Source organism: Aptenodytes patagonicus, chromosome Z, assembly GCF_965638725.1.
Source record: "Aptenodytes patagonicus chromosome Z, bAptPat1.pri.cur, whole genome shotgun sequence".
NCBI classification, from domain to species: Eukaryota; Metazoa; Chordata; class Aves; order Sphenisciformes; family Spheniscidae; genus Aptenodytes; species Aptenodytes patagonicus.
Window position 1 is genome coordinate 59,791,947 of NC_134982.1, and position 288,358 is coordinate 60,080,304.

Consider the following 288,358-nt stretch of genomic DNA (forward strand, 5'->3'; position numbering starts at 1 on the left):
TATAGAACATTAAATATAAATGTCAGTGTCTACATTTTATCTCATAAGCTTATTTGGCAACAGCTGTGATTTCCTGGTAAAATCAACTTGCATACTTTTCTTTGAGTTTCAGTGATGTAGACTAGGTTATTTTTAAAATGCTCATTATCCTTGGAGTAGATGGAGAAGTATTTGACAGTGAAATCTTGTCACATTCTCTTGACAAGAAATGGCAGAGCAGTGAACTGATTAATGATTTGCTGAATCACCTTAATGTTTTTTGGGGCTGTCCTGAGTCTCAACTGGTGCAATACTTTGAGGCTGATGTTCATCACTGCTACTGCCGGGCAACCTTGGAACTTGTGGAGGTTCCATGGTGCAATCATCTGTGGGACTGATATAAAGGAATTATTCCCTTTTCTTTGCTTGTTTATAGCAATAATGCCTTCAAGAAGACCTGTTCTTTCCATGAAGAAAAAAGGCAGCCATACTTTAAATGTACCTTTCCACTTTGCTTTTTTTCAGTCCTTTTCAATGATATCTGAAAAGAAAGTCAATTCTCTGCAGTAAAGTAGTTTTGGACTGTTACTATAATCTTGTCACATTCTAGTAATTCTTTTGCTTGTCTCTTTCAGATTTCCATAATAAGTGATTTTTTTATGGCTATTTATTATTGTGTGCATACATGTATGTTGATATTTTATTAAGTTTCAGAAAAGTATATATATTTTTGGACACATACCTATCTCAGCTTTGTGCATTTTATAGGTGAAACTCTGGTAGGGTAGAACACTTCGATTTAGGAGATATTTAGGTTCTAAAAAAATGCATGATGTGTCTGTTTCTTAAAAGATGGAGTGTAAGCTTTTAGCTTGCTGACAGCTAACTTGCAATGAGGCTGTCTTCAAAACAGTAGTGCTTTGCTGGCTGAACCGACCAGGGACATAAAAATGAATAATTATTAATGAATTATTAATAAAGATAAATGCACATATGATTATCTGTAATCTGTTCTTTGAAAATATATCCTGAAAACAACCATCCACTTTCCCTAGAGTGCTATGATGAGTTATTTATGGTGCTAATAAACAAGGGCATATAGTGCTTTGGGTTATAGTTGCACTGATAGTGGGTGGCTGTGATGAAATATTTACTACTGCCTTGTGATTGCCGCCATAACAGACAGGAAATTCAAAGGGGTCTCCTAATACTTTCTGGATAAACACATAGCCTGCAGGGGCAGTGAGCTGTCCTAGAATATGGTGATTATCCTTATCCAGATCCTTCAAGCTAGCCAAGTTTTTAATATTTTATCAAGTAGCATGGCATCAAAAATAAAAATTTACAGCAAAGTACTGGTCACATGTACTAGCACTTATTTTATTTATTTATTTATTTATTTATTTATTTGGCATGTTGGCTTATATTTGTACCAAAACACTGCTGTTCTAGGTGTCAAATGGCACACTGTAATTGGCCCTTCTTAACACAAGAGAGTGTGCAAGTTGAAAAGGAAGAATCTCAATGAATTCAGTGGGTAACTGTCCATAGCAAAACTTTGTCCTGTTGCTAATAGTCTGATGGCTATAGTGGTGACATAAAAGCACGTGTACAAATTGTATGTCCAGACTTAACCAGCCAGACTGGTTTATCTGGTAATTCTTCAAAGATCTCTAAAGCTGTTTAGTTTAGTTTGTTTTTAGCTGAAAAACTTCAGCTAAAATTGATGCTTTTTGCACATTACTATATAAATATATCAAATGGCTGAATATATTAGTAAACAAAGTATTTTTTTCTTTTGCCTAAGAATGACTTCTGAAATGAAGGAGTGCTTCATTTGTAATGAATGTAGTTGGTATTCAGACTGCCAATTAAAGCAAGCTCATTTAGCTGTACTTTTGTACCAGTTAGGAGCCATTTTAAATTGATCAAGCCGAAAGCTGATGTATAAACTTGACAAATTTATTCATTCAAGACATCTACTTGTTGGAACTCAAGGCTATATTTATACCTTTTTTTGTATATTATAGTAGTGATCTTACAAATTGAGTGTTTTTTTGGTCACTCAGTGGCATGTCTTAAAGTATCTGGAATTTTCAGACAAAACCTGATAAAAGTCAATGGCCTGCAAAGATTCTAAGCAAGCAGAACCACGATATAGCGTTGTTAATCTCTTCAGAATAAAGGGACTTTCCCCTCTGTATTTATGTAAGTATAATGGCTCACATGGGAATGACATCCATTATGCAGGCCAGCATTTCATATATGACAGAAGAACAAAATGATTATCAAGGCTAATTGGTTTTATTTAGAGATATATGCCTAAATATTTAATCTCAATTCTTACCTCATGATTCTCTGTTGTTGTTTGTATAAAATATGTCAATTGGAATTATGAAAATAATGGACAAAGCTGTTTTCTAAAATTAATAAAATCATAAATGCAAATTTTCCCAGTATAGCACAAGGTCTTTTATTTTTGTTGTAGTAGTTGTCAAATACCACATATATTTTGAATTCCAGTAACAGTAACAATGAATCCCAAACAAACTTCACAAATCCATGCTGTCAAATTTAGCCTGTTTTTACTGGTGTACACTAAGATTTCTTTTAACTAAGTAAAGAATCTCTTTATAAAAATATATGTAAGTTATTTGAAAGATATCTTGAATATAAATACTAATGCGGTCTGAGTGGTGAAACTTTTTTGATACTGATCAAAGTTACTTAAGTTATTTTGAACTGTTATTAGCATAACCTACATGATAACTTGAGCCAGTATGTGCTATGGCAAAATCACAGCCTTTGAAAACTCTGTAACACTTAGTTTCAGCAGATACTTATGCCTGGAAAATCGGGGTCAATGCTTCATGAATTATGAATTCACGCAGCTTTAAGTTCATACAAGACACAACTGTGGAGAAGGGAAGTTAAATGTCTCACTCCCACTGATCTGAAGGGGACTTGCAGACAGTTTACACACTTATGTTATAAACAGAATGTCTTTCATCCAGGAGGAAAAAAAGTCAAAGTATTTTCCTTGCAAACAGATGGAATTAGTTCAGTAAGGTTGGAAGTAACAAACAGCTCGTTCCACCTCTGCAATAATAGACTGGAAAAGAAAGAAATTTGAGGTCTAGGCTTCTCAACAGACACACATCTATTTAAACTTTTTCTTTAAAACAAAGCTGTTGAATTTGAACCAGCCCCTCTCCCCACCCCCCTTCCCCTTCTTCTGATGTTCATGAACATGAACTGATTCTGGTTATAGGCAGTGATAGGACAAGGCCATAAAATCACCTGCAAAGCCAGTCTTTCTATTGTCCCTTGCCTGAGTTGAAAAACTAGTGTGGCACTGGTGACTTATGGTAAACAGTTGTTATACTGTCTTTGACAAGTACAAGGTTATGCAAAGTTCCTGCCAAATTGGACTTAGTTTTTCCTAGTCTGCCTACTTTATTTTGCATCTCACAGAATCACAGAGTGGTTGAGGTTGGAAGAGACCTCCAGAGGTCATCTGGTCCAACCTCCCTGCTTGAGCGGGGCCACCCAGAGCTGGTTGTCCAGGTCTGTGTCCAGATGACTTTTGAATATCTCTAAGGAGGGAGACTCCACAACTTCTTTGGGCAACCTGTGCCAGTGCTCAGTCACCCTCACAGTGGAAAAAGTGTTACCTATGTTCAGGCAGACCCTCCTGTGTGTCAGTTTGTGCCCATTGGCTCTTGTCCTGTCACTGGGCACCACTGAAAAAAAGCCTGGCTCTGTCTGCTTTGCACCCTCCCTTCAGGTATTTACATACCTTGATGAGATCCCCTTGAGCCTTCTCTTCCCCAAGCTGAACAGTCCCAGCTCTCTCAGTCTTTCCACATAGGAGAGATGCTCCAGTCTCTTAATTATCTTTGTGGCCCTTCGTTAGACTCTCTCTAATATGTCTATATGTCTCCTGTACTGGTGATCCCAGAACTGGACACAGTAGTCCAGGTGTGGCCTCACCAGTGCTGAGTAGATGCAAAGGATCACCTCCTTCAACCTGCTGGCAGCACTCCTCCTAATGCAGCCGAGGATACCATTAGCCTTCTTTGCTGCATGGGTACATTGTTGGCTCATGTAATCTCAATTTTCCTAGGACAAAGAAAATCATGTGCTGGGTACAATTAAAACATTTTCCTTCTGTGTTAACAGAAGTTTGTCAGTAAAACCTCCTGAAACCTGTGGTGTTCATCAAAGTACCTTTGTTGGAAGTGTCTACACAGGTTTTAGATTGTACATGTACTATATATAATGGGAAGAGAAGAACCTACTGGCTGATGAAGTTTCACTTTTCTTTGAACAATGCCAGCAATTTCTGATCACTTGAGACTTCACTTGGAAAGTCTTTCAATCATTAATAAAGTAGAATTTGTTTTTATCTGGTTTAGTATCTGTAAAAGACTTTCAAAAAGGTTGCTCACAAATTATCTACTCTCCTGAAGAAGTGTTTATTTTACAGTAACTTTTTTTTTTTTTTTGAGATGCTTCACTTCAGATGCAGCCATTCACACTTCACCTGTATCTTGACAGTCAAGATTTTTTTATTGGTGAAATGATTGAGGGGTGGTGGTTGAGGTTACCTTGCCCTTCATGTAATAATATTATTATAATAATAAAACCATTTCAAAATGTTATTACAATTTTTATAACAATAATAACACAAAAATTAACAATACATACATTTAGCGATTTTTTTTTTCAGAATTAAGACTATCAGAACTTTATGGTCTGCCAAGGTATTTTAAGGTCATTTTTGATGAGTGCTGGAATGAGTGAGACTGCCAGTTATTTACATATTCAAACACAGCAGAGACTCTTGGATTAGTTAGATTTCAAGGTGGCTCTGTGACATGTTTTAAGACTGCCTTCTGTAATTTAACTTGTAACTGGTGACTGTTGTAAGATTCAGGATTGGAGTACTATTCATTGCAATTTTGATTCCAAAAGATTTCAACAACAGTAATTAAGTAGTAAAAATTATTAATAATACTGTAAAATTCCTCATTTAAAATAGAATTCAGAAATCCTAATGACCCTAGACATCCTTATGCTGGTGATTTACAAATGTTTTGGAAAATATTTTTAGTAAATTTCTGTGCAGAGTTTTTCCAAGTATTTTGTGAGTTTTGACAATCAGATTTTACTCATTATTTTCAGTTCTGTCTACCATAAAGAAGCACATAATATGTATGAGTGTAATGGGCTTACAGGTGCTGGCAGCGGGTGGCAGTCTCTGTGAGGACAGGCCGAGGCTGTCCTGTGCTAGACACGACCATTTCCAGCCATCTCCAAGGGACACACCGCAGAGCACAGCTGAGCCCCTCAGCCATGGGTGGGGCACATCTGTGAGAACACTATTCTTAAGAAAGGGTAAAAAATGCTGTGCAACAGCTCTGAGAGAGAAATGGGTTAAAAAAATGTGAGAAACAACCCTGCGAACACTAAGGTGAGAGGAGAGGGAGGAGGTGAAGGTGCTCCAGGTGTTGGAGCAGCAATTCCACTGCAGCCCATGGAGGAGACCAGGTATTTCCCCACAGCCTGTGGAGAGGACCATGCCAGAGCAGATATCTACATTGCAGCTTGTGGAAGACCCATGTTGGAACAGTTCATGAAGGGCTGTAACCCATGGAAGGGACCTGATTAAAGAGGGGAAACATGAGGACAAAGAAGCAACAGAGAGGAACTGTTATGGACTGACGGCAACCCCCATTCCCCATGCCCTTGCACCACGTGAGTGTGGTGAGGGAGCAGGAGGTAGACAAGTCGGGAGTGAAGGAGTGATGTTGATCCTGGGAAGAAGGGTGGTTTTCTTTCTCACCTCCTAGTCAATTTTTAATTGGTAATAAATTAAATTTTACCCAAGTGGAGTCTGTTTTGCACATGACAGTAATTGGTAAGTGATCTCCCTGTCTTTATCTCGACCCATAAGCTTTTCTATCTTATTTTCTTGCCCTGTCCTGTTGGGGAGGGGGAGTGAGAAAGCAGGTGGGTGGGGGTCTGGCAGCCAGCCAAGGTCAGCCAACCATAATGAGCCTAGGCTAAGAAATGCATATAATACTGTCTGTAAGGATCATTCAATACAAAAGCATTTAATTGTGCTCATAGTCAGGTTGGAAACATCTTGAAAAACTTGATCTGTAAAATGGTTTGTGTTTGTCAGTTTCCTTTGGCTTTCTTATTTCATTGTTGCATGAGGATCCTAATAAAAGCATTGTCTCTTATGTAGATGGAGGCCACATGAAAGAAAAGGATGTCCATCCAAATTTTATTTACAATATTTGAAATCCACAGACTTCACATAAATATTGAACTGGTTTAAAAGACATGGTTTAAAAACAAAAAAAATTATAGTGGGACCTCAGATTCAGATTGAAGGTCACTAACTGAGGGTACAGACACACCATAAAATAAGTAAATTGCATAATATGTTGTGATGGGGAGATGGCAATATAAACTTAGGTGATATCAGTGTGTGCTCTATTTTTTTTCAGTTTTAGTAGCTAGTATGTTGAGTTGGTCAGCTCTAAGTTTTAGCAATCACGTCATGCTCAGAAAAGAGACAAAGTAAAATAAAAATGTTTATATGTATTAACCATAACAGCATCATTAATTCTTTTATACAATTGTTAGTAGATAGATATTAATCTTGTTGAAGCTAGTGATCTGTGGGCTCTTGAATAGCTTATAAGGGATCTTAAATAGAAAAAACGAGTATATTACAAATAGGCTCACATTTGTTAACCACAAGCACCTTGTTTCCACAGAATCTAAAAAGAATGAAAACTACTTATTCAATCATTAGGATGGATTGGTTCTTTGATCACATTAATGACTTCTAGTTCCATCAGTCCTGAGCAATGAAAAAGGAAAGTGATAATGTCGTAAACTGTTCAGATTCAGTAGCTGTAGTTAATTATTTCAAATACTGTTTTCTTCCCTTGTGCAATAATCCAGCTATATGGTAATCTTATATACACCATGAATGATTACTTCACTGACTAGCTAATACTGAGTTCCTCCTTGTTCATAATCTCTCAATCTGATTTTGCAAGGAATTACCCAACTTTTGAAGTATCTTCTGTTACTGCACTCTAGTATTTTGTGTGTGTGTGTGCGTGTGATTTACTTGATATTCCCATGGGTGAAAATATGCTGGTAGTAAGCTGAATGGAAGAGGATACTGGAAAAATGTGTATTTTTTTAAGAGCAGACTAAATTGTGACAGGATAGTAGTTAAATTCAGAATACTGACTATTAGGTCTGTTTCATTTAAGGCCATAGAGACTACTGGAAGTCAGTTTATAATTTTTTAAGTGAATATATGAGAGTTTTCTGCAGAATCTGTAGATTCACCAGCAGCATAACCACAGGAGTAATGGTTGCTTGCTTAGGTGGCAGAAAGAGTTTTACTATTATTGTGTTTAATCTCATGTTTCCATGGAAACTTGGAGAGAAGGATAATCACATAGGTTCTTCAATGAGGTAGGGGGAAGGGGGAAGGAAAAAAAATCCTTTAACTTCCACAAAAAGAAGGGATTAAAAAAATTAATGAGTTAACTAAAAACTAAAGTTAGAATATTGCATCATGACATGGACATTTTTAACTTTGAAGAAAATAATCACTTTTCTGTACACTAACTATAAACCATTTTGATTTTTGGATCTATATTAAGAGGATGTCACATCCCACCTGTGAGAAGGGGGGAGCAACTAAGGTCCACAGATCCCCTCGGTGTGGATTAAAGTGAGATAACACTCAAGGTCCATACATGAACATCAACTTTAATGGAACCAACACTCCATAAGCATCAACACTCTGTTAATATGTCACATAAGCTTTATGAGAAGTTGAGGTAGGCCTTGCATCACTTAGCAGCATCAAGGGCAAAGAACGAGAAGGAGGGGGAGAGAGAGCTAGAGAGATCACCAATCCAGCATCATACCTGCCAACAGGGGGTATCAGTATGGAGAGCACCCTGAGGAGGCTCGTGTGTGCTCCTATTTATTGGCCCCAGTCCAAGGTTTCTAGAATCTTCTCTCACCCCGGTTTCAGGAGTGGTTGAGACATCAGTCAGTCAAGGAGAGTGACACTGGGCCCCTCCCCGTGGCTGGCTTCTGGAGCTTTCTTTTGGGGCAGTGTCTGTGCTCACAGCACAGTCACTTGGGCCTTGTCCCTTACAGAGGATTTTCTAGTTAAATAGTCCATTTAAAACGATAGGCCTAGAACACACAGCTGTATTGATTTTAGTTTCACTTCAAGAAAATTCTGAAACATTTAAGATAGACTGAAAAATAAGCACTGTTTCTGAAAAAATGTTTCCTGGAAATAACTTTCTAAATTAATAACTTAAAAAATTTTGTAAATTGTTTCAAATTCATTTGTCTTAGATTATTATAAAATGTGTTTTCTTTAATTTCTTGCAAGAATGTTTTTTCTTATGAAGTTCATATCCTCCTTCCTTTGTAATCTGATAATTAATTTCAGATGTCAAAATAAATATGGCTAATTAGGTATATCCTCAGGTTTCTGTCCTCCAACTGGATAGAGAGACATTTCAGTTGATAAGTCAATAAGCATCTGGAAGCTAGGTTAGCATTGTATATGAAACATGGCCAGATCATGTGCCTTGAACTGTGGGAGTGGTACTGAGATGACAGCTAGATTTACTCCCTACCTTCTTCACAATAAAAGCATGATAAATAATAAATGAAATTAGCGGGGTATGTGAACAATGAAGACCACATGAAAATTTGTTTTGGTTTTTTTCCCTCTTTTTTTTTCCTCTCTCTTTTTTTTTCTTTTCATTTTCCAATGTTACTAGGTTTTAAATGTGCTGGAGAAAAGACTTCATAATTTGGCTGTATATTCCTTGGCAAATTCTACCAACTACTTAAATGTAGCTATTAAATACTGATTTAAAAAAAAAATCAAAACCACAACACACAACCTGTTCCAAGACACAGTGATCTATTATGAATGAGAAACAGTAGGGAGAATAACAATTCCATTAAGACTCTGAAAAAGCCTTGGCTTAGACGTTTCAAGTGTAATTTTAGAAACTGCATGTGTATGGTAACCTCTTTGGGGTTATGATAAAGTGAAAAAGGGAAACTTTTTAAAGCAGTTTTAGAAGTAGAAAATGGTAGCCCCTCCGGATGAATGGTTGAAACCAGCTTTCCATTTTTATTGAAGACAAAAATCTTGTCCCTTCTAAAAGATAAGAAAGCCAGTTTTTCTAAAAAAAAAAAACAACAACAAACCAACATAACTTTTAAACATCTTTTAGTAAGGCCATGTAATTCTTATTGCAAAAAAATCACCCCTGACTATTTGTTTCTCCCTTGCAATTTCAAAATTCTTAAGACTTCCAAGTCCTTAACTCTCTTATTCTTAAGGAGATAAACATTTTTACTATTTGAGAAGAGATTATGCATTTGTGATAATGTGCATAGCTTTTGTACAAGTTGGTAATGGATGAGGCTATTAATAAAATAAGGATATAAATAATAATAGATAAATATATACACAAATATATATAAATATATATAAAAAATATTTAAAAAAAATTACAGACTGTCGATGAAGTCTCTGTCCTCAAGAGTGAGCAAAGAGGTTAATGAATGGTCCACAAGGAAACAGCATACTGACCAGCTCATTCATGCAGAAAGATCATAATCCAGTATGCTGCTGCTGGAGGTTTCATTGTTCCAGGGTAGCAAACAGTTTTTACATGATAGTTTATCTTCATTTCGTATTACTACTTAAGCTAGGTCATTCATATGATCAAGGAATCAGTCTATGCAAATGATTTAGTTGTTTTCATTACTTTTAGATTTCGTGAAACCTTGTGACAGGTAAATTTAAAGTTACCGATATGTTTGCTTATTTACCGTTTGCACTTCCATTATGAGAAATTGTTCTTGAAAAGAACCGAGATCATGAGGTTTGTCTGTCCTTAAAGCTAGACTGCGACGCAGAAACTCTTTGGGTACCTTGAATGTGTATGAACAGGTAGGAGCAAGAACATATAGTGTAAATCTGGAGATTCATATGAATAGACGGTATACTGATATACTTTTCAGTCCTGTAATGTGAAGGAAACATAATGCAGACTAAAATTATATAGAGGGCATGGAAGCAGTGTTAAAGGAAGAAATGAAGACAGCAGCTTGAACACTGTCCACTTAGGACTGTCTAGAACCAAAATTATGGTGCCAGACTAGAATGCATTCTTAAATTATTGAAAAATAAAATTCATGAATTAAAGATACAAAAATAAAAGAAATAGATTTAAACACATCAAAAGTTCAAAACTTTATCTCATGTACTGGGAATATGCTGATACTCAAACTTTTTTCACAACTCTCAGATAGTTAAGATGAGAAGGAATGATGCTATTCTTACTAGAGAAACTCCAGCGATTTCTCCTATAAATCACTGAAGTGGAAAGTAAGTGGACTTTTACTTTGTAGATAAACTCATAGCTGAAATCCAGCTGTCCATGTTCATTTTTTCATTACAGCATTCTACTCTTTATTTTGCTCCTCCACAATACAGCTGCAAAACAACTCATTTTTTGACATGAGGAAGAATACTGAGAAAGAGTTAAAAGTTTCTTTTAGTGTCATTGGCCATTTTATGCCTTTTCATTTGGAAATGTTTGGTGATACTGAGCATAGAACTGGAAAACAGTAGATATTTCCTCTCAAAGTATGGGTGTACTCAATGTTTCCAAGCTAGTTCCCAAAGAAGCATTAGGTATCTTTTACAAGTTTTTCTGCCCAACCCTCCATAGATGTTTTGACTTTTCTGTCCATTTTATGTGATCAGACAGGCCTAGTATAATGCTTTACAGGGAAGATACTCATTAATATGCAGAAATTAATAGAGTCAAAAAGTCATTGTGTTTTAAATGTATATTTTTAATTCCTTTTTCATTTCAGAAATTAGTGCAATGTTACTCTAAAAGAGTAAATCATGCTGCTGAGCCAATTCTTTTGTTCAGACACAATAAGTAGAAGTATGAATTTAACTTTTTTTAAACTACAGATACAATTTAACATCAATAATAAAACATTCAGTTAAACAAACATATACATTATGAAACATACTTTGTGAAATACAAAATTTACTGTTCGTACATGCATTTTTAGGTATGGTCAGAAGAAAGTAACATTTCTTAGGGAGGAGAAAAGAATGGATAGGTCAAAATTATGGTGATTGTAATTACAAAATTATTTGTACTATAAAATTAATTGATCTTATCTACTTCTCCTAGAGAATGCAAAAAAAAAAAAAATCTTTAACACTGTTGCATTCACAAAAATACCTTTTTTCATCAAACTAAAATGTACAAAATTGTATTTAATAAAAAATGTAATATTTCCAAAGCACTTCTATGAATGAGATGCTTTCTTCCAAAACAGTATATATGCAACAGTTTCTGGTAATAATTTTCCTCAAATTTAGGTGGACATTTTCCCTTTTCTTGATAATGAGACCTTTATGAAAGCTGTGTCCGCATCTTTTTACTTCTTCAGCACTTGTTTAATTTATCTGTTTTAACAATTCTTCAGTAGATCATCTCATGCCTTTGCCTAACATTTCTCTGGGTTTCTTCACCAGATGTTTGAAAGGTTTATTTGATCTTTGTTGTAGGCAGCAATCTTTCAACCTACTTCCCTCAACAGCTGGATCTGGGTTCTTCAAGGCTGGAGACTGAAATAATTCCAAAGGATAAATATTTTTCAAAATATTTGCTTTTAGGAGTTTCTTAGCAATCAGCTGAAGTTTACAAACTGCAAGTCATTCAAGTCTTTTTCTAAAGCAGTTTTCCATAGAGGAAAAACGATAGTTAGGTTTAATTTCTATAATAAAGAACCTTAAAGTTATGACAACCCTTCAGGATATTAGCAGAAGAAAATTAGATTATGTTCTGTATCCTCAAATATCTTATCTTACTTTCATTTTGGTAACCAAGCTGGTATCCATAAATACAGTTTACTTGGTGTTAGAAAGTGGCTTATGGATAAAAAAATTTCAGTGGACTAGGACTTCAAAAGATAGTATTTCCAGGCTTTGTAATACTTCATTTCAGAAAACAAAGATTCCTTTTCTAACATGAGAATTCTAAACTAGAATAAATTTGGAAAGGACATATAAACTTTGTCAGTTTTGTGCTCAATGACAAAGATTTTAGAACAGCATTCCATCTGTTTTAGCTCTGAGAAGACTCACTCAGAGAACTAGAAGGTGACTACAGTTGTCTTGTAAAATGGGAACTGCTTGGGCAATGCAGATAGGCAGGAAATGCTGACAAACACTTTATGAGCCAGGTGTAACCCACATTTTTAAAAAGAAATACTGATCAGATTAATGATATGCAAACTTTCTAGGAGCTGAAAACAGCCAAAAATAAACCTGAAGATCTGTCTACCTTTAGTGATGGATTTTAGTGGCAGAATATTGTAATAGTGATTATATGAATAATGGGCTTATTCATATGATAATACGAATAATCACTAACACTGTCTGTTGGTGATAAAATGAGCTGAAGGCTGTTGAAGAGCTGCTGATTGCTGCTGACTCTCAAACCCAAAGGCTTCAGTCTTCCAAAATACACAGCTTGAAAAAAAATGATTTTTTTTTTTTTTTTTTTAATAAGAGAAGGAATGTGAGGAACTGTACCATGCATTGCCTTGATCTCTTAGCCAAATTTTCATGAATTTCTGATTAGGTAGATGTGATTAAAAAGCAACACTGATCTGTTGCGAAAAGACTTTTTTTTTCTGATTACATGAAATTCTCTCTGATTTTATAATTCCTTACTCAGAATAATTTTAAACCATGAAGTCATTATAATTTTGAACCGTAAAACAAAATGCAGGTGTTTATGGTGGAGGCTATTGACTGTTGTGACTGGTTTATAGCAAAAAGTCCTCTTTTCCCCAGTTTTTACTAAACTAGAAACACAGTCAAACTTGCACAGCAGTGAAAGACAGAAGAGGCAGAAAGAGAGTTGCTTTTCAATTAAATGGCAAACAAATGGTTTAGCTACTATTTTTTCAGATTGGAATTTAGTGAGACAGATGGATATCTGTCACTTAATAAAGACAGATCTGATAGTTAAAAGAAGGATATCTAATTACTGAGTGAAGGGGTATTTTTTTGTTGTTTGGGGTGGGGTGTTAATGTTTCGTGGTTTTGGGTTGGGTTTTTTGGTTGTTTTTTTTTTCTTTTTCCCACCCCTGAAGGCAGCAGATATCAGATAAATTGTCAAACTTAAAGCCTCTAGGACAGTAGATCAACTTGCTGTACCTCAAGGAATGACAGAGCCTAAGGATAAAATGATTCTTCCAACTAATTAGGCCATAACTTAGATCAGGAAATAAAACTGACAGAGAGAGGAAATAAGGTGCATGGGAGAGATTGCTATCAGTACTAAGCTGAACCCAAATGAATGATTCCTTTAATCCATCCAAATTCATAGAATCATAAAGTCATAGAATAGTTTGGGTTGGAAAGGACCTTTAAAGGTCTAATCGACCCCCCCCCCCCCAAATAATTCAATCTCTGTTCTCTCCGTTCATAGGGAATCTCTGGCTTTCTAAAGAAAAAAAACAGTTTCTTTTGGCAAGTTCCTTTGCTGAAGCAATTTTATCTGTTTCAGAGACAACCAAGTAGGAGTGAAAAGGTATTAATGGCAGTCTGGTCATCAAAACAGAGTTCGGCAGGAACAGCAGATCCATTCCAAAGTACAGTCGGACCTAAGAACCTTACAACTAGAGTCCAATTTTTCAGTGAACTGAATATGAAATGTTTATTCTCACTGACTATGTTCTACTTATTATGGCATGGCAGGCCAGCTTCCCCAGGGCACAGGACTGTGGTTGTTATTGAAGACTGAGCCAAAGAATGGCTATAATATCAAATGCTGAATGTTTTTGGGGAAATCTTGTAGGAACACTATGATATGTCAGGCTCCCTATTTGTAATAGATCAAGAACAAATTCATTAGAAAAAGAGCTATTTAGTTTCATTTTAATTATTTCTAAAATGTCCCTAACCACATGCCACCTGACTGGTAACAGAGGACTGCTATAATGCAATCTGAACCTCTCTTTGAGCCTCTCCTAACTCAGAGCAAATTGTGAATTTCTTTGGATTCCAAAGAGTACTGATGCTAACAGGATAGGTGAAAGATTTACTCCAACCATTCAGTGTCTTATGCCAGTGTCTTGTGAAAAGAACTAATAAAAGGCTTTATTAGTGCCAAGTTTTTACCTTTTCTGTTGTGATAAAATTAATGAAGGATTTATAAGTGTTCAGACAGCCACATAATTTGTGAAACATAATTGCATTGTAGAAGCACTTTGTTTTTTCTCATTTTAGTTTATAGAAATGTCATGCCTTACTAAGTTGGTATAGTTTCTGCTATTGACTTTGAGGCCAAGATATCTTTCATTGAGGTTTTAGGTATTTCTGTGTTGCCTGACACATTCTTGTCTTACCTTATGCACAAACTAGAAAGAATTAATTTATTTGATTAATTTTAATGGTTTCTAAAAGAAGAAAGTCTCAGCCTTTTTTTTCTGCTATAACTTTCTAAGCTCAGGAAACATTGAAGGTCTGGAAAAATCTAAGACTAAATAATCCAAGTAGAATTCATCATTGCATGCATTGTGTGAATGTAGGTGTTACACTATACCATTTTCAGAGTCCATTTCTTCCTGTTACTCTCATTTTGCCTGGACTGTTAGTGTTACGTAAAATTAAGACTCTTAAGTTATGACAGTACAACCAACAATAATGTTAATTGCCTTTCTTTTTTATGAAAAACAAAACAAAAACAAAAAACAAGTTCCTTTTCATTTCTGAAGGCAGTCTTAGATACTTGGGGAGAGGCACTGGTTAAGTATGGAATCTTACAGAATACTGAGCATATTCTTTATGCTTAATGAATAACTCTGTACAGTAATAATTAATTTTCTTATCCTTGCTTTTCCTAGAAACTAGGATTCATTATGTAGCTTTTGGCTCTCACTTTTATTTCTAAAATTCAAAATGGACAAATTCCATGTCTCATTTTCTCTGACTTTGGGGGGCATTTTCCAGCTGTATAGAGAAGGCAACTTCTGAGAATGGAAACATGAACTTCTGTGCAGAATCTCTGATACTGAGAAACAAAGCACCATCTGTGACTTATAGGTTTAATAATTTTAACACTTAATGGAAAATATTCTTCACATCTTATATAAGGTTTGTGTTGTGTTAAGGTCTGGAGTTTTCTAGCTTTATTTTATTTTTTTAGAGTGCTTGAAAAACTTTGAACTTGGAAGACCAAGTTCTTCGGTAACCAGAAAATCTGTTAGAGAATATTACTGACTGCTTATGAAGACTTTGCTAGGTATTGATTCATAAGAGTGACTTTAATGGCTTCAATGAATTAAATTGAGTTAATTAATTAATTAAAATAAAGTTGTTGGCATATATTCTATGATATGAACTAAAAAAATCCTTGTGCTGCACAGCTTTCCTTTACATTTATATGCTATATGAGTTTCAACTCCAAATCTGTTCCCTGGCTATCTAGGTGGGCAGCTGGTGTGTAGACTGAGAACCCTTCTAAAAAATTGCTTAGTTCTTTGCAAAATGGAACCTCGAAACAATAATCCATTTCTGGAAATTCCTAATTCCTTGTTCTGCATTCTGAATCCCCACTGGAAGAATCAGAAATGAAAATATAGGTAGGTCAGTAGACACTTTCCAGTCTCATTGCAGTTTATCATACATGTTTAAATTCTAATACATTTGGACTCTTCAGCCTAGGAAGAGGAGATTGAGTAGGGATGTGATAGAAGTTTATAATATCCTACATAAGGGGCAGAGGTGAGAATTGCCTTGCACTTTTTTCACAGCAAAGGAAGATTGTCAGGCAGCAGTTTTAAAACAAATGGAAAGAAATGTTTTTAGAGATTGGGTATTTATCCTGTAAAATTGATTGTGAAAGGTTATGGAGGCCAAAAATATCAGTAGTTTAGAAAGAAATCAAATTAATGGAAGATAGATTTATCTAGTTTGGATATATCCAAATGGATGTAACCTTTAGATGAAAAGGTCCCCAAACCAATTGTTAGAATTTGAGAGGATTTAGAATGTGAAGAGTTATTCTCTACCTGCTATGAATTTAATCTTCTTTCCGTAACAGCTCTCTATTGTTCTGTGCTACATAGAAAAGACTAGAACAGAAATAAACTTTTTGAATGTGACCTCATTACAGGGTTCAGAAAAAGCATTTTTACTGTAGCTAATGATGATTCTTATGGCTCACAGATAAATGCTCTGCAAACTGAAATAAATTTCCATGGAAGCATATACAGCCTCCAAGTTAAATACCCAGGAGCAGTATTAAAGGGGATAAACCAAGATGACTACTGTTGTCAGGAGAGTGTGGTGGCAGTCTGTTTTCACTGCTACAGGATCAGTGTGAGTTTCTTTGTGATATTTCCAGCAGGGCAAACTGAAAAAAGAGTTGGAAAATACTGAATAGCAGTACATAAAAGATTTTAAATTGCTGGAATTTGTGACTTGTTCCAAAGCCAGTAAGCAACAATCTTTCATCCTCATACTTTAAATAATCCCTCATGCATATACTGGATTTTGCATGCACATTTGTACTCTTAAGAAGAATTAAAAATTGTTTATGCAATGTTGAAAACAAATAATATTAATTGGTATTCATAAGGATTTTTTTAATGACATCCTATTGTGAAATAAGTCTTCTCAGTATGCAATAAGACCTCCTATATAGATTTGCCCATAATAATTCCAAGAAATATCTAAAACAAATGCAATTCAATGCTTTAACCTGGACTCCTAGTCATTGCCATAATAAGGAAGGCAAATAATAAAGACTTTCATCTTCTTTTCGTTTTTAACCCAAGTAGGTCCATAAGATCTTTTTTTATATATATATGTTACAAACATGGTCTTAAAAATATTAATCATTAATGTAGATCATACTTTTTGGAGTGTAAATTGGTTTGTGCTTGAAACTTTTCAGACAATGAATCTTAACTTTAATAGTAACTCAAAATTCAAGGATCTGAAGTCAAGATTGAAACTCTTCCGTGGTTTTAAATCAGTATCGGTTTTGCTAATAAACCTAAGCGTGTTTTTTAAGCTGACTAGGTCCAAGTAGTGTCTTCATCCCTGTAAAGCTCTCCTATGAATGTATGCACATATGTATATGCATATGGTATATATCGGCTTCATGGATCAAGTACTGAACAAAATATCCCAAGTTTTCTATATGAAGCTCTCTGTCATGAGCTTTTATCTCTAGAGTACATTTGCCAACTTCCTCTCTTCCTTTCCTTGCAGGTGTTCTTCTTATACAAGTCGTAAAGCAAAAGTTTTGGAGCTTGTTCTGAGGTTATTTCTGGCTATTTTTAAAAACAATGCTGTGCAGATCCAAAATGCAGTTAATGCTTTGACTCCCTCAAAGATGTAAATGTAAGAAATTTCCTTGTTCAGCTTAAAGCAGAAAGAAATTAGAAAAGCCTGGTTTTATTGTCTTATAGTCTATGAAAAAACCCGGGCATCTCTATAAAAGGATTTTTTTCCTTCTTTTTTCCCCCCTAGCTGAATAAAGTCACTGAATTATTTGCTGACCTCAGTTATAGTTAGCAGACACCAAAATAACTGGAGTAATATCAATGAGATTCTTATAAACTTACATTGCTTCAGATTAAAAAAATATATATATACACTGGTGTGCATTGCTCTTTATTGCCAAAGTCTGATTAGAGGGTTAAATGGCTTCTTCTTTTCTTTATGTCTATACTTTCATAAACTTAAATTACTATGAAATTAAGAAACTACTGACACTGACTAAAGGCCCAGGTACTGAGACCCATTGCCAAGGATAGAATCTATATTTCTTGCAAATCAGAATGCAAAAGTGTCATTTTAAAAGAGATATGATGACTCTGGGAAGCTATGGGCTCGATGCAAAAAATCATATGGGAAGTTCTCAGACTTGTACTGTGTAAAATGTCACACTTCAGTTATCAGTTTGGGCATTAAAACTAATATGATGATTGAAATTTTCATTTCATTTGACTTTGCATAGTTCTGCCATTATACCTTAATGTTCACATAATCAACAGATCATTGTCACTAGTGCAAATTTACAATCTGGTGCCAAATTTGGCACCTGTGCAAGCAGCTTGTCATTCCTATAGTCCAACAATTCATAAAGGCCTTTTGAGTTTTACTGTATACTGTTCTTCTGTAAGGACAGTAGGCCTGTTGCCAGCTGTGTGGGCCTTGCTGGACACAGGAATCACCTTAGTGTATTAGTCCTTCCTATTCCAAACCCTAAAGCCAGCACCCATCTCCTCCCTCAAACTACACCAAAGAAAAGCCAGACACTGAAACTGGCTGTGCAGAATAGTCTGGCCGTGGTAGTGATTGTGGGTTTTTGTTCCCCCAGCATCATCCCAGTCACAGAGCAGGATACTACTCTACTGAGAGATCACCATTAGGACAATCAAGCAGTGGGACAGGTTGCCCAGAGGCTGGGCAGTTTCTATTAATGGAATTTTTCAAGGCCAGACTGGACAAAGCCTGAGCGCTGATCAGAGCTCAGAGCTGAACCAATTTTGAGCAGGAGGTTGAACTAAAGACCTCCTGAGGTCCCTTCTGATATGACTTATGATTCTATGATTTTATTGTTTCTGTCCACAACCCTCTTGCTCACTCACCTCTCCCAAGGAATGGGGAGAAAATAGAAGGAAGGTGAAAAGACTTGTGGGTTGAGAAAATTACAGTTTAATAAGGAAAGCAAAAGCTATGCATGCAAACAAAGAAAGAAATTAATTCACTACTTCAGTTGGCTGGCAGATGTCCAGCCAATTCCTCGATCACAGGGCTTCAGCAGGTATAATGGTTGCTTGGGAGGACAAATGCCATAACCATGAATGTCCTCCCTTCCTCCTCCTTTTCCTGAGCTCTTATTGCTGAGCATGATGTCATGTGTTATGGAATATCCCTTTGGTCAGTTGGGGTCAGCTGTCCCAGCTATGTCCCCTCCCAATCTCTTGCCCACCCCCAGTCTGCGGAGGGATAAGGGGGTGGGGGACAAAAGAGAGAGGGCCTTGACTCTGTGCAAGCACTGATCAGCAATAGCCAAAACACTAGTGTGTTATCAACACTGTTTTGGTCATAAATGCAGAGCACAGCACCATACAGGCTGCTAGAAAGAAAGTTAACTCTATGCCAGCCAGACGCGGTACTCTGGCCATTACCCTCAGTTACGCAGTGACACAAAAAAAATCAGGTTCATGTCATAACTGTTCAGCTCAAACCCTCTTAAATTAAGTGAATGTCCTCTTGTACCTACATAGCAACTTTATTGGACTGTGCAGTAGGCATATTCTGAAACTTCATCCCAAACTAGGGTTTGCATATTCTGTCTTGGAGTTTTAAAGGGTGAAATCAGAACTTACAGTGAAATATTAACTTAGTGAAACTAATTTGATATAAAATGCAACACTACTAGTTTCTCCTTAATGAGTCAGTGCCCCACTCTTGCTCATATTAACAGATGTTAAAATGTCCAGGAAAAAAGAACTCATAACCAGCTGTTTCATTGACTCTAATTACAAGCTTAATAAATGAATCATTTCCTTTGTAAGGCAATGGTTGGGGATCTGATCAATTTAATAATGTACATTAGCCATTTGGGAAGAATTCCCTTGTGTGACTACCCAAGTGAGAGCCAAGGATTTAGAAGTACAGCAGAAGATAATCATGGCTGTGAAGCAAGTGTATGACCATAACAAAAAGAATCATCACAGCCTTTTCAAATGTATTGGCTGGAATTGTTAGTTCATAATATAAAATCAAGCTATAAAACATCTACTACAGAGAGTGCAAATTAAATAGAAGGGTCCCATTTTGCAGTCCTCATTTTATAGAATTCTTTTAGGAAAGATACACTTCCTACCTCAGAACTATGTTTGCCCTCCCCTCTGATTGACGTTTACTGCATATTTTTTATGCAGGTTCTGATCTGTGACAGAATTCTTCCCTTTCTTGCCAAGTCTATTTATGGTGGTGCAGTTGAACATTTTCACTGGATGAGGGTGGCTGCTAGTCCAGTTTTCATCCTCTGTAGTAAACGTCCCTGCTGGGATATAGGTCAGGAGCCTTTGAATATAAGAAACTTAAGTACACTCAACCACCCAATAGAAATGCACAGTATCCTGTAACGTGAATGACAAATTTCAACATTTCTCTTAGGCCTCTTAGAAGAGAAGAGGTTCTTGTGTCAGCCAGAGCTAGAAACGGAAGATCTATCAAAGCTGAGCAGTAGAACACAGTGCAGAGGCTCTTACAGATTTGGAAATCCGTTCATTTTCCTGGTGCAATTCAGTATTGAGTGCAATTACTAGACAGTGCTGCTATATGAACATACTGCTTCTGGGGGTAAGTGTCTTATGACAGTTATGCTGCGGTGTCTAAAGCATGTCTCTAAGCACTTCTGGTTGTGGATTTTCTGGATAGATTAAGGCTAGATGCCTTGTACACGTGAAAATCAGGACTGTTGGTTTCTAACTGGTTCCCTACTTGGCTGGTAGTGGAGGAGATACCTATTCATTCTGCATTTGGCTTATTTATCTGTAATACATGGACAGCAATGTAACAAATAGCCTTTTATTGTTTCCATGTTAAGTGCTAACAGTAATGCATAAAGTAATTGTATTACATAGGAGGTATGTATAAAGTCAGAAGTGATGAGGAATGTAGTGATAATGTGAGAATATAAATGCTTTCATGTTGTTTTCTCTCTGTATTAACAGAATAAAGAATTAAAGGTTACCTGTTCCTTTTGACCTGATCTTTCTAAGTGTGCTGCTGTCAGGGGGAGACAACTAAATAGTTCTGAGATACAGATACATTTCTTGTTAGTTTGCCAACTGAAATCCGTATCACCATTACACTTCATCCTCTTCTCCTTGGTGTCCTGCCCAGTCAGTGAGAAAGATCACTTTTCCCTTTCTCTATCCAGACTCATTTTCTCAGCCTGACAATGATTCTTTTCTAGTCTGAAGCTTAGGCTTGTCAGAGTGTCATCAACAAAATAAGAGGAATGCTGCAAGATTTGAAACAGGTGCATTTTCTGTCAAAGATATCTTTTTATCCAGGTGCATTTTCCATCTGTATCCAAGTCTTAGGCGTGTTAGGGATGGGAAGGAAAATTTTTAGCCTTAAAAAAAAAAAAATCCCCAACACCTTTGTCCCAGAGAAAGACATAGTCATTCAGTACTTGCAACTGCAAAATAGAAACACTATTTTTAGACACATCAGTAATAGTATTTTGCGAGTAAAGATTCTCTTTCACTCACCTGTCTTTCTGTAAACTCCCCTCTTACAGCTTTTTTTTTTCATTCTTATTGAATGGTATTGCTGAGAAAGCTTCTGGTCTCCCAGTTTGCTGGAGTGCTGAAGCAGTGCCTTAGATATTCAGTCAGGATTTCACTAGCTTATATATGACACTAAACCTGTATCCTTGTTTAAGTGAATGACAGTTCTGACATGGGTTTTGTCAGGATCCTTCTACAGTCATGTTATCCACAGCTGAACAAGCCTGAAAAAGCTTGGGAGTGTTTCCCAGTGTGGAGACTGATGGGAAACGCTGAGGCTGATGGCAGCTTCTTGGAACAGCCGAGGCCGGTGGAATGAAGGATTGATGAGTTGGTAAGAAGAGTTTGGCAATAATTTAGTAGCAGGAAAGAGGAATAGGGAGGGAGCACTGAAGCAAAGCCACTTGCTTGCAGCTGACCTCAGCTGGCTCTTCCTTAGCCCGGAGCCAAGTCAAGGAAGTGCTTGTAAATGTTAGCTTATCTATGGTGTCTGTGTATTGTGAGTGGAGTTGCACAGATGTGAGAAGAAAATGCCCATAGTCAATCATGTGACAAGAAAATGCCCATAGTCAATCTCCTTCTCATTCACAGAAAACTTTAAAATGTAATCTTTTTTTTAGTTAAAATGTTTTGAGATACAAAACCTTCATAAGGAAATTTCCAAAAACTTTTTACAATATCTTATCTCATGTTCTTGTCTGACAACAGCTAGCACCTTTTTGGCTCTGATTTAAGAAAACATGTGCTGCATCAGGTATATCTTGGTCACTAATCACACTGAAAAGGCCTCTTATTTCCCCCTCTTATTTCCCTGCAAGAAAGGAATGAAAATCAAACATGTTTTAAAAACACCTGCAACTTAGCCTTTCTCATCACATGGCTCAGGAAAGATTTAATTTAGGTGCTTCTAGAGACTTCTTTGTTATGGCTACGTTCTCCTAAACAACTTGCTACACAGCCAACATTTGGTGGAACTTCCTAGTTACATAGATTTGAGTTTCTAATTAACTGTTAAGTGCCAAACTACTCCTTACAATATGGTCAACTACTTAAAAGCCCTAATGCTAATGATTCTTCACAGATACTCAGTGATTGTGCAAGTGAAGGTGTTAAAAATACAGCTGCTAATTCACAGTTCAGGAAGGCTGCATTTCCTTTGAGGTTTATTGCAGAAGTTTGGGCATCTTCCTGTTCATCTGATAGTCTCATGCTCTTGGTTTCTTGTTTTGTGTGAGCACAGTGAGATCTCCACCTGCACCTGCTGAGCAGGGCTCACAGTCTTGCCTATAGTTTCTGGCATTCCCTCTGCACTCCAATGCAATTGGGAATGCTTCAACCATCCACAAGAGTCTGCTGCTCACCCAAGCTGCTGGTAGGTGGCAATTTGCTGCCCATAAAACCAGGATATGTGCAGGAATCTGAGCAGCGTTATCATCTAGAAGATGATACCATCTAGAAGATGATAATGCTGGTCTGGACAAGATAATTGACACACAGTATCATCCTCCTCCTCATCTGCTATTTCAACTGCAGATTTATTTGTCATCAGGTTTTAGTGTTATTAACTCCTCTCTTTCCCTACTCAGACACAATATCTGAGGTTCGTCACTGTAACAGTCTCTTTTATCATCCTTCCTTATCTCCAGGGGCAGGAAGGGAAAGAAAATGGTCTTTTATGGCCCTACTTTTAGAAGATGTGACCCTTTCTGATATTATGACTAATTAATTAAGGTAGCTGTAGGCTTCACATCCACACACCTGCTTACTCCCTTGTCTTTTTAATCAGGGCAGCCCACCTTGCAATATTTTGGTGTTAGAAAGATGGGACACTACCATGTAACTAGTATTCTCTTTGCAGGAGAGATACGAGGCTTTCATTTTCTCTTTACAGGGAACCCATTCTGTAGCAGAGCAGATGCTTTGCTACTCTCTCTCAAATGTCTTGGTTGTATTTGCTGGGGTGGGCAGGGAAGTGAGGGAAACGTCCTCATTTTGTTTACAGCTGAAGGAGGTTTGCCTGTGTTTCTTATGCTTTAAACTGATTTTGGACATGAAAGTAAATTATTAAACCAGAGTGGACTGTTTTTTCCTTCTGGGGGAGGAAAAAGCAGAACTTGCCAAAGAGTCTGCACGTGAAGCTCAGGGACAGCAGAATTTTCTTCTGTTATCACCTTGCTGAGCTGGAGAAATCACTGGAAATAGTAAGTAAACCCCTCATATTTGCTCTCAGCACCAAGGAAAGGAGAAATTTGGGACTTTTTTCTTTCTTTCGTCAGTTTAATTAGGTTAAATTGTGTGTGGAAAAATGTAATCGCCTCCTACCTGAAGAGAGCTAGCTGAAGAAACCTGTACTTCCAAGCCATAATAAGAATATTTCTGGTGTGTGAAGGTCTCTCACCTTAAGTTTGTCATTGAAGTAGAAAATGCTCAGTCATCTTAACCCTGGATCTTTTATGTCTTCCTTGGCTGACAATGATTCTGATTGAGCTGCTGAGTTAGCATTATTTCTTGCCTGGCTTGCGACTGCCCAGTGGGATATTGACAGAGAGAGTTGGTGCATTCCCTAACGCTGTCCCTGAAAGGCAAACTGTATGCCAGTTGAGCAGCTACCAGACAAAGTATAATATGTAGCAGAAAGCACCTCCAGAGGCTGCAGAGTAGGAAATACTCCCTGCATCTTTGGGGAGATGCTGATCAGAGGGACATAAATATGCAAGGGCAAAAAAAGTTCCCCATGCTGTGTAGAACTTGTCTTTGTGGTTATAAAGTTCATTAGTTCAGTATGGGGAAGAAAAAAGAGTCACAAAATAAGTAGATGAAACAACAAAAGAGAAGAGGCACACTGAGAATAGCTCTTTTACAGTCCTTGGGTTCAGGTTAAGAACAAGCTTGTCTTCTCTTTCCTTGCCCTATTTTTAGTGATTTTTGTAGCTAGGGCAAACACACTGGAAGACTGACTAGCTAGTGTGCTATGTGTGTAACTTGTGGCTGACAAGTCCTATGGCTGTGGTGTTTTACAGAGGTTGATAACAGGAGAAATGTGTTCTCTGAACTGGCACGTGCTTGTATGTTGGGAGAAATCCCTGGAGGAAAATCTCATTTACCCAAATGTAGTACAGACCGTGTCCTTGACAGAACCAAGATAGTTCAAAGATATACAGCATTTATTTCTGACAGAAAAGTTTAGCAAGCCTTTTCTTGCTTTGTACTAGTTGGAATAGCATAGTATATGCCCCAGAGAAATACAGGTGTGCATTATATTTAGACGAAAGATACACTAAAAGGCAGAAGAGGTGTCTACCTCTTCCCCTCTACCTTTTCAACAGGTGCTTTTAAAGCATTTTTTTAGAGATACATTTCCCAGTGATGTTAACAGCAACAAGAAAGGGAACCAGACTCTAAGAACAGCCTCCTGAAATGCTTAGCTTCTTCAGCACCTCAGTAAGTAGTCTGCTAGTACTGATTTACCTTTCTACCTAGCTCTTTCTTTTTGCAGCCTTAGGTTTTTGTTCTGGTTTGTTGCCAGTTTTGTGGTAGCACATGGAAGCTGTCATCATGGGATGCACGTGTACTAGGTCCTCTCCAAACCAAGAACAAAAGTATCACTGTCTGCAATGTCCCTTTGTTGTCTTCCTATTTTCAGGCACTTACTCTTCAGGTTCATTTCCCTTCTGCTGACCTGCACTTTTCTTTTTAAGGATTTTAATTTTTATGTTTCTTTTTATATTTATTTGTTTCCCTTTTTTTCTTGCATTAGTTCGTCCCACACACACTTCTATATAAATGTAAAGATCTTAGATTTTTAAGATAAAAATGTAAGAGGGTAGTGACTGTTACACACTTAAAATATGTCCTTTATTTAGGTGCCCAAATGAGAGCTGAGTCTGACCTATCATGAAAGCAGGTGCAGGTCTGTTAATGGTGTTATACAGGGCTCAAGCTTGAGCATAAGGATCATTCAGGCCCTTGCTCCTTTCTCTGGTATGACTGCACATGGAATGAATGGAAAACCAGTCCTTCTGGGGGAGATGATAATTTTCCTCTCTGCTTCAGTGGCTGTGTGTGTGTGTACCTTTACAAAAACCCTTGGACACAGAGTCTAAGGAGTGCTACTCATGTCTAGGCTGAGGCCAATTTTTGGCTCCGATGTGCACCTTTGTTTCAATGCAGAGTCAGACAGGCCAACATAAAGCAGTTTGTGTTTTAAGCTCGTCTTTTGACTTCACCCACAGTGAAATGAAGGAAAACATACTGACAAAGTCAACACGGGACTTAACTGGAAGTGAAGCTCACAGTTAGCTCTCAGAGAATTAGGTACCAGTCTGGGCTGGAGGCAGCAGGTAAAAGCCCTTTTTCACTGGGTAATCTGTAGCCTGCTGTGATTTGTGACTTACTGTCCTAGTTTGTACACATCAGCAGTGGATTAAGGAATCACATTGAAGTTTGTCAGACCTGCAGGTCAGTGCAATGTTGAATGTAGCCATATTTGCTCTGTTCAGGAAGGTGATATTTAAAGCAAACCCAAACTCTTCTCTTTCAAAACTGCTTTTGTGTATCCTGTTTCTGCACAACATTTCTATATTGACAAAAAAAAAGTGAGATAATTGCAGTATGACAAAAAATAGAGTTGATATAATATTTAGCTGTAAACTGAAACTATCCAGACTTTGAAGATGACCAAATATTCTGGAATGATCACCTAACCAGGAATGAAGGGAAAGCTCTGCACTCCCATAGCACTATGTCATTGGGCTTCAGGGACTTTCTGCTGTTTACACAGATATAACTGAGCTCCTGTTCCAGGACAGCTGCTTGTGTGTTGTTGTGCTTGAATCCTAGTTCTGTACCAGTATACTCTGGAGTATGTCCTGCAGAGAGCATATTTTGACTGTTTTCTTGAGGAAATCTGTCTAAAATAGTCCATGTCTAAGAAGATGTTTACAGTAAACCAGGATGCCCACACAACTGGAGTGCTGGAAAAGAGCAGTAAGAAATGCAATGAAATTCTTGTAAAGTGGTCAGGGAAGGAAGTGCATCTGGACCAAGATAACCTGCTCCCTTGAGGTAAAAACTGCAGGCAAATAGGCATTGGTAGTTTTTTAATGTAGCTGCTTCTTGCTTTTAGGAGCATGAGTGATGTGTCTTAGATCAGTAGTTCACATGCAGTGTTAACAAAGAACTGTGGAATCTAACATAAAGTTTTGTTGTGCTGCCATCCTGGAAAGGGTGAGAGGCAGCAGCAACCCTGCATCCAGGCTGCAGTGAGAGATAGATGAGGCGCTAAGCACAGAATGTTTTACATTTTGTGAAGAAAAGCTTGGCTCCGGAAAGAATTTGTAATTTAAAACAATAAAACACCTGCTCCCATTTCGTATAGCCCTTTAGGTAAAAGGCTTATTTCTTCCTTTTTCTCATCGTGTTTTTCCACCCTTGAGAAAATGATCAACAGATATTGAAGGATGCTTGTTTAATGCTATCTCTATCATGTGGCTGCCTAGTCTGTTTTATGCTCCTGTTAGAGAATATGAAAAGTCTAGTTTATGCCAGCCTTTATGCAAATGTTGGTTTTGTACCCCCGAACACACGCTTACCAAAATTCTTTGAGATTTGATCAGAGCGCTCTAGAAAAATCTGAAAAGAAATTGCTGCACCTGGCACCCAGAATCTTTTCCCTGTTGATGCTTTCAGGTATAGACCACTTTTGAAAGGTCATTTTTGTCAGAAACTCCTTGAACAGCCTAACCCTTAGAGTGATCTATTGCTTACTTCATGGTTGAGCACTTGGTTATGTCTAATTGTCTGTCCAAGGATGGTTCCTTTTGAATCTTATGTTTTGAAGGCTAACTGTATGTCATGTTTTGTTGGGTTTTGAATGTGTGGTGAGGTGTTTTTTGTTTGGAGGGTGGGGTCCTTGTTATTTTACTTTTCATTTCATGACAACATAAAATGATAGCAGAAAAGACACTGTGAGATTCAGGTCACCTCAGCTGCAGTGTCCCAAGGGTACATAAAATCAGTAATGCGACATCATTATTATGCTGGACTTGTTTATGCAGTATAAATATATATATGTGCAGAACAGTCTTCCTTTCTAACTCTTATAAGCATGTGTTAAGATGATGCTGTACAATTATTGAGCTTAATTTGAAAGTTCGTGGTCTTTTTCATCCTTCTTCCATTTCCAGTCAGGGACAAAACCAGCATGGGTAGTTTTGTTGCATGAAAGTACTGACTGCACTGAAGTCAACAGGTTTTATTTCCATGGTCTTCAATCGGTAAGGATAGTACTCTACTTCATGATTTTATAAGTAGGGGTACATTTATATGTAATGCGCTAAATTCATGACATCTACATAACATAGCTTAAAAGCTATCTGAATTTCATAATTAGTCTGCAGTTTCTACTGTATCCCAGGGTAGTTCATTCTTTCTCACAATCACATGAGCTCATACATGTGTGTGCATGAACATGTGTGCATGCGTGCGCACACACACTTTATCTTTCCCTGTAAGCACTATTGTCTCATGCTTTGGGACTTGGGATGTGTAACAATGACATTCAAGTAGGCTAGAATAAGGAAGACCTGCAAGTTTTTAGCAAAAAATTACAGAAACAATGAGAAAATGTCAGTTTCCTTCTGGTTTTCAGGTTATCCTCTTCTGTAAAATAAAAAAACATGTTAATCAGAACAGCAGTGAGGGAAGAAAGCAATGGAGGTGGACTTACAAGAAAGAAACACAGAGGGTCTAATCAAGGGGCTTCAACTTCATTTCATGCATTATTAGTTAGATTTGAATTGGACTGATGACTACAGAACTAATTCTAGTTCCTGCTATTATAACATCTGTCTCACTCTAAAATATGTTGTGTGGCTGACCCACTGATTTGGAGAATGTTTATTTTGGAGTTGTCGTGGGTGAAAGGGTAATGCCAGACTTTGTCCTTGGGTAGATCGAAAAAGATTCCCCTGATATATTGTGAGAGAAAATAGCAAAAATTTTTTCAAATATTTTTCCACTGGCAAAAATATAGAAACTCATCTAGTGGTTGAATATTTCTGTAGAAAATGAGGTCAAGTTTTTTATTTTAAACCTCGTACTCCCTATTCCCCACTTAGCTCAGAATGAAACCTATGAGAGTGGAGAAAACATTTTTGGTCAGGGACGCAGCACAGCAGAATGTTCTGAGTGTGATTACCTAATGATCTTTAGCAAATTGTGAAAAATCTTTCTGCCAGCAAAAGGAATTACTTTTACTGCAAAAGATTCCTGTTGCAAGAAGAACATTTTGTCACCTGATAAGTGAAGAAAGTCAGATGCTGCCAGAAGCACACAATGAACTTCATTCTTGCTGATCTTTTTTTCCATGGAGTGTTTGTGAATGGTGGACAATGGTACAAAATTTTTCCTTCAGATACGATGATACTTAGCAAGAAATGCTAGACTCTATTCCTGTTTCTCAGTTTGATTGATGCTTAAGAAATTAATTTGTACTGCTATTGAAATAGACTGGATCATTGTACTTGCTTTTTCCTTCTCATTCCTTTGTGTGTTAATAGGCTATTTATTTTTCAATAATATGAAACATATTATTGACAAATATGAAAACATTTCATATTGTAGGTGAATTATTTCAACCTTTATTTTTGTTGTTATGTAACATGAATTGAAAACAGACAAAATGCTTTCATCTGTGCAGTCTGCACAGTTTATTAGCAACTGGGCAGGGATGAAAAAGAATGGAGGGAGAGGGAAAATACGTTGCTAGCAGAAAACTTAAATGAATGCTGAGTATGAAGATTTGTGAATCTGAAACATTCTGGGTAGAAAGTGACTTTTTCACTCTAAAGACATGTCTACCAGGAAAACTGAAATACCAGTGTTGGAGTGGTTGTGAAATTCAGTATTATTCCAGTGTAATTATAGTCAGTACATTATTTGCCAGAAAGACTAAATACTTTATGATATATACTATTATGAGAAATATAAATGTATAAATAAGAATGTCAGATTAATGGACTCTTCTCACCTGCTAAAATAGTGGCTTTCCAATGTGTGTTAACCCAGCTGTGATTGATGGTTCCTGGATAGATCTATATGAAATAGTGCTTTTTAACGTAATAGGGCATTTTTTTGTTTTGCTTAGTTTCCTATTTCTTACGTTTTCACACCCTCTTTTTGTTCTATTTGGTCATAAATCATTGTTTTGTTCTGATGTTCTGAACCTTGTATTGGAATGAATTTGAAAGCAGACTTTTAATCAGTGTCCTTCTCTTTGCTTGATGTCAATTATAATGTTTCCCTAATGTAAATGCTAGCCTCTAAATTGTCCCTTTCTGTGAACCTAAGACTTGGTCCTGCTTCCAATGAGCAAGGTAGGTATCCAGTCTAAGGCTGGATATTACCAAGGTTAATATTCTCGAATGTCTTGGCCTGTGAACACAAACATTTTGTATATGACCTCAAGTTTGCTTTAAAAGCAGAAAACATACCTCAAAGATTCCAGTAGAAGCATGTCTCCCTTTTCCCATCTTCCACTTTACAGAAATTAAAAAGCCACTGATTTTTTTTTCTTTTTCCCTTTGAGTTCCCTTTGCCTGCACTCAGTACAGTAATATTATTGATAATTTCCAATTTCACACCTAAGCAATTACCACCAGAATTATCAGACCTCCAGAAAATTCAGTCACGTGTCATAAGCAAAGTGCAGTCTTACAAGCATGTTTGGAGGGCTGTTTCTAAAAATATTTTTATAAATTCTAAGCACACTTCTTTTCTGAGCTGTTTGTAGCATTTTTATCACACTAGTAATATTATTATTTCTTTGTGCACGCTTGGGATGTCAGAACTGTTGTTTGTACAGATTTCTCAATCTAATAATACACAAAGGATGCACAGGAGTATCAGACTACTCTGATTAAACCATATAAATGCAGAAAGAGTATTAAATTCACACCCTACATAAAACCTGAATGATCCATCTTTGTGTGATGAACCTTAAATGTGTTTGGAAAGTGGGGAGGGGTGGGATTTATCTTCTCTGTTTGACCTGCAAGGATGCTGTAGGATGAGTGTAATGCAGTCCCGTCTGCCATTCAATGAGGAGGCCACAAATCCATGCTCAGACATAAAGGTTTTGGCAACCTGTGAGCTCAAATAACCTAGCACCAGGAATATTTTCTTGGTAGATTCAGAGATATATCATGCTACCTTGATGCCTTTTGCTATCTTTTGACCCATTTAGATCAAATGATAGAAGCTACAATGTATGGCATAATATTTCATCACTAATAAAGAAGTATCTTTTTTTTTTAGTATTTGTACTTAATATTTTGTTAATTGTATATGTAATGGAAAAAACGGGATTTTTAAGATTAGTGTTAAATCATATCTTACAAGAGAAGTACTTAACAGTGTTGCAGATCTGAAGGAATTCATGTTTGTTTGTCTTAAGTAAGACATGGAAGTTTACTCTTCTTCCTACAGTTTTTTTATTATTAATGTGGTGTCTCTTCATGCACTTCTCTTTCTGGGATTATTAAAAACTAATGATATATTTTGCTTAATGGTGGGAAGTCTGGGCTTGGTATATTTTCTTAGAGGATACCTTTGGGCTGTTTTAGGTTATCCTCCATTGGGCTGACAGATTAGGAGAACAGGCTTATTTAAAGATTGACACAAAAAAATGTTTTTTAGTCACTGTTTTCTAAGGCAGGTGCTGACCACATGGAGAAATACCTGAAAGAGGCTAAATTGTGATCAATCTCACAGAAACCAGGGTGTGGTTTTCTCTGAAAGCATGCGAGTTTCAGGTTGAAGACAACTAAAGTAGGCATGGAACTGGACAGAGCTCCTTTTTGTTGGTTTTTTTTGGGAGGTTGGCTTTTTGTTTGTTTGTTTGTTGTTGGTTTTTTTTTTCACCCTTGTTTGTCTTTAGGATTATTTCTGCTTTCCCTATTCACATGGTAAGGTGACCATGCTTCTTGATGGTAAGCTACTTTAGAGTCCAGGGAAGTATGAAAAAATATGTAGTCAAGGGAAATATAAATTCACTAATTTTTACTAGCTTTTTGTCCCTGAGCAAGCTGGTATTTGGACTATTTGCCAGGGGTTCAGCTACTTAGACACAAACACAAGAAGGAAGCCTACAGAGGGTGGAAGCAAGGACAGGTAGCCTGGGAGGAATACAAAGAAATTGTCTGAGCAGCCAGGGATCAGGTTAGGAAAGCTAAAGCCCTGACAGAATTAAATCTGGCCAGGGATGTCAAGGGCAACAAGAAAAGATTCTGTAGGTACGTCAGGGATAAAAGGAAGACAAGGGAAAATGTAGGCCCTCTCCAGAACAAAACGGGAGACCTGGTTACCCAGGAGACGGAGAAGGTGGAGGTACTCAATGACTTTTTTGCCTCGGTCCTCACTGGCAAGTGCTCGAGCCTCACTGCCCAAGCTGCAGAAGGCAAAGGCAGGGACTGGGAGAATGAAGAGCTGCCCACTGTGGGAGAACATCAGGTTTGAGACCGTCTAAAGCACCTGAAGGTGCACACGTCCATGGGACCTGATGAGATCCATCTGTGGGTCCTGATGGAACTGGCAGATGAAGTTGCTAAGCCACTTCTGTATTTGAGAAGTCATGGCAGTCCGGTGAAGTTCCCACTGACTGGAAAAGGGGAAACATAACCCCCATTTTTAAAAAGGGAAAAAAGGAAGAGCCGGGGAACTACAGGAAACTCAGCCTCACCTCTGTGCCTGGGAAGATCATGGAACAGATCCTCCTGGAAGCTATGCTAAGGCACATGGAGGGCAGGGAGGTGATTTGAGACAACAAGCATGGCTTCACCAAGGGCAAGTCCTGACTGACTAACCTAGCGGCCTTCTACGATGGAGTGACTACATCAGTGGACACGGGAGGGGCTACAGATGTCGTCTATCTGGACCTCTGTAAGGCCTTTGACACAGTCCCCCACAACAGCCTTCTCTCTAAACTGGATTTGATGGGTGGACTGTCCGGTGGGTGAGGAATTGGTTAGATGGTCCCATCCAGAGGGTAGTGGTCAATGGCTCAATGTCCAGATGGCGATTGGTGACGAGTGGCGTCCCGCAGGGGTCCCTATTGGGACTGGTACTGTTTAATATCTTCATCAATGACATAGACAGTGGGATTGAGTGCACCCTCAGTAAGTTTGCAGATGACACCAAGCTGAGTGGTGTGGCTGACACGCCAGAGGGATGGGATGCCATCCAGAGGGACCTGGACAAGCTCGAGAAGTGGGCCTGTGTGAACCTCATGAGGTTTAACAAGGCCAAGTGCAAGGTCCTGCACCTGGGTCGGGGCAACCCCTGGTATCACTACAGGCTGGGGGATGAAGGGATTGACAGCAGCCCTGCCGAGAAGGACTTGGGGGTGCTGGTGGATGAAAAGCTGGACATGAGCCAGCAATGTGTGCTCGCAGCTTAGAAGGCCAATTGTATCCTGGGCTGCATCTAAAGAAGCGTGGCCAGCAGGTCGAGGGAGGGGATTCTGCCCCTCTACTCTGCTCTGGTGAGACCCCACCTGGAGTACTGTGTCCAGCTCTGGAGACCTCAGCATAAGAAAGATATGGACCTGTTGGAGTGGGTCCAGAAGAGGGCCACGAAAATGATCAGGGGGTTGGAACACCTCTCCTATGAAGAAAGGCTGAGAGAGTTGGGGTTATTCAGCCTGGAGAGAAGGCTCTGGGGACACCTTCTTGCTGCCTATCAGTACTTAAAGGGGGCTTATAAGAAAGATGGCGGCAAACTTTTTATCAGGGCCTGTTGCGACAGGACAAGGGGGAATGGCTTTAAACTAAAAGGGGGTAGATTTAGACTAGATATAAGGAAGAAATTTTTTATGCTGAGGGTGGTGAAACAGTGCGACAGGTTGCCCAGAGAGATGGTGGATGCCCCATCCGTGGAAACATTCAAGGTCAGGTTGGACGGGGCTCTGAGCAACTTGATCTAGTTGAAGATGTCCCTGCCCATGGCAGGGGGGTTGGACTAAATGACCCAAACTATTCCATGATTCTATGATTCTATTGCCCAGGAACTCTAGAATATATGTGTGTCATGGATTTTTTAAAGATTGAACATCGGAGGAAAATATCAGCTATAACTTCCTGCCAGACCTTGCAGAAAGGTGTTTTGCAGCCTCCAAAAAGACAGCACCAACATAGATTTTGTATTTGAACTAAGGGAAGCACCGAAAGATGCCAGTAAAATAGTTCACATAGGACAACAGGAGACTTCGTGAAGGATTAAGAATCACCTGGGAACTTGTAAGCCATCAGAGTATCATAAAATTATCCTGATGTACTTTGATAATGTATTTCTTGACTTATGTAGTGTACTTCATACAAGCTGTATCCTGAATAAAGAAGCTGTTCTTTTACATCTTGTGCTGCATAGTTGCAGAAAATTAAATAGCAAAGCAAAATGAAGCAGGAAAACAAGGCTAGCAATAAGACTCCAAGTATTAAGTTAGGATAATAGATTCAAGACATTTGGAATTAGGAAAGAGGTTTCCAAAAAACTACAGTAATTTTGAGAAAAGGACCAGGTACTCAATGATAAAAGAAACAGAGGACACAGAGAAAACTTGGGAGATTGTAGCATGTCCTTGCTGATTCAGAATGTAAGGAGGGGGCTGTTAAGTCTTTTTAATAAATTTTAAATGAAAAGGTCAATAAAATATTTATAGAGTATGTGATTATAGCTCAAATAGAATCTGGGCCATGTTTTTAAAACTGCTTTGCATAGAAATATATATTTTAAAAACTGAAAATTTCCCTAATCTGTTCTGAAAGAACAAAAGAATTGCTAAAATACTAAGTTTATGAAGAATCTTCATGAGGAGTTGAAGAACCTCCTCTGACTTGGAGGACCACAACTGTGGGAGCAGTGACTTTCCATTTGTGGACACTGAAATTCTTAGGGACCAGTTGTATCAGTTGAATTTTCATAAGACCATGGGGCTGGGCGGGATTCATCCCAGAGTACTGAACGAGCTAGTGGATGTTACAGCAGGACCCCTCTCAATCTCTACCAAAGGTCTTGGGAGTCTGGGGAGGTCCCCACTGACTGGAAGCTAGGCAACATTATACCAATTTACAAGAAAGGGAACACTCTGAAATGATGTGCAGACTGTCACTTTGTAGCTTTCCTCCTTATTTCTTCCAATAAACTTCTTTAGGAAGCTTTGCGCTCAAAATCACATCAGGAATCTTTCATTCTTGGCCCTTGGGGAAGTTTATATGGAAAAATGTTCTTTGTTTCAAGAAGATATTACTCTCAATTTTGCTGCACTCTCTTTCAAGCTCTTGTTATATTGCATATGTAATATACTGCACACTGCAAATGGAGACTGCTGAGATGGGAAAGTATGGAAGCTTGTCACTTCTAGCAGCAGGAGGATGGTTCATTCTCCACTCACAGCTTGCTTCATTCTAGGATGTAGCATATAAACTGCTGAGGCTTGTCCAGTCTTTGGTGTGTTAGCCCCCCAACTGCTCAGTGATGTCCATACTGGTGACACTGCTGGGGGAGAACCTGAATGTATTAAAAAATGACTGCAAGGTTCTGGAGCAAAGGATAGGTGAATGGGGGGCAGGGCAAATCATGTCTCCTTGGTCTGGCAGATGAAGAGGAAAGATGGTAAGAGCGAATACATAACTGAAACATGGTGCACCAGCTCACGTAACTGGAATGCTGCAATGGACAGACACAAGCTCTTCAGAAGAGAGAGGCAGTAAAGACAGGGGTGGGGTCCTGCCTTCTGCATAAAGGAGCAGCTCAAATGTATGGAGCTCTTCTGGCATGGATTACAGGCTAGGTGAGAGCATGAGGGTCAGCATCAAATGTGAGAGGCCAGTAAGGGATATGTTCATGATCAGCCTCATGGGGGAAGTTTAATCTTCCTGACATCCTCTACAAAGTCAACATGGCAGGATGCAAGCAGTCAGGATTTCTTAAATTCTTTATAAAGATACTGGAGGACCAAGCAGAGGTGATGCACAACTGAATCTGCTATTGACCAACAAGGAAGAACTGGCTGGTAATGTGATAATCAGTTGCAGCCTTGTTTATAGTAACCATGAAATGGTGGAGTTCAAGATCCTACGGAGAGTGAGTTAGAAGAGTAGCAAGAGTGCAGACCTTAGACTTCAGACAAACCAGCTTCACCTTATTCAAGAACTTGTAGATGGGATTCCATGGAAGGCAGCTCTGAAGGGTAAAGGAACTCAGGAAAGATTATAGGCGTGTAAGGACAGTGTCATCCAAGCACAAGAGCAGTCCACCCTGATACTCAGGAAAATAAACAGATGTAGCAGGAGACCAATTTGTCTAAACAGGGAACTCATGACAGAGCTGCAGTGTGAAAAAGACAGCATACAGGAGGTGGAGACAGCGACAAGCTGTGAAGGAGGAATTTAGAAACATTGCCCAGGCATGTGGGGTGATTTCAGGAATGCCTGAACTCACCTCTGACACTTGCAAGGGATGTCAAGGTCAACAAGAAGAGCTTCTACCTCTAGTAGTAAAATGCTGAAAAAGGGAAACCTGTCATTGCTGCTGAATGGTGTAGGGGATTTAATGCCAGTGGACATAGATAAGGAGACTGGACAAGATGAAGTCCTGAATAACTTGGTTCTGACCTCATAGCTGACCCTGTTTTGAGCAGGAGGTTGTACTAGAAACCTCCTGAGGTCAATTCCAACCTGAATTATTTCATGATACTATAATTCTTCCTTCAGAAGTTTTGGAATTTTTGCCTTAAAATTTAAACAGGTGATTTATTTATTTTTTTAAGTAATCGGGTTGAAAGAGCCTCAAGAGCTGGGTGGGTGGAAATTGCATGTAGTTAATAACTACCTTCAGAAACCACGTCTTAAATATTCTCGTGATGGACAACTCAAGTGAGCTCAACACAAATAACTAGTCATTTACAAACAGAATAGGAGAAACATCCTGATGTCAATAACACAAACAGATAACACTTTGTAAATTTCTTAGTGCTGTACGTAGAGATATCTTGTGTGAAGAAAAGTTTATCTCCCAATTTTCAGTTTTGCTTTGAAATAGTGACATGAAGATATTTTCCAGACTGCATGATGTTTTTATTTAAAATTTCACATTCTTATTTCAATACACATATGGGTTTCCACAAATCAGCTTTTGTTTTGTTGCTTTTATTGTCATTTTAAACCCAGTTGCAGTTTAGAGGCATGTATATAGGGTAGATGAGCAGTACATTGGTCAACCATCATTCTAGATTAATAAATTTTTGCTTGGAAATTGCATGACAGCAGTGATTCTTTGACCTTTTTTTTTTGAGATTATAAGGCACAGACCAAGCATAGTCTGTCATTGATACATACAGCTTCTTGGGTTAATGAAGATTCCCAAAGCACTTTAATCTGAGCAGTCACTCACTGGAATAGAATTGATTTAAGACAGAGTGTACTATTACTTGGCAGAGAACATCTTAAATCTGACTAATTATAATATGAATGATGGTTTTATCACATGTCCTCAAAGCTTTGAGGTTTTTGATGCATATTATATTTGTCTATAAATGTGAGACATCTGTATAATTTTGCCCACAGGAAAGAAATACATCTTTTTTTCTGCTGAATGAGCTGTGTTTTGAAGTGAAATATTAGGAAGAGCTAGAATTTAGAAAAGGTGATATACTGAAACTTGGGTATTGGAAGCTTTTCCTTTTGAATTAAATATAATTTTATAGGCATACGTATGTTTTATATTTTACTTAATTTTGCATATTAAAAGAAAACTCTACAATTCTAATTCAAGGTCTTCTTTAGGGCATGCACATTGTTGGAGTAGAAATATTATGAAAACTTTGGACATGGCCACAAGATTGAGAACACAATATTTATATTCAGTGAGATTTCAGCATGTATAAACATATTCAGGAAGAAAGCTATATCATTATTTATACCCTGATTATTTTTAAGTATACCTGATTAAAAAGTAGACATAGATAAATTATGTGGAGCAGATCCTACACTAAAATAAAATGGGAAATTAGTCACTTTTTTCATTCTATTTTATATAAAAAGGATATAATAGTACTCTAAGTAAAAAATCACTTGTAGTACAGTACACTAGATTAGTCAGGTAAAATTTGCCTTTGGTGAAGCCATGTTGGCTGTCTCTAATCACCTCCCTGTCTTCCATACGTTTTGACGTATCTTCCAGGAGAATCTGTTCTGTGATCTTACTGGGCACAGAGGTGAGGAAGACTGGACTTATTAATATTTTCCACCAGTTTATCCCATTGTGTATATTATTAGAAAGATACTGAAAAGTAATGAGCATGCTTAAAGGGTTTCTATAGTAGAAATGAAACATATAAAAATTAATATAAACTAATCTTTCAATTTAACTGTCAATGTCATCATTGTTATTCCCATATATATCTTTGACAATGGTAGTAAATGTAACACTGATCTGACTTGGATAACTAGTCTGTATGTTTTCAATGAAGCTGTACAATGTGGATTAGGTGGGGAATAGCAGGATAAAAGACGTGAAGAAAACAGTGGAGTCAAAACCAGAAACTAGGAAGAGCAGGGTTTGTGAGCTTGACTTCAGTGTTTGGCCCTATCAGACCTAATCTGAAGGCACTCAGGTTTCCTCCTGTTAAATTTCCTCAGCACTTTCACGTTCCAAAGATGTCTGAGCTGTTGTGCAGCATTGTTTTGACTAATTATTTAGCTTCTCAAATTCACTCTCTGTCACTCATGGCATGTGAGCTATGAAATATCTCCCTCTCTCCCCCACCTTGGGAAAAGATGGTCTGGGACAACTGCAAAGAGACAAGACCTGCCTCTGCAGGTATGAGCTCTGCTCTGGAAGCAAGGTTATCACCTACTATCTGTCATGTTTGAAGACACCTCAGCTGCTCGCTATCCTGGGTAAGGGGGAGTTGACTGAATCGCATTGCTGCCTCCTGGTGGTTCTTGAAGACGAGGTTATCTCACGTCCTATACAAGCACATGCACCTGTCTTCTGTATTCACAGACAGGGATGCTTATTTTTTCTGAGTCAATGTAGATTATGTATTGCGAGTTTAGAGATAATTTTCATTAAGTTTTTTCCTTTCCAATTATTATTGCTATAGGTTTTGCAGGGAACTTTTGAAAGTTATTCGGTTAGGATATGAACAAAGCAAAAAGGTATTAAGTAACAAAACACAGATGTTTCTCTGTTCCTGTTTGTTACTTTTTGGCTAGCTCACCAAACAAACAAACAAACAAACAAACAAAAACAAAAAAATAAGAAGGAAGCAAGTATTTTTGCTTGTTTTTTAAGGACAATTTCTTTAAACATCTGAGTTGTTAACTGTAATTTTAAGTCCACCCATTTCGAACAAGTTCTTTCTGTATTGTTTCAACTGGTTTTTCAGCAGTTGCAATTGACTTCAGTTGCCAGCTTCACTGGCTTCACTACTTATTTAGATCAGCTGAGGGTCTAACCTATTACACATGAAATTGCAGAAGCATTAATGCAACATGTAAAATGTACAGTATATGTAGTATAGGTAATGACATATTATTAAAATAAAGAAAATAAATAACTTTTCTAAATTTTTGTTTATGTAATAAAAATTTGATTTGTGATATAAATGAAAGGTCAAACAAGAGTACACCTCCATCCTGTTCAGAAACTCTAATCCAAAACTAAACTTGGTGAGTGTTTTTTCTATTGCTTTGATAAATTAAACCAAATTTTAGATAGTCTGAATCTCAGAAAGGCCAATCAGGGCTTATTGCTACAAAAATGTTGATGTTAGAAAAGGCCTCTTAAGTCAATTCTGCCTTTATTTAAAACCATGCAAACTGTGATGAATTACAGTGGAACTGTATAAGTAAATAGGAGTGGTCACCATATCTTGAAATCAGAAGTAAGGGCATTTGTGGGCCTTGTTTTGAACAATTTAACAATTAATATAAAATACAAGTTTTCACTGGTTTTGGATACTGCTGATTCTTTTTATATTCACTTTATTCCTGGCAAAACACGCTTGTCAACATAACTTTTAGATAGGCTATTTTCCACTGTCCTCATCTAGAAGTAATAATTCATTGTGAGAAGTTTATATAGCATCTTTTTCATAGGCACTGCTTTACAGGTGTCTAAAGTAAGTTTCATTTAGCTCATCAGGCTACTGAAAAACAGTATTAGAATATTGCTGTATGAATCAAACATGTTGAAACTAACACTGAAAAAAAAAGAAAACATACTGTCATTATAAAAGAAGATATTTGTAATTTGGGTTAAACATGAATTACTGTACTCATTGCATTTTTGCTAAAATAGTAAATGAAAATTTTTAGTTCCCGGCACCTTTCTATTTTTGGAAACCAACAGTCCATCCTCCAGTTACAGAAGATAAATATAATGTGTGGTCAGAGAAAACAGCAGATTCTACTTTCATCTGACAATGGTTTTGTTTCTCAAAAGGATAATGCTTTTTAGAATAAAGATGTAACAAACCTGCAAACTAAGTCAAACAGAAATTAATTTAAAATGCAAATAAAAATCTGTATTTGCTACATAAAATAAATTATAACAGAGGAGAAATAGAGAGGAATTAATAAAGCAATTAATAAATGCTTCAAGATGCAAAAGCTTCCATTGATGCAGATGCTCACTGTTACCAACCAGAAGACCAGCGCAGCCAATGGCCAATACACTGGGAAGCTGGATAAGTCATCTTGTGCCAACTGCATCATGTGTGATTTCTGAATCTTATTCAGGACTCAGAAAAAAACAGGCCATTTTGTGCCCTTTGATATTGGTAATTAGATGTCATCAGACAGAGATGCTGATAAAAGGGTTGGTAATCTGTTTTTAACTGGGCAAGCAGGTACTTTGTACAATACCATATTGTCAATATAATAACAATTCTTCCTATGTTGCATGACCTTGGGGAGGTGTATCACTTTATCCTAAATAGTTTTTGCTTCTTTTCTCAGATATGTCAGATGACAGACAGACAAAAGTTCTCCACTGACCTTCAAATAAGGTCATTTTAACCTAATCTTAGAATTTTTCTGTTGTGTAGCTCTTCCTACATTTGTTTCAGCACATTGACTTAAGTATATAACTGGCTTGCAAGTGAGAGTCCTTTCATTATGGTTAATAAGAAACACTTTTAGTTGAATTGGTTTATATCATTTTATGTTTCAGTAAACATACATACAAAATTAAATGTGAATATACTAAACTTATGTATTCAGGTTTTGTCATTTGTTTGCTTTTTTGATGTAATTTACAGTGCAAAGTACAATACAATAATATTACATAAAATCAAACTCATAATTTATTGCAGTAGTCACTGAATATGAGTTCTTCTGCCTTTTGGTGTATACTTATAATAAATGTTAAATTAATATTAATGTGAAGATAGCATTTATCCCTTTAGCTGCTCTATTTTTTATGCATAATTAATTAATTCACTTATATCCATACCATTATTTTCATAGTTTCTGAATACAGCTCAGACTGTAGCTAATTCTGCTGATAATGCATACTGTTTCCCTACATAACCACTGGTGGTAAGTCCTGAACACAGAAAATTAAAGTCTTATTTCTAAAGAAAAAGTTAATGTCTTAGTTCAGCAAAAATCATGGAGGCACTAAGTTCATTTCAGCTTTCAGAATCCGATTCAGGAGAACCTTTCAAACTGTTCTGAATGAGAGCTTTGTTACCGGCCCACAACTCCTATCCTTCCTGTCAAAAAGCATTCTCTTTTAACATTTATTTCACATGAAGGTGATATATTTGATCTGGACATCTATTCAGATCTATACAGCTATTCTATTGCTGTTCTTGCAATATTAAATCATTCGAACAACAAACAGAAAAAGGCATCAATATAAATGGAAGGGAACGGAACGGAACGGAACGAAACGAAACGAAACGGAATAGAATAGAATAGAATAGAATAGAATAGAATAGAATAGAATAGAATAGAATAGTTCAGTTGGAAGGGACCTACAACTGCCTGACCAGTTCAGGGCTGACCAAAAGTTAGAGCATCTTATTCAGGCCATTGTCCAAATGCCTCTTTAAGGCACTGACAGGCATGGGGCATCGACCACCTCTCTAGGAAACCTGTTCCAGGGTTTGACTACCCTCTCGGTAAAGAAATGTTTCCTTGTTTCCTAATGTCAAGTCTGAACCTCCCCTGATGCAGCTTTGGGCCATGCCCACGTGTCCTGTCACTGGATCCCAGGGAGAAGAGATCAGCACCTCCCTCTCCCCTTCCCCTCCTCAGGAAGCTGTAGAGAGCAATGAGGTCACCCCTCAGCCTCCTTTTCTCCAAACTAAATAAACCCAAAGTCCTCAGCTGCTCTTCACAAGACATGCCTTACAGCCCTTTCACCAGCTTGGTTGCCCTCCTCTGGAGGCATTCAAGTGCCTTAACATTGTTTTTAAATTGTGGGGCCCAGAACTGCACACAACACTCAAGGTGAGGTTACACTGATGCTAAATACAGCGGGATAATAACCTCTTTTAACTGGCTGGTCGTGTATGTACACACATGGAGTCATATTATCCTTTTTTCCAGAGAAACATGTTTTGTCTGGAGCTTCTGTGTAACTCCTAAACAGTACAGACAACCTTGTAAAGTCTTAGGATGCTGAAATAGATATCCACGTATAAGCAGTTCATAAGGTTATTTGCAGTGTATAAAAATAAGCACATGCATAAAATATTTAAAGGATCAGGGCCTTAAGAAGGAAGAGATTAGGGTTTCATGTACATTTAATACAGCATAAGCCTAGTTAATGCAAACTGTCAGAACACAGTTTGGTCACCCAGGAAGTAAAAAAAAAAAATTACTCTACACATATTTTCCTCCAAATACAGCAGGGCAAGTTTGACACAAGTTGTCAGATGTATTTGATTTTCAACAGCATAATTAAAGTCCATTTACTTCAAATAAAAATATTTTCCAAGGCAGTATATTCCAGAAATAAACACACTAATGACTACAATGCGACCAGCCATAGTGACACCAGGATGCAAAGAATCACCATTTGAAACTAAATGAAAAGTCAAGAATTTAATGAATGCAGTATACTACCAGCAGTTCTAATTATGATCATCTGCTTAGAAAGAAGTTGATCTCTAAGAGAATAAAAGCAACTACAAAAAGATGTCACTGAGAATTTCATTGTACATAGAAGAAGTACACAGCTGTGTGTAATTATCTCTATATGGGCTTCTTATAATTTTTTTTTTACATTTTATTGGCAAGACAAGTTTAGAATGACAATTTTCATTTGTGTAACAGAGTACATCATAGCTTTTATAGTTTTAAGTTTTATCGGTAAGTCCCTGGAACAAGTTCTTCCCTAGTTTAACTCCATGGCTCCAATGAAATAAGACAGATTACCTTGGACAACTCTGTGGGAGATTTTCTTTTAATGGCTGAAAGAACTCAGACGGTCATTTAAATGACAAAGAAGTTTTTCAATACATTTTATTTAAAGCAGTGGGCAATACCTATGTATACGCTGAATGGGATTACAGAAATATAGAAATAAATATGTATACTCATACATATTTTTCAAAAGTCACAGACAGCTTTAGCGATTAGAAGGCCATGCAGGCTATCACTAACTTGTCAAGAATAAATGGAATCTCACCTTACAGATCTAAACTGAAAATTCAGTTATGCTTGATAAGAAGAAAAGTACTTGGACAAGCTCCATGTGCAAGTAAAATCTCTGTCATTTCCAGGATGTATATGAACATTGCCAGAAATACAGTAGTTGTTTGAAATACTGTTTTGTCTACTCTGATGATTTCACAGCCTTGCCTGTAATTCAGTGAAGTTTAGCTGTATCATAAAACAGCTCATAGCAAAAAACATGTGCCAAGGGCCAATGACATCTCCTAGAGTAGTATAAATCAGCTAAAAACCTAAACTTTAGTTTGGAATAACACTTTAAGGAAATGACTCAAAACATAAAAGTATGTAGTGTCATGTTGTCAAGTCTCAGCAACCTGAAGAACTCGAGAAGGTACTTGATTCCACATTTCCCTGAAACAATATCAGCCAGAGCAGTTCAGTCAAAAATGGGATCCTGGTTAACCAGTTTGTAGATGGAATGGCTACCTGAGCGCTGAAGGTTTAATTTGCTTTCCACGTAACTCTCATATGCCTCCAGATTTCCCTTCCTTCCCACAGCCTGGGAAGAAAACAGTCTCCCATAATGCTAATCCAAATCACCGCCTGCAGAACACTGTGGAGCTCTGTGATCTTCCTTCTCTTTGGCAAAGCACTTTTAACTCCTGATAGTTTTATCAATTATTTTAATGAAATAGTTAATCATCAGTGACGTTCAAAATTAGTATGACCCCTATGGCTGGTTTGGTGGAAAATTTCTAGACAGACTGCTCCTCCGTACTCAATTGCATGCATTCAGCTTTGCTGAGATTTCACCACAGAAGACAGAAGAACTGCATTTCAAATGAAAACTGGGTTCTGGGCAATGAGGTGGAACACTCAAAAAAACTGCTGTGTCACTGATCCAGTGCAGCTCAGCTCAGCTGTCTTCCTGAACTAAATGCATGTCAAGGAATTAGAGTTTTCCTTTAAATCCAAATATCCACCTACTTTGGTCTGTCTTACATTTTGCAATCAGCTAATGGAAACACAGTCTAGAGAACCAGCAATCTGTTAAAGCTTCAAAACTGCTTCCTAATATTTAGAAGAGTTTAAGTAACACTAGAAGATAGCATAAAAAAAATATACCCATAGAGAATAACTCCTCAATACTAATAATTTGAGGGACGAATGTGACATTTTGTCAGCTTCGAATATGATTCACTAGATATATAGAAAAGTTCATATTTATACTGGCAAGCCCCTTATGTATTAGACTAAATTTGTAATGCATATACAAAACAATCAGCAAAAGATATATGGCTTCTTGAGAACAAAACTATTCTCAAAAACCAGACATATGTTCACTTAAGCTATGTCTTACAGCAATTAAACTTATATATCATAGCACATAGTGCACCCAGCAGATGCAGGATACTGTTGGTCTTGGTGGATATCGAGACACAGCTAGTAACTTGTTAATCGATTCACAACTTCTTGCTTTAGCAGTCCTTTGATATATGATGGCCATACTGCTGTGCAGTTGTTCATAACAAGAATTCAAAAGTGTGAGCTTAGAGATGTGCAGAGGCTGAAAAATGAGCAATTGATGAATAATTCAACAGCTTTTGCCCTGTCTTGAAAGTGTTCCCAGCTGATGGGAGGAAGACAGCCGTTTCCCAATGTCACATATAAGCTGATGAGGTATCTAGAAAGTGTTAAGAGTTGAAGGCCTGAGAAGAAATCATGTCTATATGTGCTGTTTCACTATATTTTCAAATAAACGTACAAATTATCTGTTACCGCAAATGTTGCAAAATGCATACAAAATTAATGTTAGTAAAAATTCATTTATCCATTAAATATCTTCTCACTTTGTACTTATGGTTGAACTGATATTACTGGGAATATCAGCTTTTGTGGCCAGGGATTTTAAAACAAGGGCTGATATATACAAATGCAGCTAAGATATTTCCAGCTGTTGATCTGTTTTATTTATACCAACAAAGGTTTCAGTGCACAAGCTTACTGCTCTCAGTAAATATTACCATGAAATGTTTCATAACAGCTCTGGGGGAGCCATTATGGGAGATGCTTTGAAAGTGTATTAAGATAGATACAAAAAAACCCCTTGCCTCTTAACATGATAACCTATAAAATGCTTCAAGTACACATTACAATCTATTCTGTAAGTAGATGTACAATAAAGATGACTACACCTTGGCTTTCAAATAACACACTGGAATAGATCCCATTAAACCAATATTTTTTTCCAAGTTTCTCAGTTCACAAATGTATAAGCCAATATGTGCATTCCTTCAGCGCTGTGTTTAAAAGGAGTCGCTGGAAAAAGTTTATTAAAATGGGGCTTCCTTGACTTCCCTTAGCTACAAACTATTTTCAGAACAGAGACTTACTTGAGTCAGCTTATGCAATACTGCATGTCCAGCTTGGTTCTATCCTCTAGCACTGGTTCTAAAGACACACACCAGCATTTGAACTAAATTAATTCAATGTATGAATTTAAATGACACTTCCACACAATATTTGATAATTTTTTAGCCGGTTGCACTGCATGTCATTTCATGCTCTGTCTTCAATTTTAATATTGTGTTGCAGTCTTAAAGGGGGCAAAAATACCTAGGACTCATTTTCAGTATCATTTTCCAAGTAATCTGGATATAAAAGTGAGTAATGCCATGCATCAGCTCTTTATATGCTTATCTTACTGATGTAGTCAAAGAGCACATCAGAGTCATTCAGTACTTAGGGCGGCATTAAGTCATAAGGAATGTATAATAATTAACGTAGAGCCATCTAGATTGAGGAGCACTGATATGTTACTGCAATAGAGTTTTATGCTCCACACCCATTACTGTTAATCATACTTCCTGTGGTTGAGATCTTGAGACTTCCCTGAAGAGATTCATTCTTTTATTTATTGATATACTTGCATTTGACACATAGTACTGGGTATTTAACCCAAAAGATATTACATATGGTCAATTCTGTACACTGTGCCCATCACTGTAATCATGTAGTTAGCTTATTTAGTATTTGCATATCTTCTGAGACTTCCTGATTCTGAATCTAGGATCACCAGTTTTAAGTAAGGTCTGTAGGAGTAGCACAGGTTTTCCAGACTATATATTTTATTCATGGGTTTCCACAGTCAGCCAGTTCTTTCTTTTTCTTACCTGGAAATTTTGTAACCTCCCACTGAAATTCATGCTATGTTCTCATGCAGGCCTCCCTGCTGGGCTAATTTGTTCTCTGAGCTCAGACACAGGAATAGAAAATCCGTTTTCTGAGGAACTTGCCTTTGTACCTCTCCCTTACAATGGTGGGCCTGATTTGCTCCACTGTCCTTTCACAAGGTCAAAGGAATTGCTTAGTGAGAACAAACCTCACATTAAAGAAAGGTTGTCTTTGGAAATTCTCTTTGAGCTGAAGACAGTTAAGTTCCTGAAAAAAAATCTGCTAATAAACTGGATTTCCCAGCTACTTGTCATTCCCCTAAAGTTTTCTTAAGTCAGCCATCCTAGAGGTCAAAAGTCACACAACTGAGAAAATGTTATTTCTGTTTTGACTGATATGCAGGTAAAGTGGTAGTAGTGCAGCTGCAAAGAGGGTGGTGCCAGACCTCAAAGTACCATAATTCTCTCCTTGAAATGTCAGGGGCAGATGATATGCCCAAGGTCTCCTGTAACTAAGAGAGCTGCTCAGCTTACAACAAAGCTTGAGAAATCATTTTTTATCCCAGCCTGCATCATTCTAACTTGATCTGATCCCTTACTTCCAAATGTATGCAGTCAACAGGATGTGGATTCCTTATAAACGCGGACAGTACATGTTATTTATACTTCTACAATCCACTGAAGGCAAGCAGAATCTCTAAGTATAAGATTTTGAAACATCTCTGATTCAGACATAGATTAACTGTACCCTTTATCATGTCAAAGCTATACCAAAGCTCATAACCAACTTCAAAGTACCGTACACCATCTAATCACACTCAAAGAGACAGGACAGATATTACATTCCATTTTCTGGTTTTCTGCTGCAAAAGCACACAGCTGAGCAAGTTAGCATTTTTTTATCTGTGTTAAAAGTCTGCGCTGCCCCCTTCCCAACAACCTGGTGTATACACTTACAGAAGTATTGGACTTGTATCTTCTTTTCTACACTTTTACCCTCCATAGCCTATTCTGAAAAATCTCTTGTGACTCCTGTGGTGTCTAAACCTCTGATTAGCACAGATAGTTTGGACTAACAGCATGCAATTAGAAAACCCTCCACAGACTGAAAGGCAGTAATAATTTCCATTATGGAAAGACTTTTTATTAAATTTATTTCTTATTTGTTTTTTTCCCATCAGTGCTTATTATTCATGTTTTGCATTTGAGATATATGCATACATACTTCTTACTACAAGTTTAACCTCAGCTATTAATCTCAGGTATGGGATAAAGCACCAGAAAAGCATGTAAAGTATTAGTAATTGGAGATTCCTTACTGCGAGGCATCAAAGCACGCATTTGCTGGACAATTTCTCTAGAGAAGTTTGCTGCCTGCCAGGAGCTTGCATTCATGACATCACTGAGAGGCTGTCAAATCTGGTGAACCCTACAGATTATCATCTGCTCCTATTCCACTCAGTGTCTAATGATACTGTGATGAGGCAACTTAGAATGATCAAAGGAAACTGTATTTACCTCAGAGCAATGTTAAAAGGATCAGGAGTACAGATGGTGCTCTCCTCTATCCTCCCAGTCAGAGGAAGGGAGGAGACGAATTGAATAGGTGAATGCCTGGCTGGTGCCATACTCAAGGTTTTGGCTCCTGTGATCATAGATCTACCTTTGAGAAGCTGGGTCTGTTGGGAGCTGATGGGATTCACCTGACCAAGTGGGGCAAGGTCTTCACCAATAAGCTGGCCAGACTTACAGGAGAGTTTTAAACCAGATTTAGTGAGGGAAGGGATGGAGTTTTGAGCAACAGAGAAGAGGCAGGGGCTGCTGATATATTAGGAACCAACAGGGAAACACCTGTGAAGTGCCTCAGAGGAAGGCTTGTTCCTCAAAAAAGGCGACATGGTTGATAGCCCTGCCCAAGTGCCACTATACCAATACACGCAGCATGGTAACAAACAGGAAGAGCTGGAAGCCACTGTGCAGCTAGAAAGCAACAATCTAATTACTCTCACTGAAATGTGGTGGAACAAATCACATGACTGAAGCACTGCAATCAATGGCTTTAAACTGTTCAGAAGGGACAGACAAGGAAGGAGGGGCAGGGGTTGCCCCCTATGTAGAAAAATTGGTTGATGGCACAGAGCGGTCTTTGAAAAACAGCGATAAACAGGTTGAGAGCGTATGAGTAAAAACTGCAGACCAAGGCAACAAAGGAAAACTCATGGTTTCTGTTTACTACAGGCCACCTGATCAAGGCGAGCCTGTTGATGAAGCGTTCTTAATCCAACTGTAGGAAGCATCACGCTTGCAGGCCCTGATCCTGCGGGGGAGAATTCAATCACTTTGACATCTCCTGGAAAAGCAGCAGAGCAAGCTGTAAACAGTCTAGGAGACTCTTGGAGTGCATCAGTTTCTTAATCCATATCATAGAATCATAAAATCATAGAATGATTTAGGTTGGAAAAGACCCTTAAGATCATCGAGTCCAACCGTAAATGTAACACTGCCAAGTCCATCACTAAACCATGTCCCTAAGTGCCACATCTACACATCTTTTAAATACCTCTGGGGATGGTGACTCAACCACTTCCCTGGGCAGCCTGTTCCAGTGCTCGATAACCATTTTGGTGAAGACATTTTTCCTGATATCTAGTCTAAACTTCCCCTGGCACAACTTGAGGTTGTTTCCTCTCTTTCCTATCACTTGTTACTTGGGAAAAGAGACTGACACCCACCTCGCTGCAGTCTCCTTTCAGGTAGTTGTAGAGAGCGATAAGGTCTCCCCTCAGCCTCCTTTTCTCCAGGCTAAACAACCCCAGTTCCCTCAGCCACTCCTCATAGGACTTGTGCTCTAGACCCTTCACCAGCTTCGTTGCCCTTCTCTGGACACGCTCCAGCACTTCAGTGTCTTTCTTGTAGTGAGGGGCCCAAAACTGAACACAGTATTTGAGGTGCGGCCTCACCAGTGCCGAGTAGAGGGGGATGATCACGTCCCTAGTCCTGCTGGCCACACTATTTCTGATACAAGCCAGGATGCTGTTGGCCTTCTTGGCCACCTGGGCACACTGCTGGCTCATATTCAGCTGGCTGTTGACCAACACCCCAGGGTCCTTTTCCACCAGGCAGCTTTCCAGCCACTCTTCCCCAAGTCCGTAGCGTTGCATGGGGTTGTTGTGACCCAAGTGCAGGACCCGGCACTATATGTTGAATCTAATACAGTTGGCCTCGGCCCATCGATCCAGCCTGTCCAGATCCCTCTGTAGAGCCTTTCTACCCTCGAGCAGATCAACACTCCCGCCCAAACTGGTGTCATCGGCAAATCGACTGAGGGTACACTTGATCCCCTCATCCAGATCATTGATAAAGATATGAAACAGAACTGGCAGTTCTGAGTACTGAGCCCCGGGGAACACCACTAGTGACCAGCCACCAACTGGATTTAACTCCATTCCCCACCACTCTTTGGGCCTGGCCATCCAGCCAGTTTTTTACCCAGTGAACAGTATGCCCATCCAAGCCATGAGCAGCCAGTTTCTCCAGGAGAATGCTGTGGGAAATGGTGTCAAAGGCTTTACTAAAGTCCAGGTAAACAACATCCACAGCCTTTCCCTCATCCACTAAGCGGGTCACCTTGTCATAGAAGGAGATCAGGTTAGTCAAGCAGGACCTGCCGTTCATAAACCCATACTGACTGGACCTGATCACCTGGTTGTCCTGTACATGCTCCATGATGGAACTTGATGGCACTCGAGGTGATTTGCTCCATAACCTCCCCGGGCAATGAGGTCAGACTGACAGGCCTGTAGTTCCCCAGACCCTCCTTCTGACCCTTCTTGTAGATGGGTGTCACATTTGCTAACCTCCAGTCAACTAGGACCTCCCCGGTTAGCCAGGACTGCTGATAAATGATTGAAAGTGTCTTGGTGAGCACTTCTACCACTTCCCTCAGTACCCTTGGGTGGATCCCATCCGGCCCTATAGACCTGTGTATGTCTAAGTGGTGTAGCAGGTCACTAACCATTTCCCCTTGGATTATGGGGGCTTCATTCTGCTCCTCATCCCTGTCTTCCAGCTCAGGGGGCTGGGTACCCACGAACAACTGGTCTTTTTATTAAAGACTGCAGCAAAGAAGGCATTAAGTACCTCAGTTCTTCCTCATTCTTTGTCACTATGTTTCCCCCCACATCCAACAAAGGATGGAGATTCTCCTTAGCTCTCCTTTTGTTGTTAATGTATTTATAGAAACACTTTGTATTGTCTTTTACGGCAGTAGCCAGATTAAGTTCTAGTTTGGCTTTGGCCCTTCTAATTTTCTCCCTGTGTAGCCTCATGACATCCTTGAGTTACCTGCCCCTTCTTCCAAAGGTCATAAACTCTCCTTTTTTCCCTGAGTTCCAGCCAAAGCTCTCTGTTCAGCCAGGCCGGTCGTCTTCCCTGCTGGCTCGTCTTTCAGCACATGGGGATGGACTGCTCCTGCGCCTTTAAGATTTCCTTCTTGAAGAATGTCCAGCCTTCCTGGACTCCTTTGCCCTTCAGGACTGCCTCCCAAGGGACTCTGTTAGCCAGGCCCCTAAACAGGCCAAAGTCCACCTTCTGGAAGTCCAAGGTAGCAATTCTGCTAACCACATGCCTTAATTCTCCAAAAATTGAAAAATCTGTCATTTCATGATTGCTATGCCCAAGATGGCCTCCAACCATCACACCACCCACAAGTCCTTCTCTGTTTGCAAACAACAGGGCCAAGCGGGGCACCTTCCCTTGTTGGCTCACTCACCAGCTGTCCCTGCCATGTGCAGGGACATCTTTCACTAAATCAGGTTGCTCAATGTCCCCATTCAACCTCATCTTGAACACTTCCAATGATGGGGCATCCACAACTTCTCTGGGCAACTTATTCAAGTGTCTCACCACCCTCATCATACTGGATACAGAACTCCAGGTGGCGTCTCATGAGGGCAGAATAGAGAAGGAGAAGGAAAGTCACCTCCCTCAACCTGCTGGCCACGCTTTATGCAGCCCAGGGTACCATTGGCTTTCTGGGCTGCAAGCACACATTGCTGGCTCATATCTAATCTTTCATCTCCCAGTATCCCTAAGTCCTTCTTTGCAGGGCTATTCTTAATCCATTCATCCCCCAGCCTGTAGTGATACTGGCAATTGCCCCGACCCAGTGCAGGACCTTGCACTTGGCCTTGTTGAACTTCAGGAGGTTCACATGGGACAAGTTTTAAGAAAACATTGGTACATTACCTTGAAAGGATGATGTTGTTTGCAGTTTCAGGGACTAGGTAAGAAGATTCTTCGATCTGTTCAGTATACACTTGCAAAATGACTATACACTCAGGAATACGTGATAGATAAAGGTGAGGTTTTTTTCCCCAAAAATGTAGGCTGTAGAGATTGGAATTTCAAAAGGACTTAATATTGATCTTTTTCTTCTTCAAAGTGCGAATATATATATGAGTGAACACTAAATACTTTGAAAGACAATATAGATATAGAATGTTTTCGTAATGAAAGGATTTTGTATTTAAAATATTTTTAAAGTATTTCTTACAAGAAATGAAGCTCTTTCTCTTATTTTAGCTTCATGTTGAGTGGATATTTACTCTTAGGATATTGATCAGATAGCACTGAAGCCATAAGTTTTAGGCCACCTGTGGTCATATTTCCTTTATCAGTGAAAATGTTCAATCATATCAATTAAAGTGCTCTGAAAATTGATTACATAGTTTCTTGATGGTTGAGAAGAAATGCTTCATTACACTTTAACATTAACCCTGAGAAAACTAAGGAAAGGCAAAACCCCCAATGATTGACCTTGCAAAAAGTCAGGAACATAACGTACTATGCCTTCCCACAGAAATATGATCTGTGTTAGATGTTTTCATGTCTGGCCTACAGATCACATGTTAATTCTATCAGGACTTCACAGTGAGAAGTTGACCCTGAGAAATTGCAGGAGAGGAAACGGATTTTGTCTTACAGTGGAATTGCTGAGGATTAAATTAATGGCAGAATATTGTCTAATAATTACAGTGTCTTTCACACATATCACCATGACTGACTGAGGCTCAAGGGCTTTAAATTAACTTGGTAAAAAATAAGTACAAAGAGACTTTGGAATTGATACAGAAAGATGAACAGAATTGATTGAACAGAAAGATGGTTATTTATTAAAGCTTTGTTTGCACTGGGGATTTGTTTTAATAATACCATCTGTAAATCTTCACTGATGTTGCTACACTATCACAGGACCTATAGTATACTTGGCATAGTGGAAAAACTATATGTGCTTTGGAAGCCTTCTGGAAATCCATGGCTGTAGCCAGACATTCTGGTCACTCCCATTTATGGGGACTTCCCTGTTCACCCCTTCTTCCTTCAATGAGCCTAGTGTCTTGTCCTGTCTACTCTTTTCCTACCCTGCAGATGTGTGTAGCATCCTTGATCTCTTTCTAGTTATGTTCTAGTGATTTTTTCCAGGTGCCAATAGATATCTTCAGCCGAAATGGTTTAGAAAGATCTACCACGTTTCTTATTCCAGGAGGAGGACTGCAGGAATGAAAGAACATCCTGTGAATTGGGCTCATGTTTTGTGGCTGGAAGTCTCTGTCCCTGTACCTGCAATGGATGGGCTGCAGACTGTAGATTCTCAATGTAAGGAGAGTAGAGTTAAAATGCAGTCAGCACGTCTTTAACACTGACATGTTCTCCTGACTCTCACTTCTGTGCTAGAGAAGACAAATATCTTTTTTTTACTGAAGAACTGCTGTTTAAAAAATAGGAAAAAAAGAAAAAGTACTGTTAAGATATATTCCCTACCCACAAGTGTAGGTTCTGCAAGTGTTCCAGGTGGCACATTTTGTAAAGGTATCATCTCTCAAATGAGATGCAGTAACTGACCATGAACATAACACCCACCAGCTACATATTTATTGGGCTAAGCCATCCATCTTTTTAACAGGATGTTAACAAGCTGTTGCACCATATGTTGCCTTGGCAAACGATATATTCTCCATCCTAGAAGATCACAGTTGAATCTCTCTCTGCTCCTAGCCCACCTTCTTTAGGAAAAAAAAAAAAGCCTAATTTCATTAGAGCTCATCTGACAGAATCAGATGAAAGAAGATGGGCTAACTGAAATGCTTCTAACATTCTAAATATTTGTTACTTAGTTTTGTATTGCCCCCTGTATTGTGTTTTTGTGGGGAGGGGGACACGGGTAGTGGTCCAGGGGTAGCTTCTGTGAGAAGACACCAGCAGCTACCCCATGTTGAACAGAGCCAGTTTCAGCCAGCTGCAAAACTGACCCACCACTTGCAAAAGCTGAGCCCATCAGTGATGGTGGTGGTGCCTCTGTGCTAACATATTTAAGAAAAGGTAAAACATGCTCTGCTGCAGTTGTGAGAGAGAAGTGAGAAAAATGAGTGAGAAACAACCATGGAAACACCAAGCTCAGTAAAGAAGGAGGGGGAGGAGGTGCTCCAGGTGCTGGAGCCTGCAGCCCGTGGAGAAGCCCATTGGTGAAGTCAGTTGTCCCCCTGCAGCCCATGGAGGACCATGTTGGAGCAGATATTCGCACTGCAGCTTGTGGAGGACCCCACGCTGCAGCAGGTGGAGTTGCCCTGAAGAAATCTGCAGTCTGTGGAAAGCCCATGCTGGAGCAAGCTCCTGGCAGGAACCATGGCCGATGGAGAGGCCCCCATGCAGGAGCAGGTTTTCTGGCAGAACCTGTGGCCTGCAGGGGACCCACACTGGAGCAGTCTGTTCCTGCAGGATTGTAGCCTGTGGAAAGAACCCATGCTGGAACAGTTCTTGAAGAACTGCAGCCTGTGGGAAAGACCCATGTTGGAGCAGTTTGTGAAGATTGTATCCCATGTGAGGAATCCCATGCTGGAGCAGAGGTGAAGTGGAAGAGGAAGAAGAAGCAGCAGAGGCAAAGTGTTATTAACCGACCTCAACCCCTGTTCCCCATCCCCTATGCACTGCTTGGAGCAGGGAGGGGCTAGAAGAGTTGGGAATGAAGGAGTGAAGTTGAGCCTGGGAAGGGGAAGGGGGAAAGGTGTTTTTAGTTTTGGTTTTATTTCTCACTACCCTACTCTATGTTTAATTTGCAATAAATTTAATCTTCCCCTAGTCAAGTCTGTTTTGCCTGTGAATGTACTTGGTGAGCAATCTCCCTGTCCTTGTCTCAACCCATGAGCTTTTTCATCTTATTTTCTCCCCATCCTGTTGAGGATGGGAAATGATAGAGCGGCAGGGTAGGCACCTGGCAGCTAGCCAAGGTTGACGCACCACACCACCAAACCAGCATTATGTCCCAGATTCAAAGAGAAACAGCAGAATGACTAAGATATAAGAGGCTGTTTTGATTTGTACCAGAAGATGAAAAATACCAAACCGGACATTGTTTTCATTCTCAATACTAGAGGAAATTTTCAAATTGTAGGTTTTGCTGAGCTGAATTGCAAGATTCACATGTACTTAAAAAAATCTCAAGTTATCAATAAAGAGAAAAAAATAAGCAAATAAATATACTTGACCTGAAAAAAGAGTCAGCTGTTATCTCTCAGAGGAACTAAAATATGTCCTTAGAAGGAGACAGTACAGACAGACTGAAAAAATAATGTGTATTCTAGGAGAAAAGTAGCACTGAAAATACACATTGTTAAGCATGTTGGTTTAGCCTTGGTGGTAAGATATATTGTAAAGTCAGATGGAAGGTATGGCATAAGGAGTTTGGTACGTCCAAATACGACAAACCTCTGGACTATTACATTTCACGATCTAGTCTCCATATATATCCTTAAGAGAAAACGATTTAGAACTTCAGAACTGTGGAGTCAGTAGCTGACGCTATGAAAACCATTCTGATTATGGTGAAAAAGACTGATGAAACACAGTGGTCTGGAACATTTTTAATGACAATCAAGTAGGTTGGGCTAGGAAATAGGCTTTGTGTTGGTCTCCAGGTCAGTGATGAAACCGGAAGACAAAACAGATCATCTGTTTTCCAGGGAGGACTGAGAGAAGGGCAGTTAGAGAAGACAATATAATCAGCTAATGCTGAATCCTAATATTACTAGCATAGGATGTATGATTATGAGGTATAAAGGTATAGGAATCTAATTGTGTGTTTCTCAGAAAACTGAAAATCAGATTGTGCTTAAGGGATTCAGGAAGAGAGCTGATAGATCACTAGGTCTAGCTTTGGGAATGTTGCTAGAAGTGAGTAAAGCATGGTTTTCAGAGTGTATTTGTCCAATGAAATAAAACCGGCTTTTCTGGGGCACACTGCAAATAAAACCTTCTCACAGATAACTTGTTTTCCTGCCAAATTTGACCTTCCAGGCACGAAACTGTTAAAATATACTTGATTTCTTGCAAAATAAATAAATAAATACTTCCTCATGTAGTCAATAATGACTGAATTGTGTCTGCCTAATAAAAACAAAACAAAGCAAAAAAAAAAAAAAAAACCCAAACCCAAAATGCAACTGAAATCCCCAAACCAATTCTCCTCTTGCGTTGAGGTCAACGTTAGAGTAGCACATGAAAACAAAGATTCAGAAAGATACACTTCCAAGTGTATTCCTTAAAGCATGCAGATACTGTGGGCTTCAGCCCTCATATACTCATGAGTACAGATATACTTCCTCCTTTTGACAGTGATTTCTTTCTTACAAAAAAGAAACCTTATAAAATAATATTGATCTTTTATACACTTTCATGGATGTTGGGCTTGTTTTGCCATATAATCAATATTTTTGCTTATAACCTCCGAGGTTTTGTTGAAAATTGAATATATGGTATAACTCTAAATTGATTTTAGATTTCCTTCCTTGCATTATTCCTTGGGTTTAATTGTTACCAATTGTCCAAATTTTGCTTTTATTTGTAATAAGAATGCATGGTGTAGTAATTTGATTTTGCACAGATGTAACAGAGAACGAGTTCTACTCAAAGCATTCCCTAGTTTTGCTGAAAGTCTCCTGAGTTGTTTTGCCTCCATTTCGGCTATGCTCTTCTGAAACTCTGCCATCAAGTTAATGTTTATTGTGTTAGGCACTCTTTTAACAGTTTTTCTTCACCTTCAGCATCTGTTCAAATGGAAAGCAGATGCCCAGGGTGAAAACTATTCATCCTTAGCAGATTGCCAGAGTGGAAATCAACTACCTATGCCAGAATATTTTAAGCCAAACCTCTTCTGTGGAGGCTAAAATGAATCTTACTGTTCTCATAGTCAAGGAAAGTCTTGTTTTGTTTCCACGTGATTTAGGTTAGTTAAGGATTGGATTATTGTTGAGTTTATAAGAATCTGCAAAAGAAAAATATTTTTGTTCTTTTCCAGGAAAAAACAGTTAAAACTCATTAATATTAATCTGCTTAAACTGAATGGGTAATTCCAGATCCAGCTTTATGTTTTCTTCAAGATTTTCTTCCTCAGTCTTGGATAGAAATTAACAATACCTAACTATTATGCCAGAATGTCTCAAAAAGTAGCAGCTGACTTGGAGACCCAGGGAAGATATCTCAGAGGGTCTAAAGAAATTTAATTAAAAAGCTGAGATTCTGCTCCAAAAGTGTTCATGAAATTATGGTTATTTGCTGGCTTATCAAATACTTCAAGAACAAATAAAATGTAGATTAATTTTTCTAAATGCAATCTGTAAAATAAACAAAACAAAACAAAACAAAACCTCTTTAATTATAGAAAAAAGAAGAAATGGTAACAAATGGAGAACAAGTTATGAAAGTTGCATTTGCTTGATCAAGAACTAAGAAATTGCCTGGGAAAAAGTTCACTGAAAATCCCTAATTCCCCAGATAACATATTAGATGCCACTCTCATTTTCTTAATTCAGGTAGATTTTTGTTTGCTTCAGAAGAGCACAAGCAGAGAACTATGCAGATGCTGCATCTTTTAACTACTGTTGGAACAGATAGCAAAAAATCTTGATACAGAATCAGACCTATAATAGCTACCTCCTGATTTGAGACCATTAGGATTCTATATGTATTGGCTGGAGTTGGAGCAATCGCAGCCAGTGGTGACTTCTGTTGTAGATACACTGGGATTCTGTAGGTCTATTTTATGCATGTCACACAGGAGCATTCAGGGTAGGATGATTAGCCCTGATTACAGGGAAGTATGCATAAAATGGCCTATCATTATCATTCTTTAATATTTTTGTTACTTAATTGGTTCAGACAGCCTATGTGAAAGTGTGAAATAGAGGACTAAGAATGAATTCCTCTGGTCACCTGTTTGCAATCTGTTTAGACGTATATTATATGTCCTGGGAGGCCCTTAGCAAGGTTCTGCCTCAGTCTCTCATTGACTGAGTTACTTCTTTTTCAGCAAAGTCCCTTGGTTGTAAATAAAAATCAAGGGGCTGTAAGAATGTGCTTCCAGGTATGCTGATATACTGCTGAACTGCAGCCTTGCTGTGGGTTTGTGCCCTTTTAAAGTCTAATTTTCATTTTGCTTCTTTTAAAATGAAATTAAAGTGAATAGGTGACAAGGCAGATGTATGTAAACCCAGCACTGAAAGCTCTGGAGAAGAGGGGAGAAATTTTTCCCTTGTGTGACTCAGCGTAAAAGCAAGTGACAAAAATTATTGCTGGAACAACGTATTTTTGCTTTAGAAGTTAACTGAAATTTTAATGTGTTTCATGTTGCATCTCATGCAGTCATTTTTTATTTATGATGTTTGAAGAAAAAGAACGCCCACTACTTAAAACTACAAGGTGAGTCTGAATGACTAGTCTAAAGAGAGAGCAGGACAACCTAGAAAGCATCAGTTACAGACACCAGACTGCTTCGTTTATTCCAATGTGGTTTATGATTTTAAAATCAAAGGTTTTTGAAGTCTAGAGAGGTGGATCAAAAAGAATTTTGAGTTCTGTTATGTCATCTGATGTGTCACCTGCAGAATTATGATCAGATTGAAACTGACAATATACCAGTTTGAATAGTTCTTGTTCAATTACAAACACTCTACAAAAAGATTGCTTAACTAATTGTTAAGCATCTATGATGCTTTTTGATAGTTGAAAATCCTTAATGACAGAAATTCCTATAAAAGCCACATTCACATACAGGAATGGGAATGCCTAAAAGTAGAACCATTTCTCCATGTTCTCCTTTTTTTTCCCTTTTTCTTTCTTAATTTTCTTGCTCGGATCAGCTATTATTCCAGTAGTCCTGGAAGCAGACATATCTTTTGACACATATAAAAAGAACAGATATGTAAAGAATGCAAAATTACAACCCACAGTCCATTTTGAGTATGTTTGGTAAATGTATATCCTCATCCTCTCAATATGAAATTTATTCCAGATACTAGGAATTGTCATTCTAAGTATTCTAAAATTAAAAACTAATATCTCTTCTATTCTAATATCTCTTCCCCAACTATTTATCAGTTTAATCAAATATGTTAGCATCAATACTTTTTTCTAGTGGTCATCAGTTTTCTGTGCAATAATTTTAAAACAGAAAGATGATGCCTTCCACATAATTGAATTTCTTTTGGAATGTATATATATCACATATGGTCATTTCCTGCTAGAACAGTTTTCCAAAACCCTCTCTCAAGTCTTTTTATACATTCAGATTTACTAAGCAACATGATTGTTTTGTTTGCCTAATTTCCAGTGTGCATTCTTATCACTGCTTCAAGAAAACTGCTTCTTTATTGGCCAGCTCCAATGTTTGTTTGTTCAATAGGGCAACATCGCTTTGGATGGCATTACATTTCATTTGACTTCTGACCTGTTTCATTCCTGTTAAATTCTTTGTAGTGTCTTAATGAAATTTTATGTAGTGATGATATGACGTAAACTTTCACATTTTTATGTTTCTCATTTCAGGATCAGCTTATGACTGATCAGATGCTGACTTCCTGACAGTGCAAAGATATTCTGTCTCTGTGGTAGTTTTGAAGTTTGGAGTTTGATGGCAGTGTGGAGGCTATCGCTGTACCATATCAAAGGATGCAGTATCTACATCTTTCTGGCCTCAATGAGGTGGAAAAGAAGGAGACTTAATTTCCCCCCCCCCTTTTTTTTTTGTTTAAGAATTTGAAATCAGTGCTAGATTTAACGTGGAGAATATGGTTGTATCTGATTGTTACACAGTCCTAACATGAAATGGAGAAAAGGCTAGCTTTCTTTCTATCCATAGAAGCAAGGACCACTCCTTCCCTTTCCTCTGTAATTCCTCCACTAAGAGAATTTAGAAACAACTAGGCATAATTTGAGGGAAGTAATATATTTTGTGTGCATTACTGAGAGTAGGAAGTTATGTGTTCTGTTGTAATAGATTTTCACCCGCATTTTAACAGTATGTAATAGGTGCATTCAGTTTCTTCTGTTGTTTTGAGATCTGAAAAGGAATTATTTCCAAAATCTCTTTCCTTGCTTCTTAGCTATGGTGCTGTTTTTGTCTGGGGTAATTTTCTTCATAGTAGCTGGTATGGGGCTATGTTTTGGATTTGTGCTGAAAACAGTGTTGATAATACAGGGATGTTTTAGTTACTGCTGAGCAGTGCTTACACAGAGTCAAGGCCTTTTCTGCTTCTCACACCACCCCGCCAGCGAGTAGGCTGGGGGTGCACAAGAAGTTGGGAGGGGACACAGCTGGAACAGCTGACCCCAACTGACCAAAGGGATATTCCATACCATATGACGTCATGCTTAGCAATATAAAGCTGGAGGAAGAAGAAGGAAAGGGGGACATTTGGAGTGATGGTGTTTGTCTTTCCAAGTAACCGTGACACATGATGGAGCCCTGCTTTCCTGGAGATGGCTGAACACCTGCCTGCCAATGAGAAGTAGTGAATGAATTATTTGGTTTGTTTTGCTTGCACGCACAGCTTCTGCTTTACTTATTAAACTGCTTTATCTCAACCCATGAATTTTCTCACTTTTACCATTCTGATTCTCTCCCCCATCCTACCAGGGGGAGTGAGCGAGCGGCTGTATGGTGCTTAGTTTCTGGCTGGGGTTAAACCATGACAACTATCCTTATGCTCCTGCAAACAAAACAAGCCATGGGTTATCAATCAAAGTGCTGAATAAAGATATTGCTGCAATTTATTTAGCTCATAACTGAGTTGTGAAGTGGATATTATTGTGGCAGAAAATGAGATTGATTTGCTTTTGAAATGAATAACAGCTAACTAGGAAAGTAGTATTTTGATGTGAATTAATTCAAGTTCGTTCTTTTACTATTTGCATATGCTGTATCAGCTAAGGCACTTATATTTGAAAATATTAGGGTATTCTGTAGAACACCAGGACACAGCATAGTTCCCTATGGCTTCCAAGTAGTATGGTTAGCAATAACACATCAGTATTCACCAACCATCAGTTTAATGGAATCAGTTAATAAACAAACAGTAATCTAATGGTGAGGATTCCTAGGATGACATATGTTGGCATAAACTATCTCTTTGTTCTGTGTAGATCTTAAGAACAGAATACATTTTAAATCACAAGCTTACTGCCCGGTATGCAAAGATTGTCTCTCAGCCCTGCTTCAGTATAAATGGTAATTATTTTTATGATACAGCAATAAAATGATACTTCCATGATATGTGTGTTTTGAACAGCTTTCTCCCAACTCCCTTTCCAACACTGTTTATTTGTAGGTCTCCTAATCTAGAAAAGCTATATGCTAGAATATTATGAAAGAATAGCTGATTGCAAGCTTTGGTACCATTTCAACAAGGTAGTTCCATGTGTATGTATTCTGTATGAGCATGTGATTGATCAACTTTATTGTGTGTTCAGATGTAATTGTGGAACTGCATGGGAATTTGAATCTTTCTACTCTGAAAAATGGCTCATAGTACTTACAATGTTTGACTTGCAGTACGTATATTTTGGCTATAATGTGTATAAAATTTATTGTATAAAATTTATTCTATAAAATATTTCCAGTACTGAATCTGGACACAGTGTTTTCTAAAAATGATTTTTGAATAATGGTGATTTCTCTTTCTGGTAGGTACTCAAAATAAATATCTAAAGTCTTTTTTAATTTATGATTGTTCAGATAATGATATGGTTTTATTTCTCAAATGTTATGCAGAGTCAGCTTACTGGTTTGTTGAGTCATATAGGAAACAATATGTAAGGAAAAGATGCAAAACTAAAAGATTTTTTTAACCTAAGACTTTCTATTGTTTGTCTCTTCCTCTTCTCATTAGGAATAAATAGGTGTTAGCATGCTATCCATGTTTTGTAGGAACGGTTTTTCTAACAAGAATTCTTTCCCTTCTGGTATTTATTTTATATTTTTATTTGCAATTTTTAAAATATTCTTCAAAAATAAATTAAGTTTCTGTGAGTTATTCAAATGACATAAGTGGAATGAATTAGAAGTATTGAATAATAATTATGTTTTATTTAAATACTCAGCATGTAACAGTTGTTTTCTTTTCCTCCTTTAGAGTTACCATTTCGCTTAAGTCATGGGCAATATGATAGATAATTCATGCTTTTAAGAAACTATTACATTGTCATAGAAATATTATATTTTTACATTCAATAGAAGCTATAATTCTAGTTTTACCTTGTGGAGCTTTTAAAATACACTTCTTGGTTTGGTCCGTAGTTAAAATATGCCCAATAGAGGAGTAAAATGCTTAGCTATATCCTAAAATTATTCATATCATTAATAAACAGTCCCACTTTCTTTATTTCATGATTTACAAATAGTAGATAGCTTCTAAGCAAACATTTGGACACATAAAATTTGGCATACTGGAAAAAAATTTTGAATATTTGTTGGACTTACTGTCCAATGCATTATGCAAATTGTAGCAGACATTATTTCTTGAATATTCTTGAAAAAGGGAATAAGGTAGATTTTTTCACAGCAACACTTGCATAATTATAAATTTTAAGTTTATTGACTGTTTTTCCTTTACCATTTTTAACACATTACCTTTCAACATGGATGTAAATGCAAAGTGTTTCTCTGAAGGCTGATCAGGTACTTATGATGAAAAAGGGCCTATACCTGGACAGGCAGTCAGATAGACATTTAATTACAAGTAGGGCTCATTGTTACATCACAACATCAAAGGTTCAAAATATTGAGTATCTGAAGCTTTTGAAATCAAGACTGAGAAGCTGCTCTCAAAATGGCTAGCAGCTATAAATGATCATAACAAATGTGATAGTATTCAAGTGTGCACCAACGAATAAATGGAAAAGCAAGACAAATCAGAGATAAAAGAAGAACGGTAGCAAGACATGTTTTGTACAATTGCTGAAAAGCAACCCCTTGATCCAGATGAGTATTCAATGCAAACGATATTTTTTTAGTCAGGAAAGAACATGAAAAGCAACACCTGTTCAAAAAGCTGTAGAACCACCACACACACATAGAAGGAAAAACACAGGTTTCAGCAGCGGATGTCAGCAATCTCATCCAAAACAAACTTCCACAGCTTGTGAACAGGAGAAGCCTGAGAGCAGTATCTCAAGAGTAACTCATGTGAGCTGATTTCCAGTACCAACAAAGATAAAAATAGACTTTTCAGATAATGAGACTCTCACAAAGAGAGATGAGACATTCAGGATCTTATCCTGAATTAGCATTGATGACACCTGATGACTCTTTCAGCAGGCTAGTAAGCAGACAATTATCTGTATGGCTTTCCACACGTTTACTGGTGTTTGTAGGACTGTAAGCAGTCAGCAGTCTTCAGTGTATTGTCTTCAGTAGTCAATTATTTATATGACAACACAAACACATCGCAAATTTCAGTTTGTTTGTTAGAAATAGTCACCAATATTCTCTGCACAATGAAAGGACTTTATCCTGTGTGTTTATCAACAGGTTGGAGATTCCTCTAGAAGAACACTGAATGTTTCTGATAATGTTTCAGGAAAACTGTTCAGGACTATGGCTATTTTGAAATACCCATCAGTGACTTCTCAGGGTTCTCACAGTTGTTTACTCATGTAGAACAGAAAGGGCTGGTGGAGGAAGCCTCAACAGATAGCAATTAAAAACAGCAAAAAAATACTGGTTGACTGTACCTCACTGATGGATGCAGAATTACAAGTTAGAGCAGGGATTTTCATTGAGGTTTTCAGCAATGTTTTCCTATATGAAATGTCTCTCTCCCTTCTGTCAAGTAATTTAGTCATCTGTGGAGTCAGTGCTGGACCAGTTGACAGCAGTTGGTCGGAAGAATCTGGTCTTTTTATTAACAGTGTAAGGCTGCTGGGGAAGTGTGTGTACGTAAAATGTCAATGTTCAGGGGAAAAAGAACTTCAAAGTTGGCAGATGTCACTCTCTGGTTTTCACTGTAGCTGAGGGAGTTAAATGTTGCCGCTTTTAAATGATCAGCTCTTTTCTCAACACCAAGTTACAACTCATCACTCACATCTGGTAACTAATGCAGCATATATATGGTAAGGTCAGCAAAGACCTCCATAAGCGTCACTTTAAGAGGTCCCATGATGACATTAGCCAGCTCTTTCAGTACCCTGGGATGAATCCCACTGGGCCCCATAGATTTATCTGCATCCAGCTGGAGCAGCAAGTCTTGAACAAGTTCAGGGTCAGCTAGGAGTTTATCATGCCCTGAGTCACGGTCTTCCAACACAGGGTTCCAGGGTTCCCAGGGCCCATCATCGGTGTTAAAGGTAGAGGTGAAGAAGGCATTAAACATCTCTGCTTTGTCTACATCCCTATCTGTGAGGTGACCGATCTCATCAGGCAATGGACCAATGTTGTCTCTGATGCTCCTTTTGCTGTTAAGATATTTAAAAAAGCCCTTTTTGTTGTCCTTCACAGTACTGGCCAGCTTGAACTCTAATCAAGCTTTGGCCACATGAATTTTCTCCCTACAGTGGCAAACAGCATCTCTGTAGTCCTCCTGCATCACCTGTCCTTGCTTCCAATGTCCATACATTTTCCTTTTCCACCTAAGTTCTAGAAGATCCCTGCTCATCCAAGCTGACCTTGTGCTCCTCTTGCTTGACTTCTGACACTTTGGAATTGCCTGCTCCTGTGCTTTTAAGAGATGGCTCTTAAAAAATGACCAGCATTCATGGACCCTAATACCTTCAAAAGCAGATTCCCAGGGGACCTTACTAACTAGCTTCTTCAGCAGCCCAAAGTCTGCTTTCCCCATGCCCAGGGATGAAGTTTTGCTAGCATTTTTTTCTCCTATTGCCAATGATTTGAAACTCAACTACTTCATGGTCACTGTAACCAAGACAACCCCCAATCACCAACCTGCCCACGAGTTCATCTCTGTTTACAAACAACAAATCTAGGAGGGGATCTTTCCTAGTTGGCTCCCTTAGTACCTGCATGAAGAAGTTATCTTCAAATTGCTTCAAAAATTTCCTGGACCTGCTTATGTCCACTGTATAATATTCCCAATTGATATCTGGGAAGTTAAAATCACCCATAAGGTCAAGGGCAGTTGATCTAGAGATATCCCTTAATTCCTTGTAGAACAATTCATTGGTGTCATCATCCTGGCTGGGTGGTCAGTAGTAGACTCCCACAACAGCATCTGTTTTATCTGCTTTTCCGTTCATCCTTACCCAGAGGTTTTCAACTGTGTCATTGCCAACTGTAAGCACCATGCAATCCAACCCCTCCCTTACATAGAGCACCACCCCCCTGCCTCATCGGTCCTGCCTATCCCTCCTGACGAGCCTATAACCGTCCATCATGGCACACCAGTCACAGGACTCATTCCACCAGGTTTTGCTTACGCCAATGATGTTGTAGCTTTGGAACTCGGCCAAAGCTTCTAGCTCCTCTTGTTTATTCCTCATGCTGCGTGCATTAGTATAAAGACATTTCAAATGTGCTGTAGTGTACTCAGCACATCATGGAGCAGACTGAAAGACCTCGCTAGTACACCTTCCCTCAAACACTGGCATGCTGCCTCCAGGCTTATCACTAGCGAGCCTGGTTTTATTCCTTTCCCCCTTCAAATCTCATTTAAAGCTCTTTCAATGAGCCCTGCTAACTCCTGCACAAAGATCCTGTTCCCCATTTAAGACACAGGTACCCCAGCTATCACCAGCAGGCCTGGTGTTGTGTAGACTGACCCATGATCAAAAACCTCAAAATTCTGCTCGTGACACCAGGCTCGGAGCCAGGTATTGATCTGCTGGGTCTTCCTGTTTCTTCCCTCATCATTCCCTGCAGCTGGAAGGATAGAGGAGAACACTACTTGTGATCCTGATCCCTTAACCAGTCATCCCAAGGCCCTGAAGTCTCTCTTGATTGCCCTTGGACTTCTTATTGCAACTTCATTGCTGCCTACATGAAAAATCAATAATGGATAATAATCTGACGGCCATACCAGGGTAGGAAGTTTTCTCTTCACGTCTGTAACCTCCCCAGGGAGGCAGCAGACTTCCCTAAGAAGTGGGTCCAGTCTGCATATTGGACCTTCTGTCCCCCCCCAGAAGAGAGTGTCCTATGACAATGACCTGTCTTTTTTTCCTTATGGAAATAGTTTTGATGCAGAGTGTAGGCCACCTTAACCTTGGTAAGACCTCCAACCTAGGTGAACCATTGTTCTTGTCATTGTCCGATTCCACTTGCAGAGCCTCGTACCTATTATTCAAGGGCACCTGGGAAGGTGGGGTAGTCACAGAGGAGAAGCACCTGCTACGCTGGGCAGGAACTTGTTGCTATGCCCCCCTATCCCTTAAGTCACTGCTTTCTGCCGGGTGGAGAGAGGATAGGGAATCCTCCATATCATGGGTCCTGTCTGCCTGACAGCTCTGTCCCAGGGATAGTAGGGTGCAGATCCAGTAGTCTATCTCTCTCTCTCTGACTCCCTGATAGTCCTCAACCTACTCACCTCCTCCTGGAGCTCTGCCACTAAGCAGAGGAGTTCCTCTACCTGGTCCCACAGGTGTGCTCACTACTGCTGTCTGGTACTGGCATAAAAGCAGGGCACACTCTGCAACCTGACGTCTGGGTGGCATCATGTTCCCACCAGAGCTCTGTCTGCGAAGCTGTGTCAGTCGTGCTGAGTGCAGAGTTTAGAGGAGACATGGCCTTCTGCCGGGTGGATACCATTGCTCCCTGATCGAGCCAGCGGAGTTACAGAGCCCTTCCTGCACGCTCTTCCTGCATGCTCTTCCACGCAAACTGCCGTGCCACACCCTTGCTGACATGCCACACCCTGTTTGCTTGTCCTGATTGCTAGCACTCCCTAGGGGCTTCTTTTATAGGTGTGGGGGCTTGGCTGCCATTGCTCCCGGCCCTGCTCAGGTCTTGTCAGCTGCTGTTGCGCAAGCTGCGGTCTACTGGCAGGTCTCTCTGCTCCCTGAGGTTTCCCTGGTTCAGGAAACTCCCCTGTGCACCACGCTAGGGTGCTCCACTGCGGATCATGCTGGCACCAGAGCTACTCGCCTTGGTAATCATCAAGAATTCCTAACAAATACAATTAGTTAGGCTTTTATTAGCTCAGTTCTACTCCAATATAACACCCATGAGGAAGAATGTACTTTGCTTCTAATTCTCAAAGGCTTTCTGTAGGTTTGCTGCTGTTTATAAGACTCTAACCAGTCACAATTGCATGCTTCTACTACTGTGGCCTCTAAACTGGAGTGTTAAAACACTATGTAGTTCTTATAGACACAGATGCAAATAGCAGCTTAGGCCGGTAATACTGCCTTCTGTGACACTAATCTTTGGTTTAGTATATGACCTAAATGCAAATGGAGGATATGGTTCAGAGGACAGCTGCTAAAAATATCCCTATCATGTAAAAAGTTAACATTTATCAAACATTCATTGCAGTTTCATTCTTTACACTGAAGTAACGGCAAGATATGACTGTCATATGCATATAAATATGCTTTCTAAGTAACTTTTCCCTTTGTAAGAAAAACAAGTTGTGTCTTTTCCTTGTATTTGAAGAGAACATAATTTGTTTATAGCTATACTGTTCTGTGATACATGCAATAAAATACTGAGTCAGTCATATTAAATTATATTTATTGATGATGGCAAAAAAATTCTTTTTGCGAAAAAGGATACAAATCCCTCATTGGCCAGGAGAAGGTTAAACCAAATTCTGGGCCCTACTTAACTTCCCACTCCCCTGTGTTACCTTAAATAGTTACTTGTTGTAAAAAGGTCAGTTGAAAGGAGTAGCGTTTGTGCAACTGGGAGCTGACCAGGAAGAAAAGCAGAGCTCTTCCTCCATTCTAAGCAAAATCTGGTTATGAATTCATAAAAGAGATGGTTGTGTGCAGAGATAAAATTCTGGAGATTATTTGAATCACTGTTTGGAGACAGGCCCTAAGTATAAGGACACTGCCAAAAGCTTTCTGGGTATCCTTCTTTAGAGGTTAGTGTCTTCTGATATTTAGGCGTTTGGTATGCCGGAGACAGTGTAAACAGGAAGGCTTAAGAATCAGTGTGCTGGATTTCAGATACATTACTAGCTAGCGTTAGACAGGCTTAAATAGGTGAAATGGACCTTTTGAGACAATGCTGCGGATGAGTATTTCTTCATTATCATGCAGATGTTTATATCTATGGGAACCCAAAATACATTTTTGGAGAATCAGGATTTTCATTTTAAACAAAGAGAATTCGACTTACCTGCAAATGGAAAAGATGCCTGTCACTGGAAATTACTATAGCTGGAGATGAAAAATGGTACAAGCATAGTCTGAATAGTACAGTGTTTGTTCTCAGATGGAGGGAGGAAAGCAATGAGAGCACAGAAAAACTGTAGTTAGTGTGTTAGGGCTTGTGGATTTTTTCCAAAAATAGAACAATTCAGCTAAAAATACCTAGAAATTTTGTAATGTTATTGATAGCTTTTTCTGACATACCACAAAATCATATGAGGAATACTGAGATGGGAAAGGGGTGGCGTGATAGTTCAGTCAAGAAAGGGTTAAGGCCAGCTCTGTGGAATAAGCAGCTGGCTGAAATAACCCGTTTATGACAGAGCTGAGTTCTGATGTTTGTGTCACTGTGGATACAAACAAGAGCTGTCCTACCTTTTCAGAAATCTGGGAAACCTGTCAGCAATAAATGACTGTGATACTGCCTATATAAGGATCCCCAGCTTGCCTTTCAGAATGCTTTATTGTCCTTCCAGCAAAGAATGTGCAATTTTTCTTTAAACTTCGAAAAGTGAGTTGATTGTATTTCATATAAAGATCACACTGGAGAGATTAAGAAATAGCTTTGTAAAGAAAGTAAAAAGCACATGTGAATTAATTGAAATATAGGTATGTACATACTAATACTTCATATAGAAGTGTATCCACAGAAAGAACAAAGCAGAAAGGATTCAATAAGTATAATTACATCTAACTTTTTAGAAAGTTATTCAGAGGTATGCTACATATTATAGGGCATGTATCTGTACCCATAAGAGGCTTCCTTCTAAGGCCATGTCTAAGGTTTGGGCAGGCACACAAGTTACAGTAGAAACTAACTGGTAGTTGAAGTTGATCAGCCACTCCTTAGCCACCGTCCCTGTGAATGCTTTCACATTATGGTAAATGTGAAGGAATTATTTTCTTCTTTAATAAAAACTTCAAGTTCTTAACCCAGCTTGCCTTGTGACAACTGTGTGTACGGCTAAAAGTACATTTTTGCCAATACAGCTTACCCAAGATTCATTGGGTGAAAGCTACTGTTGAAATATAAATCTGTATGCATAAAGGGTTAAATAACTCATCAAAATGCCTGCAGACGAATATAATTTCTTTTCTCATCATGTTTGAATGTAAATGATCTTTCCATACTAGTATATTTCAGGGACTGAATCTCAACAATTCCCTAATTACATGTTGTTGACTGTTACCGTAGCTATAGAAATGTAGACCTTGCCTGACTTAGGTATATTGTTTGGGTATTTTTTTTCTGTATCTTTTAAGTGTTGCAACAATTGCATTCAACTGTCTGTTTTTTTGTCAAGAACTTATATAACTTTTAAGAGTCATAGCACCCATCTATTTGTTTGTTCTTGTAAGCCCTCAACATCTCTTAATAACAGGCTATTATTTTATATTAAAGGTCTCCTTTTTGTCCATTGATACATTTCAGTTTTATGAGATTTTCCATTTACTGCTAGTAAGATACCAAGGGAACATCAAACACTTTTGGCTGACTTGTATGTAAATTGAGTATATAGCAAGGTTTATTCTATTTCAGTGACATAGAAACATGAAAAGAGATGTGACAGAAATATTTAATAACTTCATTATATCACTACCGGAGATGAGTATGTATCAATGAGTCTTCAGTAGTTTTTAATAGTTTTTATTAAGTTTCCAGAGGAATAGGTGGAATTTTAGACTTGAAGGTCTTAGGTAAAACCCTAGCTCTGCTGAAATCTGATAAAACTCTCATCTCATCTCTCTCTTGATTTCACTCTTTTTGCTAAGATACCTTTCAGGGCTACATATTCAGGGCTACATTGCAGATAGCAAAAACAGTCTGTAATGATCTTACGATAATTGAAATAATTGCCTAACTTAGAGGCATTATCAGAGGCATGGATATCCCAAGTTAGGGTGAGTTTCAGTAACTGTGATAGAGTTGCCACAAAGGCAACCCAGTAAACATACTGACAAAGAAGGACATCTCCTTAGCTGGACTCCAAGACATCCCTGATATGCTCAGCAGAAACCTCCTTGATGGGGAGTAGTTGGCAGGACAAAGAAACCTTGATGGGCGCAGGACAAAGAAACTGTGATAACGAACTGACCTTCCAGGAAAACAAGAATCAGAAACAATTATTGCAAAAACTCATGTCCTATACCCACTTACATGTCTACACCAAAAAGGTACAAAAAGTATCTTGCTACCTACCCAAAATGAGTGTCTCTCCAAAAGTCTCTCTGCACAAGATCTCCCAGACAGACCAGACCTTTGCCGGGGACGCCTGGATGACTTCAAACTCTGTGACATGGATCATATTGAAATGAGACTTTTCCATCATTGATTAGCCCCACTCCTGGGAGCAGTTTGGTGAGTGTCATACCAGTAACACCTCACACGATATATTTATAGGCACGCACACACGTAAAGGTTCATAAATATATACTTTCTTCACTAGTTGGAATTCTGTAATATCTAGTAATATACATATATTTGCTTTACTCTTGCTTTGCAAGTAATATATATACTTGCTTTCCTAGTGGTAATTTTGCAGTGACTTGTAGTCTATATCTATATCTATATCTATATCTATATCTAATAGTAGTTTTGTAGTAATTTGTAATAAAATTCTCAGAAACCAAGATGTCCATGTCCTTGTGTATTGTGGAATCCTGAAAACCCCATGGTCATGATCTTTCCACACTCACGGGTTGGGTAACCCTCATAGGTTGTGACCATGACCACTACATTTTGCCAACAATTTTTATCAGTTTGAACAGAGAAGGTCTAAGCCGGGATTCTGATACAGGGTTTAACAAGCAGTGTGATGATGCCCTTTAGGGTAAGCCGCCTGTATATATTGAAATGATGTCAGATGGGCTTGAGGCTGTTGCAGAACTGCAAAGGGTACAATATACCCTAAAATTATAAACGGCTTATACAAGACACAAAGTACTCTACAGCAACGCTACCCCTAAAAGGAACAGTCTTTCCCTTGTCTCAGTCATGTTTCTTCTGCTGTATCCATCACTTGCCCAGTCCAAAATCTTTGTTCCAAGTCTTCTTCCCGCCTGTCACTTCTCTGTCCTTTGCTCAGGATAACTTTGTATGTATAGAGTGTTTTGAAAACTAGTGCTATTTAACCTGGGCTCTTAAATGTACATGAGAAATGTTTGAGACAGACGGGTACATACTGTGGAACAGCCTATGGAAGGCAGGTAATGACAATAGACATACAGGCTTACAATTGCAGAATAATTTAGTGTATAGTCAGCACTGACTGCTCATAGTGTGTTTGGTGCATTCAAGAACACATAAGACATACTTGTGCCAAATTTTTGAGGGCCAAGTGTAACCAGTCACCACATGGTGTTCAGTTGAGTGGAAATGTCAGAGAACGTGAGGCTTGTATTCACTCTATGATGACATATGAAATATGCAAAAGAGAACTGGCCTTGATGCCATTTTTCTTTTTAAACCCAATGACATATAAGGACTTCTTTGAATTCAGCACTGAATACACATGATACATCTGCTGCTTGTATTAATGACAGCTATTCATTCTCCATAAAGAAACAATCGTTTTTCAACTCTTCAATCTCTGACTTACTAGCTTCCATTTCTTTCTGTAAAAAGTGGCCTGTCACATATCACACCATGAGAACTTTATCTTTCTTGACATCCAGGAGCTGAGCACTGAACATTTAAATCAAAAGAAAAGATTGTCTATTTGCTGTGTCTTACCTCTTTGACAAGCTGATTCTGTTTCTGACCTGTCCTGCAATACACTGATGTGAGATATTACTGCATTAATGTGGCTTTATATGGAAAAATACTTCTATTCTCTTGTTGAGAGTGACATGAGTGTTGTTAGCAGAACCCAAAAGTAAAATAGAGACTTTCTATGACAAAAGTGAAATAATAGGGGTCTGCAATATAGCATAAGCATGGTGTCTCATACATCAATGTGGTTGAGAGCTTCTGGGTGAGGGAGATGTAAAGCAAAGCAAAGCAAGTGTTGTTATCGGTGTCTACTATTGATTGCCCAGCCAGGATGATAGAACTGATGAGTTATTCTACAGACAATTGGGAGAAATCTCTGGATTGGTTGCCCTTGTTCTTATGGGAGATTTCAACTTCCCAGACATCAGCTGGGAATACCATACTGCTCTGACAAGCAAATCTGGGAAACTCCTGAAGTTTCTTGAAGATAATGTCTTGTCACAAGTACTCAGTGAGCCAACTAGGAAAGATGTCCTCCTAGACTTGTCATTTGTGAATAGAGAAGGACTCGTGGGAGATGTGATGGTAGGTGGCTGTCTTGGCCACAGTGATCACGAAATTGTTGAGTTTAAATTTTCCGTTGTGGTAAGAAAAAAGGGCAGCAGAATTATTACCCTGGCTTTCAAGAGAGCAAACTTTAAGCTACTCAGGGAGCTACTTAGCAGTGTCCCCTGGGAATCTGCTTTTGAGGGCATAGGGGTCCATGAGTGCTGGTCAGTTTTTAAGAACCACCTTTTAAAAGCATAGGAGCAGGTAATCCCATTATGTCAAAAGTCAAGGAAGTAGGGCATAAGACCAGCTTGGCTGAACAGGGGACTGCTCTTGGAACTCAGAAGGAGAAAGAAACTGTATGATCTCTGGAAGCAAAGTCAGGCTTCACAGAAAGATTACAGAGCTGTGGTTCTCAAAGGCAGGGAGAAGACATGTAAGGCCAAAGCTGAACTAAAGTTGAAACTGGTGCATGTTGTGTCAGAAAACAGGAAAGGCTTTTTTAAGTGGGTTAATAGCAAGAGGAGCTCTAAGGAAAACATTGGGCTGATACTTGTTGAACTTGTAACCTGATTCATCCCAGAGTACTGAAGGAGCTAACAGATGTTACAGCAGGACCCCCCTCAATCATCTACCAAAGGTCTTGGGAGTCTAGGGAGGTCCCCACTGACTGGAAGTTAGGCAACATTATTCCAATTTACAAGAAAAGCATGAGGAAACTACAGACCTGTTAGTCTATCCTCAGTACCTGGAAAAATTATGGAGAAGATCCTACTGGTTGCTACTGAAAGGCATTTAAAGGCCAATGCAATCATCAGGCACAGTCAACATGGGGTCACAAAGGGAAAGTCCTGTCTAACTAATTTGATATCTATAAAGTCACCTGCCTAGTGGGTGAAGGGAAAGCATTGAAAATACAGAAAATATTTACTGTATTTTCTAGGTGTATATAAGATCTTCCTGATGCTTGTAGTGAAGTGTTTCTTCATACCTTTGGTGGTGTTTTAAAAACATTTCTAAAAGTGCATGCGTTAACTAAATATCATTAATACATCAGGAGCACTTTTTTGTACATGTGATGGGCTTTGTGTGTGCAAGAAAATGAATTTCCATTTCTGGTTTAATGACTGTAAATGACTCTCTGGAAAATCATGTAATTATTTAAGTTTTTCATTTACTCTTGATGTAGCCAACTGTTGTGGTTCTTATTAAGTGTCATATCATACTTATTAGTATGATATGCTGTACAGAAAGTAGGATCTTAAAATTTGCCCCAAATATCTTGTTTCCACACTGTCTGGGCTATATGGGCTGCCCGGTCCTCTGAGTTGGAGGACCACAACTACCAAAACAGTGATTTCCCATTTGTGGACGCTGGAATTGTAAGGAATCAGTTGTACCAGTTGAATGTTCATAAGTCTATGGAGCCGGATGGGATTCATGCCAGAGTACTGAGGGAGCTAGCAGATGCTACAGCAGGACCCCTCTCAATCATCTACCAAAGGTCTTGGGAGTCTAGGGAGGTCCCCACTGACTGGAAGCTAGGCAACATTATTCCAATTTACAAGAAAGGCATGAGGGAAGACCCGGGAAACTACAGACCTGTTAGTCTAACCTCAGTACCTGGAAAAATTATGGAGAAGATCATACTAGGTGCTACGGAAAGGCATTTAAAGGCCAATGCAATCATCAGGCACAGTCAACATGGGGTCACAAAGGGAAAGTCCTGTCTAACTAATTTGATATCTTTCTATTATAAGGTCACCCGCATAGTAGATGAAGGGAAGGCGGTGGATGTAGTTTTTCTGGACTTTAGGAAGGCTTTTGATACTGTCCCTCAGAGCATCCTTCTGGACAAGTTCTCCAACTGTGAGATGAGCAAGTACACAGTGAACTGGGTGGTGAACTGCCTGAACGGCAGGGCTCAAAGGGGTGTAGTGAATGGGGCTACATCTGGCTGACGGCCAGTCACCAGTGGTGTTCCTCAGGGCTCAGTTCTAGGGCCAGTTCTGTTCAATATTTTTATCAGTGATCTGGATGCAGGCATTGAATGCACCCTTAGTAAGGTTGCTGGTGATACACACTGGGAGGTGCTGTTGACATTCTGAAAGGACAAGAGGCCTTGCAGAGGCACGTAGACAGTTTGGAGCACTGGGCAATCACCAATGGCATGAAATTTCACAAGAACAAATGCCGGATTCTGCATCTGGGACGGAGTAATGCTGGACACAGGTATAAATGGGGAGAGGAGTGGTTGGAGAGCAGCCCTGCAGAAAGAGATCTGGGGGTGCCGGTCAGCAGTAGGCTCAACATGAGTCAGCAGTGTGCCCTGGCAGCCAAGGGGGCAAACCGCATCCTGGGGTGCATCAAACACAGCATAGCCAGCCGGTCAAAAGAGGTGATTGTCCCGCTGTATTCAGTGTTGGTGTAACCTCACCTTGAGTGTTGTGTGCAGTTCTGGGCCCCACAATTTAACAAAGATGTTAAGACACTTGAATGCCTCCAGAGGAGGGCAACCCAGCTGGTGAAAGGGCTGTAAGGCATGTCTGGTGAGGAGCAGCTGAGGACTTTGGGTTTGTTTAGTTTGGAGAAAAGGAGGCTGAGGGTCGACCTCATTGCTCTCTACAGCTTCCTGAGGAGGGGAAGGGGAGAGGGAGGTGCTGATCTCTTCTCCCCGGTATCCAGTGATAAGACATGTGGGAATGGTCCAAAGGTCCCCAACCAGGGGAGGTTCAGACCAGATATTAGGAAACATTTCTTTACTGAGAAGGTAGTCAAACCCTGGAACAGGCTTCCTAGAGAGGTGGTCGATGCCCCATGCCTGTCAGTGCCTTAAAAAAGGCGTTTGGACAATGGCCTGAATAAGATGCTCTAACTTTTGGTCAGCCCTGAACTGGTCAGGCAGTTGGACTAGATGATTGCTGTAGGTCCCTTCCAGCTGAGCTATTCTATTCTATTCTATTCTATTCTATTCTATTCTATTCTATTCTATTCTATTCTATTCCATACCTGACAAGCTACTCATTATTGCCTAATACCTTCTGCTCCAAGCACATCTACATTAGTAATCTGGCATGCTTTGTGGTCCTTGGAATTTGCACTCTGGGTGAGAGCTGTGCCACTGCTACTGGGACTAGAACTTCATGCCACAGGATCTCTTAAGTGGCCCTGTAAGATCTTAACTATCAAGCTAATGTGATACTACTGTCCAGTATTGGCAGGTAAACACACTAGCAAATACAGTGTTGAAGGCTGTCTGATTCCAAGGTACAGTATCTTGTATTAATGTCAGCTAAGAAAATGACTAAGGATCGTTGTAAGGTAATGACTCTGTTAAGGGTCACTGTTATTGCTGAACAGTGTGAAATTTCATAATTCTGTTTGTACTCTAGAATAATTCCTTAAAGTCTTATAAAAAGACATATTTTATGAATCAAGCCAACAAGAAACTTAAGCCAAAAGAAAATTATGTTCATGTCACTATTGCTATATATTTAATAGCCATTGTAGTGCATCACAGTTGTGAGTAATTTCATTATTCACTAACCAGTGAACTTTCAAAGACCCCATAATCCTTAATGTTTGGCTGTGGGAGGAAATATGGTGGATTCACTGGTTACAGCGAAGGCAGCATTTAGTGCATCCCAAGAGAAGTGTTGAATAGAGGGCAAATTTAGGCAGACTGGTTTCTGATGTGTCCTTTACGTCCTGAGGACTTTATACCGTCTACTAGTGTAAGCATTTATCAATGTAGCTCTGTAAGCTCACATGCTAGCTTTTGTTTACATAGCTTTAAGAAGATTTTAAACACAAAACTGGATCAAGAGTTTTAACTGAGCCACATTATCAAGATTTTTCAAATTGTGGATCAAGTGAATATTTCTGCATGTTCAACTGCAAGTACGAAATGCAGACAGACCTTTTTTTCTACTCATCAGATATGGTATAAATAGAGTGAATGTATATATGAATATAAATAGTGATATGCAGTTTGGTTGCCATATTATGGCTGGGAATTAAAAATGGAAAGTTTCTCAGTTTTGAGCCTTTGGCTCTTAGAAGAAGGTGCTACATTATGCTAGAGAGCCATTGGATCCATCTAAATGCAATACACATTTCAGTAGGGAGTTCTTGGCTTTAGTGTCACTTCAGGTTTTCCAGAAATTTCAGTCCAGTCTGGAGAAAGAATAAACTCATTTTACTGGTGAACGCACAGCATTTTTGTCAGGCTAGTGAAAGCCATTGTAAGGAGGAGCTAAAGTAGGAGGTGAAGTATAGGTGGGAATACAGAGGTTAGCACTGAAGAACAAGACTGATGTTTCTGGAAACTGAACTGACCTGTAATCAAAAGTCACTATCACCAGCAAATAGCAGTGAAGGGCTATTAAAATCTTAACAAGCTAAACAATGTAGGCTCAAAGTCCAGCAGCCACAGTGTCCTGGTTTCAGCAGGGATAGAGTTATTTTTCTTCCTCGTAGCTGGTACAATGCTGTGTTTTGGATTTAGGGTGAGAACAATGTTGATAACACACCAATGTTTTAGTTGTTGCTAGGTAATGCTTACACTAGCCAAGGACTTTTTAGTTTCCCATGCTCTACCGACTGAGAAGGCTGCAGGTGCACAAAAAGCTGGGAGGGGGCACAGTCAAACTGGCCAAAGGGATATTCCATACCATGTGACGTCATGCTCAGTACATAAACTGGGGAAAGCTGGCTGGGGGGGTTGCTGCTCAGGGACTGTCTGGGCATCAGTCGGAGGGTGGTGAGCAATTGCACTGTACATCACTTGTTTTGTGTATTATTATTATTATTATTATTATTATTATTATTATTACAACATTATTCTTATTGCTATTATGATTTTATTACAATTATTAAACTGTTTTTATCTCAACTGATGAGTTTTTGTCACTTCTACTCTTCCAATTCTCTCCCCCATCCCACCGCCGGGGGTGGGGGAGGAGTGAGCGAGCGGCTGTGTGGTACTCAGCTGCCGACTGAGGTTAAACCACAACACACAGACATGGTGTTTGTGGTGTCTTCTACCAACTATGAACACTGCTACATTCAAATCAGATTTTGGTATAAAATGAATCGTTACTAAACTAACACATCATGTAGAAAGAGATTTTTCACTTCCATCACCATTTAGTTTGCTTTCTTCCATACTTTTTCTTAGACTGAGTGGAAAAAAACATTACCTTTGCTTAGTATTTCCAATTGGCTGCTACCCCATACCACTGCTGTGGTATTTCTTCCTAGTATGAGACTGAAAAAATTCTTCAGTCACTATTTCTGTAAGGAGTCTTCAGTTTTATTATCATTATCATCATTATCTGCCTTTATTTTTTTCCCATTTATTTCAGTGAAAAACTGCCTTTTAAACTATTTCAGCTGTGCAATTTTGTAATTATTCAGAACTCTCTGAAAGCCATGTTGAACTTTAAGCTGGGAGTGAAGAGCTTTAAAAGTTTGCCTGTTATACTTTGATAATAGGTATTGGAAATGCATCAGCTCATTCTGAAAAATTAAAGCTATTGTGCTTTTTTCCTTTTGCACTTATTTTAACTATTATTTTATCCCAAATCATTTAGAAATATGTTGGTACAATGTTTTCTGTAATTTACACCTACATACCAAAGGCTAATTTTTTTTAAAGAAAGCAGTTGGCTGTTAATTCCATCTGCTGTTACCATGACTAGACACAAATTATTTAAATGCATAAAGATGGGTAGTTTTATTTGCATACAAACCCTGTTGTGAAGGTAAGAAACCCTTTGCAAGCTAATCCCAGTCTTCTTGGGCCTATCTCATATTTTTTCTGTCAATCTCTTAAGAAGACTGTGGGATAGTATTTGACACAGTCATAAGTTATCACTACAGCAGTCTCTTTTATAATACTCACAGTCTCTTTTACAATACTCATAGTCTCTTTTACAAAATCCTCATTCTCTCGCTTGTCAAAGAGAGTATTTGATACACTTGAGTATACCAAAATAGAATCTCAGTGTGTTAAAGCCTTCTGCTTAATGTTAATTTAGTATTTGCAGTGACCATGTCAGCATGTTTCAAATGAAGGTTTCAAAATATGGCCAAATGGCATTAAAAAATTCCATGGCTTTTGTAATGTTTTCTTAATACTAACGAATAAGCAAAGATAACAGAGAAGGCCTGGAGAAGTACCTGTCCAGCATGAATTTAACAGATCTGTTCAGTTATACAGTGGAGTTGGCTATCATTATTCTGCATGTCTTTTAGATTTTAGACTGCTTGAGATGGAGATTTTTTGTTCTTTTAAAAATGCATAGTGATTAGCATATTATGGGGTAGAAATAATGAATGAAATGAATGAAAAGATCTCTCCCACTGTGATACTTTCCATTATTAGGTTGGACCATTGCAACATGAGTTTGCTGTACAGATTGTGCTTGGCCTGTCTCCAGAAATAACACCTCTGCCTGCTTTCTGAGCGCTTCATCTATGTCCTTAATTCTCTTGTCTGATGTCTCTGGGACAGCAGCACTGAGTCCATCCATGGGCCACTTGGCCACAGTTAGCATATCCAGTGAGGTATTTACACAGTTTTGATGAGAGAGCTGACAGAGGTTCCTGTCCCTTGCTGTCACTGGTTGCTCATTCTAACACTGAATTTTGCTGCCCATCTCAGTTATGTCAATACAGGTTTAACGGATGTTGATTGCTTACTGTATTTAATGTTTTTTTTTCCCCTACTTTCTTCTGGCAAAAACTAATTTAGAAACCTGCTTCTACTCTGTGTTAGCAAAACACTTTTGTAATACACCCTTGGTATTCTTTACCCGCCATGTCTGGGATCTCTTGTCCAGGTGTGTTGCCACTACTGAATGCTGGGTTTAGATTGGGAATGTAATTTCAAGTGGTGATCCTTTCACTTAGATGAAAATCTATTGATTTCAAGGAATATGACCTCAATTCCATGAAACTCTTATATCTGGAGAAATTGAATGTCAGAATATTTAAACTCTAGCTGGTTCCCATTCGATTCATTTAGACATTTGTCAGGCAGACCTGAGGTCTAGAGTTTAAATTTCCTCCATTCTTTCTGGAGCAATGAAATTAAATCATACTTTTTCCCCTTCCTCAGAGAATGGCTGCAGTGCATATACAGTCATTGAATGAATAATAAAAGGTTTATTTCTGTTATAAATCAGTATTTTTAAATAGCTTAAATAGAAATTTCTTTCCCACTTTATTTTCACATAATTAAAGCAAAGAAATAGGTTATTCTGGAGAGGAAAAGGGAAAAAAAGGAAGAAAAAAATCCTCCCCTCATCTTGAAAGTTGTAGTCAGTATGTGTCTGAATAAAGAGGTTGCTATCACTATCTTTTTTTCTAAGTGCATTTTGAAAGAAATTATTTTGATCAATTTTTGAAAGGCACTTCAAGAATAGGGTCAGTAAACACTGATGGGAATGAAATAGTTTCCTGTAGTATTGAGCATGATGCCTATGTATCCAAGGAAGGGATGCAGTCTCCTGTTCCTGATGTTTTTCTCTTGGCACAGTTAGGTAGCTCAGGGAGTTTTTTTTTCTGGGAGTCCCATTTTGAAGAATCTTATGGTTTCTGCTTTTGTTGACAAAAGCATCCTGGCCTGTATCAGAAATAGTGTGGCCAGCAGGAGTAGGGAAGTGATCGTGCCCCTGTACTCGGCACTGGTGAGGCCGCACCTCGAATACTGTGTTCAGTTTTGGGCCCCTCACTACAAGAAAGACATTGAGGTGCTGGAGCGTGTCCAGAGAAGGGCAACGAAGCTGGTGAAGGGTCTGGAGAACAAGTCGTATGAGGAGCGGCTGAGGGAACTGGGGTTGTTTAGCCTGGAGAAAAGGAGGCTGAGGGGAGACCTTATCGCTCTCTACAACTACCTGAAAGGAGATTGTAGTGAGATGGGTGTCAGTCTCCTTTTCCCAAGTAACAAGTGGTAAGAAAGAGAGGAAACAGCCTCAAGTTGCGCCAGGGGAGGTTTAGACTGGATATCAGGAAAAATGTCTTCACCGAAAGGGTTGTCAAGCATTGGAACAGGCTGCCCAGGGAAGTGGTTGAGTTACCATCCTTGGAGGTATTTAAAAGATGTGTAGACGTGACACTTAGGGACATGGTTTAGTGGTGGACTTGGCAGTGTTTGGTTTACAGTTGGACTCGATGATCTTAAAGGTCTTTTCCAACCTAAATGTTTCTGTGTTCTATGACAAAGCTGAGAAACCTCACATGTGGCTGTGCATTCTTTTATAGCATCTGAGCACCTGGAACTTTCCACTCCATTTATTACAGCCCATGTCTGAGCAGGAACTGAAATTAAAGTAGAATTTGGAAGAGCAAAAATTAATAGCAGGTTTTTTACTAATACCCTAATTTCTAGATTCACCCCTTCTATGCAATTATCATACTTTCTGGTGGTTCTCTCTGGCTGATGCAGGCCTCAGAAAGAAAAACAAACATCCTGCCTTCAAAACTAAAACATGATTACAATCTAGGAGTGGAAGGATATGTGAGTGAACAAAAGGATCCTTGGAGAAGTGGAACTAGAAGAAATGTAAAAGTTCTGTATGTGTAGGCCTTATCATCCATGGATTAATTTTGATTTTGGACAAGTTCAAAGTACTGGAAGAGATTCTGAAAGGAATAATGTCACACTGACCCTGAGGGGACAGATACCATAAACCAGTATGTCTTTTCTGTCTCTAGATTCTGTGAATTAATTGAAAGATGGTCCTTGGATTTTTTTAAATTATTTCCTCAGGGGCACTAAAAGCAGTTTAATGTGATCAAGATTAATAACAATTATAGTCACCATATATAGAATTGTAAAAATGTACTACGTCACATAGCTGTTGTGATACTTTGCTTTCTCCCCCAGCAACATGGCAGTTATTTTAACAACTTTTAAAATGAGTTTTTTAAACATCAGGATGTTTTATTTTCTTTCAGAGATGGAGTTCTTAAATTATGTCTGCAGCTGCCTTGAAGGTGGAGTCTATTTTACCAGAGCCACCTCAGATTCAATCTAAACGGATGTCAGAGATGAAAATATGTAATCTGTTTTTCTAGCTGCTAGCATTGTTTGTTTCAGTTAGATGAGAATGTACTTCATATCCAGTCATACATCCATCATGCAACCATTTGGTCATCATTCTCCATGGTGTGTTTTCCCAAGGTGACTTCACCTTGATGTGCACACTAGCCAAGCACATCACTGAAGTTGAAGCACCCTAAATAAACAGGTACATATTAGAGAAAATCATGTGAAGACAGGAAGATTGGTTACCTTTTTCCGTGTAGGTGTCTGAGGGTACTTTCTCCTCGGGTAATAGTAGAACATGTTTTGCAGTGCATAAAATGCGATCATTTTAGAAGAATGAGATTTTTAAAATCTTTGCAACATATTCTGACAATATTCTTTGCTCTCAAGAACTGAGATTTTTTTTTTGCAAGAAAAGAGCTTCCGTATATTCTGAGCTGAAAGGTCAGTTTTTGCTAGCTTTCTGCCTGTCTAATTTGTCATTAGGTTCAAACTTTTCTGTTTTATAAGGCAAATTCTGTGGCTTTTAAGAAGTACATTACTAAGTGCATACTAAGTCCTGATATGGCTCTGACTGAACTTGAAGGTCAAAATATTCCCACTGTGTTTTCTTTAAGAAATTACTTAGCAAAAGTTTAAAGAGAACTTGGCAACCTGGCTTTTTTTGTTGGGTGAATGTGACTTTGAAAGTCATTAGAGGTCCTTCTCGCTTTGAACACATTGTTCTATCACTGAATTGATAACTTCAGAACTATGGTTTCTTACTTTCTGTTTGCTAGCAGAAAGAGCTTGGTATGGTTTAGTTATTATTGATCCTATATAAAATTAGACACCCAACACCTGAGTCTATTTTGCAAGGTATTGAATCTTCTTCTGAGCAGGTAGAATAAATTATGGTAATAATTTTAGGTCATAATTTTTCACTATTAATTTTCTCAGTGGCATTCTTTCTATCAGAAACATTTTTGTGAAGTTGCTGTTGCAGTTCTTAGGGTGGCTGTAAGTGCTCTCTCCCTGGAGATCAATTTTTAACTTTTATCTCAAAGATCCAAATATACATTGGAGCAGTAGCTGGCTTTGCAGATGTACAGATAATATATCCTAGGTCAGCCTCACTTGCGGTGGTCCATGACACACTTGCAGAAGAGAAAGTAGAGATATAGTCTCTTTGCACTTTCCACTGAGTCAAGAATTCATTGCAACCTGAGTCTTCCATTATTGCATTTTCTACATGCCTGAGAGTTTCCCTGCTGAAGGTACTGGATGGAAAATCTAAGTAGAAAAAAGTTACAACACTCATAAATTAAAAGTAAGAACATGTCAAGTTCTAATTTTTTCAAATTTCTTTTTGTAAAGACAGTTCTGTATTTTTTTCTGTAGTCTTTCTGCTACTCAAAGTTTTCTTGTGGAATTTCCACAAACCATACATCAGCACCACACCACTTACTTTGCCTACACTGTGTTTGGCCCTTGTCCATATACATTGAGAAGCAGTGGGATAAAGAAAAAGGAAGGAAATTAGTACTTTGAAGCTTTACTGCAATTGTACAGAAAGGTCCTGAAATTATGTAGCAGAAATGGATTTTTCCTAATTCTCGTGGGGAGTGTGAATAATTTAAGGGCTTATGGAAAACTAGAGACATGGAAAGTTGTACTATTGCCTCTTCTAAGGGCCTGCAGAGTTGTCTTGAACAGCAGGCTGCATTTTGCAAAGGGATGGAACAAAGTGGACATATTTCTCGCATGCAGGCAAATAGAAAGGATTCCATTGCCTCTGAAGAAGGAATTAGTTCATCTCTTTTGGAGCCACATTTGTGGCTGGATGAGCTTGCAAGTATCCCAGTGGGAGCCATTGTGCCTGCAATAAAGTCTGTCTTCCATTCTCCCATCCAGATGGGGAAATCCCAGTGATATAGTTTATTCTTGTTTTTGAAGAAGAGGTTTTTCTAAAGGGTTGGTATTTCCTTATGTATGAAGCTGTTTTGATTTCCTGAGCTTAGTTTAGCTCAATGACTTTCTCACCCAAACTGCTTATTAGAGGGTGACATGATAATAAAACAAGAGGTTGTGTTGAGGGAACAAATGTATAATTACACCTCACCATGACTGCATTGCAATCAGTCCATTGCCTTGATAGGAAAATATGTGCCTAAGTGGAATAAGACAGCTAAATACAAATATGGCACTGCCTTATTTCACACCCTGTGAAATCCATTGTCACCTGTTGATCTGGCTGCTGTGTCAGCAATGGAATCAGTAAAAAATATGTTTTGAGTAAAATTTAATCAATTATGATTTAAAAGATAATTTTCTTGGTAATCTAATACCTTGCAGAGTGAAACTTCAGCTTGTGTTCTGTGTCAGGATGCTGTCTGATGGACAGTGGCAACCAAGTTTTGTGTGAGGTCATTCAGAGCACAGTCTGATGAGGAAACATGAGCTTACGTATATCTAGAGAGCACTTTTATACTTGAGCACCCAGACTATTGCAGTTGCTGCCTCACTGAGATGACAAAGGCTGGCCAAGATAAAGGCTGGGCTATTATCTCTCTGTAGTAATGTGAGTGTTACATTTAATATTTAGGGACAGAGGATTATCTTAATCTTCCAGAAAGAGATATATACAATAATGTATTTAATCTGTGTTTTTAATATGTTGTTTGTTCTTTTGTGTTCTCTGTAATATGGAATTAATTTAAGTCTGGTTACACAAAAGTCCCTGCTGGCTGGTGTCACAGTAAGGTAAACAGCAGCAGAAATCCAGCTGCCTCATACATAGAGTCAGACAGCTTTGACTAATAGTAGTTGTCTACCCAGATTTTTAATTTTTTTATATTGTTACCATGGCATTTCTCCCCAGTATTAGTGCATATGTTTTTGGTAATTTAAATCACTCCTGTGTTAATAGCATGATCATGTATGGTTAGTACACACTTTCTACAACAGAATGCAGGAAGATCTTGTGAGCTTCTGTATTTCTTGGGGGTGTCTCAGAAAAAAATGAAAATTATAGAGAAAATGAGATACAGAGGAGGAGCAGTACTGTATATCAGTAAGGACTGACTGTAACAGATATTTTTAATAGATAGTAATGCATATTTAGAAGACATTCTCCAGGACTGTCCTTTAAATCTTCATAGCAGTGTTATGACCACTTGCACAGTATCAGCCATGAGACCTATTCTAGTAAGTTCTGCAATATTTTTGTCTAAAATAACAATCTCTCACCTTCTTTCTATTCTGTATCTGAGCTTTTTTTCCCCCAAATAACTTTGAAAAATTATTCTTTCTTTCCTCTTTTTACAAGTGTCACATGAAGCTTAAAGTTTAACAGATTTCAAAATTAAGAATGAGTCCCCTTGCTCTCAAACTTTGTCATAATCAAGTCAAAGGGAGACTTTCTCCTGACCCTGGATGTGCTCGAGTTGTTCCATCAGGGGTAGAAGGCTTTATAAAGACTGATAAATTGACAAGTTCCAGTGATATTTATTAACACTTTAAATTGTATACATTTTAATGATCTTAGAATCTGTCTCATTTCTAATTAAACCCTGACTATGGTTATTCCCTAAACGTCTTTCTTGAAATTGTTCTGTGGTTTTCCCATCCCTGTGCTCTTTCAAGCTGAGGCTCTGGATGATTTTCTCTTTTCTTCCTGCAGTTTCTGAAGTACAACTGGTGGCACAGCACTGAACAGAACAAAAGGTTTTGACCAGTGATACCAGGAAGTCTAGAGTAGCTAACATTACACTGCAAATTAAGGACAAACAAACCGATAAGAGAGAAGAGATGGATATACATATGAAGAAAAGAAGCAGAAAGTTAGGAATGATATTGGTTGCAGACAAGCATCAGGGGAGTTCTGTTAACACAGATTTTTAGTGTAGTTTCAAAAAAGTCCCTAAACCCTGCACCCCCAAATCAGGCTTATGCAATTGTTCATTCTGTCTGTTTGTCCCTGACCAAACAGCTTTCCAATTGCCTAATCATTTTCAGATATATTTGAAAAAAAGTGCAATATAATCTGTTTTTACAGCTTTTGTTAAAATTACCCAAAGTAGTGCTACTAGTGAAGAAAAGGCCGGCATAGCTCAGCTTCTATACTCTGCTTTGCAAGAGCCAGATGGCTAATCAATACTCTCATATTGCCCTTCATACTGTCATCTCCTCTCTGGTGTGCATTTCTTAGGAAGTCTGGGAGGGAAAGCAGGATTATTTTAACGGGGAAGGTAAAAGGGGAGAAAATTGAAAATCCAGATTAGATCACCCTTCGTTCAGCTTTCTGTGCTCAGAATGGCTGGTTTTCTCCTTGCTTGTGTAAAGGCTGAAGAACATGCTGATTGTGGCTCTATAAACACTGAGAGAAGTGTGTTGACTGGTCAGTTTGGGAGAAGCTTTGGCAGGAGTGAAAGAGGAATGGAACAGAGGTTGCCTATGATGCCTGGCATTATATATGGGGTAGAGATGATATGGAAATTGACAGGAGGTGAGGTATATAGACTAACATTTAATGCTTTCAACTCCTGGTGTTTGTAATGTGACTGGTTCAAATGAAGAATAGCAAGATCTCAAGACTCTAGAAATAATTCTTTGGCTACATTTGCTATCTTTTCAGTCAGTTGAATGATGTCAGCCTACTTTCACTAGGCCTCTGTTACAACAGAATCTGCAGTTTACTGAAAGAAGAAAAATAAAAGGGTGATAAATCCACCGAAAGGGCTGGAAATATAATCAGAAGTTACTGTTAAATTAATTCTCAGAAAATGGAACTAAGATACTAAAGTCAGCAGGTATAAGAAAATATGGAACAGAAACAAACAAAATGGCTACACATTAAAATAGAGGAATAGCAGCTTCTTAAACGACCTTTTCAAGAATATTTGAAAACAAAATGTTCGAAAGCTCCCTTGAATGTCTCAGAGACCACTGACATGACACAAGGAACTTGATGAAGATATGATGCATGGGACGCATTCGGGGCTTTTTTTTTTTTTTGTTTCACTCTCCTTGGGAGACAGTTAATATGTTCCCAGATATGTTTGGACAAGTGCTATGACTCCATTTCTTTACCTGACTGTCCATTGTAAATGAAGCAATCCAAACTGTTGTTATATGAATCCAATACATACAGGTGGTAGGAAGCCAACAGATCTATTAATTTACAAGTTATCTGACTGCCAGGTATGTTAGAGCTCTGATGAAATTCTGACTGAATTTTACTTCACAGGACGTTTTAATGAATTTTAGATATTTTACACTATACCATTATAAGAACATATTGGAGTTAATTAACTCCATTAGTTTTAAAAATGTTTATTATTTCTGTATTTTTTTCTGCATAGATTGTCAGTGTGAGCTTCATCAGCACAATGGAGTAAAATAACCAGAAATGCTCCTGAAATTACATAAACCAGATCATTTGTATCTTAAAACATGGGGTGTTAAAAGCTGTGACATTTCAGAATTACTTGTGACTCTTGGATGATGATGGGAAGCTGAGAGACCTTCTTTTCTATAGAATCGTAGAACCGTAGAGTCATAGAATCATTAAGGTTGGAAAAGACCTCTAAGATCATCGAGTCCAGCCATCATCCCACTACCACCATGCCCACTAAACCATGTCGCTAAGCGCCTCATCTATGCATATTTTAAACACTTCCAGGGATGGGGACTCAACCACTTCCCTGGGCAGCCTGTTCCAATGTTTAACCACTCTTTCAGTAAAGAAATTTTTCCTCATGTTCAATCTAAACCTCCCCTGGCACAACTTGAGCCTGTTTCCTCTCATCCTATCACTTGTTACTTGGGAGAAGAGACCAACACCCACCTCACTACAACCTCCTTTCAGGTAGTTGTAGAGAGCGATGAGGTCTCCCCTCCTTTTTTCCAGGCTAAACAGTCCCAGTTCCCTCAGCCGCTCCTCGTAAGATGAAGCTAGTTACTGTTGCTATTCCCTTCTTCAAAAACATGATAATGCTGAATGCATGCTTTCTCAGTCATTTCTGACATAGTTATATCAACAAAAAATGTTTTCACTTATCCCAGACACTGCACTTCTTTATTCTGTTATTCTTTCAGTTTAAGGTGGTTTTCAATTTTTAGCTTAGAAGTTCATTTTTATGGAAAAACATTTACAATCTTTCTGGTATGTGAAAGGGGGAAAAATTCTCTAACGGTTATACTGTCTTCATAAAAACTAAAGGCCCAAAATTTTTAGCATCACCTGTCTTCATAAAGGTTCCTGCAAACTTTCCTTTTCTATTACAAATACTTCAGGAAAATACAAAACAATCCTATAGACCCTACTAAAACAAAACATTGCACTACACTTGAATTCTGTTCCTGGGAATAGGATGGTAGAACAGATACCACAATGACAGGTGCAAACCGTATCTTTTAATGAAGTATGGTGGTGAACTCTATCAAAACTTAAGCAGAAAAGTGACAGGCTATTGATGCAGGTTTTGTTTAATATGATTCCAAAATTAATATACTTTAGGAAGCAAATTTACAGGGAGAAAGAACGACTAATGAAGAAATTAATAGACTTTCAGGTTTACAAATTGTTCTTTGTATATGTAAAAGAAGCAGCAGCCTTCAAATTTATGTTGCATGTTGTATGTGCTAGGTAATTTTATACAAAATGATGACTGAGTTGACAAGTTGTTACTTGCTTTTCAATTGTCTTGAAACCAAGAAAATTCCCTTGTACTTTTTTACTAAAGGAAGCAGATTAAAAACAGTCCTAGAAAGATCTGTGAGCTATGTTCTTAATGGTTCTTGTGATATGCAGAAGTCCTTAATTTAAAAAAATTGCATGTGGCTCTGCCTGCTCTTCTTGTATTCCTGTCTTGGCTCCTTGATTTACTAGACTGGATTGCAAATTTACTAAGCAGCACAGTAACAAGTTGACTCCTACTACAAAAATATATAGTATAAATTCTTATTTAGCCAAACTAGGGAACCAATTTGGAGAGGGAAATGGAGGAACTATATGGGATTTTCTCCCTGCTTTACTCTCTTTGAATACACTGAATAGGACTAAAAGTAATTTCTGACAGGTCTGAACTAGGAAGAGAGAAACTCACTTATATCTTAAGGGAGCAAAAGTAAGTGTGGGAAAAAAAGTTGAGGAGAAAAGTGTGAGAGATGGAAATAGATTATAGAAACAGATTAGAACCAGGAGAGAGAGAGAGATTAAAGATTAGATAAACAGATTAGGACAGGGAGGCAAGGGAGAGAGAGAATATGCATTAGTTCCCAATCTGTCTGTTTTATAAACCTGAGTAGATGCAAAGTGATATATAATCCATGAAATTACAAATATTCCCTACTTATAGAGTGCCTGGTCATTCCAGGAATTCAAGATTCCTGAAATCCTGGCATCTTGAAAACTGTGAAGTTAATCTGCACTGTAGTTTGGCTGAGTTCAAATTCACAAAAACATCAAAGCTCCCAGGCAGTCACATTTTTGGCCTGAGCAGGCTAGGGCACAACTAAGGAAAAATGGCTGTTAGCTAATGATTACCTCCAGTGCTTGACAAGAATCCCCATGTTTCCTACAGGAACTTGGAGCAATCTTAGTCATTGCAGGCATAGGAGGTATCCAGCTGTTACTCACCTGAAAATTTGTGTATTTGGCTGGAATCCCAAGGAAGCCAGTTAATATGGCTTTACAACCTAAATCATGCATGATGAGTCTGAGAACTTGGCTCCATGTTTTAATCCTTGCTATGATTTTTGACAATACATATCTTTGGTTGTGAAACTGATTTATAGCACTGTTAGTTGGCATAATTGCAGCACTACTCAGTGCTGTTGTGCTCAACACGACAGTGTTGTGTTTTCAGCATTCTTTTATTTTTTTGAGGTTTGTTTGTTCGTTTTTACACTTAAGTGGGAAATATCACAGATACCATTTGATGCAGTGCACCACACAGGTGCAAAGTAGTAATTTGAATTCAAAACATATTATTTGTTGGCTCCAGTAAGCTATCCCAAAATTGGCTAGACAGTACTATTCACTGGTATAACTTTCACCCCTTGTTGCTACTGTATGATCAATGAATCAGCCAAATGTAATGATTTAGCCAATTGTTATGAACATTTCTAGTCTGCATGCATTTTTATGTAATTTGGTGTGTTGAAAGCAGATTTTAACCTTTTATAGTAAGGATGGTTGCATTGCATTGTGTTTGGAGAAACAGACTGATTATTCATAAACTTAATCTCTGACAGCACCCCAGTCTTTAAAGAATCATTCCCCAAATACTTTTGGTATGGTAAGTTAACCATTAAAAACTTTCTTCTCCTCATTGGCTCCTTACTTCAGCATAGCTCCAGATATTTCATAAAACTACAAAGAAGAGGAGACTGAATGTTTCGTAAAGGTACTGAGAATGCTATGAAAAGGAAGAAATATCCATAAATATCTATTCTTTGGAGAAAGGTTTGTGTTATAAAATTGTAATCATAACTTGATTTCAGAGAGACAGTTGTAGGTTAGCTTCCTATGCCATTTATGCAACTTTGAACTATATCTTAAGATGCTTCATTACTATGTTCATTTAGTGTCTTTGGAGAAATTTCTGTCTTCAGTGTAACATGTGCATCTTCTATAAGCTTTTCAAAGAGCTACTAACAACATCTTTGCAGTTCAAGGCAGAAACAAATGCTGTAGCATTCTGTGAAAAAAATAAATTTTAAGTACTCTTCCCCTTTCACTAGCACTGAAGTAAGTTTTCTTTCACCTTTTCCTTCCTTTCTGAAATGTGCTAAATATTTTTGCTTAAATTTGATACCCTGCTATGCAGCACTATAATAAAAAGTCTGTTAGAAAAGTCTGTATTTGTCTTTTCAATTAAGGCAGGTGACACTACGGGACTCATGATTAATGCCTGAAGGAGAGTAAGACTTTTTCTTCATGACAGTTTGCCATGAAACTATAGAAAGATAATTTTGTCATAAAGAACCTTGCTTCTAAAGTGACGTCTTTCCTATCCTATTTATTTAATTAAAGAATATGAATTTAATATTGCCATAAAGACTTCCTGAGTATATTACATTATGCCTTAAAATCTGTTTAGCTTAAAAATATGGCTTAAATTCTTTTCAGTAGGCTTTGTGATGAAAATGGTGAGGGAACCAAGTAATGTCAGAGTAGCTGTTATGTTTAAAGGTACAGGAATATTCACAGAATTGGAGAATCTCAGAATGGCAGAGGCTTGAAGAGACCTCTGGAGGTCATCTTGTCCAAACAACCTGCTCAAGCAGGGCCACCTGGAGCCTGTTGCCCAGGACTGTGTCCAGATGACTTATGAATATCTCTGAGGACGGAGACTCCACAACCACACTGGACAACCTGTGACAGTGCTCAGTCACCCTCACAGTCAGAAAGTGTTTCCTGGAGTTCAGAGTGAATCTCTGAACAGTTTGTGCCCATTGTTTGTGCCCATTGCCTCTTGTTCTGTCACTGGGCATCACTGAAAAGAGCCTGGATCTGCCCGCTTTGCACCCTCCCTTCAGGTATTTTTTGTACATGGATAAGGTCCCCCCTGAGCCTTCTCTTCTCCAGACTGAACAGTCCCAGCTCTCCAGCCTTTCTTCATAGAACAGAAGCTGCTGTCCCTTAATCATCTTTGTGGTCCTTCATTGGGCTCTCTCTAGTGTTTGCATGTCTTTCTTGTATTGGGGAACGCAGCACTGGACACAGCATTCCAGGTGTGGCCTCACTAGCGCTGAATAGAGGGGAAGGATCACCTCCCTCCACCTGCTGGCAATGCTTCATCTAATGCAGCCCAGGATACCATTCACCTTCTTTGCTGCAAGGGCGCATTGCTGGCTCATGTTCAACCTGGTGTCCGCCAGGACCCCCAGGGCGTTTTCTGCAAAACTGCTTTCCAGCTGGGTGCCCTCCCGGCACGTACTGGTGCCTGGAGTTGTTCCTCTCTAGGTGCAGGACTTTGCACTTTTCCTTGTTGAACTTCATGAGATTCCCATCAGCCCATTCCTCCAGCCTGTCAAGGTTAGTAGTTCTTGCTAAAATTCATTCCTGTAAAGCTTTGAAGGACGAATACTGAAGTATCCAGAAGTCATAATTTTCCATGAGAAATGTAATCTCCAGAGATTGTACTTTTAGAGATCACATTTTTTGAAATAGTACTGAAATTTCATTATCAGGCATGATGAACACAAACTGTTTCCTTTTCCATGGCCTTTCAAGCTTAAAATTATGCTTCGTGAAGTATCTGTATTATTTAATTATCTATATAACAGCAGTAGATGTGAAGCTAATTTCTGAGCTTCCTTAATTTACTGAACCCTAGGCCTGATGACTTCAGGAAATCAAAAGAAGGATTCTACAGGGTCCATAGTACTGGGTGCTATGTTGTCTGTCTTCCTCTGCAGTTACGTGAAAACGTCTTAAGGCTCCAAACCACTTAGCTATCCTTGAGTTTACAAGTTCTGCTGTGGTGTTGGAGGTGCAAACGTTCCAGCATTACTACCACTAGTGCAGACTTGGCTTCCATTTCTGGAAGTCCTGTCAGCAGCCACTGAGGTATCAGGTGGGGTTGGAGTGGCTGACTCCAGGGAAGCTGCCCAGATGGCACAGATTTTAGGAGTTCCTGCTGTCAGTGAGTGAAATTGCCCATGTGTCAAGTCAGAAGATACAGATTAAGGTGTACACTATATAGTTTACATGATATCATATACAGAATGAGATAGCTGAAGACTCACCCAGAACATCAGGATAGATGCATCTTTAACCCGTATCTCTACAAGATCCAAATAAGTAAAAGATTTTGATTGAGAGTCAAAAGAAAAGAAATCCCTTTAGGATTTCCATGGGAGACAAAATTCACTATCCTTATGTTTATATAATTTATGCAAAATTTAGTAACATTGGTCACATTCTGCAGCCAATATTCTATTCCCTTAGAAGTATTAAGTAAAAAGTTTTTACTTAGTCAAACTTGTGGTTTCATGTTTTGGAATGAAAACCGGTGCTGTGCTGCTATAAAAATTTTATTGTACATTTTTGAGCAGTACTGCCCTATCTAATTTTTTGCCTTTGTATCTATGATATTGGAAATCAAATTAAATAATGGAAAAGTGTTTTTCCCCTCCTACTGAAGCCCATATCACTAATATTTATGAGAAACACAAGCCCAACCACTGAAATAGGCAGGAACGATCAGATGTCTTTACAACATACTGATGTCTTTAAATCATAACCATGCAAACATTGGGAAAAGCAGTCTAGTTTTGTATTAATCATTCCAGAGCAGCAAACTGGAACAGTTTATGCCTGCTCAAATATGCAATTACTCACACAAGTAAGGATTTGCTGACCTGATGCTTAGCTTCAGTATCTTTAGAAACAATCAAATAATTATTTTCAACTCTCTGATGATTTGCTTATTGTGTTGAAACCCTTGCTCTTACTCTCCCACACATACACAACCTCCTGAAATATAAGGAAAGCTTTGACAGTGCAAATACAGTGTGTGAGCTGACTCAATAAAGCAAATTCAGACATAATATACCATTCAAAACACATGGAATATGTAAAAGTCTGTTGCCTACAGAACATTCTGTAATACCACACTCATCAAATTCAGCAGGAATACATCCCTGAGAAAAATAAATTGGTTTGTCCTTCTTCCACTACCACTGAGAATGAACATGTTTTTTCTACTAAATCTATAATGTGTTCTGCACAGTCTGGAGCTCTGGAGAGCTGCAGTATGGCAGGAAAATGTGCATGTTCTGCTATTACCTGTTTCTCATAGCAGAGTCCAAGAGCAGCTTTGCAGTCCAACTTCCAGCTCCTACTCTTTCTGTCAAAGATGACAGTCTAGACAAGGAAGCTATCTTTCAGATTAATGCTTATCTTCCACCTGCTTAATTTTTGCTTTAGAATTTCCTGTTGATGGGAGAAAATGAGCTCTGCTTGCAGTGTAGTTAAATGGGGTTATAAATTAGCTATGGAATGAGAAACAGCTGAGTGGCATAATTCTGGGGGGAACAATGTTTTGCTCAACAAAGTATGCTTATTAAAGAATGAGTTCTTATTGAGTTCTTATTAAAACTCAATAGTTCCAAGGCTCAACGGCCTCAGTCCTTTGGTGAACACAAATTGTCAGGAATTACTGGTACCCAGCTGCAGCAAGCACTCACGTGAACTTGACCAGCTAATGAAGTGTCTCAGAATGCTAAAGATCTGGATGACACCACTGTTTCACTCATTAAGTCATTTTAGGCTCAGGATGAATTATTTTCATGTTCTTCCACCACCACCTCCAATTTCAGGTTGCAGGTTCTATAAAACCTTACTTACTCTGTTAGTGTTTTGACCATGCAAAGGCCCATGTTATCTAAGGTTCTGGAGGTTACACATTGGCATGCCTACTGAGGGCTTCACAGAGCATCCTTGAAACGAAATGGGAAATTAGGTAAAAATAGAAGTCATGAGGCTTTCAGACTTGTATCCTAGATACATACACTGTGAACGGGAGCAGAATGAACTTCACTGTACTGTTCAGTTGCTAGGTCCTAGCCTACTAGGACTGCAATGAGAAGATGCTGTAGCTCAGATTCCCCTTCTGTGCAGAATATAGAACAGACAATAAGTTTGCCTAGGACTTTTTTTTTTTTTTTTAAATATATTCACCTGACCTAAGCTTTGGATTCAGTTATTGTGGTTGGGTCTCTCAGTCCAATTATCACTTGCTGAAAGAATTTTGAGTGCTTGCTGTACAAGTGGGATAAAGCTTTTGTAGCTCTGGCTTTGTCTCTTAGTGACTTAGAAGTGTGTAAATGATATTTTACAGTTATAGAGTTACTATTGTGGGTCCTTTCCCTCCTTTTTTTTCAGATGAGGTCATGTATTCTCAGACAAATCACTAGATCGAAATAGGCAGACCACAGTAATAGCAGACCCAGATTAATTAATTATTATAAAGAGCACTTTCACTTTTTGCAGTGGTGTCCTGGAAATGAAAGAGGAAGAGATTGCAATAATGAGCTATGTATTGCAATATAATAAATATATTTATTTATTATTTGTCAATAGGAATTTACTAGTATTAATTCTGAATGTTACTCATGATCATTATCCAGTGCAATAACATTGCACTGGAAGACTCACTAATGGGCTAGTGTCTTGACCGACTATAGTAATGTTAAATCTCAACCAGCAGTACTGCCAAGGAAGAAGAGCTGTATGTGTTAGCTAAAGTGATAAGATGCTTGTCTGCATACACAAAAAGAGCACAGAGAAACAAGGGCATGTGGGGTAAACTGATTAATAAGATGCCCTGACTCCTCCCAGATGTGCTCCAGCTCCTAGACAGGAGCCATCAGCCCATTTCCACAAGCCCAGATTAGCACAGAGGCACAATGAAAGGCAGGGTAAACCAAATTAGAGACTCCAGGGTTGTCCCAGGAGGGACATCAACCTCATTGTCCAGATGTGAAACCCATCAAGATGAGTCATTGGGATCAGCTCTCTAGATGACCTTTTTGAACTGAGGGAGGTTATTAGCTAAGGGTGTGGGATATATTATGGGATGCAGGGGATTGCACAAGACTTATTATGGGATGTTTAGGGGAAGAACCTAGGGAGAGAGGAACAAGTGTGGGAAAATAGAGGGATAAGGAAATAAAAGGGTCTGATTGTGTGTCTGATTGATTGTACACTTATCTGGCCATGCCTCCACCTGATCACCTCAGTCAGTCCTGTCTCATTAAACTCTACCTTGAACTATTTTCTGAGCAAGGAGCTCTTTATTCTCTATTCCTGTGTATGTATGGGGTCTGAGTGTCAGCAACTAGAGTCAGACCATAGGTCAGACACTGTGCGTCTGTGGTGCCAGCAACTGGGGATACCAGTGAGTCAATAGACTTACGTGTCAGCAACTGGAGTGGGATCTCACTTCATAGGGGCCCATCTTTCCATGGTGCCAACAACTGGAGTGAGTGAGGGTCTGTGTACCAGCAGCTGGGCTGGGACCATGGGCTGAGGACCCGTGTGCCTGGGTGTCAGCAACTGAAAAAACTGGAGTGAATGAAACCAAGTGCCACTGGGGTGGGAGCAGGGGTCAGAGACCCATGTGTCCATGGTGCCAGCAACTGTAGTGAATGTGGGTGTACAAGTGAGTGTGTAAGCACTAGCAAAGATCAAGCTGGACTAGCTCATGAGTAGGTGGGGTGTCCCAGAAGCCATGCATTTCTGTAAGGGCAAAGTAATGGGTAAGTTGGCTACTGGGGACCAGGGGAGTCCCAACCAGCTGCTGGAGAGACTGCAGGCTCTCTAGAGGTGAGACTTAGTGATGTGTGTTTGTGTCTCTTAGGGTGAGACCATGGGGGAGTTGCCTACTCCTAGGTAGGCAGGGAAGTTCTGGCCAGCACTGTGAGTTTGTGAGAAGGTCTGTATCAGCAAATGGAGTGGGGCTGTGGCTTCAGGGATCTTATATCCAGGTGTCAGCAACTGGGGAGATTGGGATCAAGAGATCCACATTGTACGTATGTATATCTATATTCTCAGCAGCAGACCTCCATCCTGCTTGGCCAGAGAGGGGAACAGAATGGGGCTGGTGGTGCTGTCTGTGTGTGTGTGTAAGTGCTCTATGTGTCTGTTCCCTGTGTGGCCAGCCATGTGAATATGTAAATATATTGCACATAGTGAAAACTGCCTATCGGGAATACACGCATAGCCTCATTATAGGAGAGACTGGGGGACTGAGTTGGACTAGGATGAACCTGTGTGCTAGACGTCACTGCAGAAGGTCTGGATGATGTGGGAGAAAGAATGTTCTAGGTTCTTAAGCTCATTAGGTCAGGTAACGCTAAGAGTATGTATCATAGCTATTAAAATTAACTTCATCTTTATTAAAATGAAATATCAAGATCTGTAGAGATATTAACCTAAAACCATGGATAGAAACATAAGAAATAAGGGTAGATACTCTGTGCAGGCCTCTGACTCTTTTCTTTTTCCAAAAACATGATCTTTGCTTTCCTTTCAGAGCAGAACTTCTGACCATTTCTCCAGATTCTACCAAGGCTGAAGAGAATTTATTTGGCTTCTTGAGAAAAAGGGCCCAAAGCTGCCATCTTTACAGGGGTTGAATCTGAATACTAATATCTAGTTTGGAAATGTTTTTCAGTTTACTTTGCTAACAGAGCTCACAGAGAACAGCTAAAGAGATTTACAAGTTACTGTATTTAGTATTCTGAAGTTTCAGAGGGAGAAAACAGCTTTACCCTTTGGCTATTGGAGACCACACTTGCAACTGCATGCATTAGGACTGTTTTCTAAGATCTATGGCAATGCACACATCTGAGAGTGGGGATTTAAGAGATTAAACTGCGATTTTGCTAACTTTGAACATTGACATATTATCGTGGATGAAGTGAGACTGCACTTCACTCGTAAGAGAAAGAAGCAACAATACACTTTTTTGATAGAAGACAGCGAGTTAAAGTGTGAGTTAACAATGTTCAATGGTAAATGCGACAGTGATTTAACAAGATTCGATGGCAAGGTACACTTGGTTATTTACTGCTTAGAGGACAGGGTCAGACAAAACTGTCAGGGAGACCCTCCCGTTGAGCCATGAGGTTCAGAAAGGACCCCCTTGCTTTCTAAACTTCTCAGGGAGGAGTCTAGGTGCATCTGGATCCAATCCTAGTCCTAGACTTGGTCAACAGTTTATGTCCAAAGGATTATATATGCGCCATTAATCCTTTATATCACTTAGCTAGGATTTCAAAGTTTAGCATGCTATTAGTCACTGAGTATCTGTTGCGGCAAGGAATCTCTCAACCTCAAGGAGTAACCTTGAGAGGTGTCCCTTCTCAAGGGGAGATCCTGGTGTGCAGCCCACTGCCATGCAGGAGAGCTCAATGGGCCCTGGGCTGTTGTCCTGGTTTCGGCAGGGATAGAGTTAATTTCCTTCCTAGTAGCTGGTACAGTGCTGTGTTTTGGATTTAGGATGAGAATAATGTTGATAACACACAGATGTTTTAGTTGTTGCTAGGTAATGCTTACACTTTTCAGTTTCCCATGCTCTACCGACTGAGAAGGCTGCAGGTGCACAAGAAGCTGGGAGGGGGCACAGCCAAATTGGCCAAACGGACATTCCATACCATGTGATGTCATACTTAGTACATAAACTGGGGAAAACTGGCCGGGGGGGGGGGGGGGGGGGCGCTGCTCGGGGACTGGCTGGGCATCGTTCGGCAGGTGGTGAGCAATTGCACTGTGCATCACTTGCTTTTGTGTATTATTATTATCATATTATTATTATTATCATTTTATTTCAATTATTAAATGGTTTTTATCTCAACCCACGAGTTTTTCTCTCTTGTGCTCTTCCAATTCTCTCCCCCATCCCACCAGGGGAGGGGGGGAGTGAGCGAGTGGCTGTGTGGTGCTCAGTTGCCGACTGAGGTTAAACTACGACAGCTGTCCACTATTTATAGAGTAAGATGATTGACCTATAGTCATATTTGCATATCAGCAAGTCGTTTGGGTCACTGCTCCAGGGAGCCCTTGGCTACTGTGCTGCCATCCATCCCCAACGTCCAGCATAAGCTGGATGCAGCCACAACGACCCCCACTGACGGTTGTTGCTTACGCAGGGTGGGGTGGAGCACACAGCCACACATCTCACAGGTGGATGAAATCACAAACCTCCTCTCCTTCCAAATACTCCACTTTACCTGAACTTATCTCTTTTTAGAAGGGTCATGGTTTTTCTTCAAAGGGGCACTGCAGTTTTTCCCCTAGAGGAAATAACGTTCTTGAAATATTTGAATGTTTAAGACTTCATGAAAACGGTTTGTGAGTTTCACAGAACTATGAAGCTATTTATTTTTCCTTCTAACTTGCACATTTCACAGTTCTACTGGTATTTCCAGTATTTGCAGTTTTTTTGCCACCTACTACATCATTTAACTTTTACATTGCCTCAAATAAAGTATTTTGACAGAGAGTGCAAAAAGATTTCTTATGCTTTGCTTATGAACATGTATAAAACCACATTCCTAAAGGAAACATGCATGACAGTTTGGGAAGTTCAGAATTTCAAATGGTAGAGAGGCTTGGGCAATTGAACACTATCAGAGTGAGCTAGGGTATGCATCTGGAGAATATCAGATCCCCCCCCTGCCCCCAGCAATAGAAATTCCACAAAGAGACCAGATATCCCTGCAGATACCAGGCTAAATAGAGGGCAGCCTACCCTCTACGGGATAAACATGCACAGCTGTTATGGTGAAATAGCTGACATGATAAATGTTCCCAACCAGCTAACTTTTCATGTACCACTATTCAGAAGGCACAGAAAGATAGGAGCCTGTTGATCAAACACTATGTTAAGGAGGATTTTCACAGTTTTGGATCACCATTTTAGGACTTTCTTATGAGGATGTTTCAGGAAAAAGCAGAGCTGGCAGCTGACATCCATTAAGGCAGATTAGAGGACCGATAGTGTATGTTATGCTTAAAGTTGGTTTTACTCCTGGCTTTTGAAGACTGTTGGTTGGTAGGTTAAGCCTTTGTTAGTAAACTCGAAGAGCAAAGTATATGGACTTTCCATTAATCTTTGTATGCCTCCCTGAAAGGGAGTGAGCACTGTTCATACATACCCAATGTGTAACACAAGTTACCTATAAATAGAAGATGTAATTAAAAATGTGGGAAGGCTGAGAGTTTCTCTTGGAATGATTTTCTGACAACAGACTCAAGTGAGTCTTAGCCAGATTCAAACCAGATTTTTTTTCTTAACAAGTGCAAAAGGTTTTATTTTGAATTATTTCAGCCTGTCATGACAGAGAATCTAACGGGCACCACCATTTTCTTGAATGGACCAGGTTCAACCGACTAAAACTACTCAATATTTTTTACTAAATGGAATACCTAATCTTTTCTGAAAAAGGTGCAAAGCAGAAAAAAAAAAGTTTGCAGTGTTACCACCATGGTTTTCACGAACAGTGTAATCAAAGTTACGTTTGCTCCTGTGATAGTTTTATTTCTTCCCTTTTCTTTCTCGGCTGCTTGGGAATGTGAGCATAATGATTTTTATTTCTTTTTCTGTGATCTGATTATCTATTTTCTAGTGCCTTAAAGAACTTCCTTTCTGATTTCTTGCCTTCTGATTTGTATGGTATACTTTCAGTGTCACAGTACTGTGGAACTCCCCCCCCCCCCCCCCCCCCCGCTTTGAAAGGAGATACTTGAGGAGAAGTATTATACATTAGAGAGCCATTGTAATCTTTTTGTACTCCTGCAAATGATGAAAGTCAAATACTGCACCCAATTTTGGACATCATACCTCTAGAAAGATGGTAACCAGGAAAGAATCCAGAGGAAAATAATTATCTCGAAAACTTGACCTGCGAGGGAAGGTTGAAAGAATTAGATTTGTTTAATCTGCAAAAGAGAAGACTTGGGGTAGGCCAACTTCCAAATATACAACAGGTTTCTGCAAAGACAAAGAAAAAAACCCAACAATTTGCAGGTGTGCTGAGCACACCTGCAATGGAGATGTTAGGAAAAAGCTTTCTAACTGCAAGGGCAGTTAAGCATGGAACATATCACTTACTAAGCTGTGAAACAGCTCAAACACGGTTATAGCTGGTTCTGAATGGGGAACAGGAAAATTAACTAGGCAGCCTGTTAATAGGCTCTCCACATTTGTTTTTCTTGGTTCCTTTAGCAGAGTGACATGTGAAGGATACTATTTAGCCAGAAATATTAGGATTCCTGGATTTCCTTAGACAATGGAAAGATAAAGAACCAGATGAGAAGATGACATTTTAGGACATTTTAACAAACTGAAATTAAAAACATTGCATAAGAGGCTGCCAAATTATTTAAATTCTTTCGGACATGTCTAAGTTATACATTTACATGTTAAATTTTTGTTTAGTGAATTTCCATAACATGGAAAATTTTGGAATTTCTGGTCTTCATTCCCATTCAAGCTGCAAATGAAAATGTAGAAATGATTACATTTGTAATGTGGTGAAAATCCTGAATTTTACTTAGTGCGGTTCAAATTCTTTTTAAAATTGCTACTCTTTTGTGGAGATAGTGATATGCAAACTGACATTTTAAATTTCCCATATTTGTCATGTTTGCCTAGAGGTATCTGCTGATCAGTCATATACTTTTTCTAATAATTGTGCAATATGGGAGATATTACTCAACTGACAGTTTTCTAAGTGAAAAATGTGTTATGCATCTAGAAACAAATGTAGAGGCCGATGTGATTCACTTGGCTTATGGAGAAAGATTTCTAATAGTGTCCTGGTTTCGGCAGGGATAGAGTTAATTTCCTTCCTAGTAGCTGGTACAGTGCTGTGTTTTGGATTTAGGACCAGAACAATGTTGGTAACACACCGATGTTTTAGTTGTTGCTAGGTAATGCTTACGCTAGCCAAGGACTTTTTAGTTTTCCATGCTCTACCGACTGAGAAGGCTGGAGGTGCACAAGAAGCTGGGAGGGGGGCACAGCCAAACTGGCCAAAGGGACATTCCATACCATGTGACGTCATGCGCAGTACATAAACTGGGGAAAGCTGGCCGGGGGGGGCCGCTGCTCGGGGACTGGCTGGGCATCGTTCGGCAGGTGGTGAGCAATTGCACTGTGCATCACTTGCTTTGTGTATTATTATTATTATCATATTATTATTATTATCATTTTATTTCAATTATTAAATGTTTTTTATCTCAACCCATGAGTTTTTCTCACTTGTGCTCTTCCAATTCTCTCCCCCGTCCCACCGGGTGGGGGGGAGTGAGCGAGTGGCTGTGTGGTGCTCAGTTGCCGACTGAGGTTAAACCATGACAGTCCTTTTTGGCGCCAAACGTGGGGCACGAAGGGTTTGAGATAATAACAGATTAACCAGAGTGTATTAAGGAACTTATATCTGTTAATAGTTGTGGGTCACAATGTTGGTTTCTCTGTTCTTGATATTGACTTGTATAATCTGCATCGTGCTCTTTTTTCTGCTGTACATGTTAAAGATTGGTGTTCGGTTTTGCAGTTTGCTGTGGTCTGCAGTGAGTAGTGATGTCTCGCTTGTGAGGTTTGTTTTTAGAACAATGACCTTGATGTTAGTGTGGTATGTAGGTTTCACAATGAAGCCATTACTGTACCACGGATACCATTTCATGGAGAGAAGTAGCAATTACAGTGACTTTTCTGAGAGTTTTTTTATGGAGGAAATACAGAATGGCAGTGTCACTACCTTCTTCTATGATGTTTCCTCCTTCATTACAGTAACTTTTCAGTATTTTGAACAGCCTTAGGTAGTTAAGATACTTCTATTGGTACTTCTTGGGAATATTGTTTCAGTTTTGTCTAAAGTTGGTAAGCAATTTAAGAATATCATCCAGAGATCTGCCCCAAGGCTGAATAATTATGAGTGGCAGGGTGTGTGGGACAAGATGGGCAAGTACCTAGGCCAATGGGCACCCCCAGTGTTTTGGAACTTCACCCCCGAGCAAGTGCAGAATCCTGAAGAGTTAGTAGAATATTTGGACAAAGTATATTGTCACCCTGGCAACTCCAGAGAGATGCAGATCATTGCAACGTGCTGGAGCCTGGCCCATGCCTACCGAGCCCTGTTCAACACCATTCAGTACCCTCAAAGGGAAGAGAAGGTCTCTGGATCTGACAGTAAAACGACATGCACTGTGGCCACTCAGACCCGGGCAACACGCCCTGTGGCTGAACCAAAGAACCAGCCTGTGCCGGTATCTGTCGCCCCTGTACACAAGAAGAAATTTTGGAAGCGGAAGTCGGCTCGTTTAGTAAGGGAGGAAGAAGCTGCTTCTAAAAGGGAAGCGGAGGAAGAACTGTACGAATACCCTGGAGAAGGGCCATCACGAGAACGGGAGGAGGAGGGCCGGCTGCTGATCAGGGAGGAAGAAGAGGAAGACTCATAAATGAGGCAGTGACCACCCGATCTCAATCCCTGAGTGAGCTGTGAGATATACGAAAAGATTTCAGCCGCCGTCCAGGCGAGCATATTGTCACCTGGCTGCTCCGATGCTGGGATAATGGGGCCAGTAGCCTGGAATTAGAGGGTAAAGAAGCCAAGCAGCTGGGATCCCTTTCTAGGGAAGGGGGCATTGACAAAGCAATTGGAAAAGGGACACGAGTCCTCAGCCTTTGGAGGCGACTCTTGTCAAGTGTGAAGGAAAGGTACCCCTTCAAGGAAAATGTCATATGTCGCCCAAGCAAGTGGACCACCATGGAGAAGGGTATCCAGTTCCTGAGAGAATTAGCTGTGCTGGAGGTGATTTATGGTGACCTGAGCAATGAACAGCTATCCAAAGATCCAGATGAAGTCAAGTGCACACTTGCCACGACCCATGTGGCGGAAGTTTATAAGGAGCTCACCATCATCATACGCCAATTCATTGGCAGTGATGACCTGGAAAGATGGAGAGGAACAAACAGTGGATGAATTGGCTGGTGAACTCTGGCAATATGAGGAAAGTCTCTCTTCCTCCCTCGTCTTGGCTGTGGAGAAACTGTCCCAGGAGCTCCAGCAACTCAGAGAGGATAGGTCCTACTCCTCACCTGTATGGACCAGTATCTCGGCTCTTAGGAGTCAGCGTTCTTTTGCTCAGGAGAGAGAATATAAAGGGTACACACCATGGGGCACCCTATGGTTTTACCTGCATGACCACGGAGAGGACATGAGGAAGTGGGATGGGAAACCTACTGCAGCCCTAGGGGCACGGGTACGTGAGTTGCAAGGGAAAACAATCACAGAAAGAGGTTCTTCCAGGAAAATTGCTGCTGCAGTTTCCAGCGGGCAGTTCCCCAGACAGAGTAGAAGGGCTGATCTTACTCCTGATGTTAACGAAGAAACTTCTGACTGGTATGTACAAGAAGTGAGAAATGAGTACTGTGATGAGGACTAGAGGGGCCCTGCCTCCAGCCAGGTGGAGGAAAGGAACAACTGGGTTTACTGGACTGTGTGGATTCGGTGGCCTGGCACATTGGACCCACAGGATTATAAGGCTTTAGTAGACACCGGTGTACAGTGTACCCTAATGCCATCAAGCTATAGAGGGGCAGAACCCATCTGTATTTCTGGGGTGATGGGGGGATCCCAACAGCTAACTGTATTGGAAGCTGAAGTAAGTCTAACTGGGAATGAGTGGCAGAAGCACCCCATTGTGACTGGCCCAGAGGCTCCGTGCATCCTTGGCATAGACTACCTCAGGAGAGGGTATTTCAAGGACCCAAAAGGGTACCGGTGGGCTTTTGGTATAGCTGCCTTGGAGATGGAGGAAATTAAACAGCTGTCCACCTTGCCTGGTCTCTCGGAGGACCCCTCTGTTGTGGGGTTGCTGAAGGTCGAAGACCAACAGGTGCCAATCACTACCACCACAGTGCACCGGCAGCAATATCGCACCAACTGAGACTCCTTGATTCCCATCCGTGAGCTGATTCGTCGACTGGAGAGCCAAGGAGTGATCAGCAAGACTCGTTCACCCTTTAACAGTCCCATATGGCCAGTGCGGAAGTCTAATGGAGAGTGGAGACTAACAGTAGGCTATCATGACCTAAATGAAGTCACGCCACCGCTGAGTGCTGCTGTGCCAGACATGCTAGAACTTCAATACAAACTGGAATCAAAGGCAGCCAAGTGGTATGCCACAATTGATATTGTCAATGCATTTTTCTCAATCCCTTTGGCAGCGGAGTGCAGGCCACAGTTTGCTTTCACTTGGAGGGGCGTCCAGTACACCTGGAACCGACTGCCCCAGGGGTGGAAACACAGCCCCACCATTTGCCATGGACTGATCCAGACTGCACTAGAACAGGGTGGAGCTCCAGAACACCTACAATACATTGATGACATCATCGTGTGGGGCAACACAGCAGAAGTTTTTGAAAAAGGGAAGGAAATAGTCCAAATCCTGCTGAAGGCTGGTTTTGCCATAAAACAAAGTAAGGTCAAGGGACCTGCACAGGAGATCCAGTTTTTAGGAATAAAATGGCAAGATGGATGTCGTCAGATCCCAATGGATCCCAATGTGATCAACAAAATAACAGCCATGTCTCCACCAACTAGCAAAAAGGAAACACAAGCTTTCTTAGGCGTCGTGGGTTTTTGGAGAATGCATATTCCAAATTACAGTCTGATTGTAAACCCTCTCTATCAAGTGACCCGAAAGAAGAACGATTTCAAATGGGGTCCTGAGCAGCGACAAGCTTTTGAACAAATTAAAGAGCAGATAGTTCACGCAGTAGCCCTGGGGCCAGTCCGGGCAGGACAAGATGTAAAAAATGTGCTCTACACCGCAGCCGGGGAGAATGGCCCTACCTGGAGCCTCTGGCAGAAAGCACCTGGGGAGACTCGAGGTCGACCCCTAGGGTTTTGGAGTCGGGGATACAGAAGATCCGAGACCTGCTAAACTCCAACTGAAAAAGAGATATTGGCAGCATATGAAGGGGTTCGAGCTGCTTCGGAAGTGATCGGCACTGAAGCACAGCTTCTCCTGGCACGCCGACTGCTGGTGCTAGGCTGGATGTTCAGAGGGAGGGTCCCCTGTACAAATCACACAACTGATGCTACATGGAGTAAGTGGGTCGCACTAATCACACAACGGGCTCGAATAGGAAACCCCAGTCGCCCAGGAATCCTGGAATTGATCATGGATTGGCCAGAGGGCAAAGATTTTTGACTATTGCCAGAGGAGGAGGTGACGCGTGCTGAGGAGGCCCCAATGTATAATGAACTACCAGAAAATGAGAAGCAATGTGCCCTGTTCACTGATGGGTCCTGTCATCTTGTGGGAAAGCATCGGAGGTGGAAAGCTGCTGTATGGAGTCCTATGCGACAAGTTGTAGAAACGGCTGAAGGAGAAGGTGAATCAAGCCAATTTGCAGAAGTAAGGGCCATCCAGCTGGCTTTAGACATTGATGAACAAGAAAAATGGCCAGTGCTCTATCTCTATACTGACTCATGGATGGTGGCAAATGCCCTGTGGGGGTGGTTGCAGCAATGGAAGCGGAGCAACTGGCAGTGCAGAGGCAAACCCATCTGGGCTGCCGCATTGTGGCAAGATATTGCTGCCGGGGTGGAGAACCTGGTTGTAAAAGTCCGTCACGGAGATGCTCGCATACCTAAGAGTCGGGCTACTGAAGAACATCAAAACAACCAGCAGGTGGATCCGGCTGCTAAGATTGAAGTGGCTCAGGTGGATCTGGACTGGCAACATAAGGGTGAATTATTTATAGCTCGGTGGGCCCCTGACACCTCAGGTCACCACGGAAGAGATGCAACATACAGATGGGCTCGTGATCGAGGGGTGGACTTGACCATGGACACTATTGCACGGGTTATCCATGAATGTGAAACATGCACTGCAGTCAAGCAAGCCAAGCGGTTAAAGCCTTTTTGGTATGGAGGACGATGGTTGAAATATAAATATGGGGAGGCCTGGCAGATCGATTATATCACACTCCCACAAACCCGCCAAGGCAAGCGCCACGTGCTTACAATGGTGGAGGCAACCACCGGATGGCTGGAAACATATCCCGTGCCCCATGCCACTGCCCGGAACACTATCCTGGGCCTTGAAAAGCAAGTCCTATGGCGACATGGCACCCCAGAAAGAATTGAGTCAAACAACAGGACTCATTTCCAAAACAACCTCATAGACACCTGGGCCAAAGAGCACGGCATTGAGTGGGTGTATCACATCCCCTATCATGCACCAGCTTCTGGGAAAATTGAACGATACAATGGACTGTTAAAGACTACACTGAGAGCAATGGGTGGCGGGATGTTCAAACATTGGGATACGCATTTAGCAAAGGCCACCTGGTTAGTCAACATGAGGGGATCTGCCAATCGAGCAGGCCCTGCCCAGTCAGAACTTTTACATACTGTAGATGGGAATAAAGTCCCTGTAGTGCACATAAAACATATGGTGGGGAAGACAGTCTGGGTTATTCCTGCCTCGGGCAAAGGCAAACCCATCCGTGGGACTGCTTTTGCTCAAGGACCTGGGTGCACTTGGTGGATAATGCGGAAGGATGGGGAAGTCTGATGTGTACCTCAAGGGGATTTGATTTTGGGTGAGAATAACCAATGATCTGAATTATGTGATGTTAAGTACTCATTATAGTTATAATAGTTATACTAATAATACACAGATATACTAGTCATACTAATAATATTATATGCCATACTAATGTTATTACAATAAGAATCACCCAGACTAATGAAGAATAACTTCAGTGAAACCAAGCAAAACACAGTAATGATGGTACCAGAACTGACTTCAACATGAAACAATCCAACACCACATACCATCTCCATTTTTCCTACCCCGGAAGATTATTATGACAGATGGAGCCCGAAGTCATGGACTAAATGAACTCACCGAATGTTTTAGAGGGATGGCCCACAGACTAAGGGAATGATATCTCTGTGTGTGTGTGTGTATATATATATGTATATAAAAGGGGTGGTGATTAATGAAAATGTACTGGAAAATATGAGACTTGAGCATGACACAGATGGTATAGAATAAGGGGTGGATATTGTCCTGGTTTCGGCAGGGATAGAGTTAATTTCCTTCCTAGTAGCTGGTACAGTGCTGTGTTTTGGATTTAGGATGAGAATAATGTTGATAACACACAGATGTTTTAGTTGTTGCTAAGCAGTGCTTACACTAGCCAAGGACTTTTTAGTTTCCCATGCTCTACTGACTGAGAAGGCTGCAGGTGCACAAGAAGCTGGGAGGGGGCACAGCCAAACTGGTCAAAGGGACATTCCATACCATGTGACGTCATGCGCAGTACATAAACTGGGGAAAGCTGGCCGGGGGGGGCCGCTGCTCGGGGACTGGCTGGGCATCGTTCGGCAGGTGGTGAGCAATTGCACTGTGCATCACTTGCTTTGTGTATTATTATTATTATCATATTATTATTATTATAATTTTATTTCAATTATTAAATGGTTTTTATCTCAACCCACGAGTTTTTCTCACTTGTGCTCTTCCAATTCTCTCCCACATCCCACCGGGTGGGGGGAGTGAGCGAGCGGCTGTGTGGTGCTCAGTTGCCGACTGAGGTTAAACCACGACAAATAGACAGGCATACTGAAGCCTGTAATGATAGAAATAATCCAAGTATAATTCTAACACCGTCTAGAAACAGATTAGACTAGGGAACATGCCAAGGATGGAATAAAGATAAAAGGTTCCAAAGAGACCGGTATGGCATTAACGGACTTTTCACTGATGGCTAGATGGTATTCACGTGTACTTTCTTTAAATCATACAATATAACCTGGGAAGAAGTGCAGTGCTTGACAAGAACTATTAATGGATAGTAGTGTTATTATCCAATGTAAATGTTACCATACCATGGCAAATAATGCCATACAACGTGACAAATGGTACTCTTTAGATAGGTTTCAACCATTTTGCAGCATGGCTATGAGGTACAGCATAGTGCTGTGAGGAGATACCTGAGGTAGCACTAAACAAAAAATCCTTGGGGGTTTCAACACATGGTTTCTCTTTTAACTTAAACTATAAAAACTTAATAAAGAGTGAATTTAGGAAGCTATTGGCTACTGACTCTTACATATTATTTACTAGTTGCAAACTGAGACTGTGGTGTCCACATACTCCTGTGTGCCATCCACACACTGACATGTCTGAACTGTCCAACTCTCTGGACATATACCCTACTGCTATTGGTACCTCAAGTTAGAAATTACCTGGACAAGGGGGGTTGAAAGAAAAAATTAAAGTTCATCATTGAAAAAAAACCCTAAGCTGAAAGATGTTGAAAACTTGTCCCAAGCTGTGAAAAGACCACGGAAAAACAACAACAAAATCTCCCTGTCAAAGCCCTCGCATATCTGTTATGTATTCAGTATCATCTACGTTCTTGTATCTGTAAGTCTTGCATCCAAGGCCTCCTATTTGCGGCTCATCTGCCTCTATTCTGAAAGAGTTCATCTCACATAAAAGATCCTGTCCAGGAGCAGCAAGAGCTGGCTACTTTTTAAGGCCAGGTAAGTCAGGAGTCAATGATGACACTGGTGCAGGCAGTGCCCTAACGCACAAGGTGCCAGCCCACAGTGTGTAAATGTGACAGGCAGACCCAGGTGCTGGTAACTGGCTCCGTCAACAGCCCTAGACACAGCAAACAATAAGCCTGGTCCAGGGTCAACCAAGGCATCTAGTCAGGAGCAAAAGGAGATGGGGTCAAAGATGAAGCTAGGAACAATCTATAGCATACATCCAAGGGGGCCATCTGGTGAAACAAGCTACCTGCAGCACAGATCCAAAGTCTGTCTGGGATCAGAGTCAAGACTGGAGACAGGCACACCTGTTCAGACAAGGACGGCAGGCCCAGGTCTAAGTTTAAATGGAATCTGTGAAGGTGTTTGTAGGGTCCCCAGGTGAGGCTCGTCAGGGCCATTAAAACTTATTAGTGCCCTCAGGGCCCTGACAGATGCTTTTTGCTATAAGAAAAAAAATCTAATTCATGAATAAAATAAATGCAAATGGTGTCAAATTAATCTGAACTTAAAAAGTCACTATATTGTATCTAAACTTTTTATGATTTCATTTCATGTTTTAAAGCACTTTTATTAGTCCTAGCTTCTGATTAAAACTCTTGCCTCCCAGATAGCATAAGGGTCATATTCTACTAATGTATTTGCCATGTCTGTGCTGTATTTCATCCTATTTTTTTCTGAGAACTCTGAATGCCCAGCTTTTTGTCAGGCTTACTCAGAAGGAAGCATCAATATCTCTCATTCTCATTGTATTGGTTGCTATTGAATTAATTTATTGCTATCAAAGCTGTGTAATGCCTGAGCTCTCTTCATTACAGTTGTAATTTCCCTTAAAATAGTTGCAAAAGGAGGATCAGTGAAAAAATATATCCTGTTATTCACAGAAATTATAACAAGTAGCACTGTGTATCTTTTCTTAAATTGCAAAAGCTTTGAAGTCTCTTATATTTAGCAGAGTTAAGTTTACAACTTTTCTATTAGTGAAAAGCCATCCTCAAGAAATTTCCAGATGTAGTTTGGAAGACTACCTAGAACTTTAGTGTTTCCCTGATACTTCTGGTAATTAATTACATCATGGGATCAAGATTGTACAGTCAAGTAATACAAAGCAGGGCATTCACATATCACAGTTTCATTCCTTCAGTTAGGCCTTGGCAGCCAAACTTATCCAAGTTAAAATGGGCATGATTTTCAAGATGCTGTGCACTATGAGCTCTTAGTCATACGCCTGCAATTTCCAGTCACCAGCTGAGATGGAGTTAGGATCCATGTGTCAAAAAATCTGGTTTGCCCAAATACTCGAAGATTCTTATAACTGTATATTATTGCCTATGTCCAATGCATAGTATAACTTGAAGGAATTTACACTTTAAATTTTTTCCACCATTGTATTTTTTTTTATTGCTTCACTTAACTTCATTTAACTGTAGTTTAGACAAAATGCTTTCCTGCTGACAAGTTACTCCAATGTGGTTAAGTGATCCATGCCTTTCCCCAAAATCTTATACAAGACACATTCATTTTCTTATGAGGTAAGTATGTAGATAATTCACAGTGATGTATGATAAATATTTTGGTATTATTTGTTACATTTTTGTATTCCTTTATTATATGGATTAGCCTACACAGTTTTACATCAGAGTAGTAATGAATTGTGTATGGTGGACTGAACTGAATTAGCTGTAGATTTGCATATACACCAAAGATCAATCATCAACCATTTACTGTCTTCATACAATTCAATAAAGTGAATGTATCTGGTCAAGTTCAATGCTTAAAGTTAAAAATAGAATTTTGAATTCCATTAGAAATTGATCAGCAGAGTATAGAATGGTGGTGGTGTGGCACACTTCCATGCCGATGAGAGTGGTTCTGTACCAGGTTCAGATTCTGAATGGTCTCAGTGTGTAAGTTAATGGTATGCAGACTGTATTACAGTAATATAACCAGGAATTGCCAGAGGACATTTAGTATCTTTTACTGTTCTACTTCAGAAAAGAAAGAGTGCTATATTTGTCTGTGTACAAAGGCTACAGATATAAAAATAGCTGAGTCCTTCCTGTTCAAAAGCAAAAACCCTTACAATAGATTTATTTGTTAACTAATAGGTTTTTCTTCTCTTTGTCGTTATCTTTCCAGCTGTGTATCTATCCTTTACAAGGTGGTATAGAAAGCACTTTTGATGTCCATATGAATAGATTAGCTTTTGTACAAAGGCCTGAATATATAAAATTCTTAGCCATACAGTTGTTCAAGGAACTACTGGTCATATAAACGTTATGACAAATGAACAGAAAAGGGTAAATGTGATGACCTAAAATCATGAGTCAAATTTAGCTAGCATGTCCATGAATTTTTTTTTCCTCAATTAAAGAAAAAGCAAATTGAGAAAGGAACAGGTGAAGTTTTTTCTCACACCCAAAATGTGGATTGCCACTGTAAGGCCTAGCGTATAAGCTCTAACTACAGTCTGCCATCTCTGAGCTTTCGTACACAAGATCAATTTTTACCTGAGACGTAAAATTGCCAGGAGGGCTGTAGAAAAGACTGGATGCTAACTTCAAGAGAGCTTTCAAAGCCAAAAATTGAAATCTAATAAGTATATTTGCAAAGCCACACCAGGTACTTCTTGACTTTTCAAAATGCTTGCAATAATCACTTAATAAGAGACTATATTAATATGCTTATTAATGATAGCTTGTATGTGTTTGTATGCATGTGTTGCAAGTTTTGCATGTTAATTGTTGATTTTAAAGTATTTGAATTATTCTTGCTGTATTACTACCTGCCAGGCATTTAATATTTTACAGACACATAATTGAATTTTCTCTCCTGTTTACTTATTCAGCTTTAAATGTCACTGAGAAGAACACCCCATCAAAGCCTATTACTTATAGTGTATGCATTTTCAGTTTCATTTTTTGTGATACCAACACATTTAAATTATCACAATGTTAACTTTAAAATGCAGGTCTTTGTTTGATCTATACTTAGAATGTTAAGTCTCTTTTCCTTACAAATGTTCCAAAACTTAGCTCCTTGCAATTTACATAGCCACATTCACTGAGGACAACTATCTGTGTATGTATCACCTGGAATGAAGGACAAACTGCATTGATACTGCAATGATTAATAGTAACTTTCTCCTGTAAAGTCAATTGCACAACATAGGCTTTTGGTAATTTTTAAGTGAATCTGAAAGTGCCTTGGCAATGAAGCTGGTAGAGATCTGAGGGGGAGTTTCTGTGTCTGAAGCTTATGTATTTTTCCAGTTTTGTCAGGAGGACTCTTAGTTCATGATACTTAGTTCCAGTTACTCTGGAACATGAAATTTTTTCTTGGAATCCAGCAAAGTTCTGGCCATTTTTTTAAGATATCTCCTATTTTTCATGTACTGTCATGTTTTTCAGTGTCTCAGTAAGCAACCACCCTACAGTACCACAATTTACATCACAAAGACCAGCAAATGTACTGAGCATATCTCTGTAACAGTACCCAGCAGACCTTAGTAAAAATAACTAAGTGATCCTGCAAAATGTTTAATTCATAAAATCTATATCATGATATGTATACACCAATAGGGTGTAATTAGCTTCATTGAAACATAAATGTGGCTATTCTTGCTTTCTAGCGCTTGGCATAGCAGTCCAGGTAGCTTCCTGTTGATAGCTTTTTGAAATAAAAATTAAAAAAAAGAAAAGGCAAGCATGCACTTCCTTCTCATGTCATCAGCAAAGACCGAACCCTGAACGACATAAATATTTCTGCATATCTATCACTTGATCTTTGAGTCTATTTTTACTAACAAAAGGAGATTGCTCTAGCTCTAGAGATGGAAAAGTGAATTCTGCTGGCAGTGGCTTTTCCTGCCTCATTTTCCAGAAGTTGTAGGAATGTGATTTGCAAGAAGAACAGTGAGAATGAAGGAGGAGAAGCTTAAAAAATCTGAATGTTACCTCAGTGTGATTTCTGATGCTGCAGGAAAGGGAGAGAGAACTCCTGTCACTCCCATTGCTTGAGGTACCTAGAATGCAGAGGACCTTGTGTGTTGGTGCAAGGAACTGCTCTATAACCTTTTGCCATTCCTAGTTCATTGTGTACGGCTGCTGTGACCATAGGAGTTTGGCCTTAGAAAGTCCATGCACTTCAATATTTTGGTGGACTGCCAAATCTTTCCAGAGGAAGATTTCTCAGTAAAAAAGAGGAGAAATTGTGATTTTAAAAACTGAGAGTAGCTGAATTTGTATGTTTATGTAATACTGGAAAAATCTTTTTGCTGGATGAAAGCAAAGACCACCGCTAATTTTCATTTTGGTAATCCTAATCCTGGAGGATAAAAATGACAGGAGGGAAGAAGCAAATATCTGCTGTAATGCAGGTCTTTCTTTCCCAAGGAACTGGAAGAATCAGTCAGAGAATCTACTAAAAACCCCAGCAATCACAGGAAATATTTCAGCTCTTATCCCAGCATCATTTCTTAGCCAAAGGATGTTATGACCCATAATGACCTTATTGAGACCACCATCCCTATTTTTTACTCAGAAATAATTTTTTTTGTTGATGCAATCTTTTTGAAGAAATGTAAAATTTTCTGATGAAGCATAAAAATTACTTTCATCAAAATTCTTTTGCACAAATCAGGATTTGAAAATAAATCAAATATTTTGAAAAGAAATTTGAAATTATTTGAAAATAAAAAGAAGTATTGTTTTCAACATATTTTTAGTATTTGAACAAAAACATGTATTACCTACCCATGTTACACAGAATTTACTTTCTATCATGCTTTCCTGTATAGAATTTACTTTATGTCCTTTCTCCTGCTTTCCTTCCCTTTCTTACTCATTACACCTAGAAAAGGACCAACTAGACTTTTATATCTAGGTTTCATTCCAGTTCAATTTAAGAATTTAAGGAAATACTTGGATCATGTAAGGGAAGGTTAGTGCTTGCATTAATCTGTACCCTGTCTGGACATAAATCTTACATTCTCTCTAGCCTCTACTGTAGTTCATTCTCAGGCATACAAAGAGTAAGAGGACCAGCATGGAGCAAGGAGTGGGTTTAGAGAGGAAAACCAACACTCACTGCAGCTCTCAGCATTGTAAAATGTATTTAGCTATCCACTTTCCCCTTGTACATCACTCTATCTGTTAGACCAGACTAACATGGTGAATGCACACCAAGGCTGTGTTTAATTCTATATGCTTTTGTTCCCTTTCCTACCCAGTAATTTTCACATTATATTTGCAACTCTATACACCTACACTGTTAAATGAAGCTCATTCAGTCACAATGGAGCGGAATGACAAATTAGATTTGCACAACACTCAGGAAGGATAAATGCATCACTGTGACCTGGATTAGCTCTCTGGGTATCCTTAACCTCTTGATTGTAGGCAACTTTATAGGACAAAGCTGTTCCCATGCTGTAGTCTCAGGAGAGAAATATGACTCCTCCTTGTAGGTGCATGAATAGCAAGGAATTTAGAGCAGAATTTGGATTCAAAGACCAAGCTAGCAAACATAAACTGTGATGAGCCAGCCATCTGCATGCTCTAATACATTCCAAATAATGCTTAACTACATGTGGCACCGCATGATGCCATTTTTACTGTAGCTGGACCTAGGAAAAGGTACATTAATATAAAAAGGACAACATCACTGGGAAAAAACAAAATAAATGAGATAAAAACTATAGAATATCATTTGTGTCATGTAAGATAGACATGAGGAGAATTATTTGTATGGAACACAGCACTAATGGATTTAGCCTAACAGAAAAACATACACCTGTTTAAATTACTAGGCAGAAGTTTAGGCTGAGCTTTCTGTGCAGAGCTTCATGGAAAACAGAGCACAGAATTTAGACCTACGTGGCTTTACCCTAAACAAGTTTTTACTGATTTGAGGAGGGCAAAAATGAGATTCTGAAAACAGTGTTTGTTACTTAATAATGTACGTTTTCTTGTTATAAAGTGGTATTGTCTCAAGAGTTGTGACAACAACATCTAGAGCTGCTTTAGCAAAAGATCTGTCAGAAATTTTAAACCTTCTTTTCCTTTGATAATACCCCATCCATATACATTCTTTCCTGGCAAAAAAAATGTACAGGTTGTATTAAATCAACTAAAGGAGGCTGATTCATTTCTGACATGCACAAGGTTTAGGCCATCCTACTTAAGTAAAGGGTGCAGGTGCATGGAACACTGTTTTGGGCAGTGAAGCCAGCAGCAGATCATCCTGCTGCTCAGTAAGATCCTTTCACTATTGTCCACCACCCACTTTCCTTGTACTGATGCAATTGTTTGTGGAGCTGTGTTATCCTGGATTGTTTTGGTGTCCTAGGTTCCAGAGTAGTCTCACCAGTGCTTCTTTGGCACAACTGAGAGCTTCTCAAAAGCTGCTGCCTGAAAGGACAGTTTCATCTACTTTTGTTAGTAAGGCATTGCCTTAATGCATTCTGCCCAGGTCAAGCACCTCCTGCAGCAGGTGACTGAGCTGCAGGAAGTGGTGAGAAGACTGCATAACATCAGGGAGGCAGAGAAGGAGCTAGATAGCTGGTTCCAAGCGCAGTCTGCAGCAGACCCGCAGCCCACAGTCAAACAGCCAAAAACTCCCCCACTGGCACACACAGAAGGCCGTGTGTGTGTGTGTGGGGGCAATAATGCAGAAGAATGGACGGTGGCAAAGGCAAGGACCAACAGGAGGAAGAGACTTCCCCCGAAGCCTGAGGTGCCCTTGCAGAACCACTTCACCGCTCTGCAGGCCGAAGAGGAAAGTCCTGTCACACCAGAAGAAGCGCGGGAGCTGAGTAATGCAGCCTGATCTGCCCCCCGTATAACAACCAGCACCACTAAGAAAAAACGACGAGTGATAGTAGCAGGTGACTCTCTTCTGAGAAGTACGGAGGCACCCATTTGCCAACTGGATGCACTCTCTGGAGAGGCGTGCTGCTTACCAGGGGCTCGCATCAGGGATGTCACCGAGAGGCTACTAAGCCTCGTACAGTCCACTGACTGTTATCTGCTGCTGCTGTTTCATGTGGGCACTGGTGACACAGCCAGGAGCAGTCTGAGGACTATCAAGAAGGACTACAGAGCCCTGGCAGCAGCGGTAAGGGACTCAGGAGTGCAGGTAGTTTTTCCATCAGTCCTGCCAAAGGGAAGGGGTTTGAAGGGGCCAGTCAAATCTGGCGAGTCAACAAATGGTTACGGGACTGATGCCACAGCCAGGGGTTCGGCTACTTAGACCATGGGACTCGCTTTGAGAAACCTGGTCTACTGGAGGCTAATGGGATCCATCTGTCAGAGGAGGGGAAGAGCATCTTCGGTCATAGGCTTGCCAAGCTGGTGAAGAGGGCTTTAAACTAGATACCGGGGGAGGGGAACCTCAATCCATCCCACTCCTACCAGTTTGATGCCAGCACCAGCAATAGATGCCCAGAGCCTGGAGAAGGATCACAGGTCAGCAGGAGAGCACCTGAAGAACAGCACAAAGGAACTCCAGCCAGTAAGACAGCTTCATCGGCGGCCCAACTTAAATGCCTCTATGCAAACGCATGTAGCATGGGGAATAAACAAGAGGAGTTAGAGACATGCACACGCCTGCAGGGCTACAACCTCATTGGCATCATGGAGATGTGGTGGGATGGCTCCTATGATTGGAGTGTTGGGATGGAGGGATACAGGCTCTTTAGGAAGGACAGGCAGGGAAGACGAGGAGGGTGTGTTGCCCTCTATGTCAATGACCAGCTGGAGTGCACGGAGCTCTGTCTGGGGATGGATGAGGAGCTGACTGAGAGCTTATGGGTCAGGATTAAAGGGAAGGCAGGGACAGGTGACATTATGGTGGGGGACTGCTACAGGCCACCTGACCAGGAAGACCGAGCGAGCAGGTGAGGCCCTCTAAAGACAGATAGGAGCAGCCTCATGCTCACAAGCCCTGGTCCTCATGGGGGACTTCAACCACCCTGACATCTGTTGGAAGGACATCACGGCAGGGCATAAGCAATCTGGGAGGTTCCTAGAATGCGTCAATGATAACTTCCTTCTCCAAGTGGTAGAGGAGCCAATGAGGAGAGGTGCTATGTTGGACCTTGTTCTCACCAACAAGGAGGGGCTGGTGGGGAATATGAAGCTCAAGGGCAGCCTGGGCTGCAGCGACCACGAAATGGTGGAGTTCAAGATCCTTAGGGCACCGAGGAGGGCGCACAGCAAACTCACTCCTCTGGCCTTCAGGAGAGCGGACTTTGGCCTCTTCAGGGATCTGCTTGGTAGAGTGCCATGGGACAAAGCCCTGGCGGTAAGAGAGGCCCAAGAAAGCTGGGTAATATTAAAGGATCACCTCCTCCAAGCTCAGGAGCGATGCATGCCAACAAAGAGGAAGTCAGGCAAAAATGCCAGGAGGCCTGCATGGATGAACAAGGAGTTCCTGGACAAACTCAAACACAAAAAGGAAGCCTACAGAGGGTGGAAGCAAGGACCGGTAGCCTGGGGGGAATACAGAGAAATTGTCCAAGCAGGGATCAGGCTAGGAAAGTAAAGCCCTGATAGAATTCAATCTGGCCAGGGATGTCAAGGGCAACAAGAAAAGATTCTGTAGCTACGTCGGGGATAAAAGGAAGACAAGGGAAAATGTGGGCCCTCTCCAGAACAAAATGGGAGACCTGGTTACCCAGGAGACGGAGAAGGTGGAGGTACTCAATGACTTTTTTGCCTCGGTCTTCACCGGCAAGTGCTCGAGCCTCACTGCCCAAGCTGCAGAAGGCAAAGGTGGGAGAATGAAGAGCCGCCCACTGTGGGACAACATCAGGTTTGAGACCATCTAAGGCACCTGCAGGTGCACAAGTCCATGGGACCTGATGAGATCCATCTGCAGGTCCTGATGGAACTGGCAGATGAAGTCGCTAAGCCACTATCCATCATACTTGAGAAGTCATGGCAGTCCGGTGAAGTTCCCACTGAGTGGAAAAGGGGAAAACATAACCCCCATTTTCAAAAAGGGAAAAAAGGAAGACCCGGGGAACTACAGGCCAGTCAGTCTCACCTCTGTGCCTGGGAAGATCATGGAACAGATCCTCCTGGAAGCTATGCTAAGGCACATGGAGGGCAGGGAGGTGATTTGAGACAACCAGCATGGCTTCGCCAAGGGCAAGTCCTGACTGACTAACCTAGTGGCCTTCTACGATGGAGTGACTACATCAGTGGACACGGGAGGGGCTACAGATGTCATCTATCTGGACCTCTGTAAGGCCTTTGACACAGTCCCCCACAACAGCCTTCTCTCTAAACTGGGGATGTATGGATTTGATGGGTGGACTGTCCGGTGGGTGAGGAATTGGTTAGATGGTCCCATCCAGAGGGTAGTGGTCAACGGCTCAATGTCCAGATGGAGACTGGTGACGAGTGGCGTCCCGCAGGGGTCCCTATTGGGACTGGTACTGTTTAATAGCTTCATCAATGACATAGACAGTGGGATTGAGTGCACCCTCAGCAAGTTTGCAGATGACACCAAGCTGAGTGGTGTGGTTGACATGCCAGAGGGATGGGATGCCATCCAGAGGGACCTGGACAAGCTCGAGAAGTGGGCCTGTGTGAAGCTCATGAGGTTTAACAAGGCCAAGTGCAAGGTCCTGCACCTGGGTCGGGGCAACCCCCAGTATCACTACAGGCTGGGGGATGAAGGGATTGAGAGCAGCCCTGACAAGAAGGATTTGGGGGTGCTGGTGGATGAAAAGCTGAACATGAGCCAGCAATGTGCGCTCGCAGCCCAGAAGGCCAATTGTATCCTGGGCTGCATCTAAAGAAGCGTGGCCAGCAGGTCGAGGGAGGTGATTCTGCCCCTCTACTCCACTCTGGTGAGACCCCACCTGGAGTACTGTGTCCAGCTCTGGAGCCCTCAGCATAAGAAGGACAAGGACCTGTTGGAGTGGGTCCGGAAGAGATCCACAAAAATGATCAGGGGGTTGGAACACCTCTCCTATGAAGAAAGGCTGAGAGAGTTGGGGTTGTTCACCCTAGAGAAGAGAAGGCTTTGGGGGAGACCTTCTTGCAGCCTATCAGTACTTAAAGGGGGCTTATAAAAAAGATGGTGGCAGACTTTTTAGCAGGGCCTGTTGCGACAGGACGAGGGGGAATGGCTTTAAACTAAAAGGGGGTAGATTTAGACTAGATATAAGGAAGAAATTTTTTACGCTGAGGGTGGTGAAACAGTGCGACAGGTTGCCCAGAGAGATGGTGGATGCCCCATCCGTGGAAACATTCAAGGTCAGGTTGGATGGGGCTCTGAGCAACCTGATTTAGTTGAAGATGTCCCTGCTTATTGCAGGGGGGGGTTGGACTAGATGACCTTTAGAGGTCCCTTCCAACCCAAACTATTCTATGATTCTATGGTTCTATGATTCTATGTTTCTATTAAGTATTTTAGGAGCCAGCATATACATGGACATGTTTTATGCAGGTTTCCTTTGTCCCTGTGAAAGCTTTGTGCATATATATCTACATAGATGTAGTTATTAAGAAAATAGGTTCTTGTTCTGTGCTCTCATCTATTTGGGCAGGCCTTTAGATTTTAATGGAAATCCACAATAAAATAGTCCACCAATCTAAATCAAAGATTTAGATTTTTCTTTGTGTGACATCAGGAAAAAGGCATAGAAAAAAATTTATACTTGTTATATTTTATGATTTTTTTTCTGTAAAAAGGGACTATATGTCTGCCTTGGTGGTTAATCCACTACCATTTTATAATCCCAAGGCATTATTGTTTAACATTCTCAACCCAGCCATATGTAGAAGTCTTGTATGGCCCCCGTGGAATACCACACTAAGGCTGCTGAATCACTTAGCTGACTTGCTTTATGCACTAAACTACATTTTTACATTCATTAGTGGGACTTGAGATCTAACTTTTACGGATTTCTTGGGAAAAGTGATTTTGTGGGCAGCTGACAGCTCATTCTTAATATATTGCACAGGTTACCATCAGTACATGACCTGTACAGTTGTACAGAGGACTTTTCTCATGTAAATCTGAATCTAGATTCTTAAATTTAAATCTTAAGGAAGTCACAAGCAAATATTGTTAATTCTGCAATATTCTGCTAATTTTCCCTCAGCCTGTGTATTGTACTACATACACTACATACATTTTTTAAGGGAAACTGTGAAATAGAAGTCAATGTCCAGCCTTTATAATGCTATCGCTTTAAAGTTGTTAAGATGTTTTGATGACTACAAAAACTTAAAAGCCAGTGGAATGACTTACTTTAAAAGTAAGTACTTCAAAATCACATGAACAATAATGGTTCAAACACTAGTAAATGAATAATGAAGACTCAGTATACTTTCACCAACAGGTATCTGTGGTGTAAACTATCAATAAATAGCAATATTTGCAGATAATTTTGAAAAATTCTGTTCCTTCTAGGTCCTTATTTGGAGGCTTGAAAGGAAAAAAGTTTCTATTTAACAATTATGAATATAATTTTCTTTCATATACAGCAGAAATCAACACAAATTCATGACTTTCTTTTTCATTAGGTAGTTATCATTAGCAACAACTAAAGAAAAACATTGTTCTAAAAAGTGGAGGTTGAAGTTTACTACTGATGCAAGGAAATCACAGTATATAGACGTTTGAATTGTTATTGTCATAAATGATACAATGCTCATAATTATATAGATAGGTGTATTATAAAATATAATAAGATTATGGTCTGGATCAGGACCTCCCTCTTTCTTTGGAACTGCATGGATTAAGATGTTTTCTATATGCGTATATATACACATATGTAATATATAAACATGTGTGCACAAACATTTATAGGTCAACCTAAAAACTGTATTTCTGTTATCAGCTTTCCACCCATCTCTGTGCCAGTGCTCCCTAATCACTCATTTCTTTTTGTACTCATGATATTTACGTACTTCACTCTCTTTTTTGTAGCACTGTGAGCATGGATACCCTGGTTTCACCAGTTTTCAAGACGCAAAGAAATCAGGAATCCAGGTACAGACTGTGTACAGAGAAACCTTGTCCTAAGACAAGAATCTGAACAAAGGGAATAAAGAGTGAAGGAATCTTAAGACTGAGTCTTGGTTTTGCCAAGATTACTTTCCCTATACATAGTAATCATGCAAGCCTTTCAGAAGGCGAAAGAAGCCTGTCGAAAAATCTCAGTAACCTTTGGTTCACAGCCTTGCAAGAATTCATGGCTACTTTAGCTTAGTAATGTTCTTTTCCTTAGCAGAACATGATGCTAGGTCTAGTTCATAACCTAGTTAGAACTAAACTTGCCAAATCTATGGCAAGCAGTAGGTGGGAACAAGTCAGATAAAGGTAAAGTTATAATGGGTGTCTGCTATAGGCCACCTGACCAGGAAGAACTAGTGGATCAGGCCCTCTGCACACAGATAAAAGCAGCCCCACATTTACAGGACCTGATCCTCATGGGGGACTTCAGCCACCCTGATATCTCCTGGAGGGACAAACAGCAGGACGTAAGTAATCCAGGAAGTTCCTGGAATGCATTGAGGATAACTTCTTCCTCCAAGTGATAGAGGAGTCAACAAGGAGAGCTGTTCAGCTGGACCTCACACTCACCAACAAGGAGGAGTTCTTTGGGGATGTGAAGGTCAAAGGCAACCTTGGTTGCAATGACCATGAGATGGTGGATTTCAGGATTCTGAGGACAGGAAGGAAAGTGAAAAGCAAGCTCACAACTCTGGACTTCAGGATAGCAGACTTTGGCTTCTTCAAAGATCTGCTTGGAAGAGTCTGATGGGTAAGGCCCTAGAGGGAAGGGGGCCCAAGAAAGCTGGTTAATATTCAAGGATCACCTCCTCCAAGCTCAAGAGAGCTCCATCCTAACGAATAAGGAATCGGGCAAAAATGCAAGGCCGCCTGCATGGATGAACAAAGAGGTCCTAGCAAAACTCAAACACAATAAAGAAGCATACAGAGAGTGGAAGCAAGGACACATAACCTGAAATGAATACAGAAGCATTGTCCGAGTATCCAGGGATGAAATTAGTAAAGATAAGGCCCAAATGGAGTTGAATCTTGCCAGGGAGTCAAAGACAACAGAAGGGCTTCTGTAAGTACATAGGAGACAAAAAGAAGACTAGGGAAAATGTGGGCCCATTGTTCAAGGAGACAGGAGACCTGGTTCCACAGGACATGGAAGAGGTTGAAGAACGCCTTCTTTGCCTCAGTTTTCACTAGCAATACTGGCCTTCAGGACGCCCAGGTCCCAGAGACTGGGGGAAAGGCTGGAGCAAGAAAGACATACCCTGACCCATTCATGTCAGGTAATACTTAAGCAAACTGGACATACATAAGTCCATGGACCTTGATGGGAGGTACCCCTGAGTGCTGAGGGAGCTGGCAGGTGTCATTGCAAGGCAACTCTTGATAATCTTTGACCTATCATGGTGAATGGGAGAAGTACCCGAAGACTAGAGGAAAGCAAATGTCAATCCTATCTTCAAGAAGAGCAAGAAGAAGGTCCCAGGGAACTACAGGCCGGTAGCCTCACCTCAATCCCTGGGAAGGTGATGGAGCAGCTAATCCTGGAAACCATTGCCAGGCATGTTAAGGACAAGAAAATCATCCGGACTAGTCAGCACAGCTTCACCAAGAGGAAGTCATGCCTGACCAACTTGATAAACTTCTGTGATGAAATGACTGGCTTGCTAGATGCGGGGACAGCAGTGGATATTTTCTACCTGGATTTCAGTAAGGCCTTTAACCCTGTCTCCCATAGGATCCTCATAGAGAAGCTGTTGATGTACAGTATGGATGAGCAGACAGTGAGGTGGATTGAAAAATGATTGAACGGCTGGACCCGGAGGGTGGTCATCAGTGGCACAAAGCCTAGCTGGAGGACAGTAACTAGCAGTGTACCCCAGAGTCTAATACTACTCAATGTCTTCATTAATGATCTGGATGATGGGACAGAGTATACCTTCAATATGTCTGCCGATGACACAAAACTTGGAGGATTGGCTGATGCGCCAGAGGGTTGTGCTGTAATCCAGAGGGACCTTGACAGGCTGGAGAAATGTTCTGACAGGAACCTCATGAAGTTCAACAAGGAGAAGTGCAACGTCCTGTACCTGGGGAGTAAAAACACCAGGCACCAGTACATGCTGGGGGCCACTCAGCTGGAAAGCAGCTTGGCAGAAACTGATGCCAAGTTGAGCACGAACCGGCAGTGTGCCCTTGCTACAAAGTAGGTGAATGGTATCCTGGGCTGCATTAGATGAAGCATGGCCAGCAAGTGGAGGGAAGTGATCCTTCCCCTCTGTTCAGCACTGGTGAGGCCACACCTGGAGCACTGTGTCCAGTTCTGGCCTCCTCAGTACAAGAGAGACATGAGCATACTGGAGAAAGCTCAATGAAGGACCATGAAGACGACGAAGGGACTACAGCATCTCTCCTATAAGGAAAGGCTGAGACAGCTGGGACTGTTCAGCCTGGAGAAGAGAAGGCTCAGGGCACATCTCATCAATGCATATAAGGACCCGAAAGGATTCTGCTGGAGGGAGCCAGGCTCTTGATGCCCAGTGGCAGGACCAGAGGCAATGGGCACAAACTGAAACACAGGACATTACCTCTGAACATCAAGAAACACTTTTTTTTACTGTGCATACGAGATTCCCCAACAGATTTAGACATTATAAATCAAATCAAATTTGTGCCAGATAACATATGTCACTTTAAAGCAGCTTTGATCTGAGCTGACTCAACATCCTGTTTTATAACTCTATGCACCTTTAAATAATGCCAGTTATGACAAAAGTGTTGCTGAAACATTTGAAAGCTTAAAATGGAGCCAAATTGATGCTTTTATATGCTGATGAATATTTCAGGCTCTGATTATGATGCATGAGAGTGGAAGAATAATGTTTGATTTTTCTAGAGAAGAGAATCATATTGTACTATAGTTGGAACAAAATATAGTGTTTACTTAAGGATAAATGCTGTCTTTGGTTCTGAAAAGTAAGGCCTACCATGAAGAAATATGCACAGCTTTAAATGCACTTGGAAGAAAATCATTGTGTTGTCAGCAGTTACATGCTTTACTTTGGGTTTTTACTTTGGGAAAACAAAGGAAACTTCATTATCAAAAGAGCTGAAAATGAGGATAGATAATTTTTGTGCTATGTGCATGTATTTAAAAAAAAAACTTGGACTGCAGGCAGTATCAATGCATAGTACAAAAATGCAGTAATCTTATGGTGCAGTTTAACCATCTGTTTAAGCCAATCTAAGACCTTTCTGTTGCCAAAGGTGTTGAGAGACCACAAATTGTTTCAGGTGCTCATTGTTTGCACTGGTTTTGGCTAGGGTAGAGTTAATTTTCTTCAGTACTAGTTTGTATGGTGCTGTTTCGGGTTTGTGATGAAAACAGTCTTGATAACAGGGGGATGTTTTAGTTATTGCTGAACAGTGCTTGCAAAGTGTCAAGGCCGCCTCTGTTTCTCACACTGCCAGCAAGCAGGCTGGGAGTGCACAGGAAGTTGGAAGGGGACACAGCTGGCACAGCTGACCCCAGCTGACCAAAGGAATATCCCATACCATATGACATCATGCTCAGCAATAAAAGCTGGGGGAAAGAAGGAGGAAATGGGGATGTTCGAAGTTATGGTGTTTGTCTTCCCAAGACAAATCATTACCGGTGATGAAACCCTGCTTTCCTGGAGATGGCTGAACACCTTCCTACTGGTGGGAAATCAAATCAAATCAAATCAAATCAAATTTGTGCCAGATAACATATAGGTCATGAATTCCTTATTTTGCTTTGCTTGAACACGCAGCTTTTGCTTTCCCTACTAAACTGTCTTTATTTCAACCCACGAGTTTTGTCACTTTTACCCTTTCAATCCTCTCCTCCATCCCACTGGGTGGGAGTGAGCGAGTGGCTACATGGGGCTTAGCTGCCTACTGGGGTTAAATCATGACACTGTTCTACTGAAAATGGTTAGTTTTCAGCCAGTTATCCCAGTGGTTCCGTGAACTGTGCAAGTAAAGATTACTTTTGCCTGGCATAATAGAAGGGGCAGAAACATCTGCACCTACTTTACACAGTCTGATTACTGAATTCCATCATCTGCAATTAGTGAGGCTGAGTGCCTCCACTGCACCCCTTCCCAAACATGAATCCTTTGATGGAGGAAATCTGCTGAGCCCCAGCAGATTTGAAGGAACTTTAAAGGAACAGGTAGGAATCAGCAGGACCTAGAAATTGTGTTGGTTAAGAGCCTTAAAAAGGAATGTTGGTTTTTTTTCATAACTTGTTCTCGATAATATACTGTGAGATAGTAAAAAACACTTCCATTTTACTGCCAGTACGGTAAAATCTTCAGTGTTAACTCCTAGCCTTAAATGGCTTTATTAGACATTTCCAAGGCTCCAAGGCTTTTCCAGCCTGGTCCCTCTTCTCAGATTAATTATCCTTGCCTTTCATTATTAACATGGTACTGTAGCTTTTGTAAACCCTTGCTCATTACCATTTTTTCTATTGCTCTGTGTGTAATTATTTGATCATATGATTTTGTTTAATGAATAATGGCAAGGCCATCTGGAAGAGTAGCCAAGAGCTTATGGGTGCTGTACAAACACAGAAAGAATTCATGCGCTACAAAGTGTGTAAGATCTCAGTGTACTCCCTATTTAAAATACTGTGTTGTATAAACACAACATAAGATGTACCTCAAACTGGTAATCTGAAGTCTGGGCCTCATGAACCCATGCCTTAAGGTGATATGATCTTGACATGTTCTTGTCTATTTCTGTGCAGTCCAAACACCTGCACAGCCATGTGGAGGAGTATCATCCCATGCAATAATGGAATTTGTCTCTGTCCTGTGAAACAGCCCCTGTTGGAGCTCATTCATGTAGTATGCCATGCTTTGTGTTGGAAAAGTTACAATCCCCTACATTGTGAAAATATTTGCTTTTCCTTAAAATTTCTTAACATCAGAAAGCTACCTAAATGACTTATACCTGGACAAAGGCATCTCAGGAGGAGAACTGAAACAGTGAGCAGAAACCCTGGGTGCAAAAATCTGAATGCTAGATCTTTAAGAAGGAAGAGTGACCTAAGGAGTGGCAATGCCTTTCTGAAGCTCAGCAAGTGCAAGGTGAGCTCAATCCTCTCCACACTGTACTTGGGCAACAAATGTGAAGGGCTCCATGGACAAGTGGAGTTTCTGTTCTGGAGGATTGGGCATGGCACCACAAAGGTGGAAGTGGTCAGTGCTGGACTCTTTTAAGACACGGGTTTAGGAGTTTCTTGGTCCTGGTGCCATGAATTTATAAGGTGCTCTCAGGAAGATGTTAACTTTAGTTCTTGCTGGTATCAAGGATTGCATGTACAAGGTTCACCTGGCAATCACATGTTCAGTACCCAGTGGCATATGTGCAGTTTGTACAGAAATAGTATGCAGTAGGTTACTGGGCAAGCATGTGAGGGTATTTTAGAGACAGGAAGAAGTATGGCTGAAACTGCTGAATGACTGAAACTGTTGATGTCCTTCATTTGAGATAAATTATCTCCTGCTGAACAGAGATAGAAAGAATGAGAGAAAACATGTGAAGGTGTAGTAGGAATTAATACTGAGAATTTTCTCTTGTCTTAGAATCTGAATGACAAGTGAAAAGGAGGGTTCAAAAGCAGCATGGAAGCATCTGGTGGGAAAAAGCTAAAGAGGCACTTTGGGTGAAGTATTCCAGTTAGAGAGGGTAGGAATGAAACTGCTTTCTGTTATATGAGTCCTGCCACATTTAGAGGAAAAGGACATTGTGTACTTCTTTATTAAAGTGTACATATTGTGTGAGACAGATTCCTTATCCAGTGCTTTCTTTTATAGAAAGTACTTACCTGGTTATGAGACAACGGCTTCTGTTCAGCAAAATGTTCATTTAAACTCCTAAAGACAATGTTTTTGGAACAAATCTTACTTTGCTGTAAGTTTCACTCTTGTTTGAGTTTCATGTACTGTTAAATTTTTCCTCCTCTTCTCTGGAAGCCTTGATGTTTTTTTAATTGGAGTTTGTGGCAACACAACCAGAACCTGACATGATTAAGTAGAAGTATATAGGTTTTAAAAAAGTCTGAGCATCATTACATTTTAATTACCAGTAATTTGCCAATTACCAACAGTGATCCCAATATTACAGTTTACTCCATGGTGATCATGATGCATTTTTTTCTTCCAAGACTAATTTGATGTATCCTAGAGTCAATGAAGAGTGGGAATTCTTAAGATGTTATTCCTACACCAAAGATATGTTTCTATTATCACATAAGTAATTTCTGAGAATTATTTTTGTTAAACTGCAACATTCAACTCAGGGTACACATGGTGATGATTGTTAAAATCATATGTAAAACTGTAATGACCAGGAGTCAAATGAATGCAGGTGACTGTTGTGTGAAAACAATGTTATTCTAAGGAGACTGCCAGATCCTCCTGGACTGGACAGATAATGAGAAATAAAGCTAGATTAAAGATAGAGTGAGCAAGTGTCACAAATGTGTGTTTCACAAGATGCAGTAATATTGTCAGAGCTAGTTTGGCTGAGGCTTCACATTCAATCTCCTCTTTGAATGTATCCTCAACTGAAATGGTGGAGAAATATCTACCTTTTCATTTTTTCTATCAGGCTATGAAATAGATGGCATAATCAATAGGTTGTCAGCTTACAATTTTTATTGTTGTAGACTGGTAGATATTAATTGCCATATGCTTCCAGAATAATGAAATTACAACAGTCAGGTTTTTAAGAATCTTCTAAGAGGGTCTTGCTAGCAGTTTGACATTCTGTGCATAGTAATGGCTTATTTTTAATATGTCTTTCCTATGTTCATGTGCTAATGTTAAACATTCATATTAATGGATTTAAAAAATAACTAAAGCAAACACATCTGCCATACTTGTGTCTGTCTTATGAAAAATGTTTGATGCTAAACTCACCTGAGTAATATGAACTAATAATATCTTCCACAGGGGAAAGAAGGTTTTCTTGGTCTTATTTAGCATTCAGATGATGAATGAAACAGACTTATCTCAGTCAGCTTTTAAGCAATTTCTGAACAGTAGCCTCTGTACTACCACAGCCCAGTTGTGTATTTCATTTCAGCTACACCTTTGTGCAATACTACACACAGCTCACTAGAGTTGTACCACAGTCCAGACGGCAAAAGTGAAAGAACCTGGAAGATGTGTTTACTTGTTTAGGATCCATTCTTGGAAACAGAAAACATACTTCCAATACTTTAAAAGGTTGAGAAACAAATTGGAAAATGTGTATTTTGACAAGGCAAGTCTTGGAAGAAATCTTGTGAATTGCGGAATGTGTTCAAGAATTCAAGTAAAATTAGACTAGAAATTGTTGGTGCAACCTGGGAAAAGTTATTGAATTTAAATTCTTCAGTCCACTGAACATAATTCAGTGCAACAGATTAAAAGGGAAGAAAGGATATACAGAGGGAAAATTCAAGATATGCTATGCAAAAATATTTTTTTCAAAATTATTTAGGAAAGACATAAAATAACTTGTTCTAAAATCATGGTACCTATTTCTTGAGCTGTTGGTGAAATTTTTTAAATGTGATCAGATCTTCTACTGACAATGTGCATCTGCATTGAATTTACCAAGACAGAGGCAAAACAAAACCATATATTGCTGAAAAGGGTTATCTGGGGTTTCTGTTGGGTAGTACTTCTAAACCTTGTCTTCAAGCAAGGTTCTGTGCAAGAAAAAAAGGGAGCCACATCTGCCTGTCTCCACTTAGAGAGCCTTAAAGAAAAACATCATGCTCGTATTGCAAAACTCTGTTAACAACAGCCAGTGAGATGTAGAAAGTAAAAGAAATTAGGCCTAGTTTGATTACTCCTAGATTTTCATTCATGTCTGGGTTTTTTTGGGGCTTCCTCTGTTCCTGATTGGAAAACTAGTGCACATTTTTTGCTAATTGGCTACTGGGCTCTTCCCTTTCACCTGTTTCCAGAGACCAGCCAAAGGCCACTTACTACCTTAAATTACCTTCAAACGTGGCAGACAGCATGGAAGGCAAAGGACATGCTGTTTTAGCATCCCAGGCACTGGGATGTGTGCTGTGGATGCCCTTTCAGAGCAAAGGATGCAGCTATACTGGGGCTGTTCTCTGCATTCCTTGACTTCTGTGTCAGCCACGGGGAATGTGAGGTGGTACAACTTAGTCAGGACCCTTCTGTTAGGACACTAAACCAAGAAATAATGAATTTTGCATGGTTCAGTATGTCAAGTGTAAAGGTCAGCTCTAACTGTAACAAAACAGTGCATTTGAACCCTTTCCTTGCAATAGAATTGACAATACAAATAATATCCAAATGCCCAGCTACTTTTAATCCCTATTGAACAAAGTGAGTAAGTTCCATAGAAAGTTAAAGTTACAGTTAATTCAGGAATGTCCATGTTTAAACAGAATGTTGGTATCTGTCAGTACTTAAGTTCATTTAAATTTCTTTGCTGCAGTATTCGGACATTTCCTTTAGGCAAAGCTGGTCATGGTTCACTTTTAGCTGATTCCCTCCAGAAAACAAAAAGATTTGTCAGCCTAGATATAAGGAGAACAAACCCAAGGCATTCCTACTCAGGTACTTGTAAGCAAATAACAGGCCATGCTGTTCCAGACAAAATGTGCAGAAGCTCCAAATGAAACTCCCTCCAACTGCAGCAAGAAGCAACCAACCAACCAAAAGTCTTGTGGAAGATTTCTACCTGATGTAAATGACTATAATCTCTGTAACTGAGGTTGCAGTTTTTGTAGGTAGTATGTTTTCATTCAATTCGGAGACAAAAGATGCAGACAGTTTGGCTTTGAATATTCTGAAGCTGTCAAGTAGGAGGGATGGGTTTTAGGCAATATAAAGAAACAGAGTGAGATAATGCAACGCTTCCTGATGTGTCTCGCCAGATGCAGAAAAACCAACTTATTCTGAGTTTTGTCATGATAACCTTCGTTTGATTGTGCCTGGGAATTGTTTTTCTACATCCATCTTGTGTGCTAGATAATGGAATGGCAAAGTGCACTGCCTTTTATAAAGATGGACTAGTAGATTTTACTCACAGTGTTCAATGAAAACAGATGGCCTCATTGTGACCCTGTCACCCATAACAAACTTATTTGTCAGTTGCTGAATCTCTTAAGTGACTTGGCAGCTAGCATGCAATGAAATATCCTTGAAAGTCATTTGACTGGTTGGAGTACTTGTGGTAATCATTTGGCTGTTACAGACATTTTGAATCTAAGCTTGTCTTGATGTTTTGGGGGAAGTCAGGTTAGTTAGATTTAAGATATGACAAAAAAACTAGGTCTCCACCTCCTTTTTTCTTTTGATATGAGAATCATGGCTTCCTCAAAAATATGGGGCATGTGAATCTTTTCTGGTTTGATGAATATGCAAGCAAAAATCTTCTTGGGTTATCTTGGCCAAAAATTTGGCTGATTGATCCAGAATGGCTAAGGAATACATGCCAAATTTCATATCTCCACGTTCATGTTAAAGAATTTTGAGAGCTGCTGTATATATATATATATATATATATATATAGGTAAGCAGGAGGGCAGCTTAAGAAAGCTTTGGCAAGGAGATATCCTACAGGCTAAAAGAAAGAAAAATGACTGTGTGTATGCAGCAGTGGTCAGGACATCACTTATGATATGAACAACAACAAAATTAGGAAGTGACAATCATATATCATAAAATCTGTATCAACTCAATGAATATTTGGCAGGGAAACCCTATAGGCCACTTGTGTTTATCTTGCATACACTGAAAAATCATATTGCTGAAAGCTTGCAAATTAAAGCCTCTGAGCAGAGAATACATACTTCAGGAGACAGTCAGACATGGTTTAGTTCAACCACAAGACTCTTCTATATCCCGACAGGTCATAGAAAATATGTCAAGGTGTGTGCTTGGTTATAGACAGTCACATTCAAAGTGTGTTTGATATCCATTGCAGCTAGCTGAAATTCTTGAAACACAAGATTTTTTTGTGGACATATAGAGAAAGTAGTGATTACAGCCAAATATATGCAATTCCCTAGAGAAAGGAAAAGTCTACCTAGAGAAGTCTGAGGTACAAATTGCTTCGCACATCGTGAATTCTACTAGAATATAGAGTTCTAGAATATATGCCCTTTTAAATATTGTCTTTCACTGTTTTTTCAATTCCAATTTCAGCACTGTTTATACAATAGATGTCCCACCCAGATCTTAATGATCATAGTGCACTGTTATCTCTGCACTGTTGAATTTACATTTCTAAGAATCCATGTTATCAGAATAATTTACCCACATCTGATATTTTAAAATGTGCTAACTTATAGATCTAATATCTAGTTACATTGTTTTTTCAATTAAACTAATTGTTTTTTTCAGTTAAACTAAGGAGTTCCACGTACACACCAACAGCTAGTGATAACTTTTCTGTCAGCAGTAAATCTCTTTGCTATTAAGTCTTTCGATTCTGTGATTTGATTTTACTGTTTACAATATTTTACTGTTTACTGCAGAACAATTTCTTTCCTTCTCAAAGAAGGAATGCAAAGAATCAAAATATGCATAGAAAAACAGAAAAGTTATAGATACATTTAAAGTAACAAAGTGTAAAATTGTCCTGGAAATTACTACCTTTCAGGTATTGAAAATCAAAAAGCTATCTAAAAGTTAATATACACAAAGTACGAGCTCTTCCTCTTCTCTTTCTTCCCCCAAATACACAAGATCTTACTCAATATAAAGATATTACACTTTTACAGAGTAATCTTCTTGAAGGGCTTAGATGAGGAAAAAAAATCTTAGTTCCCAGCTGAGGACTTAACTTAAGGCACTTTACAGCATATTAATAATATTTGGAAGGCTAAAACAGTTTCTAAACTATGCTCAGAGCAAGGTGGCAAACCGTTCATTCTTCACTCCTAAAAAAATGCAGTTAGAACTCATGTACTGAAATATAATTTTATCTTATTTCTTTTCTGTATTTATTGTTTTCATGGTCCCAGATAGCTTTCCTCACACCAGTCAGTGCAAATTCATTGCTCAGCATGTGTGAAATGTCTGTTGGTGAGTAAATATGTTAGATACACATTTGCAGTGGAGTTGTCCAGAATAGACAGGAGAAAAAACTGACTTGAAAAGTGTGCTTTTGAGACTATGCCATGGAATTAAGAAGACTATCTCTTGCTCATGCTTTTTGGTATATACTGTTAAAGAAAAATGCCTTGGTATTCAATTTGTTATTTCTAAAGTGCGGCACTGCATAAATGCAGTTTGTTTTGATACATTAAAAATATTATGGGGACAAATGTTTCTGTCCTTTTTTGTGAGAATAGTCTCACTGAACTGACTTCTTGTTTGAGTCATATGGTTGGAATTTGACTGAATCTCTACCACAAGAATACAGGTGCTTAGTTAGTATTAATACCACCACTTTTAATTAGCACAGTTTAAGAATTGCAAGAAAAATTTGCATTTTGCATAGCTCAGTAATTCATTTTTTTCAGTTCTCTGCGAGCAAGCTTGTTCATTCTGAATTGCTACCCAAACTTCACAGGGATTTTTAGCAATATTGAGCTAAAGGGAAAAACTAAAATTACCTGAATGCAATATTCTGAACTTACTTTCAGACTCTAGTCTACTCAAATACTGCAGATAAATAGTTTCACGGATTTAATTTAAATTGTTATAAAGATAAGAGTCAGTCATATAGTCCTCACCTGCTATTACCATATATCACATATCACCATATATCACCACCATATAGTCCTCAAAAACTATTTAGAAATAGCTTTTTCAAGATGGGAATCATCTTTTCTCTTCATGTTACAACTAAAAATGAAACTGCACATTGATTACAAAAATAGAATAAAGCAATGGAATAATTTAGCAAACTTTAAAATTCTGATCGCTTGCATAAAATAAGGAGCGAAGTAAAATCTATGGCATTATTTTGTAAATACATGCATCTCAACAGGAAACTCAGGATGAAGACAAGTAAAAAAATTACAGATTGGAGTTGAAAACATGGCCATTCTTCATTATGTTCCCAAGAATTCATGTGATTCTGAGGCCAGGTTTCTTATCATAGGGCATAGCTCTGTTGAATGACATAGTATGCTGCTGGGTTACATTCCCTGATGGACTCATCTAAACCATTAAATTCACAAATGCTTGGGGCCCAATTCCACGGTTTATAATGAAGAGAATTGTAGCCCCTGCTCATTCATCCAAATAAGGAACATATGATAATTCTATACATCTAGAATATGGATCAGTGTTTATAAAGCATAATGAATCTTCCTCCAGCCTTAAAGTTTGGACATGTTTTTGCAGTAGTTTTGCTGAAGAAAATATTATGAATGGTATTGTTTTGCTGGTTTTTGGTTTTGTTTTTCCTAACCATAGAGGTACCTGAGAATGAAAAGTAAATGGTTTGGGAAGAAGAATGAAAGCAGTGAAAAGACTATTTTAGCAAACTGTGTTCAAAGAAGGTCAAAATTATGTGTATCTGAAAGAGTCCAAGAAAATTTTAATTGCTCTCCTCATTGTGGCAAACAGGAAATAGGCAGCATTCATCAATTTGCTTATATCACCATGACACAGTAGAGCTGTTTTTAAGATCGGTGGTGTAGATATACTGATGGTGAAACAGCAATATGGGGGTGTTTTCTGTTTAAAAGAGAGAACAGTATGTGCAAATCCTTGTTTCTTCTCCACCAAAATTATTTTTCAGGAGAAAGTTAAGATTTTCTTACTAATTTTATTAATATTTAAACATTTATTGTGAAAATAGTCTTCTTTTTTATGGCAATAATATATTTCAATTAGGAAAAGTTACTGGTTTTCTCCTGGAAGTTGATGTTAATTAGTGTACAATCTCACTTGATCTTTTGCTTCCATACTCCTATACACTATAGTATATCTCCCATAATACACAACGCTTAGTTGTGTGTACCATAATTCAGCAGTTCCAGATTCTAAGAGCTTTATGAGGAAAGCAGAGACAGGAAGCACCTGAAATGTAATTTTCATGAAGCATTACATCACTCATACCAAAATGCAGTATTTTAGGGATTTGAGTTGTAGAAACACTTTTTTTTCTGTTAAATATCCCTTGACTTGTTGGGTTGGGCTTAGTTTGTTTTGGTTTCGTTTAGTTTGGTTTGGGTTTTTTTGTACACAAAGGAAAAAAATAAAGCAAGTTGGGTCTCCGGTACGTTTGCCTGGATTATGGTTTATGTGTTGGGTGTAGAGAGTGGGAGTCACAAATAATTTTGTCTACATGGAAAACCTTTGATTTTTATTCTAGTTTGTGTGAAACTTGTTATTCTATTTGTCCTGGCAGAGTGATTGATTTACACAGCAGTGAAAGATGTAACTCCATAGGTATCCAGCTTCTTCCAATTTTTTAACTTCTTAGTAGCTTGCCTCATCTCCACCGTCCTGTTGGCAAACTTTTGAGTAAATATGCTTGTGCAGATCAGAAAGCAAAGCTATTTATGACACAGTGCACTTTTAAGTTACTAGATCACATTTTAGTGAATAAGGTGAAGCAAAGTTTCTTTGTAGTTTCTAAAGTTAATGCAATATTGAGCTGAACTATAAGAGGTCACTGGCCCATTCACTCCCAGGTGCAGGTGTGAGCCCAAGTTTACAGCAAAGGATCGGTTCATTCAGGGAATCACTCAGCAGCAATGTGGAATGTTGTGTACATGTAACAGCTAAAGTACCTTTCTGATATTGGGGCAGTTTCTTTTTTCCTGTAATTACAGGGTAATTAGGTATGTTTGTAAATATATAAATGCATCCAGTTCTTGCCTCACTGCGGCAGAATCCACTTTCTCCTGTCCTCTGTAGCCAAAGTCTGATTTAAAATTTGACATAGCTTACTGGTGATGCTAATAAAGTAAACACCTGGATTTTTTCCTGTGGATTTGCTTGGCAAATTTGATTGCAATCCTCTAAATGGCAGTAAAGGTTTCTGGCATAGATTTCTGAACTGCATCCTCTTACACAGCTTTCATGTCTGTGGCCACTGATTGGCCAGCTCCAAATGATCTGGGTTGTGTCTGGGAATGCTTGTCATTCCCTAATGTTCCTTCCATGTCTCCATACCTGTCCAAGGATCCAGGCAATAAGATGCTGGGTTTTGTTCAAATCAGATAGATAGATTATCTACCTGAAATATTAGTTCCCCTGCTAGTCTAAAGCAGTTCAACTTTGAAGATGGTTCAAAACCAGTTAATTCTGTGTTGAAGGAAGCTAACGCCACCAGCCTAACAACATTAGGAGAAGCTTGCTGTGGGAAACAGAGGTAGCATGCAGAGATATTCAGCCCTGCTTAATTGTCTTATTGCTGTTTCATAGTTTTCTGTGTTCAGAACTAGCTTATGCAGTGTATGGTGCATCAGTCATGTTAACTTGTGGGCAGGTCCTACCAGGGGATTTGCTAGATGCTTGGAATATTTTAGTGATCAAAGGTGAAAATTTCTGAGGCCTTTTGGAGAATCACAACTAATGATTTGTGGTTAATCAGTTGGGAACAAGGTACAAAGGAGGCAACAGCAGTCATTTTAGAATTTCCTTGTAAACTGTATTTCCTTATGCTCTCCTTGAGAAAACAAAACTTTACTTGAAGAGAGACACTCTAAGTCAGATTTTATTTCAAAACAATGTAGTCATCCCAAGATCACTGATCATTCGAATAAAAGGCTAGAATGTGGGAAACCCTCTTAGATTTTGAGATTCTTCATAAGTAAATGCCTAGTCATGCTGGATCTTCTCATGTTGTGTCAATGACACAAAATATAGGAAAAGATATTCTGAAAGTTATTGGAAAATAGCTGTCATAGAAAGAAATGGCCTGCTTGCACAATGATCCATTCTGCATACTCTTTCTGTGAAGTCAAAAGTTATACAAGACTAAGCAATAAGCCAGATGTTTAAAGAAGCAGAATTTCTACTCCTTCTTTTCCTACTTTTTCAGCAATTCTTTCTTCAATCTTCCATCCTGCCTGAATTTATTTTGACAGAAGAAAAAAACTTAATCACATGATAAGTAATAGCAAACAGACTGGGGTTGGAAAAACGAGTTTTGCACTCATTAGAAAAAGAAAGTCAGACTCTTTCAAATAAAATAAGCTTAGACTTTTTTCAGCTGCTGACAGATATCTGAAAACTGTGATTCCAACCACCCCCCTAAAACCACCCACATTTTAACATTGAAATTAATCTCTGAGAGCTTTAATACCTTTAAAAAATGTAAATAATGGCACACACACACACAAAAGCTTTACTAAGTTGACTGCCATGCTTTCATGAAATACTTTATCCCTGTATCACTGAGAATAGCCTGATACAAATATAATGAAAAACTCCAGAAATCATTACATACTTAGATCTAAGATTTCAGTTTTCTTTTCAGTATTGCATGCATGTAATGTATGATTATCTACCTATGAAAATTGCATTAAATTTTATAAACCGTTGACAATTATACTAGAAGAGTTATGTGCACAGATTCAAGTGCCCAGTAATACAAATAACTGTAAGTATGGATTTCTTGGACACTTCTTGGATATCTCTGTCATATGTGACTATGAAAATTGCCTGCCTATCATGTCTTTTACTTATCTGGTGATGCACAGGTGATGTAAGTGGTTATTACACTTTCAATAAAATATTTTACGAAAGCATCTATCTATAAATGGTTTGGGTCACCATTTTAAACACCTAATGAACATACATTTGGCTTCACATAGGCAGGAACAGCCAGTTCTTTATACAATGACAGCTGTTGTATACCCAAGATGAATACAGTTGTCAATGTGAGATAGGTGTTTTTGCAAACCTTAGGACAGAGTTCTTATACAGTATGTGTTTTCAATCCTGTCACTGACATGCCTATTGATGTTAAATTAATCACGTCAGATTAATTTTAAAGCATTGTTAAAGGATACAAATTGGAGTAAGAGACTATGTCCAAAATATTTGCTTCCCAAGTTCATAACAGATGAATATACATTTTTTCTGTCTTGTATGGAAATCCCACTCTAAATGCTTAAATGCCTTATGTGTCCCCCTGTGTTTCCTTCCTCATTTCTATTATTTGTTCCTTTTTCTGCAACACCAAGATAGAGTGATACCCTTCTTTGAAAAGCATACTGAGGTTCTATATTTAATAAAAGCTACTACAAACACAGTTTCTGGTGACTGATTCGTTTCAATAATTCATTGTTTCACCTACATATTTGCTAAATGCTGGGCCAGTTGTGTAACACTTTCAAGGCCTTTTGGAATGTTCACTGAATAAAGACACTAATGTCTGCGTGGCAAATGTGTATCTAGGTCCAGATTTAGTAATCTAAAAAATGGTTTAATAATATAAGCTTGTAATATTTTATGGTTTTATGGTATTAAACCATAATACTATTTATGGTATTAAACCATAACAACGGTTTAATAATATAAGCATTTGTAATATGAGCTTACTTTTATGACTAGGAAATCTTGACAACTAGCTATAAATGGTGTAATGGTGTCTTAAATATGCAAGCTTAGCATATGATAGCCATGTGATTCATTATGCCAATATGAAATCCTAGGCCTTATGGTCTCATTTTGAAGTTTTCTGAAACAATGTTGAATTGAAAGAAAGAAAGAAATTGAAATGAGTAGGACTTTCTGCAAGCCTTTGCATTTGCCAGGACCTGAACTGACATTCAGGAGCTGGCATAATTCTTAGTTCAGTTCAGAGCTGCTTCAAGGCTGCTCTGAATTATTTGCCTGATTACACCACTGTGTCACCTGATGATGATGATGGGATGGTCTCACCCTTCCCATTCATAATGTCCTACTTCTCTGTATGTCTCTCCCTGGAACTGGTGTGATAATATTGACAGTTCTACTCACAAGCTGTACTCCTTTCTCTGTGAAGGGAGCCTATGAGCAGGGAGTTAAGCAACTTCAAGCAGCACTTTGTGACCATTCTGTCTGTGATTGCATCATTCACAGGGACTACAGTCTTCACTTCTTTCTGTATTTTTCTCTTTATGCTCTTTAAAAGTGTCTTTCTCTTACTGGAAACTTTGTTCTAACAGAAACAAAACACAGCTCTGCAGTTGATCCTTTCAACTGTTAAAGATTGCAGCAAGTAATTAATTGTCAGTATGGCAGTATTTCAGTATTTCACCATCCACTGCCACCATGAGCCCTGTGGGCTTCTGTTCATGGGGAACACCAAAGGAAAGCCCTTACAATAGAAATAAATTTAACATCATCAAATCTAATCAGCAATTGTCTAAGAAAACCATTCATCTTCTTTTCACAAAAGCTCATAAGCAGTGCACAGCAACAGTGGTACAAGCCTATGTGAATTTAAGAAAAGAAATAGACATAAACCATTTAATTCAAATTATGTTCCTATTTACTTTGGAACAACAAACAAGATTATCAGCTGATGTAAAGTACAGCTGCTGCACTATACCATTTACCTCAGCTAAGGATGTTAGTCAGATGAAAATTCAACATGATTCATTGTTTCTTCTAAAATGCCCATAGTGCATAATATTCTACCACTACTGTAACAAAAGAAGATCAGACATTGCCAGCAGGTGTTTTCAAAGATAACACAAACATTTAATACTACATAAAGGTCAAAAAATGTAGACTATACTTTTATATCCATGTGTTAAACTTGGACACAGAACTGCAGAGAAAAAACTCAAGTAACTTCAGGAAAAAAAAAAGGCACAAAATTTCTCTGCAGTACTGTAGCATTCCTATGTCACTGAATTTTGTTCCAGTAATCAGTCTTATACAAATACCCCAGAGACTCCTAACTCTAAAACCTGATTTTTTTGAAAATCCAGTGACTGACTGAATAATAATACCACCAAGGCTGCTGAAGCTCCAGTCCTGATGCATCTAGTCTCACAGCACAGCAAAGGACAAAACTGGAGACCATCACAGGAGCTGTGACAAATGAACTTCACAAATTTATTTATGTAGGTTAGATACACAGGTAAATGTTCAGATACTTATCTAAATCCTGTGTGTCTGCAAAATTAAATAGGGTAATGTCATAAAATCCCATCTTTCAATTCGGTTCCTAGCAGTCATATGTTATAATCATCAGGAAATACTTTTTTACATAAAAAATGTGTTTATCTCAAAGCAGAAATTTTCCGTAGAAATTTTCCATTAAAATATCAAAAATTATCATTTACACCTATAGAATTTTCAGTTTGTTAAATCATACAGAAAGGGTAAGTTTCATATTAACTTGATATTTACCTGCTCTGCAAGAATATGTCATGGGAGCTGTAATCCAAATGCGTCATGAATCCTTTCACTTGTATGAGTCAGGATTCTTGGCAGAACTACTTGAAATATTCCTACTTTCTCTGTCTCTCTTGCTGTGCCTCTCTCACACAGACTAACTCACAAATGAGACAGTATAACCTGTAATCATGCTCATCTCATAATCAGAGTCCTAGAAAATGCATTCTGGATTGAGCATCTCCTTATTAAGAAGAGTAAATGAGGCTTTAAAACAGCTGTACTGTAACTGCCATAATGCATCACAACAGCTCAAGGACACAGATGTCAAATTGAACCAAAACTAGATACTTCAATTAATGTTAAAAATGAAAGAGTTAACGATTGTCAAGTGTGAAATACATAATTAGACCTTGTTTATAGTAGTGATTTTCTTCTCACATCCTGTTGCATGCTGCAGGAAAGACTCAAGAATTGTTAATGCCTTTTCCATAGTCCTTGTCCTGCATTTACTCTCTACTCATCTCACCTGATTATTGGGCAACAATGTAAAATTTACCCATCATGATAGCCTGAGCAGATCTATTTAGATCAGATACTGGGGGGGTCCAATGTTATATTATCACCAGATCTCCTGAACTGAAAATGATGTAGGTGTAATCAAAACAGATTGGAGTTTAAAGAAGCAGAAGCTGAACCTGAGAAACATGGAGTCAGAACGTGTACAGCAGCCTGGAAGCATTGAAGACAGCTTTAATGAGTGTAGACACAGAGGGCTTCCTTTGCAACAGGAAGGTCACTTTTTATTTCCATTATTCTACATGCTCAGGTCACCAGGCACTGTTAATAAGCCTGCAGTGCAGTATGGGCCTAATCAAGCTAATGTTAAGCTCTCTAGCTTTGGTACTTGCAGCAATCTGGTCATAGAAGCACAAAATTGGGGTCAAATATGTAACATATTTCCTATGTATGTTTTGCTGACTTGGCTGGTTTTTTCCCTTGTTCCAATGAAACTTCCTGAATTCTGCTTACTTTGTTCCTGCTGTCATAGAGGTAGCTATAACACGTTTTCTGTAAATCACCAGTTGGTCTCCCTCTCTCAGGTCAAATATAAGATACAGAAAGGTAGAACTCCATTTTCTGGCCACTGCATAAATGAAAGAAAAAAAGAAAGAAATAGAACAGGTTGGATTTCAGATTTTGGTTATTGCATCTTAGAGTACCAGGAGATACACTCTGCCATTCTTATTTACATGATGCAAAGCAAAGGGAACTTGCTTAACCTTTCTAGGTCACCTTTCTAGGAGGAGGTACTCTGAAGCCAAGTATAGATAAAAAGCCTCAATATGCTTCTCCTTTCTCTATTATGAAGGCTTTACTACCCATTCTTTTGGTCAACTTTTTTTCATACCAGCTGGTCCTTCCCATAGAGGTCTAATTATCATTCAGCATTAACACAATGAAGTTTAAAATGCCATGAGACGTTTCACATATACACCAAAAACTGCAGCAAGTGTTGTTCTAAGGTCAATGTCATGAATTCAATGTCATGAATATATGGTACTATTTAGCACTTCTCTGCCCTGCTCCCCTGATAATTTTTGTAGTACTGGAAGAAGTTTCATCAGTGAAACTGTTTTACCCTTGGAAAAGACAATGCTTGTGAAGCTTCAGTTTGAAGGTAAAGTACAGTTACTGCAGACTGAATTATATCACAGAGGTCAGTCATCCAAGTCTAAGTACAAACAGCTCAGATCAGGAAGAGATCAGATCTTATAAACACCTTATTTTTGGAAGGAAAATCTAAAAAAAAAATAAATACTCATTTTCAAAATTCTGCATAAAATCTATTACCATTGCAGTGTGTCAATGGAATTGAATATTATTCATCCTTCATTAGAAAGAAACTCAGAATCAAATTATGTCTCCCTTGCCATGCGAAATAGCATTTAACATAATGATTTGAGTGGGACTATCCACAAAGTTTCATAGGTGAGGGTAACAAAATCTTGCCTATAAAGTATAACTGGTTTTCTGGTATTATTACATAGTGGCTTCTTTGTAATGCACTGATTTTGGAAGTTATGGTGAATAATAAAAAATGTTATTTAAAAAGGTATGTTGTATTGGATATGATCATTTGTGCCCAATTCTTTCATTTAATTGTGTTAGCGTAATAGGCTGTTATGCCCTGAGAGCAGACAGAGAAACTGATCATATTCATGCACTTGCAGACTGGAGTAAAATAGATTTGCATATGACACCACTGAAGATGACATGACAAATACTCTTTGCCTCTGAAACAGATACATAGATGAAGTACCTACAAATCCCTTCTAGTTTTTCCTCTTCCTTGAGTGTAAACTAGACAATGCAATTATATAGATTTATAGGTGCTAAGATACACACAAAAAGACCTGGAACATGAACAGTTAGCTCTTCATCTCTTAACTTATTTTTGATATCTTAAATGTTGAGGAAGTATCCTAATCTCTACTGTGAACTTTTACAGAAATTCAGTTCTAGGTCATGTGAGAGACTGTGAGCCTTCATTTTGCCTCGATTTTGTCTCTTAATGGCTTGATTGAAAACAAGCAAGTTGTATATAGTTGGTACAATGCACTTCAATATTTGTACTGAAAGCATGGTCTGCTAGTGAATGAAATGAAGCAAACACGTCTGGGGAGGGGCTAGAACTGGGGAAACAAACAAAAAATTAACAACATTGAAAAAATTTACAAGTGCCAACAAATATGCAGTGTTGTTTTTAAGGCTGCATGGGAAGAGCTTTCCTGAGATGGTGTGGCAAAGTTTGAGCTGGATACAGTCACTGAATATCACTAGAACACACATACAGACCTAAAGCACTACATTAATATGGTATGTAATAATTGTTTCCCTCTTTCACCTCATTAATGCAGTTGGCACAAAGTTGCTGCATGGATCTACAAATCCTACAGATACAAGGATGCACAAAATAATTTTTTGGAGAGGGAGAGCAGAAATTGCTCCAATATTAGATTAAGTGAATATATTTATTGGTTAGTAAAATTCTCACTTACTTTCTCTTTTGTGTACTTTATCCTCCATGAAAATGGATTACTGAGTCATGACAGAAATTACTCTCTTTTTGTTACTGTGCTTTACAGATTTTAGCTAATGGACATTATATTAAAAACGTAGTTTCAGTAATTTCTGGAACTATTTGCACATCTTTGCAGAATTCATTATTTTTCTTTCAGAAAAAAAAAATACTGACTAGAATTACATGATGCCACAGAAGCAAGACTACTAAGGGTGCTCAGTCAGAAAATGGGAATAGCAAGGGTCAATATTTTCCTCTGCCCTTAGAGAAAAAGAATTTCCTAACTACTTTACAGGAGAAGAGTCTGAGATGAAAAAGAGATTAGTTCCCTATCTACTGTTCTCATTCTTGCCTCTCCTTCTAGTTTAAAACAATTCTCAGAAGGATGGATTTAACTTGTATTATTGCATGTCTTCCTAGATGTCCTAAACAATGGGTCCCATTATGAGGAAAGCCTCTGGCATTTTTCCACTCTTTATAGAATACTTAAATGACAAGGGAGGAGACACAGAAAGAATGATAAGCCTGATGAGAACATGCACTTGCAAAGTGGAACATGTGAGCTCTGATTCCTGCATCAGTTATTATTTTTCTACAAAAATAGAACATCATCAAACAATAGACCAGCTCCAGAATAGCCTATATTAGGGCATTAGTAAGTAGGATTCAAATTTTCTCAGGCTAAGCCCCCATTTTCCCTTCACCTCAATGTCCCTTCTACTGGGCTTCCAAATAGGGAAGAAAATACCCCTTTCTCCTCTTTTTCTAACTCAAATACATCACTCCAACCTCTGACAAAAAATCTTTTTTAATGTGATGAAAAATTTACTTTTATATTTTATTAAGAAAAAAATCCCAGAAGAAGCAGAATAGTTTTGGGAATGGATGAACCTGAAATTTTTATCAATTTTTTGCATCAGATGCTGAACAAGAAATAATTAATTTTTCACTATGCTATAGTTCTAAAACTATTCTTATATCAATACTAAGGTTATTTGTTATTTCTCTGTAGCAAAGTTCAGTTTAGTTCAGGATAATGATGTGCAACTGCATTGCTACTATAATGTAAAAATACTATTAGAACCAACCAATTCTTTTAACAAATCTGTATATGCAGGACAGAATATCATTGCCACTGCCACTCTCATTTCATCGTGTATGCCATTTCCACTATCCTGCATGAAGAATGCATTAAAATAGCTTCATTTCTGACCATCTCTATTTCACTTAAACTTCTAGTACAGCACTTGAGCACTAGACTTCCATTCCTGAACAGAAGTTTAAGGTCAGGCTTCAAGCAATGTATTTGTGCTACAACCTGGACTGTTTAGGTAGTGCTGTGTGGATGGAAAATGAAGTCAAGAGCCTAACAGCAAACATTTGTTCACATGGAAGTCAATCTCAGAAAAGAGATTTTCATAATTTCATGCTATATTTAAATGTCTTACTTTCCTGAAGGCACTTCCAAATTTTTTCTAATATCTGTATTCAGTTTGATCTTCCTACATCTTAGGAACAGCCACAAAACTGAAGAGATGATGAGGCCATAGCTACCAAAGCCAGAGAAACACAGCCCTCATCAGTTTACAATCAGAAAGGACACAGGATATTGCAGCCACTCCAACTCATGCTGGATCCCAGACTGTAGAAGACACAAAGAGACATTTATAAACAATTTCATTCAATGGTTGTGAGAGGATGCCAGCATAATTTCTCACTTAGTAAATCAATATGCTATGCAGCAATATTTAAGGATAGTTTTCCTTAGGAATCTTAGGCCTATTTTGAGACAGACAGATGGACAGGAAGGAAGGAAGGAAGGAAGGAAGGAAGGACAGATTACATATAAAGCATTAAAAAAGCTAATATGGAATCAGTTTCTCTCAGAATTATTAAAAAAAGTCAATTAGTATTGCAGAAAAATATTCAGCTGTCTAAAAAACCTAGCATATTGACAGAAAGTTAATGTCCTCATCTTTTGTACAATATCACTGAGGAAATAAATCAGCTTTCCAAACTGTTTATTTTCCAGCCCAGGTAGGGGAGAAATAAAGGACTTTGAGAACGCTCCTGAGGACCCACTGCATTGGGATAGTGTCACAATGGAGTGGTCTGAACATAATTACAATAAAGGCCATTTGTTATTCTGTTACAGCTGAAGGCATACATCTAGATCATTAACTACAGGCTTGCATTAGGGGAGGAATACACTGTCAGTAGCCAAAAGAAATTAGGGCCAAATTTTCCCAGTTTCAGGAAGTCTACTTCAGTATGAATTAAAATCACACACAAGGATGCATTAAGTACAGTGAAAAAGTGACCTTTAAAGAAGTGTTTGTAGACAGTTTCAAAATGCAAAAATTTAGAGACATTGATGGCTTATAGCTATTTGATTGTTTCTTTCTTTCATACACAAACGCTATGTGTATGTATGTGTGCAGATAGATTAGTGGTGCATATGCATGAACACAGCTTGCTGCAGATAAATTATTTAGGTCATGAAACGTGAAGCTGTATCAATGAGGTTTTACACAAACTGCATGAAAATGTACTATTTATAACTCAGCACATACAACATCTGAATGTCATCTAACATAAAATATATATAAGATTCTTAGTTTTCATCTCATACTGTCACTGCCTCTTCACCTGTTTTCTAAGAAAAAGGAACATGAGGCTAGCATTGTGCTAATTCACATCAGACATGGCTTTATGTACATTATAAGGTTTAAAAGCAAAAAAGAGGTATCCACATCACTATCTGACCTATATATAACAAATTATATGTTTATGAAAGTTTTCTCTCCTCCTATTTGTTAATTATCTTGGAATATTTACAAAAAGCAAACAACAAAAACTTTATCCCAAGATTCTTGTGCACATACTGATTTGGAGGGAGGGCAGAAAATAAAAGCATCATCGGGAAGCCTGTTTTAACCGTGAAAAATGCCTGTTTTCTTATCACCTCATTACCACCAAGACTTGAATAGGAAAAAGGAAACTTAACAAAAATGAAGGTGAGATATATGAAATTTAGGCTTTAAGTATATTTTGTCACTTTCCTGTGTAAGTGAAAATTATGAGTGCTCCTTGGAAGATGCAATGAAAGACCCCATAGAAAATGTGAAACAAGTCCATTCAGAAACAGGGTTATGATATATTCCAGTTTGGAATTAATTAATCACTAGATTAATTAATAAGTTAATCAGTTAATTAGATCACAAAAAAATGCCATGCTGTACCTGAGTATCTGAATTATACGTTCCACATCCCACCAGAAGTTCACAAAAAAGTGAGCCTCATTTAATGCCACCATTTCCACCTTATGGTGGTATTGTTCTCTATTGTTGGTGACTTTTCTTCCATCCTCTTTCCTCATAAGCAGAAAATTACTTTTGCACCTATGTGTTTCTGGATCAACAAGATCTATTGCCATTTCTGCATTGCTATTAATACCCAATATCCCAAACCATCATGAGATAGAGTTAAAGGACCCCACAAAAGTAGAAACATGAAAGAATGTATGTCCCCAAATTGTACCAATTTTTTTCCTCAAGCATAATGTAACCAGCTCAAACTGTGCTAGAAATCCATGTCTAGAAGAAACAGCATAATTTATGTGAATGCACATGGCTTCTCATACCAACAGTGGGGAAATTTGTAGACTTACAAAAAGTAGGTTTTATGTTAATTTATCTTTAATCTCTTAAATTTATCTTTTGAAGCAATAATCACATTTAATTTTTAAAAAGTTTTTTAAAAGTTGAACTTCCTGTGAATTTGGGTCAAATATTTACATTAATACTTGTTTCATCCACTTAGAACTTAAGAATTTAATTTCATCCACTTATTCACATAGAATACCTAACCTTTATCTTTACAATGGAAGAATATGACAAAAATACACAGTGCAAATCACAGACATTAGAGATGATCAATATTTTATACCATAAAGGTTTTATAATGGTAAGAACAATAATAAATACCCAGCTGCATCTTGATGTACCTTGTGTACTTGCTGTTGTATGAATAATCTCTAGAATATTTCTCACATCAAACATTCCATTTCTTGAGATGATAAAATGCTGCCGTGTATGTTGCTGTGGAGTAATCTCATTCATCAAAAGGTAGCCTGTATGTTTTTATATTTGTCCACTCTATGCTTTCTAGTGCTTCCCATGTTTGGCTGCCTTCAAAACATAAAGGATGGCTAATTGAAAGAGCTTCCTCAATATGTGTCTTTCCTGCCTGGCAGAGAAACACCTGCATAGCCCTTAGCCAAAAGCTGCATATACTTTGGCTTCCACTACTCTCCTTCTGTGTTACCCTATTTGATATGGCTTTAGGCATCTCAGCACACACAGAAGGTTTTAAAACTCTAAGCTTTACTAAAAATGTCTTAGCAGAATTTCTCAAGGTCTCTTTTATGTGTGAGTCAAAGATAACATGGCTTTATTCTCGCTTTATGCTGCTGTAAATTCAGAGTAACTGTATACAAGTTACAGAAGCATGGAGAGGCTGTAGAAGCAGCTTGTGTGAGAGAAAAAAATGAGCCTACAGTGTCAGAATAAGCATTCTTAACTTCTAAGAAAAATATCAGTAAGGACTGCTAAACTAGACAATTAAAATGAGAGTCTAAAGAGTTAAAGTGAGTAACTCAAGTTATCTAATAAGTATTTGTAAGAAGTGAAGGTGGAAGACTGTATTAGAAGGATAAGCCACATTATAGAAAAAACTAGGTGTGTTCCAGAAAGCAGCAGGAAATGTAATGAAAACAGTCACCCATTAAATAATATATTCTAAGATTATGACTTCAGAGTCAGTTTTGTTGGGTTTTTTTTATTTTATTTTAAGCTATTTTTGTATTAAACCTGAATAGTAAATACGGATTTAGTGTTATTACATGTAACAGTAGTATGTTTCTCATAAAACAACAGGGAAAAAAAGAAGAAACAAAGCAAATTGATTCTTCCTTCTGGAGAAGGATGTTTTCTCAAAAATATCCAGGCAATTTCTTCTTTGTTATTTTGTTACAATTATGATATACATTTTTGCATCAGGAAATACATGATAGTAAATGCAATCAGTATCCTTTAAGGTAACAGAAAAAGTTGAACTCAACCAAATTAAGAAAGAAGACAGATAACTGCTCATGATACTAAAGTTAGGAGAAAAAAAACAGTGATACCAGATGAGAGTTAAAAGTTGGAAAGAGAGAACAACACATACATCTATCTACAGTTTAGGTCACAGGAAAAGACATTTCTGTACCCTAAGCAGCCAGCTTCCAGTGATATAAAGGGGAGACAGAAGAATCGCATTTGCCGTTTTTAGGGGAGAAGAATACCTAGGTTAACTTACCACTGAGAGTGGAGGTAGGAATCTTTAAAACCATTAATCCTAAGGACTGAACTAACAGCTTGTGTTCTGGTTTACAACTATTCCAATAATGTACTGAGCAAATAATTTCAGCTGCAAAGTGATGAAAAGGCACATTTGAAAAAATCATCTGTAAACTGACACCCCCACCACCCCACCCCCCCCCAAGGTTTTTTTTGCCTAAATAAAAATGGTAGGTAAGTGGATGTGTCATACAGGAGAAGGTGGAATGGCCAGGATGAAGCATGAAGGTGTTTTTCTTTTGTTTTGTTTTGTTTTTTAAAGTGGAAATTACCTTAAAGTGCACTGCAGTTTATGTGAAATCTAGGTTAACATGTATTTTCATCACTATATACACCATGTGAGAAGCACATACCACCCTTTTAAACTCAAAGGCTGACCACAGATATAGCAGTAACTGACATACAATAGCTGAGAGAAGTATCAGTTGCTTCAGCAAGCAGAATGTGTGACTCAGTACTTACCATTAGTTAATCAACTATTATTAGTCTAAAGGAGGGTCACATGATGCTACTACACTACTAAAAAGAAAAGTAAATCAGAGGTTCTAATTATGGCACATAGTTATTAGAGATAAAAAGGCAGTGGAGGCCAGGATTAAGGTTATTAACAATCCCAGTTTGCTGTGAAAATTTCATATGCATAATAATTAAATCTGGCCTATTTATCTCTCTACTCTCTCCTTTGCTGCCTCAGAAAACATCACGTAATGCTAACAGTGCATAATAACTGACTCATCCCATTTCAGTCTTGGGTGCTTGCCACAGTAATATAAGATTAAGATAAGAAAATATATCTTTATTAATGAGTTAGTTTATAAGATTCTGTTTACAAAAAAATGCGAGGATCACATATTTAAGAAATTAGCAAGGTAACGTCTTTACCAGTTTGACCCGCATGTTTGGCAAGAATAAATATGCTCATTATAGAGCTCTGCTCTTCTGCCAATATTTTCAATTAAAAAAAATTCAGAATATGGATATTATGGCCTAGATAATTTCACACTGGGCTAAAACATTATTTTATACACTCAACCAATTTTTAGATCTCAGCTTCAAAGAACATATTTTCAGAGTTCAGGACATCTGGGTATTTTGCAAAGCTACAAATCCAAAATGAATATATTTAAGAAATATTGAAGGCAACCAGTCTTTAAAGTAGTCAAATAACATTGCTGATACCTGTGTGAAAAAAACTGCCAGAAGTTTAAAAAAGTACAATGTTTTTTTCCAGATCTTACTATTTCAAGAGCTATACAAATTAATCCCACTTTCATTTTAAATACTTGTTTTTCACCTTAATGCTAGAGACACAGACGTGTAGAAGACACAAACCCTTTACTAATCCAGAGAGTAGGTACGCACAATAGAAGTCCTATTTGTTTTTACATGGCTATCAAAATTACCTTCACTCCTCCATCTTTCAGGAGGGTAAGCAAAGTACCAGGCCAGACTACAGCCTGTTACATATTTGTATCCAAGGTATTATAAGGGCTTCTGTGCAGGCCATGAAATAGTCTTTTAGTTGGAATACATTTGGAGACCCTGCAAAATCAAGTTAAAATGACTATTTGAGGGTAAATTGTCATCACACATGAAGTTCTTACCACTGTCAACACCGTCCCACCCAACAATACCCATGATTCAGTCTCAGACTTCCCACAATACAGTTTTGATATGTTGGTATGGTTTATCTAAATGGGTTATTTCAAGACATATAATTAAAAACCAATGGGAGAAAAGTGGGAAGAGCACCTATAATGGTGTGGATATGGAAGTGAAAGGGTAGAGTGATACTCTGGAGCAGAGAATGAGAAGCAAAGTAACTAAAAGACTATCAAAGTTACATACCAGCTCCTGCCCTGGAAGTAATGAGGACAACATGGCACTCTCCCTGTCCTTTCCTTCCCTTCCTCCTCTGACTCCACACATTCCTGCAGGGTATGTGGGCATGACACAGGGCCCCTGAAAAGGAGGGATAGACCTCCCTGAAAGGGTTGAGAGACCAGAAATCCACAGAAGCATGCAGTAGGTACGAGAGAAACAGCAAGGTCCTCATTCAGAGAGATACTTAGGAGAAAACGGTGGAGTGAGGGATGCCAAGACCCTACAAATACATACAATAAGCCCATTCTGCAGAAGCAATGCAGCAGGCCACCAATTTACCTCTTTAAAGTCTCTTAAATCTTGCTATTGATTAGACAAGGAGAAAAGAAAAATAACCTACCAACCATTCCCTAGTTCAAAGGCACCTGCAATATTTTTAGATATGAGAATTTGGATTCTCTCTTGTTTAGCTCCATGGCTTGACAGGCAAACGCAAAGTTGAAGCAGACATTGTTGGCTTGCTTGTGTACAACAATGCTTTTATTGTTTCTCAGATAAATATTTTGATTTTGGCTGACAGACCTTGTTTTTTTACTGTTTTACCTATCCCTCATCAACATCAGTGTCACAGGCAACAAAATATGATAGTTTCGAGTTGGGGAATTTCAATCAATTTTATTTATTGCCAATTAAGAAAATTTTAATTACTGATTCTGGTATAAAAAAATAAAAACAAATAAATAAACGACTAGAGAAAATACCTCAACTTCCTTTTAGACACCTCTCCTCCCCCTTTGCTGGTCCCCAGTCTCCTTGCCACATGCTGCATTTGGTACCCTCAGTAAGGCGACAGGCAGTGCCTGTCATCCTCCTCATCAGGCTACCTCTGTCCTGCTCGGGTAGGTCCTTTCCTTCAGTGTTTCTCCTGATCTACTGCCCCTGAAGTTGTGTTTCTACCTTGTCCCTGCATGGTAGTCTCTCTTGCCCTGATGTTTTGTCTTGCATCTCTTCATGCTCTGGTGTTGTCTCTCCTGCTTTTCCTCCTATGTCTCCTCTTTTAGTGTTTACCACACTTTCTTAATTATTTTTTTGAAGTGTCACCATAAACTCCTCTCACTGTCTAAGTTTTGGTTCATGGAGGGTCCATTTAATCCACTTTTGAGCCAGATGGAACCAGCTGTGACCAGCACAGGGCAGCCCTGACCTCCTTGTGCAGAGTTCATGGCAGTGGGACCTCCCCAGCCCTGCCAGCTAAGCTCAACACAATTGGCCACCTTTTCAAGTGGAATTCTGCCTGCTCTTGTTTGTCCAATCTTGAAGCAAACCAAGAGATTTTCTTAACAGGTTACAGTGACATCACATGTTATTTAGATATTTCTCACTAGTATATTTAGAACTTTTCAGTCAGGCATTGCCTTGGACTGTGGTATTGGGAATTTATACTGCTATAATGTGGGGTAAGCGATGCACCCATTGTGTGTGGGGGAAGGGGAAAAGCAATGCACTTTCTCTCAGTTTTGCCACAGTAAGAATCCACTCCCACCCCTCAGCAGGCTGGTTGCACTGTCACTGTCACTGTGGTAGTGATGCTCCAAGTGCTGCCCAAATGAACTTTGCTGGAAGCAATATTTCAATGCTCTCTTCCTCTAAAAGCTAATTGTGTGGGCTATGTGAAAACTAACTTCTTCCAGTGTCACTCAGCCCGCATACATTATTACTTTTAGTGTACAGAGTACCAACGATGCCTGAAAATTTACCATGAAACTTGCCTGAAAGCTTGCAAAGCCATGAAAATATCTACCAAGCCTATTAAGCGATCCTGGACTTATCCTGGGTATGTAAAAAGTTTTATACAATTTAAGAGAATAATTCTTCCCCATATTTATTTGTAATTATGCTTAGGACTTTGGAACAGAGGATTTTAATTCTCCAGGTAGGATACAACTTCTTGCTAAATTGCCAATATTTCCAAAGGTCTCTCTGGAAGCATGGTGGTTCCACCTTTATGATTTCAAAAAGGAACTGTTCCTTTTCATCCTTTCAAATAGTTCGAGCTTTTCATCTATTTCTTTTCACTCCTTTTTCTTCATCATCAGAGACTGCTAACTTGTTCTTCCTAGCACTTTTGGTCCATGTGTGTTTAAAATGGGGTGAGGCCATTCCTATACTGTGTATCTCTTGGACAGAAGAGGTTGCACTTTTCCACAGAAGATGATGCTATGTTGACTCTTTAAAACTCATAACTGCTGTAATCTGCTATAATCTAGAAATGAAAACACTCTTAAAGTGCACTGTTCTCATCTGATATGATTGATTAACAACAGCTAATGAAAAAAGTTATTTTGGTCAAGTAGTTTCAAAACATACATGAGATGGACTTCACTTTCCCTTTGCCTAGAGACTTTGTCTTTATTAACAAAGAGTGAGTTATTCAGACTGACATTACATGAAAACTGTCTCCTGTTTTCTCTGAAAGACCTAGATATCCTTTTTTTCTAATCTGAGTCTTCTTCCTGATTCATCACCAATTTTTGTTATTTTCTTAAACCCCACTTTTCACAGGAAAAGGCTTCTAAAACCAGCACAGCCAGCAAAGAAATCTTCCACACCTTCAGTAAGTGTTGTCATCAAAGGTAAAAGTATGGCTATATAACACAAGGTAGAATATGCAGAGATACTTCTGTCCTTTTGTACTGGTTTTGGCTGGGATAGAGTTGATTTTCTTCATAGTAGCTGGAATGGGGCTATGTTTTGGATTTGTGATTGAAACAGTGTTGATAACACAAGGATGTTTTAGTTACTGCTGAGCAGTGCTTACACAGAGTCAAGGCCTTTTCTGTTTCTCACACAGCCCCACCAGCAAGCAGGCTGGGGGTGCACAAGAAGTTGGGAGGGGACAGAGTTGGGACAGCTGACCCCAACTGACCAAAGGGATACCCGGGACCATATGGTGTCATGCTCAGCAATAAAAGCTGGGGGAAGAAGAAGGAAGAGGAGGATGTTCAGAGCTACGGCACTTGTCTTCCCAAGTAACTGATACACGTGATGTAGCCCTGCTTTCCTGGAGATGGCTGAACACCTGCCTGCCGATGGGAATTAGTGAATGAATTTCTTATTTTGCTTTGCTGGTATGTGTGGCTTTTGCTTTACCTATTAAACTATTTATCTCAATCTATGATTTTTCTCACTTTTACCCTTTCGATTCTCTCCCCCGTCCCACTGGGGAGGAGTGAGTGAGCAGCTGTGTGGGGCTTAGCTGCCTACCAGGGTTAATCCACAACAAGCTGAGATTTTTTTTTTACAATATTAATACTTTTTATTGCTAGATACAAACAAGGATTTACAATTAGAAAAGGGACAGTTTCTTCTTCACCATACCAAACATGAGGTGCTCTCATAATCATGCCTCCAACACTGCCAAAAATAATCACACACAGGGAAGTTTCTCTAAGGTGAACCCAGACACCACAGCACGATGGCAGTGTATAAGAAGCAAAAGAAAATAGGAGCAAATCATTGATGGAAATATGTATTTTTTTTAAAAATCCTTTTTCACAAGTTTCTTCTAGTGACCTGAGAATGGGTATAATACATCAATTTTATATTGACAATAATTCCAACTAGATCTCTGCAAGGGTCTACCCTGGGAACTGTCCTGTTTAACATCTTTAACAATAATATAGATGAGGTGATGGACTGCATTCTCATCAAACTTGCAGATAATATAAAATTGGGACAACAAGGGCAAGGCTGCCACATCAGAGAGGCCAGAGGAATGGGCTGACTGGAAGCAAGAAACCTTTGCAACAATTCAGGTTGGTAACTGACTAACTTGGGAGAAGCCCTGCTGAAAAGCACGTGGCAGTCTTAGTAGACAGCAAGGTGACCAACATTATAGAAAACAGTGTGCTCTGGCAGCAAATGGCCAACAGCATCCTGGGCTGTTTTAACAGGAACATAGTTTGATAAAAGAATGCAATTACTCCCCTCCACTCAGCACTCATTATACTGATCCCAGTTTTGGGTCCCCCAGATGTAGTGATCCTGACAGGAAGACCACTGTACATCGAGGAATTAGTGATCCATTTAGCAGTTAACCCAAGTGAGCCCAGGCCTGTGCCGCACTAAACTGCATGCACACGGTAGCCTTCAGGCCTATGTTGCACTGCACAAATCACTTGGCAACAGGATCAAGTCAGCCAGCCCATTCCAAGAGAGAAGCCTGCAGGCAGCTCCCACTGGGTACCAACAATCCCACCCTTCTGCACAGCCTTACCTTTGTCTAACAGTGCAGCAAGAAGTTCTCATGAGAACACCATTTCTGTTTGACAGTGTAAATGATGAATAGAGTTGTTTTCTTTTAAGAAAATCCTATAATAGATTGAATGACCAAAAGGGGAGAATCTCTTCTATGGACAAGGTCTGCCCAGTGTGGGTCAGAGATCTGTTTGATGCTACACCATCCAGGGGTCCCAGCATCTAAGGGGACATAAGATTATCTATACTATTCTTCCCTAAAGCGTTAGGTCTATCATTGTGAATGATGCCTTGCAAAGTCTGAGTGCCTTTCTTACTGGGATCATAAGAGACCACCACCTCCTGGTGCAAAACACCAGTTCAAGACACTGATCAAATGAAGTGAGTTGAGTGGAGATGTACACTGGAGTGCCTGCCCTGTGAGGAGATGTGGTGAGAGCTGGGCTTCTCCAGCCTGGAGAACAGACAGCTTTGGGGGGACCAAGCAGCAGTGTGCCCATACCTATGGGAACACAAAAGCAAGAACACAGAACCAGGCTCTTCACAGTGGTGCACAGTGGGAGAATGAGAGACAACGGGCAAAAGCTGAAACAAAGAGAGAATCAGTGAAGCAGTGGCACAGGTTGTGCAGAGATGTTGTGCTGTCTTTCCATCCTTGGATGTTTTCAAGACCCAACTGGAGCATCCTGGTCCAAACACTGTGTTGGACTGCAGACTTCCTGAGGTCCTCTCCAACCTGAATTTTTCTGTATAATTGTGATTCAGATTTAATGACAAGACCACTGGCTTTTTCATTTACTTAAATTAAGAGGAGGAAATAACACTGTTTGTAAACAAAATGAATGATAAGATGGGATCAGACCAGGAGGACTTCATTTTCTAAGGACAGTGATTCTAAAACCACCTTCACAAAGTGTCAGTGTCCATTCCTGTGGAAAGAAAGTTCATTATTTTTAATTGTCTTGTTTCCTGATGATTCAGGTATTACAGACCTAAATAAAGTGATGAGTTATATAACTAAAAGCTTTCTGAAATAATTCTGGCAAGGTTAGACAATGAGTGATATGAAAGGAATTCAATTTTCCCATGGGATGTGGAGCCTTCTACTGTTGGTTTTCAGAATGTCTTGAAAAATAAAATTAAATGCTACCGCCACAGCAGTAAATCATAGGAGTGTTATTTATCCCTGAACTCACATGTTTATAACCCTAGACATTCGATTTCTGAACATCATATAAATTTTACTACTAAACATGCTTCTTACATAACCTTATGAAAATACTAGTGGTGGTGTAATCTACTTGCTGCAATACTGGTCTTGTGCAAGGGCCCCCTGATGTGTTCCATGGAGAAGCTGCTATTGCTGATGTTAAACTTCCATTTAATCCTGAAACTGTATAGATACAATCACAGACTGACACCAAAAAATATATCAATAACAACACATTTGATGGCTGAAAATTTGAGGGTGGTTAGATATATATAAATAATTGTGCAAATTCAAAGCAAAAGAAGAACTGCTCTTCAGAATCTTCAGGTGGGAGTTCAAGAGGAAGTAAAACATCATTTTATGTACTTTCAAATCAAGGTTTAATAAAGCAAATGATTGTGAAGCTTCAAAAAAGAAACAAAAGTTTGCAAATACTAAAAGAGAAAAAAAAGGTCTTTAAAACTGAAGCAGAAAAAAATTCCAAACCACAATGAACCATTTTTATAATTACACTTCTAAAGGGAAATACAGCCAGTTGGAATCTGAAGGAAATAGTGCAGGCTGTGTATCAGCTGAGGAAATGAGGGCTTTCTGGAATAATCAGGATTGTAGTTTGGGATTTCAGCCAGATCTTAGCTGACACTAGAAATGCACAGAACAAGTAAAGAATATGGACACTTGTATTTTCAGAGCTATCTAAATTCTTGTTTTTCTTTTCCTGTCACAAAAACATTTTTAGTCAAAAACATTCTGTGATATTCTCACTGCAAGTTTTCCAGGACTATGGTGGAATTTCTTGTCCCAATAGTCTGAAGGATAGTCTGAAGAATGGCTCTACAGACCTTACCTTGTGAGAGCAGTGAGCTATGGTGCCAGCAACACAGAATATAGGAGAGTGGAAGTAATTCTCTGTTATTGGGAAGTGTCTTGGCCAGCACTTCCACAATTTAAAACTCCAGTTGTCTTTTTGAGGATGCTTGTGCTTTTTCTGTTATCCTGGTTTTAACTATAGAGGGGACAGCTATTTTTAAAGGATCTACTCTTCTTCTTGTGTGCTGACAAATCACAGTATTTCATACTATTTAGAGATCTTCAAAGTACTGGCTGTATGGAAGAAGCTCTATAATACATTGAACAGAAACATGCAACCGTCCATAAGTACAGCTAGAATTAATAACCCTATATAGACCCTATACAGACAACCTGTCTTATCCTTAGATTTTATTTTTCCCATTGATGTTTTCTATTTCTTGCATAAGGTTATTTTAATTGAGGAGTTATACCAACTAAATAATTCCCTGGATCTGATGCCAGCATCGTAAGAGGAATGACCGATCTCTTGAATCACCTCCTCAGCTACTTCTTCCCAGAAGCAAGATTTAATATATGTATATTTTTTAAAATATCATCCACAGCCATTCATCTCCATAATGCCAATAATTTAACATAGAAGAGCTATTACCAGAACGGTTTACACGGGACTCAGGCTCAATGTTCCATTACAGTTCTTAATGTTCTTCTGTATTATCAGTTGCAGGTATGTTCTGCTATTTGCTTAATGATACATTCTTTTTGCTGGATAGCACATATTTAATGAAAAAAAAAATTAATCTCACATTTTGAAAAGTAAAAAAACTAAAACAAAATCCCAACCCCAAAATACATATACAGCTGGATATTCTTATGGGAACATTTTCTGAAACATTAATTGTTGCCCAGAAGAAGAATGTTCCTCAAGTCATCTGTACACTAATGCATTGCCTACTCGTGAAAGAAGTGGCCTTAAGAGTTTCATCAAAATAAAATGGATGAGATTTTTACCATAACAAGTGAAAAGCATGGGATATTCAAAGAAAAGTGCAAAATCACAATTTTCAGGAATTGGAACCGAGGACTTTCTCAACTAGAAAAAGTTATAAAGGAAAATGGACTCAAAACAATAGACAAGGAGAGTAGATAAGTAGACTTTCAAGTAGATATTTCTAGATATATTTCTAGATATATCTGGAAAGATATACCTAGCTCATATGGCAGGTTTAAAGACAGTACGTTTGACAGGAGTCAAACTAGTAAACCTCAAAAAAGCGTCTCAGAAGTTTTATTTTTTCTCCATCAGACTTCAGAATTTGAATATATTACTGTTAACCCAGCTTTTCCAGTGAGCTTTTGACACCCATGGTTATGACAGTTTTGTGAGGGATTACTACCCATATTTTGGGCAGTACTATGGTCCATATGCTGCTATATTGCTATGATAAGCAGAACTGTTCAGCCTCTGCTTTTATAGGAGAAATGTTCACTCTTCACTGTCTTAAACAAGGATAAAAATAACATGAAAACAAATTTCACATGCTACCTGCACTTAGACCTAGCTTTCAAGAGAGCAATGAAAATCAAGCATATTTTATTATTTTCACTGGGTAACACTAGGTCATATAGCATTGTCCTGGTTTCAGCAGGGATAGAGTTAATTTCCTTCCTAGTAGCTGGTACAGTGCTGTGTTTTGGATTTAGGACCAGAACAATGTTGGTAACACACTGATGTTTTAGTTGTTGCTAGGTAATGCTTACGCTAGCCAAGGACTTTTTAGTTTTCCATGCTCTACCGACTGAGAAGGCTGCAGGTGCACAAGAAGCTGGGAGGGGGGCACAGCCAAACTGGCCAAAGGGACATTCCATACCATGGGACGTCATGCTCAGTACATAAACTGGGGGAAAGCTGGCCGGGGGGGCTGCTGCTCAGGGACTGGCTGGGCATTGGTCGGCGGGTGGTGAGCAATTGCACTGTGCATCACTTGCTTTGTGTATTATTATTATCATATTATTATTATTATCATTTTATTTCAATTATTAAATGTTTTTTATCTCAACCCACGAGTTTTTCTCTCTTGTGCTCTTCCAATTCTCTCCCCCATCCCACCGGGTGGGGGGAGTGAGCGAGCAGCTGTGTGGTGCTCAGTTGCCGACTGAGGTTAAACCACAATAAGCATAAAATTAAAAATTACATAAAATGTGATTGGTGATTTTTTTTTTTTTTAAGTGAATGTTATGTCTGTGCCACATAAAGGTTGTAGGTCTATGAAAATCAAGGAGATTAATTAATGTCACAGATTGTGACCCTAAGAGTACACTTGTGATTTACTACTAGCAAATAGAATTTACTGTCTATCAGACTTGCAAAATATTTCTAATAGTATTTAGCAGTATTTAGCAGTTTTCAGTTTGTAACTTCCTGAGAAAATTTAAGTATTTGCATAATCAATGAAATTGGCACGTAATCGTACCCTGGTGGCTCTGTTGAGGCAATTCACCTATTCACATTACCTGCTTAAACAACCTGTATGAAAAACTAAATAGATATATAAGTATGTATCTGCATGTCAAAATGTACATTCCGTTTAGGAATAGAAATTGCACTCTCACTCCTCTAACGTTTTCTTATTTTTTTCATAATTGCTTTTGTTTAATTAGATGTTGCATATATAAAATTTGTTGCCTTTTTCAGACAGAACTTGGGAACGTGGTGTAACTAAGCCTTGCTGCAGGTTAATTAGTTCTAAAGCTAGGCCAAAAAAAATTTATCTCTGAGAAGTAATACGATTGTAAATGACTGTGTCTATTTGCAGTTCCTTGAGGGCAAGATATAAATTCACAGTCTTGACTATTCGAACTTATTGGATTATTCTTAAAGAAATTTTCTCAAGAACTGTTTTGAGCATTGGAAATATTGCAGGTGTTAGTCTGATTTGTCTTAAATCAGAGAGATTACTTTGCTTACTGTCTGTTGTTAGCCAGTGAGATTAACAGGTAAGCACTTCCAAAGCAAATGTCTGTTCTATATATAAATACTCCCTAGTGGAAATTCTCTATTTCATTTTTTGTTAACATTTTGTCAGAATGTCTCAAATACCCAATTATCTGCTAAAAACAGAATACAGTTATGGACAGAAGAATAGAGAAAAAAATTACTTGAAAATTAGAATGAATCTTTGTGGGGAAATCTTTTTTTTACTCTGCTTGACTTTTCTTTCACATAAGCAAAACTTTGCAAATAATAGCTACTATGTACCTTGAAAATCTAGAGTACTGGATCTTTCAGAATCAAGGCCAAACTTTTGGGACTGCAGAAATTTGATGATAAATGCTGTATTGCCACCATTCTGAAAACAGGAAATGGGGCAAAAAAGGTAAAATTATAGACTAAATTTCTTCTGGACAATTGTGCAGTTTGGGGACAATACATATCAGAAAAAATAGGACATTAAAATTTGTGAGTGGGTGGGGAGTAAGTGGAGGAAAGGCAGTTAATCTTATGGAATTAGACTACAGAAAAGGAGGGAAAAGTGTAAGAATGTGAATAATCTTGTGGATTTTATCTTTGAGTTTTCTATACCAAAAAAATCTCCGCCTATTCCTCCTCTTCTCAATAATTCAGACAGAAAACATTAGAAAAGGCCTCAATAGCTGAAAAATACCTAGACATCCCACAAAGTAAACCAGTGGCTTTACTAATGTTATCTGTTTTTTATGGCTTGCATTCAGGTTTTATGTTATTATGTGCTAATAAAAGCCTTTAAGTAGAATTAATTTATATTTGTACAACAATTAACAAAAAAAATCTACTTGAATCAATCCATATGAAGATTTCAAGCAAAAAGCTTTTTCCACTGACCATGCATGCTGAATGCTGAATGAATAACTGCAGGCTGCCCCTTCCAGCATAGGCAGGACTGAATTTCGCATCTAAATGATTTGCAAACACAGCACTTTCAAAATGCAATATGCCAAATATATAGAGGAACCACAGGTCATTAAAAACTCATTAAAGACACTGTCATTTCTCATTCATGCTGCCCACCCACTCCTACTGCCCCAGGTATTCATGTCTATTTTGTTCATGTAGCTTTTGCCATCTGGGGAAGAAACTTTCTTCAATTTTTATTCATTGCAAGTTTCAGTAACCTCTTTTGGATGGTGGAAAGGAGAAAGACAAGCAGATGCATAGAGTACTGACACTCCACTTTAGAGGCAAATTCCAAGACACTTCAGTTAGCTTTCACCACATTTGGATTTGGATAACTTTCATGTAAAGACTTCTGGCTCTGGATATAACATAGGACAGATGTAATTTTGGAACATATCCAGTGCAGAAATTGCAGATTCCATAGTTAAGAATGTGGAAGGATGTATAAACATGTGGTGAGCAGTCTAAACCTGTCCAGAAAAAATGATTCTCTTTCTGGCATGCTGGCAGAAAACAAAAGGAACCTTAAATTTGAAAGTAATACCATTAAAAAGGTTAAAGAGAAAGGCAACAAAATCAGCTGATATTCCACACTGGTTAGGGACTGAGGCCTTTTAATTTTTTGACACATCTAATTACTGCAAAACATAAATTAAACTCACTTTACTGTCCGATTGCAAAGATGACTTTTATTGGAGCTTCTGTGTGAATGGTTATGTTTTCCAGTACATAAGCTCATGAAATATAAAAACACTGGCTATTTTTTAATATGATTCCAGCTTTATTTTATCTATTGACTGGAGCACAGTTTTATTGCTGCACATTCATTCTTGGTGAAATGGAAAATTCAATGTGAAAAAAGTATTGTTTATTCCAGAGGAATTCAAAATCCACAAGAAACATCCCTGATGAGACTATATATATAATAGGATGTTTTCAATCCAGCTTTTATGTTTTATAGATAGGACACCATTGAACTTCCAACTCACTTTGAGGAAAACATCTGTAGTAACCAGAAATGAACTATCCGCAACAAAAACAGTTACTGAGGCCCTCTGTACTGAAACTGGATACAGTCTAGCTGGCAAAATGTACAGCTTACTAAGAACAGGTGGTTTTATGGTTCTTTTGGAATTTATCTGACTACTTTACACACAAAGAGCATAAAAATAAACAAACAAAGAAACAAGTGAAGGAATTGACTGAATAGTTTGTCACCTCTCAGCCCTGCAGACAGCATCAGAAATTCAGGTTTTCCGTTAAAAAAGATGTTGGCTTAGCATAATTTCCTTAACAGGAAATCAATGAGAGAGAGAAAGAGAGACAGTGGAGATAAAAATTCTCCATTTTATGCTGATCAGGAGAGGAAATTACTTGTTTAAAAAAACCAGCCACCTTGTTTTTAAAAATACATTCAGTTACTCTTGAAAATTCTTGCTGTTCTGTTATCTTTTAAGATGAACTAGAAATCAAATGAGAGAAAGTGAAATATCAATAGAAGCTCAATCTTTTCTTTCTATTTAAAAAGGAAAAAAAAAAAGTTTGCAACTTGCAAAATTATCCAGTCAGATTTCATCTATATAGTAAATATGCTTAGCCTTTTTTCTATCTACATTTTCAAAATCTCCTCATCCAGTCTTTATCTGCAACAAAGACTTAGAACCATTACCTCTGTTGTGAATTTAATAGAGAACTTTTTGCTCTGAACAGTGAATTGATTTTCTGTGCGAACAAAGTACTTGAATGGCATGTGAAACTGTAAAGTGTGACAGACTAGTAGCATTGCAGTGACTTCTTTTCTTTCAAAAATCTCCTATTTTAATTATTTTGCTTATTACATTAGTGAGGACTACATCAATTTGCCAGTGGAGAAAAAACTGCATCTTCTTGTTTCACAACCTCCTCTGTTACTCATACCATAAACAAGCAGAAACACCCAGCTGCCATTCTATTTATCTGAATTCTATGGTCACTTTGGAAATAGTTGTTGTGCTTACTAGAATTTATCATCTGGAAATAGGCAAGAAACAGAGGAGGATACTTATTATTCAAAGGGGAAAAAAACATCAATGAGATGTGGGTATGCAGAGCAGCAGAGAGAAAATTTTCCATGAAATCTACAATATCAACAGAAGTTCCAAATAAAAATTAAATTTAATTAAATTGAAAAAATAGATTTACATCTGAGCTAAAATATTCTCTGCTTCTTGGACAAATAAAACTGCCAAGCTGAGATGTCATTTAACATAACATCAAAATATAAAGTGTAGCAGTCTTGGAGAGTGCAAGAAAGAAAAAAAGATTTGCACCTTCTAAACTCAGTCAATGGGACGGTACATTATCATTTTACCACAGCAAATTAATCTGCTTTGTATTTTAAAGAGCTTTAGCAAACAGAATATATACATATTAAAATATGTTTTGTTTATATATACAGATGAGACTTCATATAGCTCTATTGTCATGTAAGGAAATACATATGAATCATATATGAGCCAAATATAGCGGAAATTACATGTCTGCCAGAAAATAATGGTAGGGACTACCACGAAACTCAAATACATATTTTAGCTCACTGGACAACTAAAAAATACAAAATTTTCAAACACAGTATCATGAATAGCTAGATCAAAATCCAGGGGGAAAAACTCCCATGGGGAGCTGATTACAAAATTTAGCTTCTGAAAATATGACGTTCCTAAGTACCTTTCTATATTTAAAGAACTTACATCACATCTAATATTTCAGGTAGGTCTAGTCTTACACATTTTCATTTAGCTCTAATCCTGTCAAAATAACGTGCAACATTTCTTCTAAATGTAACTCTCAGAAGGTAGACAGACATCCATGCTAAGAGCAAATCATGATTAAAATGAGCAGAAAAGATACTTCTGTCAAACACTTCTGAAGTGAAAATGTTCAGTGAACGTGTTTTGATCAAGTACCGTATCTGGCAAGGATGCTGCTATCTTATCTCAAAACTAATTTTTAATGAGGAAAAGAAGCTGTTGGGCCATAAATTCAGGAAAGTGTTCAAAAACATAAATAACAGATTCAGGAATCATGTAGTTGTCACGTGGCAGAACGTCAAGAAGATGTTACATGCTTACCCACCTACACCTTTGCTTAAGAAAAGCAAAGAAAAGATATTAATATTTATTCTCAAACCTAACCATGCATGGAAATATTTGCATTTCTCTGGGCTGGCTGAAGCACAGGAAAAAACCTCTGTCACAATATATACAACTCTCCAGTTGGTTGCTGATTGTTTAAAATCCTAAAATAAAAGCTGGTTATAACATCTTTTTATATGCATTATGCTTTGCAGTACAGTTACTTATAAGAGTAATATGAAACACCCTCACACACTGACATGTGAGAACCAGTGAGAAAGGAATTTTTTTCTGGGTTGCTTTCTTTGTGGATGCTTCCGAGGCCTCTCAGTCTCGCTGTTTTGTTTGTCTCTTTTGCAATTAGAATTTAGATTTCAACTACCACAAGCAGAGGGAGACATCACACATGATATAAAACAAAAACATATATTTAAAATGTGGTTACTAATAGATGTTTGGGATCCACAGTTTATAAAAAAAATAAAATCAATCTACAAATCAAAATAACCACTTCCTAAAATCAGAACACCATTTGCTACAATGAATTGGGCATTAGGTATAAATGTGAACCTCTATTGAATAACAAAAATTCCCCAGAGAAAATCCCAATGTTAGTGTTTCAGAGAACCTGACCAATGTCAACTTCAAAACACCCAAGGCTTCTGCCAGAAAAATCATCTCATGAAGAAATGGAGCTAGCCTCACAGTACTCACTCAGAAAAATAAGTGAGTGATGGTAAATTTTTTTCTGTTCCTTTTACATGAAAAGAAAGATAGAACAATCTTGGAAAGAAAGGACAAATTAAATTTTAAAAAGCATCAGCAAAAAGATATTTAAAAATACCACTTCTTTTCAGTATTATCAGGCAAGCAGAAAGTTCTGCATTCTAGTTTTCTTCAAAACATTTGTCTCCCTCTTAATATCATAGAATCATAGAATCATAGAATCATTGAGGTTGGAAAAGACCTCTAAGATCATCGAGTCCAACTGTCAACCCAACACCACCATGCCCACTAAACCATGTCCCTAAGCGCCTCATCTACTCGTCTTTTAAATACCTCCAGGGATGGGGACTCCACCACTTCCCTGGGCAGCCTGTTCCAATGTTTCACCACTCTTTCAGTAAAGAAATTTTTCCTTACATCCAATCTAAACCTCCCCTGACGCAACTTGAGGCCATTTCCTCTCGTCCTATCGCTTGTTACTTCGGAGAAAAGACCAACACCCACCTCGCTACAACCTCCTTTCAGGTAGTTGTAGAGAGCGATGAGGTCTCCCCTCAGCCTCCTTTTCTCCAGGCTGAACAGTCCCAGTTCCCTCAGCCGCTCCTCACAAGACTTGTTCTCCAGACCCCTCACCAGCTTCGTTGCCCTTCTCTGGACACGCTCCAGCACCTCAACGTCCTTCTTGTAGTGAGGGGCCCAAAACTGAACACAGTATTCGAGGTGCGGCCTCACCAGTGCCGAGTACAGGGGCACGATCACTTCCCTACTCCTACTGGCCACACTATTTCTGATACAGGCCAGGATGCCATTGGCCTTCTTGGCCGCCTGGGCACACTGCCGGCTCATGTTCAGCCGGCTGTCGACCAACACCCCCAGGTCCTTCTCTGCTGGGCAGCTTTCCAGCCACTCTTCCCCAAGCCTGTAGCGCTGCATGGGGTTGTTGTGGCCGAAGTGCAGGACACGGCACTTGGCCTTGTTGAACCTCATACAGTTGGCCTGGGCCCATCGATCCAGCCTGTCCAGGTCCCTCTGCAGAGCCTTCCTACCCTCGAGCAGATCAACACTCCCACCCAACTTGGTGTCGTCTGCAAACTTACTGAGGGTGCACTCAATCCCCTCATCCAGATCATCAATAAAGATATTAAACAAGACCGGCCCCAGTACTGAGCCCTGGGGAACACTGCTCGTGACCGGCCGCCAACTGGATGTAACTCCATTCACCACAACTCTCTGGGCCCGGCCATCCAGCCAGTTTTTGACCCAGCGCAGAGTCCACCTGTCTAAGCCGTGAGCCGCCAGCTTCTCTAGGAGAATGCTGTGGGAGACAGTGTCAAAGGCCTTGCTGAAGTCCAGGTAGACCACATCCACAGCCTTTCCCTCCTCCACTAGGCGGGTCACCTGGTCATAGAAGGAGATCAGGTTGGTCAAGCAGGACCTGCCTCTCATGAACCCGTGCTGGCTAGGCCGGATCCCCTGGTTGTCCTGCTCATGCCTTGTGAGCGCCCTCAAGATGAGCCGCTCCATAATCTTCCCCGGCACCGAGGTCAGGCTGACAGGCCTGTAGTTCCCCGGATCCTCCTTCTGGCCCTTCTTGTGGATGGGCGTCACATTGGCAAGCCTCCAGTCTTCCGGGACCTCCCCCGTTAACCAGGACTGCTGATAAATGATGGAGAGCGGCTTGGCGAGCACCTCCGCCAGCTCCCTCAGCACTCTCGGGTGGATCCCATCCGGCCCCATAGACTTGTGAGTGTCCAGGTGGCATAGCAGGTCATTGACTGCTTCCTCCTGGATTACGGGGGGTTCATCCTGCTCGCCGTCCCCGTCTTCCAGCTCGGGGGGCCGAGTACCCTGAGGATAACTGGTCTGCCTGTTAAAGACTGAGGCAAAGAAGGCACTGAGTACCTCAGCCTTTTCCTCATCCTCAGTGACAATGTTCCCCCTTGCATCCAATAAAGGATGGAGATTCTCCTTGGCTCTCTTCTTGTCATTAATATATTTGTAAAAACTTTTTTTGTTGTCTTTAACGACAGCGTCCAGATTGCGTTCTAGCTGGGCTTTTGCCTTTCTCATTTCTTCTCTGCACGACCTAACAAGATCCCTGTACTCTTCTTGAGTCGCCTGCCCCTTCTTCCACAAGCGGTAAACTCTCCTTTTTTTCCTGAGTCCCAGCAAGAGCTCCCCGTTCAGCCAGGCCGGTCATCTTCCCCGCCCATTCTTCTTACGGCGTAAAGGGACAGCCTGCTCCTGCGCCTTTAAGACTTCCTTCTTGAAGATCGTCCAGCCTTCCTGGACCCCTTTGCCCTTCAGGACCGTCTCCCACGGGACTCTCTCAACCAGCGTCCTGAACAGGCCAAAGTCTGCCCTCCAGAAGTCCATGGTTGTGGTTTTGCTGCCCCCCCTCCTTACTTCACCAAGAAGCGAGAATTCTATCATTTCATGGTCGCTAAGCCCAAGACGGCCTCCGACCACCACATCTCCCACCAGTCCTTCTCTGTTTGTAAACAGCAGGTCGAGCGAGGCACCTCCCCTGGTAGGCTCACTTACCAGCTGCGTCAGGAAGTTGTCTTCCACACACTCCAGGAACCTCCTAGACTGCTTCCTCTCTGCCATGTTGTATTTCCAGCAGACGTCCGGGAAGTTGAAGTCCCCCACGAGAACAAGGGCTAGCGATTGAGAAACTTCTGCCAGCCGCTTATAGAACGCTTCATCCGCCCCTTCATCCTGGTTGGGTGGTCTATAACAGACTCCCAGCAGGATATCTGCCTCGTTGGCCTTCCCCCTCATCCTTACCCATAGACACTCAACCGTACCATCATCACAATCGTTGAGCTCTATACAATCAAAACACTCCCTAACATACAGGGCCACCCCCCCGCCTCTCCTTCCTCGCCTGTCCCTTCTGAAGAGTCTGTAGCCATCCATTGCAGCACTCCAGTCGTGAGAGTTACCCCACCATGTTTCTGTGAGGGCTTCATCCTGTTCAACCCTTCTAAATATCACTAGATATGTGACTCAATTGGCCTGAGATTGCCCTTATTATTAATTTGTCTGCACCATTACTAGCAATAATCCCAGATTTCCACTGGGATTCCTTGAATGCTACTTTCATTCCAGTTTAAAAAAATACGTATGTGTCTAATCTCAATAGTTTTGAGCAGAGAGGCAACACGGAATAAATGAGAAATTGAGTAGAACAAGAACTTCAGAACATGAGAACCAACCATGGCAATACTGTTGAGACTAAAGAACTAGGAAGGTAAAATTTGGAGTGGCAGTGGAATGGGGCAAGTGTAAAAAACCAATTCTTTCCTTGATACGACAGACAAGTTCAGAGTGGTCACAGAAGGCTTTGAAATGGACCATGGATTTCTAGCCACTTAGCTCAAATGATTTTGAGGGATATAAGTATTTCATTTTTTGGAGGATAGCAAAAGCATACTTATCACACCAGTAAGCACCAGGGGAGAAAATTTCTGATTCTTTCTGGAAGAAGAAAGGGAAAATAAGTCTTTCAGCCAGGTTCTCTTATTGGATGTCCTCTTGCTCCTAATCTTAAAGACTTTTCTCAGCATAAAAATAGGTGGTCACTGCCATGGAGCAAACGATAACAGGAATCTACAATATTTTGCACTAATCTAAAAGAAAAGGTGAGATTCCTGTCCTCTTCTCAAGCCTCAGCCATATGTTCCCTCCTCTTCCTTGTGTCAGTTTTCAAAATCTTCCAGTGTTTGACTATCTTCTCGGTAAAGAAATATTTCCTAATATCTAGTCTGAACCTCCCCTGGTTGGGGACCTTTGGACCATTCCCACATGTCTTATCACTGGATACCGGGGAGAAGAGATCAGCACCTCCCTCTCCCCTTCCCCTCCTCAGGAAGCTGTAGAGAGCAATGAGGTCGACCCTCAGCCTCCTTTTCTCCAAACTAAACAAACCCAAAGTCCCCAGCTGCTCCTCACCAGACATGCCTTACAGCCCTTTCACCAGCTGGGTTGCCCTCCTCTGGAGGCATTCAAGTGTCTTAACATCTTTGTTAAATTGTGGGGCCCAGAACTGCACACAACACTCAAGGTGAGGTTACACCAACACTGAATACAGCGGGACAATCACCTCTTTTGACCGGCTGGCTATGCTGTGTTTGATGCACCCCAGGATGCGGTTTGCCCCCTTGGCTGCCAGGGCACACTGCTGACTCATGTTGAGCCTACTGCTGACCGGCACCCCCAGATCTCTTTCTGCAGGGCTGCTCTCCAACCACTCCTCTCCCCATTTATACCTGTGTCCAGCATTACTCCGTCCCAGATGCAGAATCCGGCATTTGTTCTTGTGAAATTTCATGCCATTGGTGATTGCCCAGTGCTCCAAACTGTCTACGTGCCTCTGCAAGGCCTCTTGTCCTTTCAGAATGTCAACAGCACCTCCCAGTGTGTACCACCAGCAACCTTACTAAGGGTGCATTCAATGCCTGCATCCAGATCACTGATAAAAATATTGAACAGAACCGGCCCTAGAACTGAGCCCTGAGGAACACCACTGGTGACTGGCCGTCAGCCAGATGTAGCCCCATTCACTACACCCCTTTGAGCCCTGCCGTTCAGGCAGTTCACCACCCAGTTCACTGTGTACTTGCTCATCTCACAGTTGGAGAACTTGTCCAGAAGGATGCTCTGAGGGACAGTATCAAAAGCCTTCCTAAAGTCCAGAAAAACTACATCCACCGCCTTCCCTTCATCTACTATGCGGGTGACCTTATAATAGAAAGATATCAAATTAGTTAGACAGGACTTTCCCTTTGTGACCCCATGTTGACTGTGCCTGATGATTGCATTGGCCTTTAAATGCCTTTCCGTAGCACCTAGTATGATCTTCTCCATAATTTTTCCAGGTACTGAGGTTAGACTAACAGGTCTGTAGTTTCCCGGGTCTTCCCTCATGCCTTTCTTGTAAATTGGAATAATGTTGCCTAGCTTCCAGTCAGTGGGGACCTCCCTAGACTCCCAAGACCTTTGGTAGATGATTGAGAGGGGTCCTGCTGTAGCATCTGCTAGCTCCCTCAGTACTCTGGCATGAATCCCATCCGGCTCCATAGACTTATGAACATTCAACTGGTACAACTGATTCCTTACAATTCCAGCGTCCACAAATGGGAAATCACTGTTTTGGTAGTTGTGGTCCTCCAACTCAGAGGACCGGGCAGCCCATATAGCCCAGACAGTGTGGAAACAAGATATTTGGGGCAAATTTTAAGATCCTACTTTCTGTACAGCATATCATACTAATAAGTATGATATGACACTTAATAAGAACCACAACAGTTGGCTACATCAAGAGTAAATGAAAAACTTAAATAATTACATGATTTTCCAGAGAGTCATTTACAGTCATTAAACCAGAAATGGAAATTCATTTTCTTGCACACACAAAGCCCATCACATGTACAAAAAAGTGCTCCTGATGTATTAATGATATTTAGTTAACGCATGCACTTTTAGAAATGTTTTTAAAACACCACCAAAGGTATGAAGAAACACTTCACTACAAGCATCAGGAAGATCTTACATACACCTAGAAAATACAGTAAATATTTTCTAAATAATGCATACAAGAAATTTTTTTTCTATTAATGACAGGCTAGATGAGCATGGGACAACTCATTGGAATCTATCATTTATCTTGATAAGATAATTGTGAGAGGATGCTAGGGGGTAACTATGGACATTAAGTTCAGTGCATTTCTGTAACTTCTTTAATTTGATATTATTAAAATAAATCACAAAATAAGGAATATGCAGATCTTAACCTTTTCTTAAACATCTGTCCAGAAGAACATTTATCAATGTTCCACTGCATGCTAAACTGCTTTTGAAAATACTCCAACAAAACATGGTGATTTTTTAAGCTCTAAGTCTGTGACGTAATCTAAAGTAGTACATTTCCTGTACTCAAACATCATCTATGTTATAGGATGCTCAGATAAACATTTCAATTTTGCAACAACCTCTCAAGTTGTAAGGGTATTATATAAATCTCATAAAAAGCATTTGCTTTGCTTTTAGCACAAAATATTAAAAAAAACCCCAGTGTATATAAGTTTGCGCGATTTTATGCTTACATTGCCTTATATATTTTCTGCATTTATAAAATCCAATTCTGAGTTCTTTGTCCCTGTAGATTCACAGGGAAATTCATAAACCTTAACCTAAATAACGTTATGATTTTTGCCCACAGATTTTTCTGTTCATGTATGTGACTTCACATATAATCTTTTATTGGCTGCTGTTACATCAGTTCAGCCTTAGATGCAATTACTGGATTGTTCAGATTCTTTTCTCATGTATTTTTTTTTTTAATAAGCCAGTGGTGCTTAATATGGAGTGAGCTTTATTCCAGAAGAAAATAATTTTTATCAGACCATGACACTGTCAGGACCATCCTAAGTTCTCTTCTCTCGGGTTCTTCACTCTTCTAAGTGAGTTAGGTAGGATCTTTCCTCCACACCAGAGCTGCAAGTATCACCTAAGTGGTTAACCAAACAAATACCTCTTGCCCTCACAAAGCAGGGTGGTGAGAAACTACAAGATTGGGTTGAAAAGAGTTGAAGAAGTTTCTTTTTATTTCTGCTGTCATCTTGAATTTTCTTTACTGGGTGCATAATAGAGAAGATGGATCTCATGAGTGAATTCTCACACCTCTTACCCTACATTTCTTCAGCCTAACTGACCATAAGTAATGGAACGGCTTTTTAGAGGGCCTTCTATCCCAAACACCCTTATAATCTTTCTCAAGAGCTGGCTTGTAACTGACAAATATGACAGGCAGAGCTAGTGAACTCTTAGGCCAGCAATATTCTCATCTCCAATACATCACAGACGTCAAAAAAAAATGAGGTGTCCTGGAACTGTGCCAGAGGTGACCGCATGTGACACTAAAATGATGAATTAACCACTTATAAAACAGGAGGCAGCATACTGAAATATGCAGGTAATTTCACCGTTTGTGGTGGCCTTGCAGAGAAAGTGTTCAAGTTCAAGCACCTCGTCTGTATTAACACTGGCAACTAAGTCCATTTCCAATTTAAATCCCAGTTACAATCATTCTGTATTTTCTTTCTACATGCACACCATAGATAGGTATAATACAGATGCATATATATGTGGCTTCATCACACACTGTGAAAACAGGTAAGATGTACCACAGGTAAGGGTGCATTAGGGAAATGCTGTGCTTATAGTATGATGGAAAATTATTAAACAACAGGACACAGGATACATCCTGGAAGAAGGAGGGATTTGACTGACTTTTTTTAATTTTGTTTTTGTGTACTGCCTCAATTGCATCATAGTATCAAAATGCATCATTGCATCAAAAGGGTCCTAAACCTAAAGAGGAAAATGAAGTATGTGTGCACAGGTGCAGGAACATAACAGATAAAATGGATTTCCAAAAAACGTCCCTCTTTTCAAGTACTAACTTTTAGTCCTTGCCAAACACTCCTGAGAAATTTCTGTTTGTCATCATGTTACATATAATACAAGCAGAACACCACGCAGGGAAATCAAGTCACCTAATCATAATTATCATAATTTATATTTTCATCCCATAAATAATATTGGGGGGCGGGCAGCATTCCCAGTGGAGCTGCACTGATGCAAATCCATCAGTTTAGAGTTTGAGCTACAGTGACAACAGAGTCAACAAGCAGCAAGCTGACACTGAGAAAGAAAATACACCTGTTTCACATTGTCTGAAACAAACTACTCCAGCTACTCTACAGTTGACAGATTGGTTCTGATTATGGCAATGACAGCCTCCTGTTCACAAAGGTAGAGTGTAACCCTTGGAAAAACATGTGGGATGAAAAACAGTTTCCAGAGATTGCAGGATAGCTATGCTATTGGTAAGAATACATCAGTCCAAATGAACACTCAGAAAGGGAAACCTGGTTAGGGGTAGGGAGTGGGGAACATTCTCTGTGGTTAAATGCACAGATCTGCTCTCTTCTCTGGGGAAGAATGGAACAGCCACATAGTGTGCATGTCCCTTATAATGATAAAATCACATCAGTCTTGAGTATGTCTTGAGCATACTCTTGTACCATAGAGGGTAAAAACAAATTAATTATTAAAGTACTCTGTAGATTAGCCATGTAAATCTAATTTGTGTAACATATACTGACTGACATACCACAAAGACTCAGTTTGTTAATATGCCATACAATGGCCCTTGAGATTCATCTCTGGTGTTGAGATTTTACCATGATTGACACATGAGAAATCCTCAGTAAAAGAGATCTTAATTTTGTCAATATTCAGATGGTTCCATTGGCAGCGTAATAGTTGAGAGAGCAGGAATAACACAGCAGTAGTAGCTCTATGCCTGCAAAATTTTGAATATAGCTAAATCCACTTGAGCTTCTTGCAGAGTTCAGAATAGCCACAAACATGTCCCAAGTAAAGTGGACTTTAATAATTTTGAAGAGACAATTATAGAAAACAGAAATTGTTAAGGAACACTGTTCATTTAGACACTTGTCTTTGTCAGCAGAACACTCAGAAATGAAATGAAGGGACTGGATAGCCAGAAACTCTATTGCAGGGCATACCCTATGCAAAAGATACACTCACATGTATTAGACCAAAGTGTACTGAGCAGTCTAAGATCTCTATTGTTTTGGCTCACAAATGCTACTTCTTGTGCAAGGCTAGAAGTTTGCATACATAAAATCTCAGAAATTTAAAAAGGTAAGTCTGATATAGAAGTCATTGAATATTGTGTCATTGTCCCGCTCCAATGTTGGGAGAGGTTTCAATATGATCCCGAGAGCGAGATTAAGACACAAACGAGGTCAAATGCTGTATACCCAAGACAGCTTTTATTATCAAAAGTAAAAAAGAGAAGTTAGTAGCGACAGGATAGAATAGAATAAAAAGACAGAGGTTAAGCAAGCATTCGGGACAGAGTTGCAAGGATAGTCACCACCATGGATCCCCAGAGTCCGGAGGTTCCGAGTCTCTTGATGTTTCAGCGGTGGGCGATCGCACCGGGCTTGTCTTGGCAGTCCCTTTTATCCTCTTTCCAGGGCTGTAGTTTCCATGACAACGACACATACCTGCACGTCTCCGCATTCCTGCATATGCGCACAGGCTTCACACGACCCCAGTCCCACTCTTCACTCGACTGGCGCCTGACTTGACAGGATGTCTTTTCACAAAACGGAGGTCTCTGTAGCCTTGTAGCAGTTATCTCTGTGGCCTTGTAGCCGTTATTAAGCAGTCAGAGGATTCTTCGCTTAGACAAACAGTCTTTGGGACAAATGTTTTACAGTTCAGTCTTTCACTTGCAGCTGTTATCTCTGTGGCCTTGTAGCAGCCAGAGAACTCTTCGTTTAGAAAGCAATCTTTGAGACAAACATTTTACAGTTCAGTCTCTCACAGTCATGTATGTATATATTTATACTGAAATGTAATCTATAATCTATTGGCAATGTACATCTCTGTTAGAATAAATTCCATTAGTTAGGTGTTTCACTTGGTAATTATTTCTTTGTTTTTGAACAAAGGAAATACTGAAACACCTTCTATCAGAAATGTGTGATTTACTTTCATAGGCTGATATATCTTTACTAGTATTAAATAAGCACAAAGACTATCAGTGGTGCTCAGAAGTTCTTGTTTTCATATATTTCTCTGCAAGCTTCTCTCTTCTTTCTCTCTTAACCGTAACAAATTATCTCACTATTATGAGAGAAAAAATTGCATAATACTGATTCAGGCAAAATTCTAAATGAAGTTATTGAGACCAATAATGTTCAAATTTGGATGTCTGAATGCAGTCTTTAGAATCTATAGGCTAGTGTCAACATATGTGACTGGATCTTCAGAGCTGAACACCCAGATTTTAAAACTCATAAGTGCTCAAAATTGTCTTTTAGCAAGAAGTGTCTAAAAGCACAGTCAGCTGATCAGCAAAGTTTCCCACAGGGTAGAAAGAGAAAAAAGTGCAAATGTAATGTACACACACTATTTATAAGTGCTGAGATACAAAACTAAATTGATGAGACTTCACAGAGCATGGCAGTTTTGACTTTACTTACTTTGCCAAAGGACCAAAGTAATTTACACACGTTTCCTTTTTAACATTTACAAATTTGAGACAAAATGTTAATAATTGTTAAGCAAAATTAATGACTTTTTGAGAGCAGATCAGATTTTAAAAAAGAGGCATTCACAAAGAGGTAACTGCAATGTCTTTTTTTTTTCCAAATAAATTTAAAAACCTGATGGGAAAAAAAAAATTAGAAAAAATTATGTAGTTGTACAACTCTTTCCACCACCACCACTCCACTCTGAAGAAAACAGAAAATGGGCCTGCACAATGGCAGGATCTTTGCCAAGAGATGAGAGATGTCAATTTAACTGATACAAATGTTCTGGAGAATTAACATCTCCTCCCACATCCATGGAGGAGGAATCTTGTCCTTTCTTCAAGATTTACGAAGTAAAGCAAAGTAAATGTCAATTAAACTAAGGAGGATGAAAGAAGAAATTTTCACCTTCCTTGAGAATATACCATTAATTCTGTTGTTTATTTCATGAAGTAACCTTAACATATTTTGTAAAGAACTGGACCATATATTTAAACAATATAGATCATAAAATAGTTTCCTCATTTATATCTCTTTCTTTCAAAGCAGAGATTAAAACTGAGTCTATTTGCTTGTTTTCACAATATTCCTCTAAAATACCTGGACTTTAAAATAGTTTCTGGAAAGTGATACAAGCAAAAAAGAAACAAAGAGCAAGTAGCCTGTCCATCAAGAATAGTTACATGATTTTAGGCATTGTGGTCTCTTCACCACAAAAGATGTCAAAATGCCTTCATAAAAAAATTAGTTGCAAGATAACAGCTGCAGTGCATCTCGTTAGACTACAAAATAGACGCATGCTGACTTAGACAAACATTTGTCTTCTGAAGTCTTGAAGGGTTGTATTTTGACCTATTTGTAAATGTTTAAGCATAAGACTGTACTTCTTTTGTTTTATCAGATGCTGGTTGATTCAGTCACAAAAGTACTTGCAGAATGGGTAGATCTTAATTAAGTAGTAAAATAATGAATATTGTATGTTCTTTGCACATACAGTGCTTAAACAAAAACAAAAAAGACCTTGTATGATTAAAACCTTCTCTTTCATTCATGAAATATCTTTACTAAGGCTTACCTGTCTGCTCACCCCTAGAATTGCAACCCCAGTTTTGAACTCCCCTTTTAGAAAATTATGGGCACTAACAGTTCAGTATCACAGATACAGAATCTTAGGAGGAACAGGGTTAATTACCGTAATTTTAACAACATGTTAGTTTGAAAGAAGGAGCAAAGGGTTGAATGGATGGGCAGAATGGTGAAATTTTATGGTGAAATCTTTCAGTTTTGAAATATAGTAGGTTATTAATGAAACTGTTTGAATGCTACTCATCAAATACTTTAGTCTGCATTCTTGAGTTTCATTATTCAGTGTATGTTTGATGAATATTGGGTTAGATGTGAGAAAAGTGTCCTGTAAGAGGAGATCTATTATGTAAACAAATCACATACTGAATTATATACTGAATTTTGAAGCCAGACAATGTTTCTTTTTGGAAAGGATGCAGATTCAGTCAAAATGCTTTTGAATATTGTTTGATATCAACTTTTCAAAATTTTAAAAAACTCATTTGCTATTGTTTGTCCTTAATAAAACTGGGGAAAAAAAGTGGATGTGTTCTTTGCATTCTTTCCCAATTTTGAAACAGGAAAACATTTTTGAAATATTGAAAGTAAAGGGGGAGGGAAATGAGATGAAAAGTCAGACTTTCAGTCAGGCTTGTCTTAAGAGCGAAGCAGCTGTCTGAGAAGTGTAGTAATTCCTAATTTTTAGCTTAAGGTAGCACCAGGAATCAACAGATACTTTATACCACACAGCTGATTCCAGCTGGCTCCACAATGGACAAAATGAACCCATCACAAGCCAAAACTGAGCTAGTGAGAGTAGTTTATGGCAGCTCTGCAAAAAAATATTGAATAAAGGTGACTAAACACCAAGGCAAAGGGACAAAAATGCCAGAGCAGGAGGAAGAAGAGAAACAGCACCCGAGCAGGGGCTGGAGCAGAGTAGCTGCCCAATCAGGAACAGAGGGAGGCTGAGGAGGAGGAGGTATGGCCACAGCTGGTGGAGGAGACCATGCCAGAACAACTGTGTAAGGAGCTGCCATGCACCCTGCAACACCCATCACCTTCACTGGGGGGACGAAGTGTAGCATGTGGTGAGTGGACTAGGGACCAGGAAAGGAGGAGGACAGGTGTCTGGATGGAAGTTGAGGTATTTTTCCCTAAGTGTTTGTTTACTTATTTGTGGTTTTATTTGTTTTTAACAGCAGTAATTAAAGTTTGTTCATTGGCAATAAATTAAAATTATTAAAATTCCCCAGCTCAAGACTGTTTTTGGCATGCAACAGTATGGTCAAGCATTTTCTAGAATCCGATCCCCAGTTTGAAATAACTAATTTCTGGTAATTTTCTATTATTCTATTTGATAGAAATTTTAGACAGAATTTGGAATAAGTTTCTTATAAGGGAGGACATCTGCTGGTTGAGATTTTGCTGGTGTGATAGTCCTGCTGTTTTGTGTTTTTTTACTGGATATGGTCAGATATATCTCTGTCTTCTAGAACTACAGGGTGTCTAAGCACCAGCTGAAAATCAACGTATTTTCCCAGGTTTATTAATTAAATCTCACACCCCTTAATGCTCAGTGATTCTTTCACTTTTTCCTCTCTTTTTTTGTAAAAATGGGCCAAAGAATAATGCTGAAGATTAGATAACGTCCCAGAGGATAACATTTAAACAAAGCAGTTCTCCCCTATTTTCTTATTCTGAGATACATTGTCATTAACAAAAATAAGACCTCAAAGATTTGATCTGAGGAAGCTTGGGTTATTAGTGCAATGAAATGCGAGCCTCACTTGAGTCAAGGTAATGTGAATGAATGAATTCACCATTCATTCACTGAATGAAACCAATCCAATACCAAGTCAACTAATCTTATGAGAAATTTCATGAGAATCGTAGGCTTCCTACATTAAATAGGTTAGAACAGGCCTTCAACATTAGTATCATTGTATTCATATAACCTGGAGTTGGAGATTCCACCTGAACAGTCTTGCATTTGGGCTGACCTTGATTTGGAAATGGATGTTTGGATTCTTTTTGAGACTTCGGTTGTCCATACCAAACTGGCCTCCCTGACCTGTTCATGGTTGCGGTGACCAGCTTAGGGTCTTGTCTCACCTACCCTCTCATTAAAACATAGATTTTCCAGCCATAGCGCGAGGTAGTATTAAAATTAGGAATTGATTCAAATCAGTTTCATGTAAGATATATGGATGGAATTCTTGAATAAGGCTACACAAATTAGGTCTTAAAGTGACTGCCATTAGCTTTCAAGGTTTTCAGCAGGTGTTCTGACTGACTCCTTGTGAATAAAACATGGGGGACCATATCCCAAACATCTACCTCACATGTCCAAACTACACTGTAGTGGTTAACTTAGAGTGCCTGATTTGTATCCCTAGATCCTCCATGCACACCAAGGGAGAATGCCTCTTGAAAGCCCACACAAGGCATAGACAGCTGCCAGAAAGAAGTAAGAATTACTGAACAAAGGGTTTGCCTGAGTTTTCCAAGTCTTCCTGGAGTCAAGGTTTTTCTATCCCCTCCAAATATGAAGAACCAAAGGATAGATGCCTGAGTTCTCATAACATATTTTGGAGAGAGGAGGCACCACTTACCACTTAAGCATGATAACCCTATACAGAGCATTTACGTGGGGAATGAGAAGATTCAAATCGTTATCATATTTACCAGAAGGGTGCACTATCCACATAGCTATGGAATAATACTTTTAATTGATTGATGCTGAGCCACTGAGCATCCAAAAATAAAGATTTTGTGACATCTGAAAAGTAAACAAACAAGTTGGAGCCTGAATCTGTAACTCAGAAGTTGGGGGAATCTTGGGCCCTAATCCCTGTCCTGAGGATTTATATACATTTTACATTCATCAGTAAATAACCCTCTGGTAATAATCTAGAGAGAAGGACACTAAGAGTAGGTTCCTAACTGAATATTGCTCCTTATCAAGCAGGGACCCTAATCCCAGCTATGCACAGATATAGGTTTCTACATGCTGCACTCCCACCCCTGTAGGCTAGCTCATTGTAATCCATAATTAGTGACAAAACCCACTGATTTTGCAGACAAATAATTTCTTCCTTTTATGTGGTCTTTTATTTCTAACAAATACCAGTTACTTGATAATTCAGAATAAAATGGGAATCCCATAATACAACCATACAGTAGTATTCAATCTGGGCTGAAGAAAATGCTCCCTGAAATAACATTGCAAACAATCAGATTACGCTGTAAAGCATGAAGTTTGATTATGACTGTGTAATAATTTATGAAACAAACTGGACACGCACTTAATAATGCAGTAACAGAATATATTCCTTTGTCAAATTAAAATTCTGACTCTAATCAAAATCCCAAAATTGTTTTGAAACCCCATATATGAAAAATCTAATTTTCTGATCAAGAAATGCTATTTGGATTAATTTTTTCTCACTGATGTCTTTGTGAACATTATGAGAGCAACAATAATTTTAGCCATAATGTTTAAACACTGCTGAATCAAAACAAATGAAGAGATGAAATTCCAAGATGCACAGAAGTCTTGCAGCAGGATTATCAGACGGTTTACAATCTTTTCTTGATGTTCTGTGAAGGAACAATAAAAATACAGCACTTGGTAAAGATTTATTTAGAGGTGTGAGAACCACAAGACAAAATTTGAACAATATAGAAGAGAATGGGAGAGAAGTTAATCATCTTACTTTTGTAGCAAAAGTGATTGCAAAAGGGATTTTTATGAATCTTGTGACATCTGCTGTTAATCAGTTGATGTTAAATATAAGATTGCACCATAAAGATCCAATAGCTAGTACCCTTTGTGTTTGCAGGTTTGAGATTTTGCACATTTGTAGTGGGCTCTTACAGTTTGTAAAGAAGCCCTGAGGAAACAGGGATGTACCAACCAGCTTGTGTTGTAGAAAGAATCACTTTATCCAAGGAATAGTGACTGCTGCCAATTCCTGACCTTTGGCAAGCAAGAGCAGAGCCTTAGGCTATTCTAGCTTTATTAACTATTTGCTTTCTTTTTCTTGCTTATTCTTCAATCAGTCCAAATATGAATTAGCATATTAGCATTTAGCAGACAATGAGCCATGCTGGTACACATTACAGGGGACAATTAAATACAGCTAGCATTATTATTTTGTTAAATGAGTTAAAATTCATCCATCATAAAAGACTTTCCACAAAAATGTTCACAAAAGCTAATAAAACAGCTTATTGTTAGAAGCCACCCCCTCCGGTTCCCTGAGTGGTGGCAGCATAGGACAAAGGGACCCAGAGTGACTTACAAGAACTGTTAGCTCATCTAACAGTCTCAGGCTCAACACCAAATTCACATCATGCCATTTCTTTATAAAATTGTTAAGGTGGTTCACCTTACTGGTCCCTTTGGAAGAATGCTCTAAGGCTTCTGCATTTGGCCTAAGTGTAGTCATGGCCACTTTGTGTCTGTTTGTTCTTCTGTCAACTTTGTCCATTAGTTTAAGTAGCTTCTCTCCCCATCCCATGCCCCCCAACCCCTTATTAACTTGTCTTTTGAGTTTACACAGTGCAATCATATTTCATAGAACCATAGAGCCATAGAACAGCCCAGATTGGAAGGGATCTTGAAAGATCATCTGGTCCAACCTTTTGTGGGAAAGGAATCCTAGATGAGATTATCTAGCACCCTGTCCTATTGCACCTTGAAAACTTGCAGTGATGGGGACTCTGCCACATCCCTGGGGAGGTTGTTCCAGTGATTGATCATTCTCATTGTAAAAAATTTCTTTCTTATATCAACATTAATCTCTTTCTTATGTCAACATGAAATATCATATTCCAAATCAGCTTTTTTTTTTTTCCAGCTAATTAAGCCAAATCTTAAGCTAAGAGTTAGGGCTCAGAGACATAGTCAAATAACAGTGTCTTAATATATTGTTTGGACAGAGCCACCACAGTGGTTGATGAATGGTCTGTGCTCATGCTTTTTGCTCATTTTTGTCAGAGTTTACGCGGATCGGTGTTGACGACGGAGCGGGAGGTGCGATCCCGGAGTAATGATAGGTCCCAATATGAGTATGATCATTCTCCTTTATTCATGCTTATAACAGGGCTTATATAGTTATCTACTATAGGCACGTGCTTCATAACAACCTATGATTGGTTAACTACAGCTATACACGCGCTCACAACTCCTTCCTCATTGGAGGCTGACGGCTGGGCACGCCGACCCTCGCCCCCTCTCCGTCCCGGATGTAGCTCTGCTTTTGTTGTTTATCTGCTGGCGAGGTTCCCTCTTCTGCCCCGTGAAGGACGATCAGTCGTCTTTATCAGCGCGCCCCTGCTATTGCTCAAAACATGGGTTGCTCAGGGATACTAGATCATGCCCCTGCTGTATCAGCCACTCCTCCACACATTTTAATGTCAATATTCAAGTCTCAGAAAAATGTTTAAGCTAATGCATCTTATCTTTCAGTTAGGGTAGGAACAAATTGTTGTAACATAATAAATAAAGAATAAATTGTGCAGTCAGAATAATTTGAATCTATGCTTCACCAAGTCTCCCCAGTTAGCCAGGCAGAACAGTGGGATGGGAAGCGCTTATTGGCCTAGGTATAGAGCTGAACTTGGGCTACTTCTCTTTATTCTCACTGCCTGGGTTATCCCTTCCCAGGTGCAGAGTGCTATAATAATGCTCTAACGTGACCACAGGGGCTGATAAGAAGCTTTCACTGAGCTTAATGATTTTAGGTCAGGATCAGCTCTACTGGATTTCTTTGGGTTGTTGTTTTCTTTTTCCATCACCTAAAGCTTCCCAGATTGCCAGTACCTACAGCACGAAGAAGTGAAATACTGCATTCACCACTCTCCCATTGTACAGTAATACACCTATGCTTTATTAATTAGCAGTTCTTCATATTAGAATGTATTTTTGAATGATATGCAGGAAAGGTGTCCATAACAGTAAAGAAAGAACATCATGATGTTTGATAAGAACACATAAAATAAACCTGTAAGCACAGTAAAAACGGATTTCCTTCTTTTAAAACATTATTTTATTATTTCCTCTGAATAAAGTGTAGGATGTTTTAACCAAAGAAGTAGCCTACTTTCAAAAAAATTATTGGAAAGAGCAACCCCTTTTCTCATTGCTCCCATATGAAGATCTGAGATACTTCTAAGAGAAAGGGTCTTACTACTGTTTGTGGCAGCAAACATCTCAAACTGCCTGAAACTTTTCCATATTCTTCTTAAACAAGTAGCCCACAGATGTTTTTCTGATGTCACCAAAATTTTTTTTAAATTAATAAGATTATAAACTGGAATTACAATAAACACAAAAGTAGAGTGAGGCTGCAGTGAAGGCGAGGTATTACATGAATTTCTCCTCACATCATGTTATTTCTGCTAGGAATGGCTCATAGCTCTGCATTTTGTACCTCTCCATTTATTTTTGGACCCACGACCCAACAAATTATATTATGCTTGTTTAAAAACAATTACATAGTTTAACTCAGTAACTGCTTCATATCTTTTGCTTCCAGCCGTTGTATCTTCTCTCTGTTTGGTATTTGTCAATATATAATATTATAGTGTAAATTCAAAACTGGGATGGGTAAAAGAAGCCAGGATCTTTTTACTGATATGAGTAACCTTTCATTAAGGCTTTTATTTTTATATGTTTATTTAGATTCCAGTCATAAAAACTAACAAGGATTTCATATTCATTGAGATTCCTACTAAAGAGAGAGAAATTTTCAGTACACAATTTTCAGAATCCAGTCATTTCTTTCCTTGAGGTTAAACTTTGGCCAAGTCCATACTAGAAGTCTTTGCCAGAATTGCCGCATCAGGTAGGAGAATAATATTTTCATCCTACTTTAGTGCCAGCAGAAGCCCAACTATAGATGTGTTATGCCAGTATAAAATACTTTCCCCAGTATTCCTCATTCCATATATTAGCATAAGCTGTGGTGTGCTGGGAGGTACTTGCCAATGTAACGAGAATGGTAAAAGGTCTTAGCAAAAATCAGACTTTTAGGTCAGTTTATTAAATTTCTCAGTTTGTGTAAACTAACACCACCACTTGAATTATACCAGTTTATGACAGCTGAGAATAAGCAGCTGAGTCTAATGATCTTCGCTGATCATTAGGAATGGAGAGAAGAGGATCAGACAGCAAAAACTCCTGTGAAAAATTCCATCTCCACTTATTTAACACCACTGGACTGAGTTAGTATTTCTTGCTTCAGTGTTTTCAGCTCTATGGTCTGCTTGCTAGCATAAACGTTGCTCCATTTATAATAGACATTAAACCAGATTGCCTGGTATGGATCCCAGAATGCACTTTTATACAAACAAACATGACAGCAAATGTGAGCCAGGGATACGATATTGGAAGACAAAGTGCAATGCAGGTTGCATTTCAATTTAGGATTAAATTTATACAGTACAAAAACGTATGAACAGGAAAAACCACCCTATCGTAAACTACCTCCAGATAGGTAGGCTTATCTGGGATACTAGCTGTAAGAAACATGGGAGCTACTTGTAAATGTTAAAAAACTCCACATAGTGATATTAATTGCATAGCTGATAACACAATATTCCCTTCCATGGGACCTTTGTGAATTGTGATGAGGAGGATCTTGTGTCACCTTACTTGGGAAGAAACAGTTCACATCAGTATTTCACAGTTTTCTTCCATTATGCCAGTTCTAGCAATACTGAGTAGTTCCAGGCATGGTATGGGCATTTCACAAACATACAAGAAAGAACATATCCATTTTTTGGGAAGAACCTTCCTTTAGGTTGGTCAACGTAACTTTGTTTATAGTTATGTAGTTCCCAAAGTAGATCTTGATTGGACATAAAATAACAGGTATCATGGCACTAGAAGTTTAAAATCTTTAGGAAACAGACATTAAGTGGGTGGTGGATTCAACTGTAACTATGAAGATTTAACTATTAATCTGGTGAAAAGTGAAAGAATAGAGTTCTGAAGGGATTAAAAGTCACGCAATTACAACTTTATTCTTCTCTCTGTATTAGCAGAATTACTTTGGATGTTTCAGGTCTTCAGACCCATTTGCAAATTCTCAGTCTCTGATTTAAACTGAGATGCTCCCAGAGGCAGAAAAATCAACAAAGTTGTAAAGATTTTTTCCTCTTAATCTTACAAACACTTCATTTTTTCCTAAAAGTGCTAAGACTTTCACCTCCATATAGAATTTTCCTCTACCTCTTTCCTATTCCCATTCTTAAATTTTTCAAATCTTTCAAAAAGGCATATTTTTCAATGATTACTTTTAAGGTAAGAAGCCCTGAAGTTGCTACTGTTAAAATATGTGTTCCCTCACCCTCTTTTTTTTCCTGCCAGCACCAACATTATAGTCTTGAGTGCTTTAGAATCATAGAATCATAGAATCATTAAGGTTGGAAAAGACCTCTAAGATCATTGAGTCCAACCGTCAACCCAACACCACCATGCCCACTAAACCGTGTCCCTAAGTGCTTCATCTACATGTCTTTTAAATACCTCCAGGGATGGGGACTCAACCACTTCCCTGGGCAGCCTGTTCCAATGTTTCACCACTCTTTCAGTAAAGAAATTTTTCCTTACATCCAATCTAAACCTCCCCTGGCACAACTTGAGGCCATTTCCTCTCGTCCTATCGCTAGTTACTTGGGAGAAGAGACCAACACCCACCTCGCTACAACCTCCTTTCAGGTAGATGTAGAGAGCGATGAGGTCTCCCCTCAGCCTCCTTTTCTCCAGGCTAAACAACCCCAGTTCCCTCAGCCGCTCCTCACAAGACTTGTTCTCCAGACCCTTCACCAGCTTCGTTGCTCTTCTCTGGACACACTCCAGCACCTCAACGTCCTTCTTGTAGTGAGGGGCCCAAAACTGAACACAGTATTCGAGGTGCGGCCTCACCAGGGCCGAGTACAGGAGCACGATCACTTCCCTACTCCTGCTGGCCACACTATTTCTGATACAGGCCAGGATGCCATTGGCCTTCTTGGCCGCCTGGACACACTACCGGCTCATGTTCAGCCAGCTGTCGACCAGCACCCCCAGGTCCTTTTCTGACACGCAATTCTATGTGAATTGATATTTTTTGACACATATATTTTATTCCAGTGATTTAAATAATGAAGCTTCTGCCACTTCCCCCTATTTAAAAGTCTAACAGAAAACCCTGTTAAGAATGGGTTTGTGATTTTTCATTTCAACTTTTTTCTCTTTACTCATTTTCATCCTCCTCATGTTATATCTGTTTACCTCAATGTTCTTTCCAAATCTTTTCACTCCTCTAAGTGCTTTTTAATACAAGGCTTAAAATACACTCTACCACCACTTTCAGTAGCCAGCTATCCAATCGGCATCTAGTTTTCAATGCTTCATTAAAGTAAATCCTGTCAGTCCCACAATTTATCATTATTGCTCTTTTTGACTCTGTCGTAATCTGTATGCCTTGCTGAGAGTTGTAAAGCTGCCTTTAGAAGTTGTTCAGCAATATTTTCTACAGAAGAAGGGATAATTTGTCTTGATGAGTAAATACTAAAATTATTACTGCTCCAATAGCTTGTACCTCAAAATTATGTGTCTTCCACTTCTAGTATTGCCTCTTTTGGTATTATCAGAACTCAGTTTTCTTTGACTGTGTGTCTTGTATGTTAAAATTTTATTTCCCAAGGTCTTCAGTGTGTGTTTTCTTTATGTAACTTCATGTAGCCTTTTTGTTCTTCATTCATTTATAACTCTTCTAGAAGCTTCAACACCAGCTTTATGTGTTAAGGGAGGGTTAACTGACATGTTAGCATTTCCCACAATAGGACTGGAATTGGAGCTAGTTACCATGGTACCAGAGTGGGAAGGGGTAGAAGATGATATAGAGCTTCTATTTTTATTGAAGGGACACGTAAGTGAGTAGGAGAGAGCAGAATTCTTCCTGACAATGTGAGAAGTGGCATGACTCTTCTCGGGAACATATGTATTTATTTCCTCCCCAAAACAATGAAAAGATGCAGAAGATGGTGATGCATTGTGCATCCCCATGTATGTATTTCCAGCTCCTTCTCATGCTCAGGTGTAACAATAATTTCCTTTACATGGAGTAGATTATAACATCACACTGTAGACTAGAGAGTCATTTGGGAGTGTAGAAAGTTAACCCGTTATAAGTTAAAAATAGAACTGTTGGTAGTAGTCTATCTTCAAAAACTCCATCCTGTTTTGTGTTTATACAAACAGAAAAGTTACTAAAATTATCCAACAGCATCTTTTCTAGCTTTTATCTTCTTATGATAAAGTCTTATTTTTTCCAAGTAAGAATTTTATAGCAAAATATTCAGAAAGTTTTGCACACAGCACAGAAGTTGAATAATACATGCCAGGTATGTATCAGAAACAAAAATCACATAGAAGTTTTTCTTTTCTCTTTGGCACTGTTGCTACGTAATACAATAGTATATATCTCAGCTTCAGAGACTTGGATGCCAATATGCTTTGCAATTACAGTGAAACATACCCAGCTTGACATTGTGTTTAAAATAATTTCCACTCCACCTCCCATTTGAAGGCTGAATTGAGCAGGTGGTTTTGATTTGGTGGTTCATGTGGTAATGCAAGAGAACGTTCTGAAGCTGTGGGTGTTCATTATCACAGACTTTTCTGCACAACAATGTAACACAAGAAACAATATAGGGTTCAGAATAGCCTGTTCTTTCCTCAGTTCAGGAACCCTTACTGAAAGCCTATTTCCCATCTCATCCATTAGAATAAATTTTGAAAAGATTTTTCTTTTTCTGTAGCTATTACTGCCCACCACAGCTGGATACTAATTGGAAGGCAAAGCCATTATATGCATGAATTAGCCACTGCTTGAACAATGCACTGCTCTGCCTGGTCTCAAGGGAAATAAAAAAAGGAATACGTGAATTTGGAATTTAGTGTGTACGTTTTGATTGCTAATTAAAATATACAGAGGAAGATTTTGATAATGTGTGTTCTTGCATTATTCCTGCCCTGACTGGACAGTTAATAAAGTGTGTCATACCAACTGAAAGCACAGCAGCTTATATAATTTTATCTGGAAAACTTTTGACATGCCTAACAATTAATATTAGTAGTTAAACAAACAGTTCATTATTTGTACAGCAGCCTCAGAAGGAGTCAAAAGACACTGTTTTGCCCTCTCTTATGTGAAACAAAATGTTTCTTATTCTCTGCCAGTATGGCAAAAAACATCTGGATATTAATCCTCTGGCCTTTGATGTTTTCAGGTTTATTTTAATTTAACATTAATGCAGCTCTGTGACTCATTACAGGCAGTATTGTAGTCATACCAATTTATGACCTGTGGGTATGAAGCTCAGTCGTTAGGAAAGGCATGTTGTAGGTAGCATAGAAAAATGTCATTCAGCAAGGATGATTTGATTTGGAAATTCATGTAACTATCATAAAGTCAAGGGGTTCAGTTCCCACATAGTACTGTGGGAACTATATAGCTATAAACAGAGCTCCCTACACCAATGTGATTCCTTGCACGGCAGAATAACTTACACTTGAGTAAGGAGTTAATATAATCTTACCTGAAGGCATTGGAAGGCCTTGAACCTGCCAGTGAAGTCTGCCAGTGAAAAGCGGTGCAACTTTTCCTCTTCCCAGTCTATGCCCTTTTTAAGCGTAGGTGTATATGGATGCAGCAGTGTGAGAGAGCTGGAAGCTATGCATGTCTGACGCTTCTGTAAATACCCTCTTGGCAGTATTCCTCATGATTATACAGATCTTGTATGCATCTAGGCTCAAGTGTCTCAAAAGGCTTGATCCTAGACACTACCTCAAGTGGTTTTATGATATTAAAACAGCACAGAGCAACCAGTCAGCTGTTAAAGAGATAGCTGAGGAAGCCTTCCTCTTTGACCCCAGGAAAACCCTTGGGTGGGGCTCTGCTCTACCTGAATATTTTATGTTGGCTTAATGTAAGGGGAGATTGTCAGCCTTTACACTGTATGTGGTGGTGTGAATGACACTCTGTTAGCTCATCCACAATAACATCTGCTCTCTGCAAACAGTACAGCTGAATCCAGTTTTGCAGCTTCTCCATTTTGCACTTACAATCTGAACCAGGAATACATTTTTATCCACTTAATGTGCATGAGGAGCATGCCCATAAGGCAGCACAGAGTAGCTATGTACAGCAGTTTTCCACAATAGCTTATTGTGTATTAACTCCCCAATAAGGATGCATCATGAAATGCAAGAAACATTAGCCTAGGAATGTTGTATTTTGTGGGCAGACCTAAGCAGCTCCTGTTCATGCTGCAAGTTACTGAGAACTGCACAATTATCTTTGGCAGGACCTTGAGCTGGCCAGAACTGTGATGTCAAAGGTAGCATGGCTTCTGCGCAGTACAATGCTATCTAATGCTCTGTGGCCTCTTCTGACCCCCCCCCCCCCCCCCGCCCCCCCAAACTTTCCACCATGATTTTGAGAAGCAAAGTGCAGAAGAAAGTGTGACTCTACCTCTTCTTCAGCATTTTAAGTACTACCCAGTAACACACGGACTGGGGGGAAAGCTGGTCAGTCATTTCTGATTAATGGCAGTATGAAATGAGGTATATTCCACTGGGCAGAAAAAAATGCAGACTATTTTTGCACTAGGGTAAATATTTGGTCTTCCTTTAAAGCTTTAAATTTGTTGTGAATCTAGTCATGCATGTGGGCTCTGTGCTGCGCTCTGCTAAAAGAATTTTTGATATAAGAAAAAATGTAGTATTTACAGCTACTGTGATAGGGTGTAGTATCTGAGTAACAGTGCCTTTTTATGCTAAAGACCATTACAACTTGGGATGTGTTGCAGGCAACTTCTGGCAAATGTATAATGTAGAGACATTCAATCATGGATAAAGGCAAGTGTTAGTAGCTGAACCCTCCCTACAACATCTGTATTTTCCTGGGTCTTTTTCTCTACAAGGATATTTGCACATCTAAGTTCTTTCTGCTGCATCTATGGTAATCTTAACATGAAATGGGGGAGCCTGGCCTGTAAATCTTTTTCAGAAATAGCTTCTGCATTTAATGTCAAACTGTGAAAAATATTGCAAAAGTATAAATGCATCTTATTCTACAAATAAATTATCATTGACAAAGAAGGTGACACCAAAGTGGTTGATAGATTGGCATCTACAAATAATTTTTAATATAAATAATATAATAATAAATTAAAGTTTGAGTATGATACATTTTCATGTAAAAGTGTTTATTCTTTTTTGTTCTTTTCTGGCAGTTCTGTAAACATGCTCTTCACATGCTATTTGAGACCTGAGCTTGAAATTACCTTCAATGAACACACTTTGTGTTTTCAACAAAAACTTCCCTTCAACCTTATGATGCTAGGCAAAGATTTTGACAACAATCATACACTAGCTAGTTTAAACCTGGTTATGGCTTAGCTAGAGAGGTTCATGGAAAGAATGAGCCTGTCGAAGGCATGTATCTATCCATCAAAAGGCACTTACTATGAATTTGCTGTTAAAGACTTCCCATAGTCCACTCAAATCTACAGCTATATTTTGTATTTATATTGTTTAGAAAAAGAGAGCGCAAAGGACATACATTCTTATAACTCTGAGTGATATTTTCAGATGTGGTCCACAAAAAATAAGCAAAAGTTATTTGTCCTTCTGAACCTGGATCTGCCAAATCACCTTTCAGTAAAAAAAATCTATGAGGCAATATTCCATCATAAAGCATAGAATAAAACAGTTGTAAACGTGCCACATTACTAATAGCAATGCTGTGGTGTTGTTACTTGTTTCTTTCATTAAAAAAAAAAAACAACAAACTATTTTCCCCTATTTTTTTCATTTGGTAACTTCTAAATGAAGGTTGTGAAGTCCCATGACCAGCTACTTGGTTTTTTAGCACAACAGACTCCTGATGTTTTTTGCCAGGATCAGTCATTGAACATGAAATAATACCACTAAGTATTAGTTTACTTGTGCTATTTGCCAGCATGTGGTTACGTATTTGATAGCATGATATGGGTTTTCATTTTTTTTTGTCATTATCTCTTATGTAAGTATCTCTATGAAATGAATGCATTGGTCTATTAAATGTCAATGGGAGTCCAGTCCAGTGGCTGAAGCACTATTTGGCAGTCAGAGGGACGATGTTCTGTTCCTACTACTGCCATCTCCTTATCTATAGCTTTCATCTAGTCCTTTCATCAGCTCTGCTTCTCAGCTTCCTCATTGGTAAAATAGGGGTAATGATGCTGAAATATTTTGTTTTAAGCATGTTAAAAACCTCAGAGGAAAAAATGAGTGGATAATATGTGGTGGTTTAAATATTATAGAATAATGTGTTCTTGGATGAAAAACTGTTTCAGTGAATTTACTTTTTCTCAAAAAAAGTCAATAAAAATTAATTGTTAATGTAAGTATGTATATGTGTGAATTCACTAAGGAATTCTGATTTAGAAGTAACCTTGGTGTCATGAAATAGAATTCATAGACCAGCATGTTTAGTTTTGACATTCTACTTTATTAAGAGCCTGTTGAAAATGGTTATGAAAAATTGGAGAGAAATCACAGGTACATAATGAGACCAAATGTCCTATATAGGTAGCAAGAGATTATCAGTAGAATAAACATATTGAAATGCAAAAGCAGCTGTTGGTTTCTGCTTTAAAAAAAGCCACAACTAGTGTGAAGGTAAATTATCTAAGTAGCATAAAGGTATGCTTCTGTTCTGGCTGCATTAATACATCTGCCTGCATTATGATTATAAATATTGTGGTTTTCTCCAGTGTACATTTGGTGTATCTGTATGTGCATAGCTATTCATATAGTGCAATGTTCAGGATGCTGGCAAGGAAAATAAACCCCCCTCACTTCTAGCCTCAAGTGTTTACATGTTTGTGTATGACTAATAATCTCAGAAAAAAAAGTTGTTAAATAACTGACAAGAATGACACTCCCGAAAAACACACTGGTGCTGTATGCAGTGCTTGCAGAGAGATGTTTTCTCTAGTCTGCATTACTTTCTTTTTATTGTTCCATAATACTCCTATGGTTAGCAAGAGCTATGACCTGCCAATTCATCTTAGAGTAAGTAAAAGAAAAATTTTGGAAGATACATGGTCAAAAAGTAGAGGTGGAGCAAATTTTGCCTGGAAGCTGGAAAACAAGCAAAAATTTAAAATTGACTTAGAAAGGGGCAAAAACCAGAAGAGATCATGAAATGTAGCTAAGGATATATTCCCATGTTAAAATAAAAGGGTAATTGTGACATGCTTGCACTGGCTTCAGCCTCTGCTATATGATTACATTAGGGTGGATAGAATAACTGGAAAGAGCATTGCCTAGCAGACCAGGATGCCTGAGAGAGTTGTGCCTTAGCAGATTCTGCTACGGCTTCATTGCTGTTCATATCAGTGCTTTGAAGTTTAAAGCTGGTCCTGGGTGTGTCCACACATGCTGTTGTCACTTATCACAGAATCATAGAATAGTTTGGGTTGGAAGGGACCTTTAAAAATCATCTAGTCCAACCCTCAACTTACGTGTATTACTGTATAGCCATCTTTTAAAAGGAAGTTAAAATGAAATATGTGACAAGGCAAAGACATACAGTCCAGAGAGCAAATCATGTCCACTGTTTCAGCTTGATGGAAAGCACTTCATGCCAGGCAATATACTGCAGCTGAGGATCTGCTCCCAAGAGGGAGGAAGCTAGAGAGCATAGGAGCATCAGGTATTTATAAGGGCATGCTGCTTTTCAGAGCAAATCAAGAGAAAGAAAAATATGCATAGTGAGTTAAGGTTGAAAAGTTATCTAGAAAAATTTAAGCCCCACGCTCACTGTTTTATCTGCTGCTTCTTCATGATTTCTCTTTAAAGATCATGATCCAGGTGGGGACAGAGCATTTTGTGCCTCTTGTCATTACAAAGAGCAGGTAACAGTAGTCTTGAGGCTTTTTTTTCAACATGGTGTCTTCCCAGACAGTAGACAATATGGTTCTATTTTCTTCTGCCTCCTGAAAAGAGCTTGGTACCTTGGCTCCAAAACAAAGCTTGATTACTTGGTGTCCTGGTTTCAGCTGGGATAGAGTTAATTTTCTTCCCAGTAGCTGGTATGGCGCTGTCTTTTGGATTTAGGATGAGAATAATGTTGATAACACACCGAAGTTCTAGTTGTTGCTAAGTAGTGCTTACACTAGTCAAGGACTTTTCAGCTTCCCATGCTCTGCTGACTGAGAAGGCTGGAGGTGCACAAGAAGCTGGGAGGGGGCACAGCCAGGACAGCTGACCCAAACTGGCCAAAGGGGTATTCCATACTGTGTGACATCATGCTCAGTGTATAAACTGGGGGAAAGCTGGCCGGGGGGGCCGCTGCTCAGGGACTGGCTGGACATCAGTCGGCAGGTGGTGAGCAATTGCATTGTGCATCACTTGTTTTGTGTATTCTTTTTCTTCTTCTTCTTATTATTATTATATTTCAATGATTAAACAGTTTTTATCTCAACCCACGAGTTTTCTCACTTTTACTCTTCCGATTCTCTCCCCCATCCCATGGCAGGGGGGAGGGTGAGTGAGCAGCTGTGTAGTGCTCAGCTGCCGTCTGAGGTTAAACCACAACATGTGGCTGTCAGAATACATACAAAGACGGTGTTTTGATTGTCCCAGAGCTGTGCAAAGTACATGCACTTGTAAATTAAAACAAAAACAAAACCACTTAGACATAGATACCTTCAATCTAGTTTGCTTAAAGATTGTTTTTCAAATTTCATCATCTTCCTCAGAAACAGTTGAGTAAACTATTCAAGTGCTGAAACCATATCTGCAAGATGGGATCCTTAGCTGATAACGTATTTTGGGGAAAGGCACAACACTATACAAGCAAATTATAGGACTACTGTTCTTTTCTTTTAAGCCAGGAAAAAAAAAAATTACTGCTGTCTGTCATTCATCAATATATCTCTGATTAAATGGGGACCTGGTGGCAGTGATTCTTGTATTCATCTAAGTAAAATCTAGCTTGAACATTGTTTGTTTTTCCCTGCCCTGTGAATCTGGGACTTTCCTGCAGGAAAAGTCTGGAAACAAAGACAAACAATCTCTTTTATTAACCCCTTCCTCAGGCCACTTGACTGACATTGAGATCTGCTATAAACAGTTCCGCCTAAGTCAAAGGGACTATAAGTTTATTATTTTCAGGAAATATTTTTATTGCAGCAATTTTTAGTCTCACACATATTCTACTTCTATTTTAAATCCTTTGCACAGCCTGTTGCCTTTTAATTACTCTCCTTAAACTTCTTTAAAACCCTTCCTTTGGCCTCCAGCTATTTCTCATTTTGTTTTTATCCTTTGTTGCTATTATTCCCTATACTATTTTCTTACCCAGAGGCAGCTTTGCTGTGTAGGTCCAACAGGCACTTCTAGATGAAGAAAAGCCTCTGATAATTGGTCCAAGAGGGGATGAATTTGTCTAAGCTGGAAGTAGTTCTTTGAGTAAATGGAAGAGGAGGTAGACATAGAAAAGGAAGAAGAGAAAATGGGATCACAGTACACACCAGACCAGTGTAAATTCTGGCTAATGTAATCACGATGGTACTTCTCTGGAAGATGGTGGACATGGTGGTGTTGGGTCGACGGTTGGACTCCATGATCTTAGAGGTCTTTTCCAACCTCAATGATTCTATGATTCTATGATTCTAAGATAAAACAACACTGAAGCTATATGTAAAACACAAAATACTGCTGATGGTTACCATTCCTATCTAGTGAAAGAAAATATGTTGCCTTTTCTTCTTTTCTCCTCACTGGAAATGAATCTGTGTGGTTAGCTGTAACACATCAGGTCTCAGTCTGTTCTCACATTCATCACCATTGAGCAGTAATAGATGAGAAGCCTATAATTTTGCCCAAGAATGAAAACCTTGCAGACACTTTGATTTGTATCTGATTATGCAATTGTTTCATAAATATCATGTAAAATCACCAATGATGTGAACAGCCACTCAGAACAGAACAAAGCACAACTTGATTTCTTCAACAGTATTGTGTATTTCTCAGGCAGCTGCTTGCATTTGGATGCACAAAGAATACAATGTATTGTATAGTCTAGAAATATAGTGTAGAAATATTTTTAATGTAGCTACTTTAGTCAGCAACTGTTGCTAACAATAGAATCCTACTTTCCTATCAATATAAAATTCCCAATTAATGATTCTTAATCAAAGATAAATTCCTATCAATATAATCCTAGTTATCAATATAAAAAACCTGTTGCTATCAATATAATCCTACTTTCTTATCAATACAAACCCATTTTGTTTATTAGTTATACCAATGTCTGATCCAGAATTAATCCTTCCAACATTTGCTGTCATGATAAGAATACCCAACATAGAACATTTCACGCACGTAAAGTAGGAAATACCAAACACATAGTATTATGGGAGTATTTTGGCACTATGTTGCATGCAGTTTAAAGATGTTTGTTCCTAAAAATGGAAACATAATGTGATTTTTTCCTAGGTGATCTTTCAATCTACCAGTGTAGCACATGTGGAGAAATACATCAGTGCTATGTCATGCCCTTTTTGAAACATCTGATACTGGTCTTCTTTTTCCCCTTCCACTAACACATTAAAAGTTGCTCCTATTTACACCAACCCACAGTATATATTGGGTTCCTGTGTGTTTCTAAGTTTGGTGTTAAAAGTGTGTTTGGACTCCATTGACTTACTCAACGTAAAAATACATACCATTTCTTCTCAGTGTGTCTCAGAATTGTAACAGTAAAGCTCCTAGTGGTATGCTATTTAACAACCCTTACCATATGCCTAGAATCAGAAGGGTAATATTCTTATTCTTACATTCAACAAAACAAAACTGAAACAACAAGAAGATATAATGACAATTATCATTTTAGAATATCTCTTGTGATAGAAATAGAGTAGCAAAAACATTTACATCACCAGTTGCAGCCATTTTGTTCAAAGACAGTTGAAATAGAAATATTTGGGACAAATTTATTTATTAAGACTCACTTGTGAAATAGATTTCATACTGTCCATAAGTTGAACTATGCCAAACCTGTTGAAGTTATTGCTTAACTTACCAAGTGCTTTGAAGCCCTTCATTAATCAGGACAAGAATGAATAGCTCCTTTTAGATCTGAGCCGTAAGTGAATGTGTTCAACAGAGAAAAATTCCACAAAGATTCCACCAGATTTTTTAAATCACTTGGAGAGCAAAGAAGAAAAAAGAGAGCATGGTGAAATTGTCAAAGCAAACTCACTTCTAACACCCACGGAAAAAAAACAGGCACCTAATTTTAAAAAAAATATTGTTTTAAATCCTACAAACACCTGGCCCTACTGATGCAATCCAGGTAGAAAACAGTAGTAGAATCTCATAATTCACTTGTTAACCACTTAAATGAGACTTTGGTGATCTTTTTAAGTGGAAGCTGGGATAAAAGCTAATGCTGAAACTGGAAAACCTGAACAATTTGTAGGAGTTCAAGTGCCTCACTATTCAGAGTGGAAAGCAGTGACTGTGTGGTTATGATTTTGCACAGGTGCTTCGGCCAAAATTTCTGTGATTGTCTCTTAGGCAATTTGGACTCCAAAACAATGAGGAATTTTGTAGTTCACAAAGCACTTGCCGTTCTGTCAAATAAGCACATGCTTATGTGTTATTGATATCTAATCAGCAATACATCAAAAAACATTGGTCCTTTTTTATTTCCTCTCAGTTCAGTAGTAATAACAGGCTTAATGAAGTACTTCCACTTTCATAGTATCTCAGATTCCTAATAAGTTTCTCATTGAAGTGCTAACAAGGTTAGGGTCTGCTTATTGACTTAGCAGGTAAGATCGGTTGTGTTCATTTTGGCTGCAGACAGAGATTATATTATCTGCAAATATGGGCCACAGAATTCAATATCCACGAAAAGAAGAATATGCCATGTGCAGAGAAAATATATTTAAGAGTAATGATGGGGGTGATTTTGTCTTTTAAACAATGAGCCTTATTCTAGTTTCTGTCTATGCTCATTGCAAACCATCTGATATGTTCCTACAATTGACTGTCATGGCTTAAGAAATATTGTGGTTGAAGACTGAGGAATTGCTTTAGAGTAGGAAAGAAGTGACAGGATTCTGTGAGAAAGCTTACACAACTATTGCCTGCACTGTCTTTGCAAATGTATGCAAATATCTATTACCATAATTACAAGTATTGGAACTCATTAATCAAGTAGTATTTTATCATGGTAATGATGCCTTCAGTTGCAGTTCTATTAACCTCCTTTTTTTCAAAAGATAAATGAATTACAGACAAAGCAATTTCTTCACTCATTTGTTTTATATGATCTAAATGTGTTTAGTAGTAGGCCAAATGCTGCAGTGTGGTGACAATAACATGCTATGTCAGAGGGCTGCAGATGCAAAGATGCCACTGGAGGAGCTGCTTATGCGTTGCCCAGAATTTGTTACAGAATAAGGTACAGGGTGCTCAGCCCTTCTCTGGACTAGCCACAACACTACCTGATAGCCATTCTCTCTGTGTTTTTTGTTTTGGTTAAGTCCTTTCTTTTTCACTATTATAAGACGAAATAATGAAAGATAAAACCAAATCAATGAATATTTCAATGACTGCAAGGGAGGGAAAGATATTTTAATTTTTTGGGTGGTAGTGGGGCATCTAGGAAGAACTTCCTGGCAGATTTTTCTTTTTCTCCAGGTTATGTTTCTTAACTGCTCAATATGGAAAGAGGACAAGCAGCTCAGTGTTTTCACATGTATTACAATAGAAGAAAGAAACACAGTCATAATAATGCTCTAAGATTACTCCTATCCATCTTTGAATGTTTTATTTTTTACACTATTTTGTACAGTCTTAGTCTCAACATGAGCGTTACAACATTTAAATCTCAGAATGAGATTAATAAATATAAAGAATAAAAAGATGGCGGCAAACTTTTTAGCAGGGCCTGTTGTGACAGAACAAGGAGGAATGGCTTTGAACTAAAGGGACGTAGGTATAAGGAAGAAATTTTTTACGCTGAGGGTGGTGAAACACTGGCACAGGTTGCCCAGAGAGGTGGTGGATGCCCCATCCCTGGAAACATTCCAGGTCAGGTTGGACGGGGCTCTGAGCAACCTGATCTGGTTGAGGATGTCCCTGCCCACAGCAGGGGGGTTGGACTAGATGACCTTTAGAGGTCCCTTCCAACCCAAACTATTCTATGATTCTATGAATTACGGTCCATTAATTATATTGCAGGAAAAAAAAATCCCAAAAGAAAGTTGTCTCCATTGTAAATACTAACATATATATACAAAGGGAGAGTGGGAGACTCAGTTCTTATATAGAAGCCTGCAAAGAGTGTATTTCAAAATAGGCCAGTTGATAAGAAAACCAGCTTTATGACCAAATAATAATCTGACTGGTTGCTCATGTGAATGAGTTTATTTACTTCATAAGTGTTTGGATGATTTGGCTTATGCCTTCTTACAGGAACTAAAGGTAGATGCTTTTGTTAAAAAACGCATAGTTAAACATATCTTCCAGGTATGCTTACTTCAGATCTTTAGGTAATTTTTCATTTTGAATGCTTTAATAAATAATTATTTAGCCTTTGAAGTTCCCATTTCTGTATCTGGTGCGATTTCCTTAACGAACTTCCTAGCTGAACCTTCCAGTGCAATAGACTTCCTTGTACACTTTAGTGTAATTGAGCTGGGATTTAATTCACTCCACCTTATTTCTACAGCTTCCTTGAAAGATGTTGGGCCCTGCTGGTACCATTGCTGAGTCCTGTTTACTAAAACAAACAACCATAACCTGACAGATCTTTGATAAAATAGCAGCATTGCTGAAGTGCTTTTTGCTGTTGGTAACCCACTTTGTCATTACATACAGTCATTTTTGGAAGCCTGCCATGGAAATCTGTCACTCAGATAAATGCCTCTCCCACTCACAAACACTGCTTATTTACTGTTTTATTATATTTTTCTGTGGCCATGTAGTTTTGCCAATTTTCTTTAACTGTTTGTGCTGAAGATACTGGAGCCGTTTATACCGTAACACTCTTAGCATCTATGCTAACGGTATCACTAGTGATTCTGGATTATCTGTGAAAAAAACCAGACTAAGAATACATTGTATTATGTCATAGCTTTCTTCTACCTCTACACAGACTGCTGTATTAGTACACCTGTATCCACTTATCTGCATGGGGAGCTGTGCAAAGGGAGCCTACAGGACTCAGGCATGGACCTTACACTAGTCATCACACTCCCTTCCTCCTCCTCTCTTCCCTTCCTTCCCTGGCAAATCGTGACCAACTAGAAGGAAAAAATAGAATCTGAGCCACCTTCTATTGAGCTCAGGAGAAGACAGACTCCTCACCCACAAAATCCACATCCAGAGCTGAATTTTGTACTCTCTGAAAGCTGGAGACATTCCAACAAGAGAGATTAATCTAATCCATCAGAGAGACATTACAAAACAGGTCAAAATACCTGAGGGTGAAAAGAGCTTCATTCAAGATCCTAAAAGAGAGGTGAAAGCCTTTTAAGCATCAAGAAGTTGGAACCTTCTTTAGATTTTCCAAACGCTGTCATTTCATGTTGCAGACACCCAGCTTGCATTTTACCAGCTTTGCTGGATAATCTAGAGAAGCATCTGTTGCTGTGGAATTTGCAAACAAGTGGAGTATGGCTGTGAGGACACTACTGGCTCTTTTCCAAAAGTGAGAAATGAATGAAGTTGCTTCGGGATGGAGTTTCACTGACAATGAAGCGTATCTCTTGGAAATCATTGCATACTTTGAAACCTGCTCAGACACTGGCTCAGGGGTATGAAGTAAAAAACAACAGTCTGCAGTTTTGGGAACCAAATCAATGTTTTCATTTGCCTCTTCCCACACTATCAGTATGATTTCAGATGACAAACTCTTCTTACCTACTTTAACCCTCATCTTTCCCTGTCTTCTCTTTTCCTCCGTCCGTACTCCCACCCCTGAGGAACTAGGAGAGTTTCAGCTGCTTTTACTTTCTTGATGACTATTACACCTTCAGACATCCCCACCCTTTTAGAAGGGTTTGATTTTTTTCAGGCCTGTGATTTGGGCTAGTAATAGGTATTGCCACCGTGTACAAATCTTACCTCCCTCACATCTAGACTATCACAACGTAACACCACCTCTCTTTTGCCAGGTCATTTGGAACTGCCTGTGGTTTGGAACGGCTCTTCTTCCCACATGGAGTTTCTATGCCTGCTGAGGAGAAGCCTACCCCGTCCCCCTCCTACCCTTTTTGTTTTCTGGGAAGAATTTGCGTAGCTCTCCTAGCTAATTATTTTTTCCCCATGTACCTGGAAGTTTATTATTCTTTATCCATTCTGCTGTATTGTCAGGCCTAAGCAGCTAAAATAGAAGAGATTTATTTAGAGATGCTGAGATGTTAAAAAGCAAACCAAAACCTTACAGTTTCTTTTGCCTACTTCTGACTTTCTGACATGCATGTTTTCAAACTTCTCCAAAATACTGTGGGAGAGATTTTCTTTTTTAAGTTACACAAAACAATCGTGTAATTGCAAGAATCCAGTGATAGATAGATTTCTGAAAGGCAGAGAAACCACATGGAGACCATGGAGCTTAACACATTGATTATAAAATCACAGGTATTAGCAATGGAGAGGAACAGCTGTTTCTTTTTCCTCAGCTTGCCAACCTCCCCAATTCCTTTTAACCTTTATATCATTTGCAAACGGCAAGTACAATGCTTCTTTGAACAGAGCTAATTCTCTTTATCAAGGTCCTTTTTTCCCTGTCCGTAGGAACTTATCTTGTCTCTGCTGAAATACATGGACAAACATTTCATCTTTCCCACAGCTTTGCACCTGTGTTCCTTTAGCTTTTTCTCCCCCAACAAAGAAGGGGAGAAATCTTGCTCATTCCTATATTTGAGCAGAAGATTCTTCCCTTTCCTGTCCAGTGAGGCACACTATCTACAGTAGGACTCTTTACCTTTCACAGCTCCTTTGACTCAGTGGAGAAATCTGTTCCTGGCTTATGCTGAATAGCATCAAGAAAGCAATGAACTGCAAGGGACTGTGTTTCAGACTCTGTGTCCTGTGATGCAATCATTAATAGAAAGGGGAAATTCTCTGGATTCCCCTCAGATAAGTAGTCTTGCAGCACTTAGGAATGGTAATTTTTTTATCTTTGAATTTTGTTCTTCTGCAGTTGAAAAAATAAAATTGCTGTCTTCAGCTTCCTAACTGGGGGATATATATAAGATGGAGCCCAATTTTTCTCAGAATTGCCCAGTAAAAGGACAAAAGACATCAGTCAGAGGTTGCAGCAAGTGAAATTCCAACTAAATACAATGAAAATCTTCCCTGTGAGAATGCTTATGCATGTGAAGAGGTTGTGGAACTCATATCAGAACTCACCTGGACAAGGCCTTAAGCAAACCTGTCAAACTGAAGCTTAGGTCTTCTATGAATGGGGTGTCAGTCTAGATGGCCTCCACAGAACCCGAGTTTTTTTATGATTCTGTGAAACCAAAAAGTGGACCATTCAGACTATGATCCTGTTCACGAAAAGTTCCAATCACACAGGCAGGAAACAGAAACTATAACGTATGATTAATTGCACAGCAAATTACTGGCTAAATTCCTCACTGTATACAAGCAACAGTCCTTGTTAATAGATATCAAAGTCTCTATGGGAATAGGGATTAAAAAATATACTTAAAAAAAGGAAACTAATGAAATAATTTTCAGTGACAAATTTGTGAAAAAAACAAACAGTCTGTTCACTGATTCATATAATTATGAATCAATCAGGTTGTTCAAATAATTCATAACTGACCCTCCCCCCCAAGGGCTTAAATGAATTGCAAAAAAAGAGAATTAGCTGAATCATTATGGTAAAGAACTACTCTGACAGGATTCAAGGTCACAACAGAATTTTTAGGAGCTAGAAAAAGGCAGAAGCCCTAGAAGAGAAAGAAATGAACAAGCGAGAGAAACACAGTAATATCTAATTGGTAAACAAGGAGGTAAACCAGTAAGTTTCTACCTCTGAATGAGGAGAGAGCTTGACAGAAGATATTAAAAACAAAGAAAAAAAGGAGACAAAAGTACACAGGCCTTTTAAGGTCCCAGGAGACACCTCTTACCATATCACAAGACAAAGCAATAGGCTCAGGTACTAGAAATTATTTCTGTGGCCTGGTTCCTAGCTGTCAGACTAAAATGACAGGTTGAGGAAAGGAGTGGTTTTCCTTAAAAAAAAAAAAAAAAGCCAGCTAATTTGAAGGATGGCAAACTTGTTTTTCCTGTTGCTGTTAGACAGTAGAGTTGACTCATTCCTTTTGTTGAGCAGAAAATTAAACATATTATTAAATTTTATGTTGAGTGGTTATAGCACATGTTCTGATATGCAATGCCAGTCTACGTTGTGTAGAGCTTATGTAAGATTCTGTAAGTCTTCAGTCTTCAGTTATTTAACAAGCCCTGATGTTAGATGAATTTTCGCTAAGACCTATTCTGCTGAGACGTCCTCCAAACTACAGCTGAACACTTATGATGGAGTTCATCAACGGAGAGGGTTGCTTTGGGTCAATTGCACCTGAATGAGAGGTCGTGAATCATAGCAGAACTCATTCCGTCTCATCACTCTGATCTCTTATTCCTCCCAGATAGGTTTATGCTTGTTACATAACTTCTGCATTATTATTTTGCTGTGTTTGGTAGTGGTGCTGAGACATCCATAATGAATTATTAAAGAGAAAGGTAAAGGCAAGCACTGGTCATAGGTCAAGTGGTCTGAATGGGCAAATGCATTTTGTAAATCATCAGTTTAGAAGTGACAGCTGATCCCACAAAAGTATAAACTAGATTATTTAGCAACAACATTGAACTAGGACAGACCAGAAGGCTCAGATCTTGGAGGCTTCAGTGACAGAAAGTCACTGGACTCTACACTTATCTGCTTAATTTCAATTCCTGGAAGAATTCTAGTATGAATACTCAACCTACTTGTTAAACCTATCTGAAGGAAAAAAAAAGAGATTAATATCTACCAGCTTGGATTTGTCTAGAAAAAATGGCGTTGAAAGAATCTAATTTTGTTCTGTGCTGTTGCAACAGAACTTATGGATAGGGTTGAAACAGCATATGAAATATATTCTGAGATACAAAAGGATTTTGGCAGTCTTGCATGCCTTTCTCATAAGCACAATAAACACCATTGTCTATATGAAATTATTATATTGTTCATAAACTGTATCTAGACCATTATTCAGTTTTCAGTGGTTCTTCAAATGGGAAAAAGTATGTATTGATCTGGTTCTTCTAGAATCTATCATGGATTTCTAATGTTATCCATAGTTGCCTCCTTTTTACTTGGATGGAAGACATAGGGTGTGCACTTACAAAATTTGCAGTTAAACTAAGCTGAGTGGGGTTTGAAGATTATTAAAAAACAAGACTCAATTTCAAAATAATGTTAACAATGTAATGAAAATAGTCCAAAATATAGGATGAAATTCAATAAAGAAAACTACAGAAATGTACAAACACCTTATTGTTTCTATTTTAGAGTTGGTCAGAACTTAGGGCAATCAGCTACATGAAGAAGATTCTGAATTTGCAACAGCAAGCCTACTATGTGGTATCTATCACCAAGAACAAAAATTTGTGAATACTTGTCTGAAAAATTCAGCTCTCCAGAGCCTGACCTTAAATACCAGCCTGCCCGCATTTTTCTTTTTAAAATTAATTCTATGTAGAATGGGCAACTAAGATTCAGGCGCAGATTGGGTGTGAGTGCCAGGCAGCCATTTTTTGCCTTTGATTTTATTATAGATGAATCGAACATACACTTAGTTGTATTTCTTTGGCAGAACAGTGGTTTTCAGATACTGTTTTAATAAATTATCTGTATAATACATATGCAAAGTATTCTCAAATGGTAGATAGGAGAACATACCTTCAGTGAAGGAAAGACTTAAATAGAGTTACTTTATCCTATGTGGAAAAAAACAAGTCTCACTTTTGACTTCTGCATCTCATGGTCAAATTTAGTACTCTGTCTTTATTTTACCCCAGCCATGCAAACTGTTAGCCTCTTTCCCTACTTTTTCTACCAAGAAGGTTCCTGCAGGGCAATTTCTCTTTGGAAGAGATGAATGACCTGACTCTGAGTGTTAATGAAACAGCATGAGGTCAATCTCTTCTTTCAGGGATTTCAGTAGAATATCTTGTTTCTGGAGAGTTAACAATGATTCAAAGTAAAAAATAAAAATATAGAAGAAATTGCAGCAGCTTCCCAAAACTGAACTGCTATTACAAAAGTAAAGGCAAGTTTATGTTTTCTAGTGTTTGCAGCCTGAGCAAATAATCCGGTACAATAAATTTACCTTTGGCAAGATCACATACAATGCATGTGCTTTTTGTTTTTGTGGGCATGTTTTTGTGCATGTTGGACAGTCTTCTTATATTTTGTAAAGCAGAATTATGCAACAGACTACAATGGTTTTGTTTCCTTCAACTATTTTATAACACCTGAAGGTCTTTTCTATTAATAAAGAAAAATAAAAGAGTGAAGAAACAGTAGACAACCATTAGCTAATGAATCCAGAGAGCTACCACTTGATTTAGAAACTGTTGAATCAATTTCATGTCAACTCAGAAAAAATATCTATTACATAAAGTACGGTAACATTTGTATTAATGTCTAAATTAGGGTTCGTTATAGGATCTCTGTTTTGTACCAGTTTGTGGTTTCAGTATTGTATTTTTCATAACTATACCAAAATGATCTTCAAATGCTCAAAGTCCAATGTACCAGTGTGCCACAAAAGAAACCTCTTCTGAGTATTTTAATATTGTTATCTGGTCCACATATTTTTGCTTGTTTTTGGCCAACGGCAAGCCTATTACAATAATATATAGTAAGTTGGATCATGAACTACAGGGCATTGAGGAGAAAGATTAAATAAATATTATCATACTGAATTACTTAATACTGGAGAGTCCCAAGGCTCTTGTGAATGGAACCTTTTCCTGCAGAACCAGAAGAAGGTATCAGATATCCTGCAGTGACTATCTCCTTCCTCAGAGCCCTCATACTTCAGGAACAATATTGTATAAGAACAGTAGGATTGCATGAAAAAAACTTATTTTCACTTCCTCAGCACTGAATTCTGGAACAATAAGCAAAGAAAACATCCAACAACAGGGGTCCTTTGAGGAACCAGTAAGTACTAAGAGACAGAGTAAATTAACAACTGAGGAGCATGGTACTGTGGCTTCCACTGTTGAAACTAATGAATATTTAGGTGTACATATGGATCTTAGGCAAACGTATTGCTGTGCTGGATCTTATAAGAGGAGCAGCTGACCCACCAGCAGTTTTGACCTTAGCTATATATCATTCTCTTACATCATGAGAGTGAAGTCCAGAGGACAACTGTGAACTTACTAGCCATATGGTTGAAAACCAGGGAAAGTCTTTTAGTCTGGGTAGTAAGCCATTTTAAAGAGATATGTTAATAGCCAAAGAATTCTGAAAGACTCAGGATTTGGTGAAATTGCAAATGCCAATTTCATTTTGTCAAAATAGTTCAGACAAATTTATCTTTAAAAGTTTTATTTTCTTTTTAGGGTATCTTCAGGCATATCATCAAGAGTTATAAGTGAAAACTAGAAAATCTTGTAGAAAATACTTTATCAAATGAGAATTAAATCAACGTTTTCTAAATAAGTGAAGAAAAGGGCAGGTTTCTTAAGTCAGAAGATTTTTTTACAATACATCTGGAAAATTTAAAATGGCTTTTGTTTTCAGTATTTCAGTATTCCTGGACTTCCTTCTCAGTCATATGTTTAAATATGTATATTCTCTTGCTCATTTTGCATTTAGGAGAACTCACAAAGGAAAATACTGTGGAAATTACATTACCCAATGAAAGTTCCATAGATGTCTGTGATATTTCAGCTTCTAATGTAAGTGGCAGTTGCTGTTTAAAACTCATGATCTGTTCCATTTTCAACTTCTAAATGGACTAGCAGTCCACAGAATTAATAATGGTATTATGGCACCAGACAAGCACAAAATAAACTCCCCGCAACTGCCATTAAGCCGCACATGTAATGGCAGTCTCTGTTCTCCAAAGGGAAGAGGATCAACATTTTTTGCCACTCCAGAAGTGGCAAGAAACAAAAGGGCACTCACAGTATATCGTGGGACTGAATTAAACTTATTTTCTGTACTATGAGGGGTTTTTTTTGTGATAGTTAAAGCATATCTGTATCAGTCCACTGCAGTATTTGGGAGACTACAGAATTGCAAATCGTATGCACTATATCTGGTGGTGGTCTTACAACTGCTCTTAAAACTGTCGTTATTGGTTAATATTTTCTATTACTGAATACCATCCAGTTCCTAGTATTGCACTCCTCAGTGTCACATAGTTCTTTCTGTCTAGCCTCCTGATCCATCCCTGATTTAAGCATTCTACTTGTTTATTGCTCCTAAGTCATGATCAGGACTTGATGAAACTTCAGCCATGATGAAGAAATAACATGAAATTGTTTTCTGTTAGGAAGATGAGGAACACCTTACTTCCCTTATCTTCGTCTACTTTTCTTCTTCTTCTCCTCCTTCCTCAAAGTCCATATATGAATCAGAAAAGTACTTAATAAGTGTGATCTTTGAGAAATTCTGCAAGTAACCTCCAAACACAACTATCTTTTCTGCACTCTGCTGCTTATTCTGTTTCATATTCATCATCCAGGTGGTGGTTTTTTTTAATTAACCCAGGTTTTTTTTTCAGTATTCTATTGCTTTTCACATGCTACTTTCCAACTACTCCACTGAGGTACACCTGGATGAAACCCATAAAATATTAGCTATCTTATCATAACTATATAAAGGATTTGTTTGACACAATATACTTTTTATTAAACTCTTTTGAATTTTCTTTCATTTTTCATTAGTTTCATTCATGTTTGCTTTAAAATTGGCTCTATAGACCTGCATGCTACTGAGATCAACCTAATGAACCTGGATTGCTTTTTGCTTATCTTTGATTATATAGTCTACTTTTGATTTTATAGCTATATTAAAAATACTTGCTGCTAGACTTGAAATTCCTTAGAATTCTGCAATGGAAACAGTCTGCATCTTATCTATTCTTTCTCCACTACCTTTTGCATTTCTTCCTTAATATACCTATGTGGGTATATTAAAGATTTTTGCTTCCCTTACATCTGAATTTTCCTCTTCCATACCATCATTTCTAGTAATCCATATTTACATTTTACCAGCTATTGCAGGCATCCCAAGGGATATTCCTGAAAGAGCTGCTTTAAATAGTTTTGTCTGGAGTAGTGCTTAGGGGAAGGAAAGATTGTGTACAAGTCATTCTTCTATATACAAGTCATATCCTGAAATTAAGTGTTGATCTTCGTCTGAGGTTTAGATTTCTGAGAAGCAGTGAGCTGGCTGTTATAACATGGGTCCTGCCATTATTTAAAAGAAGTTGCTCCTTGTTTGCTATCTTTCAGGCACACCCATTGGCTAATACTGCCAGTGTAAATAAGCCAAGATCTTAGCAAGTTGTACAAGGATATAATAAACTTTAAGGATACAATAAACTTTAAAAAAAAAATCTTTGTGAAATAATATTCTAGTGGGATCACCAAGAACAAAATATGCATGACAGTGCATATTCCAGAGTCTTCAGGACTCTGGAGAAAGGACCAACAGTGATATGAATTCTTCCGTTTGCTTTAGGGAGCATTTTCTTTTCCTCTGTATTCTCCTCCCTGATTATACATTCCCTGCTTTTAGTTCACCATACTAAGAATTCTTAATATTTGGTTCCCCACTGTATGCATTTTTCCATCAAGTTAAGCCTCCAAGCAGCATAATTAAGAGATAACAGAGGTGTAAGAGGTAAAGTATCATCAGCATATAAACCTAGAGTTCCCAGGGGACTTATCATAGAACCAATGAGAGAATCTCTGCCAAAATTATGAGAGTGCTGAGGGATGCAGTCTATGAAGGCCACTTAGGATTTGCCTATAACAGGAAGATCTAATTACCTCTGAAAAAGCTTATTGTCAGGTCTATATTTCCCCCCCCCATATATATGAAATTCCTCTAAGACAACAGTGATAACTTGCTGGTTGTTGGGACTTTTATTTATTTATAATTTAGCAACATAAATATATTGCTCATGTTATTCTTTATCATTTGTATTCCAGGAGTCTCTCAGGTTGCTCAAACTGGGCTGGGGCTCTCTTGTTCTTGGCACCTTACATTCATGTGGGAAAGGATGGCTTCAGTTCTAAAAAGCTATGAAACTAAAAGATGTTGATTGCCATTTCTGTTATGAATCATCTATGTTAGACTTCTTCCAAACTTCTCTTTGTATATGCAGATAAGTAAATCTGTCTTGAACTATAGTCTATCATAGATGGAATTCAGCCTGCCAAATTTAGACACTTAGCCAGGCTTGAGAGATCAGACTATGGGAGAAGGAATTTAGTTTTCCAAACATAGTCAGCCACATTTTGTAGACAAAATGTTAACACATTTGAATATTCATAACGAGCAATCCAGGATGAACCATCGCATCTAACTCAGGTACTTTTCCCTCCCCACTGTCTGTATAAGGAACTTAGATGTCTCAAATGATGATTCTTTCTCAAAAATTATTACGTCTCCAGTAGTGTAAACAAAGCTCCTGCAGCTAAAGTCCTTAGAATCCACTTCGCTACCTCTTTAGTATAGACATTTAAAGGAGAGAGTGCTGATTATCCTTTTGCTTAGGATCTCCATGGGCCTGCAGAAAATGGGAGATCCTAGTCTCTATGCATTATTGAGCCTGAGGGTAGAATCCACATCCGAGAGAGTTTTCTGACCACAGGAATGTAAGGTGTTCTGCACCAGATTCCACATTGCCTTGGAGGTGGTCCCCTAGCAGCCAGGAATACAGGAATGTGTGGGTCAATCAGCCTTAGGGAGATTAGGCAAGTGGTAGCTTGGCATTACTTGATAGTTTACAGTAGGCAGGTGGGACTGGGAAGACTTTCAGCACAGATCAGGTCTTGATGCAGAGGTAGAGAAGGTAGATACTCAGTTCATTTTAGCTGGTACCTCTGGCCATGTGTAGATGTCCACTGAGCAGCCCAGATGCTTTCAAGATAAACAGAGTTGAGCAGTTCTGGAAGGGAATAGGAATGGATTGTTTTCTGGGCTTGCCATGAGATTTAAATGGATTGGCTTTTGCTATTCCTTCGTCATAACACTATGAAGCATTGTTTTGCATACAATAGGAAAAATCATGGCTTAGGTAAAATTTAGATCTTTTCAATAAGGTCAGAAATTTCTTCATAATGTCACCATAAATTTTACCATTTCCATGAGCTACTTGCTTTCTTGTGGTCTACCCTGTCTCACTGTACCTTTTTCTTCTGTCTGTGTTGTGTTTTTTTCTCACAGCACAATGACTATGTCATTCTAAGCAGCTTCAAAGGCTTGCTACATTGCAAGGGATTGCCACACAGTGATATATATCCAGTGATATGCCATTCCCTATATCAGCACACATAAGGATTGTCATTACAGTTATCCTAAATACCACTGAATGTGTAGCCCAGGCTTGCTGCCCTACAATCCCCTGTCTTGATTTGCAAAGAAAAGATGAATCTCAACATGAACTTTATGTGAGGACTACAACTAGGCAGTGCAGTGATCCAGTAAGACCTGATCTAGTGAATTTTCTTCAGTGCTTGCCGTTTCCATAGGCTTAGATGATGCCATGGAGGAATGGTTAGGACCTCTATGAGAAGGTCTTTTGTTAGCAGCAACATGGGACTCTGGAGAAGGCTATTCATTTCAGCTTTCTATTCTTTTAATGCAGTAGGAAAAGATTAAGAAGAACAGAATGAAAGTTTGTGTTATTTCCTCAGAGATAATACTGGCTTTTGTTACACAGATAACATTCTACATAGTAAAAGGGGCATGAAATATAGAATCAAAAATTGAACCATCTGTCATTTTCTGCTGTCTGAAAACTTGCATGGTTACTTTTGGCTGAACTACAGTATATTAAAGTCTGCACAGATGCACTTTTGTCACAAGAATGCTATGACACAATCTATTCTTAGAATATGAAGGCAAAGTGAATGTGAAGGATGTGAGGAAGATGCACATGCAGCCTAGCCAACAGCAAGGAATAAATGTTCTTGGCCAGCAACTGTACTGTAAAGGTTAAAAAATCAAAAATATGTTACTCCCTGGAAATGTTTGAGGCTGGGTTATTAAACAACAATTGAAATGACTAGAATAACAGTAAAATGCTGTTTGATTTTCTAATTATTGTTGAAGAATACATCCTCAGCCCAACCTCTGTGGATCCTCTTTTGAACCCACTGCAACTCATGGTTTTTCTCATGCATTATACATTAAACCCGTATGGTAGTGTGAGGTGGAGGTTCTCTGGGGAGAAGCTCCATGCTGCTCTTTGCACTCCAGGAGCGAGTAACAGTAAAAATAACAAGAAAAGAGAGAGCAGAAGGGAAGATTGCAGGAAGGTATGCAACTATGTTAATCGCTACTTTAAGGCTGCCTTATTTTAAAAAGAAATGAACTCTTCTAGGAAAATACCATTATTTCCTTGCCACTTATGACTTTTTTTTAACCAGAGATGTTTTTAAACTCTGATGCTATTGTACCCTGTGCCAATTATAATAAACACCTCTGCTCTGTCTGGTGCCAAGATAAGTGTACAGATCTGAAACAGTTACTGTATGGCACCGGCTTATGGAGCAAAGGTTTCATTTTTATGTGCTATTAGCTTGGCATTTATTAGGTATTTATAAAGTCATCTACACAAAGAAGCCTGGGGTTTATTTTTGTTCTGATACTTTCATGGAAAATCAGAGGCTGCAGTAGCATCTTCACATATAACTGAGAGGAGTTGGGGTAACACACAAAGATGCTTCAAGAGAAGAATTTAATGCCTTTTTAAATCATAAGATAGCAGAGAAACTTCAAAATTCGCTTCCTTGGCTAACCTCAGAAAGATAATGCATACTACATAGAGAGGAAGAATTAAAACTTTAAAAGCAGCACCTCACATTAGTTTATATGCATCAGTTGTAATGATGAGGCCTTTCATAAATTCATTATTAGTTTGTCTTTCATGATTAGTTTGTCTTTCAGTTTGGCTTTAACTTACAATTTTTTTGGTTAGAAATATACCAATGGTGATGAAATTTTTATAGGTGTGCAAGAATTTGTATGAGTTTTGTTCCCCAAAATTCATTGATGGATAAGTTTTTATGTGTTGATAAACTTGGTTGGTCAGCTGTTGTTACCATCATATACACATGCTTACAAAATTCTATGAAAAGTGGCATAAACCAAGTAATAACATTTTATTCTTCTGCTGTCTTCTGTCTCTTTTTCTTTCTTTCTTTCTTTTTTGTCTATTTTTTTTAAGATAAGCTTGAAATATTAATGACATTTAGGTCAATGTACCCAAATTTTAATTATTCACGTCTCTTGTGATGTTCTAGCTCTTACTGTCTTACATTCTGATCTCTCCTGGGTTACATTTTTTTTTTTAAATATGGGAAAGATGCTCATTTTTCTTAACACAAGAAAAATTCCCTCAAGTTTTTTTTAAAATCAGACATAGGCTGTTGAACACACCAGGGGAGGAAAGGAAGAAGCAAAGACAGTGAATAACTGTGAACAGCTTCTCAACACATGTGAGCAGCAAGGACTGAAAGAATAGCCTATGTTTTGCTTCTTTCTTTAGAGATGACTACTGCAGAGAAGCAGTGCCTTAGAAAACTTGGAACAGGGTGCTAGGAACAGCCTTATTTCTGAGTAGTTTTATTCAGCTATTGCTTTTCATTTAAGGCTGGAAAAAAATCCTTCTGTGAGGTACCTTTATTTCCTCCGGTACAAAAGAGAGCAAAATATTTTCCATCTTGGCTAAAGGAGGAAGAAAGTTTGGGGGCATATAAATGTGATAAGTATTAATTTTTCACTCCTGATCTTTTATTTCTTTCTCATTTCATCTTGGCTTTCAGCTTCACAAGGTGGAATCCTAGATTTTCATCTTATCCTGTCTACCATAAACTTGAATACTTATGTTCCTTTTTTGTTCGGGAGATAAACTTCATTTAAAGGCCAGCAATCCCTGCTGACCCCGCTGTTTTGAATAAATGCTGACAGGGGCAAAATCTCCCATTCCTTGCTGAAAAGAAGAACATGATGATTAAATGTGTCAGGAAAAGTAGCAGGATGGGAAATGCAACCAGTGAATTTTATATTGTGGGGATCTTCTGGGAAATTAGAATGGGACCAATTTTTCTTTTCCTTTTCAATCTGTTCTCTTGCAATGAGAAATCTTTCATTCAAAAGATTAGTGAGGGCAACAGTACTATGCTTTTCGTCTTCGGCACTGGCAAAAGTGAAGGTTATTAGGCCCCTTGGCTGAAAACAGCTGCCACATCAGGGGTATAGCAAGAAGAGGAACGCAGCCACTTACTAAATAGTGTAATCCCTTCCATATGTTCTTGGGCTCAGTCACTCTGTAGACCTCAGAAATGGACTGTATTATGTGAGGCAACCAGATTAATTTAAGATTACAAGCACTGGAATTTTCATATCTTAAATGTCCATTGTTGCCTGATACAAAACTGTTGTGAAGCTTGTTTGAAATAAACACTTTAGTATGCAGCTATTTAGGAGGGAAAAGGAAGATATATACTAGAGTATAGTTTCTATTAAAATTAGGACATTGAAATGGTCTATATTTTTCAGTGAATGCTTGCAGATCTGACTTACATCTTGACTTTAAAATGATCCTTGAAAATATAATTGTCCAAATTTAAAGTTGTCTACAGCAATTCAATAAAAATTCTACACAGCAATTCAATAAAAACTTCGAGCCTTTCCCTGCTGTTTGAAAGCAAAAGCAGGCTATTATGATCTTGAACACTGTTTCTGCTTCTTCTAGTGACCTGTCATATTACCTGTGCATTACCACATAACATATGAGAGCTGTTGTCGTTACTTTGTCATACCAGCAGTTTTGTTTCTGAGGTTGAACTGGCATAACTTGATGTGCTAGTCTCAAGGATTCGGTCTGTCTATAACAAGCAGATTTTAACAGATTTTGAATACTGTTTCTTTTATAAAACACTGAAGTCTACAGTTGAGTGTAGTAGTCGCATTAACTCCTATAGGTTGAGTCATGATCTGTGGAAATGGTTAGTTATTAACTGAGTGGGCACATAAATATGAGTGTGGCATATTCATATGGCAATTTCATGTGTGTTTTTTTCCTGTGTGTTGTAGTATTTGCCTACTGCTTTGTGCAATGGATTTGAATCATCTGGACTAAATTATGTTACCTTAACTATATTTGTAAACAGTGAAAAAATTACTTTATAGGAATATTCTGAATGTCTTCACTCTCTAATATTTATTTTTATTCTAATTTCCTGTCATAGGTTCTTCTAATAATTGAATAAACTGCACGGGGTAAAGAATGAACAAATAACCAAAAAATGCAGAATTGTTTGGCCTAAAACAAGGGTTGTAATGTCAAATATTGTAGCTGTAAAAGAAGGAGAACTTTCATAGTTCTGAATTACTTTTTTAGAATAGAATAGAATAGAATAGAATAGAATAGAATAGAATAGAATAGAATAGAATAGAATAGAATAGAATAGAATAGAATAGTTCAACTGGAAGGGACCTATAACAATCATCTAGCCCAACTGCCTGACCACTTCAGGACTGACCAAAAGTTAAAGCATGTTATTCAGGGAATTGTCCAAATGCCTCTTAAACACTGACAGGCTTGGGGCATCGACCACCTCTCTAGGAAGCCTGTTCCAGGGTTTGACTACCCTGTCGGTAAAGAAATGTTTCCTAATGTCAAGTCTGAACCTCCCATGCTGCAGCTTTGAACCATTCACATGTGTCCAGAGAAGAGCTCAGCACCTCTATCTCCACTTCCCCTCCCCAGGAAGCTGTAGAGAGCAATGAGGTCGACCTTCAGCCTCCTTTTCTCCAAGCTAGACAAACCCAGAGTCCTTAGCCGCTCCTCACAGAACATGCTTTCCAGCCCTTCCACCAGCTTTGTTGCCCTCCTCTGGACGCATTCAAGTGCCTTAACATCCAGAAAAGTGTCTGGACAATATTGGATGGGTTGATATCGTCATTTTCAGAGGCAGGTAGTCAAACACTTGTCCTGCAGCCCCTATATGTTGCTCAAAGCGCAAGACAAAAAGGTAAATAAATGTTTCATCCAGTGACTAGTATGAATCAGTGGTCTTTTACAGAGTGAGTACTCCTGCATTACAGGAACATAAAGTTACTTGATCTCTATCCACACCTGCCTGAGAAGAAGTTTTCTGTTCATTCTTGTATTTTCCCAGTCCTCTTGATTTCAGTCATTTTAGCACAGCCCCCAGCCTCAGCAGTCTCAGAGCACAGAAATGCGGTTGTCACAGAAGTGTGTTTCTGTGTTTCTCTGTGGCTCCCATCATTTTGATTCAATTACACTTTGGTGCATAGATAAGAAGTATCAGCAGGAACTGGCTTCTAATTTTGTCACTTATGACAGAACCGCTATTTGCTCCATTGTGTGCATCAAGCAGCCTTGCTTTATTGCAGTTCTTTTTTATGATGATCTAGGACAAGCTTTATCAAGAAAACAAATAAATTCCTGTTCTCTCTTCTTTCTTTATGATCTGAAAGAAAATTGGGACTTGCTATGTCTAAAATAATTTCCAAAATGGCAGCAAAAGTGCTTAAATATATTCAGTGTGCTGAATGCATCAGATAAATGGCAGGCTTGGCTCATGTTAACAAGCTTTACACTTTTTGTGTTCTTTTCATCTGTGACAAAATTCAGCACTTACAAGCCATTAAGGTTGCATTGTGCAAGTCAAAAATGCAGATATTTCTAGAGAATTCTAATCATATAATCACTGTACAAGACATTCAGATGTGAATATGCTCAGAATTTTTTCTTCTACTCAATAAAACATGCACATAGACAAAGTCAAGGATTCTAAGAGACAAGATTTTATTTATGTTCATCAAAACAGCTGTTTTGAAGATGGCAGTATTGATGACATTATCAGGGACTACACCAACCAAAAAGGTCATATCCAAGAACAGCGAGAAAATATATACATGAAGGGATGTTTTCAAACTACAGAAATCTATAAATTATGCCACAGGTGATTAGAGCAACTATATTACAGCAATCTGCACAAGCAGGTGCTGGATATGCCACTCTGACTTCTGACATACAGAACAAAACCTGCCTGAAGTGAATGTGGCAATTTTCCCTTCTTGCAGTTATTGTTTCTGGTTACCTGCCTATTCAGTCAGTCAGCATGATGGTACTTAATATCAGCACCTTTTTCCTACGGACCTGGGTCACTGGGCAGCATTTCACTATTCCAGGGCACTACACAAGGAGAACAACAAAACAGGACCTTCAAAAGAGCTCACACAGTCTAAATGCAAGGGAAACAACAGGAAGGGGATCTGTGGGAGGACAGGAGGAGGCATGCATCAGGTTGCTCAGCACAGCTCCTCGGCCTCCCGGCTGCCTGCCACTTTGTAAACTATTAAAATATTTAATACAGCATATGTAAAAAACAATAAAAAGGAGAGAGAAGGGCAAGGTAAGTAGAAAAATGCCATGTCCCCTGACAGCCATTTTCAGTCATATAACATTGTGCCTTTATGAAGAGAGAAACTTTTAATCAGTTCATCACCATATAGAAGACATGGAGGTGACATGCTTGTATGCAGAATGCAGGGATGTAAATGAAAGAAGAAAGGTTCATGACTTCAGGTTGGCTTCAGTTTTGGCTGTCCCACTTCAAGTTAGCCGCAGTTTCTGTGCCTGCCAGTTCAAGATGGAGTTGGAAGTTGGATTTCTGAAAATCAGAAACTAAAATAACCCTTTTCTCACACTAGACATATCTGAAATTCAAACCAAACAGAAAGTAATTTTAGATTTGGTGAAATGTAAGAAGAAAAAAAACCCAGAACCTTTCTCATGGTCTGAATTTTCAGGCTTCAGGAAAGAATAGAGCTCTCTCAAAAAAAAACAAATTAAAAAGCTCTCAAAGTCCACAACTAAAAGATTTTCTCAGTAAGCAAAAAGAGTCAACACTAGAAAGCTCACAAGATAGGTTATTTTCAGGTACCTTTTCAGGTAAATGGAAAAATTTAAATAAGCTTCAGAAAATTCTAGATTCACATTTTCAGAGCTCTCAATTTCTTTTAAAACCCCAAAGGAAGGAGCCCAGATATTAAAAAAATTTCAGGGAATAGGTAACTCTTTTCTTCGAGTGCTTAAAAAGCCAGTCACTTTATCTAAATCAGGAGCAGAGCTCCTCAGAAAGGCTTTCTAACAAAGTTTTGGCTGTTTGCTGAGCCCAAATATGTAGCTTTCACAACATGGCACCTGCAACAAAAGCAAGAGCCAACTTGTGTTGTCAAAACATTTATGAGACAAATACCTGCTAGGGATCAGAGGGACAGAAACTCACTCTGGCTGTGAGTTTGCTGGGTTTCAGGGTTATTATTCTGTAAGGTGAATCTTAACTGATCAATCCGCACAACATCCTAATACTATGACAGACAAATATTATGAGACTGAAAAATTACAAGTGAAATAGAAGTGATGAGAAATTCCTTTTCTGCTGTGATTTCAGAAGTTATCTGTGTTTCCTGGGTTGACATGAGCAGTAAGACAAAGAGAGATATTTTATCTTTCTTACAAGTAAATTTTTTTGGATCCCTGTCATAGCACTGCAGCATGTCTTTATAAAACTGTTTTTAGCGAATGGCATGGGTTATACCAGGTCTTAATTTCATCCCCATTTTCTTTAAACTGGATGATTTTTACCATAAGGATTCCTAAGAAATCTGTTCACATTGTAACAAATGTAAGTGAACATCCGTGAGTCACTGCTCATTTGTTCAGGCTATTAGCAAATACTAATTTCTGACTATCTCAGCTCTTGACATGATAGCAACAGGAAAATCTATGCTCCCATTCCTAGTGCATTTCTAGAAACACATCTCTGTCTGACCCTTCTGGTTAACAATCTCACATTGTCGTGGTTTAGCCCCAGCCAGCAGCTAAGCCCCACACAGTCGTTCGCTCACTCCCACCCAGTGGGATGAGGGAGAGAATCAGAAGGGTAAAAGTGAGAAAACTCATGGCTTGAGATAAAGGCAGTTTAACAGGGAAAGCAAAAGCTGTGCATATAAGCAAAGCAAAACAAGGAATTCATTCTCTACTTCCCATCGGCAGGCAGGTGTTCAGCCATCTCCGGGAAAGCAGGGCTCCATCATGCGTAACGGTTACTTGGGAAGACAAACACCACCATTCCGAACATCCTCCCATTCCTCCTTCTTCCCCCAGCTTTTATTGCTGAGCATGACGTCATATGGTATGGAATATCCCTTTGGTCAGTTGGGGTCAGGTGTCCCAACTCTGTCCCCTCCCAACTTCTTGTGCACCCCCAGCCTGCTTGCTGAAGGGGCAGTCTGAGGAGCAGAAAAGGCCTTGACGCTGTGTAAGCACTGCTCAATAGTAACTAAAACATGCCTGTATTATCAACACTGTTTTTATCACAGATCCAAAACATAGACCCATTCCAGCTACTATGAAGAAAATTAACTCTATCCTAGCCCAAACCATCACACACATCTCATTCTATAGCTTCATGAAAATCACAGGAATTACAGAAGGGAGGTTTTTCTCCCTTACTGTTTGAATCCAGACCAAGCCCAAAGAAAGGGAAAACTATCCAAGATTTACAAAAACACACCTGAAATGAACATTCTGCCTTTTTTGTGTAGCCAGAAGAGTAAGAAAACAGATGGGATACACCTATGTATTGAATTATAATTCCATTTGAGATTCAAGCTGATCTTGTTTTGTCTGAAATTCCTGGGTTTAAAACAAGGTTAAAAGAATGCATGAAAGTCTAACTTGCATGAAAAGCTGTGTTGCAAACTCACAGTCCAGCTTTTCCACTTGTGTCAGGCATGTGTGGAACATTTGTTTAAAGTAAAGACTCCAAAAACTGAGATTCTTCTATTCTCTCTTTGTGTGAGCATGAAGTTTGAATGAACCGGTACATCAGGGGTCAGAAGTTGACCAAAATATCTGCCCTGAAAAGCTTTCAGCAGATACTGTCAGAAAGCTTCCTAAATCATGACGGCCTTAATAAACTTTGCCAGTTGACCTGGGAAGAGCAGATCAATCACACTCTGCTTTTCTTGACTCTTCACTGTCTTCAATTTGCTGGACACAAAGGCCTCTCCTCTTGGTTTCCTGTAAGTAACTCCATTGACTGTAATCCCTGACTCGTGACCAATCTAGAACTTGACCTTTCTCAACATGGAAAATGTAACACATCGCTTTTGTCTATTCTTGTCCCCTCTGAGACCTATTTTAATACTTAGTCCAGCTGGAAGAGGTCCTTCAGTATGATGCTGTTTTCTGTTTTGTGAAGTGTTACCTTAGCTAGGCTTTTAACTGGGATCCTCACTATTGAGTGTTGTGCAGAAGCTTGGCAGAAAGTGAAACTTCTCCAAATTCAAATAGTCCATGCTATTATGTGAGCTGTTAATCTGTCTCAGTAGTACTAGCAGGGATGTAATTTCCTGTTTGTCTTTTATTTAAACCTATTCCTGAGGTTTTGTTTAAGCCCTACCAAAAGAAATACATTCCAAATCACAGCAAATGGCTTTTTAAAAAGTGTTAATTGTAAGTACTACAATTAGAGATTTTAGCAGTGATACTACTGCTAAAAATAATAATAGAGCTCATGTAGAAAATCTGTCTTCTAGTTCTGTTTCTAATGGCAAATTATCTTGAGAAATATATTGCTGGCCAAGGTGCATGCCAGTTTATTATCAGTTCAGCAACATGCAAGGCATATCAGTCAAACAGAAACACTAAAACAGCATTTTCTAATCTGAATGAACACTAAATCAAATAACTGAAATGAAAAGAAAAGACGGGCAAACTACAATGCTCAGCTGGCTTCTAATAGCAGTACTTCATCACGAAGCAGCTATTTTCCTGTGGAAATATGCAGTGCTGATTTTGGAATGTATGTCATTCTGAACCATGTAGCTGGTGAAAGGATTCATGACTGCACAAAGTGATTAATTAATTTGGAAGAGATTGTTTCTAAGCACCAGAAGAAAGGAAAAAAGGAACATTTTAAAAAGTGCAGTGACTGTAATATATTCTCCAGATATTGGCAGTTTTACATTGATGGGGTAACTTTTGCAACTGGGAATGAAAAAATAATTTTAAGACACACCCTCAGTTTTTCTACAATTAATCTAACAAGATGCCAATAGCAGAAGTGGTTCTGTACTGCTTTCCAAAACCAATGTGAAATTAAAGAATCCTTCCTTTGTAACAGCAGCATAGTGAACAGTGGGAAAAGGGACATGATTACATCTTTAAAAGCTGTCTATGTTTTTCCACTCAACTCCTCTACACACAATCTAGGTAGGTTTTGTAACCTACTTCTCTTTAGGAACTGGGATGTTGTATTACTGTTATATGTTGAGAGAGACCTCCCTTGGCCAAGCAAACACCATAGTCAATGTAAAACTTCCTGGAATTTGACAGATGAAATGTACTATTAAAATACATTAACATTTTTGTTTTTTTGTGCAAGGATCATTTGATTTGAATTATTAATAGGTTTCCATTGCAATACAGAATAAATATTCACTTCCTAGTTAATCCAGTTTGCTTAGAACCAGAGCACATACCTGTGAGGCAGGGAGCCTTTTGCAATAATGTTTTGCAAGCAGGTAGTCTGAATTTTCCCCCTGCTTTACTCCAGTGCTCCTAAGAACAGATTCCATCCAATTTATTTATGTATTAGCTTCCAAAATTTAGGAGATCACATGTCAAGGGAGAGGTCACAGTTCATAGGGCAGGTGAAAAGTTACAATGTGTTAAAGCAAATAAAGGAAAAAACAAATGTAGCTGGACACAGATAGACACACACATCTATATATTCAAACTACAGAGTTCCCACACTTTAATATATATTAACCTTACATAAGTTTGATCCCACAAGCCGAGTTTACTTAGGTTATCTTTTGTTCTTCCAAGTAGCTGAAGAACTATATTTCTATTGTCATTTTTATGACCTATTTAATCTTAAACACTGAGAAGCATTGTAAAACATTGAAATGCAGGTAATTAAAAAATTCTACTCAACCTGGCATTTAAAAAAATGTCGCTTATATAATTTTTACTAATATTTTATTTTTTAAAAAGCCCAAGAAGCTGTTCAATTATTATTTGTTTAAAATTTTCTTAACACAGACCTAAACTTGAGTTTCTCCCATTACATTGGGGTGTGCTATTTTTCTCAAACTGTTCTTACAAATGACCTTTTCTCATGGTTATAGCAAGCAATATAAAGAAGGGCAAATACTCTGACAAAACATGTTAGTGTGTTTGGCATTCACCCTTTACATAAGAAATATATCAGCCCTAACATTAGTTCATAGCTCACAGAGGGAAAAAAACTTTGACATATTGGCTTCACTATACTTCAACAAATGGACAATTTGTTTACATTTTGAGTAAAAAGAGAACAAATGTAACTTGGAAAATACTAACACTGATTTCTCAGCCTTCTGGCTGTTCTTCATGGAGAACATCTTCATTTTACATGCTGAGGTCTTCTCATGTTTTCACCTTCCCATATTTAACTATAAATCTGCTTGAAAGCTAGTTGTCAGTTGTGACACACAAGAGCAGCTTGATTTCAAAACTGCTATTAGACACTGGTCTGTCAGAATCTATGTGCCAAGCCTGACCTCTTCTTACTTAAGCACAGTTGTCTTTTGCTTCATTGTACTCAGTTCTCTGATCTGAACTGTTCTCTTCACCTATTTAATGGGGTACAATATACATACAAGCATAGGCTCTGTTTTGTAACATTTTTATCAAGTACCTTCAATACCTCAGCACTGAGTTTGAATCTTTCTCAGTCTAGAATAAATTATGATTCGAAAAGTCTATTTACCAGTGCTTAAAACATTGGCAGACACTATTGCTCCAAAACCAAACAGGCTTTCCTTGTGAGATGTGCTTCTGGTTGGCATACAGAGTTGTCTTTTGAGTTCAATTGCAGCTAATGCAAAATTAAGACGTGTCAGTCACAGAATGTGACATTTCAGTGGTACACAGTCTTAGGTGAAGCAGAAAATTTAAGTTGGACAGAAATGGATAAAATATTACACCCAGTACCATATGTGCAAGGAATGTGAAGAGAAAACCTCTTCGAAAAGCTGTGGGGGCAATGGTCACTTCTTGTTCATGGTTAATTTCTGAGCACGTTACAGATGTGGTTCAGCCCAATCTTTTAGCTCCAGCTTTGAACATGAAAGGCTCTTTTCAGCTTGCTTGATTTTCATGACAATTCACGAGATTTACTTGCTCCTTTGAAGGTTTTTCTCTGTTGCTTATGTTCCACTGTCTCCCCTTAAAAAAGACAAAAATATTAGAAAGTAATATGGAAAAAAAAGGATATTAAAAAACCAAAACAAAACAAACCCACAACAACAACAAAAAAGCAACAACAAAAATACCCCAAAGCCTCACACAATGTGGGGAAAAACACCTTGAACAAGATAATCAACAGATGCTCTAGAATATGGCAGGCATATGAAAGTAGTGGATTGGAGAATGTTGAATCTCCTAGATGCCTGAGACAGATGAGCTGTTCCTCTGAACTTCAACAACAGGGCCAGCTGAAAAAGCAGACTCTTTCCACCAAGGGTCATTTGTTGAAGTTAACAACTCTCAATCAAGTTCTGGGTTTGGACTTACTTTAAACTGCAATATGTGAATGAAATGCCTAATATTTTTACTTGGAAAATACATTTTTTCTTAGCATTCAATATATATGAAAACTTTGAATATAGAGGAAGAAATTGTTAATGTGTGTACACTTATTCTAGTAGAATGTATTCTGCATCATTCAAAGATTCTGAATTGGTCATGTCTTGTATTGCTTATAATTTTCAGGAAAGATACAAAATAGTGACCAAGGTTTTACAGTATTGAATTTCATATATAGCCTTTGCTCAGCCTAAAAAGGCTTGCCAGCATGTCATCTTGTCTCCTGATTTGCTCACCTATTCATTAAAAGGTGCTATATACCTGCTTTTTCATTTCTTTAAAGTCAGTCAGTTTAAAGACCTTCTTTAAAGGTCATCTTTTTCAGCACCTGAAAACAGGTGGTTTTATTTAAGAAAGCTTGCTGACACTTCAAATAAATCTATAAGTACTTTTTTGACATTATGTTTTTCAAGGGGAAATTTTTTTTAGCAAGAAAAAAAATTCTAGTTATCAATTTCTTTTCCTCAGAATTAGTTGGAAGATTTGGCTTATATCTCAAACTGACTAGCAATGCTGTGAGGCTCAGTCCTGACCTGTGAGTTAAAAAGCTCAGAGGCTTTTGGTTATCTATTCTTTCTACGACATTAAGTTGAACACAGTTAGACCCATGTAAGGTGTTACCAGTTAGCCATATAAAAATGGGACAACCAAAATTGTTAGTCATGCCTAGAAAAAATTATCTTTCAAATACGGAGCCAGTCACAGAAGTACTTGTTTTACTATTAGTTCCTAAATTAAAGCAGAAAACTCTCACAGCAGACTTGCTTAGACCCCAAATTTTATGTACTTCTGTGTACGGCCTCAGAAACTAGCACAGCACCATGCCATTTCAGCCTGTTGGCCTTTCCAGGTATGTTCTATAGATTTACAGGACTGCCATGTGGGAAACTATAAAGATCTCCAAACTAAACAGCCAGACAGCAGCTTCTGTCAAGGAGCAGGACCAAGGAGCAGTAATCTGATTCAAACATGTATGTTGGGTGAGATATGATGTGCTTTCAAATTCCTAACACCTCTCTGGCATGTTGGGCAGGAAAGTCCTTTGATTTCTTTGTCAGTTAATACTGAAAAAGAGCGATATAAAAAAATTTCAGAAATCCTTCTGCCAGCTGTGTAGAAGATGGCAACACAGATAAAATTATGAATGGATCACAAGCTTTAGCCCCAGTATCCTTGGTGAGTAAGAACGAATGATTCATTACTTTTTTTAATTAACGTTGACTGTCTCACTAACTTCAATTATATGTTAAGCATGGCCTTTTGGAGTGAATGACAAAAGGTAGTTTAGGTATAAAACCCCAAATGGAACAGTTAAAACCAATTTTTTAAGACAAAAGTTTCTAACAACAATATTAATGTTGGTGCACTATTTGAATAAGTTTACTGTTTTAAGAGCACTCTGATTAATTTCAGAAAAGAAAACCTACTTTCAATAATTTATCTAGATCAAATAAACCCTTTTTTTCTAAAATATCTCTTGAATGAAAAAAAAAAGTTGGTGACAAGTACATCTTACAGCACATGCTGTATTTCAGCTCTAGTAGGTACTTCAGTACCAAAGGCACTTCAGGAGGAAGATTCCAGTGTTTCCCCTTTGGCATTATTATAACAGGAATCAGCAAGGCTGTACTGCCTGAATGCATCTGCAACTGAAAACAAACATGTTTTAAAATAATACCAAAGGACAAGACATACACAAAATTTTTTCTTGGAGTCAGTTTGCTAGCAATATGCATAGGATGGACTGAAGCTAATAGAGAGTTACAAAAATGTACCCTATTGAAGAAGCTTTAAATATTGTATATATTGTTCTGGCTGAAGTTGCTTTGCTTCTTTCAGGAAAGCCCTAAATTTTCTTGCAATAGAAGGGAGATAAAATTCTTGCTGAAGTGGAAAGACTGTAAGCTCTCTGCTAGCCAAAGATAATGATAAAGACAACAGAAAATCCAGTAGGAGACCAAAAAAGTGAGAATACTGAAAGAGAGGAAGTAGATACAACCTCTATCAGTTCCTCAAAAACCAATAACAAGTTGGTGGAGATGTGCACAAATTTCAGTTCTGCCAAATCACAGAGAATTTTATGGGGTTGGCCTATGTACCCTATGATCAAGAACCTCAGCTATTAAAAGTGGTACAGTTCATAATCTTTCTTTTGAGATATTGATTTTCATCTCTAGCTCCAGCTGCTGTGGAAGTCCTGCCTCCCTTGTTTACAAGGGCTTTTCCTGCTTGTTAATATCTTCCTTGCTTCCATGGTTTACAGTTGCTGCTATTGTAGAAGCAGACAAATATTGAGGTAGCTAAAGCCAATCTCATGGTTTGAATATCAAGAGTCTTACTCATGAGCAGCTAAACCATTACAGAAATCTAATTCTCAGGTTACTTCCAGAGGGAAGTGATTCTTCCCATTGAGCATGATCTCACAGAGATCACAATGACTCCTGACACAGGCTTGGTCAGAATTGCTTTTGGGAATGCTGGTAAGATTGCCAAGTGCTAACATACAGTAATGCCCAGATCAAACATGCTCCTTTAGAGAAGAAATCATAGTCTCTGTTCCATGCCCATGCCTAAAGACTGTCTAAGAAAAGATTTTAAAAGATAGAGAAAGTTGACTGTTCCTAGACATGGCTTACTTCTTCAATAACTGACAGAAATGGAAGATATGAAACTGGACAGAAACTATGAGGGCTATGTTAACATATAGACTAAACCTGAGCAATGTCCTCACTTGTGTTCACTCCCTTTCATTACATACTTGTAAGAGAAAGAAAAACATGTCCTAGAAACACTGCTTCCCTGCATTGCTTACATATAAATGCAGTGCTTCCCGTACATTAACACCTATAAATCTAGCTCATCAGACCTTTAAATCTAGCTCATCAGACCTTAGAAGAAAAAGGCTTAAACATCCAAGGAAAAAAGATAATTTGGATCTAATGTATTTATCACTGATAATATTGGAATATTTAGTCATATATTTAAGGGAACAGAAGCATTCAATTCAAATAGATAAATAATTTACAAAATAATGTGAACAAAATTTTTATTTGATTTGCTGGAAGATAGTAATAGTATAAGGTCACTGCAGTGTCCCTATTCCCCTCCCCATAAAGTCTGCCTTACAGACTTCACAGATGTTGGTGTGAAATAAGAGCACTGGAGGATTCATGGTTAGGGGCTAGCAGATCTTGTGGCTGCATAACAAAAGAAAATGCCTTCACTTTAGAATCATAGAATCATAGAATATGTTGAGTTGGAATGGACCCATAAGGATCATCGAGTCCAACTCCCTGCTCCTCACAGAACTGCCTGAAATTAAACAATATGATTAAGAGCATTGTCCAGATGTGCCTTGAACTCTGACAGGTTTGGTGCCATGACCACTTCCCTGGGGACCCTGTTCCAGTGCTTCTTCAAACTCTTTTCCTTTGATAATCTTCTTTGGAAACATTACAGTGCAGTGTATCCCATGTCCCTGTCAAGATGAATGTGTATGTTCTTGCTTGGCAGTGACTCTGGGTGATAATGTGTTCATTTACAGGGGCACTAGGAACCATTAGTGGGGCAGTTTTAAATTCATCTTTTCCCATGGACTGTGGTGTGAGTTCATGTGCTGCTCCTTGTGTGGAACCCAGACCATGGCGTTTGACTGAGCACTGCTAAAGTTACTCCAGCTGAAATGCATTAAAAATATGAATGTTGTCCTGTTTTGTTTGTATCTATCTAAATCATAGGGTCATCCTGATATGTTTAGAATTCTGTCTGCTGGGATCTGGTTTGGTCTGATCTTTTATAAAGCTCAACTGCAGTTTTGAACACAACTACAATTGTTCCACGTCGGCATGAACAGAAAAAAATGGGAAGACCAAAAATCCCAGATGTTTACTCAGTAATTCCACTGTCAATAACTCTGTGTAGTCATTCAAACAAGATAATTTTCTTTTTTATTATTTCCAAAGACAATATGAAAGTGTTCAATATCCCATTTCAAATTAAAAGCTATTAAAAACATCACATTCTCTCAAAGATATCTAGAATCATCAAGAACTCTTTCCAAGATACTGTTGCAGTTCAAGACTTTAGTCCATCTGCTGTATCTAAGAATTTCTCTAAACATTTGGCTGTGGGAAAAAGAGCCAGAAGTCTCAGCCTGCCTTATTTACTGTTTTCTAGATCACGGTCATGTTTGGGTCACCTAAAGATGTCACAGAAAACTAAACAGTATGTGTCTTTTCTGCTCCTTTTTTACTGGTCTGCCTGGTGAACAGAAAACTTATTTATCACAGACATACTGAACTGAATATTTCTTTAATTCTGAAGACAATCAAGTCTGTACTAATTTTCATGGCATAGGATTGAATATCACTATCTCGGGGCTGTTGTCAGAAAAGTTTCTATTCCAAGTGTATGTAATCTCATTACTGAGATTCACAATCTAATTATTTAATTGAAACAGAAAACGAGGAAAACTCAATTATGAAGAGCAAAGCAGAGTCTTAAGAAGCCTGGATTGAAACACTTTCCTGAAATACCATGTAGAAGTAATGTAACATGGGAGATGGCATAAAATGAGGTTTTCCACAGGTCTTAGGAAGTAGCTAGGTCCTAGTACACTTACAAGATTTCCTTTTTATATACAGAGCATATGAAAAAGCATCTGAAACGACAGGTGTATTTCCTTTGAATGTCCTACTTTGCCATTTAGGGAAAATGAGAGAAAGTACTTTGTTCAGTATTTTGTTCCATCTTCAATGAATGATTTTTTGTTTCTTTGCTTTATTTTGGAGAGGAAAACTGAGATTTTTCTCATTTCAGTTTGAATTCAGCTGATTATGTTTCAGTTTGAGTAAGGAGTCAGAATGTTGGTATGTCACCCGGTAATGCCCTTGGTAATTAATTCCTTGGTCTCAGAGCAGAGGAATAACATTTTGTATCTGTATTTGTTCAAGTTTGTGTATCTGCATGTAGTTTATGGTCAGGATTATAAATTTCATGTTTGTCCCCTGAACAAACACAAAAATTATAATCCTGACCATTTAAAACAATACTTTATTTTAATATTTATGTTTGTGCAGCTAGTTAATCAAGTGGCTTCTGTTCCACTGGAGGGACTTCTGAGACATTCATTATTTTCACTGAAGAAGCCTGCAGTATACCAAGGTGTGCTGGGAAGCAGTGTTAGGAAATAGACTTAGAACTCTTCCTTCACTTTAGGGAGATTTTTTTCTTCTTTGTTTGGAAATAAGTTTAGATTAGAGGAAATCCTAAGGAAGCATAAATTCTCCTATACTCAGAGATGTGAAAGAAACAGATGAAAGGACCTTTTGACAGGTGAAAGGCTGTGCATGAGTCCTTTGTGTGAACATTTGGATTCACAAAAAAAATAGGAGAAGGTTTGTTAGGACTGATCAGAGAAAAATGTCATGGACTCATTAACCAATCAGTCTCTAAATGAATCAACACAAGTGGACCAGAGGGAATAGAAATATTCTTCAGATCCTGGCACCAAGAATTCCTAAAATAACTTTTAGTAGAAGAATGTCCCTGGTTCTTTTGTCCTTCTATTGTTTCATTCAGAATGCTGTGCAGCAAGACCGCCATAGGGTATAAATTTCACAATGTCATTAACTTTAATGTATACTCTTATGGTTTACAGTATGCAGTATTATAACCACAAAGATTGCAGCATATAAGTGCTGCAATTGAGAATTTGTTCTTTTTTCTTCTCTTCTTTCTTCACTCTGTAAAGCTTCAGCACTGATCTTTCTCTCTAGTGATCCTATTTATGGTACAAGCCCAATGACCAAAAAAAGCAAGAGTAGGAGCCTCCATCAGAGAAGGATGCACAAGGAAGTGCATTTTCCAGTCCAGTAAAAATATGTGAAGCGTGGGAGAAAGAAGAAAAACTATGGTCAGTGTGATTTGCCATTTCTAGGATGTTATTTTTATTTTGCTGAATCCCATCAGACAGACTTACTGTCAGTGCCAATGTATAAAATGTGATATTGCTCTCCACTGCAATTTGCACATTATCATAATTCATTCAGGTGGAGGCAAATGTGCTTCAGTCACCGAAATGTGTAAACACTCCACCTACCAAGGAAATGCAGCTGCCTCTGGACAGAGAAGCACAGCAAAATGCAGAAGCATAACCATTTGCTCTAGATGGAGAAGAATACCACATCCAACTAGAACAGCATGTCAGGAAATTTTTTGCTAGGGGAATAAAATTGCAAAGATATTTGGCCCTGATGCCAGAGTTAGTGACAGCATCGTACAAACCTTGATGGTTTAGGAATACTTGTAAAGCAGCATTTCACCTACACCTGTGTAAATGACAGCTCATCAACTCTCTCATGCATGTATGTATTTCATGGAAAGTAAACTGCCATTTCACTCTTCTGGCAGAGACCTCCTTGTGTTTTCTGTAAAATATGGTAAAGACCTTATTAGCTGTTCTTCGTACAGAAGCAAGTTCCTCCTTTCTCCTTAGAAAGAAAGCGCTGCAACAGACGGAGCAAGGACACGCATTTCACCATTTCCATGTTAATGATAACTTTCAGAGGAATGTGTTAGAATGAGACAGATTGCAGAGAATGCACTTCACCTAAAATGTATTGACTAACCATTTTGTGAATGAAAATGATGCTAAGTGATGCTTTGTAAAATGCTCAGCAACTGAATCTTTTAAACCATGACTGATAATGGAATAGTCATTAATAAACTGATGTATTATTCTCCCTCAAAGCAACTGAAATTCAAATAATCAAAGTCAAAGAAAAGGCAAAGTGACAGCATTTAATTAAATGCTGATCCCAAAGAAGGCTTTAGACTTTACCTATAGAAAGTTCTGCAAGCAACAGCACCCAGATAAATCAGTTGCTATTTATGTGTACCTGGACAAGTTAGCTTCCTAAAGACAATAAGACAATTGACAGAGTGTAAATAACTCTCTGCATTCTTACAAAAGGAAATATCACAATAGACCTAATTTCTGTGTTATAGTTCCCCCCCCCCCCCTTAAAGAACAAAATATAAACTGATACTATACTAAAATTTCAGTACACACTACGTTTTCACCAAATAATTGCCTTCCATGTGTGCTGAAAGTAACCAGACAATTTCCTTGTGGCTAGTAATAGGTGTTTTAGAATCACACTGGAGAACATACCCTTACTGATCTGGAATAGGGATATATCTGAGATTTTCAAAATCATTTAGACAGCTGGCAAACTCACATTCTTCTTCCAAGAACACCTGCTTCTAAGCTCTCTTGCACATGTTCACAGAATATCAAGAACCTCAAGAGATCGTATGGAAATTTTTTGACATTTCCACCTATTCCTGAATTTTTATCATACACAAAGTTAGAAAATTCTACTGTGATGGGCTTTTCTATGACACATTTATCTATGATAGAGCAAATAATTCTGTGATTTAGATCATGTTTGCCTTAGAAAACAAAGGAGGGAAATTCAGTTTTAAATAAAACTTCCCAGTGATATGGAATCCACTACAAATCTTATAAAATGTCCAATAAAATTAAATAAATTGTCTCATTTCCATTAACATTTTTATACTTAGTTCTAGTCTGAATTTTTATAGCTTCAGCTTCCAAGCATGTAAACACTGTTGTATGTATTTGCCTGTTATATTGAAGAGGCTGCTGTTAAAATTTTTTTCATTGTGAAGGTATTTCTACTTAAACTTCTCTTTGCTAAACTCAGTAACTGTTTCAGTTCCTTGGGTCTTTCATTTTTAGCCCTGATCTCCATCTCCCTATCAGTCTCAAAGCTCTTCTGAGAATGTTTTCTACTTTTTCCAATGTCATGCACAACTGAATTGGACTCATTATGCTAGCATAATTACTCTAGACCAAATACAGAAGGAATATAGTCTTCTTCCTCTCACCTGATATTCTCCAGTCTATACACTAAGGGATTATTTTACCTATCTTAGCCATTTTGGCTATGCAGTGTGCTCGGAAGTCATGTTCAGCTAATTACCCTCCATGACTTCTACTCCTATTTAGTTTCTGCTTCACAGAACAGAGTTTATGTTTCTGTAAGCATTGCATACATTTATTTGCCTTTAAATCTGACCTTATGCAAAACCACATTCACCTTTCTCCAGCAGTCCAGATCACATGCATTGTTCTTTTACAATCATTGCCTCAATTTCTGTGGTTTTTTGTCAGTAAATTTTGCTTTTAATCATCTTGGTCAATCAAAACATTAAATAGCTTAGAATCAAGAGGTCCTTGCAGGGTGGCTGTAGAAGTAAATCCACCCATTCAGTAAGAAATCCCCATTAACTGCTACATTGTGATGACTATCAATTAATCATTTAAAATTCATATGATGTGTGTGCCATGTTGATTTTATACCAGTCTAACTTCTTACTCACAACTATATAACAGGCATTGTGTAAACATCTAGAGAACAGTAAAGTGCGTTAAAAATGGGTCAACATCAATCCATAAAGGAAAATTGTGTCAAAACAGACTTTGATATGTGAAGAGACCAAGAGACTAGTATCTCTTGATTATTAAAAGGCTACTTGTGTATTACAATTACAAGTATTACTATTGTGTAATACCTCAGAAACAAATTAGTGGAATATACAGCTTGAATGTAACCAACAATGAAGTCAGTTTACAAAGTTGAATAAGTTGTTGAAACAGTGATTCTCAGGAAAATTTCAGGAAAGAGGTGTATTTTTACCTCAACATAATGACTGCAATGGAAACACTGGCAAAGTGATTAGTACTTGCTGAGCAAACCTCTGACAATGACATTTGCTAAATCAAAGGAATCATAGAATCGTTTAGGTTGGAAAAGACCCTTAATATCATCGAGTTCAACCATTAACCTAGCACTGCCAAGTCCACCACTAAACCATGTCCCTAAGCACCACGTCTACACATCTTTTAAACACCACTAGGGATGGTGACTCAACCACTTCCCTGGGCAGCCTGTTCCAATGCTTGACAACCCTTTCAGTGAAGAATTTTTTCCTAATATCAAGTCTACACCTCCCCTGGCACAACTTGAGGCCATTTCCTCTTGTTCTATCACTTGTTACTTGGGAGAAGAGACCAACACCCACCTCACTACGACCTCCTTTCAGGTAGTTGTAGAGAGCAATAAGGTCTCCCCTCAGCCTCCTTTTCTCCAGGCTAAACAACCCCAGTTCCCTCAGCCGCTCCTCATAAGACTTGTTCTCCAGACCCTTCACCAGCTTCATTGCCCTTCTTTGGACATGCTCCAGCACCTCAATATCTTCCTTGTAGTGAGGGGCCCAAAAACTGAACACAGTATTCACAGTGTGGCCTCCCCAGTGCTGAGTACAGGGGGATGATCACTTCCCTAGTCCTGCTGGCCACACTATTTTGGATAAAGCCAGGATGCTATTGGCCTTCTTGGCCACCTGGGCACACTGCCGGCTCCTATTCATCTGACTGTTGACCAGCACCCCCAGGTCCTTTTCCACCAGACAGCTTTCCAGCCACTCTTCCCCAAGCCTGTAGTGTTGCATGGGGTCATTATGACCCAAGTGCAGGACTTGGCACTTAGCCTTGTTGAATTTCATACAATTGGCCTCGGCCCATTAATCCAGCCTGCCCAGATCCTTCTGTAGAGCCTTTCTACCCTCAAGATCAACACTCCCGCCCAGCTTGGTGTTGTCTGAAAAGTTACTGAGGGTGCGCTTGATCCCCTCATCCAGATCATTGATAAAGATATGAAACAGAACTGGCCCCGATACCAAGCCCTGGGGAACATCACTTGACTGGCCACCAACTGGATTTAACTCCATTCCCCACAACTCTTTGGGCCCGGCCATCTAGCCAGTTTTTTACCCAGTGAACAATACACCCATCCAAGCCATGAGCAGCCAGTTTCTCCATGAGAATGCTGTGGGAAATGGTGTCAAAGGCTTTACTAAACTCCAGGTAAACAACACAGAATCATAGAATCGTAGAATAGTTTGGGTTGGAAGGGACCTCTAAAGGTTGTCTAGTCCAACCCCCCTGCTGTGGGCAGGGACATCCTCAACTAGATCAGGTTGCTCAGAGCCCCATCCAACCTGACCTTGAATGTTTCCAGGGATGGGGCATCCACCACCTCTCTGGGCAACCTGTCCCACTGTTTCACCACCCTCAGCATAAAAAATTTCTTCCTTATATCTAGTCTAAATCTACCCCCCTTTAGTTTAAAGCCATTCCCCCTCGTCCTGTCGCAACAGGCCCTGCTAAAAAGTCTGCCACCATCTTTTTTATAAGCCCCCTTTAAGTACTGAGAGGCTGCAAGAAGGTCTCCCCAAAGCCTTCTCTTCTCTAGGGTGAACAACCCCAACTCTCTCAGCCTTTCTTCATAGGAGAGGTGTTCCAACCCCCTGATCATTTTCGTGGATCTCTTCCGAACCCACTCCAACAGGTCCTTGTCCTTCTTATGCTGAGGGCTCCAGAGCTGGACACAGTACTCCAAGTGGGGTCTCACCAGAGTGGAGTAGAGGGGCAGAATCCCCTCCCTCGACCTGCTGGCCACGCTTCTTTTGATGCAGCCCAGGATACAGTTGGCCTTCTGGGCTGCAAGCGCACATTGCTGGCTCATGTCCAGCTTTTCATCCACCAGTACCCCCAAATCCTTCTTGTCAGGGCTGCTCTCAATCCCTTCATCCCCCAGCCTGTAGTGATACTGGGGGTTGCCCCGACCCAGGTGCAGGACCTTGCACTTGGCCTTGTTAAACCTCATGAGCTTCACACAGGCCCACTTCTCAAGCTTGTCCAGGTCCCTCTGGATGGCATCCCATCCCTCTGGCATGTCAACCACACCACTCAGCTTGGTGTCATCTGCAAACTTGCTGAGGGTACACTCGATCCCACTGTCTATGTCATTGATGAAGCTATTAAACAGTACCAGTCCCAATAGGGACCCCTGCGGGTCACCACTCATCACCAATCTCCGTCTGGACATTGAGCCGTTGACCACTACCCTCTGGATGGGACCATCTAACCAATTCCTCACCCACCGGACAGTCCACCTATCAAATCCATACATCCCCAGTTTAGAGAGAAGACTGTTGTGGGGGACTGTGTCAAAGGCCTTACAGAGGTCCAGATAGACAACATCTGTAGCCCTTCCCGTGTCCACTGATGTAGTCACTCGATCATAGAAGGCCACTAGGTTGGTCAGTCAGGACTTGCCCTTGGTGAAGCCATGCTGGCTGTCTCGAATCACTTCCCTGTCCTCCATGTGCCTTAGCATAGCTTCCAGGAGGATCTGTTCCATGATCTTCCCAGGCACAGAGGTGAGACTGACTGGTCTGTAGTTCCCCAGGTCTTCCTTTTTTCCCTTTTTGAAAATGGGGGTTATGTTTTCCCCTTTTCCAGTCAGTGGGAACTTCACTGGACTGCCATGACTTCTCAAATATGATGGATAGTGGCTTAGCAATTCCATCTGCCAGTTCCTTCAGGACCGGCGGATGGATCTCATCAGGTCCCATGTACTTGTGCACCTTCACGTGCCTTAGATGGTCTTGAACCTGATGTTGTCCCACATCCAGAGCCTTTCCCTCAACCACTAAGTGGGTCACCTTGTCATAGAAGGAGATCAGGTTAGTCAAGCAGGACCTGCCGTTCATAAACCCATGCTAACTGGACCTGATCAGCTGGTTATCCTGTACATGCTCCATGATGGAAATCAAGATGATTTGCTCCATAACCTCCCCGGGCAACGAGGTCAGACTGACAGGCCTGTAGTTCCCCAGACCCTCCTTCTGACCCTTCTTGTAGATGGGTGTCACATTTGCTAACCTCCAGTCAACTAGGACCTCCCCAGTTAGCCAGGACTGCTGATAAATGATTGAAAGTGTCTTGGTGAGCACTTCTACCACCTCCCTCAGTACCCTTGGGTGGATCCCATCTGGCCCCATAGACTTTTGTGTGTCTAAGTGGTGTAGCAGGTCACTAACCATTTCCCCTTGGATTATGGGGGCTTCATTGTGCTCCCCATCCCTGTCTTCCACCTCAGGGGGCTGGGTACCCCGAAAACAACTGGTCTTACTCTTAAAGACTGAGGCAAAGGCGGCATTAAGTACCTCAGCCTTTTCCTCAGCCTTTGTCACTATGTTTCCCCCCACATCCAACAAAGGATGGAGATTCTCCTTAGCCCTCCTTTTGTTGTTAATGTATTTATAGAAACACTTTGTATTGTCTTTTACAGCAGTAGCCAGATTAAGTTCTAGCTGGGCTTTGGCCCTTCTAATTTTCTCCCTGCATAACCTCACGACATCCTTGTAGTCCTCCTGGGTTGCCTGCCCCTTCTTCCAAAGGTCGTAAACTCTCCTTTTTTCCCTGAGTTCCAGCCAAAGCTCTCTGTTCAGCCAGGCCGGTTGTCTTCCCCACTGGCTTGTCTTTCAGCACATGGGGATGGACTGCTCCTGCGCCTTTAAGATTCCCTTCTTGAAGAATGTCCAGCCTTCCTGGACTCCTTTGCCCTTCAGGACTGCCTCCCAAGGGACTCTGTCAGCCAGGCCCCTAAACAGGCTAAAGTCTGCCCTCTGGAAGTCATAGAACCATAGAATCATAGAATCATTGAGGTTGGAAAAGACCTCTAAGATCATCGAGTCCAACCGTCAACCCAACACCACCATGCCCACTAAACCATGTCCCTAAGCGCCTCATCTACACGTCTTTTAAATACCTCCAGGGATGAGGACTCAACCACTTCCCTGGGCAGCCTGTTCCAATGTTTCACCACTCTTTCAGTAAAGAAATTTTTCCTTACATCCAATCTAAACCTCCCCTGGCACAACTTGAGGCCGTTTCCTCTCGTCCTATCGCTTGTTACTTCGGAGAAAAGACCAACACCCACCTCGCTACAACCTCCTTTCAGGTAGTTGTAGAGAGCGATGAGGTCTCCCCTCAGCCTCCTTTTCTCCAGGCTAAACAGCCCCAGTTCCCTCAGCCGCTCCTCATAACACTTGTTCTCCAGACCCCTCACCAGCCTCGTTGCCCTTCTCTGGACACGCTCCAGCACCTCGATGTCCTTCTTGTAGTGAGGGGCCCAAAACTGAACACAGTATTCGAGGTGCGGCCTCACCAGTGCCGAGTACAGGGGCACGATCACTTCCCTACTCCTGCTGGCCAAGTCCAAGGCAGCAGTTCTGTTAACCATATTCCTTAATTCTCCAAGAATCAAAAACTCTATCATTTCATGATTGCTATGCCCAAGATGGCCTCCAACCATCACATCACCCACAGGTCCTTCTCTGTTTGCAAACAACAGGGCCAAGTGGGGCACCTTCCCTTGTTGGCTCACTCACCAGCTACGTCAGGAAGTTGTCTTCCACACACTCCAGGAACCTCCCAGACTGTTTCCTCTCTGCTGTATTGTATTTCCAGCAGATATCTTGTAAGTTGAAGTTCCCCACAAGAACAAGGGCTAGCGATCGTGAGACTTCTCCCAGTTTCTTATAGAATATTTCGTCTGCCTCTTCATCCTGGTTGGGTGGTCTATAACAGACTCCCACCATGATACCTGCCTTCTCAGCCTTTCCCCCGATTCTTACCCATGAACACTCAACCCTTTCATCGCCATCATCAAGCTCTAGACAGTCTAAACATTCCCTAACGTAGAGGGCAACCCCACCCCCTCTCCTTCCTTGCCTATCCCTTCCGAAGAGTTTATAGCCATCCATTGCAGCACGCCAGTTGTGCAAGTCACCCCACCATGTTTCCATGACTGCAACTATATCATAGTTTTCCAGCTGCACAATGGCTTCCTGCTCCTCCTGTTTGTTGCCCATGCTGCGTGCATTGGTGTAGGTGCACTTCAGTTGGGCTATTGATCCTGCCACCTTTTTTTGGGGAGAAGCCCTAGTTCCTATGTGACTGTTCTCAGGTGCTTCTGTGGTTTCTAATACATCAATAACCCTTGCGTCTTTGCTGCCATGGATCTCCATCCCTTACCTCCACTGAGATGGCAGACCAAAGGACTTTGCTAGCACACCGTCCCTCAAACATTGGCATGCCACCCCATGGCTTATCACTAATGAGCCTGGCTTTATCCCCTTCCCCCTTCAAATCTCATTTAAAGCTCTTTCAATGAGCCCTGCTAACTCTTGTGCAAAAGACCCTTTTCCGCCTTTGAGACAGGGGTACCCCAGCTGTCGCCAGCAGGCCTGGTGTCATGTAGACCGACCCATGATCAAAACCCCCAAAATTCTGCTGGTGACACAAGGCTTGGAACCAGGTATTGATCTGCTGGGTCTTCCTGTTTCTTCCCTCATCATTCCCTGCAGCTGGAAGGATAGAGGAGAACACTACTTGTGATCCTGATCCCTTAACCAGTCATCCCAAGGCCCTGAAGTCTCTCTTGATTGCCCTTGGACTTCTTATTGCAACTTCATTGCTGCCTACATGAAAAATCAATAATGGATAATAATCTGACGGCCATACCAGGGTAGGAAGTTTTCTCTTCACGTCTGTAACCTCCCCAGGGAGGCAGCAGACTTCCCTAAGAAGTGGGTCCAGTCTGCATATTGGGCCTTCTGTCCCCCCCCAGAAGAGAGTGTCCTATGACAATGACCCATCTTTTTTTGTTCATGGAAGCAGTTTTGATGCAGGGCATAGGTCAACTTAACCTCAGCAACACCTCCAAGCTAGATGAATTATCATCCTCGTTATTGTTCGGTTCCACTTGCAGAGCCTCGTACCTATTATGCAAGGGCACCTGGGAAGGTGGAGTAGTCACAGAGGAGACGTGCCTGCTGCTCTGGGCAGGAATGTGCTGCCATTGCCCCCTATCCCTTAAGTCACTGCTTTCTGCCGGGTGGAGAGAGGATAGGGAATCCTCCATATCATGGGTCCTGTCTGCCTGACAGGTCTGTCCCAGGGATAGTAGGGTGCAGATCCAGTAGTCTATCTCTCTCTCTCTCTGACTCCCTGATACTCTTCAACCTACTCACCTCCTCCTGGAGCTCTGCCACTAAGCAGAGGAGTTCCTCTACCTGGTCCCACAGGTGTGCTCACTACTGCTGTCTGGTACTGGCATAAAAGCAGGGCACACTCTGCAACCTGACATCTGGATGGCAGCATGTTCCCACTGGAGCTCTGTCTGGAAAGCTGCGTCAGCCATGGTGGGTGCAGAGCTTAGAGAGGCCATGGCTTTCTGCCGGGTGGATACCATTGCTCTCTGGTTGAACTGGCAGAGCTTCAGCACCCTTTCTGCACATCCTTCCATGCAAACTGCCGTACCACACCCTTGCTGACATGCCATGCCCTGTTTGCCTGCCCTGGTCACGAGCGCTCCCTAAGGGCTTCTTTTATATGTGTGGGGGGCCTGGGCCGCTGTTACTCCTGGCCCCACCCAGGTCTCATCAGCCATTGTCCCATGAGCTGCGGGCTCCTGGTGCGTCTCTCTGCTCCCCCTGAGATTCCCCTGGTTCGTGAAACCCCCCTGTACTCCACTGTAGATCGTGCCGGCACCAGAGCTGCTGGCCTTGGTGAGTGTCTATTCTCTTTTGCCCTGACTGAGAACACTTAGATCCGTCATTCCTGAGAGGTCTTGCTGTGACCCTGATGTACAGCTTCGGAGCATGTCTGCTGATCTCAGTGGCATCACTGATGTACTTGCAGCTTCACTCATGTCTACACTACAGTTCAAAAGCTCACTATATTGTAAGGTAGATATATACCAGGCATAAAATTTAAAGCTAGCTCAGTAACAAGTGTGTGTCTGCAGTAGCCCTACGGTATGGACATTGCACAGATATTTGGTTGTTGCACAGTTCACTGAGCTTTTCTGGTAGGTTTTGATTTTTGCAGGCAATCCTATGCTCCCTACTAATCTGGCTACACTGCTAACCACAGTACACAGCCTAACCAGCTCAAACCTACCTCAGAAACCCTCTCCAGTGTGTTACTGCTGTGTCATCAGAAGAGCAAAAACTTACTGGAATATTCATACAGGTTTTTTTTGCTGAAAACAATTCTCTTGCAAGCCAGCTCTGGGAAGCTGATGACAAGAAGAAATGTAGGCATATTAGCAGCTGAAAAAAATATCTGTCTCCTGTAGGACCCTATTTTCATGCACTATTGCGAGATAATCCCCTGTAGAGTTATCTCAAGAATTCCTCTGTCCTTGGCTTCCAGAATATGAAAACGTTGTCTCCTTTAGGTTTTAGCCTGGAAATTTTTTGCCTGATTCTGTAATATTATATCTAGGAAAAAGTACTATTCAAAGTGCAAAGACTCTACAAGTACTCAGACAAAATTCTGGCTATTCACAGTTTATTAAAATAAGCCAGTAAACTAGGAGATGCTGTTGCTGTATTATATCACATTTCTACTCCTCACATCTACTCAAGTTCTTATATCATATCCTTTTTTATATTAGAGATGGATGGTTTCTTCCAAATGTGTCTCAAAATAAATGTCTCTAGGTGTGCTTTTATTTCTTTTCACATGGCAGGTGGTGAAATGAGGCCCTCATGTATTTCTGTAATAATGGTTTAAAATGAAAAAATAAATAATAAATTGCCAGTCTGACATTGACACCAACAGCTACAGAAAATAGATTTTCCCCTGAAAATGGGTTTTGACAAGGCCTGATGTGTGAGTGACACTGACAGATAGTGTTTCTGATTGGCTTTAGATGTGTTTGAAACTTACCTTAATATACCAATCACTCAGCAAATCTGTTATGGACTTTTATCGCCACTCTGGTATTTTTCTGCCAAAACTTCACTGTTGTTTGTCTCACACTTGTCAGGTTCATACAGATACAGGATACATTGGCCGGGAGCTCACTCGTGAGAGAGAGGGGCTGGGTTTTGTTGCCAGGCTAAGGCTTTCCAAATCTCCTCACTCTGCATCCCTCCTCAATGCTAATTTCCATTGTCAGGACAAAGATCCAAAGAGAAGCAACTGACAAGGTAGCAGCACCATCCTCATCTTGTGATGGCCAAAATTTGGGAACTGTTAAGGATAGTCAGCACTGTGATTCATGAAGCATTGAGTGGATCCTGTCATAAGCTGACCGAAGCAATCACATTTGGATGTTGACGTATAAAAACCTTTCCATAAATGGGTGATTTACAGTAAAATATGTTTTACTAGTTAAATATTTTTGAAATATTCTCTATATAATGCTTTCATAAATACTTTAGAGCCACAACAGCATAGAGCTCTAATAATCCCTACTAAGGGTAAGGTAACCTTTTTCATGGCTGCCGGCTGCTAGGCCAATTCTGGTACTCAGGATAGTAGGATGAGCTCTACAACATACTGCACAGCATGACTTAGGAAAGACCCCTTCTTACACCTCACAAACTGAAAGTGCACCCTATTCTGCACAGCTATATAATGACTGAAACTTTCCAACAGTGCCCTGTTTGCAATGCACATGGCCCAGGTGCAGTCATGGTACTCTAATTAGCAGCACACAATCTTACGCTAAATTCCTCAGGGTGCAGTTAAATTACACATATACTTTTTTGACTGAAAAGTGTCTTAGGAGCAGGTCTCTCATTATGTGTATTCCCAACATTAATAAAGATTTGTCTGTATAGCCGTAGCTGTTTCTAAGCTTTCCTCCTTCTCATATTATCCTACAGATGTGCCTAGAAAAGACTTCCTCCTGAATAAACGTCTCCCAGTGTAGCACTGAATGCACACCTCCATCTCCCCATCGACACTTCCCACAGCTGAGGGTACTTAGCACCTTGCGAGATCAGACTCGCCTCACTGAAGCTAGGAAGGGTTATGGGTTTCATGTACATTGATAGATAGATATCAAACCTAATGGTTTTCTGGAGATGTTTATCCTATTCCTAAAAGAGACCTACAATAACTCAGCAATGCTAAAATTTAACATTCAGCAGTTATTAGCTTTCTATTGCAGAAGTAATGCGGTGTGTGATTCAAAAATCATTAGATGCACTCTGTTTTACACACCACCACCTCTGCCCATGTAAAAAGCGTCCAATAGATGCCTTGATGCCTCTCCATCTCCAATAGATGAACATCATTAGGGACTACTGGTCTGACTCTCATTATCCTCACCAGGCCTGATTTTGACTCATATTCCTGGCTTGACCTTGGATCTGCCTCATCACCAGACTTGCATGTAATCTGAGCTTGGGGTCCCCCTCACTGAAGGCAGTGGGACAGGCTGGTGAGGACCCTGCCCTGCCAGACAAGTTATCATCCTAGCTCCCCAGATCTTAGAGAGCATCCAGCCCTCACTGTGTCTTGATAGACTGTGCTTATTCCTGTGAACATAAAGAATATCCTTTTAAAAAATATATTATTACTAATTTCAGAATATACATTGGGAATCAAGACTAGATTTGAATTTAAGTTGCCTTGGAAATATAACTACACGTGGTTTCTTATTTCTGTATTTTAAAGAGGAATAATAAAGGTGAATCTTGATCCAGTTCATCCATGTTTCTCTTTCAGCTAGCATAAACACAGTTTAAAAAGCATGACTATAGCTAATCATTAAGTTTCAATATTCAGCTATTTAATAAAGTACTTTTAAGACACTTTGCATCATAAGATTTTAAATCCTATGCAAAAATATACTGTTCTGACTTTAGCATTCTAACTCTGTGTATCCTTTGTCAAGTTTTGGACCAAATTCAGACCTCTCTGGGCCTAATTCATCTTCTTTTCATAACTTGCTGTGACACCACCCACTCTCATCACACAAAATCTAAAGTTCTGAGTTGCAGCCATGTAAACAGAAGTTCTAAACTGTATTTGCGATCTGTATGATGTTTCCCTCAAGAGGCTGTGATAATTAAAGTGATTAATTATTTTCTGTTTCTTGAAAACAAATGTGTTTTATTTAGTCACAAGTATACAGCAAACAGAGACAAGGGATAGAACAGGTCTCACTCACCTGAACATGATTCCTTCCTTGAAAGTTTTGGGTTATTTTTAGTTGGCTTAGAGGCCTCTAATTCTCAGCTGAGAGAAATGTTCCCTCCGGGTTTTACTATATCTCAAAAAGGAATGTGATGCAAAGGTGCCTGAGCTGAGATAACAGGTAGTATGTTACCATGCTGTGTATGAATGGCATGTACATTCATGGGCCTCCTGTGAGTGTACTGGTAAAAGTTGGGGTTCGTTACCTGAGATGCAGCTCCTCACTAGCACAATTAGATTGCAGTTGGATTAAAATGGATGCACTTCACACACAACTTCCTGATTCAGGTCTTCTACAGCTTGAACATGTTTACTGTGGTGGTTTATGTCCAAGAGATGTCTGGAAGATCAGTCCAAGTGAGGAAGTTATTTGAAAAGACCAGCTTAGCCACAATAATAGTGATGCTATGTTTGATTCATTAAGTTCTATCTTGCTGATGTGTGTCTATTGGAAAAAACCCAACAAACCCACACACAAAAACCCAAACACCAAACGCTACATAGACATATCAAATGTAGGCCCATCTGTAGTTGCTGTCCCCTTTCTTCATTATGGTCTTCAACTATTCTTTTGGAAATTGTGGAAAAACAATTCTGATTGACTGGTACTTCACTGCTGGCATTTCCCATAAAAAGCTTCCTCCTGTTCTTCTGAGGACTCAACAGACGATTGTATCTTATATCTGTTATTTTGTTTCTTGTTTTGTTTTGTTTTCCCTGTGAGTCCTTTTGATTTAACTGTATGCAGTCAATACAGAGAACTGACAGATTGCTCATTGTGTATTTATTTACATGGATAGGAAAGAAAGTGCAGTGTGGATCTAAAATGAAATCCTTTTCTACTTATATTTAGGTTAAAAAAGAAGTGATCCAAGTTAGCAACAACTAAAATGATAGGCCCTTATCTTAACTGAAATGCAGATGTTGCAGTATACAGATAATTTGTCAGAATTACTAAAGCTTACTCATTATTAGTTAATAAGCTATGATCTTTCATTCAAGCAAAAAACCACAGGTACTGTGCATCTGACTGTTCCGAAAATGTGTGTCATTGGATATGATCTATAGAGTAGCAGTCAAGAAGTTAGGAATAACCTGGCATTTTCCTGCCAATTGAAATAAATTGCCAAATGCCATTCAGATTCTATGTGAGTTATAATTAAATATAAGTTTCAGCACTTTCCATTAGTCTTATTCATTATCATGCAATTTTCTACCACCCTGAACAGCACTACATTCTATCAGCCTTTTTAGGCTCTATTCAAGATGAGAATCTGACTAGTAGGAAGTTTCCATTCAGGGGATGCAAGGCAGCTATGTTCATTTACTCTGCTAGGAATGCAGAGCTGTCAGTAACCCTGGAAACTCATGGATTGAGAACGCCTCAGGATACCTGGAAATATTGAGGACCGTGTTTGTGGAAATATAGCCTGCCTTCTCTTGGAGCTTGGTGTGTTCCTAGGGCATAGTTACAAGCCTGGCCAAAACTGGAGGAATCAAGCTCTCTGTTTCCTTACATTAAAACTATTTTTCCTTAGTTAACTTTCTTACTTTAGGCTTTCATGGGAGACCACTTAACAAACTTAAATGTCTCTGCCCCAGGCCTGACCGTGCTGTGCAGTCACCAAGTCTTTATAGCTGTTGTTACAAGATAGGAACTCAAAGTATTTCCATCAGTCAGCTAGAAATACCTCTGCAGAGTAGAAAAGCACTCATATGACCAGGACTGTATGTACCAAAAAATACAAGCTAATTGTTGCTTCACGCTGTGCTTCTGTTTGTTTCATTTTGCTCCCTCTCTCTTCCACTTCTTTAAAGTAAAAGCATCTTCAGTATATGGATGTAATTCCATTCAGCAGTTCAAAATGTGTGTCAGTATGTATTTGTTCACCAATGTGAATATTTCTTAATGTTTTGAATATTTGAATGAATTTTTTTTCTCTACAGGTCTAAAGCTGGTTTAAATTTTTGCACCAACTGTAAGCTTACACGGTGATGAGTGCTTGTGCTCAAATAACTACTAATTGATTTAAAGCATAATATTTATCTGTAGTCTTAACCCTAAAGATCTGTGAGCTACATATGATTGAAATAATATCTATACTGGGTTACGGTTGTCTCCTAGAATACTTAATTTTCTCTATTCATTTTCTTTGCACATATCCGTTTGAGACTTTAAGAATCCCAATAGCTTTTGGAAATGTCATCTTCTATTAATGAAATGTCTTGGGAATGGAGCATGTTGTAAATCAGTGTAATTGACAGCCCTGGCATTTCACAAGAGGAGACTTTCCAGCCTGTAACTGTGGGACTGAGTGTATTTGAACACAATACCAAAACTGTCAGTAAATGTGCTTTCAGTCCTTTCAGACAGAGTAAAGACAAACCCATTTTTTGTCTGCATGTTCCTCTCAGTTGTTTTAAGAGTATACTATGGGAGTTTGTCATAGCTGGGAAGTTTACAGTACTGCTTTCTTTAGAAATAACTATGTTGGTCCCTTTTATTAATGAAAAAGGATCCTTTTAAGATTTTGCTGTTCATCATAATCAGTTTAAATGTTAGACATCCAACTCACCGTTCTGTTGATATTACCTACACAACATTCAAACAAATAAAGATATCCAGCCATATTTCTTTCTGTTAGTCTCTTTTTATTCTTCAGTAATTTTAAGCACTTCTGCATACTACAATTTTCTGAGTGGCAACTATGGCAATACTTTTTCTCCTTATTTTCATACTCTGTAACCAGAAAACCACAAACCCTGTGCCAACACACCTGCAGTAATGTTTGGTGGAGCAATAGATGTTCTGTATTTGGTCATATTTAAAATGAGACCTTCATAGAGTTTATCTTTCTCAGCCATTCAGACAGGTGGCATAGTGGATGGGGGCCTATTTTCTGAGTTCTGATCTGTTTCTTCTGCCTATTGTTACCCATCCACTGCTGAAATAAAGAATAATGATTTTTAAGCTACAGGAGCTCTACAAGAAGCAATGGCCAGATGTATGAGTACAGGCACTGAGGACATGCGGACTGTGTTACAGGGAATGTCTTGTAGGGGTATGGCAGCATAACAGATGTGGGACACAACAGCCATTCCTTAATGTTATTTCAAATGTACCTTTAGTCTCTTTCTTATTCTTTCCTGTATTTCTGCAGACCAAAAGCCTTTCCATCTACAGAGAACCACTAGAACCACTCACAGCTCCTGCTGTGCCAAAGCTGATCACTGCTAGAAAACCCACACAGGGCACCAACCTCAGTCCTGTCTCAAGCAGGGAGTCACAGAACAGCACAGTTCTCCAGCTGTAATTCTAGAGATTCAGCTTAGAGTCTGGGCACATGATGGGCCTCTTTCCTGAATGTCTTCAAATGTGTAAGCTGATGCCCAACAGCAGAGCAAAATATCAAGTAATGCCTTGGTCATGGTCTCATGTCAGCATAAAGTAGTTGTGCAGAAGCTTACCACCTTGGGTGGTGTTCTGATGTGTTTTCCTTCACTGGTCTTTGACTTCAGTTGGACACCAAGCAAAGTGCTGCTGTTATTTAAACTGCTTTGACCTGGCATTGACAAGACAGAAGATGGGGAGTTTTCTTATGATTTGTGACTTATTTAATCGTTAGGTAATAAATGTCAACTACTCATCAATCTATACTGTACAGCTCTTTCTTTTCTCACACTTCTTATTTTCTTCTCTAAAAGCAATTGGATTCAGAAGGCCCTAACACTGATATAGGGTATTCCTCATCCATTTCACCTTCCTTTCCCTAGGATTACATCACTCTCAATTCAGGAGTGAATTCCCTCCACCTTTGGGACGTTTTCTCTGCAATGCTTTCCATACTCATTTAAGATCTTTTTTTTTTTTTTTTTTCTTTTTCTTTTTTCTCTCCCTTAACAGCAGCCACAGCCACTGACACTAGGAGCACTAATGTACTCCTTTGGAAGGCTGTATTATTTGCTATATGTAAACTGCTAGAAAATAGGGGAGCAAGAGAGACAAAAGCATGCATATTACTACTGCACTGCAGTCCTCTGGGAAACTGAGAGCACCACCCTCCTAGTGGACCTACATCAAAGATCCGCATCATTCAACATGCATATTGATGCATGAACAAGACATAGAGGAAAGATTTTGGCATGTACACGGTAGCATAGTTCACAAACAAGATGGACTTTCTTTCCTTTGTGATTACAGTGGGAACTATTATGAAAATAATCTTCTATTTTTTTTCCCAAGGACTGCTAAACTATTTAAATGGGATCAGTGTGGACCTCTAGTTTGGAAATTGTTTTTTAAGCATACCTCAGGGCTTATACATCCTATCTACCTTCAAAAGCTGTCCCTGAAATTATTTGAAATCCACACTAAACTTTTTCCATTAAACTCTTCCTCCCACTGGAGAAAGATTCCTAAAATTACTGCAAAATTATGTCCCTTGCAGAAGACACTTTCTGATATGTCTTATGATTTTTCTTCAAATATTGTAATTTAATATTTATTTATAATTAATAAATATGAATAATATAGGATTGTGCATAGTAAATAATAATGATAAAATAAATAATAAGTACTACTATAAAAATAGAAATGATTGTTTGCCAGAATGTTTAAATGATAGCATGTTTACTTGTAGAAAAAAAACGAAAGGAGAGTTTAAATAGTACAGAAAGGGAAGCTGAATATCTAATTTGGCAAGTTAGAAACTTTGAGGGGCTATATGCAAAGGAGTCGTGTGCTTTTCTTTTTCCTTCTGTTTGTATCTCCCCTTGGACAATCCCTTAAGAATACTGCTGTCAAAGTTAGCAGTTCTGACCTCAGCCAGAACAAAAGCTTTGTTGTTGAACAGTGTCACAGAGAAGCAGGAATAAGATGCAAGATTGAACGTCTTTCAAGCACTTAGTGACAAAGCAATGCCAGAACACCAGAAAAAGGGCTTTTTACCATAAGCAAACAGATGGCCAGAGTGAAAAAGACCAGCCTTTAAGGAAAAGAAACTTTGCCACCCCCAACTCCTCAATCACTTGCTGTTTCAGGGCAACATTTGGTATACTACAACATCATTGCGTATTTGCATCCATTTAATCACAAGTTTTGGAATGGGAACATCTTTGTTTTCACTGAGAGGTGAATTAAAAAGGGAAGATAATGGAACTTCTTGGGTTTGCAAAACTCTGGTGTGTAATTTGTCCTTTGCAAAAACAAACAAAGATAACCTGTATGCAATTGATTACAGACCTTGTGCCTTTTAATTACTTATTTCTGCATAGTGGTCTACTCGTGTGCTGGACATGATATCTATGAGTTGTCTGTTCCTTGCTTAAATAGTTAAATAAGATGGGAGTCACCACTCTGTCAAACATTCATATCACAGTCAAATGAATCCAAAACAGTACAAGCAATTGTGTTAAAAAAAAAAAACAACCCAGCATTAAAGAATTTTACAATACATCACCCTACAAAACAAATTTCATTAGAACAAAAAGAGGAACAGTACCCTTTATTCTTCAGACTTATGATACAAGCTGGAAAAAAATAGTGGGAAGAAGTTGAAAAAGCTTTCAGCTTACACAATGAGAAGATGAATCCATGTTTGTCTGATTACTTGTACAAAGATTTTAGAGATCAGTATCAGTGCATTTATGATATTCTTCTTTTTCAGTAGTTTGAGCCAGCATTTGTATTTATGTATTAATCCAGAGAATTAATATAATTATTAAATGTCTTAACAATCAGATTTGAAATTATTATGTTGTGAATTCTTTTCTTACATTCAGGAATTCAATATAACTCATTGTAACCAAAAGCCGCAAACACGAAACTGAAAATTCCTAGGCATTATATTTGCTCCCGCATGTCTTTACAGAAAATTGGGTGAGGAGGTTGTACAAAATGAGTAATTGATAGAAATGTCTGTGGAGTAAGGAAACTGAGGAGGGTGGGAGATATCTTTACCAAAGACAAATAGAAAAGAATTGCTTTTAAACATTAAGATCTGTTACAACAGTTTAATGCGGTTCAAGGTCAGAGGTCACCATGAGTACTATTCTTAAGACTTTGTATATTTTACATGCCAATACATGTATTTGGCAACAGATCATTAAAAGTAATACACTTTTATAGGTCAGACTTCAGAAAACCCAGAGAGAGAGCTTGTGCTATCATCACTGGAAGGATGGACAAGTAAAAGTAATCACTTCAGGATGTCTTATAAGGCAAATCAGATATGAGACATTACATTTTTATACCCTTTAAATGCAAGAGCACCTGTCTAAGACAGTAGGTACCTCTGCTGGGAGCTACATCTTTCACAATTAATTTTACAGTGATGGAAAACAGTTCACAATATGTAATACCATATTTCACTTGCCTTTACTGCTTTTCCGAAGGACATTACACATGGAAAATGTGATTGAATCACTGCAGAAGTACTTAGTCTGAACTGTTCACAGATCATTGTTCCCCTTATTATACAGGTTCAGGTGTTACCTATTTTTTTCTAGAGACCTTCTTGCACAATAGTCAATTTGGAATTTTCTATGCACATCTATGTGCCGAGACTCCCTCTGTATCTTGTAATAGCATTAGCTATTTAAAGGAAAAAAAAATAGAAACCATGGTTTAAAAGGAGCTTGCAAAAACATTAACTATCATGGGATGCAGGTCTATACATATTACAGATAAGAATATTTCCCTGGATGTCTTCTACCCAACTAGAAAGTTAGCATCCAAAAACGTAATTATGTCTCAGGAACTGGTGGGAAAATTCATAATGAAAATCATTAAAATAACTTTCTTCAGATTGAAATCTACTTTTGGATCTCAAATAAAAATGTTTAGAATATTGAATAACGCCTTTTACTTATTCTGCAATTTGACAGCTGTCCACATAAACATTTCTGCAGAAAACTGAAATTTAAATTTTAAACTTTTTAATATTTCTGTCAATAACTTCTGTCAACAGAAAGATTTAATCCTCTGACTTTTTATCTGTAGGTTTGTTCTTTTTTTTAACTACAACTCCCTTTAGGCAGTAGATGTCTTTTATGTAGATATCCTTAAACCAATAAAGCTAGATAATCTACCTCCAACCTTAAACAACAACTCTACTAATTCTCCATGTGAACTTTTAAAATAGGTTTGTACCACTTCGCTACAAAACCAAAATGATCATTTAATATAAAAAGCAGTAATTTTGCTGTCTTGGCTTATTGGAATAGGAAAACTATGTGCTTCTGTATTTTTAACTGGAACAAGCTAGAGCATTTCTGATTAACAGCAGTTTCACTGCCAGACACTGATTTTTCAAAATACAAACCTTTTTGAAGAGATTTACAATTTTCAACATACCTTCATTAGAAGTTATTGTCCAGGGCTGTCTGATCAAGTTTATCCAAAGAGAAGGAAGAGTGAGAGAGAGAGCCAGAGTCTAAAAAAAAAACCCCATGAAACCTTTGGAGCAAAAATGTACATTTTGACACAACTGTACTTTTGGAAAATGTTCAAAGGGTTTTCTTTCCATCCCTTCTGGTATGGAAAACCATCAAAAGCCTTCAAAGTTGCCATAAAATGCTTTTATCATCCTATGTGAAGTTCAATTTTTAATGTAACAGAGATAAAAAATGGGTCTCACTAATTCACTGTTATGACTAGCAGAGTCTTTGCAAATTATACAAATTATCTTCTACACAATAAAAAAACAATGGTAACGCACGATAGTATTAATTTTATTTATTTAGCAAGTGTAATCTGGTTTTAATTATGTATGAAAACACTCTAAAACAGACTAAAAAATCACTTGTATTAAACCATATGACTATAATAAAGCCTATGTAATCAGGCACTTTAAATCTTTTTCTGACATGCCTCTGCATATCATTTGCTGGATTCTGAAATTCCTAATCAAACTTCATGCAATATTTCAAATTAAATGAGAACTAGTTTAAATGTTCTGGGGATTGGCCCATCATTTATAATTGCAGTTCCTTTTATTTAAAGAAAAACTTCATTATTTTTTATGTGTTCAGTTAAAAGGTCACAGAACTTCAAATGCCCACAGACAAGCTATCAGCCTGCTTGCTTTGGAACTTGTACAGTTAAAGAAGGAACCAAGAAAACCAGAAGAAGAACTAGCTATGAAATCACCAACAGAAAATGGCATAGGACTTCTAGCCTATTTTCCATTATTCATGCTCCAAAACCTGGGTAAAGATTTTAAAAAGGGACTGGGCTTGGGAAAAATGGTGCTATTAAATTGAACTGAAAATTATAAATGTAAGGCTAGGTTTTCTCTGAGTTATCCTCAGGTGCTGTGATACATAGTCCATAACTGCAATGTTTTCAGTTGTTGAACAAACGCAAAATCCTGGCACCTAGCCTACAGGAACTAGATCTCTGAAGTATCCAAGCTGTCTCATTTTCAGCAGTATATACCACCATTTAATCTGATGACAAAAATGTCAGATTCTTCACAGAAAATTACCTACCAGCTTGCACTTCTCTTTGTAACACAGGCAAACTAGCTTGAGTTCATCTTTGACTTTGACTATGACAGCTTGGTGGGAAAGAAGGAAAGGTGAAAGAAAGTCAAAGAAGGGTTATCAAAAATACTTCTGATGGTATCTTTACATTATTATCCTCTGAGTTTACTCTAAGTGTACACTGCTGAAGAGAGTAACACTTGAATGCAAATTTCTCTCCCCCCAAAACAGGAGTTTTGTAACTTGCAAGTGTGGAGATATGTCTCTACACATGTCTTTAATGTCATGGTACCAACAAGCACATCAAATCAGTGATGTGCCATGTCCAGGGGTTTAATGCCCAGGCATTGCCTGGGGACAGCTCTGGGAGTCACTGTCCGTTGGGGAGTTACTTAAGAATAGCTGAAGTTATTTAGGCTAAATAATGGAAAAGGACTTGCAAAAAGAGTAGATAGACAAAGATGGTTGTGGCATCTAGAAGCAACATTTATGGGATGGGAGGAAAACTGAAGTGTGTTCTTGTTTATATCAAATGTTTGCTTCATGATTGTCTATGCTTACAGGGAACCATTTTTGGGTTGTTCTAGATGCAAACTGGTATACCCGCTTAGCCTTAAAGTCTTTATATGTGAGAATTTTTTCGCATCCAGGCATTTTCCCTATACAATGTGGATTATTCTTGAAAGGCATTTTACATTACAACTTTCTTGTCTTTACAAATGATAGCTTTTTGAGGCAGGCAGAAAGGGACCTAAACAGTATGGGTTCTTGGTAAAAGCCATAGTGTGTTGATTGGTGCTTTGTGGAGATTAGAAATTTATTTTTTTAATTCTGTTTGGGGAAAACTAATTCAAAATGGTTTAAAATATTTATGAAGAGTGTTGAATCACTTGGCTTAGCTTTAATGATGGTAGAAAGACACTCCCCTGTCTTCTAGGTATGTAGAAAATGGGAAGTTATTTCTTAGCAGGAGATGTAGCACTGCTTCTTACATGCCTTAAGAATTCAAATTTTTATGTTCAATGGCAGCACTGTTTTTAAAGTGGTGAGTTTAGGTGCCAGTGATTCCTCCCTTGAAGTTGCTATTGTGAGCTTTGTAACCTCTTTCTGTATGCCCTCAATGTATGAGCTACCTACAAACATTTTTGCAGACTAAAACTATTGGTGGAAATGCAATAAAAGTAAATGTTTTCTACGTGAAAAATCCTTGTGGTCAGCTGCCGGGCTCTCACTGTATGCTTGATAGAACAGTGGAGGACTTTCATACCTTTGCAAGTCACTAATCAGAGTCTCCATGGAACTAGCAGGTGTGAAAATGCAGTTTATCTGAGCAAGAGCTGGAGTAAAAAGTGCAGTTGCTGTGGTACAATAGTGTTGTGGACTCACCCTGGTAGGGAGCTAAGCTCACTTCCACCCCCACCACTGGTGTAATGGGGGAGGAGGAAAGGAGGAGTAAAAACAAGAAAACTTGTGGGTCAATATAAAAATTGTTTAATAAACAAAGGAGAAGTGGAGGAAGAGAGAAAAAAAAACCCAAAACAACCAAAAAACCCCCAAACAAAACAAGAAGTGCAAAGGGAATCCTCACCACCTCCCATGGGTAGACCAATGCCCAGCCAGTTGCTGAGCAAAAGATGGCTAACCTCCCTAAACCCCCTCTTTTCCCTTTTTATTGCTGAACATGATGTTATATGGCATGGAATATCTCTTTGGTTAGTTAGGGTCATCTGTCTGCTTGTGTCCCCTCCCAACCTCTTGTGCACCCCCAGTATATTCACTGGAGGCGAGGCAGGGAGAGGACACAGAGTGAGAAACATGGAAGGCCTTGACCCTGTGCAAACACTGTTCAGGAGTAGCTAAATCATTACTGCATTATCAGCATTGTTTTGGTCACAAATCTAAATAAGCCACAGCACCATATAAGCTGCTCTGAAGAAAATTAACCCCATCACAGCCAGACACAATACAAATAATAACTTCCCTTATGGAAAAAACTGGGTGAGAGTTTGAAAAATGCAGAGAAGCTCCTAGTTTAAAATTACTTTAAAGTAGATATTCATGGTGGATTTCTTTTGAAACTATGAATTATGTCTTCTGCAAAGTATTTGTTATTTGATGCAAATATTTTCTTTTATTTTTCCCTAATTATAATTGTAGTATTTCTTCTGTGTTCAAAAGAAACTGAACATACTTCAAGGAGGGGAGAAAAAAGTCTAATTGGCACCATTTAATATTCTTATACTTACTATCCTTGCTATTTGTAATGTTTGTTCATTTTCGTGAAGAACAAATGTGGGGGAGGTTCAAACTGTTGGTTTAACAAAAGAAATTATCTCATCTTAAAAATCTCACCTTTTGCTGCTTTAATTTTTACCAATTAGTTGTGGTAATCCATTAGATTTATGCTTTGCACTATCACTGTAAATATGTTCCATGCCTGTCTCCCTCCAGCCTGGAGAAGCTCATCGCTAACATTCATTTCATCAGACACTCTTCCATTCGTAAGTGCAGACAAATCTCTCTTGAAGTCAGCATAAACCATATATCAAAATTCTGCAATGGTAAGACTCAGTCAACAGTCAAATGCAATTAAATATTTTGAAGAGCACATGAAAAGTAATATTTGACTATCTTTCAAGGACCTGAGAAAACAGCTTTGCTTTTCTTTGAGGGTTTCTTGGATCGAAAATGAATTTAATTGCAATGATCACTACTTTCTGAGCATCTGCAATAAGCAGTTTTGTTTCCTTATTTTGCCCTTCCACATAAAAATGAATGAACTGAAATGCAGATTTAAGAAGTCAAAGGGAAATCAAATTACAGATGGCCTCACTGCTTCTAACAGTTGAGTAATATTATTATAAATGGAACTGGGCAATACATTAGTTTTGTGCTAGTCTTAAGACCAAGCATGATGTGCACAAAATCTTAATCATGCCAAGGTTATTCCAGCTGGCCCAGAGTTCCTAAGTTGCACTGGGTGAAAAAGAGGGAATGTTCTACAAAAAAAAAAAAAAAAAAAAAAATCAATGAACTTTCTACTGTTTTTAACATTGAGAGTGATAATACTTCAACTCTGAAATGGCAGCTCTTCTCACCTGTTCCCTCAGTCTAACTAAACCTCTTCCAGACCTCTAAAATATGAACTAGGATATGATTAACCATAGCCTACTTGTTTTGATGGGAAGCTTCCATGTGAGTTTTAATTGCTTTCAGTGTTCACTACAGAGGTTCTTCTGGGGGGATTTGAAGACAACTTTGTGGACATAAAGTGGATTTTTACAGAACATTACAGACAATAGACCAAAAATAAGAATTGAGTTCAGGATGGAAGCAAGAACCTGTGGCTCAGCAACAAAGAAGAAAAAGGAGCTTGAAGAAAAAATGTGTTTCCTTGGTATAATCAAAAAAATCTCATTAACATCTGGCTGAGTAATCTACTGAGAACTAACTATTGCTAAATTGCACCTGAAATGCTTTGATCTAAACTGTTTTTTTCTGCTACTTATTTATCCCTCCAGACTATAGCATTTTGCCCTCAACTGTCCCAGCAGAATTGATTGCGTGGTCATGCAGTAAATCAGAGGGGAAAACCACTTTTTGTTTGTTTTGCACTGAGTCAGTGTCTCCCACTAGTATTACTTCTGAACACTTTTTATCGCATTACCATAATCTTACTGAACTCTATGAGGTTGTTTTGCAAGAGGTGGGAATTGGACGCTTATTAAGAAAGTTCAGATTATGATCAATCTTCTCTGGCAGATGAATATGTTATGTCAGGAGCAGATAATGGAGAAGTGATTCTATCTCATGGGTGTACTACCTGTTATATTCATTGCATAAGTCTTATGTTTGTAAATAAAAAAGTCATTCTGCTCTTGGCTTTGAGCCTAAAAATAAAACTCAAAATGGTCCTTTATAACATAAGAATATTTTGAAATAATGCAGAAATTGAGTGCAAACCTGAGGGTCTTCAGACTTCATCAGCTGTTCTCAAAAAGCTGAAGACTGTGTCCTAAGTGATACCTGTGCACAGCTTCTTAGGCTGTTAAAATGATCACATGGCAAGGGTGCTCAGGTACACACAGAGTCAGGGTCACATAGACTTCCATTCTTAAGGAGGTCTTAAAACACAAGTAAAGAAAAAATTTGAGGGTCTTCGTAGCTGTCATCGCAAACTCTAGATCTTCTGTTACGAATCAACTATCAAACTAAGTGACAAGCCTAAAATTCTAGTGAAGAATTTCCTGCTGATTGGTGCCACATTTTTAGATCCAGTTCTGTTCTTACAGCTTCACAATTACATGGTTTTAGAAATATAAAATGTCACTATTGTCATGGGGTTTATTAATTTTTTATACCTTAATGGACTTTATGGGTTCTTTAAATTGTTTTTATTTTTAAATGTAATACATTTCATGTCTTCTGAAGAATGCTATAAATGCCTTTTTCTGCTGTTATATTGTACAAGCTGTGTTGTTCCTCTCTTCACTGTATGCATTTTTCAAATGTATTGGAAATATTAGGGGTATGAGCTATAGAAAAAATACTGTGAAACAAAGCATCTAATAACACAATCCAGCTTTGAAATCAAATGTTTACTAGCATGCAATGGGGGGAAAAATCTGCTGTCTGAACTCTGTATAGACATCTGGCCTTAGTTTCTGCAGCGGACTTATGACCATTCTTTTTTTGCCAAAATTTCCTGGAAATTTCCTGAGCTTATGCTAGTTCCAGAGCACTTAATACATCCACCTAACCCTACTTTTCCTTTATAAACATAAAAAAAATTGCATACAATCCTTCTAAGAGCAATGTCCAATATTTTAAGACCAACCAAGTCTCAGTATTGCATCTCACTACTAATATCTATGTATTAAAGAAGAGGGCTGGTATTCACTGATCCCCTCAGTCCAGCTGTGTAAATGAGGTATAATTCCAAAACTACTGCACTGGAAAGAAATGGGCTGCATGTGAAACTGCAGAAGAACTGCAGGTGATTTTGTGATTTAGAAAAGTACTAAGCCTTGGATCATATAGAAAACCTTTTATTACAGGCTGTTGAACTTTTAAAAAATCAGTCACTGAGGCTTTGTATTATAGATATGCAAACCCTCCAAATTTAGCAACAATATTAAAAAAAAAAATCTTTCTCCTTTTGGACAGAAAAATTAATTGTACAGTTGTCTTTTTAAAATTTCTTTTTCTTTTTTCTTTCTCCTCTTTCAGTTTATGAAATTAATTTATTGAAAACATTATGTCTGCAGCTGACCAGAGAAGGAAAGATTCAAGACTGATTTCTACGTGAAAGATTTAACTTGTCTTCTTCAGCACAAACAATAAGGAAGAAGTCACAGACATGACGTAGTTTCAAAGCAAGAGCTGAAGCTAAAGGAAGAACTACGCATGATAAATTTGAGTAAAAGAAATTTTAAAAACACAGTCTAAGGGCAGAGAGCTGTAAATTCTATTCAAGTTTCTTTGAAGGAAAAAAAAAAGGCTTCCTCTCTTGAGGCAGCTCCTCCGTGCAGTTTTCCCAATGACTGGATATTAAATTAAGGATCATGAACTGCTCAAGAGCCAATCTGTCTTCCTTGGATAGACAAAAGAGCATTCTCCATATAAAAAAATATAAATGAAGAACGGTGTTTTAAATTCTGCATCAGTGTAGACTCCTGCCATTAAAGAAAATAGAGTAGGAGGACAAAAATCTAGGATGAAACAAGTGTTTTCTAGTTGATTAAACACCCAGTTATCAAAGTGTGATTTCTCCCACTGAGGCTAAAGTCAGATCCAGGCAGACTGTCATGACTCTACCTAAAAGGCTGTTTTTTGCTTGTTTGATGCAGAACAGGCTGTATGTTTCTCCGTTTTTTCAACAGGGGAGGAGACCATCTCGACCTTTTGGTTTAATGGGGAGCCAAAAATTTACTTATGCTCTTCTGCCTTCCACAGCTGTCTTTTCATACAGTCTGTTTCAAAAAGGTTATTTTCTGCTGGCTTTTAAAAATTCCCTGCTTGACTAGAATACCAGAGTGCATGCAATATCCATTATTCCTTCATCCCAGGTCTAGCCAGCTATGTAGCCCTGAAGTAAAGACCAGTCCCACCAATTATAGGACTGGGCCCTCAATGAAAATATTTTCCTTCTTCATCACAACACAGCAAAATTCTCTGTATGACACAATTTTATGCTGGCAAAGCATAAACTCAGTAGAGCAAAATTTATCCATGGCAGACAATATGACTCAATTGGTTTTATAATCTTCAAAACAGAATCATTCTTACTGATATTCACGTCTATTTTATCCTGTGATCCTTTTTCTGTGTTTCCCAGGTATTATAATGCAGCATATTTAGTAAAAAGTACCATTAAAAAAGTCATGATTAATCAAATAAAATGTATGCAGACTGATATTTTACTATTGATTCTTGGTAACATTGTTGCTGTTTCAACGGAGCAACATAATTTAGAGATTTCTGGTAAACTATAGAACACTGTCCAGGAAATCAGTATGCAAAGCACTGAGTTCAGAAGGACAATGTGTAGGCTAAGTCTTTCCAAAGAAGGATTTTTTTGATATATATAGAGCTAGTTGGAGATTTAAAACATGAATTTTTCCTTATTTTAAAATACTTTCATGTCATTTTGAGCATAGAAAATGTTTGTGTAGTCTTTTTAAGTGGACTAAATACTTGGACATAGGCTACTCATCGTCAGTGCTACCAAGAAATATCCAAGTTAACTTCTAATGATTTTCAAGGAATTTGTTGTCTTACAAAGTATAATGATCCTTCTTTTGCATTGTTCTGATTCAGAATTTGGCATTTTTGACCAAACTTGTTTAGATGTCTGATGTTATTTGAACTCATGTTCAAGGCAATGACAAGCTTTCAAATAAATCATATTAAATGGAAACAATAGAATATATTGAAATCTTCAAGAGCTAAAATTGTGATCTAATTTTATGAATTTCAGCACACAAAAATTACTCTATCAGCAGTTCAGGTTCCCATACAACAGTAATTAAATAACTGATGCCTCTGGCTGTTAAAGGGTTTCTGTTGTCTCATGTTCACTTGCATAATAAAGGTAGTCTAGTCTAAGGAAGAAGAAAGAAAAACATGATTATCATTATATTTACATAGCCATACTAAAGGAAGTATGCATAAAGAGGAGAGTCAATTTACATTTACAGTTGAAAGAAGAACTTTCAACTCCACAATACAGCTAATCTATCCAGATCCTTAATCTATTGGTGGTAAAGAGAGGAGGAACATCCACTTACTGTCTTCAGAGACCAGTCTTGAATCTGAGATTAAATCTGCTTTAAAGTGCAATCTGTTGTTTTTAGGGTAGTAAAATCAGGGCAGGAGGGCATGATTTCTTTTTTTTGGGGAGTCTCAGATACGTGGTCTGGATTACTACACAAAAGAATCTTGAAAATCTTCTACAGTCTAAATCAAACTATCTCTGTTATGAATCTGTTTGCCATCCTTGCTGTCTACCATTCTATGTCAGTGGAGGGGATGCTGATGGTTGGTTTGTTCCAAATGTGCTAATCACTTAATTGTCTGCTCTGTAAAATAAAACTCTTACTTACTTGGAATAATGTATGAAGAATGAATGTCTGGAGAAAGTTAGTTCTGAAGCTAAAATAATAGACCCAAACTGAGGAGATAATAAAAATAATAATAATAAATCAACCTAAAATCAAATATTGATTACTTCCTATCATCATTTTATTGTACCAGGGAATAAAGCAGTAGGACATTTTTAAGTCTTTGTGGTAGTTCACAAATTGTCTTCTGGCAGAGTCCTTGCTTTAAACTGTATTCCAGTTAAGCTTCATTTCCTTCCTCCCTCTTTTCCACATATTAATAAAGTTCAAAAAGCCTTCAGTTAAGGCAGTCATGCTAGAAGTCTTGATCTTCACTTAATACCTTGGAATATTTTGAAATAATGATTACAAGTAACACTTAGTATTTATTGAGATTGATCCACGTCAGGAAGTGTTGGACTAAATGGGTATTATAGATCAAATAAATTCTATGAATTGCACTGAAAACCAAGCCACATTCATGTTTACTGGGAACATCATTTCCCCACGGTGTTACAGCAGTTTCTAAAGATCACTGTTGTGGTGGGTTGACCCCGGCCAGCAACTAAACACCTACCCAGCTGCTTGTTCACTCCCTGCCTCTCCCCTTACTCCCAGTGGGATAAGAGAGAGAATTGGGAAAAAAAAAAAAAAAAACAACCCAAAACCAAGAAAAACTTGTGGATCAAGATAAAGACAGTTAAATAAGTGAAGAAAGGAGCAGGGAAAAATAAACTCCAACAAATACAAGTGTTGCAAATACAAACACTCACCACTTCCCATAAGCGGACCAATGCCCGGCCATTCTCCAAGCAACAGCTATCTTGGAAAGACTACCTCCCAGTTTTTATTGCTAAGCATGACATTATACAGCATGTAATTTCCCTTTGGCCAAGTTGGGTCAGCTGTCCCAGCTGTGTCTGTTCTTTACATCTTACCCACCCTTAGCCTACTACCTAAGTGAGAAATAGAGAAAGCCTAGATTCCATCGCAACGACAGTTCAGCAATAGTTAAAACACTGCTGTGTTATCAACACTGTTTTAGGCACAAATCCAAAACACAACAACATACATGCTGCTATGAGGAAAGTTAACTCCATTCCAACCAGACCCAGCTGATTACCAAAAGTCTCTCTACTAAAGGATTATTTAAGTCATCTTATGCTGCTATCATCTACCCTACAAAGACTTTTTTTCTGCTGCCAGGACAACATGCCATTGTGTAGCTTGATAAACAGGACATGTTTAAGGATAATGAAAAACGTGAAGTCATTGTCACAGTTTGTGCTCACCTCTCTACAGATAATTGTGGATGAGGCACACAGAGAATTCTGTATAGTTGATTACTATATGGTTTCTACATGATTTCATACCAACAAACTTTAAAAAAAAAAAATGGAAAAGTATTTATCTCCTGAAAGGAAACTGATGACAAATGCAGAACTGAAAAGGCTGAAACTTTGTGGGAAAACTGTATAAACACCCCAGAATGCTTATCAAATGACTGACAAAGAAATCTCCATCTTTCAGCCAAAAGAAGAGGAAAGGAAAAAAAAAAAAAAAGCACTGAGCCATAGGTTTACATAGGTTTTTTTACATAGGTTTACAATGAAATGTAGAGCAGGAGTAAAACCATAGTATTAACTAGACAGAAGTTTGACTATGTAGAACTTTGCTACTGTTTAGCAGCCATATTTTACCTAGGATTTGATAGTGGATCTTAGTTGTGTAAATCTCATCTTGTTTTCTGATATCTTACCAATTAATTTTTTTTCTGTTCTAGACTCTCTTCAAAATCCATCATCTAATATGTTAAGGAACTTGGTAACAAACCATGTTTAAGATTAGGAGACCCTGACTCCCATTCTAATATTAAGTCTTCGACCAAACTGAACTCTCTGTCAAAACGCTACAAAGGCACTGGAGGAATACATTGTTGACAGCTGCCATGTTTGCCTGAAAGTCCTGGCTGGGCATTATAAATGTGTCAGATCCTTATCATTATAACAGCAGTAGGATAAAATGATGGTATCTTGAAAAACTTGGAAGCTTTCATGTGTCACTTGCTCACTTTTCAGAAACACTGTCTCAGAATACTTCAGTTCTAGCTGTAGCTTCTGAAGTCTTTCTGTCCCAGTGCTTTACATATGGTGGCTTATCCTATAAACCTAGTCGAAGGAACACTATTCACTATAACTACTGTAAACTCTTTTCATGAGTGATGAATATGAAAGAGCAATGGTTTTTTTGTTGCTTGTTTTGACAAGTACTAGAGCTGTAGATAATTCAAAAGGGTAGTCCCCCGGAAGGCATCTTTCAGATCTTTTAACACGTAACTGAACCCACAGGATACAGTCCTTCACAAACTGCTCCAGTGTGGATTCTTCCCATGGGCTTCAGTTCTTCAAGAACTGCTCCAACATGGGTCCTTTCTACAGGGTACATTCCTTCAGGAACAGACTGATCCAGCTGGCTCCTTTCCATAGAGTACAGTTCCTGCCAGAAAACGTACTCCTGCATGGGCTCCTCTCCAACAGCTGCAGCTCCTGCTAGGAGCCTCGTCTTGCGTGGGATCTCCATGGGCTGCAGCGTCCTTCAGGGCACGTCCACCTGCTGTGGTGTGGGTTCCTCCATAGGCTGCAGTGTGGATGTCTGCTCCACCTTGGCCACCTTGGGCTGCAGGGGAACCTCTGCTCCGGCACCTGGAACACCTTCCCCTCCTTCTTCTCTCACCTTGGTGTCTGCAGGGCTGTTTCTCTCACATTTTTCTCACTCCTCTCTCTCACAGCCGCTCTGCAGCATCTTTTACCCTTTCTTAAATACATTTTCTCAGAGTTGCCGCTATCTTGGCCGAGGGGCTCAGCTGTGCCCTGCGGCGGGTCCTTTGCAGCCGGCTGGAACTGGCTGTGTCTGGCATGGGGCAGCCGCCTCCTCACAGGGGCCACCCCTGCAGCCCCCCGCTGCCAGCACCTGGGCACCTGCACCAAATACACTCATGCTGATAATGGTACTTTAGTAATAAGCAGTATGCTTTCAAATAGGAAATGCATTGCATTTCTTTAACTCTCTTGTCTTTGACACCGAATCTAATTCTGAAGGAAAGGAAAGCCTGCTTGTGATAACGAGTGTTACGGAAACCAACTAAAATACAATTTCATCTACAGATAATTAACTTACATTTACACAAAATCTGTGCATCTAGATACGCATCAATTTAGGATTTGCATAATTTGGTGGAACATTTGGATGAATGTGAAGCTAAAGCTAAATGAATGTAAAGCTAAATGCAGAAGTGTCAACTATGTGCCTCCAAGTAACAGCTATGTTCTGTTTTAGATTAGAGATGGCTAAATACTGTAAAGATCTCTTTATAAATATTTATTCCATTTGTTTAATGAATCTATTTTGACTGCTACATCTTTTTTTTAAATACAACTTCAATTAATTATTGCTTGCTTGAACCTGCTGCCTAGAGTGTTTCTGGAAAAAGGGAATTATAAGCAATACTGGAAGATAGTCCTGGAAAGTAAATTTTAAATTCATAAACATGAATGCTTACAGCAGAATTTACATTTAGGTTTACATCAAGAAAGTGATACACCACATGTGGCATGCTTCCAATCAAAGTAGCTTAAATTTCAAACAAGCATTTAATTCTTACATCGATTGCTGGAAAAAAAATCTAAAGGTTGTGTTACCTGGCAACTGGATTCAAATGATTAAGTGCACAGAGATTTCCTAGTGCAATTTTGCTTTCAAACCAAAGACAAAGGTGTCTCTTGTTAATTAACTTTAGCTAGGATCAATAGAAAAAGAAAATATTGCCCTAGACTGCTTTGCAGCTTGACCATGTTAGAGCTGTAGGACCATCATGAAACCTAGAAAAGATTTCTAAATACAGTGACATGACAGCTTTCAGTATCTGCATAGATGTGATGGCTATACTCCTCAAGATTCAGGAGTTTAGTGTTAACAAACACTCTAACTTCTGGGCTTCTGAGTGAAGACACAGGTTTGATCACTTGCTGGCTGTGTTGAACTGGGTACTTCTGTTGAACATCAGTGCTTCTGGTTCCTAAGATGAAAGTGTCAGAATTTGCTTTTAAATGACAGCTCTATGTCCTCCAAGAAACCTCACATACTTCTGCACTGTATGTCAGGGCCAAGTGGATCTTCACTCAGTGTCAGGGATAGAATTGGGAAATATGGAAAATGCAGCTGCCTATGCTTTGAGCAAAAGAACACCTCCAGAAACTGTTTTCAGAACAGGGCCAATGATGTAGCTGAAAACTTCCAGTTCTGTCCAACAGAAGATAGTGGCTTGCATGCATAATGGCTTGCTCATTGAAGTTTTTCCATATTTATGCCAAGCAAACTAATCACAATGCTTTTAAAACACTCAAAACCAAAAATAATTGCCTCAATCTTCTACAAATACAGCATAGCTTCCATTCAAGATTTGGGTGGCCTTTTTTGTTACTGCTTTTATTTTTCTTGTTTCATGGCTCCCATCTTTAGATGGAGAGTAGAGATGGATTGAGACACATAGTTAAGTACCTTGCACTGTGAAAAATTATCTAGCTGCTGCCTATGTGGAGATTTCTTAGAAGATTTAATAAGCAGAGCAGCACTTGAAGGTATTTCTTTTGGAAATGGTCCAAGTGTTTATAAATTAAGATCACAGTTTTACTTTTCAACACAGAAATAAAACCACTGTACTTTAAATCCTAATGTTTAACTTTATAGTAGCCATATTGCTTTATCTCCCTTTCCCTGTCCTCAAATAAGCTTTTTTTTCACAGTTTTGCACCTGTTTGTTTTTATTTCTGTAACCTGTGCTGCCATATCATGGCATGGTGCATCAAAACTCTTTGCTAAACTTTAGCTTTCACCTATATTGACTATAAAACTGTCTCTCATAAAAGACTTGCAAAATGTTTTTTAAGCTGACTGAATAGTAACAAACATTCTAAAGTATCATGCAGCTCTTGCCAGGATATTTTCAGAGTAAAGCTTTTATGATGTGAAATAAAAGTTGTTATAGAAAAAGCTGAAGTAGTGATATTTCCAACTGTTTAATGTGTTAAGTACCTCAAAATTATTGTCCAGTTGCTGTTTTTAGCTACAGCTTTGGGTTGTAGCTTTTTGGAAACCTGAAGCTAAAGGAAGTAAAACCTTGGATTAGGTTTCAATATAAAACTGTGACCAGCATTTTTTTCCTCTGCTGGCATTGGACACCTGGGGAAAAAAAGGTTAACACTAACTCTTCTTTCCTCTTTTCACTCCTGCCTCTTTCTAATAAAGCTGGAATCCAACCTCATTTGTCTTTCCATATATTTTAGGCATCTTCTTTGACTATAACACTCTTTCTTTCCTTGGGCTATGGGGTGAATAGCTTTCACCCTCTCAGGATGTACAGACAAAGCTAATCAATTGGCTCTCCCTCCATGGAAGGACTGACAAGGAAACTTGGTTCACCAATAAAATTCCCTGGAAAATTCTCATGAGTTATGTAAGATGACTAGTAGTGATGGAAGCAGCATTACTGATGCTACAAAGAAATCAGCTATGATTGGGTATAGTCTTTCCTTAAATTTATTAAAGAAAATGGACTTCTGAGAACTTCTCAGAAATGGGATCTCTCTGGAAGAAATCCTCAGGTCATCTTTTGAATGTTTCAGGACACAATTTCTTCAGGTCTGACTAATAGAATAGATAAGGAATTACTACAAATTAAATTAATTTCACCAGATTATATGGATTTATGAGAGTCCATAAAGCTTTATCAAGCCTGTTTTTTTTTTTTCCTGCATTATGTGAAATCCCAAGTCAATAACTTACTGCTTACTTCTGATTCCAAACCATGTAGTTAGAGATTACCGGTAGTTTTACATTAAAAAAAAACAAACAAAAACAAACAAAAAAAACCCTACAAATTACAGGAAAATTTGCTTAAAAATATCTCTTTCTGTTGTATTCCTAAATAGATGATTTCTTAAAATGTGTTTTCCATGTCTCTGGAGATGTACTGGTATCACCAAATCACACCACCTGTTTAGTACTGATACATACCAATTTAAAACCAAGAAGAAAATTTTGTCTTGTCTTTCCTGAGCTGGTATATGTGTGTATTGGAGGCAAGGTGGTATGAGGGTAAGAGATTCCTAAAAGCTAATGTTATTCTAATGAATCCAGTGTCTAAGCTTCCTTTATAACCAATGCAGGAAAAGATTGCTCTCAAGTTGATAATGTGTGGTTAGGCTGAATCACTTACTTGACTAGTTATGACTAGTAATGGTCAGACCTGTTGCAATGCAGTAAAAAACCCTCTGAAGGTGTCTGGAGTCAATCTATATAATTTCACAAAAACAGTAGCACAAAGGCAGCTAGTTAGTGATCTCAGTTGGTGAGTGATAATTATCACATGAAGACACTAACTTTTTAAAACATGCCAACTGGATCAAATATCACAGTTTTTAAAAATAATCACTACTTATTTTCTGATACTGAAAATGTTAATTCAGAAATATATGTGTGAATTTCCAGGTATGTGACCTGTGTTGGCTGATTCTAACTTAAACTTTGTTTCTGTTCCATGACCAGTTAAATACATAAATGTTTCTGATATGAAAACTTATGTTTGACAATTTAAGAGTTGTATCTATGATTACTCTGAGGCTTGTTTTCTATAATTGTCTGAACCCTTAAATACACTGTTGGCAAAGATGCAAAGTGAATGTGGGCTGGCATTCAGTTTACATGAAACATGAAGAGGCAACAGATACTAATCAAACTTTGCAAATCACTGGCAGCTTCATGAAACCCTGTGCCTTACCCCAAACGTGGTGAAAAAATTGGAAATTAGGATAAGCTCAGGGATGGACAGGTTTCTACTTATGTTTTCTGGTTTCAATTTCTGATCCCATTAAGCTAGTGCTTGTTGACCCTTCTAAATTGCATCAGAAAATGGTAAAGATGTGTAAAGGTTGTTGATGACAGAGCTTATTTTAAGGTCCCCTAAAATTTCCTCATTGTCATGAACTTTAATGGGTGAGATATAAAAAAATCAAGCTTCCTTTGAAGAGACATTTTCAGAGAGGTATCTCTCCATAGGATCAAAATGACCAACAAGAAATATTCTAATCTCTTTTCTGTATCTGCCCTTTAGCAATGAAAGGAGATATTCTAGGTGAACTTTGCCCAAGATTGGAACGGAATCTCAATTTTTAAAGTAAGATAAAGCTTTTAAATTAAGTATTTTTCTTTGTATAGTTCCTAAGGTTGTAGCATGAGCTTGCTGGTGGCAAACCTGTAGATTGCCACCTACACAAATAGGTTTATCAGAGCTCAGAGTGTGATTTCTGTTGATTTGTTCCAAGTGAAGAATTCACCAAAAATCACTTTTTGCAAGGCTTCTTTCATAACTAACCTTGTTAGATTTCTTTTTTTTTTTTTATTAATGATGGGAATGTGTCAGGATTAATCAGCAGGTAACAGTTGGAGTATGTCCATGATGACAGGGAAAATAAATAACAACAAAGACTATACACAGATACCTTGTCTGACATATAAGAAATGCATGAACTGAACACCTTTGTCCAGCCATATGCTCTTCTCAACTTCCTTGATATGTCTAATCTCTTCTGGAGATAGTGCATGTTTGTTTATTTTAACCGTAGGTAATCATGCTACTCTCACTGAAGTCAAGCAATCAAACTTACCTTGAAACAGCAGAAATCATTTTGAAAACATGTCAGTTTCTTAACAGCAGAATGGACATGTTTTATTAGTGACTGAAACTGAGTTTAACCTATTGTTCTTTTTCACAATCATTATGTTCTGTCTCTTTAACTCTGTAAACTGAGCTTATATGTACTGAGTATTTGTTTCTCTATGCCCCTCCCCAGTAATACAAGACACTTCAAATTGCTGGTATTTCAAAAGTATTTTGCATTGGGCTACCTCTTCGTGGTGTCATTGAGTCATAAGTGAAACTCCAGTTGATCTCAATGGGGGTAGAACAAAGCGTGTAAAGCATTCTTTAAACTCCTGCAATAGCAGAGTATTTACAAATAGCAAACTGTAACCGGGCTGGCTAAGCAAAATCCATTGTGTCCTTTTCGTGAACTGGCATCCACTGCACAAAAATAGTGTTGTTAATTGTACAGATTAGTTCCCCTCATGTTCAAACAGCAGATCTGGAAGGTCCAAATTGTGCATGAAGCTTGAACTGTTTCCCCACATCTGCCAAAGTATACAGCCTGTCTGCATCACAGCCTGTGCTTAGTGGACAAAATGCTTCTGGACCATCAACAACAAGAAATAATCCATTCAATCAATCAATTTTTGCCAACAAGCCATGAGCATGAGGAAAACATAAGGGCTATTTCAGAAGATTAACTATTCTGGAGGATAATTTTTTAACATAATCTATTTTTTGTTCACTGACTTACTTCAATGCAGTGATTGGAGCTAAGCAGCAAGAATATTACATGCCTTATCGTTCATTGAATCTCTGCTAAATTGTGGATACATCTTTAAGATGTGGCAGCTGAAGTCTAAGGCTTTCAAAGGACATAACTTTTTTTTCTATTATTCTATTTTAGACTACAGATCATGGACACTTTTTACAGAATGGAAAACAGCAAGCTGTAATCACTTAGCAAGCATTAGTATTCTGCCTGCACTGTATGCAATTTCTGCTGCTTTGAAATATTCAAGATCTATGGACCAAAAAGGATGTTGGTTGATAGGTATTGACTTCCAAAATGGCACATGCAGGCAGTTCTCCTTTATGACAAAAAATAACTATTCAAGAACTGGGCCATGGGTAAACTACAAATTAGAGTCTTAGTGGTTGGATTTCAAGTGAAGTTAATGGACCATTATGGAAGATTAAAATCCTCTTTAAGGCATACGTTTATTGTCCAATTTTATAGCACTATTATAATTTTTCGTACTGTTATTGGTCTGTATTTAGAATGTGAAAACACATAAGAAATGTCTAGTAAATTGCCTTGTTTGTATGCATTTTTTTCTTCTTGATTTTATAGTTTCCTATTAATTTTGTTTGGTGTTGGGCTAACATTTAGGGAACTACGCTGTAGAAATGATGTGGTTTGTTTTTCTTCTTGATTTTAAGCTATTGCCCAACTGATAAATCCAGGATGCACTCCCAAGTATGTTCAAGCAATCATCCAGAAAAGTCTATTTTCCTGATTTTTGTCTTTCTTTACTCAATGTTCAGCTTAGTCTCCATGCTGTATTTTGTGTAACTCACTATAATTCTGTTCCTGACTGAGGTGATCCTTTCCTTGTCCAGTTTTTGTTTTTGTGCAAATGGCTGTGGTCTCCTTTGTTTCCCTGTTTTGCCTCTGGATCTAGTTCTAACCTAAGTTATACTGAAGTGTGAAGGTTGAAAAAGCATAATTAGGAATTTAATTTCACCTTTTATGACTTTGCTAGTTCACTATGACCCATGATGAGCTGTGACTCTTTCAGTAGAAAGTCTATTGCTTTTAAGACACCACTATCCACTCTATTTCTTTATCATTTTCATTCTTCTCCTTGAAAGAAATGATGCAAAGACCCAAGAGTTTGTGATGAGTTAACTGGATAATTATAACCCGGTTAAGTATGACTGATTTTAATTAGGTGATTGTCATTGAAAGTCTAACAACCATTTATGTAATGGTAAAGAATAGTAGATGATGACTCAGATGGAGTACCAAGTAGTTTGGTTTAACATATATATTGTCCAGTGAAAAAATGAGTAAGTTCTAACAGAAGTAGATTATTACAAGTATCTATTAGCTACCTTATTTTTTAAGGTATCTTTCTGAACAAAAAAATCAACCTTGAAATCTGATGCATTGGTGATATTATTTGAGTAGCGTTACTTACAAACTTTAAATTAGCTCTTTTTATGTTTAAGTTGACTTCCAACTGGATAGTTACAGTTGTCTCTTCTTTCCATCCTAAATTTGAGCCTATGAATCCTCTCTACATCTTCCTACTTCTTGAACTGTGAAAAGATAATTGCCTGTGTTCTCATAGCCCAATCATAATACCTACAGATCTGTACTGACTGTGTTATAATTAGCAAGAATCACAGACTGGGTTTTTGCCAGTTACCTATAGTCATCATGAAAGATTTTTGACTGGCATAGGGCTTTTTCTTCTAGCACATCAGAGATTTACAACAGTTGGGGAGTGATTGTCAGGTCAGTGAGGCAGTGCTCTGAGATGGTTAAAAGATTTTTTTTTGTTAGCACATCTTGTTCACTTTATAAGGGCAGTATTCATCACTGGACTGTAAGGATGAGTGACCCCTTATATTCTGGGCTGAAATAACGATAGCCTGAGTGAGTTTTTCCTATAGGTGAGGTATGCTATCAGACACCTAAGTGAAAGAAGTGCTTCTCTCTCTCACTGCTAGCTTTTTGTGTTTCTTAATTAACCTGATGTGATATTAAAGATTTATTTCAGTTATGAACTCTGACACAGACTTTTAATTGTTCACTTCCTACACTTGTGACAAAGACACAGTGTTGTGAAATGCATTTCTCACAGGTCAGGCTAGTAGGGATTTTTGTTTGGTTTGTTTTGTTTTTTCTCCATCTCTTTTCCTGTACTACAGAGCATGTTTAGACCAACTGAGTATATCTCACCTGAGCATATATCTGTCAATCTTTGCAAGAGCTCTTGTTACTGCTAGTGCTTTAACTTTCTCCTTTTCTTTGCCCATGAGGAATAAAATTTTAGTAGACTACAGAAATTCAGTCCATAAAGTTTAAGAAGAAAAGAATTGAGTGAAGGTCTTAGGAGCCTGAAATATCAAGGTGAGTTATTTCTATTCCCTTTTGAACTTTAACCCTCTGAAACGTCTGAAAATGCCCCTCTTACCTTAATCAAGATTGATGGACCATCCCTTTAGCTTTTGTTCATCTCCTTGCTGTTCACTTGTTCTCTGGTTTTTGCTTTCCCTTAGTAGTGTCAGTTTTGTGCAGCTTATTGTTGCAGGAATAGTCTCTTCTTTTTTAAAAAATCAATGTAGTTGCTGTGTTGTTGTGCTTTGAAATAACTGCCTTCTGAGAAGCTAGGAAGGAGATCTGAGTGATTTGAATGCTGTCCCAGGCACCAGAGCAGTGGTTTCAGCCACAGTCTGAGTCCCTTGAGAGACAGAGGTTTAGAGAAGTTCTACCTTGTAGAGCAGGGATATATGAGACTCAACTAATAGCTATATATACATTTATTTCTTTGAGATAAATGCAGCTGAAGATTCTATACCTCCATCTAAATGAAGATAGCTGTCATTATTCTCTGTATGTGCCTCAAAGTATGTATGTCCATGTAGACTGTCCTCCTCATACTGAGACTCTCCTTGATGTGAGGTGGCTGTTGAGCTGCTATGAGTGAAGTTGCATGACTTCTGTGCTCCATAGGGAGTGTAAAGTAATGCCTCACATTGCATGCAAACTGCACATCACTACTGGGCATGCCTGCTGGAGCAATTGAAACATGAAAAGCAAAGTGAGAAGCAAAGCAGATATTGCTTCAGTGACTCCTACATAGGAGAGGATAGACATAGGTGAGAATAGGGTCTCCAGAGTTCTCCATCTCAACACTTCTCCCTTTCTACTGCTTACTTAACCAGGACCTAACCTCAAAATTCAGCTTTGCCTATTTGGCCAAGAAGGCCTGAGCCAGTTTTTCTCCACAAATAGTTCATGCAGGATGCAAAACACATGGAAAGAGAGAAGTACGACACCAGAAACAATGCTTTCAGGATCCTGGAAAGGGGGTGCAGCAATGCAAGGAAAGTAGTGCGAGTGAAAAGTGAGGAGAAATCCATATGGGCTTTCGCTTACAGGTGCGTTTTTTTACACAGGAGCATCTGGTTCCAAGAACTTAACTCTAACTTCCAGGTATCCAAATGATGACCATCACTCATCAATTTTTTTTAAATAATTCTCATACAAGTAGTATTAAGAACTTTTCCGTAATTTACCGCTATCAGAAAATAAAAATAAAAATAAAAAGGCCAGTTCTGACTCTTGAACAGCCAGGGGTAACAGCGCTTTCTGTACCTGGTATCACATTATGCGAGAAGAAGCTTTGAATTGGGTTATGTGATGGGGATGGGCAGTTGTAGCCCATGATGTGAGGTTACACCTCATTACTTCCCCTGATGAGGGGAGACCTCTATTTCAGGCCTCCCTCACTGCTGCATCAATCTTCTTCACCACGCCTGTACTGTGATGCTAGCGAGGATGGTTTGCAGAGCCATTGACACCACAGCAAGGCAGCTGAAGATATTTTATGAAGCCAACAGGATTAAAGACTCCAGTGAAGCTGCACCTGTAATAGTGACCGTTTGACTGCAGAGTGCTTGAGTACACAAAGAAAAAATTCCCTTTGCTTCAAGAACAACTTACAGAGTCAGAAACAGGTGGCAAAAGTGAAAGGAAGAAGGAGGGAGACAATGCTGTGGAGGAGGTGGGACAGCTAACAGAGGAGCAGGATGTCAGAGGAACTGTGACAGAACTACAAAGAGTTCCTCCCTGAAGTCTGAATTATTGTCCAGTAAAATGTATTTCATTTGTTACATACTTTGTAGTCATTTTACAATGTGATGCACATGCATAGAAATTATGAGGAGGAGTTTCCTTTCTACTTAGTTTTAACTTGGTTGCAATCCTGATACTTTAATCTATATTTAAAACCAAATTCTTTTTCTTAGACTCTGTTTCCAGTACTACCAAATAATACAAGCTCAGAAAAAATCCATTGGTCATTAATGCTATTAACTTAAAAAAGGAACATCTATTCCTTTAGATTTTGTTCTCATTAATATATGCAGGCACCCCAGTTAATCATAGAATCATAGATTAGAATCATAGAATCATTTAGGTTGGAAAAGACCCTTAAGATCATCGAGTCCAACCATAAACCTAACACTGCCAAGTCCACCACTAAACCATGTCCCTAAGTGTCACGTCTACACATCTTTTAAACATCTCCAGGGATGATGACTCCACCACTTCCCTGTGCAGCCTGTTCCAATGTTTGATGACCCTTTTAGTGAAGAAATTTTCACTAATATCCAATCTAAACCTCCCCTGGCACAACTTGAGGCCGTTTCCTCTTGTTCTCTCACTTGTCACCTGGGAAAGGAGACCGGCACCCACCTTACTACAACCTCCTTCCAGGTAGTTGTAGGGAGCGATAAGGTCTCCCCTCAGCCTCCTTTTCTCCAGGCTAAACAACCCCAGTTCCCTCAGCCACTCCTCATAAGACTTGTGCTCTAGACCCTTCACAGCTTTGTTGCCCTTCTCTGGACACACTCCAGCATTTCAGTGTCTTTCTTGTGGTGAGGGGCCCAAAACTGAACACAGTATTCGAGGTGCGGCCTCCCCAGTGCTGAGTACAGGGGGACGATCACTTCCCTAGTCCTGCTGGCCACACTATTTTGGATAGAAGCCAGGATGCTGTTGGCCTTCTTGGCCACCTGGGCACACTGCTGGCTCATATTTAGCCGGCTGTCGACCAACACCCCCAGGTCCTTTTCCACCAGGTAACTTCCTTTTTGTGGTTTTTTTTTAATCTCTTACTGCTGTACTCTTTTTCTTCTCCACATCAACCTTCCATTTCTGACCTTTCAAGCAGTCTGTAAATCAATTTGTGGAACCCTGCTTGCTCTCTGTAAAGCACCTACAAAGTCTCCAAATGTAATTTTTAATGACACACTGTCCTGGTTTTGGCTGGGATAGAGTTAATTTTCTTCCTAGTAGCTGATACAGTGCTGTGTTCTGGATTTAGGATGAGAATAATGTTGATAACACACCGAAGTTCTAGTTGTTGCTAAGTAGTGCTTACACTAGTCAAGGACTTTTCAGCTTCCCATGCTCTACTGACTGAGAAGGCTGCAGGTGCACAAGAAGCTGGGAGGGGGCACAGCCAGGACAGCTGACCCAAACTGGCCAAAGGGATATTCCATACCACGTGATGTCATGCTCAGTGTATAAACTGGGGGAAAGCTGGCCGGGGGTGCCGCTGCTCGGGGACTGGCTGGACATCAGTGGGCGGGTGGTGAGCAATTGCATTGTGCATCGCTTGCTTTGTATATTCTATTATTATTATTACTATTATTGTTATTATTATTATTTTATTTTATTTCAATTATTAAACTTTTTTTATCTCAACCCATGAGTTTTCCCACTTTTACTCTTCCGATTCTCTCCCCCATCCCACCAGGGTGGGGACAGTGAGCAAGAAGCTGTGTGGTGCTCAGTTGCTGGCTGAGCTTAAACCACAACACACACACAGTTCTAATTTCCAGTAGTGCATCTACTGCAAAAGAAAGGGCCACCTTGAGGGCTTTTCATACAAGCATCTTATAGGAACACCTACGTGAAAAGATGTTTCTGGATATATATGCAGACAGGAAGCCTGGTATTCTTATGCAAATAACTGCTATTGTCTTCTGATCAGCACTACTGCCTATGGCTAAGTTCTCTGGCCCACCAGTTTCCACTGAACTGTGCACTCATGTTAGAGGGCAGAAATTATTTCTTAGAAGCAGAGGCACTTATGATCCCTTGGAAACAGAAATTCAGACATTAAGACCTCTTGCATACTGACCATTAGTACCTCATTTAGCATTTTCTGCATTCAGCCCAATCACTTGTAGTAAAGAAGTCAAATTCCATTCTAAGTTCTCCAAATAATTGACAACACTTCAAGGAAATCTCTTCCAATGCTTAGTTATTCTCTGCTTTTAACAATTGAGCTTTATGATCATTCTGTCAAAAATGGATGCAGACTTGCCCAAAGGGAAAGTTAGCATCTGCTTTTTGTGCTGATGCAAAAACTGCATTTTCATTTTATGACTGAAAGTACATGCTCAATCCCCTGGCTTTGGTGGGATCACCATGGATGTTTTGAGTTACTCTTAGCTGGACAATCTTGTAGTCTTCATCAAAAGTTGTAACTAAACTCATTCACTTCCACAGCCAACAGGTCAGTAGCTTTATAATGATGGATTATTTCAGAACATTAATGATTTCAATGTATTCAGAGACCGTAAGTTTACCGTCAACATTAGAAGTTGGTCATCCATGAAGGAGAGCCACTAATACTGAGGCTGTATACAGTCATTGATTCAGTATCTCCTTTTGCCACATGTCTCTATAGACAATGTTGCCTAGGTCATAAAACCCCTGGTATTTATTGTGTTCTTTTGACTTACACTTGGGTGCTAAACATAAACATGTTTTATCTCAAGTTACTTTTAGAACAGTAATCTGGACCTATTTTAGAAATAAAATGCTCCAATGAGCATTTCAACATTAAGAAAGAGAGTGAAAAAAAGAGTCTTAGTCAAAGACAACTGGAAAAGAAAGTTGTCTGAGAAATACAAAAGCTATGGACAAATCCTGTGTATTCACTAAATAGCCATGAAATATGATTTTTGGTGGTGGTTTTTCTTTAACAGAAAGGAACGATGAGTACTCTCACCCACCTAGGAAAGAGAGCAGGTTACAAGCAGGACAGAACTGTTGTGTCTGAACAAGGATGGGCTTCAAATGTGAATCTTGGTTTACAGTTGGAAAGGACAGATCCACAACTGATTTTAAACAAAAGCAACATTTTTGCATAAGGAATCAAACTAATTTACATAAGTTAAAGAAATGGCCAGCTTTGCTTCACTAGGCTGATACTGGGTGTAACTTGGCCACTGCAAGCAGGACTCCAAAGACTCTTTTTATTGCCTTGTTCATTGCTACTACCTTGCTTTTACATGTAAAGAGCCCTCCTCAGCATTGTCTCAACTTCCTTTCTAGTGAGAAGCATTTTTCTCTGTTAAACATACACATGTAATATATGTTCTTTATCTTGAGGTTCTGACTGCTGAATTGTGGAGCATATGCACTTCCCAAGAACATATGCAGACAATATGCTGTTTGTTGGCTAAAGCAGATTTCATTGTTTCATTAGAATGACAACAATGACTATTAAGGTCTTTGAACACATGTAATAATATTTCCTAGGGTTCCCTGAGTGATAGGCTCAATAAAAACAGTACAGCTGGTCTGTGTGTCTTGTTTTTCCCCTTCCTGCAACTTAATAATTTTCTGCCTTATCCACCTGTGTGCCTGACTACAATCAATGCTGATAGTAATGGGTATATGTGACATTCAGATTTCCATATAAGTAGTTGTATGCAGCTCAACTGTCATATCACCATAGCCTACAAATGCCAGCTAGGCCCTTTTGTACAAAAGTACAAAATCATCAGTCAAAAAAAAAAAAAAAAAGCAATAACCCCTGCAGTTCTTAAAGGTTTCTGCTAGTTTTGTGTCACAAAATGTGTTTAGCTCTACAGCAAGCTCCTCCAGATTTGGAAGTAAATAAAGAGCAGGAAAAACCCAGCAAAGCATCCCTACAAAAGAAGAAACTAAAAGGACATTTTTGCCAACACCTCAGAAAATGTTGACGTCAAATGCTGCACTGGCATTTGCAGCTTTGAAAAACTACATACAAATTGTTTGGAAGAGACTACATGCAAATTGTTCCTTTTGGATGAGAGGTTTGGAAAAGGTGACTTGAAGAATAATATATAGAATTTCTTTTTGAGGGTTAGGCAGCTGAGATTAGAGGTTGCATAATAATCTGAGCTTTCTGATATGGCCCCTTGTATTGCAAATCTGCAGCCTTTTGGAGCTGCTTAATTTTATGATAACACTGTAATTTCCAGGGCCTTAAATTTATTGTATATAGCTTGGGAGGTAAATATTCCATAAACTTAGTACTGTTTGGCATGTTTTTACAGTAATGTCTTAATAAGCAACTATTGTGTTCTCAGACATGCAATACAATGTCACATGTGAGACACTGTCAGTTATGTGTGTATAGCTCATCTAGAACTATGTGTTGTAAACCCATACTGTGTATGATACCTGCTTTGCAGCTTTAAATAAATACACAGCTCTTACATGTTAACCATTTGGTGCCAACTCTATGATATGTTCAGTCTTCAAAAAAAGGGATATAAAATCAGATATAAAATCTCTGACCATTAAAAAAAATATTTTTGAATAGCATAACCAGCTGGGACTCTTCCCCTGGAGTTTTAGGTAGATGCACTGTTCCCAGTCATTAAAGCCTTGTCTGAATGTTAACTATAACAACTCATAAGTAGTAATCTCTGTAAAGTAAGCGTTGGTACAGAAGCATTGGCAACTTATTCTGTCCGATGGAACCATTGTTTCTTGCATTTGCTTTTTGATTTTTGGACTGAGTCAAAACTCTTGGCTTCCTTAAGTCATCTTTCTATGTCTTGTCACCTTTTGGTATAGAATAATTCACTGTGGGTTTACATGATCCAATCTTTCAACATCTTAATAACATTGACATCTATTGGACTATCTGGGAGAAAGACTCTGTGTTAAGATCAAAGGTTTGATGCATGGGAATATTACCCACCTACATGAAATATTTATTTTTAAGAGTACTATGAATCACTTACATCAATATTTTCGTCGGTTAAAAGTTAATTTGAAAGATTGAACAAGGGCAGTGGTCACTGGCTCCATTTACTATTACTACTACTATTTACTATTATTTACTCTATACACAGAGACCACCCAGATCATCTTTGCTATAAGGCAGAGTGCTGAGCTAAGCAGGGAAAGAATGCATAACCATCAGAAACAAGACAAATCTATGGCTATTTGGTCAGTTATGGATATCCTCATTGTTGCTTTGCCCAAAGGCTTCTTTGTTCTGTGTGGCTGCTTAGCAGAGTGTGAAGTAAGGCAAACAATCACATGCAAACACATGAAAAAATGTTCCCAACACCAGGGTATTAATTATTGGTGAGGTTATAGTGACCTGCCTTATTGGTAACCTGCTTTGTATCTTTAGAAAGGCCTTTTTTTTTGACATAACTAGCAAACTGATTTTAAGGGGTTTAAATTCTGTTCACACTAACACATGAAAGGGAAAAAACTATTAAAGTTTTAGCATCTATTATAGTCTAAATATGGCTTAAAGAGAGGGCATGAGACCTAAACAAAGATAGTCTCTCCACCCACAGGAAAGCAGTTGTTGGGAAGTGGTTTGCGATCCGGGAGTGCCCTTGAAAGGGATTCCCTGTTTGAAGGGAATAGGGCAATAAAAAAGGGGTGCGGCAACGTAAGTTTGTCAATCGACTGCCATATCAGTTTAAATCTTTAGCAAAGCAGCTAAAAAAATTGAGGAAAATTTTCCAACAAATCTGTAACAAAACTTTTTCTTTGGAAGGGGGACTACTGTAAACAAAAATGGTTTCAGTTAATGGGATGGTATTTGTATGCGCAGAGAATTTCAGTGGGAGCCACAACAACTCAGGGTGAGGGAAATATTGACAAGGAGTGAGTCCTGCTGCTGAGCTCCTCCTTTAGGTGCTGTTTCTGTCTGGACTGTGTTCTCTTTTTGTCCTCAGAAGTGCTCTATTCTACATGAGGATTGACAGCAGTATCAAAAATACCTCTTGGCTATACATACTGCTGTTTCAAAAGAAGTAGTTTCAACAGTGAAGAGAAGTGATACAGTATCTGTCAATACAATTGTGTATTGTGCTGTTGCACCTCTCAATCTCTCTCCAGCTATCGATCACTTGATTTAAAATTTGAGTACTAATTAAAAATTAGCATTAGTGTCTTAGAGATATAGGTTTGAGAGAGATGATGAGGGAGAGAGAACAAAAGATCCTAATATGCAGAGCAGCATGCTCACTTCCTCAGTTGTTAAATTAAAAGTGTAATGGTTTAACCCCAACGGCAACGAAGCACCACACAGCCACTCACTCAGTCCCCTGGATGGGGGAGAGAATCAGAAGAGTAAAAGTGAGAAAACTCGTGGGTTGAGATAAAGACAGTTTCACAGGTAAAGCAAAAGCCACGTACGCAAGCAAAGCAAAACAAGGAATTCATTCTCTACTTCCCATCGGCAGGCAGGTGTTCAGCCATCTCCAGGAAAGCAGGGCTCCATCATGCATAATGGTTACTTAGGAAGACAAAAAGCCTTCCTTCTTCTTCCCCCAGCTTTTTATTGCTGAGCATGATGTCATATGGTATGGAATATCCCTTTGGTCAGTTGGGGTCAGCTGTCCCAGCTGTGCCCCCTCCCAACTTCTTGTGCACCCCCAGCCTACTCGCTCGCAGGGTGGTGTGAGAAGCAGAAAAGGCCTTGACTCTGTGTAAGCACTGCTCAGCAGTAACGAAAACATGCCTGTATTATCAACACTGTTTTCAGCACTAATCTAAAACAGTGTCCTTTACAAGCTACTATGGAAAAAATTAACTCTATCCCAGTCAAAACCAGCACAATGAGATACTGTATCTAAATGACATCTGTTACTTAATAAAATATACACATTAATGGCAACAGAAATCAAAGAAAGCATAATTCATTGCTGTTGGAAGGATATAATTGTAATTCTTTTCATTATATAGCCATGGCAATTTTTTTAGGTGTGAACTGACTTCTTACAGCCTTTGCAGTTTTTATATCCACTTGTTAGATAAAAACATCTTTTTTTTGAGAAGGTGATGAGTAAAATGGGTAATGATTTGCTACAGGTTTGACACATTTACTAACTCAGTTTATGAATGGTGTTATGGCTGTTACTGTAAGTTTCTTTTAACAGATTTAGAAGTGGTCAAGTCCTAGATAAACAGGTGGTTTTCAGGAAGGACGGATATGTCATTTGACTGCCCATTATGCCCGCCTATTAACTTTTTGGCAATGAGTAGACTGAAATAAACTAGACAAATGTCAATGGGGCAGGGAGGTTCAAATATTTCTGCCATTCACTGTCACAGAGTTAGTATTTTCCCTCTTTCTGAATCCTCGATTCTTCTAGCAGAGCTTTGAGTCTTTTTCTAGAAATCAGCAGAAATAGAGAACACTGGGCATTGTGGAATACAAAGAACAAGATCCACAGTTCTGTTATTGCTAGAAAAGAATCTATTTTAAGTTCTTAAATATTTGTTCATAGGACTTAAAAAAATGGTCATGGAAAACATGTGAAAGAATTAAGAAGGCTTAAGTTGCACAGTTACATTAATTAACTTTAAACCACTTGGGCCTATACTCCATAAATCACAAGTGAAATGAGATTATTTATTCACAATAACAATTATTTTAGTAACATAATAATTTAAAAAATGTAAGTTATTTATAGACAATACAAATACATACATATTTATAATTTGTATTTTAAAATACATTAATAAATATAAGGAAAATAAAACTTGTAAATCATGTAAATATAAAGATAAAATATAAATAAATTAATGGTTAATTAATAATGTAATAATTTAAAATGTTAAACATCAATTCTGTACCTTTCCTTCTTATTAATGTTCTAATATTGGTGTACTTGGTCCCATTCTGGATTATTGAAGTGCTATAGCTCCTTTCCTGCTATGTAGTAAATAGAAGTAGATAAAGTTCCTTTCCAAGTTTGTTGAACAAAACATGAATAAATCACTACCCAGGGCCCTTGACAACATCATTGTGGTAATAATGAGGGCCTTTATAAAAAGTATTGTTTTGGTACATAACTTCAGTGTAACTTTTTCTCATACACACAGTGAAGGTACATATATTCTACTTGCATGTCATGTTACCTCATCCTTGTCTGGTCCATGCCAGGATTCAAGGGAGGCCTAATCCTAGCATAAAGCTAAAGTCTGACTCAATCCATTTTCTGAGGAAAATACTCAACTTTGCAAGTTTTCATTCTCAAGCCTTGGAATATCCAGAGAGAACTAAAGCAAATTCCCTCATGAATTACAAAACCAATGTAAACTAAATCCAGGCAAATATTGTGGAAACACTTTGTAGTATTAATCAAAATTTACCTTCCTGAAAGTTAAAGGCTAGCAAGAAATTATTTTCAGAATTCACTTGTTATGCCAAATTCCCAAGTAAGGTGTTTTGCTGTGGTGCATATATTCCATATTAACTTTAAAAAAATGTGTAGTGGCAATGAAAAATGTGTTTGCATATGATAATATATTGCTTTCATAAAACAGACAATTACCTTACAAAAGCTTTGGAAAACAGAAAAATATGTTGAGACAACACATATTATTTTCCATAAAAAGATACATTACAATGATAAATGAATTTAAATATTCAAAAGTTAAAGGATAAATACTGCTACAGTTGAATATGCAACTTAAGCAATGCCTTTGCAAATACATATTCATTTCTAAGCTATTCTGGGCTGGCTTTGAGCAGTTTATACTGCCACTGACAGGTAATATAAAATGGTAGGATTTCCCCAGCACATGTACACGCGAGATTTAAGGCACTCAAGAGCTACATACAGAATTATATGAAGAAAAGTCACAGCACTTTGTAGCAACATGTACCTGTATTTGACTGCTTGACTACATCTGTAGTCATTTCTTGGTTTTGACAGTCTGAAAACCCCACAGCTGCCCTTTCTCTATTCTGGGTTTCCATATCAGTTTCCTGGACCTTGCAGGACACAACTACTGTTCAAAATGTCTGAGAGATGTGTTTTAAAATAGTGTAACTAGGTATGCTCAAAACACAATTTTCAAAGTCTTTTAACTTGGATTAAAGACAGTTCCAGAACAAATAATGCATAAATGGAGTAGTTATTATATTAAACCTTTCCCATTACCTGCCAGCAGTTTTTCAAACTGGGCTGCTCAGAATGATTTGTTTTTAAGACTGGAGCATGTTTTCTTCCTGTATTCTTTAGAAAAAGAATAAAAGGGTTTTGCTGTTCATTCTGCAATATGACTTAGACACCTTTAAACTAAAAACAAGTATTGGAAAGCATTTCAACACATTTCAGAAAGCTGTGACTTTGTTTATTTAAAATGGGAGTTAGGTGGGCACTGTTTTGCAGTCTGTCAATAGTTTCTAATGCTACCAAATTAATAACATACACAGTCTTCTTTGTGAGTGAAATTGTTTGGCTTGCTTCTGTCATAATTTCTATATATAGGGACTCTGTACCATCCTGATATAAATAGCCACATTTCCACATTTAGTCCAGTCAAACATTAAAGTAGGGAGGGAAAAATAAAAAGATTGCTACAATTCTCTGTAGTAAGTTGCTTTGTGTCAGTAAATGTGACCAACAAGCCAGACAACAGACACAGGTACTGTTATAATGGGCTGCCATCCTCTCTGCAAAGACTCCAATAATATAGACGTGCATTTCGTCATATGATGGAGGTAAAATGACGTGTTAGGAAATGCATTGCATAAACTTTAGGTAATCTGGTGAAAATGCATCCGCTCTTGTGTTAAGCTTAGCCCATGAAAGTGCACTGGAGTCATCTGTCAAGGACAAATGCATTTTGGCCACATGGCAAGTAGTGCCTGGTCATATGATAAGTTATGGGATACAGATGAAGAAGCTTGGTGTGCTTAGCTTAGAGTCTCAAGTCTGAGTAAGGCAAGTATTCAACTTACTTGTCTGTCTCCAAAGAGTAATCATACTTTGATTAGGGCTGAAACAAATGTACCTTGTGTCTTGAAATGATTTAAATTGGCTGTTTTCCAGGCTATATCTACTTTGGGATAAACAGATTTGTGTCCATTGTTCACAGCAACACTTTTCTAGTATAAACAAAAATGTCATGAGGAAAAAAAAAAGAATGTCCTCACCGCATGTGTTACAGTGCATGCCATTCAGCAGCTAGGCACAATAAATGACCTTACCCCTGAGTATCTTTCCTTTGAGTGGGTGAAATCTAACTAGAATATTCAGCTTGCTCCATGTAGCTCAATTTAATTATCTGCAGTTGACAGTCACAATTAACAGTAACAGTTAAAGAATTATTCACTCCTGCATACAAAGAAAACACGTGTTTAGTCCCATTTTCAAGAAAAACTCTTGAGCTAGTCCCTTCAGCTCAGAACTTACCCACTTCACCAAATATTGGCAGAATCATTAGGTGGTAGCAATGTTTATGCTCACCAGCTCACAAGTCTCCTGCTGTCAGAAAGGAAGAGTACTTTGCTACAAGGAAGAAGATGTTTCCTATAAAAATGAGCAAACACAAACAAACAAAAAAGCGTCCTTTTTTGAATCACATTCTGGGTAGTTTGACTTTTGCATGTTTGCTGTCATTCAATGCAGGTTCCTTTTGATATTTCCAGAATTATAACATCAGCATATTCTTGCACCCCACCATAATTCAGGCCCACAAGTCAGACAAGGTTAACCTGGCCAGCTGCCTCCCTGTCAAGAAGCATTCAAAGACAATTTCTATCAGTTCAACTGGAGGCACACAACAGTAGCCAAAATATTTTTATGCTGGGTTTTTTTATGTGTATATTTTATTAGTTATTCCTTTCTATGCTTTTTCCTAATGAGAATTGCTACCATTTTCTGGTTCTGGTGACACCTTTGTCAAATTGCAGAGACCTGGAGGTGGAAGAATTGCTTTCGGCAGCCAAGCACCCTAAAAGAAATTACTTGCTATTTCAGTTCTGAAAAGAAATAGTTTTCAAAATATGTTCTTCTGGCAGATATTCTCCAGGTGTTGTTAATCTTCTTATTAACATTCTTCTGGAGAGGAGGCAGTAAAATAATAGCTGCCAGAATCCTTCAAAGAATTGTCACTTGCTACATCAGCTATCACAATTCCCGTTGCTGTTATCATTTAACAGGCACACCATGAAAACCTCTCAAGGCAAGCTAGTTTGAGAGCCCTTTTTATTAAACTTTCCACAAAGATATGGAGGTGAAAAGCCTTACCCCAAAGAATTTCCAGTTGCTAAGCCAATGTAATTGTGGGTAAGGCAAACAGAAAGCTGAAATGCTACCAGGAGCCAGCCAGGAGACTAATTTTCAGACTGTATTTTAGAGTGTGCCTGATAAAAAAGTATGGATGGTGGTGGTATTGGGTTCATAAAGTTAAAGGATGGTTTTACATATTCATGTTTGGATCTTTTCTGCTCAGGAGGGGGAAGGTGTCTTACAGCTAAGGACAGCAGTGACTTATCAAGACTGCCAACACTGCCCTGAGAGAAGTCAGCTATGCAATAGAACTGAAGATTTGATAGAAAGAAAAAGTGTGAACTGTGGAGAACTATCAGTGAGATGGAAAAAGAAGAGGTGGATTAAAGTAGGAAGAATTCCTGTTCTAGATCCTTGAGCCACACTGAGGGCTCAGGGGAATGAGGTTACAGGCAAGACTTCAGCCAGAGAGGAGCTTCCAGCAACCAAGGCAGTGAATAAATGCATCAGCTCTTTCGCTAAAACAGAACATTTTCAAAAACAACATATGACTTTATTGAGTGCACAGCTTTGATAGCTTTGATTTTCAGAGACAGTGAACAAGTTGCCAACTTCAGTGCCTGAATCACCAGCCACACATAAATCAAATTGTACATTTGAAGATATTTACCCTGAGTGTTGCATGCTTGCTGCGTGAGAAAGAGTAGCTGGTTTTTGCACATAACCTGATGTACCATTTCAGAGTGACCAGGACAAGATCAAAGGTCTGAGACCTGGAGAACACTAAGAAGGTGTTGTGGGTTATGAACTGCCATCCTCCACAGATTACCAAAGAAATTTCAAGGCTGATTCATAGTCTAAATTTTTCTCCCTTTCTCTCCTGGACTATTGGATGCAAAAGAGATAGTATTTGTTTATCTTTCAGACTGTTCTTGCAGTTTTGCTTTTTGGGTAAGGGAGTGGAAATAGATTCCACCAAATTTTAAATATGTGACCAGAACCTGTACACAGAAAAACTTGATACAAGTTATCAGTTGCTTGCCATTTTGCAGTCAGTTATCTAAGGTGACAAGGATCAGCTCTGAAGTAATCAAAGCTTTGTATTGCTATATAAAGCCTTTCTAGGTAATTCAGAATATCACGATGGCACCAGCAAATTTCCACCTCTAGGTCAACATTTGGAACCACAGAATGATGGTGAACAAGAGTAAATGCCACTTTTTAGTTGTACTATAACCAGTACCTAATGAGCTAACATGTCAGTACACATCCCAGCTGGCAAGTAGCAAAAGACAACATAGGTGTTACTACTTGTTGGCAGCTTCAAGAGAAAGCCCTAATATGAATAACTGAGTATGTTTCACTCCCAGGGGGCCAAAGATTGGGAAAGGACTGCTCGACTGCAGTTCTTCCATGAAAATCAACGTGACTTGTCAAGTTGGTTTCTGGTCTGATCTTCAAGTTTGTTTCAAAATTATTTTAGATTAAAAATAATAATATTTTGTATTTGTGTAATGTATTTTATGAGCACAGAGAATGCTTTTCTTATCAAAAGCCAAACTCTCACACGCCTCAAAAGAGCACAATAATAAGAAATACCATTTTAATTTTACTTTTGGCTCACAAAATGACATTCCTGAATGTACAGATTAAAACACTAAATCTGAAAAGAATGGTATTTTGGAGTGGCCATTTTTTGTAGTCATCTCTATTTATTAATTTCTGTTACCTTTTCACTGCTCTTACATTCATAGAGGAGGAGTAGACCTAAAGGAATGCTATACTTGATTGATACTGATTGAGATCACTCTAAGACAAACTTTGTATTTCTCATCATATCCTCTATATTATCTTGAGACCTAAATTCCTGTTTGATCCTTGTGGAACTTTATTGTAGTTAGTAATGTTTGGATTGTGCTGAACTTGAAGATAGATTCATACAATATTTCACCTTGCTTAGAATAGTGAACATCAGCATTGAAGAATCCATTCTCACTGTTGCACAGTATTGCACTGTTGCTTCACAGTGGTACTTTTGACAAATAAAGATCTAATGCTGTTTGGATGTCTAAGTGAGCACCCATAAGTCAGGTGACTGAGCTCAAAAGTACAGGCCAGGTTTTGGGCATCCATAGACCTTATATATTACAATCTTTGTCAGAAATACTTTGTCTTCAATCATGGTTCAAATGAGGAAATAAATTTAAACATAATTGGAAAAACTTTGGAATTTTTTCAAGACTGTTCAAATTCAATATGAAGGATCTGAAAGTTTTAACTTTATTCTAAACTCTTTGGTTATCTGTAATATTAACTAAGGCTGTAGATAGGTGAAAAAATTCTCAAAGTAAATTACCTAGGGAAAGCAATAAGCTTCACAAAAACTAGAGGGGAAAATCTCTTGCTATGGTACTGTTAGAACAATCTTATTTTTTATTTGGAATAAAACTTTAATATAAAGAGAAATACTGACTTTTTTATTACTCTGACTCAACCCCAATTTTTGTTTCTGTCGCGGATGGAGTGAGACTGCACTTCACTCGTAAGAGAGAAGCAACAATACACTTTATTGATAGAAAAGAGTGAGTTAACAAAGTTCAATGGTAAATGCGACAGTGGTTTAACAAGATTTGATGGTGAGGTACACTTGATTGTTTACTGCGTAGAGGACAGGGTCAGACAAAACTGCCAGGGAGACCCCCCCTCTTAGCCATGAGGTTCAGAAAGGACCCCCTTGCTTTCTAAACTCCTTCTCAGAGAGGAGTCTAGGTGCAGCTGGATCCAAACCTAGTCCTAGACTTGGTCAATGGTTTATGTCTAAAGGATTATATATGCGCTATTAATCCATTATATCACTTAGCTAGGATTTCAGTTTGGCATGCTATTAGTCACTTACCAAGGATCTGTTGTGGCAAGGAATCTCTCAACCTCAAGGAGTAACCTTGAGAGCAGTCCCTACTCAAGGGGAGATCCTGGCATGCAGCCCGCTGCCATGCAGGAGAGCTCAAAGGGCTCTTGGGCTACTCACTATTTATAGGGGTAAGATGATTGACTTCATCTTCATCCTTGGTTATTGTGTTGTTATCTGGCTCCCAAATCCACTTCAAATGAACGAAGCTATCACTATCATCATCCATTAAGGACTGCCCCTGGTAGTTATCGCTTGAGCAGGGTTACAGGAGGTAAAGGTCAGGTTGGGCAGGGGAGCACACCATCACAGTTTCTTTGAGAACTGAGTTTGTTGAGTGTGACAGCACATTCCAAATTGAATATGTATTATGGAGTCAGTGTGTGGGCACAATAAGCAGCAGTAGGCTTTAATCCAGATGAACTCATACCAGGGACTTACATGGCAACGGTTCAGTGTCTTGTTTTTAATGGGTCATTGCTTAGAAGAGCAAAAGGAAGAAAAACTTGTGGGTCAATATAAAGATAGTTTTATAAATGAAGCAAAGCTGCATGCGCAAGCAAAGTAAAACAAGGAATTTATTCATTACTTCATGTTGGCAGGTAAATGCTTAGCCACTTCCTGGTAAGCAGGGCCTCAGCATAGGTATAGCACGGAATATCCCTTTGGTCAATTTGAGTCAGCTGTCCCAGTTGTGTCCCCTCCCAACTTCTTGCACACTCCCAGCCTATTTACTAGGTGAGGAAAGAGTTGGAAAAAGAGGAAACATCAGTGTTGTACAAGTACTGATCAGCAATGGCCAAAACACTCATATGTTATCAACACTGTTTCAGTCACAAATCCAAAACACAGCACCATACGAGCTGCTGTGAAGAAAATTAACTCCATCCCAGACAGATGGAGTACATCCTAGTACAGTCATTTTCAGCAGCATAGAATAATAAATAGCAGAAAAGAGTGGTAATGTTAGGGATTTGTGGTTAATGCATTGTATTTCATGGGGCACATAAACAAATGTTGTGGTTTAGACTGTGACCTTGAGGCCACTTGGATTCCAGAAATCTAAATTTCTGAAACATTTAAAATTCATTTGAAATTAAATTTCTGTCTTGGATGTAATTTGCACTTCCTTCTTTATCAAGTGCATGGCTCCCCATCAAAAAAAAAAAACAAACCCACCCAGGAATATGTATGGTATTTTAGTGTTTACTTCAATCCAGCCTAATAAGTGGATTTGGCAGAAGATTGTGTAGAGTTTTTTTCTGTCAGAAAATGGAATGAAGCTGGGTATCCCTAAACTGAATAAGTTAAAATTGAGTTGCACTCAAGTTGGCCTTAAGTGCAGAGAGCTAGACTGACAAGAATGGGGAAGTCTGTGCCAGGCCCTGACAACTCCAATCACTTTACTGTTAAATGGCAATATCAAAAAAGGAGGAGAGCTTGGATATCACAAGGAAAGACTTTTTCAGCTAATTGTTGACACAGTTTTGTTACTACTATTTTTGTTTTTATTATGGATATCTTCTAGGGATTGCATCTTTGTTAAATGTCTAAAACTCTACCATAAAGTTACTGACAAATGCAATTTGTAGGGCCCTGGATACAGCAGGATGGAACTAAGCTCCTTGTTAAACTGGAAAACACTACTGTCAGAGCTTCCCTTGGATTTTAGAGTTCTAGTGTAAAAGTGAATATGTGTTCAGCCTTGGTCCTTATGTTCTCAAGAGACATTTAGACATAGCTCAAATCTTTGGATCTCTTGGATTTACAAGGTTATTATAGCATTTAATGGTTTTCTTTGCCTAAACTCTTTTAAAAAAAAACCTGAAGGACTTTGGACTCAACTAAAGGATTTGCTAGGGTTTCTTATCAATATTTTGATTTTAATTTTACCAATATTTCCAGGTGACACAACCCTTAGGCAAAACAGAGTCTGCAAGACTTTTCCACAAGTTTCAGTGGAAAGATACACAGGCATTAAAAGGTCTCAGTTTCTTTCCTTAACTTGTTCTTCTGCTTCCTGTGGAAAGATGTGATTTGGCAGGACCAATGGAAACTTAAAGGTGTATTTAAATAACAAACAATTCAATACTATTAACTGGGTAAAGCTTTACACAGAAGCAGACATATTATTATTACTGGAAGCAAATCGAATGGCATATCTTCTGAGGTAATAGTCTAGGCAATGATCTCCAAAATTCTTTATATGTGGATCAGAAGCATTATACTATTACCTTTTTTTGACCTAAATAGTTAGCCAAGGTTCAAAACCCTGCTGTTGCTTCTATTTGGAGGAGAAGATGGAGTAGGTAACATGTAGATAACTTTGTTTATTTACGATGGCGACACTAAGACTTCTTTCAGAGGGTCCAGGAAGAACCAAAGAACAGGAACTTGTATTTTGCTTCTTCAATGTCCTTCACCCAGCACTTGTACTGAAGACTCTGTCTTTTTCATTCTTCATAGGGCAACGTGACCAGTGTTTGTTGTGCTACTTTCCTGACTCTTTCCTATCTGTACTGATTACTCTTTCTTCTCCTCCTGTTGTTGTACTTGAGTAGTGTACTTCTCCTGCTTCAACTAAATGTCTTTTAGACTTGATTTAAATTAAGGTCAGTGACCAAATGTCTGAGTCAAAGAGGTGTAAACCCAGCTCATTATAACAGGATTCTCCATCCTGTTTGTTATAATGCTAGCTGATCAGGTAACTGTCTTTGTCAGCAGTAATAATTCTAACAGCAGAAAATTGAACAAGCTGCACTCTTGTTTTTTGGTGAAAGTTATTAAAACTCATGGTGGAAGAGGAGGTGTTATAAGTCATTGACAGTGCTTTCAAATACTTGCCTTCACTGATGAAGTGGAAAATAAATTCAGTTGCTGTTTTTCCAATACTGTTTCCCATACATGAGGTACAATTCTCACAGTAGGTGCCTTGCAAGTAGTTTTGCCTCCTTCAGTATTCTGAGTACTACTTCACTCCTACCAAATTCTGCCAAGTGACAGGAAAGACTAGTAGCATCTCCCATAAGACTTGGTTTTCATTTGTTTATCCTGTACCAAACTTTAACAATGAGGTGAAATTTCATATAGTAGCTGTCTGCTTGGGGTCAAGTTAACATTTCAGAAAAAACATAATTCCAACTGGGATTCCAAATTCAGGAATTTTTCAGAACAAGGTCTAGGACAGTGATGTTTTGTCCCTTCTTGCCATTATCATTTTATTTTATATTATTTATTTGAGCAGCTTGAGGATGGCAGGCAGTATTTTGGAACAGGTGTTTCAAGTTTGAAGAAGGAAAGAAGACATTAGACTCATGAACATGCTTTTTGATAGCCCTCTGAAAATTCATCTGAACTCATGCTGTTATGAATCTTTTTGTTTAATTACTGTTTTTCATGTGACATGTGTTGCGCTTCTGGAAGCAACGTAATTATTAAGTAGCAAAATTGAATGAACATCTTAACCCCCAGTTTGAACTAATGAATGAATTTCTACAGAGCTACATGATTTTTAGCATTAGGGTTGGAGAAAGATCAACTCAAAATGGCTTGTATGCTATAAATAGAGCATTCTCATGGAAAATAAGAAAATGTTGATTTCAAATGTGAATTGAAGTTTCCAAGCAGTTAACCACAGCTTTCCTGCTGTCTTGGAAAGTTATATAAATACTAATCTAGAGAAAGACCTATGGATTTACCAGCACTTTCAGTCCTGTTCTTAGACCATCAGTTGGAACCCCCTGGACAGGTTCTCTAACTATGGAGTCAGGACTAAAATACCTCCATTTGCTGGAAAGCATTGGCTTATGCTGTGATGAGAGTTATTATTATTCCCATTTCAGTGAAGAAGTATCTTCAAGGTACATGAAACATTGTTGAAGGACTTACACTGATGAGTCAATGGAATGTTCAGAAGGACATTAATAACTCAGTCTTCACTGAAAACACATGAAAGCAGGCCACAGATGAGTTCTCCACCACACATTCAGTAATGAGGATGAAACAAAATACTGATTGCCATTGATTGTGAGGTGAAAAATGAGTGTGTGGTTATGTAATTAGAACTGATCTAATAATTCATATAAAAATGGGGCCCCAAAAAATTGCATATGCAAACTTTATTTTGGTGTTTCCTCCATTGTGACATATTAACTTTGCAGACTTTAAATTCTTTAAATGTGTGAGTAATTACTTCAAATGTAAAACTTTTCTCTAATTTGCAGTGGCATCATCAGATGGTGTTTTTGCAGAGTTGGGGAAAGTTGCAGGCAGAGGAGAGTTACAGCATAGAAATATGAATTTCTTTTAATCTATTTTCTGTGATGAAGAAATGTGACTTTTCTAGAGCCTGAAATGCCATCTCCCTGTCTTCATACTTGCATCCTTTCACTATTTATCCCAGTATCTCTGTTCTATAACTTTTACTCCATCATCAACACAACCTTTAATGTAATCCTATGTGAATCATCAGTGTCACCAGGAAACAGATTGATGCTTTGTAATATCTGGAGAAGATCATACTGGGTGCTATTGAAAGACATTTAAAGGCCAATGCAATCATCAGGCACAGTCAACATGGGGTCACAAAGGGAAAGTCCTGTCAAACTAATTTGATATCTTTCTACAATAAAGTCACTCAACTAATGCATGAAAGGAAGGCGGTGGATGTAGCTTTTCTGGATTGTCGGAAGGCTTTTGATACTGTCCCTCACAGCATCCTTCTGGACAAGTTCTCCAACTGTGAGGTGAGTAGGTTCACGGTGCACTGGGTGAAGGACTGGCTGAATGGCAGGGCTCAAAGGGCTGTAGCAAATGGGGCTACATCTGGCTGACAGCTAAGCACCAGCGGTGTTCCTCAGGGCTCAATTCTAGGGCCAGTTCTGTTCAATATTTTTATCAATGATCTGGAGGCAGGAGTTGAATGCACCATTAGCAAGTTTGTTAATGATATGAAACTGGGAGGTGCTGTTGATTCTCTCAAGGGACAAGAGGCCTTGCAGAGTGATCTAGATAGTTTGGAGCATTGAGCAATCATCAATGGCATGAAATTTCACAAGAACAAATGCCAGACTCTGCACCTGGGATGGAGTAACACTGAACACAAGTATAAATGGTGAGAGGAGCGGCTAGAGAGCAGCCCTGCAGAAAGGGATCTGGGGGTGCTGGTTGATGGTAAGCTCAATATGAGTCAGCAGTGTGCCCTGGCAGCCAAGAGGGCAAACTGCATTTTGGGGTGCATTAAACACAGAATAACCAGCAGGTCAAAAGAGGTGATTATCCCACTGTATTCAGCATTGCCGCAGCCTCACCTTGAGTGTTGTGTGCAGTTCTGGGCCCGATAATTTAAAAACAATTTTAAGGTACTTGAATGTGTCCAGAGGAGGGCAACCAAGCTGATGGAAGGGCTGGAAGGCATGTCCTGTGAGGAGCAGCTGAGGACTTTGGGTTGTTTAGTTTGGAGAAAAGGAGGCTGAAGGTCGACCTCATTGCTCTCTACAGCTTCCTGGGGAGGGGAAGCGGAGAGGGAGGTGCTGGTCTCTTCTATCTGGTATCCAGTGCCAGGATGCATGGGACTGGTTCAAAGCTGTGTCAAGGGAGGATCAGACCTGACATTAGGAAACATTTCATTACTGACAGCGTGGTCAAACCTTGGAACAGGCTTCCTGGAGAGGTGGTCGATGCCCCATGCCTGTCAGCGTTTAAGAGGCATTTGGACAATGCCCTGAATAATATGCTTTAACTTTTGGTCAATCCTGAAGTGGTCAGGCAGTTGGACTAGACGATTATTGTAGGTCCCTTCCAACTGAACTATTGTATTTTATGTTATTGTATTTTATGCTATGCTATGCTATGCTATGCCATTCTATTCTATTCTTTTCTATTGTTTCTCCATAAAACACAACCTTTCTATCTCTAGTACATTATTTATACATGCTGGTCCTCCATTAAGTCATCAGCAAAAAAAGTTTCCAACCTTTCTATTTCAAAGTGTAGGAGTAATTGAATCTCTTGAGCCTCTGAACTATTTCCATCGTAATAAAGGTGTTAAAACTGATTTCTGAAAGTATTGAGTGTCGGTTAAAATAAAAGGCAACAAACACTAACTTAAACCCAAAGCTGACATTTTCCTTCAAAATGAAGGCTTAGGTGCTCCAGGGTGTGAAACCTCAGTTAGGAGTGGAATGGATTAGTTTCACTGGGAAAGAGTAGTTAGTATTTATTTTCAGTAGATGGCCTGTTCTCTCTTACCATGTCTGCATGGAGGCATGATGTCTACTTTTCTGATTTATTACTCCTAAAGAGGCCCAAGTCAACAAGGAAATACAGAGTTCACCATAAAAAAAATATTCTAAGTCATGCACACACATACATAAAGAACAGATGAGAGCCAGTCTTAACAGTTTGCTGTAGTTGTCTAGGATATTAAAAAAGAGGGGTCTGGAGGAAAAAAACCCAAACCTTTTGTAAGTAAAGCATGAAAACACTAATGATTGCTAAAGAAAGCCAGGGATCACTAAAGAGAGTTTATGCAACCTACAGTGTGAAATGAATGGCCAAAATTTTACTGTAATAAATGTGTGGACCTTCTATGTCCTAAATAATAATGAGTTGTACAACCTCAATGTTAGACTTTTCCAAATTTATGTCTCACACATATATATTGAGCAATAATCGCAAAAAGAGAGCAAAGAGTGAACTGGTAGAGCTGATGAAGAAAAATGATGAACTACCATCAACATTGTAGACACTTAAAAAGTTTGGGCAGCACAAGTTGGGGAAAATAGGACCAAGGATTTTTTTGTTTCATGTTTATACAGTACATGGCACAATGAAATCTCAGTCTGAGATTAGGGTTTGGAGGCTTCCTGAAATTAGAGGACAATTCTTGTGAAAATGTCAGAGGGGTAACCTACAAAACTAAACAATCTTCTCAAGCATGTAAGGAAAAATCACCCTTTGGAAGAATCTGCTTGCTTTGAGGAGCAGTGAAGTATAATATTTTAAGATGGTCATATTGTATTTGCAACAGTGAAAAAACAAAGCAATCTATATTGAAAATAGAGGAATTAGCTGTACAAGAAACAGCAATGTTGGCAAGGAAAATTTAAGGGCAGCAGGAAGCACACTTAGTTAATTCATTCCAAGGTGTTAAAGAAATAAGAAGGGTCCTTATAAAGCCTCTTTACATGTAAAGAACAAGAAAAACAGGAAAGAAAATAGGTGTGTACTAAGAAAGGAGGCATGAAATATAATAAATAATAAAATACTGAAGCTATGCAGTTTATTTTATTGAAATCAATCTTCAAG